Below are 288,358 nucleotides of genomic sequence, written 5' to 3' on the forward strand. Positions count from 1 at the left end.
TTTTATTTCAGCAGAAAGAACACTACAATTGAATGGGTATTTTGTCTTGGGCTGAAACTACTCTTGCGGGTGAACAGCAATCATGCTTTTCTTGCAAAAGCTTATCTTCTCCAGTGCCATCCAACAGCAAAATCCTGCAGTTCTTGCATAGAAGTCTCCATATTAGCAAGTGCTCCTGCCTCTGGCACTGCTGCAGAAAATGATGGTACTGACACAGAAGTGGCTGACAGGCTGACAATGAATATTAATCTGTGGACACGTGGTTCACGGTCAGACCATTGTGTTCGTCATTTGAGCTGTGTTCTATTCTTTGTTCACTGTGTAACCCTATATGTGGAAAAGATTATTTCATTAAGGTTTATTTACCTAACAACTGTTTTTGTACAGTAGTTTAAAATTATTTCAGATGCTCTCCTAAGCATGATAAATTGGGGTAAATAGAAGTTATTTTATTGAAAGATGAAAAATTATTTCTTTTGCTAATTTATGCTGTTGAATTTGTTCACTGCCAAGGATTTCATCTCTGAGTCTAATTCCAAAATTATATTGTATTTCTTAATTCGCACGTTTCTTTCTACAAACTCATTTCTGACATCTGTCCCACAGTTCCTACTGCTCTCTTATCTATCTTGTGATGAATTCTTTTGTTTACATTTTCTCTAACAAACTAGTCTTCTGCCTTCACTTTGCTTTCTTCTCACTATTGGCTTTTCTCCTCCTTTCCCTGAGTCTGCCTTGTATCATATTCCTTTATATTATTCTCCAAAATAATTCTAAAGTCCCTTTTCTCAGCTGTTTTAAAATGATCTTCTTTAACTTACGCCATGTCAACTCCTCACCCTGTTTCATTTAAAATGATGGAAATATAATCATTGTACAATGATTGTACAATGAACAATGTCTTGTTATTTTTCATGTATGTCTCCAAATCCTTTAATCTTTTTCTGTGAAGTTTAAGTGCCTACTCTTGTATTTTGTTTGTTTTACGTCTCTCTGAACCACGCTTCCCTTTCCCTTTGCCTTTACTTGTGTCCTTAATACTTTGACTACTCCTGTTACTATTTTTATGTCTTTCCTTATCAAATTCTTGACACAAATACTATTTCACTATGTACCAAATGGTTTCCTTCCCTATATTTGGATTATTCCTTCCTAAAAATAAAATTCTTGTGCTACATGAGACAGCACATCCTAGCTCCCAATAACAAAAAATATCTCAGTGCGAGGGAATATAGGATTCAGAGATGCTGTCAGCTACTGGAAGAAACAATATTTTCAAGCTCAGGGCCACCACCTGTCTGATTAATGTAGAAACGTAAAGTTAAATTAGATTTGCCAGCCTGAAATAGTTGCAAAATTCTGGCACTGTTTGCCTTAGACAACACTGAAAACGCAGGATATTTGTGGGAGCAAAATATTTCTTTCAAAATACACAAATATGTGTATAAACTTTTGTAAAGGATAAAATTTAGAAATAATTATCTCATTGCCAGTGTTGACAGTACTGTCTGTATGTATCTTCAGGACAATAGAACAAAATAAGGTGATATTTTATATGATTATGATATTTTTAAACGAAAAATAGATGTTATTGTTAAATATCTTTGTCATTTCAAATGATAAGCAAAACAATAATTACTATTTTAAACACATTGTCTTTAAGCCTTACCTGAAATACAGCTATTGGCCCATACATCAGGCATTGATGCATATCCAGTAGGTGATTTATTTATTTTTTCTAAAAAAAATAGAATAGATATACTAAGGCATGCTAGGTATATTGTCTAGAAAAAAATTCAGTTACTCAAGTTTCATAAAGATAGATTATATGGAACAAAGACTAACAGAGAAATTGGGAATTTTTAATGTAACTTTGTTTTATAAAAAGCTGTTTTTCACTTTTAGGTTTTTACTATATCAAGATTAGAATTCCTTTATATTCATAAATATATGTGTATGTATAGCTTTCTCATAAAATTTGTTCAATTTGTCTAAACCAAAAGGATAATTCAACATAAAGGTTTGGTTTGGTTTTGTTTTCTGATAGAATAGTGTTTTCCATAACAACCAAGAATTGGCAGAGTTGGACAAACTTTGGTAGATAAGAATTTTAAAAGAAAAGTGGAACTACTTAGAGTGTTTACAGTTATTTTTCACTTCTGAAACACAAGCTCATTTTTTTGTAAATTAAGTGGTAATAGAAATTGTTGCATATTTCTGCTGGTTTTGGCCAACCTGGCCATCTTTTCCTCTAAAATCCCATACTCACCTCTAGTCTTGTTTGCTGTTTCTACCATGTGCGTGTATCTTAACTTCCTGTCATGGTTTTATGATTTTTGGTTACTGGTATTCCACATCATGACACCATGTTATCAACGTGTTATCAACACACACTGAAAAAGTTTGAATAACCTACCCTCAGATTAAGAGGGGATGCACCTAGGAAGATTTACAGCTGTTTGCCTTAACTGAAGACATCAGCCAGAAACAAGACCAAGAAAAAGAAAGAAAAAAAAAAAAAAGAGGCTTTTCATTCCCCCTCCTCTCTCCTCTTCTATATTGTTCCTTAAAATTAGATTGACAATTTATTCACTGTTCTTGTTAATACCACCAGTTCTGTTTTGGTGGAGGAAAGGGTGGAGAGTGAAATATAGCTATGGAAATTGAGTTTCTACTTTTCCTTAGTCTCCTATTTTTTCCATTTTGTGGTGGAATAATACTGCATTCTAAGACTTCAGAAGGAATGAGAGGAGGTATGCAGTATTCTTAGCAGTCTTCTCAGTGTTGTTAATTCCTGTGGTATTTGTGTAGTTTCTTTGATTTTGACTCAAGTCCTGGGGTTAAGTGAAAGAATTCTGACTTTCTTTTTTCTTTTCTTATTTTTTTTTTTCTTTTCAACAAAAGCTTTTCTTATTCTTATGATTTAAAATAAGTATCTGAAATTCTGACTAGCATCTATGGTATAGATAAAGGATGGAGCTATTTTTCCTAATTCCTAGAAATAATTATTGAAGTATGTATCAAATGCACTACGAAGTATCACTCAAATTGGGAAAATAATCCTTGAAATTGGGATATATATGTGAGTTGACAACCTGAAACATGAGTTTTGAGGATGCCTATTTCTTTGTTTTTTTCCTTTTTCACTGGACCCTAACAAGCTGCCTTAGTGAAGATCAAAACAGTTTTAATCAAACTACATTTCTGTTTATCCTCTTCAGAAGTTTTTTTGTTTATTAATAGTTCTGAAACTCTTGTCTCAGTGTAAGTGACTGTGCAACCGTACACCCCCAGTGGCTGTATAAAATGCTACCATCTGGCTTTCATAACATTTTTTATCTTCCTTGTATAATAGTTCACATCTGTGACAATATCATTTTCAGAACCATGCAGAGAAGGACCTTCTGTATCTGAAACGATTACTGTGTAGATGACAGTAGAGTAAGTGAATTTTCAATATGTGAGCTTTTTGCTTTTAATTAGTTATGTTACCTATGTAAATCATAGAATTATAGAATCATTAAGATTTGAAAAGTCCTCTAAGATCATTTAATCTAATGGTCCATGGTTGTATCTTGGTATAAAATCAGGCAACACTACCATTCTTGCTGGTATCCTGGATGTAGAATTCAGCTGTTCAAGACAGTGGTTTTTTATGGTTTTTAGTGCTATCTTCAGACATGGAGGCTCCATGATAACTTATGATTTGTGCCTCTGAGGTGTCTGGACCCCATGTGTTAGGAGTTTTGAGTGCATGTTATTCAGCTTAAGGAAAAAAAAAAACCAAACAATAAACCCAAAACTATGTTTCTTAAACCAGATGGTCACATTCCGACAGTTCCGAATTTGAGTTCTATGAGACAAAAGAGAAGAGGATGAGATGGCTTATTCCTCTTTCTTGTATGCATGTAGGACATGTTTGCAGGACACTTTGGCTGCTTAACTGCTCCAAAGGCGGGGCTGCTGCTCTTTCTCCATCAAGGAATAGTTCCTCTCTCCTGTCTCTTCTCTCCTCTCTACAGGTTCTACAGCTGATAGCCATGTGCATTGACTTTTATATCTAGGGACTGTGTCTTTTGAACCGTATTTGATACCTAGTGGCTAAATCCTATATATTTTTTTCTTTCCCCAGCACTTTAGTATCCTCTTAAAAACTACCTGCAGCTTAGTAAAGAATATAGCAAAAGTCATTGTTCCTTTAAAATGGGCAAGGTCCTACTGGTAGGAAAGTATTCTTCACTGATGCACTATTTAAGTAGGGTTGTCGGGTATGCTATTTATTAGATATGTTTTGAGTTCATAGAGTATCTGAACTTCTGACATTCCTTGAGATATTTATCCTCTCTTTATAGTCTGGAGTCAAAGGTGCTGATATCTGTCTTCTAAATCTTCATTCTCCCCCAGTGACTTGTGTAAAGTCACATGAAGCAGAGGGAGATAACCCAGAGTGTTCATTCTGGAATCTTTTGAATTACAGCTCAGAGTCCGAAATGCTGAGCTATCCTCTTTTATTGCAGAAAGGAGAAGTACTGACAAGTTAAGTATTGAAACAGTCCTAAAAGTAAATGTCAGTTTTTTACATTCATCTTCTGGAACAAAAATTTGCCTAACATTTAAAAGGTGGAAACAGTCCTGGGAATTTTAACAGTGCTATTACAGCAGTAATTAAGATTCTGCTAAAAAAAGAATATTGAGAAATGTCATGTTCTATATTGCATCATGCTTCTCTTCAGAACATGATGTGGCTAGAATAAAATTATTAACTCCATGTGGGGTTTTCAGAATAATCAGTTGATTGATCAACTACATGCTTCAAAGCACTAAAATCATCTCTCAATTTTCTTTCTTTCATGTAAAGACTGGTACAGCAAAATAATGAACTAATCTGGTGCAAATGACAAATAATTTCTGTGTTTTTAAGCTTTTAACAATGAAAAGAGCATCTACAATTCTACTGACACTGAGAAAATGAAGAAAAAATGAGTAATCTTGACTCTCCTGATGAGTTCAGAAATCAGTAGAATATTGCCTAGATGAATACTTAAGCTACTAGATTATCATTATGATTAATTCACCATGAAATGTGATTTGAAGTCCAGAATGTTAGCCAAAAACTCTTTGGGTCTTTGTTCCTGCAAAAATAAAAGAAGAGGAAATAAATAATTTGCTGCAGTATGAATGAGTCTGAATAATATTCTGAGTATTTTGAATATTCTCTAATCTCTATTTTGCCTCTAACGTTTGCAGTATTTTCTCAGGGCAAATTTAAATGCTTTTGTGAAAAATAAAAATAATAATAATAATAATAATAATAATAATAATAATAATAATAATAATAATAATAATAATCTGCTCCAAAATATTGCTTACTTCTACGTTCCTCCATGTGTTTTAAGGAGTTTATAGAGAGTTAATTGCAAGTGTGAACTTCCTTGATGAGCTTGTAGACTGTTGAAGGAAGCAAGGGAGTGGTGATCTGCTGGCTGTGGCTTGCCAGTGATTTAGAATCAAATTTTTTGTGGATTAGAGGTGGGTTTTAAGAATCATTGTGGAATCAGGGGCAGTAGGTTTGTCATGCAGGAGATTTTTTGGGGTATTGCTTTGCTTGGTGGACCTCGAGGGGAAAAATTTATGGTTTCTTGGGTTTCTTTGTTCTACTGTTCATCCAAGAGACTACAGGTGCTAGAAAATGCAAAATACTGGAGTCAGACTGTGATGAACTGTCTCTGGTTAATGTACATTTCCCATGTTGTCTTTTACATAATCTTATCTTTCACTGTAAAGATGATTTCTACAAAAAGAAAATATTATGATCTTTTGCTGAGGCTTTCAGCAGCTTGTAATAAGTTTTGTAACAAAAAGCAGTTAAACCAAAGTGTGTGCAAATGGTTGTATTTGCCTAGTTATGCTCTTGCTTGGGTCAGAAGAATGGTGTTTAGTTTATGGAGATCACCTGTGAAGGGAAAAGATGAATATTTAGCTATTTGTGTTTCTACCAGGTGTCATTTTGCACTCAATCTTTTAATATTACTTGTGATTTTCTTTTAAATAACAATCTTGTAAGTCTGGAGAACTAGGAAATGAGAAGAAAATCTAGGATCTCTTTAGAAGTTAGACAAAATAACACAGGTAACTGGGCTGGTTGCCTTGACACTGACACCAATTAGGCAAAATGACTGAGTCTGGTATGGGATGCAGTCAGTAATATTAGCAAAGTTAATGCCAGTCAGCATGGTGTCATGGAAAACAGGTTGCCTGTAGTATTTTCTTTTGATTTAGATTGGACATGCTAAAAGAGACAACTTTCACTTACTTTTACTTACAACAGTGCCTGTATGCAGTGTGAATTTCCTTGGAATGAACTGGATGTACAGGTGACATACAAGAAGCAAATTCCAATGAGGTCAACTCATGATAATTTTAAATGTAGATGTGCTCCATTAAGTGGCTATTTTCTAAAGGAGTTCCCTTACTATTAACTGGTGTTTGTTTGTTTGCTTGCTTTTTTTTTTTTTTTTTTTAAATGGGTGTTGTGGGTGAAAGCACAGAATAATTGCTGGCTTAATGGGAAGAATGGGAACAAATGAAAGTGGTACCATGTGCTTGAGAAATGGAGACTGCAGCGTACTTGAAAGTTAAAAGGCTGCAGAATGCAGTGTATTACCAATAATCATTGCTAAAAAATATTTGTATATTGGTTCTATATTTACATAGAAGCATTTAGGTAAACATATCCAAAAACATGTTCATAAAAGCCATCGCTGGCAAATATCTGACTGAATTTTCTTCATAGAAAGTGAATTATCTCAATGTTTTATTACTTTATGCACTGTAATTTGCCTTGTGCATGAGGGGAAGACGCAGATTACCAGTATTATGTAGAACATCTTTATTCATTAGTCTATAATTACTAGCTTAACTGCTGAAACAACTCAGGCTCATGCCGTTCAATTGTACGTACCTTGATGGAGCCTCAGCAGACTGGCCAGCTCCAGTGGACCAGAACCAGAGCTGAAGGGATGTCTGTGTACTCTAGGCTTCTCCATTGTTTCTTGGAGTCCTGTTCCAGCAGGTAGTTTTACTTTCCAAAACCTTCAGCTACACCACATTTCATCTTCCTCTGAAAGTGGTCTTTCTGAACAACTTCTACTGTGTTTTGAAAGACCAGAAAGCAAGTAACACCACCCCAAGCTTTAGAGTCCTTAACTGATACTTTTCAGCAAAAAAGACTGATTTCCCATGACTTTTGCCAAACAATGACAAAAATTAATGTATACTGGAGACCCAGTTTGTGTAGAATGGTTTATGCTTAGAAGTTAAAAGCTTTCAGAAATTTTGAACATAGATAGCATTTTTATTTTTTTTTTCCACTTCAGATAATGAGCAAATATTAATTTTGTGGAGGCAGAAATTTAGTTTTGCAGAGTTGCATGCTTATTGGAACTCTTGGCTTGTTTGAGGGAAAGTTTCTTGATTAAATCGCCTACATGTCATTCAGTTTTTTGGTGATGGTGGTTATTTTTTTGTTTTAAAGTTTTGTTCCAAATTTTTAATATCATCTTAATATTAGTTTTTGAGTGGTTATTACTGATAGACTGAAAAATAAGGATAATTTACTAAAAGCTTTTTGGAAAATGTTAGTACAGTACTTGTAAGAAACTTCATCAAAATCTTTGAGAAAGGATACCTTTTGAACCTGTTTTGTCATTTGTATGTGGAAAGGGAAAAACCTCACTGAAGGTGTTGTCATGCCCTTTCAGAAGCTGTTAAGCTCTTCAGTTGTTTTTGTTAAATTGTTCCAAATATGTCGTCAAACTTATGGAACTAAAATCTTGGTAAGAAACATACCTGTGTGGGTTTTGTTTTGGTGACACATGACAAAGAGAATACAGTCAAATAAGAGCAGTAAAAAAGATCCTAGAAGTATATTTGAGAATGCCTTTTGCATAAAGCACTCTCCAAAAGGGGCCTTAGAAGTAAGAAAAATTGCAAATTGTTACTTTTTCCCTGAATATGGAGGAATTTTTGTTTGCTAAGTATTTCTGTGAATGAATTGCATCAAAGAAATGGCTGTACATAAACATCTCCTTCTAGAAAGAGGCATGAGGGAGGTAGGAATTATTTTCTGAAAACAATATAAGAAAAACCTTGTGCAGCTCTGAAATAGATCAATATGGCTGAGCTCATCTAAACACTGCAGGAAAAATAGTGAACGTAATGATTTTAAATTGTACTTCACAAAAGCAGGAGTTAACTCTAAATTCAATACACATCCAGGTTTATTCAGTGTATAGTGCTGATAAATGTCTTTAACCAAGCATTAATATTCCAAGCTTTCACACAGATCAGTGAAGTTTATCTGAGATATAGAGCCAGGTAATGCAACTGGGTTGCAAAAATCAGCTTAAAATACAGACAGCTTGCAAAAATGTGAACATCACAAGGCACGTTATAACCTTGAAAGCACTTGCTCTCTTATAATGTAAAGAGCAGGTGGCCAACTGAAAAAAATTGAAAAGGCAGTTTTATGGGAAACAAATGTGTGATTCTTCCATAATCTCTCTGATATACCTGGTGTGGAAAATGCTGGCAATGCTTGTAATTAATTCAGTCACGGTGATCTTTGCTTAGCTATTTATAGTTACTGATGTAATTAGAATCTCCCAAAGCACTGTTACAAACCATTTTACATGGAAATAAATAGCTGATGCTAGCGATCAGAGTGGCAAGAAACCACCTGAGTAGCTGAAAAGGATTCAATATCTGGAGAAGATTTGGCTGTTCCTGGAAGCAGAGTGTCTGTGTTCCTGCTTGTACCTGCTGGGCTTGACCCAGCTCTCTACCTGTCTAGTACAAACGTATTTTGAGAGCTTCCAGCAGAGGTCAGAGGAATGCTGAGGCAAAATCTATAATTCTGTGGAGTACATAACTGAGAAACAAAATCAAAATAAAGTACATCAGACTGTATAAAATACAGTGCTCTGGAGGGTCATGCCCATCTTGTCCTTACATTGGACTGGTGTGGCACATTTGACAGCTCCTCAGTGATTGGGTCACTAGTTAGTATTTGAGGAGCTCACAGTATAAAGAATTGTTCCAGATACTATAAATTGGGATTGGCTCTGCTACTCGTAGAGAAGCCTTGGTAGGTATTCCCTATAATTGCCAAGTTTCCAAGACCTCTCACTGCCACAGGGAAGACTGTGCTTCATTTGCTGGGTCTGTCACTGGTAATGCTACTGTGACCATCATCTGCAAGAGCAGCTGTGGCATTGGTCAGTGTCTCATCCTCCCTCACCCTTTCTGACCTATGCTGAAAGCAAAAGAGAAGATGTCATATACTGATGCCAGAGATCAGTGCCAGCAACTGCTATGACAAAATGACAAGTGACAGTATGTGGTGAGTGACAGTCATAACCAACGGGTCAGATGGGAGTTGGTACTTGTGAGCAGCTGTTCTGCAAAGCAGGAGAGACAATTGGCAGGCACTGTGTAGCAGATGACAGAACTACAACAACACTGCTTCCTAGAAAATGAATCCATGTTGCTTTTCAAAGAAAACAGAAACTAACAACAAAAAACCTGAATTACAGGCAAATGTATTTCTTTCTCAAGTGTTGTAATAAAATGACAATATTTTACTCTTATATTTGTCATAAAAAACAACCAAGGCAAATCTGAATGAGGAACTTTCATGGAAGCCAGTTAGGAGTAGCATAAGCACTCTTGCCTGCGACTGAGTATTAGGTATTTAATTTAAAAAAATAAAGAAAAAAAAGTGTGATATTTCCATTTTTTCCAGTCACTAGGGACTTCTCTGGACACCCATGACATTTTAAATATAATAGAGAATGATTTGGCAACTATAACAGCCAGTTACTGGACTATAGGGTGTATGTAATGAATTCCCAGACTTGTGTATGTGAATACTATGTGTATTCAGGTTACTCAAGTGGTCTTGATCCCAGTCTTCATTGGCAGTGAGAAAGGCTTTGCTCCCTCAGCCCTTTTCTTGATGTTCAGGGCCTTGAGAGGTGTGAGGAAAGTGATTACCACTGGAAACTGTAGGGAAAATGTTTTAGTTATTAGTCAAAATGTGTTAATCGTTTTGTGAACATTGTATAGTTGTATTTGACTTCAAACAAAATGAGGTGACCAAGAGCACTGATGTCAGTGGGAATGTCCTCTGTGTCACTGAAGAATCCATGCATGACTTTCCATGAGCCTAACAAGTAGGAGAGAAGGAGGGGTAGGTTTGTTGTCTTCCTCTGTAAATCCATATCTGCCTAGAAGAAACGTTCAGAAATGGCATAGATTGAAACTGCTGCCAACAGGAAAGAACTTATGATTAAAGAAAATAAGCCTTGTCTTTTGGCAGCTTATTCAGAAATTGTATAGAATGTGAATCAAAACATCAAACACATAAAATACAAAATAGATATTTTCTGCAGGTTGTCTTTTTTTTTTTTTTTTTAATTTATTTCCCTTTATTATAACATTTTAAAACAGCAATTTGCTCAGTATTTCAGGTGATGTTATATGTGTGTTTTGTGAATCCATAAACAGAGAGAGAAAAAATTGAAATTTGGTGTATAGTTTGTGTGTGTGACAAGCAATCTTCTATTTTCATCAGTAAGGGGCATCTGGTTGTCAGGGCCTATTTCAGGCCATCTGGTCAAGGAGTGCCTGTTGACAAGATCTGCAAGAGGCATCACACTGGAAGCCTCTCATCCTAGATGGTCTGATAGTGTGTGATAAGATAAGGGCAAATGATTTTGAACAAGAAATTTTTTAGTCAGAGCATGGTGAGGCACTAGAACAGGCTGCCCAGAGACATCGTGGATGCCCCATCTCTGGAGGCATTTATGGTTGGATAGGGCCACTGGGCAGCCTGATCAAGGGGTTGGCAACCCTGCATATGGCAGGGGATTTGGATCTAGATGATCTTTGAGATCCCCTCCCACCTGAACTGTTCTGTGATTCTGTTTCACGCAAGATTAACTCATTAATTTTCCAACGAGCAGTAAGACTCTGGAACTTCTAAAGGAAAGATGGATTTTTGAAATTCAGTGTGCTCAAACTAATTACAAGGCCATAAAAATTTATTCTGCGCTGAAGTTATACAAACTCTTTGTTTGAACTGTGATACTGCATTGGCTGAGAATGGTTTGATTGATTTTAGTAACTTGTTGAAGTGGGACATGGATGAGTAGCTGCAAAACTAGACGTTCATTAGACTTATTTTCCAAATATCTTTGTTCTGACTGGGAATGTGAATACTCCCTACCATTTCAGATGTGACTTCCCATCTCATCTGATGTTGTGATTCCTGTGTCTAAATGTGAAAAAAAAATGGAGTCAGGCATTTAAATGAACACAACTCATTTGTAATTACTCTAATGACATTTATAACTAGAATGACTACTCTTTGCTCTCTGTTCTTTAAAGGTGTTCTTGGGGGAAGGCTGCTTGCTGTTACAGCTCTCAGTCTTCTGCTCCTTCTCCTCATGATGTTCTATAGACATCAAGAAACTTATAGCAAAGCTTATAAATTCTCCTGCTAAAAAATGCTGCTTCTCTCACACCTTGCTGTGTATCAGGTCACTGAATTCATACTGAGATCAGGACCTGTGAGAAAACAAGTAGACTCCATTATAACATGCTAAAAGGCACAGAAGGATCTGAGTGAGAGGTTTTTGTGACCTCACCCACTAGCTTGGTAGGGCCATTGCATACTGTGCAAGGATGCTCAGCTGTGGAGACCTGTACTAATACAGCTCTGGTCAGAGTGATTATATTACCAGGATGCTCTTTGGTTTTTTTTTCCAGTTTCTTGTACAGAAGACTTTTTGAGGGATATCTTTAAAATTGAGTCACAGAAGAAATGACCAGAACAAAAGGGTACCTCTTTGAGGATCAGCTTGAACCCTCAGGCTTACTCCTGAAATAGTCTCTACCAGACATGGTTCATTTTTGTGCCCTAAGAAAAAAAAAAGTTGGTAGTTGATTCCTGACCTTGCAACTGAGATTGTTGTATTCAAGAAGTGGGTTATGTTAAATGGATAATTAGAAACTTCTCCCTATTTTTTTAAGTTCACTCCTTTATGTGAATAGTTGAGTTCGATGAGATATTCCAATAGAGGAAACCATTGCAGAAACAAGACCCGAGAGCTGGATAAACAGTGTTCCAGAGGCACTTATCTACAAGATAACTTCCATCAAAGTTTTCTTCCCTTCTGCTTTTTACCTGTACTTTGCTTTCAATTAGTGAATACTACAGTTTTTGATTTTTTTTTTATTTTTCTTTTTTTGTAATTTGACAGTATCACTGTACTTCCCCAATTGAAGAAAAATAATTTAAATAACTTGCTTAATTTTTTAGTTACTGTAAGGTTTCTTCATTCTGGAATTTATACTAAAATACAGTGACTAATTGTAAGTGTGATGTCATGAATGAACAGTTAAATTACAGCTTTGTGTGTGTGTCTGTGTGTGTGTGATATAACTAATCATACTTTAGTTCAGCAATGTTGATTAGAGATCAATTTATCTTCCTTTTCTCTCTCTAAACTTTCTGTAAACTTTGCTTTTATGATGTTAAGCATAAAGGATATTAAAAATATTAGTATTCAACCTAGCTTACATGAAGCCATGCTTCCCAACAAAATTACAGAATTCGTAGGACAGAGTTAGAAAGGAATTCAGCACAGCCTATCTTATAATTAGGTTCAGGGCATGAGCAGTCAACTGTAGTAATCAGCAAATGATTTACACACATCTCGTCCTTTTTTTCTTCTGCCTCTATTTTCCTACAGTTCTTCCTTCTCCAAGTCACCTAAAACTCTTCCTTTTCCCGCATTCTGTTAATCCTATAAACATGCCACGATAATCCCTAAAGACTCATCCTTAGCATGCATTCCACACCTCTAGGCAGCAACACTGGTGATGCAGAGGACTGCTTTTAAATGACTTATCTTGACCAGTTTCATATCTAGACACTGGAGCTCATGGCTATCCAGATACACATGCTCAAATGAATCAGTTCTAACGTGATAGGGATCCATCTCCCTCTTAAAACTCCTTTGTAATTGAGGAACAGAGTCAAAGACCACAACTCTTCACATTTCTCCAGAAGACTTGGGCCTGTACCTGCCCCTTTTCCCTGGCTATATGAGTCCTGCCACATCTTTTAAACTGCATTTTAATCCCTTTTCTGGCTCTGAAACATAAGCCTCAGCAGTCTCAGTAGAGAGCCAAGCTCTGAAAAGGCTGTGTGTCCTAAGATCAGTATCCTGGGGAGCCTATTTGCAGTCAAAGGCTTTTCTGCAACAAAGGCAGCTGATCTTTACAAATGTGTGGTAGGATTTTTTCTCTCCTTTTGTAAATGACAGTTCCCTAGGATTAAAGGTGCTGCTTTTCTGTGTGTTTCATAGGGAGCCAATTAATATTGATTTGTGTGATTTCTGTTTGTTCCCCCCTGCCCCAGCTCTTTTCTCACATTGGAGAATAGGATGGTAGATGAGTCATCCTTTCAGCTTTCCAATCCTTATTTTACCTGCTACTTTTGAAGCTCCTGATAAACTGTCAGGATTTGTTGATATTTCTAATAGGGAGACAGGGCACTGCTATGAAAACGCAAGTAGTACTGTTACTAATACAGTAAGTTTCAGTAATTCTAACTCCCAGAAACGGCATCAACAATAATTTACTTTTCTGTATATAACTTTTTTTTTTTTTTTTTTGACAGTATTGCAAATTAGATAGTTATCTATAGAAATTATCCAAGTAGTTTGGTATTTCCACAAGAACAGCACAGCTACATGAGTAGCAATGCTTTTATGAAAAAAATGAACAAGCAAACAATCTCAGCAGCAATCCTGATCAAAAATGCACTTTCTAACAGCAATCATTATAATTAATTAGAAATTTATCTAAATGAATGCACTATTAGTTTACTCTAAAGATTGGGGTGGGATGTGACTCTTGCTTGTGATGATTTAAAAAATTCTGTAGGATCCATTTGAGTGTATTTTCTAAATATCAGTTGTTATGGTTTTGTAATTTGGTTGGTGTTGGTATTCCACATCAGAACACCATGCCTAATAATGGGAGTAAAGGGGACAAGTTTTTTTTTCTGTGGACTGCCTTAAATGGGCATGTGGGGAGCGGCACTGGAGGGGAAGTGGGGAAGAGGACGGGGTTGCTGGCCCGGCTCCCTGCGAGGAGACAACGCGGTCAGAGCTTCCCACCTCCCACAGCTCCATTGGTGAGATTGGGGACTTGGTATTCTCTTTGTTAAAACTCTCTTGTTGTTGTTTAGCGTTATTAGGTTATTAAACTGCCGTTCGTTCTCAGATCACCTTTTTCCTCCTTCATTTTTTTAGACCCAATCGCAGTCTCCCTTCCCTGTTCCCACTGTCCCAGAGTGAGCTCTAGAGAGAACTCCGTGACATCAGTGTAAATAAATTTATTATTTTCTGGTATTAATAGTAATTTTATTATTTTTTGGTAGGCATGGAGAGACCTTATTGAAGCAGTGAAGGGACTGTACTTTAACCTTGTAATGGCCATTCTATAGATGAATGAATAGAGAGTAGAGTAGGCAAAGTAGTCTCTAAGGCTGTGGATTCATAGCAAAGCCCTGCATGCTTACCCTTTGAAACAAGTTATCAGACAGTTAACAGCAAAAATACACTTGGCCAAAATTTGATTTACATTCTCAGCCTTGGAGCTTTTTGATGGGTATGAACTTAATGGAAGTCTGGGACTGTCTAAACAACAAAAGAGAACCTATTCTTGTCAAGCAGTGTGATTTCAATGCAGTGTACTTGGCTGCAACACAGAAAATGTTTCTTTCTTGAATTAGAGCAGCTCTGTGGGGTTAGGAAAATCACTTTCTATGTGCTTCATTTATCTTTCTGAAAAATTATGTTTATCTTACATTATCATGAGCTTCATAGTCAAGATAAAAGCTGATATAATCTGTGGAGTACCCACTTTCAGAACATCATGGAACAAGGCACACCTTGCCTTGTCAGTCTGTTCCTTTGGGCACAGATAGATAGGTTCAACATCCTACCTAATTTCTTGGCTTAGAAGAATCAAATGCTCTTGTAGTTAAAGATCAATATCGCTCATATTTGAGCAAAGCAGTTTGATTGATCTGATGATAAGATTTATCTGCAGTTTCTTTTGAATATTTATAGACAGCTTTTTTTCCCCTCTTTTCTTCCCCCTATAATAGATCTGGGACTCAGCTTCCTTGACACAGGCAACTCCCAAAATCCAGCTCTCACTAAGCAATTAGCTTTTTATTTCTTCACCAAAGCAGCATACACAAGGTTCTCTTCCTTTGTATCCATGCAACCCTCCAAAGCCCCTGCTATGTAAGTGCCCTTAACATGGCTTGTTTATCTCCTGGGTGCAATTCAATCACAGAATCACAGAATCACAGAATGACCCAGGTTGGAAGGGACCTCAAGGATCATGTAGTTCCAACCCCCCTGCCTGGCAGGGCCACCAAACATACACATTTACTAGATCAGGTTGCCCAGGGCCCCGTCCAACCTGGTCTTGAACACCTCCAAGGACGGGGCATCCACAACCTCCCTGGGCAGCCTGTTCCAGGGCCTAACCACTCTCCTAGTGAAGAACTTCCCCCTAACATCCAACCTAAATCTTCCCTCTTTCAACTTAAAACCATTTCCCCTAGTCCTGCTATTGTCAGCCCTTTCGAAGAGTTTACTCCCCTCCTGGGTGTAAGTTCCCTTCAGGTATTGAAAGGCTGCAATGAGGTCACCCCGCAACCTTCTCCAGGCTGAACAAGCCCAACTCCCTCAGCCTGTCCTCATAGGGGAGGTGCTCCAGCCCCCTGATCATCTTTGTGGCCCTCCTTTGGACACTTTCCAAAATCTCTATGTCTTTTTTGTACTGAGGGCTCCACACCTGGACACAGTACCACACCTGGACACAGCACTGTTTTTTTCCTTCAGCCAAGTTTCCTGCAGTCTCATTACTGCCTTGTCCTACCTTATTATCTAGATCCTTGCTGGACAGATATGAAGTTAATGAAACTCTTTCCTAGACAACAAAAAGGGGCTACTTAAGTCTTTACAAAAAATAAAAAAGTCCAAGCTTCTGAACTATGTTCCTCCAGAGGAAATCAAACTTGGAACTTTTTTGAAGGGAGTAAAAGTGAACTAAAATTCAACACTTAAATAGGCAGAATCCTGTATGACATTCCTGATAAACTGCGGCATCAGAATCCCAGAGATATCTATTTCATGATTACTGTTGGCTTGTATTTGTTCTAAATGCTACATAGACTTGTGAAGATCCTGTGGTTTTAGTTTTTCTATCATTGGTAAAACTTCATTTTCAATACTAGAGTTCCTAGAAGAGTAGTCACTTGAATGATTTTCCCCACCTGCTGAAGAACAATTACATTTTAAAATGAAGATATACTTAAGGCATTTTTTTCTTATTCAAATGTTTCTAATTTTGTGTTTAATCAATTGAGTTGAATCAAAGATCAGAGTTGAAATAATTCAGTCTATGTCTTTAGTTATTCTGCTTGCAGGCAGGGTTAGATTGTGTCTTCCCTCACAAGCAAGGGTTTAGATTTAATAATTTTTCTGTATAATTGTTAAGAGGACAGAAATAGTTTCATGTTGTTCAGAAATGATCAGTATAACTGAGGTATATCTCTATCAGAATAAAATGACTCCTTGTCCTCAAATTACAGTCTTTCCAATAGAATTTGAAAAATAAATCCTCTTATTTTTATTTTCCTTATTTGCTTATCAAGCAAGTTGAACATAGTTAACAAACAGAATTTGGAGACAAGGTTTTTCCATTTTATCCTCACTTACTCCATTCCTGGAAAAAAATACTGTACAAGTTTCCCTTTTAGAAATTATTTGAAGGAAATTTTACTGACAATTCCAATGTTCTTGCACAAATATTTTGCAGAAAACACTTAACTTCAGATACCTTGTCTATTTGCTAGGGGTTTCCAGCATGCTTTCTCCAACAGAAAGAGCTTATTATTTTCTTGGATATACTAGATGGCCTTTGGAAGATCAGCTGTATCTTCTTTTGATAGCTTTTTCTTCTCAGCCCTCTAGTTCCTCACTTTACACTTTTAATTTATGAATTCTACCTGCCCTTATTTTTAGGTGAAGTCAGCCTTTGCATTGTTCTTTTTTTTTTTTTTCCTATTGCTTTTCATGCTTTTCTCCTATCTGTAGTCACACTCAAAGTTTAGAAGTTGTCCTCTCTGACTTCTCTGCTTATTACTTGAATTTTATCCTTCCTTGTGCTTTCTTATTTCCTTTGGTACTTCTCATCCTTCCTCACCTGCTATACCAAATCATTCTGCTGCCTCTAGTTTATTAATTACCTGTACGATGAGCTGCTCATTTGGGAGAGTTTGAGCCATAGGACACAGTTCCATCTAAAAAAAAGTAATGACCTCCCCAAGTCCCTGTTCTTCTTACCTTTGTGTCTGACTCTGCATCTCAATCAGTATATCTGACACAAATTCAGAATTGCTGTGTCAGAAGTGATCAAAGTCACCATAATCCTTCTCTAATGATTGGATGTAACCAGCCTATATCAGTATTTACATCTTCACCTCTGATCTTTATATAGTTGGCCAAATTTTTGACAGTTTTCCTCTCATTAAATGGATTTTGCAAGGTAGAGGTTGTCAAAATAAGTAGGACAGCAGCTTCTGGCACCATTTGTTAGTATGTTCTGACTCGAATGCCATCCTTAGAAGCACAGGCACAGATATTTGTGTTATCTTTGGCTACTGCTCACTCTGAACTGTGCACGGCAAAGTTTCAGGGGAAAGAAAATGTAGTCAGGGAAGAAAGTCTATTATTGCAGTTCCTTAACAATTTGTGCAGTTTTTCTGGGGGGTCAATGTTTGCACTTATGTTGTTATTCTAGGTCTTCTGTGATCCCTGAATCAAATAAGCCTCAGTGTGGGCTGCTGAAGGAGTGTGCTTGATGGAGGTCATGGGTTCATATGTGTGTGCTCTGAATCTGGAAGAAAGAAAGAAGGCTGATTGTCAGAACTTGCTTTATTTCCTCAAAAAATAACAGCCCATAAGGATAAACTTTTGCAAAACTCCATTCGTATTCCGTTGAATTATTCAGCTCCCATTTAATGGAATATAGTCTGAGTGATGATTGTCCTCAGGATTTCACCATGTTCAGAAACTGTGTGTATGTAATCAATCCAGGAAATCCTCCTTCTTACCTAAACTTGAAAGTCAAATGATTGTGATATAAAATTAGTTCTGTGAGTTTTTAATAAAGTACAAGGACCAGACTCAATGTTGTGATGCTGATAATTGGGCCCTGTACTCTGTCTTATAGGCAGCACTGAAGGACACAAGACCAGGAGTGGATCTGCCAGGTTCACATGTTTGGTGTCAGTCAGAACAGAGACTGAAATGCTAGTCATCTCATTTAAATGTAGACTAATGTAGGCTAAACCTCTAATATCCTCCTGGGTTTTCTAAATATTTTGCTTGAAGGAGAACTAGAAGAAAGCCAACACAGAAATACCATGTGTTTCATGGCCGGAATCAGCCAGATTTGCAGCCTCCTTTTATGATATTAAAACAGGCTCCTTTTTTTTGTTTTTTTTTTTTAAATGATACTAATTTTTTTTTTTTTTTTTTAACTTTTATGATATTAATCAGGCTCCTTTTATGATATTAATTTGGTACTGCAGAAACCTATTATATTTCAAGAAAGATCTAGTTGTAGTATTCACTGAAACAGAATCATACTGTACAATTACACAGATTCACATATTTACTCTTCCTTATTACACACTGCTTCAAAGAAATATTGTATAGCTATGCAATGCAGATTAAGCATAAGATAACAGCACTTTAAATGGGTATTATACCTTTCAAAGCACCTAAAGCTAGTGTTTAGTGTTATCTACTGTTTCCATGTTCTGTAGTCTCTCTTGGTTTAATCATGATTGAAAATTGTGGATTATAAAGTTCTTTGTCTTTCTCAGTATGCACAAATGGATTCCACTGAGGCAGAACTCATAGGAATTAAAATAAAATAAGAATTAAAAAAAGAAAAATAATTTCAGATAAAGTAAACCAAGTCAAGGCTCTGGGAAATGCTGGTTCAGTAATGATGACAAGATAACTGTAAAGAGTGATTACCAGAATCTATTTATATACAGTATACATCAAGAGCATAATGCACTGAAGGGAAGAAGAAATTCTTGTGCTGTTAGTGTGCATAGTGGCAGCTATATATAGCATTTCTTCTGTACTCTACAGAGGATTGTTTGTGAAAGCTGATATAATATCTTTAGAAATAGGAGCCATTTGTCTGCCTGCAAGCAGGAGAAAGCATGAAACAATATCACAGTCAAGCTTCTGTCAGTACTCTTGAATTGCTTTTCAAGGACATTATATGACAGATGAAGCCTTTTGAGAGTTTTGCATGCTGACTTTACAGTTCCAGCTTTTCAGTGTGTCCATGGAGAATGACTCTGTCCTGAAGCCCTCCCATTTTGGCTATTAGGCCTCATGGCTTTGGAGTAGGAACAGTCTTGTACCATGCTTGATTGTGATTAAATAGATCTCTTATGTTGAAATATTGTAATGATAATAGTACTCTAAAGCAGTATATAAACTAACAGAAAAGTTCAGAAAGGGTTCTGTCTTTGTGTTTTTAAGTCTACTTCTCAGTTATCTTTAGAATCAGAATCTTTCTTAACTTCATTAAATACCTCCAACCTTGTTTTGAAGGTCCTTGTGCAAGCCTTGATTTTCTTTCTTCACATGTTCCTTAATGCAGTAAATTTCTAATCAGTTGTCTGTAGAGGTTATCTTTATTACCTGAAGAACTAGCAAATCACACAAACCTTTTTTCCACCCAGATCTATTCTAAACACACTTCTACTGAGTAGAGATTTCATATCTTGTGCTCAGCAGTACTGTTGTTTGATTAGATGTCTTTGAAGGTCTTGGAAGATTTAGAGAAGGCCTAATATTATGCAGTTCTTGTCTTCCCCCAGAGACCCTAATAAAGGAAAGAGGTGACAGGAAGAAGTCACTAAGCATCCTCTCTTTCTAGGATGACTTGAAGTTTTCAACACTGAATTGCTGCTTCTAAAGATCAGTTCTTAAAATAATTAATTCCCTTTCAAAACTGGGTAGATAAAACTGAGGTCATTGGGAGTATGGTCAGATCTGTTCTGCAAGTCTTACCTAGCAGTTCAATTTCTAACTGTGGTCATCTATTATCTACTGAATTATTTCTGAATTGTAATACCATGAAAAATGCAAGCAAATTATTCAGTTTAGCTGTAATGTAAAAATTTACTTTCAGATTCGAAAGATAGATATTCAGCATTATTTCATGCACAGTTTTCTTTTCTTAAATGGCCTACATCATTGTGTATTGGTTTGGTTAGGAAATAGAATCTGTATATTCTCCTCGTTCTGTTCAGCCAGGTCATGGGTTTTTTTGTTTTTGGTTTTGTTTTTTTTCTGCAGTATTTGTTTTGTTTTTTTTTCTGCAGTATTTGTTTTAATTACTATAGTGGCATGAGATATTCTTAACAACATGATATCTTCCATTAAACCCATTGTAATAAAACACAGCAGGTCAGCATTCTACTCTGCAATCAATCTTCTCGTGATTGGGTTGCTGACAAAGTAATATATCAGCAATCAAGAGGATAGAGGGGAGCCTATTTTACATCTGTAATGGCCACTGAAGCGTGAAAATTACCTGTGAATGCATATGCTGATACTGCTTAGATCCACCTTTTCCCCTTCACGTATCCTTACCTTCCAAGATACCAGAAACTATTTTAACTGATGATCAGCCATTAAGTTGTGTGTTTTGTGGAAAGAACTCTAAAGTTATTGGAGAAACTAAAAGGAAATGTACTAATAATGTTTTCCTATTGGAAGTTTAAGCTTAACAGGGAAGAGTATCACTGTAGCATACGTGTTAAATATACTGTGTTAATGACAGGCAATTTACTTACCATTACCAGCTACCTCTGATTTTTTTGTAGCTGTTCTTCTTTTCCATGTTATCACCACATTTCTTTTAGGCATCCTTGTTTAGGTTATTGGGAAAGTGCTGCAATACTGGTTCACCTTATGTAAAGCATAGCAAGAAGAGCATGATGGCTGTATTTTAAGGTTCTGTTAGTACAAGTAAATATAGAGAAGAGGACAAGACTCAACATATTTAAATGTTTCTCTTGTTTTAAAGGTAGGCTTTCTAGGTGGTGAAGTAGCATGGTAGGACAGTGTGAGGAAGCAGCTCTTGACCATATGTGAGCAGTTAAATAGGAGAACTCTGTTGTCCTGTAATTAGTTTAAAATATTATTATCCCCGTAGTGTCTTAAATAAATGTGAACACAAAATGTAAGCTTCATGTGAAAAAATTAGATTTTTAAATGACTGGCAAATACTTTTTGATTTATCTGGTCTAATTTATTTTTATAAAATTCCTTCCCTTCTTTCACTGTCACTGGATTGTTTCTTTCCATTGTTTTGAAGCAAGTATGACTGTCACAGAAATGAAAATCAAAATCAGTTCAGACTTGCAGGACTGATACTGCCCACTCATTCTCTTAGAAGGACTAAGATTTATACTTAAAAATTAAACCTTTCCTAGGTGGAAAAAAATCAGAATATAGTTGAAGAAGTCTTGTTTGTTTGTTGTTGTTGTTGTGTACCCTCACATAAAGCAATGTTTTTTTAAGTGCTACTTTTAACATTTTTTTTGCACTAAACTATTCATCTGTACCTAATAATGAATGATTTCTGCAGTGCAGGGCATAGCATGAACTATGCAGAACTGCCTATTCATTTGCTCTTAAATGAGTTTTATTTTCTTTCTAGCACATTCTAACATTCCTTATGAGAAAAATACTTTAGATGAAATTTCAGGTGCCCTGCACTGACTATCATTACTAACATTTAATTACACTGACAAGATCACAGGTAAATTAGGAATATGTGTGCATGTGTGTATGTGGAAGCATCAAATTAAGAACCTAAACAACTTTTTAGGACATGTGTGTACAATAACACCAATTTTAGTTTTGCATAAGGGACTCCCTAAAATAACCTAAATGACATAAAACTAAGTTTGATGGGTTAAATTTGGCCAAACCGTTTTATTTTTTTCCTTCACTCATGCCACCTTTCAGTGACTAGTGCACATCTTCAGAGTAATTTTATTTTGGTGTTTAATGGCACAAATAAGATTGTAGAGAGGGAATTTCTTGTCAAATATATTAAAGTGATTCTCTCATGTTCAAAATAGCTTCAATCTAATGTCCACTTAAATAAGCAAAAAACTTTTCAGTAAAAATAAATGTATAGTTATTTTGTCTTAGTTGGTGTACTGTACCTAAATGTGATGTAGATCTTCAGGAGATCCATCATATCAGAGAGTGCCATCTAATGTAATCTAGTTCTGCTTGTACACTTAAAAAATGTAAGAAGTGATTAGATGTATGTATATTTACTTATACTATGACAGCTTCCATTTCCCCTGTGTCATGTTTTCAAGATAGAGTATCTCAGGGAATCATCTGCACAGTTGCGTTGATTTGAAGTTTAGATTTTTAGGTTTTGCAAGTCTGTAGTGAATAGGTAGCGTGACTGATTTTCTTCTTCACTTCCTGAAGCTTCACCAGTTCTTCTAGACAAGATGCTTTATCAAAGTTTCTGAGACTCTTAATAAAACAACATAATAAGAAAAATACCACACTGTAGCTATTTTTCTAATGAAAAGAGAGCTGTCACTTTTGAGAAAGAGGAACCCATGGGCAAACACTTGAAAAACTCCCATTTTACTTTGTTCATGGAGTTGTCTTTTTGAAACTGTAAAAGGCCTCCTAGCAACAGCTAGATTAGTATGATTCACATCTTTCTTTAGTTTTACAATAGCTTGCTATTACACGGAAAGCCAGATAAGAAACATGGTTTATTTGACAGGCAAAAGAAATTGTATATTTTCTTTTGTTGTGAGTTTTAATAACTTTTCTGTTTGAATTATTTTCATCACAAGTATTGATATGAAGGTCTAAGAATGTTTTAAAATTAGTTAATCAGTTTTAGAACTAAATTTGGTTGAGAGAAGCAAGATCTGCTTCAGCCATGTTTGACTTTCTTTGTACCTCAGAAAATCCATCCACTTTACATCAGTGCTATGGGCTTTAAACTCCATTTACTCCAACGCAGACAGTGACAAAAGATGTGTTTTGTGATTTCTTTTGTAGTTCAATTTTATTTGTTTATTTCTTTTAGTGGTTAGCGTGAGAGGTAGATTGTGATTTTGCAGTGCAAGTTTCCAGTTGTTTTTGTATGTAGCGAAGGATAAGTAACCTTTTACAAAGAAAACTGCTGAACAGAGTGAAGTTGAGACAGGGGTGTTTTGACCTAGGTAAAATTGGCACAGACACTAGGACAAAGGAGAGACAGGATGAGTGAAAATGTTGCCCTCCTATTGCTATAAAAAGTACAGAGTATACCCAAAGAGAATGGGTTGGTAAGAGACATTGTATGGATGCGTAACGTAGCTATGGAAGTGCATCGGAAGACTATGAGCTTGAGATGCTCAACCAGTGAGTGCCAGGAGAAGCTTTACCTGTGTTTGACCCGAGGTATATAATGGAATGGATTTCACTGACTAGCTGCGCAGTTTCTCCCTTGTCAGTAGTGGCTGTGAGCCCATTATTGCACTAATGAATAAACTGCTCTTCACAGAGATCTTTGCCTGATTAGAAATTTTTGATCTTGTGCATGTTTTGTGCATTAGTACCAGGTAAAAGTACTGAATTCTAAGTAGGGATGAGATCACAACATTTCCCAAGGTGGATCACACATGTATTTTCTTTAGAAGCTAGTAGTTACCTGAACAGAGGTCACAGAATCATGGAATTATAAGGGTTGGAAGAGACCTCTGGAGATTATCTAACCCAACTTCCTGCTAAAGTAGGTTGCCCAGGAAACATTCAGGAAGGTTTTGAACATCTCCAGAGAAGGACTCCCCTCTCAGCCTTCCCCAGGCTAAACAGATCTCTCAGCCTTTCCTCATAAGGGAGATGCTCTATGCCTCTAATCATCTATGTGATCCTCTGCTGGACTCTCCAGTAGCTCCAGTAGCTGTCTTTCTTGAACCGGGGAGCCTGGAACTGGACAAAAGACTCTAGATGTGGCCTCACCATGGCACAGTAAAGTCCTCGACTTGTTGGACTTGTTGGCCACACTTTTTAATGCATCCCAGGATACCATTGGGCTTTTTGGCCAACTTGTCCACCAGGATACCCAGGTCCTTCTCTGCAGAACTCCTTTCCAGCAGGTCAGTCTCTAAGCTGTACTGATGCAAATGATTATTCTTCTCCAGGTGTAGGACTCTGCATTTGCCATTGTTGAATCTTATCAGATTTCTCTCTGCCCAACTCTTCAAACTGTTCAGATCTGACTGAATGTCAGTACAGATTTCTGGTGTGTAGACCACTCCTCCCAGCTTTGTATCACCAACAGTCTTCCCGAGAGAACAGTCTATTCCTTCATCCAGATGAGCTGTTCTTACAGTAAGATGGTTCCTAGCAAAGAAATGTAAAATTTCCTCTGGACAAAAATGTGAAGACACTGGTAGGGCCTTGTGGCTGTGATAGTAGTACATGAATCAGAACCAACTCTTTCTGTCCATGACTTTTTGTGTCTTTACAGTGAAAATACAAGAAAAAAAATATTATTTTGATATAGATTAAATGAGATTAAATGGCATTAAAACAGTGGGTTAACCATAACTGTTTTGGGTTATCCATAACTGTTTCAGAGCCACACGTCTTTGTACTTCGGTATTTCAGTCAGATACTGTTTTAGAATCCCGGAGCGGATATGTACAGTCTCCAGAGTGTATTCAGCTTTGTGATACCATAATATTCTGTGTAGCTTGTTCCATTCCGTTTGTGCTGGATAGGAGTGACATCGAATGGACTGGAGAAAAATACATTGATTTTTACTTTAAGGTCTTATCCATCTGGGACATGCACCTTTACTTTGTCAGCTTATGTATTTCTGCAAAAACTGTTGAACACTTCTTGGAAAAGATCATTGAATGCTTGATTTTTAACTTATGACATGACAGGCAGGAATATGCTATCAATAACCAGGGAGAAATGTATTGAACGTAGCATTAGTGAAGAGTCTCTCATGAAATTATATATTATGGTTTCTTTCAGGGTAGAAGTTGGGTACTTCTTATTATTAACATTTCAGCCACGGTCTAAAAGGTTTGTGGGGTTGCTTTTTATTTTTTTTTGCATTTTTCCTAATAAACAGTACCTATTATTTTCATATTCTTAAAGCAAAACAGTTTTTTTGCTTATTCATATATTAAAAAAATACCAAACATCAGCCTTCAAGTTTCAGGCTTTCATTTTGTTTATTTGTTTGTTTATTTATTTTACTTTGGAGAATAAAGAACTAAGAACAGAAGTTTTCATTGCACTGATTGTGAAGCAATCAAGCATTTTATTTAATCAGATATTTAATACCATAGGAATCAGGGAAGGATTGTGGTGATTTTTTTTTCGCAGCATTGAAAATAGAAACAGTGCCTTTTGTAGTCTGTATCAGTGGTCCTTATCAGTCACTTTAACATAGCTAAAAACCTATTAAGAATGAAAAACCTATTAAGAATTCTTCCTTTCAAAATATTTCTATCATGCTTCATTACTTTGTGATACATTGCACCGCAATAATTCACCAGCTTTTGGTGCTGATGTATATATCATCTTACTATGGTTCTGAAATGTTTCCTAATTCACAGAGAAAAACTAAAAGTGTCCTGAACTTATAAAATCCTGTAATGACTTGGAAGCTAATCTTCTGTTACTTTTAATCACTTGAGTATTGAATGTCCTCTTAAAACTGGCTAGCTGTTTGACAGGTTGCAGTCAGATCTGGAATTTTGTTGAGCAAAATTCAATTAAAGTGATTTTAGCCTTTTCTGGTCGATATAAACTCTTCCTTTATCTCTTCCTTTATTTGTAATTTAGAAATAATAGAGCAGCGCACATTTACTTTTTTTTTTTTTTTTTTTTTTTTTCCTCTTTGCCTTCAGTGAGCATATTACAGAATATCTCCACTGATGTCATAGACTTTTGTCTGAAGTTCTAGCCTACTATTGCCCTGTGAACAGCTGTAGAAAAATGATGCCTGTGGCCATGGAGAACACAATAAGGTCTATATCAGTAATTGTAATATTACATAATTACAAATATTACATAAGGTCTATGTAATATCAGCAATTACATAAAACAGAAAAAAAAATCAAAACATGGTGTTGAGAGGGGTCACTTCAAAATATCTTAAAGCTAAAGTCAGGAATTTCTTCTGAGTGCATAAAGTTGTTTCTATTTTTCATCATAAATAAACCAACCCAAGTGAAAGTTTAAATTATTGGGAGCTAATATACAAAAAAGGGCTACAGGTCATGAATTTTTCTTTTCAAATTTCCTCCAGCTTTTTTCTTAACAAATGTTGTCATTAAAATACTGTTAGTCTCCCAATAATCTTACCAGAGTATTTCAATAATATTTTTCATTTAAGTTAACAAAAGTAACCTCTAAAACTGGCAAAATCCCAGCCATTCAAAACTCCCCAGTTCTTTCTGGAACTCGACAGACAAATAAATTACTCATAAGTAGAGAACCCAAGAGGACTTCCAGTAGTAAAACCCACTAATGGAGCTCCTGCAAAATCTGCAAATGGTGTGGTGCTAATTTGTTAAAGGAAGAATATGTAACTAGTGGTGTTTAACTACACATAAAAGTAAATACTTTTCTTGTAGATGCACATGTATAGTTGGATATTATTAGGTACATGTGTGCTGTTGTCCTAGTTTCAGCTGGGATGTAATTGTTTTCTTCAGAGTGTCTGGTATGGCGCCATGTTTTTGGTTCTAGGAGAAAAACAGTGTTGATAACACACTGATGTTTATAGTTGCCACTAAGCAGTGTTGTACTGGGCCAATGCAATTCTCAGAGAAGGGAACAAGGAGCTGTGAGGGAGCAGAATTAGGTCAACTGATTTTAACTGGCTCTTGCTAGTTTTAACTCTAATCGCCAATTTTGCTTTTTTCCCAGTTCTCTCCCCCATGCTGCTCGGGAGTGAATGAATGATTGTATGGTGCTCAGCCACTTGCTGAGTTAAACCACAAGTATACACCATACTTACTGATTCTAGAGAGACAGAGTGGACAGAACAACTGTGTACTGAGCTTTCTCCATAAAGTAGTGAGGAACCTTTATGCTCAGAATGTATTGTCTGAATCTAAATCTCTGGATCTCCTTACTTACTATATTTGCATGGAATCCTGAAGAAGTGCTTGCAGTGCTGCTCAAAGCATTGCTAATTATTGCTAAATAATATATTTACATTATAATGGCATTTAGTTATTTAAGGAACATAAACTGGAGATACAGTTACTTCAGGTTGGATAGGCTAAGGGAGGAACTGCAGTTTTTTCTTTCCTGGGTCACTTTATATAAATTAAGATCTCCTTGAAAATCAAGCTAACAAACACAGTGTGAGAGTTCAGATGGCTGGAAAACAAAGGAAAAAGACATAACCCCCAGCTTTGAGCTTAGGTGGATCTATTTCTATAATTTTTTAATTTTTTTTTTTAAGTGGGAAAAAAGTAGTTTTTCATCACTGTGCACATTAGTTCTGTCCTTTCTTTGTGCAGCATTTGATGAGCTGTAATTGTATTCTTGGCATTCACAATGAAGCACATTAATTTTGCTTCTAAGTCTCTTAAAATTCAAAAGAGAAATATGCAAATGGTTCAGGAGGAAATATGTAATTTAGAAGAGGTGTTATATGGGATTCTTTTTCCTAATAGAAAGAATAGAAAGTTAATTGTCTTTTCAGAACTATATTCATCATGATAAATCAAAACTATATTCATCATGATAAATCAAGAATCTATTTCCTCCTCAAACTTTGAAACTTTGAAATTCCTTTTTTTTTTTTTTTTTTTTTTTTTTCCCCAGATCCTAATGAGATTCTAGCAGGGATTGAGGGAGTTCCTGTTGTTATTCTTGTTATTTAGCTGCATATGTAACTCCTTGATAATATGGATATATGGATTATACCCTTATGGATTTACTTAAAAATGAAACCATTCTGCTGATATTAACTGAATTAAGTTAGAAACACAGGGAGCAGACTAACTCTGTTCTTACAGCCTCTTTGTAAATAGATCTGCCAGTAGACCCTGGCTATGTCAGGGGTACAGAATATGATCAAGTATATTTACAGAAAGGAGATTTTTGAATTGACACAGCTCTCATTATAATTCTGGGAGACAAGTTTGCTTGTCAGGACGTATAACTTTTAGCAGGCTGTGAAAAAATTAGAATATAAAATTATTTTAAATTTACATATACTGCTGATGACCATACAAAAGATTATGTATACTACATATAGGCTACCTTTCTGAGTGCCATCTACTTAAATTTGCAGAAGTGCCTTCATGTTCCTTCCTGTGGCATGCATGAATAAGGAAAACCCATGTAGAATGTCCCACTGATTATTTGATGGGCAAGATCCATATGTGTGGCATTTGAAGGCTTGTAACTCACACTGGTTTGAATAATTTCTGTCTGTCTGTGATTTAATATGTAATGATAGGAATTATATTGTGACAGGGTCTAGATAGAGTCACTTGAGTGAAGCTGAAATGGGATTAGGGATGGACAGATGGGTTAAATTCACTCAGTTTTTGGCCCTCAGCCCTCTAGTCAGTTCAAATTCCAATACCAATCCAATCAAGACTTTTCTTTCACCTCCCTTTTGAATGGGGTAGCATGTTGATGAGGTGAGGAAAGATGTCTTTTCAAACAAAAAACCACAAAATTTTGTCATTTCCGTGACTCACCTTTGGAGGTTGGACACACATTTTTTCCAAACACTCTTCAATTGATTTTAACTTGATGGCAATTCAGATGTATATTAAAGTCTGTTGCTTGTTCATTGAACACTTCCAGGGTTGGTGACTCCACCTCCTCCCTGGGCAGTCCATTCCAGTGCCTGACCACTCATTCAGAGAAGTAGTATTTCCTAACATCCATCCTGAACATCCCCTGGCACAGCTTGAAGCCATTCCCTCTAGTCATATCACGAGTTACATGAGAGAAGAGGCTGAGCCCCAGCTCACTACAACCTCTACTTGGGTAGTTATAAAGAGCAATAAGGTCTCCCTGATCCTCCTCTTCTCTAGACTAAACAACCCTAGCTCCTTCAGCCATTCCTTATAAGGCCTGTCCTCCAACCCCCCCACCAGCTTTGTTGCCCTTCTTTGAACACACTCCAGGGCCTCAATGTCTTTCTTGTAGTGAAGGGCCCAAAACTGGACACAGCACTGGAGGTGCACTCAAGGTGCAGCCTCACCAGAGCTGAATACAGGGGGACAATCACTTTCCTGTTCCTGCTAACAGTGCTGTTTCTGATGCAAGCCTTCTTGGCCACCTGGGCACACTGCTGGCTCATGTTCAGCTGAGCGTCAATCAATACCCCCAGGTAGTATGTAGTAAACCCTGTGTAGTTTCCTCTACACAGTTTTCCAACCATTCTGCCCCAAGCCCATAGCATTGCCTGGGGTTGTTGTGGCCAAAGTGCAGGACCTGGCATTTGGTTTGTTGAACCTCATCCAGTTGGCTTCAGCCCAGCTATCCAGCCTGTCCAGATCCCTCTGTAGGGCCTCGCTATCCCCTGGCGGATCAACACTTCCAGCCAACTCAGCGGCATCTACAAACTTACTGGGCGCTCAGTCAATGCCCTCATCCAGGACATCAATAAAGATATTGAAGAGCACCAACCCCTGGGGAACACCACTTGTGACCAGTCACCAGTTGGATTTATCTCCATTCACCACCACTCTCTGAGCCCGGCCCTCCAGCCAGCTCCTTACCCAGCCAAGAGTGTACCAGTCCAAGCCACGGGATTCCAGCTTCTGCATGAGAATACCGTGGAGAGACAGTGTCAAAGGCTTTGCTGAAATCTAGGTAGACCACATTAACAGCCTTTATTCGTGTCATCGCTTTTTGGTCATAAGCACATTTGTCAATAACTATTTTGAGGGATGAAGTACATGAAGAGTAAAATTTCATCAAAAATATCTGACAAACACTTTGAGAACTCACAAAGAATGGCAACCACTGCCATCAAACCAGACATTTCAAAGCAACATAAAATATCTACTAATTATAGTATATATATATATATAATATATGTAATATATGTATATTACTATGTCACTCTATTACTTTATATATTTATATATTTATATGTATTGTGTATATATATTACTATATTGCATTAATTTATTACTATATATATACATATATTATGGTATATAATAACTATACTGTATATTTTACAAGTGCTTCTCTGAGAGTAAAACCTCTTGTTTTATTACATTGACCTCTGGTCACCTCTGTTGGTACAGCTTTTGATGAGAATGGCATGCAGGCTCTCGATCATTGCTGGAGAAAATGCACAACTAATGGTAGCGCCTATATTGAAAACTAGTGTTTTGTAACTGTGAATTTACTCTATCAAATAGTGTGATTGTACTGTTGTAGTTTCCATGAAAATAAACAGGATAAATTACAGAGCCTTTTATATATAAGCAGCCCAAAATGATTCCTCTTCCCTCAGGCAGCCCAGGCAATTCAAAAGGTTGGACACCCAAGATCAAGCAACTGTTTTTCACTAAGTTGCACTTAATATATTTTTCTCATATTTTATCTGTGCCTCACATTTGCCTTAGTGGGCTAGCTGCAGGATAAAATGTTGTTTTAAGCATCATACAGGGTAATAGCTACTTTGACTGCCATGATGAGCTTGTAATGTGTAGAGAAGGCCAGCATATAGTAGGGTAAAGGGAAGAGACTAAAGGTACGTCTGCATTATGCTAACCAAGGAGGGAAGCAGTGGGCCTTTCCACTTGGTGGGTGTGCTTTTTCTGTCATGTCCTCCTGGCTGTCTGGCCTTGAGCCACTTATTTTATCCCTATGTTCTCATTTTGAGTAGCTTTTATTTATGGCAAAAGTAAGTCTGGTGCAGCTGTCCACTCGGGGATGGGCGAACATTTCCAATAAAGTCTGCAAATTAGGTGTGTATGGGAAATTACTAATGCTTCTGAAAGGTTTTTAGTCTTAATGCTCTTTTAATCTGTTTCTGCTTGCAGATGAGGTCCCGTGAACGCTACTTTTGACAGTAAGAGAGGCCAATGAGGTTCATGACCTCAGTTATTCTTTCCCATCCCCACAGTGAAGTTATACAAAAATAACTGTTGTGGGGGCTGTGTGGTAAACTGAACAGGCTCAAATTTAGAAAGTATTTAAAAGTATTATTTTCATGCTGTGCATGGAGGGAAGCGGGTACATTATTCCAATGACTATTTAGTTTCTGTGGTGTTTGAGAAGTACACAATGAGAAATGTAACACTGAGATTTCTCTTAGCTTTCTAAACAGAATATTAATGAAAACACAATTTACATTTCTTGTTTATTTGTGCAACTAATCTCTGCTATTTATCCTGGAATTGCTGATTTACAGTGCTCCTCTACCTTCAGCTTTTCATAAGAACTGCAAGAGTACCTTAAGCTTAAGGTTGTGATTTTGCCTCCACTTGCTTGAAACAAACAAACAAAACAAAGAAAAAAAAAAGCAAACAACAACCCCAGAAAACTTAAGAGAGGTATATTTACTGGCTTATTTTGTTTTGTTTCTTGGTTCCTGTACGTTGTGGCTACTCCCATACATACTGTCAGGCACATCAGTTTGAAAACTTACATCATGTAGTTGTCCCATAGCAAAGACTAAAATTTGTTTTGATACACTGAGACTTGATTTTGCAAGAGTGTTGTAATAGTTTGATAAAGGATTTGTAATGGAATTTTGCTGGGCTGGCATCTTCAAAAGAGAATTGAATATTTACTTATTTATTTTAGCAAAAGGTAATGGAACACCAGCTGTTCACAATAGCTGTGGTATAGAAGGCTCTTCATAACATGCAGTTAATCTCTGTTCTACAGGTGACATCTTAAAAGTGAAAAGTTTCTGAGAAGACTTGTTTTCAAATGAGAAAGAGATGAACAATTACTTCAGGTTTGTTTCTTTCACTTTAATATATATAGCAATGTAAAATCAATAAAGCCAATACTTTGTCATCTTTATAGTCATTTTCTCAAATATTTTTCTGTTGAAACTACAGATGGAAATTACAAAGTCTAGGATTTGGGCTAGAAACAACAGGAAATGTTAACTGGGAGAGAAAAAAAAAATAAAAATCTCATGTCTATAGAAGACACCTGGAAAAGATGGCAAGGATGTTTCTTCTGTATTTCAATTTGAAACCGGGTTACTTCCCCTCAAACCCTAAGTATTTTGTGAATATATTTGTTAGACAAAGTCAGTGAATTTAGGTGACTGGCTCTTGATTTTTTGAGCAAGTAGATTCATAACATGATTTGCAGGGAAATATTTAGTCTAGTTTAATGATACAGAGCCATGTAAATGGATTACATGGCTTTTACACAATTCTGCTTTTCCAGGTCAGTAAGGCACAGGTCAGGTGCATGACGCAGGTGAAACACTATCTTCTCCTGAAACAATTGTATATCTACTTATTGTTCTTAGAACTCTAAGTGCTTTTTGTCTCAGAGGAGAAATGCTTGTTTATAGTATGCAGTTTGAAGCTTCCAACTAAGCCGGCCTTGGTGCTTAATTTACACACCTACACAGTCTCTGCAGGGAGGGAGTCAGGCAGACACTATAGTTGCTCTCTGGGGATACTTGCCTCCCTCTGTTGACTGCACTAGGAGACGTAAAGGGAAGGGCACAGTTCTCTTATATTTAGTTGTAAAGACATTCATACTTCTTTTTGCCTCGCCACCCATGTTGCTAAATGTTTTATTCAAGCTAACTAACATGAAAAAACAAACAAAAAACCAAAAACCTAGAGAATGTATATGGTGATTTAAAAACAAAGGGAAAAGCTGTTTTAGAGAACAGACAAAAAGCTGTGTGCATTTGTTGGAAACAGTAAAGCTCAAAGAGGAACTGTAGGGGGCTGAATATAACAGCCTTGAAAGCCATTCCACTACTAGTGTATAAACTGAAAGCTGGAATTAATGCCAATTTTCTTATCTCAGCAGCATTAGCCTTGCCATCAAGGCGGTTCTTGGCTTTGTCACCTGCATTCTCAAATGGCTTAGAATTCTCACAAAGAAGAGTGTATTTGCTATTACTGCTGCATCCATAGCTAAGGGTGGTTGATACACACCACGCCCAGCCCAAAGGTAATGATGCACACCCAGCGTGGCCTCTGCTCTCTCTCTGAGAACAGGCTCCCTTCAGTGCTCAGGATGTGCTTTCGGAGGAGACATCAGGAATGTTTTGTGCTTGATAAAGTGCTTCATTTTTATTTACATCTCCTACCTCACCTCTTTTAGCTTCCCTACCAGTCCGTCTGTGGTCTCTGAATCAGGAGAGACTTGTTAGCGGGAATTTAGCTGGTAAGACTGAAAGAAAGTTATCTGAGTCTAGAAATTGAAATCCAGACCCTGAAGATTTTCATGAAAATGTAAATGTTTGAGTTAACTTCAAGGGGGAGAAAAATAAAACAAAACACACACACACACTGCTTACCTGGGAATAAAACTCCGATGTTTCATTTTGTGAAAAGTGGGTAAAAAATTGACTATCTCAGAAAAACTCCAGTTATCTTTCCCCCCTTTTATTTTAATATGAATATGTATATTTCAATAACACTTTTCTACTGCTTTTGCGCAATATTTCCATGAACAAGCTAGGTTAATGCATTTAAATGTAAGTAATATTCTTTTTTTAATTTAAATTTGAGTTTCAGCGGAGAGAGAAATGATACAAAATAGGATACTTCCAGATTTTATTTTTTTTTTTCAGACTGAAGTACAATGCAGTATTTTCAACAATTTCTAATTTGACAAAATTGGGAGAACTCATAAAATCTTCAAAGGACATTGTAATGGGCTACACTTTAAATGTGATGACTAAAATTAGAATTTGGATGTGTTGTCAAATTGGAAAAAATACTCTGGAGTATACAAGAGAATGGTGCTCAGAAATATGTTGTGTATACATGGGATCTGTAGGTAGTAGTTCAGTAGAAATGTGGGAGGTAGTGTGGAACACAAATTGAAAGTGAGCTAATAGGGTAATGTGTTCATCAAAATGTTGGAAGTAAATGGAATTAAAGTGTGAAAAATGTTAGATAACCTCTAAATATCGGTAACATCTTAGATAGTGTACAGTGACATCTTTGGTTAAAATGATTAGTTGGGTGAAGATGGAAAAACAGAAAAACTTATCACAACATAGAAAACACAATCAAAAAGGAAAAACAGATATGAGATTGTTCTAGTAAACTGAAAAAAGCCCTAGGAAGAGACTTAAGTCTTAAAAAGTGTTAAGGATACCTATAAGGAGAAAGAGCTATTTATCTTAATGTTTAAAGGACAAGAAATAATGGGCTTAAGCTACAGAATAGAGTATAAGCATAAGGAAAATCCTAATTTTATGTATAGCAAAGTCTAAATGAATTGTTTGGAAAGTACTGGGTAATCAACACAAGAGGTTTTGAAGAATAGCCCTGACAAACATCCATCAGGTAGGTATTGGATCATGGAAGAACCAGATGTCCTAATAATATCTTTTCCATCTCTGTCTTCTGTGTAACAAATGGTTCACAGTGGAGGAATGGGACTGACTATATAATGTGGATAGTATAGGGAAAAAAGTATGAACTGCTAAAACACTTGTTTATTTTTCTTGTGCTGTTCTTGCTTCTTGAACTAGTTCAACTAATACAGATTTTCATTACTCTTTAATTTTTACAAATTGTGGCAGAGAAATATGCCTTAGACACATTATTTAATTAAACATAAGGAATAACATTAACTTTATATTATTTTCATATATGGTAAATAATTGAGGGATTTTCCTTGGGGAGTTTATTAATAAAATTTACTTAACCTGAGAATTTTCACGTCAAGGGTTTTCTCTGACAGGTCTGAGGACCACAGTCTAAATACTTCCCAGTGTCTTCATTTTTGTTTTGTTTTGTTTGTTTTTCTTCCATCCTTTTTTTTCAAACTGGCTCACACAGACACAATGCACTCACAAGACTTGATTTTTCATATTTACATTTTTGTTTTTTGAATCCCCATGTGTGTTTGTTTGTTTGTTTGTTTGTTTTTCCCTGAGCATTTGGCTGCAGAAACTGAAAAAACATAATAAATATCTGGGGAAAATTTTGGTAAGATTGGAATGCTCATTCCAGTACAGAAACATGGAAAACTTTTTGTGTGATTTGTTCAGAATTAATCTGCTATTGGAGAAATTGTATGCAAATATCTTTACTGCAGCTTTTGTTCACAACTGTTGTTGCTTCCATCATTCCATTTAACATTTACATCTTTGTCAGACATATCGTAATGATGATCACTTACCATACGTTAAGTGTCTCAAGGGCATGCTGTTCTTCAAGGCAGCAAGCTGTTAGACTGGCTTCACTGATTGTCAAACTATACTTTGCAGCAAGTAATAATAATGTGAAATTCTTCCCTTTTTGATTAGTCCTAGAAAGCACGAATAATTTTCAAACATTTTTGATCACTGTTCTGGATACAAACGCAAATGTTTAAACCTTGTTGGAAGTAAAATCAAACAATGTTTGGGAATGACAAATCTCTCACTAAAAGTATGGATTATTATTATTATTATTAATTCATTTATTTAATTGTTGCTGTTGATCTGTGTTTCACTGATTATTTACAGCTTCTCTTGGATACGTTCAGAGGTTCAGTTACCAAAAAAATGTCTAACACTATTCAGTATGGAGGCTTTTGGGAATTGGGGAGTGCGGCAGGCCCTGCCCATGTTTTTCTTTAACAGATAGGTTGCAAAGCTCTCTCATCTGATGGAAGATTCACCAAAAGTAATGCCTTTATGGAACATCTAGCTTTAAAGTATTAACATGCAGACAAAACCTCCTGACAGATTTCTTTTAGTTTTGAAATTGCCATCTCAACAAGCCAGATGCTGACATGATAAACTAGATGGAAATGCAGATGTAAAGCAATTTCCTCATATCTGATCAGGTCAGAATTGTAGATACAGTGAGACACTAAGGTCCAAAGGTAATAAATTGAAAACTCCCCTCTGTTGTTGGAATTACTAATTTGCAGAATGTCACCAGTGCACAGCCTGGTAGTAGATCTTATGTCTTAGACCTGTGAACTGTTTTTTATCAAGCTGCTGCTGTATTTGTTTCACCAAAACAGCAGCTAAACAAATTATTCAGATATTTACCTAAACACAAGGGCTCATTGAAATTTTTTCTTCTGTTGGTTTTGGAGAACAAACCGTGTTGCTTTACTTGTTCAAAACTGCTTTGGATTACTTGCTTGGTATGAGATAGTCTTGACCCATACTGAGCTAACAAAGATTTATAAAATCTGAAATTCCTCAACAGTATAAGAAAAGTCTTATAACAGTTGTTCTCTATATTCATTTCTCCAAATCTCTATTGTTTCTCTGTAACTCAAATTCTTGTTAATTCATTTTTCATCTTCGCTGTTATTGGAAATGTTATTGCACCTGAACATAACTCTCACAGCTCTGTGACAATCTATTTCATGAGTTTTCTAATGATTTTCTTCTTCAAATATTATTGCAAGTCATGAAAATTCCTAAAATTCTCGCCTTTCTGCAGATTACACTGCATAATCTTCTTTTTAATGGCTGAACAATATACTTTCATCCTCACCTAATTTCTCTATGTAGCAACTCATTTACTTAAAAAAAAATAATAAAAATTTGCATTTATGTACAAAAAGTAAGGCCATGTTTGTTGGCTATTTTCTTCACTAAGAATTTAATTTAAACTATGTCAGATTGGCTCTCGATTTATTGGTCAAAAATAGGAAAAGAACTACTGCTCAGCTGTTTTATTTATTTATTTTTCATTTTGACATGTTTGTTTAAAAAGTTATCAAAATATTAGCATAGCTCATGTGCGGACATTTGAAATTGTTTGAGGAAGCAATAGAAATGCAAAACAGATGCTTCTGAGGTCAGATATAAATTCTTTTGAGCTTTAAGTATGGTTAATTGTGTTGAAAGGGAAATGAGAGTATTGGCATCAATAAGGCAGGGAGTTTGAAATTTTTGTTTATGGCTGTAATTTTAAAAAAATGTATTTTAAGCACATAATCTATCTGCAAGAAAACAAAACAAAAGAAAACTCAGCATGCCTGTAACTCCTATCATAGAATCTTTTGACTTGGAAGGGACCCTTAAAGGTCATCAAGTCCAACTCTACGACTATGAAAAGCCTTGGTTATAAATTCTGGCTCACAATGCCTCTGAGTCTCCACCTGTCAGGTGAGGAGCATAATTCCCCAATCCTATCTGGTTGGTACAGTTAAATATAAATTCAAGGGCAGTTATCTTGTGGGTTTTTTTTTTTTTTTTTAAGATAGAGATATCCAAAAGATATACACTTGCTCTCCCTGGAGTAGACTTTTGAGTTGTTAATTTAAATGTCTGCCATTTCATAAGTTGGACTATGTAAGCCTTCTGTTGAATTGATTCACAAGGCATCAGAGAAACAGAAACGGTATGAAAATAAAAAAAAAATAAATACAAAACAACCAAGAACTACAAGAAAAACATGCACACAAAATTTCTAAGCCTTCCTAACCAAAGTACAGTTATTATTACTTTAAAATTAAATTTGATTTATTTTAGAAATGGAAGCAGAAAAATACCCATAATTGATTTATGGTCCTGAGTAATCACTTCTGTTGATTAATTACATAAATATTTTCTGGCTGCTGGAGAAATTTGAAGGCTATGAGTTTCCATAGGATGAGATTAATTTTTCTATGTCAATACAATTTAGTAGTCAGAGTAACTTATGAGATGCTTAAATGTCTATGCGATTCATAGGTTATATTTTGGAAAAATATTTATTGATAATTTCTCCTGTTCTTCATTTAGCATTTCTCTTCATGGAAGTGAAAAATATCACATTACATTTTTCTTACATTATTTGAATGTAAAACACCAGCATCATTTATTAATAATTTCATACAACTGAGTGAACTCACAAAAGACCATCTCATCATGTAGGAGGAAAGCTGTTAGTTTGTGGGCTGCATTCAGACAAAAAAAACCATTTGCACTGCAAACATAGCAATGTTTTTGGCTGTATATGTATGTCTGAGAAATCTGACTCTTGTATACACACTGCATTGCCCTAAGCTTCAGAATCCGCTTGAGCACATATGTGTATATCTGAATACAGGGCTTATTAATGTAGTTCCTTAGGGCATAAAGAGACATAGAATCCCTGGCTTCTGGTTGCCAGACCTGTTTTTAGGGTGCAAATTTTACATTTCCACGGTCTGTTCTCTCCTAAGGGCTGTGGATGTTCTGGAGCAGATTATTTTTTGCCAGCTTTGGAGGGCCAGCAGTGGAGGGATTTCTTGGTGTTGCCCATTCAAAAAATGATAAAGAAAATATAGTTGGAAAAGTAGTTGGTTCAATGATTTGTGTGTATAAATGTTTTACAACATTTTATGGTATTTCTCAGGCCATGATATTTTTGATAAAGAACTCAGTTCATGAATTTGCTGCCTTGGACTGTTTGGCTGAAAATCAGATTTCGTAGGAAAAAATAAAAATAAAATAAAAAATAAAAAGATGTATCACATCTTCTGGAACTCAGAGAAAGTGAGTTTGAAAGTGAAGCTATTTAACTGGCTGCTTGTGCAAGTAACTGCTCGGGAGTTGAACTGCTCAGGAGAATTGAACCTTGGAAATATTTTTAGAGGTCTTTGATAATGAAAGCTAAATTTTTTTCCTAAATGGACTTTTATATTGTATATGCTTCTAATTCTCACTGTGAGTCTCTTCTCACTCTCTCAAAGTGTTACAGTCTGAATTCACATTAGATAAAAATAAGCTGTAAAAACTGAGCCTCTTGTATGTCAGATATAAAGGTTTGATACTGCAAATGAATACAGCTTTGCAATCTCTCCACTTACAAAAGCATATTTAGAACTTAGTGAATGTAGTGTGCTAGTGTATCTTTTTGGATTACTCTCCAAATAATAGCAGAAAATTAAGTCTCCATTCCCATATGATGCTAACAAGCTGCATTGTACAGTAAGGCCTAAAATGAAGTCATTGTGTAAAATATTTCTTAAGACTAAAAACTGTTGTTTGTTCCTCATCATCAGTTTATCCTGCAGCCTGTTTTAATTGTTCTGTGATGATCTTTGAAATTATAGCTGCCATGAGAATGTCAGATGAACAGAAGTACTTGATATATCAATGCATTGAAGTCACTGAGGACACTGACCTTCTTTATGTGCTCTCATTTTCCATTTCAATCTAATACACCGTCACACCACCCACACATTTAAAAGAGCTCAAAGGAAAGTCAACAGAAACACATATGACAAACAGTTAAACCATCCTGCGGGGACTACTCACACTGGCACAGATGAAAATCATCAAGTGATAATATGATTGATGCATTCATAATATACTGACTGGGGAAAAGGAAAATTGCAGACAGTCAGTGTCTGTATACTGTTGTCTCAGCTGGACAAATGTACTTAAGGTCTTCTTATTATAATGACAAAAATAATCAGTTTTAAAAGAAAATCATAGTTATTATGTAAATGGTTATAGAATTTGGAAGAGCAATATCACTTTCCAGCAGCATCACTTGTCCTGCATAAAGGAATCTAAAAAAATAGCAGAAGAAAGGCTTTCTTTACTAGACAAGTGGTTCTGTAGATAAGCTTAATGTAAATGTAATGTAAAAAGCATGAGGAAGTCAGTTCCAGAAGGGAAAATAAGACAACATATACTGGCAAAATTGTATCTGCCAGAACAAGTATATTTTAGTGACATACAATCCTGTTATTATGTCAGAACTGAGTAGCTCTGTTAGAAATATTTTAATTGTAAATTAGAAGTCTTCCAGTGCACCCAAGGTAAACAAAGTTGTTCAAAGTGCAAGCCCTAAGTGATCTTAGAAATAGTATACAAGTAGTTGAAGTGGCGATGAGAACAGAATATGTTATAACTGATGTTGTTCAGATTTATGGTATATTTCTCAGCTTCTAGTGAACATGCTACAGATTCTTTTTCAGAGGTGAAATATCAAGTGATAACTTATTTTAAGGCTATTCATTTTAGAATGCAATTAGACTGGTTTTGCTGTTACCCTATGTTTATGTCTTTGTGGCACAATCAAGAAGAATATTTCTTCAGAATAGGGTGAATCCCATCATCCTTTAAAATTTTTCCCACCTCTTTTCTTACTTGGATCTCTATGAAAGGGAGGGCAAAAACCAACTGACCAAACACAAAAGGCTGTAAAACTGCAGTGACACTGTGTATTCTGTTTAGAAAAAAAAAAAAAAAAAAAAAAAGTTAATTAAAAATTCCATCACTAAGAAAAAAGAATGAATGTTACTAGGATGTTACTCTACAAGACAGTCTACTGGTGTAGAAAAAGGATATGTAAGCTGTTTTTTTTGTTTGTTTGTTTGTTTGCTGCTTACCCAGATGTCCAGGTGCCAGGTAAATGCAAACCTACAATAATAGTGCCATATCAGTTGAAACCTTAACTCAGTTTTTTACTGGGACAGCAGTGACTGTTGGAGATGAGGATCCACCTACTCATGGTGTCTTCACAGTATCTGAAGTTACATCAAGAGTGGCTTAGCTAGTTCTTCCAGCTGTCATTCATGTTGATGCAATCTGTTTTATCATTCTATGTGCATTATGACGGGGCTTAAAGTCTGAATCAGAAGCTGGTTTTTTTCAGTCTGTCACATGTATTTGCATTAAAATTTAGTCCTTTGTTCTAGTGTTTTAGGCAAGTGTAAATATAAACAAGTAATAATTTGGCCTGTATTAGGTAAAATATTTTGATTGTAGAAACTTTATGGTATGAATCTGAGTAGCGTTTGGGGTACAATTTCATCTGCTTCCTTTTTCTGGAATGAGAAATCATTTAAAAAGCAACAAAAATTGAAGGTTTTGTTGAAGTTTGTGTCTGTACATATAAAGGTTAAAGCATTTTAGAGCCTATTTTTGTTAAACTGTATGTAGTGTTAACTTTAGAGGTATCACAATTTTACATGGACCAAATATTGGTTATTTTATTTAGTCTATCTCTCAGGGTTTATTTTATATTCATAATATTCTCTTTTTCCTTTTCATTAGGTGATGATGAAGGTTTATGAAGAAATTTTTCCTTTCTATGGTTTTATCATCCAACTTTCTCTGACCATTCTCACTTCACCTACTATAGTCAGCATCCATTCTCCTGCTGGTACAAGCTGTTGTCCCAGTCTGCTCCAGACTTTTTATTTCTGAGTACTGCTGTTTATTCCAAGTCTTCTGTTATAATCTTGTGAGTGGTTGTGCTTGTGATTGTCTTTCCTGCCCCGTGAATCTTCCATTTCTTTTTCCTTTTATTTACATTTGTATACTCCATTTGTTGCAAAGTAGATTGCATTCCTGATGTTACTAATTTTTGTGAGGGACTTTACGCTGTTCATTTTCTTGGCAAATCCCAACTTGGTTGCAGTTTCCTGGTAGGTTGCCTGTGCCGACATATAACTCAGCAGCAGTTTCTTTTTCTGCGTTGTTATTTTTGTCTCCTGATATTCTAATCATTATTATATTTTATGGAAACACCTAGCAGCTCATTCATGTAATTTTCTCCATTTCGTCCCTGCCCCACATGCCTGCCACATTTGATTTGCTCTGCTGTATATTTGGCTCCTCACATGGACTTTACCTATTTTATGTAGGCTTTTCTCTAATACCCTTTTGATTCATATTAATCTAGTGTGGCCTATTTCAGATTCATCTGAAAGAGTTTATTATCCAGGAGATTTAAATTTCTCACCTTCCTGTGAAAACTAGCAGCAGTGAAAAGGAACACAACTGTAAAGCACTTTTATGTATATTACTGGGCAACAGAGGATCTGTGTTGCAGAGAATGCTTTAAAATTCTCTAAAGGGAGGTGTTTGTAATTGGAGCTTGCACTTACAACACACATGCATATGAATGATGTGAATATTAGTTCACATTTGTTTTATCTGCAATTTATTTATCTCTAACAGAAGGCACATTTTAAGAAGTTTCGCATATTTGTATTTTTCTCTGTTGCCAGTATATATGAAACTTATGTACAGTTGCAATGGAAGGTTCATCAAGTTATAACCTATTTTAGTTATAATGGAGACTCATTTATTTGACAGCCTTGTATTTCTGTCTCTAATTGTACAAGCGCTCTGGGAGTTGCTTTAGAGAACCTTTTTCTTTCTCCATTTTGGGCTTTGCAAGCTGCTGTTGGACAATTTCCTGCTATTGTATAAATAAATCATGCCTGTACTTAAGTGTTCTGTATGACTTATTTAGTTTTCATATTTTGAAAAGCTGTTATTTGAATGGAGCCTCTCTTCTTTGACTGTCTTTCTTGCCAGAGGTTATTCTTCTGTCGATGAAAATGCATAGCATGGAAAAAGCTATAGCAGCAAGCAAGAATTGCTGTAATCCTTTTAGTTTTGCCATTTCACAGGCAATTAAGGTTTTCAGGGGTAAAGTAAGTTCACAGTTCAGTCTCTAACTGTAGCTATATCATGTTTCTTTCCTGGAATATACTAAGGACAGGCTGTCATTTAAATATAGATTTCCTGATGCGGAGGATGACTGTTATGTGGATAACAGAGTCTACTTGAGCTGCTGCATTTCTGATTTCCAGAGCGCTTTAGAGCAGGCCTGTTACTCTGAGAGTTTCAAATTGGTAATTCTTATTTTTGCTTTGTTCCAACCAGATGTAACTCCTCATCCATTATTTTCAGTAATCATTCTCTACGTGGAAGCACTAATATCTGAACTGGAGCCAGTTGGATTCAGTTCATCATGAGTAAACAACAGGCATCAGAATAATGCTGTGCTATGAAAGATCTGTACAAGCCAGTGCTCTTGTAAATAATGGAGATGATGGCTGAAAGGCCATTGTGCTTATTTCTACAGACTGCTTTTACTGAACATTGATGTTTTTAGATGCTTTTGTTTGTCCATTTTCCTTCTCCTGTGCCTTAATATAAACTGAATAGAGCTTTCTCACTTGACATTTCAGGCAAGAGCTAACAGTTCAATACAGCACCTGTGGTAGCACATTATGTTGTCTCTCCCTGCCTCTGACAGTCCATACCTCTAGACAGGGCCCAGTCACAGTGCTTGCTTTGTTGATTACTTTCCTTAGTATTGCATCTGCAGCAATTAGGCATTTTCTGCTTTGTGAGTTGTCAAAAAATATATATATATAAGATTTCCTTGCCTCTGATGCTTACTGAAACCATAATATCAATTGAATATATTCTTCAAAATGATCATGCTAGAGAGAGGGATAAAAATGTACTGAGTGGCATGTGCCTTATATAAATTTCCTATTGCTTCTTGGTGTAACCAACAGAACTAATTTCCCTTTTACTCCCTCCTTTTCCAGTGCACAGTCCTGAATAACTGAACATAACTATAGTTGGATTGTCTTTCTTTAGCAAATGAATTTAAATGGAAATAAAAGAATGGAAATGGATTTCCATTCCATTTCTCACATGATCTGAATGATCACAAAGGAGGAGATCCAGGTCTGAATTATCTACAGAAGGAGGAATAGTCAGTTAAACACCCAAGAAAAGGACTAAAGTAAGAATAGAATCTGCTGTGAGAAACTTTTAAAGTTGATCCTAGCTGCAGTTTTATGAAACTGTTCTATCCAGATGAGCTGAATCATCATTGTCATAACCCTGCAAAAAGAGAAAATGTGATAAAGATAGGACTTAATAGCATAGTGGGGGTTCTTTTTATGGCAGGTTCTGAGAACTGTGTTTCTGTAGCCAGTCAAAATAAAGTTCTAAAGCTAAATTGCTTGAAATACATACACCTACAATAAAAATTTGAGTTGGAGTGGCATAAACATGCAATAGAAACTTTGCTGTAGGAGAGAATAGTAGGAGAGAAGCTCTTTTAATTTGTCTCACAAATCTCAGAAGCCCTATAATGAACATAAAAGAGAGTATAAAATAATTATGTAACTAAAAATTACTGTGGAGGAAGTTATTCTAAGAATTACACAAGCAAGAATAATGTAAAATTGCTGTATAGTGCAAAAGAGCTTTCATCCATAAGAATGAAATGATAAAGTGTTTACTTCAGAAATTCTAGCAGGAGGCTAGAAAGAAAATCTGTGCAGTGAATTCTGGAGCAGGAATCTGCGGCTTTCAGCAACACTCTGTACCCCCATTGTGGATTTGTAGGTCTGAAGACATTGTGATTATTTCAGCTATATTCTAGAACATCTAGCTCAGTTTCAGGTACCCAACAGTAAATGAGCAGCTTTCCATTAGGTTCACCCAATGACACTGTCTGTTTTATAGCACATACTCTGCAGGAAACATGTAAAAACTTTCCATAAGAAAGTGCAAATTGTTTGTATTGATTTGTTTGGTTTTTTTCTTGTTTTGGACAGTGAGTTACTCTAACAAGCTTTACTTTTCAATGGTGATTAAAATTTTTGTCCACAAGTTATTATAATAGTATAGTTCTATTCCTACTATATTCAATATTCCACATTCTCCCACCAAATGGTTTGTTAAGATACCTAGGAGATACAGTTAGCTCCATTTGCCACTTTTTTCCCCCAATCATTGGTTAGCTGCAACTAAGTCCTCATTCAATTAGACAGTTGATTTAGCCACAAAGCTGCCTTAACAGCAGAACTGCTGAGAAAGGCAGTCATGCTGGGCCAGTCCATCATACTTGGAGGCTGCTTCCATGCAAATTGCCACACATATGTGTTATGTCAAGACTTAAGAACACCTGCCCAACTAAATCATAAACATGAATTGGTTTGTATTGAGGGTCACAGAGGGAAGAAGCACTTCGCAGTGCTGAGCAGCAATACAGAAATTAATACCCAGAGTTCAACATCACAGGCACCCAGAACAAATCTGAGGAAATCATCTTTGCCGTGTGCTGTGATGAACAATTTCCTGGTTTAGACCTTGTTGTAGGTTGTGCTAACAGTGCTGTAATAACTTTTTCCTATCTGCAAATTGGAGGAAATCCAGAGCACTGATGAGATCAAAAGTAAGGCAAATCCTTCCATGCTCTCCTATCAACTGTACTAGATGGTGAAGTACTCGTACATTGTCTCTAGGTGTTAATCTTTATGCAGTTTGTATAAGAAAAGTGTAGGTAAAATTTTAGTGAATCCTAAGTGCTGTGGCACCTGAACAAAAAGGGTACTGGTGGTTCCACAGCAGAAATGCATATATGGGATTATTCCTTTAGTAAATGGAAGGTCACATGAAGCTATCTATTTTTGCATTAAAGGTTAGGCTGTAATGAGAATGAGTGTACATGTGGATAACTGTTATTTAGCAACTTTTATTGTGATGTCTAATACCTATTAATGTAGTTCAAATATTTGACTTAAAATTGTAACTTAAAACAATTTTCAACAAATGCTTTAAAATAAGGGGTTGATATGAGCAGTTTACATTGTCTTTCCTTAACACGTTTATGATCAGTGTGCATAGCACATTAGTATACCAGAACCCTTAGTATGAAATTTGACTTTGCAAAATTCTTTCTATTGATCTTTTTGGTCTGGACTTCCATTCAAATACTCAAATACTGTTAGAATAGTATTTGAGCACTGTGAGGAAAAAAAGAAAACAAAAATTAGTTTGACAGAACTAAGGATCACTAGTTGAGATAATGCAGTGCACAAAGACATACAAATTTCTGGGTATGACATTGTTTTGAGAATAAAGAACTTTCACATTTTGTTCAGAAGCTTTATTTTGACTGTGAAAAATATTTCCAAGAGCAATAAAATCATCACTGATAATATTTTTTGTTACAGTTAAGTTATATTTTCAAGCATTTCTTCCCCATCTGCCCTCAACATAAGAAGGAACCAGACCCAATATATCTTGTCAAAAAAGACTGTGACCAAAATATTCTAACATCATTTAGGTTCAGGAACTGACAAATATAAACAAGCATTTATACTAGTGTCACTGATCTGTTTGAAAGCTGACTGAACATCTGTTACTGTTTGGCAGAGGGACACAGAATGTACAGATTTTTAAAGCTTGTAAAATGTTTTCATATTTATGTAGTGTCTGATATTTCATTACAATTACTAACCTGATTAAAATTAGCTACCAGAGGTGGAAGGATCAGAGAAGTTAAGAGACAGGAACATCTGGTATTTTTTTTGGAAATCCAAAAATCTTTTAAACAAGTCTTGAGACCTTGAATTCCTTTCAAGTTTATTTTTGGCCCAAACCAGGAGAGGATAGTAATGGGCTATTGCAGTGAAGAATATCCCAGAGGAGGCTTTGTTATGGATCCCTAGACAGTTTCACTGAATCAAGTATTTTCCTTGGAGATACAAAGAGAGAATAAGAAGATGCTTCTCTTCTTGGTAATAAACACTATTCTGTCTGTAACACTTCTAAGCTTCTAATTAAAGAACTCCTAAAATACTCTTTTACAAACAATAGTAGTTGTGCAATTGTAATTAGAATGGAGTAAGACTTCTGAGAACACTATTTAGAAATACTGGAGGAGGGAGCCACATTCAGAAAAATATAGTTCACTGATGGGCAGGAAAGTAATGTTTTAGAATGATGGACAATTGGCATTTTAAAATAGTAGAACAGTATAGACTTAATTTATTTAGATTTGAGATATGTTAGTCTTTGAAATGAGCACTAAAACTTTCATCTAATTGGATGTTAACATCAAAATCTCTGTGGGCACATCTGCACTGTACAACATGGTACAAAGCAGACATCCCCAAGCTGATGTCAAAAGAACTATGAACAGAATAGTACACTCGCCTGATTTTCCTCAGCCAATTTGTTGTTTGCCTGGAAGTAAGTGTTGCAGCTTGGGATTGGAACTTGAATCGTTGGTGATATTTTGCAGTGCTTCATGTATGACAATGCAGTTTGCTTGGAGGCAGATTGAAGATATCCTGCAAGAGGATCTTCCATGCCCAGAGCTTCCCTGTGGAACCTGCAGCACCTTTGCCTTCTCTGAGGTTAACTGGTTAACCATCACTCAACTTTTGTAACACAGCAGCACTGGGGCATTTGTTAATGGTGGTACGTGGTAAGCAGTGCCACTGTGTTGTTACACAACTGAAAGTTAGGTTGAAACAAACACTAGGGACTGACAGTTTCACTGTCACCGGCCCAAATTTTTAGTAGCTAAATGACTGAAAAGAGGTACGTGTTGGATCTTCTTATTACAAACATTTGACTGAACCTGTATGCAATGCCATCATCACTTTTCCATCCCTTGAGTATATTTATTAGTGGAAATTCAATTAAGCTTGTCATTTTCTTCCACAATCAACATTTTATTAGAACAAAAAATTAATGTTTGCTAGATACTGCCAGTTTGTAATGGAAAAAATAAAATAAAATTGCTTTTTTCTGTGTGTGTGTGTGTGTGTGTGTGATTTTAAAACCTCAAGCTGTTTATGATACAAGTAAAAGTCATATTTTCCAAACATGGCATGCATCAATTTAAGTTTAATTAACAACAGTGGCACTGAGAACATCTTGGTGCTCTTCACAGTATTGAATAGTTGTTGGCAGATGTCTTACAATACAGCAGTAATTATGAATATTTCCCTGTTGTATCATTTTCATTTAATTCACTTTTTTTTTCTTCTTTTATTTATTTATTTATTTATTTATTTTATGAAATCACTTAGTTTATAGACTCTCTGGGGATGTTCAAGTCTACAATCTACAGTGCCACACAGCACAGCATAAACCAAACTTCTTTCTTAGATTAAATCTCTAATAGTCTAAAAATAACTCTGAGCATATGTGCTAAAGCACTTTATGGTAACCTTTCTTTTCTCTCAACTTAACATAATAAATCAAAACTGCAGAGCCAAGTACATGCTATTGCTGCTTCTGTTGCACAGTCATTCATCACTTCTCAGTGCAAGAAGGAAATTGCTGATGTGCATATAATGTATAATCTGTTGATAAGATTTTAAGAAGAAATATAGTATCTGTGAGGAAAGGTATTTTAAAAAAGATGTTAGAAAGGCTAGTGTAAGTTTTTGTAGAAATTTTAATTGCCGTAAGTGTTCTATGTTTGTAGATAATTTTCTGCATGATTGATTACTAATGGTTCATTATCTTGTGACTTGCAATAGTTGAAATCAAGGCTTGTTCACCAAAGACTATCTTAGGTCCCCTTGAGTGGACTTCATTCATGTTACTGTGGACTTTCTGAAGGCCCAAGAACTAGTGATCTAGGCAGCTTTTATCATCTCAGATATAAAATGTATAGTCATAAAGCTGAAGAGACATTGCTCTGAAGAGGCATGCTGAGTGTGCTCTGTTCAATAGGGAAATGTTTGAGAGATTATCTCTTGCATCTTTGAAATGGGCTCAAGTATTTTAAATTTGAAACCAAATTTCAAACGAAAAGAAACTACACTTGTGAATCTTAAAGAACAGTTACTCTCCTGAATAGTACAGAGCGGTGGATGCAAAAAAATAAATAAATAAATAAATAAATAATGTTGCTAATCAACCTGCAAAAAAGACGCAGGGGAAGAGGAAAAGAGGAGAAAGGTTGAGATAATATCAGCAATATATGGATGCGTCAGAACACAGGATGTCAGAGTTCTGCAGTTCCCTATCTAATGAGCATTAACAGACCATAGAAGAAAAACAATGAGGAGTACAGGCGTGGTGATATTTCATGTTTCGTTATTGTTTTTTGTTGTTGTTGTTGTTGTTGTTGTTTGGTTTTGGTTGTTTTTTTCATCTTTTTTCTTGGCAAAGTAGAACTGAGTAACAAAGTGGCGTTCAGAGCCTCAGATATTTTGGTGATGTTTTTGTCTGTCTGAAACGGTTTTAGGATAATGCAGTGTCTTTTCTGATGATACCATGTCTTTGTCATTTTGTTTTAAAAATCAAAATCTGCAATCTAATATTTTGTGAGTGAGTGAGTGAAGAAGCAGCCATACAATTCAGCAGGTTAGCTGGTTAGCCAACTGAAGGAGATACTGTGTTTCTAGTTAAATTTCTTTAACTAGCTGTTCGTATCACTTACATTCTCACTCTGTGTCTAGGAATTTAGGAAGTCTCTTTTAAGTGAACTACAAGACATTTTGTTAATGACTGATAATAAACTGCTCACTATTTGGGAACTGTTCTTGCTTATAAGCAGACCCAAACAGCCTTTTCAAGATGACTTTCTCTCAGGCTGGATTCTGAGCTAAATGCACTCTCAACAGGTATAGTTTGCTGTGAGTCTGAACTCGGTCAGTGCCATGAGGACAAGACTGAACAGTGCCTGCTCATTTGCTTGTAGTGTGGTGCACATAAAAGAAGAATGTGGAATGAAACCGACTTCTTTTTTTTTTTTTTTTTTTTTTACTTCACCGAAGTAAAATAAGACTTAAGTCTTGGGACTGATTTTTAGTAAGCTCAGGTCAGCAAGCAAATAATTGAAATCATTATAGAGAGCAGGAGGGATTCTTAACTTTATTGCTCACCTGTTGGAAAAGGAGAGTTACTTGAAGGAAAATGCAAGGGATGGAGCCCTGAAGCATCCTCTTTGACAGCACTAATGATGATCACAGATGAAGAGGAGCCATCTCTATAGGAAGTGTTAAAGCTGGCAAGTTTTTTCTCCCCTGTCAGAAGGTCACGGGGATGTATTACATACAACTGCCATATGGCACCACTTGACAGTACTGCTACAATTAAAAATAACTCCTGAACACCATAAGAGTGCTGTGAATATCAAGAGTGTGTTTTTCACTCTATCTTCTTTGAAAATTTGCCAATGGACTTCATCTACTGAAAATAGCTATGCTTTTTACAATACTTATTTCATAGCGAATCACTAAAATATTCAAATGCCAAATACAGAAGTGAACACATTTATTTAAACTTAGCCAATAATCCCTTTACTGTAAATACTGTCAAGTATAGCAAGAGACAAGGTATTCCACTCAGATTCCTTAATCTCTTTCAAAACAAATTTCTTAGTTTAGATTTAAGTGCATCAAGAAAATGTTAATGCAAGTAATGCTCTTTTGGTTGTCTGTCAGTTATTCAGATCTGAGTATCTGTGGTGTGTAGTCACTGCAAATTCTCAACTTTGTCTAGCTCCTCTGACAGTCATTCACTAGAAGCTTAAAGAAGTACAATGTGTTCAAGTGCTGTAACTCAGCTGATTATGATAACAAAACTCAAGGAGATATATTTGTACCTCGTAGGTCATTAAGAAAAAGACGTGTGTTATGGAGAAGAGTATTTAAAAAATACAATTATACCCATTAAAGTAGACTATCATGCAAAAAACCACAGAAGTGGAACCTTCTTTGATTGATATTGGTAAATGATGAAAAAGGATGAAAAATTTGATAAAGTCTTTTTTAAAAACCAATCAAAAATTGTGCACTACAGTGTTACTACAAAAGACTAGTACAAATCACTTGCTAGGTGTGCTTGGGTGAGCTAAAAATAGTTTTGGACCTAAATTACTCTGCTTGGTAGCATTTACTGTTAAAAAGAAAAAAAGAAAAAAAAAAGACATTATTTGGAAGTGAGAATTTTTAAATGAAAACTGTAGTAAGGAAGACAGTGAGAATGGGATGTGTGGTAAAGGGAGGATAGAGAAGACTTTTTTTTCTTGTTTTTTTGAAGTTCATAAAGCTTTCAAGGGTCATGACAGAAATATACAGCTTTCTTGATCCTTAGCTTCATCCATTTAGTACAAAAGAAGTGAGGGGTTCTTGTGAAAGCAGGAGTTCGCCTGTGTAAATAAAGATTACATTGGCAGTGTAATTTAGACTGTAGATCTCACCAGTAACACACTACCAGATGGACTCTAAGGAGCAGACTGGGGACTATGAATAGAACAGTGCTAAAAGCAGCCAGGAAAAGGGCCACAAAATGCTGTCTTCATGTATTGTTGTGCTACCTGTTTATGTCAGGCCAAAAATATTTTCCATGACAGCTTTTTAACAGTCAGTCTGCACTTACAGAAGAGTTTGTGGCTGTACAACAAGTATGATGTCAACACTTCTAGCTCTACAACTAGTACTCCTTGTAAGTTTCTGTATATACTTTTCCTATCCCACTTCATCAAAACCATACACCCAATTAAAAAGCTATCCTATTTCCAATTTTAACTGGATGAAGGTCATAAGACCCACCTGGAACATGGTACTGGGGCTGGTGTGTTTTTCACCAGATTACAGTTTCTGATGGACTTGTGCAAAGCTGTGGGTGTCAGTGTCCAGACTGTTACTCAATAACATGCATGCGATGTGTACTACTATGAAAATGGGGTGAGAGCATGATGGCTTGTTAAGTGCTTAGAAAAGTTTGAGGGGCAGTATAGCAGTTGTAGGGGAAGCTGATGAGTCCTCAACTCATTGTGGCCTTCCACTACTTGAAGGAAGTGAATAAACAGGAGGAGGAATGACTGTTTATATGAGTTGATAGTGATAGAACAAGGGAAAAAGAGTTTTAAACTAAGACGGGGGAGATTTACTTTAGATATTAGGAGGAAGTTTTTCACACAGAGGGTTGTGAAGCACTGGGTCAAGTTGCACAAGGAGGTTGTGGATGTCCCATCCCTGGAGGCATTCAAGGCCAGGCTGGATGTGACTCTGGGCAGCCTGACCTAGTGGTTGGCAACCCTGCCCACAGCAGGGAGTTGAAATTAAATGTTTATTATTGTCCTTTTCAAGCCAGGCGATTCTATGATGCTATGTTTCTGGTTCAACCACCAGTTTAAAGGCTGGGAAGCTATCACTGACAAGTGGCTTTTCCTATGTTTGCTGCTGCTACTTTGGCAAGCTATGTATACTCTCTATTAGAAGGGAAACTTTAGGAGTATGGTCTTGTCACAAACTATATGAATACACAGCACAGAGTTCATTTGTGCCTTTCTGCCAGATTCTGCACTGCTATTAGCTGTCAAAAATCCTGGAGAATTTTTGAGTTTGGCTGTCAAAACCTTTTATAGTTTCCTACTATAATATATTGCTGTGTCTGTTTCTGGGCTTCTGCCCACCTCTTTCCATACCACTAGCTCTTATTTTATATATTATTTACATATAAAATATACTTTATATATTTTATATTTCTTATGCTACTCTTATTTTTATTTTAATACACACAAAACCCCCTCAAAAATTTTAGCTTTCCTGCATCATATTTAGTTTTCCTGGCTCTCTCCACTTGGAGTAGAAGTATCTCCCACCCTAGAAGTTTACTGCTGGTGCTTTCCTCTCCTGTGACTCTTCTATTCAAGGATTATCACAGTCAACCAGAATATTTTTGCCTAGGAAGTGAATTACAGTGGTAGTCAAAGACCACCCAGAACAAAGTCCTTTACGTCCTTGAGACAGATGTATACAGACCACAGTGGCAAATCATGCTGAATGGGGAAAAGAGCCGCTGAGTCTGCATTAGGATAATTTAATGGATGTTGATCTAGTTCTTACTGCGCTTCTTTAAAGAAACTTAATTTGGGGTTTGATTGTTCCCTTCATTTGTGAAACAGAGTATGGTGTGAAATGAATTAGACAGAAAATAGACAAGAGAATAGGAAAAAAGAAGGAAAGGATTTCACCTCTATGTGTATGTACCTCGAGAAATTTCAGTTTCCAGTTAAAATGGTGTTTATTAACTATTAAAATGACTACACTCTCCATTTGGTGTTTAATGTTTCCTCAAGAGTTTTCAGGGTCAAAGGTAACAGAGGTGGTTTGTTATTGCTGTTGTTATGAGTCTGCTCTAGTCAGAGTCTGATTCTTAACTAATAAAAATTGCCTTGTTATAGTTCAGGTTTCTCAGGCGACCGCTGTTGATCACAAAAGTCTTGGATGAATAGACAAGCAGAAAACAGCTTGAAGTTTGGAAATGTGTGCTCCTGTCCCTGCAGTGAATTGCTTAAGATGTCAAATGAAAGAACTGGAGAAAAAATAAGAAATTGTTAATAACACTCATGCAAAGTATCAGAAATCTACCCAAAAATATTTTGGGGTTGTTTTTTGTTTTATTTTGAGAATCAAGTAAAAAAAGTATTTAAGTATATTCTGGTAGCACATTGCATGTGGACTGCATATGTGGTGGAGAGATTAATCATGTAAGGCCTTAATTAGCACGCATCTGAGTGAACTATCCTGTTTGGAGCTAATAGGTAAATAAATGTCCCTTCATAGCCAACATGTTAGCTTAACTTGTGTTCTTTCTTGACTTTCACATTCTCTCACTTGAAAGCACTTGCAGGGAGAAAGAATCTTGTAACAATAGGTCAGACAAGGATGGACAATATATTTCAGTCATTCTATAGCAGTAGTTAATGCAAAAACACCAAATTAGTTTTTTAAAGGTTTGGATATAAAAAGCATAGTGAAGAAGGGCATGTGTTTATTGAGGTAGCATCAGAAAGTACACATCATTAAGATACCTAAACTAGAGTGATCCACAACTGGGATTTCTGTGCTGTGGTAAACCTAGTGGGGTGTAGCATCATCTGAAGCACTCAGAAGATATTTTGAAAGCTTTTTTGAAATCTTGTCTTGTTTATTTACTTGAAATTAAAGTATTTATTAAAAAGCATGTACATTTGAAACGTGAAGGTTGAGTTCTCAATGTCCTCTATGTAGATTAGGAGTGAAAATTTTCTGGGAGATATATTCCAAATTTCCAGGGTCTTCACAGTTTGGATTCACAAAGACTGAAAATCTATGTTGTTCGGTACAATATGTTCTGCCTTGGGAAAACAGTATTTTGGAAGCTCAGACATTATTAGGTTAATTGTCTGGGGAGAATCTGTTGGACATGTATGGCAACTTAAATGCAAGGCCTTTCAGGATCAATAACTCAAAATTTTCTAGCTCAGTCTCTTTCACCTGAAAGCTACCAGTGAGTTGTAATTGGCATGCTTCTGTAGAATCTAAGTCTATCTGAACTTCACATTTTTGAGTGTGTAAAATAAATTGCTGCATCTGTATTTGAGTTATAAATGTACCTTTTACCCCACCAGTTTGATTGTAAATCTAATTCTTTAGGAAAGTAGTGTGTGACTGATACTGAGTTACATCAGTATCACTGAAAGTTCAGTTACAGACCTTGAAGAAGGAGAAGTAAAAAGTAGAAATAAGATATGATTTTTCTCATTATCTGCAGCAGAAGTTATGTTAGGTTCAACAAAGAACCCATAAAACTTGCTGATGGATAATGAGATTCCCTCATTGTTGGACTGGAGACTGTATTGTTAAGCAACTTTTTCTTATGGGTAACAGCAAATGCTGAGGAAAAATATAAACCTTAACACAGGGAACAGAGGAACACATAAGCAAACTAGAATGTAAATTATGCTTGACAATAGTCTAATAGACAGGGATGGTCCCCAAAGAGGTCTAAGTGGCCTGCAGATCTCTATTATTCTTGTGCTTTGCAAATTGTCTTACTGAGGTTTTTCAGATGTGAATACTGTTGCTATAGAGGTTTCTAAAACACATTTTAATGTAGATCTAATACTTGGGGCACGTTTTGAGGCAACATATGCCCTAGTTATTTGAGAACTACTAAATACAAGAAGAAAAGCAGCCCCACACCAAAAACAAACAAGCAAACAAACAAATATAAATCTGAACGTCACAGATAATTTTTTCTTTATGGTAACCTGTGTAAGAGAAGTAATTATTGTGTTTGACTTTAAAAAAGTTCTATCACATATCTAGAATATTTATACTGTGGTAATTATACTCACATGATCGGCAGAACTTATTCAGAAAGACAAAACAAGGACTCAAGATCCAGAAAACTATGATCTGGAGGAAGAAGTCTTTCTGTTGTACCCAAACTCCTATTGAACCTAACATAGGTCCTCATTTTCTATCATTACATTCCTGTGGTTCACTAGCTGAAAACAAGGATGTTGGAGTTTTGTCTGATTCGTTGTTGTTGTTGTAGTTGTAAATACTATCAAGAGAAGAATTTGGCTTTGAAAACGTAAACCCTGAGTTCTCCTTGTATCACATAGAGCACTTGTCTTTATTCCAGCTTCAGGCTAATGCCTCCAGATTGCTATTGTGCCTCCTAGTTGGCTCATGCAGTCTGTCTCTGGCTGACTTGTTGATATATGTTTTTGGTTTTTTTTTCTTGTTATTTCTTTCTCCAGCTGGTAATGAATCATTGCATGCTACTTTGTTCTGCTTTCTAGTGTTCTGAAAGCTTGTTTATTTATTAATCAGAACAATAACAAATAGAAATGCACAGCCTTTTCATAGTCATTATTTGCAAAGCTCTTTGTTCCAGGCTACCTAGCACCTGTGTCATAAATTAAGTCTGTAACAGCCACATACATAAAATGAATACTAAAACTTGTGTTTGCTTTACACCAATTTAAAAATAATATCCTTACACTCTGTGAATCAGTAGTTTTAATACTTGGTTGAAATTCTGAATATGACAACAAAATAATTTTCTCTTGCACTGTAGCCATTTATTTTATACTGATTTTACTTGTATGACAGAACGTACATAACTAAAACAAAATAAGCTCAGGATCAGAACAGCTATTACTGTGGAGTGAAAAGGTTATTTCTAAGTTCCCACATTCTGATTTAAAGTACACAGTAGTGAGAAGTTAAAAATATAGGAGGATTCACATAAATATTGAGTTCACTCCTGAAAGTCTGGTCTGCATGAAATTCATAGTATGATTGGAGAGCTACAATAAATCTGTAGTTAAAGGATTTAACTTGGTTTCTGATGCCTTCTGATTCTGATTCCTTTTTTAAGTTCAGACGAGAGCATAAGTGTATGTTAACTGATAGGAAAGTTGTACACAGATTCAGTATTAAATCTATTCTTCCTCCCTTCCCCCATCATCTTATTTAATTTTGATTACAGTGATTTCTAAGCTCAAGTTTCTTTCTAGTTTCAGACAGACCTGAGATCTTTCTGCTACTGCTTGTGCAGTGAAAAAAAAGGAGGGGAGGGGTGGTGTGTGTGTGTGTGTGTGGGGGGGGGGGGGGGGGGGGAAGCACAGAAGAAGGGAAAATGCAGGATCTAAAATGTCCCCCAAGGACCTGAATGTCTGTGCTTGGAAAGCTGACTGCAGCGTCAGTAAGGCTTGAGCAGCTGGACATGCATTGTCAGCAGATGTACTGTGCATTTCTGGGACACACTGCTTGCTTTCTTGCCACTAAAATACCTGACCAATGCAAAGTTTATACTCATTGACACTAAAAGGAACAGATATTGTGCAGATGTGAATTTTACATCCAATAGCAGGTTAAGGAAAAGAGCTTCAATGCTGCCGCTGTTTGCCTGGGCTTGCAGGTGTGATGTGAAGTTTGCGCAAGTCCTTCAGAGGTTACATTTTCTCCCAGCTTGAACACTTGAAAAGGTTAATTAATTATCAGACTAGCTGGCATAATTTAAGCACCTGCTTTTCGATGCTTAGCAGGCACTGTTATGGAAACTGCTGTGCAGGATATCTCAGACCAGAGATAATCCTCCCCTATGTCTTATCTGTAGGTAGCTGGTGTTCATACAGAACATGGAGTTGGGAATCCAACAGTATTAATGTTCAGAAGCACTTCAGCTTCATTAGGGTCTTGCTGCCCACTGCAGCTAGCTGCTAACCCAGCCATCTTCAGCCGTCCCAGCTTCATAGGGCACTGCCTCACTGACAAGCTGTCATGGGACACTGGATTAATTTTTCATGCTGCTTTCTCTCTCTTTCCCTCTCTCTTTTTTCTTTTTCTTTTCTTTTCTTTTCTTTTCTTTTCTTTTCTTTTCTTTTCTTTTCTTTTCTTTTCTTTTCTTTTCTTTTCTTTTCTTTTCTTTTCTTTTCTTTTCTTTTCTTTTCTTTTCTTTTCTTTTCTTTTCTTTTCTTTTCTTCTTTTTTTCTTTTTTCTTTTTTTTCCTACTACTCTTTGTTTCATTAGGCTGAAAGCTTTCTGAGCTTTGTATTATCCCCTTTTGTTGTGAATACAATGGAACTCTGAGCTCTTTTAGACTCTCCAGTTGCTCCTGTGATGTGAATAATTAGTAAACAAGGCTCCTTATGATACCATTCATTTTCTAACACATTTTTCTTACCCAACTAACGAAAGTCAGTGTTTCAAAATACTCTGTGAAATAGCTTTAGCGAGGATGCTGTCAAACTTCCCTGTGTGTTGTGTTTTTGCAGTTCTCCAGTTGTTTCATTTTGGTTTTTTTTCCCCTTATTTTTCTTCTTTTTGCTAGTAACTAGATATATTGACTCAACCTTTGCGGTAAAGCTGGACAGTTGCTGAAGGGCTCTGAACATGGGAGCTGCCCAAGGAAAGCCTGTGTTTACATAGCTCATCACTCTTTGGGTGCTCTATACTTTCCTAATTGTTGCTGTTTATTAAGATAATTTAGTCATAAAAGAGATGAATAGGAATACTAAAATAATGGAAAAATTAACAAAGGGCTAATCAGCAGTTTTCTTTTTTAATTAAGCTTTTGCCTTTTGTTGATGAGGTGGAATGTAGGAATACTTTCCCTCTGTCATACTGCAGAAGTGCCATTAGCTGCTACTGGACTGCGTACATTCATCTGAAATTCCTTGCTGCAATTTATAGAGCAAACTGGTAATTTTATATGAGGAAAAATAAGTAGATGATCCTATGAATTTTTTAACCTTCAGTGGCTGCTTGACAAACAGGGCCTAAAGACCAGCTATTAAAAGGCAGTGTAGCATTCAGATAATGTTATCTTTTTCATAGCTATTAGATTTCATTGCAAATGTAGGGGAGGCTTTGTTGTTTGCAATTTCAGCTGTGAGTGAGAAGAAAAATATTTCAATCTGTATAGTTACATTTTCTTTTCCTTTCCCTGTCTCCTTTCCCTGTCTCCTTTCTCTCTCTCCTTTCCTTTTCTCCTTTCTTCTTACACTTTTCCACACAAGAACCCCGTACCTTTTTCACATGCTGCAGGGTTTAAAAATCTATTTAACAACCATTTGCATGGTTACTTGAAAGAACACAGAAATTTTTCCAGTAAGAATGTGAGCTACATGTCTGTGGTACAGTGATGTGTAGGGATAACACTGATCTGAGTGTTAAGTCACAGTGTCATGGAAGGGAACCCAGGATGTAAATGATTGACAATATTGTCCTTTAAGAAGGTGTAATTAGTCTTTAAAGTTACCGTCTTTTGAGACTTGTGGCTCCAGTTTGTGTCTAGGTGTTGCTATTTTTGTTCTGTGTTTGACTGCAGAATAAAAAAAACAAACCCCCCCCCCCCCCCCCCCCAAAAAAAAACCCCAAAAAACAGTGCGTAGGATTTGATTGTTTGCACATAGTGTGGTTCTTAGATTTTTAGAGCATGAAGCAATATCTGTAAGGTGAATTTGTGTGTGAGCTTTCTTCATGATGCACCTTGAAGATTTTATAACATATATTTTATAAAGACGTGCAAAATATAAAATCAGCAAACATATATAAAATGTGAAATTTACATGCAGATTAGATAGACAAGCATTTAGAGATCTGTGCTGAATGTTCTCAAAACTTTAGAATGTGAAGAATGTAAAATGTAAAGTCATGTGAGTTTTCTATTTAAAAAATCAACCCTCTTCATCTTCACATTTCTCTGAGAAATCTTCTGCCAATTTTTGATCTATTTAATTATACAATTGTTTTGTAACACCCTAGGAATTGTCTCTGTAACTTCTAATTTTGCCTTTTTATCAGCATCTCCTTTGTGATGTTCATGATTTCTGTATGCCCTTAATGCAGTAATTTCAACAATTGTCTTTTATTTTTATGATATTATTATTTGTTGCAAGTATTAAGCAATTCTTTTACACTACTGTGGCACTTACATTTTGGGGAAAAATGTTTACCATTTTAATAGATCATTTATATGATTCAGTGTTATTGTAGATAAAAATTGTCAATTATTTTTATTATTATTTTTTACTTGTTGTACTGAGCTGTTTCTTGGTAGTGTGTGACTCCTTTGGATTGATCATGCCAAAAATTAACAAGTTCCTAAAGAAGTGGAGAAATAGAACAGATTCATGTCTGTTAATCTGTTAATTAATTAATCTATTGTAAGTTCCAAGGCTTAAAGCAATACATCAAAACATGAATGCAAGTTTTTATACTAAATACATTAAAACAACTTGAAAGCATTAATTCTTTTGTACAACTTCTGAATTTTGATTGGCTGAGATTTGGCTCTCTTGACTCTCTTAAACTCCATTAAAATAGTTCTTTGAGATATTTTCTAGACTGGAAGAAATCTAGTAACAGGGTGCATGTGTATGAAAATGCACTTTGCACCAGTCAATATTACTCATCTGAGGATGATGACATGGCATTTATGCTCATCCTGGAAAGGATAAGGCTGATTTTGTGTGTTTTCTATGCAGTATCATCATTTAACTTAACTAGAAGCTATTGTTTGTATGTTTGTTTGTTTTGTCTATTTGCAAATACACCAGGAGATGGGCTTAGAATTCATATGACAGTTTTATCAGGACTGCTGTGTGATGTACTGTAACTGACTAATGGGATGGAATCTTGAAACTAAGCACCAGCCTTTTTTCTTTTCTAAACACATACCCCATTTCTTCCCTGATTCCAAGATGTAAATCCACTCTTTTAGAGCTGAGTTACATTGTTAAAAGCCTTTTTCTAGGAAATGAGAATGCAACTATTCACTTTCTGCGCTAGGCCCAGCAGAATTAAATGTTTCCATTATGTCCCACCGAAGGGGATGCTGGACGAAATGGTTTTATGCTGACCAAAGAAAATGGGGAAAATGTTGAGAACAGTTTGATTTAGCCAAAACTGTCATTTGCAAAACACAAGGTTTTAGCAAGTCACTAGGTAGAACTATTGAAACAGTGTTACAAAACTGACTCATCAAATGAAATATTTTGTAATATTAAATGCAGTTAACAGATGGAGTAATTGGAAACTAAATTATTTGTGTGCAGATAACCAGCACATGGGCCAACACAAGGTTATGACAAGAAGTGGTATGCTGTGTGACAAATGGCAGTAGTGGGGCAGTCTGGCAAAATGGAGTCTGACATGGCATTGATACGCACATGAAGCAAAGCAATGGAATTGAATTCCTCTCTGGGGAAAAATTTCCACTCAGTGACATTCATCTACGCTTGCTAAACATTTATGGAGACCAAACAGTGGATGCTAGCGCAGTGAGGTGGTGGGTGGTATGTTTCAGTAGAGGCAACAGTGACAGCAGATTTTTATGGAGACAGCATGTAGGCTCTTGTTCATCACTGATGAAAATGCATAGCTAATGTTAGAGGCTATTTTGACAAATGTGTTTTACAGCTTTACAGTAATTGTGCTTTTTGTAACAACTGTAGTTTCCATGTAAATAAACAGGGCACATTAATTTCAAAGCAGCCTGTGTATGAGCAGATCGCAGTAGATTGCAAATGCATGTCTTTAAAGACACGTCTGAAGGCATGCAAGTAGAAAACAAGCTGAATTTAATGGAGGATCCTACTTTTATCTTTTTTTTTTGTCAATGGAGGCAACTGCATCATTGTGAGAATGTAATAGCACATGAAGTATTGGTAAAAGATTGGAACTTTACAGCCTGAATTCTGTCTTACTGCATGGCTGAGTTCTATAACCAATTAGTTCTTTGGTGTTGGGCTGGGATGGCTTTCTGTAGGAAAATGACCAAAAGATGAGGAAAGAAGTGATTGATTTAGATTGTATTAAAAAGGGGACAGAAAAGGGAATGGGTGGAAGTTATTTATGTGCACCAAAAGAAAAAGGAAGTAAAGTGGGAGTGAGTAGTATTGTAAATAAAAATTATCTAGTAAACTAGTGCAGAAAGTCCAGAACAAAACACCCAGATTTAATTTCACTACACTAGCCTTTATAGTTGACAAGGAAAAAAAAAAAAAAAAAAAGAAATGTTTGAAGTACATTTAGTATAATTTATACATTTTTATAAAATAAGAAATCTCAACTTAAATATATATATATACATATAACTGAAATTATTAAATGTTATTTGGAATAGAGCACTGTAAACAAATAGCATTTTTGTATGCACCCAGTCAACAGCTGGGACATTGTACATTTAGTCTGTGCATTTCAGTAAGGCAATTGTCTAAGATGGTGCTGTGTTGCTCTCCAGCTCCTGGCTGCTCTGTCAATACATCACTGTCCCCACTGCACCACGTAATGCAGCTCCCAAATTCTGAGTCACATCCTCCTGCTCTATGTGGCAGTGGGGGTGACAGGCAGATTGCTACAGGTGGGCCAGCAGGTTCCCATTCCTTTTGGCCTCTCTGGAAGAACAGAATCATGTGTGTTTGCAGAAATACTGCAGATCTGCATTTACTAGTATTTGTTATTAATTTCCTAATTTCTAGGATATGCATTGTTCAGTCATCACTTTTCTGTGTAACCACAATCTAATTAGAAAATGGAATGGAAGAGAAAAAAGGAAAACCCCATACATAAAGGCTCACGTTGATGTGTAGATACAGAGACAAAATTCAGGCAGCTCAAAATAAAAGATGACACTCTGTCCTTAATTTGTACCAGAGGGAAAAAGGATGTGAAGAGATGGAAGTCAGGCACAGTGTATCAGCTGGGATTTATGTTCCTGTGCACATCCAAATGTTAACAATGAACCTAGGCTTTGAAGTTTTCAGAACAAAACCTCTAAAGGACATTAAACATAAGTCTCTGCTCTCTACGTTTTAATTTCATAGCAATCACCAGTTTGCATTAATTATTAGATGTAATTTATTTAACTTGTCCATTTTAAAACATTTATTTTTAGTTATAATCATGATTTTTAGAAAGTTTGCTAAAGAACAGGCAGATAGGAAGCATAATGTGGATCTTTAAATGAAATATAAATATGAATAATAAACTGAAATCCCAATGCAAAGCAGTTGCTCTGTTTGCACTGAAGCAGTGTGTGTTTCTAATACCTTAAATACAGAAAAAAGTTCAATATATATATTGACATTAAAGAATTTCCCAAACCTAAAGTCTGTTCTTGTAGCTAAAGGTCAGAAATAAATTCTTAGGTATAGAAATAAAAATAAATAAATAAATGCTTCAAACCTTCTTTTCCTTTGACTAAGCCATTACAGGTTTTCTCCTATAAAATGCTTCTGGCAGTTTACTCAATGGCTTTCATCTCTCTTAATTTTCTTGTCCAAATATAAAGTCCCCAGGCAGGACTGCATAGTATGTTAGTTCTTATTGTAATACTGCAATATTAAGACAAAAACCAAGGGTATCGAATGTTATCAGTATAACAATTAACAGTTTAAGAATTGATAACCGACTTGGCATACAACATTCCAGCTGTTTTATTTTTTTAAATAAAACAATACCTTGATTTATTTGTATTCCACCAGCATGAATACATTCATTGCAAATTGCATGCACATTAATGGGAATCCATTTGTAAACTACATAATCTTAACAATAAATAGTATTTGATCTAATACATGTTGGTAGTACATTTCTTGTTAAAAATGCAAGCTTTTACCAAAATGAAAACAAATTATTATTCTCCTTACAAATATTTTAAATATTTTTAATTACATATTTCATACCAAGTATATAAAAATAGGGTTTTTTTGATAAATTTAGAGATTTCATTTACATAACAAATAACGTGCAACAGCTGACCACTCTCTACCAGCTCTATTTGGTTGATTGTCTAGATGACATGCAGCGATAATTGTCCCCTCGTCTTCACAGAACTGACAAACAGACCAGCAGGACCCACGATCACTGGAAGCAAGCAGTGCCATGGATATTGTTTAGGAACAACAGTCAGACACTCAGGGAAAACCTTTGCTTTGATGAATAAAAGCTGCCCATGACAGTTCTTTTATCCTGGACTTCCAGCAGCTCTGACCCTCAAGGTCTTTGGACTATCACAACAGTCTGCCTAACAGACCAGAAAGTTTTATCCGTATAGAAAATGCTTTTCAACATGCTTCTAGATTCTAGATTTATTTATTTATTTATTCTTATAGTATGAACCAGGAATACCTTGTCTTAATTTCTATAAATCTGAATTTTCATGTATGTCTCCATGATCACCAGAGAAAAGTAGAAGAATGCAGTCATGTGGTACTCTCTAAATTTTCAAGTGGCAGCTGTGGAACATGCTTTGAACACCACTTCACTATTTCTCATTATACATCTATGGCTTGGTTGTTTTTCTCTTTAACGTCCCTTGTGCTTGTCACAATATCTAAGGGGAAATCTGATGTCTGTGCAGAAACTGTTCCACCTGCTCCTTCATGGTCCCATGATCCTGGCAGATTCTCCAGGCTTAATGAGCTGACTGCACCTTGGCTAAAGCTCCCTTCCTCAGACCTGCTGGGCAGCACAAGGTGTAGCGATGTCTCTGATGAAGAGCATACTGAAGAAGAAAGTGTTGCTGAAATAGACTGAAGAGGGGTCAAGGTAGTGTCTGAATGGGGAGAGGTGCATCTTAAAAATTGCAAATTATCTTTCTGAATTACCTGATACTGGGAAGGTGAATTATGAAGGCCTGATGTATAGAAAAAATCACTGTCTGTAGAATTTTGAAGGTTATGTTCAGTTCTTTGGGGGCTGCTGCCTACAGAGGATAGATCTGTATTCCAGATGTCACACAATGTGTTACTGCGGCAAGGTTGTGCTTTGGTGCAAGTAATGTTCCCAGCTTGCATGTGTGTGCAAGGTTGACGTGTAGTCCAAGCCATCCGAGCCTGCAGGCTTTCCAGGGTAGGACTCCGAGATATGCCATGCACTGTGCAAAATCCTGGTGGCTTCTGGGATGGGAGGAGGTTCTCTAGAAGGTACATCACATTCTTCATATCCTTACTTAATTGTGATACTTCTTGAGTTAAAGTTGTGACCTGTTATGTCAGAAGAAAATACCCCAGCATTAATTTATGCAGTACACATTAAAGCTATGCCTGAAATATGTTGTAAAATAATATATATATATTATTTTCCCCTTCTTAAAACATGAGATTTAGTCTGCAGTAGATTTATTTTAAGGAGACACACTTTACAAATGTATGTCTGGGAAATAGTCCATCCCCTAGCTCAGCTACATGTTATACTACCTGTGGCATGCTGATGTAATTGAGCAACCTAATAAAAAGTTATAATGGAAACATTACAGCCACAATTCACCTGATTGTACATGACTCTGCTGTGAAGAAATACTGTCTTTTAAATCAGAGTTTAAGAGAACAGTATTACTAGTTTTGTTGCTGTTTGTTTGTTTTTAAATATATTAAAAAAACATAAGTTTTAGTAGTTGTATTTTTCGCAGTTCCAAATTACTTTGACAGCTTCTGTAGTGTTTTTTTTCATTAGCAGTATTAAATAGCTATGAAATTCAATTGGATGCTTTGTCTTCTGTAGTTGGGTAGGAAATGAGGTTATTATGTTTAAACCTTCTCATAAGTGATGAAAAGCTCCTTGTAATGTTACATGATAATTATTATTGTGCTTTGATTAAATAGCATTGGATAAACAGTTGTCTTTGTTTTTCAATACACATTCCAACTTTTTTTTTTTTTTTTTTTTTTTTTTTTCCCCTGTTCTTTTAATGTTAGACTTTCAAAGTCTGTTGCTTACCAGTGTACCTGGAGAGGCCCAGATTAGATTAGAAGCCTATTGGAATATATTGCTATTTTTTTCTCTCTGTTGTTTACTTACTTTTGAAATTCAAACTTGATCAAGACATCTTCCTGCTGTTGCTCTTTCTCAACACCCAAGGAAGAGAAGAAAAAAATTTGCTTTTTGGGAAATGGAAGTTGAATTTTGTCAGTGCAGAGAAAGCTGTCTGCTTGCACTGCAGATGCAGCTTTTCTGTTCTCTTCCTTAGTTTTCCATTGTTTTTTCTATTCTGGAGCTTCATGAAGTCAGTGAGATTTTCAGTCAGAATACATTGCATTTGAGGCTCAGATTAACAGGTTGCTGATACTCTGTTTTCCAGCTAAGTTGACTGAATGAGAACTGAGCTGAGACAGACTTTTCACAGATTGTCTATTCATTTATAACACCCTTGCTATTTTAGAGACAGACATATCTGATCGAAAGGCAATTTAGGAATTATGCTAATTGCAGAAGAAAAAAATGCAGGGCAACTATTCTCAGTTTGGATTGAATATTTACAATTTGTGCAGTGATAATTCATTTTAAGTGAATTAAATCCAGAAGATCTTGAAAGTTGCTTTCTCATGTCAGAGTATGAAAAATCTCTGGTTTCTGTGCCAACCTGCTGGCCACGTCTCAGGTAGTTCTGGGGTAACCAATCTATCTGGATGAATTAGGACACTCAGATGATTGTCAATATTATTAAATAAGAACAAAACTAAGTTAAAATTCTAGCTTACAAGAGAAGAAGCAATATAACTCATGGTGAAACAATATGGTTTTATAAAGTGTAGTTTATGTCTTGCCAGAAGGGTACTCAGAAGATAATATCCAAATGACAATCTCCTAACCAACTAAGAAAATATAACCAAAATATAACAAGATTAGATCTAACAATGTTAGATTCATGAACAAACTTAAACAGATTGTAATCAATAAACATGGTATTGTTCTGGGAGGATATTTCAAGCAAGTCATTTTAACCGTCCTTCCTAACCTGTTCTTATTTTACATTTATTTTTAATTGCTAAATGGAGTTCACATTCACTTTGAATATTAGTAATATGCAATTCAACAAAGATAATAGCTAACACATCTGAAAACTATCGGAGGCATGAGTATAAATACAACACATTACAAGCATAAATATAATACTCTTATGCAGAGAGGGTCCCTTTTCCTATAACAGAAAAGGGTTTTTGGTGTTACATTTAATCATATGCTGTATGTATTAGTCATGCTCCCAGGATACATCAACAGAACATTTTTAATTTTTTTTTTAATTTTATTTTTAATTTTTTTTTATTGGACACAGAGAGTTTTATTAGGAATTACTTTGACTGGCACAACTTGGGATCATGTACTTTGTAAGAATTTTATAAGATCTAATCACAAACAATCCAAAAGAAAATAAGGAGTCTTACAAAATGGAATGAGTAAAGAAAGTGTGTAGGAATCAGGTTTGTTAAGATGTGCTGTAACAATGTTTCCAGTATAAATGGTTTTGAGAAAGAGAATAACAATCTGGGTTTTCTTCTACCTTCTAGGCACAAGAGAAAAATTGGTGATAAATGTCAACAGAGGTTTACATTTGGATGCTAGGAAAACAGATCTTTTCAATATGGCAATGTGAATGAAATTCATTTTAGAGTTAACAATATTATGGTTATCTCCTATCATAGTAGTAATATTTTTTGTTGTTCAAATCATCTTCTGTTCCCCAGTTAATTTTTAAACCCAGTTACTTTCATTTTTGATTCATTTCCATGCCTCAGATGTATTTCCACTAAGGAAAAGAGCAGAAGGAACACTATAGTGAGTAGGCCCTGTGCCTTACATCCTGCTTTAAAACAGACCAAGAAACAAATAAATAAATGCCCAAGCATTAAGATATCAATCACTTTAGTTACCATCATCTGTCAAAAACTTTTCAGCTAAAATTAAAAGATTGATTGACAAAAACAGCTGTAAAGAATACTTTACATTCATCAAATTACAGAACAAAATGGATACAAAAAAAGAAGCAAGACAGGAGTTCTTAGAAAGTATGAACACTTGAAGGAATATGTTTGAACATATATCAGTTGTTGTAGGCCTTAGCGGGGATTCAGTCTGTGAAGTGGCAGGATCCCCCTTGCTCAGTCTCCTGCTCTGTGATGTAAATTAGGTGCACACTTCACACCTATGCTTAAGGGGTGTAGAGGAAGTAACCAGAGTACTTAAGGTGCTAATTGCGCTGCAATAAACGCCATTTGCTGCATCCCCAAAATGCTGTCATGCTGCTATGGTCCTAGTGAGGGGAGATCGCTAGCCCCGGCGTTACCTGCCTCAGACATGGGATTGTCTGCTATAAGAAGTTGGTACCCCGTGTGAAGCTGATCAGTAGACTATAAAAGTGTTTTTTCCCCTCTCCTGAGAAGAGGATGATTTTGTTTGCAGCAGTGGGATGCAACATGTTTTAAAATATTCTATTTATAAAATTTCTCCAGGTGATCTGATAAACATATTTAGTTAGGATTACACGGCAACACTATTGTTAGATGAAAGTGAAATATCCATATGAATGCATTTTCACTGATCCGAATAAGTGCCAAATGCTTAGAATATTTTGAACACTTGCAACAACAACAAAAATTTTAAATAGCTGAATTTCCAGTAAGTATTCCAACATGCAGTTAAATAGAAGGCAATTTTTTGCTAGAAAACCTGACCTATATTTCTTTGTGTTTGCTTGTTTTTCAGTTGTATAGGAGAACTGTGAATACCCTGCTCATTATATTGATACAATGCTGTAATTGTCATATCTACTGACTTAGTAAAATATGAAATCAGTCTCCATTTTCCTACTTTAAGCATGGCCTCAAATTAGCCTAATTCTTTGTATGCCTTGTCTGTACATACAAATCTAAGTTTCTGGATAATGTTGGACATCTGAGAGCATCTCTGCATGGGTGAATGCAGACCCAGATTTGTGTACTCTGTACTCTGAGCTAACCAGGGAAGATGTGGTTTGGTAGCCTAATAGCCACAGTAGTGTAGGTCTGATTCTGACTGTAGTCCTTAGCATTGCTTTAACTAATGCAGCTGTTGGAGACTGCATTGCAGCTGAGATGAATGTAGTATGAAAGAGACATGACAATGAAATTTGTGTTTGTCTTCATGAATTGTGATAGCTATGCTTTGCATGTCCAAATATGAAACCATGTTCCCTCTTTTTATTTTTATTTTTTTTAAGGGGAGCATGCCTTCTGAAAGTTATGAGAAAATTATTAAGAATAAAATTTGGGTATTTTCTTATTTCTTATTAACTGCTCTATGTTTTAAATAATTCAGATTTGGTTGCTGTATATGCCTTTTAAGTTGAAGTATTTTCATATTCATATTCATATATGAGAAAGCGCTAAACACATGGTGGGTCATAGACAATGATACGGTGGTAGGCAAGTGCCTTACTCTAGGTTTATGGCTTGATTCTCCGTTTAGATAGATACACACATTGATAAGATTCCCCCTGAGCCTTCTCCAGGCTGATCAGGTCAAGCTCTCTTAGGAGAGATGTTTCAGTCTCTTAATCAATTTAGTAGCCCTTCTCTGTACTCACTTCAGTAGCTCCATGTTTCTCTTTTACTGGAGAACCCAGAACTGAACGCAGCACTCAATTTGAGGGTTGAGTAGAAGGAGAGAATAACCTCCCTCCACCTGCTGTCAGTGCTATTCTTAATTCAGCCAAGATTCCCATTGGTATTATTGGACACAAGGATACTTTGCTGGCTCATGGTCAGCTTGTTGTCCATGAAGACCCTAGATCCTTCTCTGGAGAGCTACTTTCCATCAGATCAGCTCCTACCTTATACTGGTACACAGGATTATTCCTCCCCAGGCCTAGCGCCCTTCTCTTGCCTAAGCTGAATTTCAAGAGGTCCTTCTCTGCCCTTTTCTTCAGTCTGTCAAGCTACTTCTGAATGGTAGCAAAACAGTCTAGGGTATGAAACCATTCCTTTCAATTTTGTATCATAATTAAACTTGCTGAGGAGGCACTCCGTCACTTCATCCAAGACAATGATGAATAAATTAAACAATACTGGGTTGTTGACCACTGGGGAACACCACTGTATATAAGCCTTCAACTAGACTATGGAGCACTGATTACCAATGTAGCTGGGTAACTGGCTGAACAGTTAATCCATGGAGTTACACAGCAGGAAATTGAAACGTTGAAGTTTCTCTCATGGTGCCTAGTAGCTGGCTTTGGTGCCTGTCTTCCTCCAAGGAAATCTTTGAGTGTTAATCCGAAATTTAATATGCAGCAGAGATGAAATCAAGTCTCTGTCTCCGTTTAGTCTCACTGTTAGATAAATAACTATATTTTTGGATTATACAGTGAATTTCATAGACTTAAAGAGTTGCTGTGAATTCCACTGGTAACCTAAGCTAAGCTGGGTATATCTTCTTTTGTAGATTGGTTTGTGGGGTAACTGCTTTGCTTTACTAACAACGGGCAGTACTGAGTGAATGAGATACTTGCCTTTGTTTTCCCAGCAAACAACTAAAGGTTTTTAAGCTAGCTAGTGAACTGTAGTAATACAATTGCCTTTCATGGAATCAAATATTTTTGCATTTGTTGATTGACCTCTGATTTCTACTATAAAATGTATTAATGATGATATTTGTTGCTCTTGACTACTTGTGAACTGTTTTCTCAATATTTTGTTTTTTAGAAGGAGGCTGCACATCTTACAGAGTTCAATGTCTAAATCTGTCTGTATTTTAACTACAGATCTCAGCCTGCTGCACCATCAGTTGTAATCTTCCATTTGTGATCAACATCAACTGATGAAAAATAGAGAAATAAGGTCTACAAGTGGTATTCAATAGTTATCAGAGCAACAAAAATAAAAGAATAGCTAGTGTACTCCAGCAACACTACTTATAGGCTCATTTGGGTAAGTATCATGTCATTCAGTGCCATCAGTTCAGTCAATCTGTGTGGGGAATGTTTGAGTATGTGGAATTGAAGCCATGTAGAATATGCAAGTAAGCAGCATTCTAGTGAAGCATCTTTTCAATGTAAATTTTGATCCATGGGATGACTTACAGGATCTGTCACTTCAGGACTAAATCCCAGGGGATATTACCCATCACATCAAAGTCTAGACAACTTTAGTTTAATCTCTCCTTAAGTTTTTTGAGTTTTTTGATTATTCCTTGTGATAAAAAGTGTTCAGTCAGTGGTGCATGGTGCCTTGTTCTGAACTTTACAGTTTGACATATAACCAGGTTGATGCATTCATTGTATAAACCAGCCATGCCTATAATCTTAGTTCAGAAGATGCAAATTATCTTACCAAGTTAATGGATATTCTTCTGTTTCATTCTGAATAGACTCAGATAAAGTTATTTGAAATAGTTGATGTGGATTTGAAACTGACTGAATTTCATTTCTTTCAAGGAAATTCTTCAAAAGTGTAGTGTTGACCCCAAAAGAAAAGATGGTGTAAGATGTAGGGAAAGATGGAGAAGAAAGAAAATAACAGAAGCACATAAAGAAGAAATTCTTAGAAAATTCAATATACCAGCTATGCTAACCTCACTTTATTTTTAGCTCCAGCATGTAACACAAACTTTTATAGAGCTTTCATGTAGAAAAATAACCTGTGAGAGAGCTACAAAAACTCAAATTGCCCTAAATTTAAGAATTCCGTCTAATTTTTCTAAGTCATTTATTGCACATTTATCATATCCCAACATTTTCTCAGTTTTCTCCAGCATTCTTTGAATCACTGTCAATACCCCAAACCTCCAAGATATAATTACCTCACTATTAAGCCTGCTGATTTGTTGTTTGGTCTCTTCTGCTTTGATAACAAGCACTGCAGCACCAATTTCTGCCTCTGAAAATTCAAATACATGTAAATGAGAGCAGTATAACAGCCTGGAATCACCAGTATGAATTTTGTACTTATGCTTACATTAAATTAAAACTTACTTTGTACTTGTATCAAATAAAAATAAAATCTTGTGTTTAATAGTCGCTGTTTTATTACATGTAAGAAAACTGTGAATGAAGAAAGCTCGTATTGCTGTCTTCAGTCTAGACCTGAAAGGACCAAAAATGATAACTCTGATGCCAATGGTGTGACATGTCAACAATATTTAAAAACACAGATACAAGTTAAGCTATTGTTATGACTATTATGTTCAGTCTGAAGAAGAGCAAAAAGTGTTCTAGTGGCCTTCATGCAAAAGGTACATATCTACCTGAGGAATATTTACCCACAGAAAGAGTATTCTGGAAGCAGTCTGAGCTGCACTACCTTGGTCACTTCAGAATTAGTCCACTGGTCTCTCTCCTGATCCCTCTTGATTTTTTTTCCTGATTGTGTTTCTCTGTGTAGCTATTTTCTCAGTCTTTTCAGAGTATCAGTCCTTCAAGACTTCATAAACTCTTTGCTATTCAGATTTTCACTAACACTACTTCTGAAAAACTTGTAGACTCCTTTGCCTCCGTAAGCATCCATTTAACAAAAATAAACAAGTTTATATATATTGGTCTTTATTTATTTATTTATGTATTTGTTTGTTTGTTTATTTATTTTTGTATTTAAATGTTCTGATATCAGGTTTTGTCCACCTGTTTTGTGCCTTCCATGCCAGAAACTTCAGGAGCAGGAGGCTCCTGACTGATCCTAAAGCACTGCTGGTAAAATATAATGCTTGTAAATACAATATTTCTTGCAAGATGTTACATTATGACAGTCTGCTAGCAGGAAAATAACAAATGGGCATGCTGTTGCATTTTTCCACACTGTTCAGTGTGGCTCTTAATTGGTACTGGAAGGGTGGATACATGTTAAATCAATTTATGCCATCAATTTATTCTTTTAAGGATTTATCCTTTTGAGAATCAATAAAATAAAGAGGGATGGAAAGCAGTTACAAAAACTCTTTTCTCTGAAGTGTAATTTCCCAGGTAATACTCACCTCCAGCTGTTGGAGATGCCCTGGATTCCTGCCGGAGCTGATCAGAGCTGAAGTCAAAGGTTTGACTTTCCTCACTATGATTTCCATCTTCAATCCCATCAACAATTCTATAAGAAAAATCAGAGTAATTAAGCTGTTTTATAAACAGTTTCATAACTATCACATTCATAGATATATTTAAGCAATGGTGAAATTTGCACAATATTAATTTTAATGATATCTAGAAACTGTTACATTACATTATATTATGAGTCTCATAAGTGGTGCTTGAACTGTTTTGAACTATACTGTTACCTGCAGCCAAAAACCTCAATAATTTCTGTGGAATTTGCTATAAAATCTATTTAATGTCACCTGGCCACAGTGCTTCAAAAGGCAAACTTTAAATATCAATATCCCTTTTGTAGAGATTTCTAATTATATAAAATGCTAACAATTTAACTGGCTTTAAAGCACACAGGGGAAAAACTACTCAGACAGGAACTGGAATTTACAGCTGGTATATTCTTTAAAGTATTTAAAGATGAAAAAGAAAATATATTGACAAAAATAGCTAGTCCCCAAGAGCCACAAGGCAGGCCCCTACTCAGTAAATATGCAGTGGGAAAGATGTTTATTTAAATACAAGCAAGAGGAACGTGGAATAATAATCTAGTGAACTGGTAGCATTTAAACACAAGAGTCTCAACCCTTTCTCTACAGCCATGAATTTTCCCCCTAAGATGTACATCTCAATTCCTAGAAACTAGAAAGGCAGAAAAGACTATCATGACCTCTTCTGTCCAGGTGGTCAGCACTGGAGTACTGTTTTCTGTATGGCTTTGAGGATATTCAAAAACATAAATGCCTCCTGCCAAGCATGCCTTTATTATTAATCTTGGGCTTTCCTCCTACTGATCCTCTTCTGTTTCAGATGCAAAATGCAAAAATTGATTGGTAAGACTATGACTGTATTCTGGAACGTAGGATGCTGAATTCCATTTCTTCTGCCAAGGACTGTTCCGATGTTTTAACCAGTCTTTGTATGTCTACTTTATTGCCTTTACCACAGTGTGCGAGAGACAAACCTGAAGTGAATTCTGTTTGGCTTGCTCTAGGGTACATGCCCAGAACAAGTTGTTCGAAACAAAGTACATTCTCTTGAAAATGCAAGGTTATTCATCTCCCCACAGTACTGACTGAACAATTCAGGTCAAAGAAGGGTCTTACTTTCCCCTTACATCACTGTCCAGCAGCAAATAAATTTGAGAATCTAAACAAAGATCTTATTTTTTCTGTCATACTTGCTAAAAAATATGTGGTAATTTTTAAAGTGTTTTTAGCTTGTCAGTTAAAATATTTTAATAATATATACTGATTTAGAGAAATACAAAAGTCTTTTGGATTAACAAAAAAAAAAAAAAAAACAAACAAAAAAACACCAAAAACAAACAAACAAACAAACAAAGTCTGCAAAATACATACATCAAAGGCCATTTTCCCAGCCTACTAAGAGAATAATTTTGAAGTTATAAACTTTTGAAATGAAATAAGAAATAATATGATGTGTAAAAGCTCTTATTTCACATTTAGTCTTAAAGATATCTGGCTGGATACGTTAAGAACAGTAACAAAATAACATTTCAGTAGAAAATATGAAAGGAATCTTTTCCCTGAATTGCTACTTGTTATGCAAATGGAAATGACTTTCTGTCATAGCTGATCTGAACAAAACATATGAGATCCAAAAAAATAAATGAGAAAATATCTGCAATACTTTTCACTTTTTCTCATGTAGAAGTTGGTTTTTCATAGGTTTTGTATAGACAAAAATGGAATTAGTTTGTATCCTGCTCCTATTTAACATGCCCTTATATGATCAAATATATGATTGGCTGGGAGGATTATTATATACTGTTACATGTGATTGTGATTTTGGTAATGTATTGACCTTAAAGCTCTTAATTTTATTATCAATAATGATTATGTTCCAAGAACTGGGAAATAGAAAAAGTAAGTCAAATTAGAAGCAGCATACAAAAAAACCCAGCACCCTAAATATTTTAAATTATATGCTTAATGAAACATCAAACCACTGAATAACTTTCCTTTGTGTCAAAATTCACATTTAATTTATATATGCTTTGCATTGTCAGGTTTCCTTTATCTAATGTAAAAACCTAAGTATTTCTAATATTACTTCACAATATTTTTCCAGTATAATTCTCTACTACTGCAAGTTTTTTGTTTTGTTTAGTTTTTTTTTTTTTTTTTTTTTCCTCTGTTATGCTGTATTATCATTGATTTGCTTCCTAAATTACTGTCTGTGTGACGGACTGAAAATGCTTTGCAGTGCTACTGTGGGAATACAGATTATTACAGTCTGGCTTTATAGTATTATTTTGTCCATCTGTTCAAACACTCATTTTTATAATTGCTCTGTACTTTCTATTTTTACTCACAGAAATTCTTCATCTGTCATTAAAGACCTAAAGTGGGTAATAGTTTATATAATGAGAGTATTTTTTCCTTTTCTGTGGAATGAATGAAATGTTGATACACTAAGAAAGTATTAAAATTCTCAAAGTTAAAAAAAAAAAAGAAAAAAGAAAAAAAAAGAAAGAAAAAAGAGGGTTTTTTTTTAGTGTTATAGTCATAATTTTTTAATAGATGTTATGTTACAGGAAGAGAATAACTGCTTCCATTACCTTGGGCTCAAGTCAGGTGGACCTCCAGAGTTCACTGCTGAAAGGTGTAACTTAAGGTTTTTCTCCCTCCTTCTAGAGTAGTAATGGAGCTCCGTTTCATGTTTGGTCCTTGAGGAGTTTGAACTGCAAGCACGAATGGGTGAATGGAAGGGCACTGTTCCTGAGGCCAACTGTTTCAAGTTTCTCCCCAGGTGGCTTTTATTGCTTCCAGCCTTCTTCTGCTGAGAGCAAGTTGTACCTCTTGTATGGACTGGTGAAAGTGTGCTGCTCTCTTCTTCTCCTTCCTCATCATCTTCCTCATCTTCTACAATTGAAGGGAGTTTCTTCTTTATATTTCCATTTCCCTTGAGCTCGGTCTAAAAGAGCAGATAAGTGCTAAGGTAAAATTCAAAGCCTGATGTTGCAGAAACAAAGTTTCTTGCACTCACAGTGGACCAAACTCAGATATAGATCAACTTTCATTTCATGCTAGAACTAGGGTTCTTTTGGAATTCTTCCATTACTTCTCTCTGCAACTATATCTCTACATATGTACAAAGAAAGATACATATGCATTAAAAAGGCTGTCTAGTGATATTGCTAGTGAGACTAAACAATACGTTACCTGATGATTACATGATTAGGTCTCAAGAGCCAAGTGGCACATGTTCACTTGAGTAGATTAATCTTGTCTTACTGAGGTGTTATTAATTCTGAGTGTTATACTTTCAGACTCCTGGCACATTCAGGGAAAGAACCGAGACTTCTAATTTGTACAATTCCACATTTTTAGACTGAACCAAATTTTATTATGCGAATAGCATTAATAACAATTCAGTTGATCCTCTGTGTCCTTTATGATTTAAACCTCTGCTGAGACAGTTGGCAGATTTCTCAGTTTCTACAGATCAGCATCAATGAATGAGTATTGTGACAGTGTTAGCTTTGGAATTGAGTTATTACAAAGAACAAACCAACTCTGCTGGTGCTTGGTGTTGGACCCAAAGCAAATTAGAAGTCTCGTAGACCTGGGTTCTATGCTTGATGTACCAAGCGCTGTGCAAGATAGCAATGTATCTTTCTCTATTTCTTTTTCACGGTAATAAAATACAGTGGTTATGAATACTGAGCTATGGCAATGTGGAGCTCACGTCAGGGCCAGTTTGTTAATCAAAAGTAATCTTATTTATTCTCCTGCTACAAATCACTGGATTGTTAATGCAGAATGATCCGAGCCAAAGTAACAAACTACACATATCTCAGCAAACTGAACTGCCGAGTATAATTTCATGTTTTCAGAAAAGTTGGGTTTTTTTATTTATTTAATTATTTTTCATGCTACTCTTTTAAATCAGACTTCATTATGGCATTGCTAATCTTAACTACAAAAGCTTCTCAGATAAGCTTATGGAGTTCAGTTTTCCAGTTCAGACCAAGTAAGATTAGCTGGGTGAAAATACACATTTGGGGGATTTATCTAAATGTTATAAGCTCCTATCAGTATCTAAATATTTTGCATCATAGGTTTAATTTTGCTGTGTAATACAGCACATTTCCATTGAGTTAATGTTTTTGTCTTATAATTATCCTTCGGCAGACACAGTGAACTAGGAGCCTCCAATCTGAGGTTGAAAAGGTAAGAATTTTAAAAAATTTCAAAAGAACTTGTTTAGAAGAAATAGAATAACAGCCTTGGTGTTATCCGTAATAGCTACCTGAAGGCTGATATAAGGATCAAATTGGATAGGACGTGTCTGTGACGCAGCCTACTCTCTACAGAGAACGAATGTTATCCATGTTTGGGACTTTGGCTTGAGGAACAATTTATTTAAAATGCAAGTGTTATATCAACAAACTCAGCACCTGGAAAAAGAGATCATAAGCAGTTAGACATGAAATGGACGGTGCCACAACTATCTGTAGGATGCTGTTTTAAGATTCGTTCTGAACACAGTGAAGTCACTTGGACTTTTTCCAACTTTACTCTGTCTGTAACTATGTGCATGTTTCAAAGTGAAGCTCTGATGATTTAAAATGCAGGTAACATACCTGAGATAATGAAGACTTGTTTGATAATTTCGATATTACCTGAAACAAAACAAAACAAAAATGTACCAAATATGTGCATCTGCACAGTACTGGCTTCCAAGAACATGCAAACATCTTAACCAAAATATTTATGTTGTTACAAAAGGAGAAACTCATGGTAAACCAGCTATATCAAATAAAACATAGCACTGAAAAATGACAATTTTGGACATATTGCCAGAAAACAAAAGGTTTTCCTTTCATTAAAAAAAAAAAAAGAATTTTACAAAAAGAAAAAACAAAAACAAAAAAAACAAAAACAAAAACAAACAAACAAACAAACAAACAACATTTTTTTAATTTACAAAAATGTTGGACTAAGTCTCCAAGCCTCTGAATGAATGTAGATGGGCAAACATATGTCTCATGAGGCTCAGTGTCGCTTTGATGGAATCCCATGCAGACAGATGGCTCAACTTTGCCCCATCTCTTTGTAGTTTTAGCTCCTAAGCCAGTCTAGTGCTTACATCTAGATGATCAAACTTTTTCATAAAATCTTGAATTTCTACTCTAGGGCCTTTTACATCAGTGTAAGGGACTGAAGAAAGTAGGACCAACGTAATCCTCAGGGACACACATGCATAAAAGCTGTTCAAGGCCTTGAAATTTTCCCTAATTAATTATACAAAAAACAAAAGCAAATTAATGATTTATGATTTTAATTAACAATTTCCAATAAAATCTGCAGGAACTACGGACTACTGTGTGATATGAATGTTCTGTTCTTTATTGAGATGTCTATACTTTGACCACAGACAAGTCACTAAGCCTGCATGCTATATTAAGAGGAATATTTCAGTCTGCCAGGCAGAAATTTCAGAAGTGATTTTCAGCTTTCACATTCTCTGTATGTCGAGATAAAAAAATCTTTAATATCCATGAATTTTATGTGATTTTCATATTTAATTTTTCTCCTTTCTTATTTTTTTCTTCTTCACAGATCTTTTATGTTAACCTGAAAACTGTTTTGCACCTGGTTGTAAATGTGATGGTCTTAGTACTGGCAAAGTGCATGACTACACATTATTTAATTTCGTGTAAGCAGAAATCCTTCTCCACAAGTACCAAGCCTGTAGCAGGTGTATCAATAAATTTTGTAATAACACTCTAGTACCTCCAAACAGAACAAATGCCATAATTAGGCTAGGTAAATAAAATAACTGCTGTGTTCTTCCTGAATTAGAAAAAGTGCTAGATGATATTAACAGATCATCAGATCTCAGATACTGATGTTTCCCAGCTTGCATTGTAATGTATGCCAATTTTAGAAGCATTCAGGAGAACAGTAAACTGGAAGTGTATTAATATATTAAAGTTGTTTTAAAAGATCAGACCTAGGAAGTACTACTGGCTCTCTTTGCACATATGTTGAAGCAGATTAATTTACAGTTGTTCTCAGAACTTAGGGACCTCTGTTTGGCATCTAGGCACAGGTGCAGAATGAATGTTAAATAACAGTCTTAATTAAAACTCCAAGCCAATACCAAACATTATCAGCTAACATTAAGTAAGTCTGGAGTACGAATTTGCCTGCTTCAGGCTTTAAGAGGGACTTTTCATTTGTTTTTTTGTAATGCAAGCAATGATCTCTTCTCACTTCACTTAAATTTTTCTTCTGAGCCTACCTGTACATTCCTGTTTTACATCTTGAAAACAGAAACAAAGAAATCACTATGTGAATATCTCCCAGTGTTGTTCCCACATACCCACTGTCTTCTTTTAGCTAGGCTTTCAGCTCTATAACTATGTTAACACACTACTATGAGAATTCTTGCTCGTGACTTTTAACAACACATCCTTTTCATGTAAAAACAAGCTCCTGGATTTTATATCATAGCAGTTGAAAGAGCTCAAGAGTTCTCAAGTCTAAAACCTTTCATAACAATTCCCTTCTCACTCTTCCTGCAAAAGTATTCCTTTTAACCTTTTAAAGAGAAAGATAAAAGATAATCACAAGAACCTGGACAAAGCCAGCAGGCAGTAACAGGTAGCAAATGTAAAAATGTAAAACCATGAACGTACTTTTAACTCAAAGTATGTTCTAGAGTAAATAACTAGGAAGAATTGTCATAGTCTTTAATCTGTTAAAACTTTATCTTTACAGCAACACACTGATGTATGTTATTTAAAATCCTTTTTTTCATTCTTACATAAGAGAGAGGATGAAAAATAGTTCACATTGTTGTCTTTTAAAAAAAAGTGAAATTTTTTTTCAGTAAAGGCAGATGAAAAACAAACACAATTTTTCCCTGTTTTGTACTACGAAGAAAAAAGGTCTCATATAATCCAATTCTTTTTTTTTTTTTTTTTAATTTCTCACAGTCTCACAGTCTCGTGTGGGTTGGAAGGGACCTTAGAGATCATCAAGTCCAACCCCCGGGATTCGAGCCTCCTGTGTAGCAGAACGGCACTTCTACCACTGCGCCACCGGTGTCAGCCATGGTGTCTTGTAAAACCATCTATTAAATTTAATTTCATTAGATAAAACTATAACAGATCATGCACTAAAAACAAAATCATTAAATTCTTCCATGAACATATTTGCTTTTGTACTTGTTTAATAAGTTAATATAAAAAATCTTAAAAATGTAGCAGTCTTTATCACTTCTTATTATAAACAGGAAAATAACATTTTCATATATGAAAACAGTAGTGGTTTTCTTTCAAAAGCTGGTAATCTGAATATTCTTCCAGAATCAAGAGTCAGTAATCCTTAATAGAAGAATTTCTATGGGGACTTGCAGATAAAGCAAGTCCTTAGATGTACTTGCTTTCATTTATTTCATTTAAAATGAAATTCAAGTTATAAACCCCTCTAGTCAGTAATCTACAGCTAAATTTGGTGCTAACACATTAAATGCTTATGTAAGTAAATTTCTATTTTGGTTGTTCAGAAGAATGTTGTCCTCTTAAGTGTCTTCTCACCTATTGCCATTGTGGGAAGTAGGAACAGAAAAGAAATACTTTCACTGAATTGCTTGTAAGACTTGTCTCCTAAAATATATCAATATTGTTGTGTTATTAAGGGGTCAAAAGGATGAAATACATTTTCTGGAAAGGATTTGAAATCAAACTAGAATATAAATGTTCTTCATCAGCATTTGGAAGCAGGAAAAACCTATTTAGAAGCATTGACAATACCAGGAGATAAAAAAGAACACATACCATATGTTCTATTCTTTCAAAATTACTGTATGATAATGGAAAAGATACAAATACATAGTAAGGGATTAACGTACCACTGAAAAGCTTAATGCTTCACATGTTCAGTCCTCAGTTTTACATAATTGGGAAATTTTTCAATGAGCTATTGCAAATCCCTTAATTCATGAGAGTCACAGACTCTCAAAGAATCTCTTAGGTTAAATATAACTGTTTTACTGAACAACACACTACTTGTCTTTTATTTATTTATTTATTTATTTATTTATTTATTTATTTATTTATTTATTTTTAATAGTTTCTATAACTGGTTCATTAGCTTATCCCCATATTCTTCCCAGATTCCTTTTTATCTATTATCTTTGCATAACAGGTAAGGATTAAATTTATTTATTTTTTTTTTTTGGAAGCAGATGCTTTCAGCATTCACTGATCCTAATTACTGCATAAAGTTGAATTAACAGCAAAAACTGCACAGATCTGCTGTCAGTACTTTATTCTACATGACCAAAAAACTGAATTGTCATGAGATCTTGAGTCTATTTTTAAGCATTTATCCTTATCTGCATTGCTTAAACACATTATTATAGCTTTTGAAGTTAGCCCAGGTTTTCAGTAGCTTTTTTGTTGTGGTTAGCTTTGGCAAAGTGATGGTGTTTTTTTGTTTTGTTTTGTTTTGTTTTGTTTTCTTTGTTTGTTTTGTTGTTTTTCATTTGAAAATTCATACCATATTGCATTCAAATTATCCATGTAAGAATCTTATATTTAATGTTAGGAGTTTAAATTTCATAAATTTATTTAAAACTTGGAGGTTAATTTCATATAACTAATTATCTTATATCATGAATTGAATAAATCATAAATTTGGATGATATAATGTCATTCTTTTTTAACTTTTGTAATTTTGTTTCTCTCTCTTCTATCCTAAAAAACAAAATTATGTCCCATTCTGCTCTGATAAATTTCTTCCATGGCAAATCCAGTGTTAATTAAACAAAGCAAAAGTAAACAAATTAAAACACTCTCACCAAATAAATAAAAATAAGAAGACACTGACAGTAAGGTCAAAAGGAGACAGAAGATGGAACTGTTAAAACAGACAGTAGATCTGGCACTGGCTGTATATTGCTCTGGCAGGCTGCACTTCTGGAAAAGCTTAGAGATTTTAGCATATAAAAGGAATAGCGGAAAAAACTTCAATATTCCTACTGCTAGATCACATTCTGTAAAGACTTACATAATATCAATTGAAAATATAATGATTTTAACATATTTCATAGTAATTGAATTCAAAATTCTTCCTCTTCTTCAAAATACTCAATTATATACCTAACCTAATTCAACTTGAAAAATTCACATAAATCTCATAAATGTTTGTAGGACTGGTCCTATGAATTGTTACCTGATCAAAACCAAGCTGAAGCTCTAGAATCTGTGCAAGTGTTGCTTCTAATTTTAAGTAAATCTTTATACTACTTTCTAAATAAGTAATTGTATCTTGATTCTGAAAAGGCCTTGAAAAGCAAAGATGAAGACAACATAAAGGATCTTGAAAAATACTATCCCAACAAATTTTGTTTTCTACCAATTGCCTACTTTCAAGTATTCAAACAGTATTGCTAGCACTTACAGGTCAGATCAGTGAGACAAATGTTATAAACCATAAGGAAGTCCAACCTTGTCCAACTTTCTGGGTAAGCCTTAGAAATCATGGACAGATAGAATGATAGAATCATTTAAGAGAATCATAGAATGGTTTGTATTGGAAGAGATGTTAAAGATTACCTAGTTCCAACCCGTTTCTCATGCACAGGGATGCCACCCATTAAGTCAGGCTGCTCAGGACCCCATGCAGCCTGGCCCTGTACATCTCCATGGATGGGGCACCCACAGTTTCTCTGGACAGCATTTTCCAGCACCTCATCACCCACTGAGGAAAAAATGTCCTCCTAATGTCAGGTCTAAATCTCCCCTCTTAGTTCAAAGCCATTTCCCCTTGTCCTGTCACTATCAGATTATGTCAAAAGACAGCCTTCCTCTTGCTTATAAATTCTCTTTAAGTACACTGGAAGGACAAAATTAGGTCTCTCTAGAACCTTCTCCAGGCTATAGATGCACAGCTCCTTCAGCCTTCTGTCACAGAAGAGGTACTCCAGCCCTCTGATCATTTTTGGTGCCCTTTTCTTGACCTTCTCCAATAGTCGTATTCGAGACCCCTGACTCGAAGAGAGGGGGTGAACATGTCTATCACCTTACTGGCCACCTCTCTTTTGATGCAGCCTTGGAAATAGGTGGTATTGGCTTGTTTCAAGCTTTTCATCGACCAGTACCCCAAGTCCTTCTCCACAGGTCTCCTCTCAATGAATTCTCCCAGTCTGTACCTGGGGTTGTCTCAATGCAAGTGCAGTAGCTTGCACTTGGCCCTGCTGAATCTCACTAGGTTCTAATTTCTTCTTAATAATGAATATTTTACTGTTTGGGTGGTTGCTTGATGAGTATATTAACCTCTACTAAAAAAAGCAATTGAGCATACATCTGGTTGCTAGGTATATTTGGAACTAAAACTTTTGGGAAGAGAGCACTCATACACAAAGTTTTAAAGCAATTCTCATGATTTCACCCCAGGGCAAGAAGTCATGTCCTGGCATATGAAGAAATCACCTGAAGTATATAACCTTGTTAAGTAAGAAAGCCATCATAATTTCCTTCCCCTGAGATGCAATTTGTGTTTCATATAAACCCATAATATAGAAAAGCTGAGTGTGGAGGCTCTTAGAGCTCTTGACAGCTTTATTAATTAAGAAGTTCTCAATAGCTTAGAAACTAAGTTGATATATTCAATAAGCTGGGGGGGAAAAAAAAAGAAAAAAAAAACGCTTTAGTTTTCAAGGTTACAAAGCAAAAACCCTAACTAGCTGATACAGAAACCAAATATTGTTGGCTAAAAATTGTGATATATGACAATAATTATATAAAAACCTAATTTTTGTACAAGTTACTGTACAGAAAAGTCAGAAGTAGTGAAGTGTCACAATACCTGATTTCAGACATTTCATGAGCATGACTCACAGAACGTTACAGCCTTTCTTACTTTGTATTGAGACAAGCTCTGAAGAATGGCAATGTAAACTCTTTTAACACTGAAAGAACATGACTTAACAAGCTTTTTTCACACAGTGCAAGTTTGCAAAGGTCATATAATAATAAAAAATGACAATATTAAACCTATCAAAATAATTTACATCTTTGATCTAAGAAAAAACATATTTAATTTTTTAGAGCAAAAAAATTCTTTGATCTCTCTATAATTGCAAATGTATTAAAAATAAAAGTATAAGAAGTTCAAAAAAGGTTTGTGAAAACTCTGTCATTCCTGAATCTCATTGCATTTCCAACCAACAGCAAAAGTTGATGCCCATGGTCTTTCATGAGTCCATTGCCTTCCAGACTGCATCTTCATTGGTCCTCTATATCCTATAGACTCCTCCATATGAATTCATATTCTTGCTAACATTAACTTTCTGTCACATAAACTAGTTATCTTGCCTGTCAGTTTCACAAGAAATATGCTGGGAACAAGAATAAGAGTCTAGGCTTTGGCCTTAAGCCTACCTTTTTTAACTGACGGTTGCATAGTTATAACACAGAGGGAAACATGGATAACTCAGGGGAACAAAAAAATCCAACAGAAATTTTATTAATAGTGTGTTTGGCCTGAAAAAAATATGCATTCCAGTACAATTTTGGCATTATTGCCAAGATCACAGTTTCATAACATAAGACTCAGCGGAAAGGTTCCAAAGCCAAAGCTTCCCAAGAAAAGGATCCAGCAATGTTTTCAACATTTCTAATAGACTGTAAAATATCTATGAGTCATAGTTATATTAATGACAATAATAAATCTCTCTTGGAGTCTTGAAATATGAGAAAATATGCCTACATTAATTTAGATAAAATTTCAGCCAAGGCAGAAAGAACAGAAAATGACTGAAAATAAAGTTGATTAATTAATGCAGAGTAGTTTCAATCCAAAGGGATTCATTCAGTCTCCCTTACCCTGCGTAAGTACTGTCACTCTGTAAGTAATAACACTTAAGAAACCAATGAGCTTTACTATTTAGACCAAAAAAACAACCTGGCAGTGAAAATCTGCATCCATAAAATCTGCTTCAGCTTTAGACTGATATTCTGTTGCTCGGTTTTATTTGTTAATCCTGGGCCAACACTCTTCAATAGCTCATAAATGTGCCTTTAATGTATTCAGGAGGTGACCTTAATTTTCTACATACATACAGCAGTGTCTCTAAATCTATAGTATCACCATAAGGTGTTAATTCTGTTCTTTCAGGTTAACATATGCAATATATTAATGCTTCTTTTAGAAGCATAGAAAGAAGAAGACTATGAAAACAGTTATTAAATGGTGAGCTCTCAAAAAATTACTTCATTTTACTCATCAGCCAACAAATATGAGGAAAGTACATAAATTAGCTCTGTAGCAAACATTACTTTCCAGGTGATGTTTTGGATCCATTTGCAGAAAAGGCTTATCTAAGAAGGTATGAAATAAGATATGTGGAGAACATACAAGCTGCAAACAAATTTTTGTTTACTGATGTTTTTTTTGTTTCCTCTTTTTCCCTGATCCCCCAGAGTGTTCATCAATGGTGTCTACTCCTAAGTAAGTACTACATACATAGTACTGTACTAAACATACTGTATCTATACATGTTCTGCAATTACATATTTGATAATAAAGTCATTAAAATTTACCAGTGTGGATCTATGAGTCTTGGGTATGAGCTTTCAGGTTCCAGTTACATTTGTATAGCTAATTTCTGTAGCTCTGGCTTTACTGAGTGAAAGTACAGATGATTAAAAATGTATTCCAGTATTTAGTTTTATATCAGTAAAATAGTACATTTTTTATATATTAAAAAATGTTTTTCACTTTTATATGATTTCATAATTTTGAGCAGAGGGGAAGCTGTTCTTCAGAGGCTTCTTTCAACCTCAGCTATTCCAAAAATATACAAACTTTAAAAGAAATGCACACAATAAATTTGAGAATGAATTTGTATTTGACACATAAGTTGCACTGATTATTAGCAGTTTGCTCAAAGACTGGACCATATCTAATTTTACATATTTTACTGATATAGGAACTTTAACATATAAGCCATCCTTCCATCCTAGTATATAACTAGATAGACCATATCTAGAGTGTGTATCATAAAGAAAGCATTGAGGTATTTTCCTTTCCTTCATAAATTAGTCTTACTTTACAAATAATAAAAGGACAGGTTACAGTAAGAACACTTCTAAATTCAAGGCCACTTTTTGGTCATTGCTATATCAGTTACTAAAGCAACTATGGAGAAAAAAGACATTTACTTTCAAACTGTTGAGAGGCAGGAGGTACATTAAGATCATTATTCCCCTCTTTTTCCAATGCAGAAACAAATATAGAGTATATAAAAATCATAAAGTTATAATATCATTATCATATTGTCCTGAGGCACAATGAATTACGTTGGAAAATATTTATCATCCATGCCTCTGTAAGTAAAATAGAAATATGGTTAACTTCCAAATCAATACTTTTTGAAAGATGGGAGCATTTTATGGATAAAACACTGTTTAACGCTGTTTTATATTCCCCTCATACCAGTGTCTAAAAACATCAATAAGCTGCTTTTCTAGCCTGATTTTTTTTTTCAACATGTAAACCTCTGTTTAAGCTTTATAATCTGATGCAGAATTCAATAATCCCAGGAAGTGAAATGAATGAGAATGAAGTGTTCAAAGTGACTCAAAAGCTAAAATTAGAAGTAGTTTTTACTGCTTACTAAAAATTTAATCTAATTACAATGAAAATTGTTTGTGTTTGTCTAGAATATTCTAACACACAGTTGTGAACATCTCAATTATATATATATGCACTTAATAGGCCTGTTATATGTTTAAGAAATTATGATAATTTCTTTTTTTTTTTTTCCCATTCTCAGAAGTAAGAGAGCACTCACAGGATGAGCATCTTAAGATGGGTTGCACGTATATACTATACTTCTAGACAAAACTAAATGGACTATTTTTCTCTCCTTCCCTTCAGCCTCTTCAGCATCTTGTGGGATTTATCCTTACTGCCAACACTCTATTTGTTTTGGCTTAAAATAGAAAAGATTTGAAAAAAAATAATGCAGGAAATAATTTTAAAAAAAAAAAGAAAAAAGAAAAAGGAAAAAATGAGTAAGTTACAGTAAGTTACAGTAAGATGAATTTTCTAAAAGGAATACAACCACAGATCAGAGGAATGAACTATCAGAGAGAGAAAAAATGATAATATAAATGGCATGGAACATAATGTTGTTATTTTTGAAAATATTAGAAAGTCTGAAGGCTACAGAACTGATACTGGAACATACCAACAGTAAAAAATTCCTGATACTAGGAAAGAAAATGAGAAGATCACCAAGCCTGAAAGAAAAATGTTATATTAGTCCATCCTTTTTTGAATTATGTGTTTCTTTATTACATTATTTCTCACTGGTATACCATATTGAGAGATTTAATAGAAGTAGGCTAGTGAGATTATCATCTTCCTGTCTTGAGGGGCACTGAGTGAACAGATGACTGAAAGGCACCACACATCATGGGCATCAATGACTGCAAGTAAACAGGCTTTATGTGTTAGCAGATAGATAACAAAAAGGAGTGAAACTTGACTTGTGCTAGATCCAGGTGAGCCATGCTCCCATACTGATTGATACAGCTAATTGCCAGACAGAGAAAACAGAAGAACTGTAAAACCACAAAAGCAGGAGGATACTGCAGCAGCCTCAACTGTCTGAAAATAGTATCCACCTAATACAGCCAAAGATCCACCGGAACATGATTAGTGGCATGAATACAGGTAGGACACCTGTGGAATGTCTTTCAAGGCACTAGATCATGAAGCTAATTCCCAAACTTCTCACTCATTTAAAATCAGGTGAAGAAAATAGACCTGGTCTATTTTCTTGCCCAGGTTCTTCAGCCTGTTTATATCACTACAATCCTGAGCCTTGTTCCATAAAAATATGCAAACTGAGCTGTGTAAGTGAGGTTGTATGCCTAGCACAGCAACAGGGTAATTTATTTTTGGAGATGGAGGGAAAAAAAATAAGAAACTTGTACAATGTGAAAAAGTGCTGAGCAATATTTCACAGTAACACTATTGTAGAGCAGTGCATGCATACAGGCAGGTAAGAAACCTACACCAGTGATCACATCAGGAGATGTGTCAGTATTAATTGTATGATCATGATTTTATAGTGATTTTAACTTTTGAAAGAGGAGAACATTCATTCAGTCATATACTGTGCCATCTGAGAAGATGTGGGGTTTTCACAGTGCACCTCGTGAAAAGGAGAAATGGGAATTCAGTGTGAAATAGGCAGAATGCAGCAGATGTGCAGCCATCAGCCACTTAATTTAGTCACCCTAACAAAACAGCAGGAATTTGTTCTGTGTGGCTGCCAAGTGCAGGTAATTAAGAGCAATCTAAGGTGCTTTATTTTTCATAATTATAATGAAGGTAAAGCATTAGTTTTCTTCTGCTTTCTGATTTATCCACTTGTGTATCCCACTTGTTATAACAGAACTTTCAGAGAAATACACACACAAAAATGCTGGACTGGTCCCTCATTTTGCAGCATTTGTACTTGCTACACCACAGAAAATAAACACCAGTGAGTCACACCTTTATTAATAGCACATATGATGTAAAAAATGGCAAGCATTCCTCAAAGTTTACCAACCATATTCATAAGTACTGCTTGCTAAATTTTCTAACATAAGCCACTTCTTTTTACACAGTAAGTAATACGTCAAAATCATCTTCCATGTCAAAAAGATGGTTGAAATTATTTGGGAAATACATGAGAAGTACTCACTTTGAAAAATATTTTGCAGCTTTTTACTACTCTGCATTGTACTGGATGAGCTGTAGTTTAGTCTGGAGTGGATGAATTATGACTAAATACAGCAGTGTAGTAATAGTTCTTAAGTCAATATTTAAATATGTGGTTTTAATTACAAACACAAAAAATAACTCTCCAAATTACTAATTTTTTTTGTTGTTGTTGTTGTTGCAAAAGTTAAGCACATGAATAAGTCATCATGTAGCCTGAAGTTTCTGTCACATTTTCTTACCTTGCTATCTTTGCCAAAATCAGAAACAACTCTTTCCATAAAAGCATCCTTATTCTTTTTTCCTTCATATGAATAAAATTGAAAATAGAATAACTTTGATCTGTTTCTTTAAAAAAAAAACACAACTATTTAAAATGCAGACAGTAAAAATGTATTAAAAAAAAAGAAAAGAACTGTTACTCAGATTCTACTACTGGTAAATAATAGACAGTGAAATATGTAAGAGGTGGAACTTGTATTATATTGAATAACAACATTCATACACTGAAAAGAGCTATAATTCAATATCTAGAAATCTAAAGAGGCAAGAATCAATTTATGTTAAATAAATAATCTACTGGATGAAAACCAGACTGTGGATAGGCAGACTTTCAGATAATTTTTTTGCATGCATTCAAAATATCTCTTGCTCCATCCAATTTTTTCTGCTGACAGGAACAAAAAGCATAAGTTGACAAAACAAAGAAAGATGGAAGTCCAGAAATTAATCAGTCTAGCATAAAGTGGAATTACACATGTGCTTTTAAAAGACAAGGTTAATTCCCTGTTGGAGTAAGCTAGAAATCTCTATTCAGAGTAGAATATGTTTTTTCTTCCCAAACTGCCATCTGTTTTTTGTCAAAGCTTAGATCTTTTTCACCTTTAAGAAAAACTGGTTTAACCAATTATGAGATTTCCCAGAGAAAAGGAGAGTTATCTCCTGTAATGTGTTCAGTATTGCTAATAGCAACATGACCTTTATTGTATTGAAAACAAACAAACAAACTCAATTCAGTCACTAAAATTTAATAACTTCTAAATACCAGCCTTTCCAAAGAGCAAGCATCAAGCCCAATTTTGTCAGACAATGGGAAAAAAATCTCAGTGCTACACTAAGAGAGTGTTCCCAAATGGAGGAAGAAACAACCATTTTTCTAGTGCGAGCTTTGTCATCTTGTCTTAATTACACTGTGAATGCACTCCATCAAAGTACTTTCACCTCTTTCAGAACAGCATGTCTTCCATTGAGGGTAGGGAGCAGAAAAGCTCTCTGTAAGAGGTGAAATACTACTTTAAAAGTTATTAAAGAAAAAGTATAAAGTTATTAATTACAAATCCTGTCTACAAATACATATGTTTGAATTTTCAGGTATGTCATCCTTTCTTTTAGAAAATGACACATACGGATAGTGCTCTGGTGAGTCAAAGATGCATATGCCTGCATGTGTCTTATTTTCCTTTGGGACTTCATTACAGCTTGAGGGTTAGCATAGGTGTCAAGGAAGCCTCTTGCACTTTGCATCAGTCTGGCTGTAATTGGCCTTTGCTGTTTTCTTTTTGATGAATTGTGACACTTCTGTGCAGACACATGGAATGACTATGTAGGTTGCTCAGAAAGTAATGTCACCTATTTATTTCCATGGAAATTACCATAGGTACAATAACCACAATAATTTGTTGGAACAAATTCTCAGCTACAGAATACTATTTTTTGACATAGCCACCACCATTAGGTATGCATTTTCTCTAATGGTGAACAAGGGTTTGCATGCTGTGCTCATAAACATCTGCATTAGTGGAAGTGACTCACTGTTTCACTAGGAAAATGTTTACTATGAAAATGTTGTCCACACAGTCCATCTTTAATTGACCCAAACAGATGGAAATCTAAAGGCACCAAATCCAGACACACAGCAGGTATGGCAGGACAGTCCATCCAAGCCTGCCAATGTGCTCCACAGTCTGGTATGGAGCCTTGCATAACCATGTTGCAAGAGAGAGACAGTCATCTTCTCTGGCTTGACTCTGCAAATATGAGCCTTCAGCTTACAGCAGTCAGATGTAGGAGTCAGAGTTGATGGTTTTCCAGGTTCCAGGAAATCCAGAAGGATCACGCTTTACTTATCCCAAAAGACAATGAACAACAGTTTACCTACTGAGGACTAAATCTTGAACTTTTTCTGCAATGTGGAATTATGTCGCTACTCCATAGACTGCCATTTTTACTTCAGTTCATAGCAGTGAAAACAGTTCTCATGAATGGTAATCCAGGAATAAGATCCAGAAAACTGTCACCTTCCACCTTGTATTGGTTTAGTAGGTCCTGATAAATTTGTATACAGTGTTCTTTCTGTTCTTCATGGGAACAACCTGATATTGCCACCATCATTTTCAAAGCACTGAAGCTTCGTACACAGTTCTCAGGTCACAGTTAACTGAATTGTGTGAATGAGCTGATTGAGGCACTGTTCATTTCATGGCACAACAGTTGTGCATGGCCATCTGGAATGTGGCTTGTCTTTCAGGTCACTGTCGTCATTGATGAAATGCACTGCTCACCTTATTGTGCTAAGATCCACAACTTGGTCTCCATGAACATTCCACAAGTGTCAATTAAAGCTAATGGGCAACACTTTTTCTGCATGGAGGAATTCAGTTCCACACTTTTGCTTCATATGTACTTCATATAGACACCACTTTGTCAGACTGCCCCTGTACTGCCATCTGTTGCACCTCTGACATCATGAGCTATCATAATAAAAAGAAGGCATTGCTTTCAGAGCAACCTTCACAGTGACAGCAAATGGTTACCATGTCAACAAAGATATTGTGAAAATACTTACCTAAGTTTCTTAAAATATAATAAAAACAAGTTATGAACATCTGTTACTTTTTAAAACATTTTCCAGAGCTGGTGGATAGCAAAAATTAGTTGCAATTTCTTTCATATAATTGTATTTCACACTGAAAGAAACAACTTCTGACTGCCTAGCTTTATCAAATCAGACATCTGACTCTCTGCCTGCTGTGTATGCAGTCTGTAGTATACTGTGCAAAAAGTCCTGTGGGTGAGGGGATGTTGAAATCTGTGTCACCTAGCAAACTATCTCATGACTATGAGACCTAGAAAAATTGGCTGAGAGGCCAGCATGACTAAATTGTTTTAATGTCATAACTTCAGCAGCCAAACAAATTAGTTTTTTTTCTAACTGTGCTGAGATTATATTGTACATCTACAGGAATTAATTTCTTCATCAAAATTTGGCAAAGATAATAAAGGATAGAAAATATGTAATCAACACAAAGACTTCTTCCTAATTCACATCTTGCTGTAATAAGAATATATGAAAAGATGACATAATAGTACTGCTAGTGTGACTGCACACCCATTAAATGTTATATTCATGAATCGCTGAAGGAATTCTGTCTTCAGAGCTACTACTAAGACCTTTCGAAACTTTATTTCTGTTTCCCTTTCAGTTTCTGGTACTCATTAGAGGCTGAAAATTACACAATTGCCAGTTCATGTACTGAAAAACTCCCGATCTTTTCTTTAAAAATTACTTAAACAACATTTTCTATCTTTCTATAACCAAATAGCTGCATGTTCTTCTTGGTACTGCTTACAGATATTCTTTGCTTTACTGAAAAGTGTCATAGATATGGAGTCAGGAGCCTTTACTACCATTACATCATACTTAGATTTTACTGTGTATGCATCTCATCCTTATGCATTCTTTTAAACCTCCAAATGAACCAAGAAAGCAAATAAAAAAGAAAAAAATAATCCTAGAAATTTCTGTATGGTGGGTATTTACACATCCTGGTGTTAAGTATCCTGCTTTGACAGTCCAGGATCAGGAAACTCCCAATTAATTCTGTCCCTTTTAGGTCCACCTGGTTGCCATTCACTTTGAAACTCTCACTCAGTTTTGTGTGCAATGAGAGGCTGATGACTGGAAATCTGCAACTTAAGGCAGTTTAGGTTATCTGTGACTAAAACAGCAATAATGTTTTAGGTAAGGTCTAAAAGGCACTTAGTAAGTCATCCTATTTCAGTCTGCATTTCACTCAACTCTAGTGTGAAAAGAACTTGCCAAGTGGGGAAATACTCTTTCACTTTGTACCTTAGCTAATCGTAAATACTGTTACTGATAAATTTTCAGGCATTAAAGTGACATTCATTTAAAACATTAAATGAAGAGGAGAGAGAAACTGACTTATTCAAAAAAATCAATCTATTGTTAAACCATGGAAAAACTCTCAAATCCTAAAATCTCCATAAAGCTGCAGAATTAATATATACACAAAAGCAAAATCTTCCTATCTTAGAGAATTCAAGATAGTATCACAGCTGCCAAATTCTCCCATAGTACAGTTCTCAAGTCATAGTACCATATTTAAAAGATGGCATATGTTCATACAAGCAAATTTTAAATTTTATTTCTGAAAGCCTTCTTCTTAATATTCTGAGAGAGTAAACTATCAGTTAATACACATTATGTGAAAGTTTTATTCATGAAGATATGGTATATTCTAGGAATTGCATCCTTTAAGTTTGCAAAGCAAACAGGCAGCTCTGTTACTGACATAGCCATTGCTCCTTATTTGGAGAGAACACATCTGGTGGAGCAAATTTTTCCACCTATATCTGCTCTTCATCCTGACTGACAAGTAAAGTGATTGGATCAGAAATCAGATGAGCTTGAACAAGATAAGTTCAGCTATGAAAGCAACACTAGTTAATACCAGGCAATGCTGGGCTTATTTAACCCAAGAATGCAGGAAGAAGTAATGCTGAGATAAACCATTATCTGTCTTCTATATTTGCCTGTGACACTGGATGCACTGACACTGACCAGGGTCAGGCTCTTCTATTTTCCTTTAATTTTAAAATAAAGGATGAAAATATATGCATATTCCATGAAAATATAGTGCATATTCACATACTATAAAAATATTTTCCCCTTTAAAGCAGTAAAAGTTCTGTAATATTTTCTTCAGTGCTTTAAACCCCATCTGAAGTGAGGGTGAGGAAGATCTTACTCTGTACTCTCATGATTCATTCTCATCTGTAAATCTGTGTATCACTCAACTATCTCCAGTTGGAAGGAGCTGTCCATGATTTTATTAAGATGGATGTGTATGTAACTGGTATATGAAACCATAGATTTTTCAGCATACATAAAAGAACTGAGACAAAACCATCCAGCCAAGAAGCAGACCAGACTTCGTAACAGGGAGTGGATGCCTATCCTACATGGAGGATAACAGCCCCAGAAGATAGAGAATTTCTGAGTCTTGCACAAATTTTAGTGTCTGCCAAAGCATTTGGCACTACATTCATATCCTATCTTGTCCCTAGGCATGCACTTTCAGCGCTGCCTCTCTCTATAGAATATGGAGAAGCACAACACAAAGACTAAACACAAAACTTGACCATATTTATTATTAAAATTTGGTTAACCTAGGCCTCACAACTGCTATATATTCACACGATACTTCAGAAAAGGAGAGCTTCAATAAAAGTTTTTTGGTATTAAAATCTAAATGTGCATTTGATACATAATTTCAGTGAAAATAAATCTATCCTGAAGTCCTTCTTGTTTCTTGTTTCATATTAAGTTTCCAATTGCAATGCAAAGACACACTCTAGTCAAGTAGAATGAGAAAGAACTGTTTCTTGTATGGAACATATAAAAATGTTCTTAATTTCAAGATAATGAAATGAAAGTTCACTAAACTGGCAAATGATATTTTTGAAAACAGAAAATAAAATATCTTTACTTGGAAATCTGCTTTATATAACTATGAATTACTTGTAAACGCGAGGAAAAAAGTGACAAAATAAGAAGAATGCTCACTATCAAATGATGTTTTCTACTGAAAAATGAGAGACAAAATATATTCTATACTTATGATCTGACAGATCAACAACTAATATAGACTGAATTATCAAACAAATTTAACAAGTGGCCCTTTTAGTGTATATCATATATGTATGTTATAAATATATGTATGTTATTGTATATATTATATATGTATTATTTCTTTACTGTGATACAATTATGATTACTGGGTAAAGCATAAAAAACACTTTGAAGTAAATATCTGCAGAGATGTTTAAAAATACTTACATCGCTTTCATGGCCTTCTCTTAAATTGTAAGTGAGATCATGCTGTATGTCTTCAACAAACTTGTGAGCATACTCTGGGTAAAGATCGAGTACTTCAAAGAGACCTTTGAGGATAATGCATTGGAGGTCACAATATGTTAGAGCTTTAACGTCTGCATTTGTTTTAATGACTTGATCCCTAATGGATAGGTTTGCTCCAATTAAATCTCCTTTACCTAAAAAAAAAATAAAAAATAAAAAAAATTAAAAATCAACTTCAAAGCAAAGTAGTTCTTGACTACTGTTTAGTTATTACCATAACTTGGTTTAGCAATTGCTAAGTTTTAAAACCCATAGACCATAATGATTTTTTTTAATTAATAGCTTTCAAAAGTATTGCTTTCTAAGAGCTGCCTGTTTTCCTTTGATTCTCTCTCCTTTTGTTTTGTTTTGTTTTGTTTGTTTAAGGAACAGTTTTTTATGCAATTAACTAGAGGTACAAATACTAATTTATGGATATGTAACTACCTCATTCAAGGGAGCAATAAGTACACAAAAAATGTAAGACTTATTCGAGTACTTAATAGCAGGTGGAATTTTGTAAGTGAAAAAGAGATTTTTCCGTCTTGTTATTCCTTTCTTTTATTTCATTTGAATAGGCAGGTGTTAACATGAGATTCTAACAACAACAAGATTAAATGTAGATACTCTATTCAAATTAAACTTTTACTCAGAATTCTTACTGTAAAACATTTGCAGGTTGTGATGCTTGTAGCTGTGTAGTTACATTTTGTGATATATGTTGATTGTACTGGAAAACAATAAAGAGTGAAACTGAATACCACTTCAGTCAATAAAAAAGATGGATACTTAAGCCATTTTATTTTCATTTATGGACAACTGACCATGTATTGAAGAACACAAACATTTTCTATTGAACAGCTTACATAAACATTTGATCTGAGGTATTAGATCCAAAGACCTCTCATTGACCAGAGGTCTTTCTTAAAGGTTATTGCAGATGGTCTTTATTAAAGACCTGGACAGCGCAATGGAGTGCACTCTTGGTGAGTTTATGGACAATATGTTTGTGGAAGTAGGTGATACACTGAAGGGAAAAGCATATGTTATTCAGGGGAACTTAATAAGCTGGAGAAAAAAATGTATGATGAAGTTCAGTAAAAATAAATGCCATGTTCTGCACCTGGAATGGAATATTTCCCTCTGGCAGAATGATGTGAGGGATGGCTAGCTGGAAAGCAGCTCTGCTAAAAAAATATGGATGTCCTCATAGACAAGTTGGAAATGAACTAACTATGTACCCTTTCATCAGAGTTACCAAGAACATCCTGGGCAGCATTAGCAACAGTAGAGTAAGCAGTTCTCAAGGAAGCAACACTTCCCCTCTATACATCACTTGTCAGATCACATCAGGAATATCATGTCCAGTTTTGGATTTACGAGTCATCAAGATGATCAAGAACTGGAGAACTTAATTTACAAGAAGTCACAATCCCAAGAAAGTGGAACAAAGATGACACAAACCATGGCTCGGACTGGGTGACTTCCAGAGTTCCCTTCTAATGTTTTATTATTTTGTGATTAATGACTAACAAGTGAAGACAGTAAAATCTGAAAATTAATACAGTGTGTCATTTCAGCTGGATATTATATAGGAAATAGTTCACTTGAAGGATAAGTTAAGCTAAGCAGACAACCAATCCTGAAGCTATTTAAATAAGATAATTTGCTTTATACTACTTCTGATTTTTTTTCTGTTTACCTGGACATTGTAAAACATTCTCAAAAATGCTTATCATAAGCCCTACATATGCAGAGGTTTTCTTTTACCCTATCAATAAACACACATTTATGTGCCTTTAAAATTGCAGTTATCATTAATAGGAATTAGTGTTAAAGAACAGTGGATCTGATAAATCACAAAGTAGCATATTTCTCTGTTTGCTCATCGCATGCTGCACTGTTCACATAATTAAATAAACCAAGAAACTAAGAAATAAATTACCTTTACTTTTCACTGTGAATATCACAGAATCACAGAATGACCCAAGTTGGAAGGGACCTCAAGGATCATGAAGCTCTAGCCCCCCTGCCTGGCAGGGCCACCAAACTTCCACATTTACTAGATCAGGTTGCCCAGGGCCCCATCCAACCTGGCCGTGAGCACCTCTGGGGATGGGGCATCCACAACCTCCCTGGGCAGCCTGTTCCAGGGCCTAACCACTCTCCTAGTAAAGAACTTCCCCCTAACAGAACCAAGTTTTAAAAAATTTCTTCAAGCATGTTAAACAGATGTCAGATAAGGTTAATCTTCTGCTAGTCATTTATATTCAGACACGGGAAAAATATTTCAAGTTTTACAAAGCCATTTCCAAGCATCTTAATTAGAACTTTTAGGTATATAAACACTGTTAAATTCTTCTTTACAAAGAGAGTAACAGGATACCTAGAGATGATGTGGATGCTCTGTCCCTGAAGGTGTTCAAGACCAGGTTGGATGGGGCCCTGGGCAACCTGGTCTAATACCAGATCTGGAGGTTGGCGGCCCTGCCTGTGGCACTAGGGTTGGAACTTGACAATCCCTAAATCCCCTTCCAACCCAATCCATTCTATGATTCTATGAAAGTTACAATTATATTTAATCATTGTTACGATGAAATATTGTCGGTCTGTATGCCATCAAGGTTGATCTGATATAAGCTAAATTTTGTTTAATTTTGAATGAAAATCACATAGCAAAGACTGTTGCTAGTAAGCTGAAGATACTTACGAATTACTGTGGGAGTAAGATGATTGTATCCTTAATAAGAACATTTCTTATGTAAACAAAGTAATGTAAGTTACTGTCATGGGTTAGTAGTACCATTAGTATCTCTTTTTTTCATTGAAGAACATATCTATATCTATATGGGCTTATGAAGAAACATGTTTGATTACATACCTGGTAGTTACAAATACAAATACAGTTACACAACTGTGCAAAGTTACAATTTTCTCCTCTCCATGGATATATTCTCAATCACTTATGGTTAATATTTTTAAACAAAGATAGGATATATGTTCAAATAATACACCAATATTATATTAATTATCGTTATTAGATAGAAAGTGATAGTCTCAAAAGGAATAAACCACTGTATTCAATCAGAGCATCTCTTATTGCTGTCTTGCTTGTTAGTGAGAGTGTTATCAACTGTCTCACGCAATCCCGCAAAGCAGGAGAGAAGGTGAAAAGGAAATGTTCTATTTAACTCTGCTTTATGAGAATATTAAAAGTAATTAGAAAGAAGAATATGTCTAAATCTTAAAAAAAGTGTTAAGATCATAATTAATTATTTATATTATGGTAAAATTTTGCATATCAAGAACATTTTATAAACGTTAACTCTGACAATTCTGATGGTTTTCTAGCTGAAGATAAAATAAATCTCTTTAATAGGCATTAACTGAGGCTATCACTGAAATTTACAGATATAGATGTTTTACTTTAGATAAGTCAAAAAACTCACCTAGCAAACTAAACTGAATTTATCAGAACAGTACTTCTGGCCTTTTTCTGTCCTAATATACTCAGGTGAATACTAGCAGAATGAATTAGATTGTAGAAGTAGCTCTTGGTAGAGCAGAACCAACAATGCTTGCTTTACACCAAGTGGCTCTTCTAAAACCGGTGTTCACATGCATTCATCAGAAACAGACTAGACTTACATTACCTTAATTTGGGAGCATTAGTGGAGACTGGCCACTTATTTTTTGTAACGTGTTAAGGAACATTCAGCATGCTCTGAGATGCTCAACATGCTGCAATCCAATTTGGTAGAAAGTAGCAAACACCAAAAGCTTGTAAACATTTTCTTTATATACAAAGGAGAGTGAGAATAATTGTATGAAAATCAGATTACAAGTGAAGTATCATACAGCTAACAGTCTAGAAATGTAAGCTCTGCAGGGCAAAAAATAAAGAACTAACTAAATGATTCAGTGTAGATCATAGCAAATTAATAGATGAATAGTAGATTAAAATTGAAACAAATTATAATTCTCTTTCTCATCAGACTACCAGGACAAACTAAGCCATCAGTTCTGTAGTGATTTCTCATTCTGGAGACGTCTCTGCTCTTTCACTAAAGTTAGCCTTAACATAGCTGCCTTCCTTGGAAATTTGAAGTTATCATCATGAGCATACCAAGAATTGCCAGCACTGTGCTGTCCTTTAGGACTTCCATGGAACCTGAGCACACAAAGTATATCGCTTGCAGGGCATCTCCCTGCCGAAGGAGGTATTCCCCAGGAGCACAGAAGGAGGTTTTGATATGCAGAGACAGAGACCTGAGGCAACCACGGCTGGCACACTCGAAAAGGGAGAGCTGCAAAATCTCTTTGTTCAAGTGCATGGTGATGTCTGAACGCAGCTCATCTGGGAAATCTTTTAAAAGCTGTCAAAAAAAAAAAAAAAAAAAAAAAGAAAGAAAAAAAGGTGAAAAGGAGAAAAAAGTCCAAAGTAATTTGTTTTTTTTACTTTGTAGGGTTGATCTACTTTAGTATTACTGCACATGTCATATTGAGGCAAAAATCTTCCTTTGATATTTTTCATATCTTGTTTTATAAGATACATGCATTATGTATTAATAAATCACTGTACTGACAAACACTCACAAATTCCTGCAAAACATGAATAAAAATATGGCTTTATGAAGAAGAAATCGTTGCGTTACGATGCACAATTTCCACACAAACACACAATTTGATCTTGTCTGAATTCTTCTCATTTGTTAGAACATGGTATTCTGTTTGGGCACATACATTAACGTACACTAGGCAAAGTGAACTTAGCTTAATTTTTCTTTAAAAAGTTTGCACAAAAGTCATGAACAGACTTTTGTTGCCTCTTTTATGGTCAAACCACTGGAAGTGAAGAACTCAGAAAGAACTCTATATAGAGTTTTCAATGCTTCCAAGCATTTTTATTAATTTTTAAAATTTTTTTAATACTCAGTTACTTTTTTATGATGCTATAATTGTATACCAAAAAAAGAGAGAAAGCATATTGACAAAGTGTATATTCAGTGGAAGTATCTATGGAAACTAAAATAAACACCACATGGTCTTACTTAGTCCTACTTCTATGCATATTCCCATTGTAACTTGGCCAAAAGTTAATGATTTGTATTTATATATGTTTTTAAAAGATATCTGTTTGAAGATGAGAAGATGGCAAAATTAAGAAAAGCATGTTCTTAACAATATTCTGTTATGTGTCTGACATGGAAATGTGGATGAAGCAAAGGTGTGGCACTGAATTCCTCCATCTGGGAAAAATGGCACCCATGGACATTCATCAACACTTGCTGAATGCTTATGGAGACCAAACAATGCTAATGTTCATGCATATAGCACATAGGATCTTGTTCACTGCTGGCAAATATGAATAGCTAATGTTGGAGCATATGTCAAAAGATAGTGTTCTGAAGCTGATAGTCTGCCCTATAAAATAGTGCTTTGAGCACTTTCTATCTTTTGTAGCTTCTAGGAAAACAGTCCTGGAATATCACAGCTTTAATTTTAGGAATGTTGTCTTTCATATGTAGTATCACAAAAAAAAAAAAATAAATCTCAAATAGAAAATTATTCCCCTCCCTAAATCCAAATCAGCAGTCAAAATTATCAAACACAAACATTCTCATTTGGTTACCTCATTGGAATCAATTCCATTGTTGACAGACCACGTAGTTTGGAAATATTCAAGCATCCTTTGCTTTAGCTGCTGTGGCAGGTGGTGGACCCGTATAAAGTCTTTCAGATCCTTGGTTCTTGTGTGATAAAGGGACCACCTTGAGTACATCCTCTGAATTATGGCAGTCACATTTCCAAACACCAAGGCATGCATCAGAGCTAGGGAGGCAGAAATTATGTGCATTATAGAGAGACTTGTTGAGCATTAACATAACATAAAAGCTAAACACAATTTTCGTAGAAGTTTTATGATTAATAAATAAAATTTCTTTTCCATTAGAAATAATGCAGTAGTGTTCATATTATTATTCTTTTCCATTTTTTTCTGTGTGTCACTAATAGAGTCATGGGACAGGATAGAGTCACATCTGCTGCTATCTACAGAAGAATGTCCAAGTCAAATAAAGTCTATTGCCTAAGTGAAAAGAAAACAGATGAATATATGAAAGTAGGCATATTCAGGAAATAATAAGGAACTAAGAGGACAAGGATTAGAGTCAAATGAGCAGTTAACACCCAAATAGATAGTAATAGATTTCAGAGAATTCATGCAAAAATACACAACTACAGAGTATATATGAATCAAGACAGAATGTCATATACAGTGTGAAAATGTTTATCAGAAAGTTTTGTCATCCAGGAGTTTGTCTACAGTTGGAGAGTAGCTTGGGAATAAAAATACCAGAAGCAAAACTGAAGAAATGCCTGAAGACACAGATCACCTAGGTTTGCCTGTGCAGAAATCTGTTTGCTGATTATCAGCAGGAAAACTTACCACTATATTGTCAGTCATATGGTGTTGACCTGAGGTAAGTAACACACACATTTACAAATTGTTTATTGAAAAAACTGTTCAAGAGTTTGATTATTTCTCCTAAGGGACATCTATCTTTACAGTACTTGAAAGGGAGTAGACAGACTCCTCAGAGTAGCAAACAAATTGGCTTATAAATAAGACAAACAAAATGTTGACCTTGTATGGCAATTTACAAAAGTTGAGGGTAAACGGGAAGAGGTAAGGTTAGTAGTATGAAGAAAATACATGTTTTGATAGATAATCATTCTTTCTTGTGGTTGAAAAGGGCAGAAAATTCTTTGCTTTGGAGTGCAGAAAATTTACAGACTGAGTCCAACAAAAATATATAATACAAGTATTCAGCTAGGGCTGAAATAACTCAGCTAGGCTGAAGACAGTGTAGCACTGTGTTTTGAGTACATGATATTCACTTTTTAAAAGTGGGGAGGTATGAAACACTCGATTATGGATGCATAAGCAAAAATCGTGTCAATCTCCCATAGGTTTCAAGGTTAGGAGCTGAAAACCATAGGAATTTTGGCAATGTTATTATTGATGTAAGTATTATTAAGGACTGTGTTGTTATCTATCTTCGAATACATACACTGGAAGACAACTTATACTAATAATTTATTCCTGGCTGTAATAGTAATTAGATTTCTTTAGTAAATAATCACTGATCCACTTTATTTTCAGTAAAAAGTAATTCGTCCTCTAAAAGGAAGCAAAACAATTTAAAACTTATAGGAATCACATTTCATAAAGTGTACTTGGTTTAAATGTTAATCTAAGTTATTTTTTTCTTGCTTACGGATCAGAGGAACACCTTTGATCCCCAAAATGACTAGAATTATTAGGATGGGCCTCCAGTATCTCTAAATACAAAAGCATAAACACTTGGCTCAAAGATTATGTATAAAATTTAGAACACATACAAAACAATACAAAACAATTAGATCTGTAGGAAGACAAACCTGATTAATATTATACAAATGCTGGGTATGGTATCATAGGAATTTTGGTTAAATTTTACTAAGTAAATTTTGTCACCAACTGGAAGAAATAGAACAAAGGATAACATGTTTTATCCTCATAATAGTGTTTGTCTTATGGTAAGATTAAGTAAGTGAATAAGTGAGAATTTATTCCAAAAGAAAGTGATGCATATTAAAAACTATTGCCAAACCAAATCATACTACCCATTCTACATGAAATTTCATAATAAATAATAATAATAATAATAATAATAATAATAATAATAATAATAATAATAATAATAATAATAATAAATAGTAATAATAAACTAATGCTTTGGTATGATTACTTTAAAAAAAACTCTATTTTCCTCAAGAGTTTTTATTTTCCTCACTTTCCACTAGGAAATCTTAAGATTAAATATAAGACAAAAGCTCACACCAAAGTATGCCTCAAGAAATGAAAATACATTATACTCTAAAGTATACAGAGGAGCATTTTCCTCCTAATAGATTTCAGAGCAGTGCCAACTCCTTCATGTTTCCCTGGTAGGCTGATTTACTCAAATGTAATCTAAAATAAATTTTGTGGGGAAAACATCTGCAAAAGAGATTGCCCTTCTTTCTTACCTGAATGTATCAAGTTTCCTGTTGCCTCCCAGGTGTCAAGGCATTCTTCTGCTGCCCTTGAATAGACCTTACACTTTTTGGTTCACTCTTACTACATTTAGTTGACTTTATTCAGTGCACAAGCATATTATATCTAACACTCAGTAATATAAGAAATGGAAAAGAAATTTTGTTACCTTGATTAAATAGAAGTTACTTTTAGATTCTATTCTAATAGGTTTGAGAAAGCTCTTCCATATGAAAGTGAATTAAATATTCATCATTTCCTTACTCAGAATATCTCTTGATTTCTTCATAGTAATAGTAATAGTAATAGTAATAGTAATAGTAATAGTAATAGTAATAGTAATAGTAATAGTAATAGTAATAGTAATAGTAATAGTAATAGTAACAGTCTCGTATGGGTTGGAAGGGACCTTAGAGATCATTGAGTCCAACCCCTGGGATTCGAGCCTCTGTGTAGCAGAGTGGCACTTCTACCACTTGCGCCACAAGGGGATTCAAACACCCGGGCCCCGGTGTTACAATGCGGCATTCCTACCACCTGAGCCACCGGGGCACACTAATGAATACTTCTTCCTTCATACCAAAAGATTTTATGTAGTAAAAACCACAATGCATTGTATTTTAAAGCTGCATAACATTATGCCACTAGCAAAAGTAATTAATTAATTGTCTGGTTTTTGTGATATTGTCAAAATTGTTGAATGTTTCATTATATCATTTCACTCATTTTCAGAATAGAGAAAAATGGAAATAATTCACTGAGCATTTTTAACACTAACAGATGTTGAAAACATATCTTTTGCAGGTTATTCATCATGTTCCCTGTATTCCAAGTTTAAAAGTGTCAATTTAATTTTGGCCAAGAAAATTTATGCTGCAAAACTAGCAACCAATGCCTTGCAAACAAACCTTCTAGTAACACTGGGTGGTGAAAATAGCTACTAGTATGTCCAGAAAAATTAGAAAAAGCATGAAGGGATCATTTACCCTTTGTAGCCACAGTGACATATTTGAGATGTGATGTATGTACTATAAAGCAGAACATCTATTTTCTTATTTATTTATTGAGTGGGAAGTGGAAGAGCAAGGTTAAAAAGAACTTTGCAGGCACCTTCTCCACTGGCTTGGGCTTATTAAGCTCTGCAGGTGCCTCTAGCTCATGAGTGTGCCAAGGTTCCTGAGCAGGAATTGACGATAGCACTGAGTAATCAATATTAGTTTACAGATTTAACTAAGAGCTCCAGGTATACTGCAATTTTGAATCAAATCTGAAGTACAGATGTGGAAAAATTTATTTAGTAATAAATGAACTGCTTTTTCCTTACACTGGAGTCACTTGCGGCTCACCCAACATTTCACCTATCTCTGTTTTGTCTCTTCTGCTTCTCTCTGGGATGACCCTTCAGATATGGATACATTACAGTGCACGATCAGATTCACATTTGGACTGTCATCCTCCCTTTGCCATTTTTCTCAGGGCTGTTGTGGGAACTGGAGTTCAGCATGCACTTATTATTTGACTGACTGGGATTGTATTGGGCACATAATCAAAAGGCAGATGCTCCCTTGTGCACCCTTAGCACTCACTAATAATAGGGTGAGTTTGTATTGTATTGGATGATGACTTCTGTTGCTATTCAAGGCTTGGAGACAAGCCTGCATGACAGAGTTTATTCAGTTTAAAACAATAATATATTTTCCCTTCTTTTTGTTATTAAAAATTAATGATTCTGTTTGTCCTTAAATTAAAACCTGTCAAAGTTTCTGCTCTTATTTTACTTCCTCTATCCCCAAAACAATTTATATGATGCTTAGCATTGTACCTACCTCCTATGAGCATTGTGCAAATGGAGAAGATCTTTTCAGCATCAGTATTGGCTGAAACATTTCCAAACCCAACACTTGTGAGGCTGCTGAGGGTGAAATATAGGGCAGCTATATAGGCACTTCTGATTGATGGGCCTCCTAGTGTATTATTGTCATAGTAAGGAGACTCTATTCGTTTTCCTAACTCATGAAGCCAACCTGGAAAACAAACCGTAAAAGAAATAGCTAAGGAATAATGAAAGCACAAATACTACACACTTCCACAAAAGCACAGAAAAGGAAAGATCATCACATAATAACACTGTCACAAGAATGCAACATTGATTGATTTGATTAATTCCATTAATAAATGCTTGGAAAGATTTCTGAGATTCTAAGATTAAATTCTTATAATAATAATTAGATATTTAGATTATGCATTTAGAGCCTTTACATGTTTATATTCACAACAGAAAAGATTCAGATGGCTAAACACAACATACAAAACCATTATTAATTTCCTGAAGATGAGATTCAGAATTTTTGGTAAGTATTTATTAGATAACCAGTGTAATGTTTCTTTTCATTTCACTAAATGAGTGTATGAACTATGAACGCTGCAGAAAGTAAGTAGTACTAAGTACTGCCTCGTAGATATTAAAAAACAAACAAACAAAAAAAAAACCACACACACACACACACACAAAAAAAAAAACCACACCAAAAAAAAAAAAAAAGGAAAAAAAGAAAAAAGAAAAGGGAAAAAAAAGATGAAAGTACAATTGGTGAAAAATATATTATTCCCTCAATGAATTGCATAAATGTCATGCTTTGCAAAACTCGGGACAAAAAAAGAAAGTCTAAAATCAATTCTCATGCTCATTTTTGTGCATTATAATGTTTGCTTGGTGGAGTGGAGAATTCTTCTTGGATATTCAGGTATAATCATCACAATTAAGTGTTCTTAGTGTATTTTTTGAAGAAGTGGTAGGGCTCTCCTTGTATTATGCTGAGAGCTTCAGTAATTATGTCCAGACATGCATGCATGGAAAGACTGAATCACATTCTGAAGCTTACTTTCTTCTCCCAGTTCACTCAGAATACATTTATTTATTTGGATAAGATGCAGCGCATACCAGGGAACCACTCCTGTACATACTATTTGCAAAAGTAGGTGATACATTTTAAGTTTTTCCAGTGTTTCCAATTATATGGGAGGAAATGTTTGTAAGTATTTACCCCCTAAGCCAGGCTGTTTGAGTTTCTGCTGCAACTACACAGTGCGTTTCTCAACAGTAGACTCTTGCACATATGCTTACAGAGAAAGCTAAGCCAGAAAGGCTGGATAATTTCAGCATAAGGTCTAGCCATAGCTGGTAGAGTCCATTAATCACATCCGGCTATTTTATATTTGTGGTTCCTAATTGCCTAAAATGAAAGAAGTACAGAAGTTGTAACTTAACTGATGATGGCAATCCAGCTATAAGGTAAGTAGTGTCAGCATGTACCAGCAGTAATTGCATGGGGAAGGCACAAGATTAGGCTTGCATCCTATCCACAGTTGTAGCAAATCATTAGAGCTGTCTGTGCAGCACAATTTGCTGAATGCTGTAAACAGCTTATGCGTGCATACAAACAATCAATACTTTAAGAATGAATACTGCAGTAACTTGAAGCAATTAATCAGTCTTGCAATTTCTGTGGTTTTATTATCAGGGTTGCATTGATGCCCTAGTTTTCTGCTGGTTTGGATCTCCTTTCTGCTTCCTACTGCAGTGTTATCTCACAGAAACACCATTTCTTCAACAATGATATGGTCCTTAATATAGCTGATTTCACTTCTGTGCCTGCATAAAAGAATGTAAACCCATACATTAAAGAACAAAAGCCTAATACATTTCCTGATAGAGAGTAGTTGGAGTTAATAAAAGTCTGTCTAAACCTGACATACAGGACTACCATTGTATATTTCAATAGTAGGTTTGAAAGCCTTAGGAAAACATCTGCAAACCAGCCCTTTTTGCTTTCTTACATGGGTATGTCTTACCAGACATACAGTGCACATAAATAATCACAAAATTGAGAAAAATTAAATAAATTATTTTAAATAACTGTAGCTGGTGTGTGGATACTGAAATAATATCCCTTAGGAGAAAATTGCTTTCCTGGTAATCTTGTAAAAGCTCCCAGTTCTTGGCCTCTGTACTCCTACCTTTCTGTTCTTTGCTATCACTTTCACTATTACAAAGATTCATAATGCAGCTAATTTAAAGTTTCTTCACCTCATTTTTAGCAACCAAACAATAAACAAGCCCCAAACAGAAAAAATAAGCTGAAAAAATATCCTTTGAATTGAAACATATTCAGCCATTTGTCATGATGTCATTTATAAAGAGATTATAAATTTTAACACAGATGTCTGTGTTTTTTATGCCTGCAAATCTAAGTTTCAGCAAATGTCTCGGAGTCATTAAAGAAAACGTAGACGAGAAATTATCACCAAAACACATTTTATAATGAAAATCAACATGTGCCTTGAGAACTATGTTAACTCCCACTGCAGCAGTCCCAGTTCACTATTGACAGCTTCTCATTTCAGATCTATAGTCAGGCAACAAGTTGATGCAGGTGTGTATGGGAAAAAATAATAGCCCTTCAATATGTGGCAGTACACTCAGATCTACACAAGGTCTTTGCATATGCCAATTGGGAAAGAATGGGCAAATTCTGCTGCAATGATCTCATTAATGCCAAATTTTTAGCTTATATATTTGCTGCTTCCATGAAATATTAACCTGCTCAAAACATATCTTAAGACAAAGCATTTGTGAAAATAAAAGAAGTAAGTAAATACCCTGCTTACAAAAGTATCAATATCTGTTTGGGTTTTTTTTTGTTTCTTTTGTTGTTTTTTTTTTGTCTCATTCACTTCCATCAGCTATCTATGTTGCTTCTTCAGAATGCATTTCTTTGTGCCACAGTTGAAGATGATTTAAAAGGAGCAAAACAGATATAATATTGTATCTAAAATAAGACGATACTGTTGTTCTATTGTTTTATATTTTTTATATAATAATATCACTTTTACTATCATAATAAACTATAAACTAATGTATTATAAACTAATTTATTCTATCTCCTAGAACCCTAATTGTCATTTGACATTACCTTTGCTATTTAAACAGCTTTCAATGAAATTTCCATAGCTGATCTAGTTCTTACTAAGTGCATTGAAAATAAAATATATAAAACCAAATTATTTTACTTCTTGAGTGTGCATGACTGAATTATTAAAAAACATTGCCTCTGCTCTTACGATTATAACTTATTTATAGTATTCTTCTAAATGTCCTTAAAGCCTTTTTTAATCCTGCCTAGCCAAAATATTTTTGACAACAACACCGTTTGCATTTTTTTCTGAACTATTAATACATTATACAGCAGCAATCAAACTGCTTAATCCCATGGAACACAGCTGTTATCCTTTCATTGTCACAAAATCTATAATTTCTTTGCAGGTTTGATCTATTGTGGAATTATGCTTGTCATATTAGGAGAGGCGCACAAGCACCAGAGCAGATGGTTTTAGGATTAAAGACCCCAAGAGATGACAGGAGTAATCATACTTCCAACCACACTTTTCTTTGCATTTCAAATAGAAAAGCCCAGCATCCTGTAAGTGTCATACAGATGCAGGTTCTAGACTGTGAAAATGTGACCACATCATCTTTGCTACATAGCATAGTTGCACACTAGTAAAGCATGAAACATGAGTACTTACTTTTTTCAAAAGAAAGATCTTGATGTGCACCTATATGGCATGTTGGCAGCCTGAGGCTACAAAGGACAAAATCTGGCTTGGAGGTTATGTTTGAAGAAAGGATCTAGCTGGCTTTCAAAAACAAATACAAGTTCAATGGCAGTACATGAGAGAGAGACTTAGAAGACTTCTGTATCAGTACAATACACATAACCATAACAACTGCATGACAATGAGGAGCTGTTGGGAATAATCTACTACCTTTGGTCTTTGTTAACACACTTTCCTGCATACAGCAGAAATTTAAAATAAGAAAGAAAACAGATTTGATAAACAAAATACACTGACAATTTTCTCAAGAACCTCTGCCTAAAATTATGAAAATAAAGTAATTCCAAAAGGAATTTAATAATTTGTTTTCTTATTTTTATTTCATTATAAAATTTGACCTTTAGAGTCACATCCCTTATTACAATAAGTTTAAATATTTTTTCTTACACTAGAAAAACATGACAAGGGTATGAGGGAAACTTATAATGTGAGTTACCAGAGGAACACCCGTTACAGTCAAATCCACATTGTCAAATTCTGTGGAGGGAAATCCTTGACATGAAATAAGAAGAAAATAAATAGATTTAACCTGGACAATATGAAAAAGTTTTATCTCAACTGCCTGTGGCTGGATAAGTGTGGTAGGGGCATGCAAGACAATTCAAGGCTACTCTCTTGCATTCTAGGATGAGAGCCCAGGTATGTGATGTGCTGCCTGGGATGTGCCATCCTTGGAAGAATTATGGAGACTAATGCTTCAGATAGATCAAAGCAAGGCAAATATACCTACCCTCTACACTCTGCAGTATCACTTTTATCTTTCTCTGTGTAACTTTAACAATGTAGTTTTTTAAAATGTATGTTTAAACCTTTCCTCCAATATTGCTTTATCTGAGTCATAATACCAATGTGGTCCATTCGTTCTACATATTTATCCAGATAATGAATGGTTAACTATGTTAACTTTGTACAATCAGATTATACTTAACATGCTCAGCGGACATGTAAGTGCCAACAGAAAAAGGTACATGGATACTACCACAGCAGAATCTGCAGAATATTTTCTACAGATGTATATAAACGTTCTGCTTGATGAATGGTCACGTTACAGATGGTAAAAAAAAAAACAAACCAAAAATCCTTCTAATGTGTAGTCAAAGAGGAAAAAGTGCCCCCTTTCCTATCAACTATACTATTAAGTAGATAAAATCCTTGGCAGGGAGTGAAAAAACTTATAAGAAGATTTTATGTTTCTGATCTGAGATGGTTATTTCTTGAAAGCGTAGTGCACAAATCAAAATAAAGCTCACATACATGTAAATGCTGCATATTTATGTCACTATGTGAAATTATTAACAGAATATTCTGGGGATCTCTCAAATGATGACAATGAAAGCAAACGTAACATTTTGGAAAGAAATTATTTCTAAAATTATTTATGAGGATTAATGAGCAGTAAATTTTAAGATTATTGTCATAATAGAAGTCGACAGTAGGAATGGATAGATTCAATAAAAATGCCACTTATCCTGTATTGCAGAGAAACTGGACAGAATTTTTATTACATCTTTACTAAATTAACAAATGAAGGAAGATTTCCAAGAGCCAAATCCAAGCCAAAAAGATGATCCGAACAACGCTGCTATATGAGATATATCTTTGTCTCTCTCTTGCTTCTTTATTAAGGACCAAAGTTTTGAAGAAATGTCAGCTAAAATCATAATACTCTATTGGACTTTGGGAATTCTATCATTGATTTCTGAGGAGACCTGATAGCAGCCTTTCAATGTATAAAGGAGAGCTATAGGAAGGAAGGAGATAGACTCTTTAACATGGTCTGCTGCAATAAGACAAGGGGAAATAGTTTCAAAAAGGAATCTAGGACATGAGGAAGAATTTTTTTACAAAAAGAATGGTGAGACAGTGGAGCAGGTTGCCCAGGAAGTGGTGGAATCCCCATCATTGGAGAAATTCAAGGTCAGGCTGGACAGGGTTTTGATCAACCTGATCTAGCCATAGGTGCCTCTGATTGTTGCAGGGGAGGTGGACTAAATGACCTCTATGGGTCCTTTACAGTTCAAATGATTCTGACTCTGTGATTCAAGCATATGTGACATCATCAAGAAAAAATTTTGTACTTAGGCAATTAGGCAATCAGAATAGAAAAAGAAAGAAAAAATTTGAGGATTCATGGATACTCTATTGCTCCATAAAGCTTCTGCAGTAATGATATACCAACTTCTGTACTCAGAATCATGTAAGCGAATGTTGCCTTCACACCTAGTCCCCTTGGAATGCCTGTCTCAGATGATGAAATAATCTTCGTAGATTCATTCAGCAGTGTTCTTGGGCTCTGATCTAGAGGCAAATGGCTCTTTCCCTAGATCTTAAGGGAAAGTTTTTAACCTGCCTAACAATAACCATGGAGTTTTCCAAACTAAATGCATAGCTCCCCTGATAATGGCATCTTTAGATACAACTTTAACATTTTTCAGTTATCGAAAATAAATTTAATTTGAAGAGTGGCATCCTACGTAATTCTTCTGTAAGGCTGACTAATACTCTTTGCAAATAAATTGGTTGTATTCCTAATTGAATATATACTTAGAAGCTACTGTACAAATAATTACATACTGTAGAACTTTAACTCACGTAACTTGAAAAAGTCATAACAAGATATTGACCCATTGTACTCAGAGAAAATTAAGTTTTCATGGCACAATAAATATTTAATGAACTCAGTCGTTTCAGACAGAAGAGGTGCTCAATCACGGGATAAATAGAGGAAAGAATCTTCTAAGATCTAATTGCAATGTTGTTAATAGCAGCAAAAACACAGCTGAGCCCACAGAATTGCCAAAAAACTGATAATTAAGTTTTAATTATTTGACAGACTTCTGCTCTAAATTGACCATGAGACAACTGCAAATATCATTGCTTACAATAAGAAAGCAAAATTTCTATATTCTTATTAAAATTAGTTAAAATTGATGTGCTTTTGGGCATACCAAGAACATTCCTCAGTAGGAAGCATTAAATCTTTTGTCATCAGCAACGTACTGTCCATTAAATAATTTATATTTTCATTTTGGAAGGTCAGTACAAGGAGAGATACTTTTCATCCTACAGGGAGCTTATAATTCACCTAGTTAGAGAAAGTACCAAATTTATGGATTACACAGTCATTTCCAAAGTAGTCTCTGGTTGTCTCCAGGACATGTTTGCGGCTTGTCATTGACAGTGGACATGCCTGATGTGAAACACTTATAATATCAGAATTCTATAAGTAAGCAATTAGAAAGATATCTTTAAAAAAATATTTGGTTTGTTACAAGCAAGAAGGCTGGAGCACTTCCACCCAGTGTAAACACTGCACAAAGCACAGTGTACCTCGTTTAAAAACAACACATTTCAAGACTTAGATTCTTCCCAGAATCTAATCATGCTCATGCATTAAATATTTTCATTACTAGATGTACTCCTAACTTATTTTTTTCTGTGAAATAATGTTTTGTTCCTCTACTTTTCCTGGACTTATTCTTGACTTGACAAATCCCCAAGGATGAGTCCAGACACAGTTCAACAGACAGCCCCAGATGTTTCTGAAAGTGCTAAACAGTTTGAATGAATTAGCTACTTACATTTCTTCTTCAACGTAATTCTAAAAACTCTTTTTTTAAAGAGATTATTTCATATCAACTGGTATAGTATATTCTGCTGGGAGAAGAAAGAAGAGATGGAACTGGGATGGGAGGAGACATGTCCCTTTGAGTGGAGCTCTGAGTTGGTCTCTAGAAAGTTAGCCCTGTATAAGATTAAGGCAGTTAAAACTGTTAACTATTAAAAATGGTCTTCCAGGATCATTTATCAAGTGGGATGGAAAAGAAATGGCTGAATTTGCCTTGTTTGGTGAGCTAGCCTGAAGCTGACTGGGAAGGCTTTGGATTACTTGTCCCTTTTAAATGCCAAACTTGCTACCATTGAGCTAGAGTTTGTGTTTCTGAGGCATGCAGCCTGTGTTGCATAGCTGAATAAACAATTCAGAGCTCTTTTTTTTTCATACTGATGAGGAACCCTCCAGTACAAGTTTACCATATTATGACACAATAATTATTTCAGTTAAAATAGAGATGTATTTATTCTCAGATTGAAACCTGACTCTACCACATATATGGTTCTGCTTTAAGAGCTAATTCGGAAGATTTACAAGGAACACATTTGCCGTGGCATTTTATCTATCTAAACATGCTTACTGTTGCATAGAATTTCCAGTTTAAATGATATGTGCACCTGCATTACTGTAGAACTAGGTCATAAGTTGTTTGGTTTCATATATCAAGTAGATAAATGTTGAAAAGAAACATTCCTGAATCTCTTTTTCTATAAGTATGCACAGATCTTCTCAATGGTAATTTGTCAGATGGCTATATTTGGATACGTGGGAGATTTAGTCCTTCTTCCTTCTGCAAGCAGGCAGATTTTTTCTGTTCTACACTTGAACAGACCAGGCAGTGATATTTACAATATCCACTTTTATGACTGTGTCAGTTAATACATTAAAACTACTGTATATAATTAAATATTTTAATGAATGTCTTTTTGTAGTTATTATTATTCTTGCTTGCCAAGGATAAGGAAAGTTTTGTGTTTTGTATTTTTTTAAACTGAAATAAATTAGCAACATAATTAACACCTTTTTGACATCATATAATATTGTTTTTTAGGGTATAGGTAAAATATACAAGGCTATATAAACATATAGCTAATTTAAGAAATAAAAGTGCAAATGTATTGTTGGAAATATATAAACCATTTGCAAATCTTCTACTTCAGGGAGATGCCACTTATCAAAGAGTCTCAACACTTAATATTGCTGTTCCTTAGACAAACTAGCTGCTACTGTCCTTTTGCAGGCTATCAAATGCCTTGCAGCTAAACTTGGAATTAGAAATGTTAGTGCTTCTAGTCTACTTGGTGAAAAGAGCATGTCTATCTATGTCCTCTTTGCTTCCCTGTGCTCCATCAGTCTGTACCCATCTGTTAGAGTTTTTCTTACCTCAGATTTAGAATTTAATAACCTTTTGGGCAAGAACAGCCTTTTTATTCTGTATTAATTGAGCAATAGAGACAAGAGGGTCCTGACCCATAACTAGGATCCCAGCTGCTGTTCCAATACAATTAACAGGAATGACATTTTTTAAAAGCTGTCAGCTAACATGTTAGAGACCTGCTTTCAGTTTTATGCGTTCAGAGTCCAATTCTTGAAGAAAAAAGGTTTGAGCTATTACAGGTGTACATTTTTCTTTCATTTAAAAAGTTACATTACCTTCTTTCAAATAGCAATATAGATTACATTAGGATGAAAAGTTTATTATAAAAAAATATATATTTACAAGCTAACCCAACAAAACCTGTGAAGGTCAGTTTTATGCCCTTCCTCCTACTTGCCGTCTTTAACACTTCAGCAATCAACAAATTTCAGCAACTTCTACCTGTTCAAATGCAGCCTCCCACCACTGTAAAACAAGCACAGATGCCTCAGTACAGAAGTTACTTCATATAGTAGGCCTAATTACAAATGAAAGGGATGTTGCTGAGTTGCAATAATACCATACTGGTTTTCATATGGCTACCCTGCATAATCAGTAGGGAGGTCAATCCAGGTCAATAAAGACTGTTTGAGTTAACATGACCTTCATTTCTCCTTGTCTTCCACACTAATAGCATCCATGCTAATTAGGTAACAGCTAATATGCTAACTCTCAACACAGTCCTATCTTACCTACTTCATAGATTTCAAAATATAATCTGGAGTCTTTTGCTTACTAATATAAGAGTGGTTGAGTTTCTTTCCTGAATAGCATACTGCCCTAACAAGGCAGTCATATGATAAACACTAAATTAACTATTGTCTTTATTGTTTTTATGTTTACATATGTTTTTATTGCTTTACATATGAACTTGGTTACATAGAAATATTTCATTGACTCTTGCCTTTTCATAATGTTTTAATACTTGAATATAGAGGATTAATAAGTGAATTTTTTTTTTCTATGTGATTTTATCTGTAAGTTGATTTATTTGTAAGTTAATATCCAAATATATTTAGCTTTTGTGAAGGAAGAGTCAACAACAGTGGGTATTTTATTCCAGAGTGTATCTTAATATAATAGCTAATCAATGTAATGATGATATGGCATGTAAAAAGGAATAAAAATGAAAGCGAGCAAGGATGGATACTCCTTGCTGGAGCAAGCCATTTCCTACCAATTTATTGCCGGTGATAGTACTATTTTAGCTAGGTGGCTGGACTAGCTAAACCCCAGAAGTTCTTTCCAGAAGAAAATACACACATTGGAAGTACCACACTTAAGGGTTAAAGAGTCTGATGTCATTTCTTATTGACTAAATCATGCTTGCAACTTTCAATAAACTATGCACTATTTCTATTACAGAAGCCATGTGGAAAGTTCATGGTGATATTTTACCTCCTGGGACTATTCTCCTGTGGGGTGTATATCAAGTAGATTTTCCTTTATGCACTTCAAATTTCTATTTTGCTCATAGCAATTGGTCCAGATGATACAGCTTTTCCACTGAGATAAAAATGTGGAACTCATGAACAATATAAAGGTGATTTGCAGTTAGCAACAGAAGGACATTTTTTGACTTTGTGAAATATCAAAAAGCTTCATCCACAATCCAAATTTTCACCTAATAACACTTAAAAATTGTCCAAAACTTTTATCTTAAGTAGAAAACTCTGGGAATGTTTTAACAACTGCATGAAAACTTCACAATATTTTTAATAGGGTTCTTTCATCCCTATTTTTTCTTGACTGCAATTCCAATGGGCTATTTAAGTCCTGGGGCATTTTGGGATAACTGATTAGTTCAGTCAGAAGTTATGGTATGGCCTGAAAAGGAAAATGTAGTTTAATCAGGAACTGAGCCCATAGAAAAGAACAGCGGGAAAGAAATACATAATAAAACTGACTAAACACTCAAAGCAGTTGAGATACAGATTAATGTTGAACTTAACACAAGGAGAATGTTTCTGTTTGGTTCAGGAAAAATACTTTGGTTTACCTAAAATGTTGCTTTGAGTATTCAAATGCAAAATTAAATTATTTCCACATAACTAGTTTTTTAAGTATATTTTAAAATTTAAAATTTATTTTATGCTTGTTTATTAAAAAAGCCCTTTTCTAGAAAATACGGATAAATTATATTTACAGAAGGCAGAAAAGTAGGGCCACATTTTCAGAAATACCTTTATGAGGCCTTGTTACATAAGCATAGGTCTTTGTACAGACTGGCCATGCCCATTTCCAGCATATGGCAATGTAATTACAGTTATATGCATAAAACTCCTTTTTAGAAGTTATGTTTCTCAGTGTCTTGTCTAATAGACCGACAAACAATTTAAAAATGATGTGCCTTTACTGGTATTGTATAAAAAAATGTAATTTAGGTTGCAGGCTTAGGATTTTTAATAGGAAAAGGCTGAATTTTCTCTTTAAAACAAGATGAACTTTCCTTAATTATACTTATTAAAAATGTAATGTAATCAGATAAAAGTAATATTACTTCCATATTTCCCATTTTGAGTTTCTCCAAATCATATCTCAAATCTAGCATTTGACACTGGAATTATTTTAATAATTCAGTTAAAGTATCATATTGCAAAGAAATATAAATAGAAATTTGAAATTCTTAATTGGAAATAATATATTAATTAGAAATAAATTTTCAGCCAGATTAAATTAATAACTCCCAATATCCAAAATTCACAGGTAAACAGATGTATGTATATTCCACACAACAAAGAACCTTCAGTAGAGGTCAATAGAGCATTATACTTCACTTTCCTAAATTGAAGATGTCAGTACTTATTCCAGATACAACTATGTATATATATTATTTTCCTTGCTTAGAGCCATATCTTCCAACTTAAAAAGGACCATAGATACAAAGTCACAGATTCTGTTATCACTGACATCATAATGACAAAATAACAATAATCAGAAACATAATTGATCAGACAAAAAGAGTTTAAAATCAAACATTCAGGCACAGAGATGACAGATTGAAATGAACATTTGATTGGAGTGGGTGAATGATACCCTATGCAATTTAGTCAGCAGGAAGTTCATCCCTCCCTGAAAGGATTCATAAATCTACACATGCCATTTCTAATCTGATGAATGAGTGTATTTGGAGCAGTGAAGCTAGCCCAATATTTTATGCTAGAATACAGAATTTTAGCCAGGATGTTAATCCTCATTACTACAGATGCAAGACTGAACAAACACAAATAAACTACCAGGATGCTCAACACTTCCATATTTACCAGTTTGGATCAATACTATTTGAGGAATTTAGATGATAAATTCCATTATGTGGTACATACAGTTCCTCAGTACTGACAAAACAATCTTGTAACTTCTCTGCAGATGAAGCGAGATATATAAACCCTCAGGGAAAGGGACTGAAATTAAAACCCTATTTTCCATATTGCCTTCTGGTTCTACTTGGATGCTATGCACCTCATTCTGCACCAAAATCTTCTGTTCACTGCCCTGAGAGATGATTCAGGGAATAAATTCTTAGCTGGAAGCAAGGCACCTGAGTCCATTTAAGTTGCCATTGGAACTGTGTGATAGACAGAGTAGGTGGGGACAGTGTTCTGTTGCAGAGTAGGTGAACTACACTGGTTCAGTTATGGTTGAGGTCTTGTTTTCAAAAATGCAATAAATTACAATTAACACACATTTCTTACACTTAATAAAAATGTGAAGGGGAATAGTTCAACATACACTATTCAAAACAGCATAGATCCAATAAAGACACTGTAACATAGTCTGACATCAGCAAATCCAATAGAAATGAGAGACAGTGTGTTGGAGTCAGAGGATTTACAGTGGAGGGATCAGTCAGGCACCTACACACAGTTAATCCTCTATTTTGTGTCTGTTAACTGAAAATTGATCTTATTTCTTCATCCTGTGTCTTATTGAAACATCTGTTTCATGCATGAGAATTAGTGCAGGGAACAACATGAAATTTAATAGCAAAAGATTTAAAAAATCTGGAGGAGAAAAGCAGGAAAGAATCCAGCAATCTCCGGAGAGTGGGAACAACCAGTCCAGCAGTCATGATTTCATCAGATATTACAGCTACACACAGAATGACAAAAGCTTGCTGACATAATGATTTCTAGTTCCTTAAAGCAGTACCCACACTGCATATTTTCCAAACACCCCACATAGTCAGTTAAAATATCGCTATTAGAGCTATACGTGGGAGCTTGATTTTAACATTGGTGCTTTTCTCAAGGCCATCACATTCTGACAATTCAAAAGTAATTTTTCTATGCACAACATATTTCTTATTTTGCCACATGGTTAAATTTGTGAATGTATCCATGATTTTAGATGAACTCCAATGACATTATGTTCTGAATAAAGGCAGGAAATAATATATATATATATTATATTATCTATCTATCTATCTATCTATCTATCTATCTATCTATCTATCTAATTTTTAAAAAATTAAAATAAAAAGAAAAAGGAAAAAAACTGAAAAAGAATGGAGAAATACAGAATATAAAGCAACAATAAAAAGGAAAAAAAATGGGAAAAAGGAGAAGAAAGAAAGAAAGAAAGAAAGAAAGAAAGAAAGAAAGAAAGAAAGAAAGAAAGAAAGAAAGAAAGAAAGAAAGAAAGAAAGAAAGAAAGAAAGAAAGAAAGAAAGAAAGAAAAGCTGCAAAGATGAAAAAAGAAAGTTTATAATTGCAATTGCAACCAGTGAGAACAAAGGAAATAAACTTTTTTGTTTTGAATATTTCCATGAGGAGAACTTTCATCACTCCCATTTCTCCAATCCAAATCCAAATTAAGGACCTCATCCTTTTAAATTATCTAGAGGAAGAGATACAAAGAACAAACTGTTTTGCCCACTAAAGTCAACACTGTGAGATCTGGGCTGTGGTGCACATTGGATAGCACAGCAAGTTCCAAAGAACAGTGTTACAGTATTACAGTTTAAATGTTCGGTTTCATTGTTAGCGAGATCTCAGTCCTGAATCTTTGCCACAGGATTTCTGAGGAAGCACTAAAAGGAGGCTGCTAAAAGCTTTTATTCTCCTCCTCAAAAATAGATTTACATATAACAAGGAAATAATTCTTATCATTCCTGGAGTGGGTTTTCCTTCTTAGAACATTATGTTTGCTGTTGTATGTTTTACAGCATCCATGCCAAAGATACCACTTCTTCATGTAAACACTGGTTGATATACTCCAGAGAAGACTAAAAGACTTTTCAAGGGAGACACAAATTATGTTTAAAGAAAAAGTAGAGAAATATTATTTTTTGTGCTGTATTTTTTTTAATGCTGATGATTACAGTGCCTCCTAATGCCTCGAATAAACTCTATGTACCAATGGAAAATTGAACCACTATTGCTATTAATGTAATAAAATCAGAAGTTTAAAAATGAAAACATATCAAAACAAAACTATGAATAACATTCCACTGCCTTGGCTGTATGAAGAAATGTGTTACACACATAATAAAAAAATACACAAAAATTGCCCTGTGTACAAAAACTGCCCTGTGTACTCTCTACATCTTACAGTATCATTATCTTTACTATATCCCGAAGCAAGCTTTTTCCTGCTTGCATTATTTTGTTTCCCATAAAAAACAAACAAAACAATCATAAAATATTTACTTGCTATGAAAGAGAACTATAGAAATAACCTTTCTGACAGATATGGAACTGATATAATGTTGATTTGCTACATAATAGCTGTAAGAGTTTTGCAGCAGTCACTGCAATGTACTTTTTATTATATATTCATAACATCTAAATTTTTCATAGACTATCCATGAAAGTGGTAGAACAGCTTTCCAGGTAAAAATACACAAAGACACCTCTAGAAAGAACTGAAATAAAATCAGGCTGTAACCAGGTGGGAGGCTAAAGCTTAAGAATTGCCCCAGACCTTTCAACGGGGAGGTGTGTTACATGCAGTCAAGCATGGAAAACACCTGAGTCTCATGGTGAAACAAGCCATTGGTGGGAGGCTGTCAAGGAGCAGCTCCTGCCTGGGAACCTCACTAGATATGACTGATGTGTGATAACCCTGATACAGCATTCTTCACTAAGACACAAATGGGACTTCAGCAAAATGGTTCTGAAGAAGCTGTGCTTTGTTCTAAAGAGGTAGCTGGGACATTTGCTTGTTATTGACATTGCCCAAGAGAGAACAAAACCAAGAGGTTTTTTTATTGCAATAAATGGCAAGAGCCCACGGTGAGATAAAGAGATTTTCCTAAGATAAAGAGCTCAGTGAACAGGGAGCAACTACGTGGAGAGTACTACCAGCAGTACCTCCTGGGGATTGAGGATGAAACCCTTCCTCAACACTGAGACTGCAACACATGTTTAGAAATGGGCTATCGTTTGTGGCCTACATAAACTGTTAGTGCTTCCCCTTCCCCCCCCCCCCCCATTCTCCCCTCCCCCAATCTCCCCCAGCTATTTCTCACCAGAAAGACTTCCAATTTTATTACTATTATTTCTAGATTTGTTTTCTTCTGTTATCAGCATTTGCCCAATTTCTGCACAGTGGGATTTCTTTGTGCATCCTCCCCTACAGCTGCAGTCTTTTCTTTGAAAGATTTCCACTGTGTGAGGTGTTCAGTAGTTCATATACCTGGTTTATAAAGGGAAGGAGAAATAAACAACCAACTAGAAGAATAAAAGGATTTCACAGACTTTTAAGTAACGTATAGGCAAACTGGAGATGTATATTTACTGAATCTTGTTTCTTCTTTTATTCTTCCTGACACAGCATTGTCACCTCATCAGAGTTCAGGTTTTTTAACATATTTATCTTTTTTCCTTCAGACTTATCTGTTTTAGATGATATTTAATGGGTTTAAGAGAAAAGAAAGAAATTAAAGGTGAAAAGAATAAGTGATACTGCACTCAAACACATCTTACTGAGCCTTAGGTCAGAAGTGTTTGCATCGTTCTAATGAATATTCTTTCTGCTAAGAAACTCTGAAACTCTGACTCTGACTCATCATTAGACACTATTTATGCACTCTTTTCCTCTCATAGATATCATATATCATTTAAATTATTTTGTACATTATTTAATTTTGTCTTTAGTATTTAACAGCATAAAGAAAACTAGCAAGACCTTCTTCATCCATTTAATTTTATCACTGGTCTTGCTTCCCCTCCTGATTCTGTTATAAACTTATGGATTTTAAGTGAAAGGTAACATAAGTTAAAAAAAATAAATAAATAAAAATAAAAATAATAATAATTTAAAAAATAGATAAAGCACAGGGAATCAGAAAGTAAAGGGAGAAAAAGAGATGTTTATTATTAATATGCCAGCTGTGAAAGACAGTGAAAGATATGCACCTCTACAGTAAAGCCAAGTTACCCAAATTACCAGATGCACTTGTGGGCAACAAACCTTTAGCAGCATGCCAGAACTCGTGACATCAGGTTCCTATACAGTTTATTGTTTTCTTATCGTACCAACACACCTGAATACAACCTTCAGAAATAACTACAACAACCTTTAGAAATAACCTGAGATGTTTAAAATTTAAAAAGTAAATCTGGAAAAATCAAAGAAACCATAAGGAAATCTGAGCTGGAAAAATGTTGGATCATACTTGAGAGGTCCAATAGCATCACTGCATTGTCAGACATCTTGCCTTCTATGTAAAAATAGCAAAGATTGAAAATAAGCTAAAAAGTATTTCCAGTGAGAGTTTTTAATGGCTTTTCATGATCTATCTGTTACACTACATAGTAAAGAATAATCAGCACTCACAAGGGAATCTCTCTGCTCAGAAACTGCCTAATTTGCAAAAAGATGAACTTGTTTGTCTTGTTCTTGTCTACTCTTTGTACAGCTTGTCCAGCCCTTTTTTATCTAGATTCTTGATTTCCCAAGCATTGAAAAACTTGTAGAAGTTTTGCTGTTTTGAATTTTCTTTCCATTTTAGCCCTCTTTTTCAGATTAAGCTGAAATTCAGAGTGCCGATCACTGAAGCCCATGGAATCATCTTTCTTTCTTACAGAATATTTTTCTTACCATATATAATTTAGGCAATTAATTCATTGGAGGGGGAGCAGAGGGAAGGAAAGGGAAGGAAAAAGATCTCCTACTCCCATTATTTCTCCACACTTAAAACCAATTAAACAAACTATGCCGAAGAAACATAATTTTAAAACACATAGTAGTTAGAGATTGAGAAAGAACTGTTCTTTCTTATCTAAGTTGAGAGAAATTTGCTTCTCAATTTGAAATTTAAAGAAAATTTCTTAGAAACTTCAAAATCCTCAAATCCTTTCAAAATCCTCAGCAACATAAATTGCATTGTATTTATATGACATGACACCAATTCCACATTATTTAGTGCAACTTTTTCTCCTTTACTTGGTTGGTGGTCAAAACTATAGGACTTAAGCACCTCATTTTCTCTGCAACCAACATTAAGTAATTATATATGGTTAAACAAAACCAGGATTATACATATATTTTTACGTTTACACACACATATATATGTATATGTACACACATATACATGTGCATATAGTAGAAAAAACTTACCTATGTCCCAGGTAAGGGGGTTATTCTGTTCCATCTCCCTTTTCCCAATGACATACCAAATGCAGGCCATCCAGTGAGCAAGCAAGGCAAACATGGACATGAGAAGTGTGAGAACAATTGTGCTGTGCTGGGAATAACGATCCAACTTCTGAAGAAGACGCAAGAGGCGTAACAATCGCACTGTCTTTAGAAGGTGGACAAGGGATACCTAGAAGAACAGTAAGACAAACAACTTGTCAGCTCTTACCATCTATTGCACACATCTCTTGATGCAGTGAAAGGAAATTACCTTCTAAATCCAAGTTTTTACTTTTGTAGTGTAAATAGATATTTACTACTTCTGATTTAGCCATACAAACTTGAAATACTGGGAGATTTTTTTGATCTTTCTTTTGAGGTAAGGTCTTCTTTTTGTTTTCTTAAAACAACAACAAAACAAACTTGTATTAAAACAGATCTTTCACTACTCTAGAAAAGAAACAAAATTATCAGATTGACCAAAGGTCATTTAACTTCAATACAAAGCCACAGAATAAACATCTTCAAACTCACAATGATATTCAGTTTTTGCTAATAGCCAAAATAGTCAAAACTCAACTATGTGTGAGATAAAACCATCTTACTAATTCAACTTGGAAGAGGAAAGAAGGTAAACCAGATGTTTTGCAGAGAAAGGAAGCAGAGAGATAAGCAAAGACTCAGAAGCTTTGTATGAGATTCACTTGGCTTACATTTCAGCTATTTGCAAGTGTTAGCAAAAAATACGCAGATGAGGATCCAAAATATTTTAAATTTATTTTTCAAAAATTATATAGGCATAATTACCATTAATAATAAGTTGTGTTGTTGTTTTTTTTTACTTCATTAATGAGATATTAGTATTAATGCTTAGTAGATACCTGACTGATAAACTCACCAACAAACTGAAAGAAAAAATAACATCAAATTTGACATTTATTCCCACAGTACTCCCCGAGAACCCCTGTGAGCTCTCTGAAAACAGAGTCCTAGTGCACATCTCGATCAATATCCTTTTTCTTACTAATCCAGAATTACCTGAAGCTAAAATTTTCTAGTTCTACTAAGTCTAGAAGTAACTCTCTCCCAGTCAGCATGCACTCTTCACTACCCACAAAAATTACAGGGTCTTTTATTTTTGCGATTATTTTATGTCAATCATGCTTACCACAGTAGCTGACTATTTCTGTAGCAAAATATTCCCCAAAATCTTTTTCTTTCCAATCTCAAATTTTATCTCCCTTATTAGCTTTTTTGAATCAACTATGACTCTGTTGTATTCTTAACAGAAAGGGCCCTTCTTAATGGGTGACACTCACAGGTGTTGCAGTAACATACAGATGAACATATAGATGTTATATATGTGCTGTGGCCTTCACACATATGAGTCTACATTCTGTCACAGCACGAGCAAGTAATGATATCTGAGATGAGATTAAGTAGTTTCCCAAATATAAGAAATATCAAAAGGACTGTTAAAAACAGTAAGTGCACCCAACCATGACTAAATTATAATCATTTTTATTAAGTAAAAAAACCCAGCACATTCCTGGATATATAAAAATACTCCTAGATACAAAAAAGCAAATCAGATACATTTTTTAAAGTGGAGACAATTTATTTTAATGCCTGAAGACTGCATCGTTCCAAAATAATTTGAGCATAAATTTGAACACAGATGTAATTAATCATACATAATTGCAATGAATTACCTCATTAGTCATGCCAAAAACTTTGCTTCTATTTTGCCTAATCTGTCATTGGAAGACCTCAAATACCATCAGTCAGCTTTCTTTTCTGTGTCATAAATTTAGACAGACAAAATGAGGAGTCAGCGCTCACACTTGCGTCTGTGTAGATTTTGCTCTGTCCACAGACATAAAGCCATGTAAATTTTCCATTTGCTTAATCCTTTTAGACTAGATAGGTTAACCTTTATCTGTCAAAATGATGGAGCCAGAATTTTATCTAAAATCAACAAAAATCCAATCATGGCATTCTGTAGCACTGAGAAGTGTTGAGAAATAAAATTGTTATGAACTAGTAAGGGAGATGTTTACTTGGAAGCATCATCTCCTATGCAAAAAAGGGAAACAAGGAAAAAATAAAGAAATATGATACATTTAAGTACTAGTGGCAGTGGTCTTTAATCCTTTTTGTCTGTTTGGTTATCTGGCTTTCCTAAACAATTTTCTTGCTCTATACCAGTACTAGTCACTCATAGGTATGCAAATTAAATCAGGATTACAGGCTTCCCATTGAAAATGTCTCAACAACAAGCCTGCCAGAGTTTATGGAAGCATTTGGGTAACGTTTTAGAAGTATGGTTTGAATTTTTGGTGGTCTGATGTGGAAACATGAGTTGGAATCTATGACCCTTGTAGGTACTTTCCACCTCAGAATTTTGCATGATTCTATTCTTATAACTAAACTTTCTATTCTTGTAATTAAACTCTCTGATTCTGTTCCTCTTTTGCTTAGTAGATTCTTACTCTACTAAAACTACGAAAACTATTAGAGGAAAAACTTTTGTATTAATGTAAGTAAACCAACATAAATTATGGACAGAGATCATAAGAATATTAGAATATTCATTAGAATATTTTCAAAGTGGCTTAAGCAATTGCTTATTAAATGACTCATAAAGCTCAATTGAAACCAAAGCTAAAGTTAATAATGACTGTAATAGGTATTAGAACACAAAAATTATGAATCATGACATGCTTTTGCATTAAATGACCAGCAGCAAAGAAAAAGAAGTTACCTGGTTGATTGAAAAATGCATTTTACTGGCCATAACAATGTTTTGCTTTCATGATAAAGAATGATCACTTTGTGAATTTCATGATAATGATTATTTTAACACTCAGTATCTGAAAATTTTTAACCAACATTAAATAAACGTTATTTCCTCCTTCAGTATTCAATATGAAAGTATACTACAGACCTGTAAAAGACACCAGTATAATTTAGTTCATTAAGTTTTAGCTTCCAGATTTGAAAAACAAAGGAAAAGAAATAATAATAAGAAGAAGAAACAACAACAACAAAAAAGCACATACATGGCCTCCTCTGAAAAAAAAAAAATCTATTAAAAAAGATTATAGTTTGTACTTACCACAGTGACGTTGAAAGCATAAAGAAGATCAAAGGGAAGCGCAGCAATTAGATCAATTATAAACCAGGTAGTCACGTAATGGATACAAATAGATCTTGCTTCAAATATAACTTGGCCAGATTTGCTGACATATGTTGTTCGGAAATTTAGAATAATATCTGCTTGACAAAAAAGGAACATAGTCAGAGAATGATTCTTTGCTCCTGGGGATAGCAATCTCCACAATATTTATTGCTTTCTGTATGCATACATAAGACTTGAGTGTAATACAGAAACCCACACAATATTCTGTTAAGTGGTCTGTATATAGAGAGCTAATAAGTTGCTTCACAAATTTGTTATATGCAATAAAATTTCAAAGGAAGCTGAAGTTAAAAAAATAAATTTCTCCTCAAAAAGTACCAAATTGTCATAGTGCATTTCAACTGCATCTTTACGAAGGAATGAAGTTATATTTGTTGTGCCTATTGTTTTTTCTTTAGAAAGAAAATATTTAATTACTTCATTTAAAATGTGCAACTGAAACTTTCTTTTAGCGGTAGCTGTCCAGCACAGATGACAAATAATGTCATTTGCAACAATAAAAATTTTTTATCAACAGAAAAATGCCAAATTCATTTGAAAGAATGGTTTTTTGGTTGTGACAATGACTGTAAAAGATATAAGAATTGCTTCATGGCTTGTGCATTCTGCATGTTCTTATCTAATGTTGCAAGATGAGCGTCTCTCTACATGAGATATAGTTCTGAAGTCTTGCCAAAATATATTAACAATTAAAGAAAAGCTCAGCTTTTGACAACAAAGTCTCATTCATTTTCACATCCTACTAGATGAAGACTATAATCTGTCCTCAAGCTATGCACCCAGTTTCTACCAATATTAGTGTGAACTACTTGTAAAACTTTTACAATGTCAGAAAAGAGTTCAGCCAACCATAAAGTCTGGTGTTTTACAGCAAGATAATTAGCCAGCTGCCTAGGAAAATCTAATATCTTGCCTTGAAGACCATGTAATAATAGAAAAGGATGTGATCCCAAGTGTCAGGAAGTTATTCAGAGTGTAATTGTTTTTCTCACAATAATATAAAAACTTCAAGGTGATGTTCTTGACATCCTGAAAACCAGTGGACTTTCTTTAATGTTGAATTCACAGGGCAGCTTTCTAGATATTTATCCAGCATGTAATAGACTTGTCAGCCGTGTCATTTGTAATCTTTGTAACCTATTACTAAGTGTTACAAGGAGGAAAATACATTCTTTGTGCACTCTGCCTCTGTTCATGGCTGCAATGACAGCACTGACTTCTGTCTACAGGATGATTCACAAGAAGACATGTTTTCAGCTGCCTCTTCTACACATCTCACTTGTATAGAGGTGGCAGCAGCTGCTGAGGGCTGGCTCCTCGCTATGAACAAGAATGACTGTGCAGGTGACTGGGGAGCATTTGTTGCACCAAGCAGATGTTTCCTATAGCCTCTGAAAAAGTGGAAATAGAAGTGCCAAATAGAAAAACCTATAAGCCAAACCCAGTCTCTAGCCTACCAGTAAAGATGAAGGTATAGGAATAAAATGCATGCCTTGTAAACAGAAATAAAGACAGAATGAAAATATCTCATAGGCAGTAGATATGATTTTTCTCTTTGGAAGTAGATATTTCCTCTCACAGCTAATTTCTCATCTGCTGGTTAAAACTGAACCAGTTCAGCACATTCCTGAAAAAGCTACATGACATCCTACACAATAAGCATATGTAAAATTTTATCTCTTCGGAGATAAATATGATCAACAGCAACAGTACTAATATATATATATTATGATATTATATATCATATATAAAAAAATATATAAATGTTATTAACTGTAATCCAAACTGTGACAAATCTAAGAAATAAGTTGTAGTAGGATTATTGTTTCTTCTACTCTTGGATCTCTAGAGGTTTATAGAGTGCAGAAATATTTCTTCCTGTTTTGTACATGAGAGTGAATACCCAGTTTGTGATATAGCTTTTATCCTGAAATTGTCATAGAAAGCAATAATAATGACCAGCATGCATGAACAGACTCTGCTCAGACAGCAAAATGAAAAAAAAAAGTGTTATTTTTTCCTTACTATTTAAAAGAACAAAGCTTTAAAAATAAAAATAAGCGTATGTAGAAAATATACACTGAAAATGAGTTAATTAAATATTATGCAGCTCAAATTAAATGAGTCACATTTTTTTTGTTAAGATTATTCAAATACTAATTTCTCATCCTTAAAGAAAGAATGTTTCTGACATGTATTTTGCAACGTTGTAAACAAACAAACAAAAAAATTGGTAGTTCTAGATATAAAATAATTTAGTAGTTTATGTATTGCTTTTACATTTTTCAGTGTGGATGACAGAAGTTATTTTTCAGCTATATTTCATCCGGTCTTCCACATTAATGTGTTTTCTTCTACTTTGGCAAAAAGATACAGACACAAGCAACAGATATACATTCATTTTTAAGGACAATTTTGTCTACAAAAAGAGTGGCAATTTCTGGAAAATAAAATCTATTCATACAGTGTAGGATGAAAAACACAACATCACAAGTACCTTTAGATTCAGATATATACTCACTTTTCTGCATGCCTACTAATAAAAAATTCTTATATGTCTTTAAAAAAATTATTGGCTAATGTGGAATTATAAATGTTATGTTAATGTGGAATAAATTATGCTGCAATCTTTTATAATGTGGCAAAATACTTATTTTTATCTGAAGATCAGTTACTGTTTGGATCTTGAAAATATAACCTTACCATAAATTTACACTTTGAAATTGTGATGTAATGAGTGATACATACTTGGAAGTATTAAAAAAACTTTTTGGAAGACCCCAAGTATTTCATCAACATTAAAATGATTCCATGAATAAGTGAAAATGTGAATGATGTGAAATAAAAATGCTATGTTTTGCCATGAAAATTATGTCTTCATAATATAGCTGTAAAACTCGTTGATTTCTGCAGAATACAGTTTCTAGCTGTTTTGTTAGCCTATTAAACACCCACGTTTTTCAAGGTGTAGTGCAGAGTCTTAACACGAAATAACTTAGACACGAATACGAGACTATTTGGTTCTGCAGAATGAGTTCTTACATGCTAAAATTTTATTATATGTTAAGATACATTCTTAAAGCTATACAAATATTTTCTAACTAGCTTTATGCTATTAAAATGTGAAATTAGAAGGATTTCATAAGGTTCAAAATGAGCAAAGGTGTGCATTCAGCTCTACGTGGGTGCAGTATAGTCAAATTATTTTTCAGTAGTTTGAATTACAGAGATTTGAAAAAATAAAACATATGGAAATGTTACCCGGATTTGACTAGTTACTGCACATTAGTATCTTTAAGGAAACTAAAGCTTTAACAGAAAAGGAGATAAATGCTTACTTTAAATTCCCATAAGCCATCTACTGTACCAAAGGCTTATCAATGTACACATGCAATTCACTGTTCAAGACTGAAGAGATTATTTTCTGTACATCATTTCTGCCTTCTTTTCAAAGCAATTTAGGAAAGCAGTTTCACGTAACTTTTACAGATACATAAAATCAAATAGAAAATGGCAAGTGCTTCTTTCTGCATCCAACACATTAAATAAAAGTCCAGAGGGAAATAGCTGAGTGTGATCTATCTTTTATTTCTTGACAGCATTGTAAGCTGTACTTGGGTGAAAAGAGTTTCTTTGGGCAACTTTATTGACAATCTAACTGCTCTATGAAAGGTCTAAATGAGGAAGCTGAAGAGAGGGAAGGGGATGGAAGAACTCTTAAGCCAAACTACTTCTAAAAGCACAACAAAATTTTAACAGTAATTTAGAAATGAGCATTTAGCCCAGAAGATTTTAGTTTTAAGAATGATATGTTCCTCAGCTTTCTGGGAATTGCTCTTTAAAAAGTGCAACATTAACATTTTTTTTTTACTTCTTTCTTGTTTTCTCATGATTAAAACTTTGAGCAGCAAGGACAGTGAGCAAATTGAGACAAGAATTAAACATCAGCAACCTGCACAATAGCCTACTCTGAAAATACCCATTGAATATTTAATAATATGTATAACAATTTAATAATATATAGTGTTTATGTAACAATTTTATATAACATGTATATAACATTTATATTCTATATGTTTTAGCTTACTGCGCACTAGATTCCACCTGCAGATGACATTAATCTATCAAAGCGCAGTTTGAAATTCAACTCGAGTATCAATAATAGAACACCACAGAGATTCCAGAAAGCCACATCAGAACTATCAGTTTTCCTTAGTAAAGTAAGTGCTGAAGTTTTGTTATTGATGCCTTGAGATAAGGTGAGCATAAATGAAGTGAATGTAATAACTCTGGAGACTAACTGGTTCAGAAATTTTCTATAAGATATATGTTAAATGTATTATCTATATGTATGCTGTAACAATCAACTTCATCCTGTGCAAGCTTCATTTGCTGCATTTGATATGTTTGTTTTAGAGTGGTAGAAGAACTAGTCTCCTTTCTTGAAGCTAAAAGAGTAGTAAACAAACTATATATTAGTAAGCATTATTACTGTATTTATAAAAATATTTATAATATTATAATAATATAATATAATATTTATAAAAATATTTCTGAAGCAAAGTCATCTCACTGTTTTTTTCCATTTATTTTAGGAAAACATCATTTTAAATGATATTTCAGGATACATGGATTATGTCATATGCCCAGTAAAGCATAACAAGGAATGTAAATAATGTCTCTGATATGAGCAACGCCACTAAAAAGTTACATAATACTAAAGTAAGAGTAACATCTAATAATAGTGCAATTGGTTGACTCACTAGGTTACAACTTTTAAAATATTACCTCTACATTAAATTCTTTGATGTAAAGAGAGAGGGGAGGACAAAGCCTCTCTATTCTTCATAAGGCAAAAGCCAGGCTCTTATTTTAAGTTGGATAATTCAAAATTAATTACAATTATACAGCAAAAAATAGACAACGAAAATTAAAGATCAAGATAATGTTTAGACTGTGCTATTGTCTATAAGAACGGCCATTAATTCGTATATAAAACAGGCTGTCTTTTTATTCCACAGATTTCTGACTTGTTTTAGCATACATACACATATTTTGTTAAACAAAAACCTACACTTTAGGCCAGTTCTGACCTGTGCTGCAGGTTTTGGATCCTGCTCAAGTTTGCTGCAGTGTGGATGAGCTGATGAGCATAGCAGAAACAAATTTATTCAGTCCAAAAAGCAGCAAGTCAATGTACAGTGACTCTGTACAAAGGTGAACCTGACCTGGCAGCACTCCACAGAGACAACTCTGAATTGCCAGTCAACAGGTTTCAAACAACTCACCCCACTGTTCCTCCCTCAATATTTAAATAGATATTTCTCAGCTATTTCAGCTCCAATTTCAATCATCATATTATGCAGAATCACTTCACATTAAGAGAAATTTAATGGCAAATCAGTGACCAATCACCCAAATGAAAGCTGTTCTTGCTTAGGCTCTTTAGCCAAATCTCTTACCTCCCCATCTTCTCAGCCTCCTTACATATGCCTGCTGCTACTCTCTTTAACTTCCACTCTGCTCAGCTCTTGCGCCCCAAATAAGTTCTGCACCTCACAACCACTGACCACAAACCTTTTTGCTTTTGGCATGATCAACCCCAAACTTAAAGCTCAAAACTTATTTATCTTCTGATTGGATCTCACAGTGAACTAGCCATGAACCTACTGCTTCCATTACTGGCAAGATGTGGGCATTTTATTATAATAATTATTTTAAACCCTATAAAATGAAATGTGGTATCTCTAAAACTTGTATGACATTACAGTGAAACACTGAAGAAAATCAGCTACTACAAAACAGGTTTTTTTTGTTTGTTTGTTTGATTTTTGGTTTTTTTTCTTCAAAAATTTTAATCTATGTAAAGGTGGTATTCCTAATTTATCACTGTTTTACTCAAATTAAAATCTCATATGTCATCCTCAGGAGTAACCTTCAGAAGGATGCACAAATATTATTGCACTGTCTTTCAAACTTGCTATCATTGCGGCTGCATGTTTTCATAATATCATAATTTTCATTCAAAATTTCTAAAGTTAATACAGTGATTCAACTAAACAGACTTAATCCTTTCCTTATTTGAGAACACTAATGATTTTACACTCCTGTTTGTGATATCATAGAATCATAGAATTACTCAGGTTGGAAAAGACCTCAAAGATCATCAAGTCCAACAGCAGCCTAACCATATTACTTTAACAACCCTCTGCTAAATCATATCTCTGAGTACCACATCCAAATGGCTCTTAAACACATCCAAGGACGGTGACTCAACCACCTCCCTGGGGAGCCTATTCCCCTGTTTATCTACCCTTTCTGTAAAGAAGTGTTTCCTAATATTCCAACCTAAACTTACCTTGGCACAGCTTGATACCATATCCCTTCTCACCTGTCATCAGTGAGAAGAGACTTGCCCCGCTCTCACTGTAAGCTCCTTTCAGATACTGAAAGAGAGCAGCAATAAGGTCTACCTTCAGCCTCTTTACACACAGAATTTCATTCTCCACTCATAACAGTCCATGCCCTAAAACCTCAGCAGTGCTCAGTTCACGCTAAAAGACTGTGTATTTCATAGCTGGGTAAAAATTTGCTGGGAACTTGAGGTGGTTCAGTAGGCAGTTAAAATGGTCTTTTGAACCATTCTGCGACTCTTCTTGAAGTTCTGCAGGAGATCACAGTCTTTCCAAATCATTCTCTTAAATGTTTCTACCATGACAAAATTCACACATGTCCACTTAGACATTAGTATGAAAATACTAGTTTATACTAGTGCTCAGTGAAAAGAAGAAAGACTGTGCAAAAAGCCAGAGGTTCAACTTAATGCATAATGAAGGTTGCAATCTTAGATGATATAAGAAAGTGAAAACTGTGAAATAATATTCAAACTATCAGTCCTTAAGTTGTTTTTTTACAAGAGTTTTCTATTTCCAATTTCAGAAGCAAAGTTCTAAAATATGTTTTGTATAATCATAGTTTTTAATCCCTATTATATAATAATAATAATAATAATAATAATAATAATAATAATAATAATAATAATAATTTTTAAAAAAAGAGGTAATCCAATGATAAAACAATATTTGCAAGGCAGCTGAACCACTTTAACAATGAACAGGATTGTATTACCTGAAGCAGTTAATTTTCGTCTGCCAACTTTTTTTTTCTCCTTAGGTTTGTTTGTTTAAACAGAGCCTACTGGTATTAAAAATATGATCAAGCTACAGCAGAATAGGGATTTAGTCAGCTGATTCACTATCTTCTCATGGCACTCTTTTTGATTACTAAAAATGCTAGGTAATATAATTCTTTTTACCTCTCTTTTACTACTGGGAGCTAAATAAAGTTGAAAAATTCTGCACTTTAGGGCAAATAGAATACAAATAAACAGTAACCAAAGGATTTGATGAAGCATGAATTCTTATTAGACTATAGTAATTCAATCCCATACTTGATATCTAGATAATTTAGGCTTCTTAACTCCATTGATTTTCACAGATGACAGTTTCCTATGCCACCTCCCTCTCCTAGATATTATGGGCAGCTCTTCGTTTATTTATTGTATTTTTTAATGATTTTCCATTATGTGATTTTGTGATATTGGTTGCCTTTAGTTAGCTATACCTTTCCCAAAACCAAAGCTCTTTGATTTATCTTATTATTTAAGCCAGTGTTATTTAATTACATATGAATAATGATATCAGAATCAGACCAGGTTGCTTTTAGGAAAGGTTGCCAGAAATATTTGTCCTATATTGCTTGAAGAACAATTTATCTGTCTGTGTATTAACCCTTACTGTTTTGTTTGTTTGTTTGTTTGTTTGTTTGTTTTAATTTTCTGCTACATCATCTTTAAAATAAATATTCCTAGTAAATCTGATGGCAAACTGTTTGTTTTCTTTTTCAACTCATCGTGTGCTCTCAATCATGTATTACTGCAAATAGTTTAACTATGTTATTTTAGATGCTGAGAAGATAAGGTGAGGAAGATAACACTGGCTTTATGTAGGGAAAGAAAATAATGCTTATTTTACACCAATTGCTTAGAAATCTAGGCACATATGAAATCAAATAAAGCTTAGAAGAAAAAAAAATACTGGAATTAAATATTAAAGAAAGTTACACCTTCTAAAACAATAAGTCTTAAAGTAGATTATTGTAGATATTAAATAAAAAATATTTTTTTCCATTAAGAAAACTAAATATAACTTTTTATTTTTTTTCATATAAAAAGTAATTATATTCAGTTCTTATATAATTTAGAAATGAAGAAGCAAAAGCTGCTTGTGTCATAAAATAATTTTTGTGTCATAAAAATAATGATAAATTACAATCCAATTTATTGCAAGAATCAGAAATATTTTAAACTAGCAATCCTAAAGGATGTCAGTTCTGCTGGTTGATGATAAAAATGCAAATAGTGATAATAAAGAGTCATTTATAAGCCATAAATGAAGCAATTTGTGAATTCTCCTTCCTCTCATGTCATTGAAAAGAGCAGATGTTATTCAGGAAAACATGCTTTATTCAAGCACAGTTTATTTGAATAATACCTGGATGAAATATAATGCATTATACTTAAGATTGGATAAGTTGATCAAAATTTTTCTTCCTTAAGAGGATCTTTATGAATTGAGGCCTGAGAGATCTGGGGCTGCTCAGTCTGGAGAAGACTGAGAGGGGATCTTATCAGTGCTCATAAATATCTGAAGGGCGAGTGTCAAGTGGACTGGTCCAGGCTCTTTTCAGCAATTCCCAGTAATAATACAAGGGGTAATGAGAACAAAATGGAACATGGGAAGTTCCATACCAACATGAGGAAAACCACTTTGCTAGTGGTAAAAATAACAAGAAGCTTATCTATTAAATGAATTATTTAAAAGGTTAGAATTAGTCCTTAAGCAACAGTACATATAAAATGAGAAAATACTGCTAACAGGTAAATCCCTCTTATTCCTCTTTGAGTACAACCACAAGTAATGTTCTCTCCTGGCTGTTAGCACTCCAGACTGCTGTAGAAACAACTCTGGCTTGCATAGACAATCACAAAGAAAGAGAAACTCATATAAGAGATTTGCTACACCTCCCCTAAAAAATCTTTTTCAGAGGTTTCATGGCTTTAGTCAGACAACATCTGTTCAGATGAATATTTGAAGCATTTTTTACGCCCTTATTTCTTAAAATTTGCCTCATGAATCACATTCATGTAGCACAACCGACCTCTGAAAGTTTCTGCTAATGTAGAATATAATTCAAAGGCTCTGCTTTGCAATACTCACAACTGAGTTTGGAATAAGGTGTATAACCAGTCAAGTTTTTCCTACAAGAGAAGTTTATTCATTATTGGACACTAATATGCTGATCACTGAACAGCATATGAGGAATGGCATGGCCTCTGCTCAATGGCAGCATTCTGATTTATGTTCTCAGCCTTGCTCTAGTACAGTCTGACATATTGACAAAGTGTTCAGTGATTTTAACAGAGCAAGATCTGTTTTCTGACATGATGGTTCATAGCAGGACTAGTTTCCAAAATCTGTCTGTAGCTGACACACTGATTTGCACTTCCTTGTTGTTATTTGTTCCTACAGTAGGTAATAATGGGATAATGAAGACAGAAATGTTTTACTTGGGTAAATCACCAATTAACATTAAAATCTGAAAGCATTAGTTATTTGAATGGATATTGCAAAAAGAAAAGTCACTCCTTCCATGAACATAATACACACGGGAATAATGTGCTGGCATGGTGTGTTCAGACCAACAGCACAATTACAAGTTGCTGTACACCCTCTACTATAGCCATGCTGAGACACACAGAATGACCAGCATGCAAAACGAAAATCTGAGGTTTTATCGGCAATGCTTTATTGCACTGAGAGCCAAAAACTCAAATCCCAGTATCATAAAGCAGACCAAAAGACGAAGAGCTTAAAAAATAAAAGAAGAGTTGTTATGTTCCTTAATCCACTTTCTTGATTTTCATCCCTGTGGTTTTATGTTTTCAGGACGGTCTCTTTACCCATGAGGATGTTCAACAGCGATTATCTGATCTCCTGTAGTCTCATTTTTACAATAGCTGATAATTCACAAAAGCACCACATATCACGACCTTTATAATAATTACAAATCTCTGGACTTTTTTAATTTAGCTATGCTCTGCCTCTTAAAAATAGACTCAGTCTATGAACATATTGAGTAATTAAAATATACTATATTGACTTTTTCACAGGAAAGCACAGAATTTGGAGTCCTGAAATATAAACAAAGAACTAAAAATTAATTCTAAAATATGTGCTGATCATTCTTCTTAATAACAAAAAGAAACAAAAAGAAACAAAAAGAAACAAACAAACAAAAACAGAATAAACACAAACAAAACATACACACACAAAATATTTTTGTGACAGTTGTGGTGAAAAAGTTTCTGCATGGGTAATTTTCTTAATAAAACTAGCAGAAATAGAAGAAATAGCAACTTCATAGAGTGAAGAAATGTGATTGAGGCATTTCACCATTCCACAAGCAGATCTGCTGTGCTTTAACCCTGGTAGACAGCTAAGCATCACACAATTACTTTTTCACTACACCTGAGACAGAGGATCAAATAGAGAAAAAAGTCCAATAAACTTTAAAAAAAAAAAAAAAAAAAAAGGGGGGAGGAGGGGGACTTGAGTGGAAAGGACAAAGAATAACAACAACAAGTGTTGATCATCAATTGACTGATACCAGCCAAAATGTAAGGTCAATTAGTTGTGTTTTTATCACAAACACAAAAAGTAGCATCACAGAAGCTACTATGAAGAAGACTATTCTTCAAAGTCAGTGCATCATTCCTCCTCCACTTAACGAGAGTCAGTGAAGCCGATACAACTCAAAATTACAGGACACATTCATTCTCATTTCATGTATCTGCATATTGTTTATTTTCTTTATGTATTGGATGTATTTGTTTACAGAAATGGTACACTGCATGCAGTAGAGCAGCTGTTCTCCTTAAAAGGGCATGTAAGAAAGGCTACCAGAAAAAATTCTGTCTTAGCAACTTTGATTGGTGCGTTGAGTGAGCATCTTTAACAAATGTATTACTGCCTTCAGTAAAAATATTTTGTACTGTTCATTCACTTTGCTAGCTGATCCGCAGACTGTGATCTTCCCTCCTTAACATTAGGTGCATCAGTGCCATTCTATCCTGCTTCAAATTTTGTCATTTTTTATTCACAGATGAGATGACTTGATGCTCAGACATAAGCTCCCAGAGATAAAACCTCTCTTTTAGTGTTCACCTAAAGGTGAACTTTCTAAAATATTATTCAAAATACTACCATCTCATTTCAACATGCAGAAGACCTCTCTTTAAATGTCAAGTCTTCCAGGTACAAAATTATTTTTACATATTCTTCTCTTTGCTTACAAAGATATGAAATGATACGATAATAAAAAAGGAACATAAGGAAAAAAAAATCTAATTTAGAGAAATATAATAAAATCTCTAGCATTTGATATTAATTCATCTGATTCCAGGAAATTTTGATAAATATAAATTCATAAATTGATAAATTCAATACAGCATTATGCATATTTGAATGACTTGTATATCACAAATAGTGAAACAAATTTAAACTGTTTTTTTGATGTTGTCTTAGTTTCAGCTGGGACAAAACTTTTTTCTTCAGAGTGTATGTATGTTGCTATGTTGGTTTTAGGAGAAAAGCAATGTTGATAACACACCAGTGTTTGTAGTTGCTGCAAAGCAGTGCTGTGCAGAACCAAGGCCACTTACAGCAAAGGGACCAAGGAGCTGGGAGGGAATAGAATTAGGACAGCTATCTTAAAATGGCCAAATGGATATTCCATACAATAAATATATTTATATATATTTATCTGTTCTCTCCCCCAATCTCACTGGGGAGATGGGTAGTGATTGAATGACTATGGTGTAAAGGCACGTCTTGAGTTAAAACACAGCAGGTGTTTTTAAATATATACGCACAAAAGATCTGAGACACAATGGCTTCATATTATTTAAGTCACTTTGGCAATTATTTGAGGTCCACTGCTTCTGAGCCATTTAGATTTGTAATAGATGTCTGACTACAAAACTCTTAATTTTTACTATCATGCAAAACAAATGCATTATGTGTTCAAAATATCTTGCTGTTAAAAGCTGAAAATTTAGAAAAAAAAAAAACAACCCTGTTGGATAGTTTTTAACAAGAGGGAGAGTTACAAAGAGAATTATAGTAACTGTGATTAATTTTCTCTTAAGATCAAAAGCCATAGATAAAGGTTTTAGACTAGTGCACCTGTGTGTATGGTGGGCAGGAGAGGTAGAATAGATGGTTAGGTTATATTTTTTTCTATTCTGATTATTAGAAATATGGATAATTCTGTTGTTCAGGCCCCATACATAACTACCTGCAAATGAAGAACCCACCTATCACCTATGTCACATGAGAGAAAGAAACTTCAAAGTAAATATTACCATAAAGTTGGTAATCTCACTCACCAAAGGAAACAAAAAGATAATTATTTTATGCATTTGATTAAATGTACTAATGTTAGAAAGGCTTTCTCTCTACCTGTTTATGATTTTAAGATGCATGAATTCATCAAAGAGTTCTAAAACTAATCAGAGCATAGAAGGATCAAACTATACATTTGCAAGAGAATGTTAAAGAGAGTTTTCATATATTCCAAAGGGAAATAGATCTAAGTGAGTGTTCAAACAATGCATCACACAATTTATCAAAACACTAGCACATACAGGAAACATCAAGTGAAAAATACTTCAAATTGTAATAACTTTAAATTTTTTAAATTATTTTCTCCAACACCTTCCCCAAAGACATCATAAATGGGTTTTAATTATTATTAATCTTCTGTTTATGCTTTAGAGGTCTTTAAGGCAGTAAAACATCTTGTGAGGTATATTCTTTTATCATAAATAATTTAACTCAGATCAATACTCCTACTGATAAGTACCCTAAGTCAAATGAACACTTTCATATGCATTTTTATCATGCTTAAGCATATGCTGAATTGCAAATTGGGTAAGTATTAAATATATATTTTTAGCTAGTATATTTATTCAAATTCTTCTGCATAAAGGAAACCCTTAGCCTCCATCTTTTTCAATCCCTTTAACTGATGTGAAGAAAACATCTCTCGTTTTTATTGTCATGGCTCTCCTTCTTTTGATAACACAGATAAAAAGTAGGACGTTCCTAATCCAAATAAGATTTTAAACGAGTTGCATGCATAAAAAGAATATTCCATGTTCTGAGAAATCTCAATGAAATCAGAGAAGATATACTCCTGTTGCTCAGTCCATGATTACAGAGCTGTAATGCCTCAAGCCATGATTACAGGACTGTAAAACAGCTGAAGGCCCCACCTGAGGCACTGTCTCATTGACAAACTCAAATGTCATATTTTTACTCAACACTTCTCATTAACTTCTGTCAGAGCACACAGATCATTTATCAAAGATGTTCCTGGCAGAGCTGCGGTACCCTCAAACTTAAAGTTATGCATACTGTTAATGTTACCACTTTTAATGTGGTTACTCTGGTTCAAAGACTCTCACTCAATATTTTAATGAACAAGGGACCACCATATAAATATACTATTTTCTTTAAATTTAATGCAGAGATTTAAATGCAGTATGATCTTTTACTGAATGTTCCATAACCCTTTTCCACAATTAATTTGGAAAAAAAATTAAGGTATTAATATAGCTGGAGGAGAAAAATTATGTTATAGTGCAGTGCCTGTGCTTACAAATAACATTAGCTATTCAAACAAATATTTTCTCGCATTTTGAACGTATATATTTTTAAATTTATTTGGTTATAAACACAGTTTGACTTCCTGGGTGATGGAGCTAACAGTCTAACCAGAAAAAATCAAGTAAAATTGATAGAATAAATTTCTTTTATTTTTTCTACCCAACTATTTTATGGATCAAAGACATACCATTGCTTTTGACTTACTAAAATTCTGTTTAAAGCAAAGGATATATTAAAAAAAAAAAGTTGCACTGTGCAATACATCATACATGTTGCTACAAATGAACTCTACAGCACATAAATTTGATAGGCCCATATTAAATTCTCATGTGCTCAGATTGTAACAGACAAATTCATAGCACAGATTTGTTATCTACACCTGTCTGTGATTATGGATACAACCATTAGCAAAATGTCTTAGTCTTGAGTCTATGGTTTTCATAAACATAAAAAGACTCCCAGGTAGATCAAGTGGAATCATTTCATATTGAATTCTTTAAAATGGATCATAGAGTCATTTATGACTCACTGGAGTCATAAACTTGTTTTTTTATTTAACTGCACAAAAACTGATCCTCTGTGATCTATGTTGCAGAACAAAGATTTCTTACCGCAATACTGTTGTACAATTCAATACTGATCATTTGTGTTAACCTGGGAGTCAGCCAAGATGTAACAGTGAGTACAAAGATGAAAACTGCACCATAAGCATAACAGAAAATCAATATAGAAAGGATAAAATACAAATGTATATCCACCCTGATATCTGATTGTTCCATCAGCATCTGTGGGTTTTACTTGCTATATTAAACAGAGACATTAATTAAACTCTTCAAATTTTTCCTAAGAAAAGCTTCTGTTAAACTAAGTGCAATTGGAGTTGTTGCTTAATATTTAATATTTTACTTTCAATCTTCAGGTTTCATAGGGAGGATTGTAACACTGCTGCCACATATATTTTATTATTTTTTTTTCAGGAAAAAATAGAAAAAAGTAAAGTAGAAAAGAATGTTAAATATTATATTGCTTTTATTATTTTATTCATTTTCTTTACCTATTAGAATCATCCCCAATTCTTTTCACATTCAATAAAGACATGTTCAGCTTTGCTTTTTTTTTCTTCTTTAAAACAATTTCTTTACCTGCATATTTTCAAAAGATCTGATTGTCAGTGTGACAGCAGAAAGTGATTTAGTATTAACAATAATAACTTTGGGGAAAAAAAACAACCATATCTATGTGACCCTCACCATTGGTTCTTTTTTAGGTTCATAAAGAAATGAATAAAAGATAATACAAAATTCCTTTGTCAAACTTTCTTTGCTATTAGGCATCACTATGTTTTCCTTTTAATTCATTGGAGACATAAATATTAAACAGGTCACTGAAATAAAAGCTTAGAGAAAGAACCAGATGCCAAGCTGCAACATCTTAAATTTTATTTCAGTTGTCAGTATAGAATTTCAACACCATATATTAGCTTTACCGTAATAAGAGTTTTAATCTTACAGTATTAGTAATTTTCAACTTGGAGCCTGTGTTTTTATAAGTGTTTACAAAACTCAATTAAGAAAAAATATATGATTATAAATATGAATATATTATAAATAACTTCATTGTAATTCCTGAGCAAACTCTGTGACTGGTGTTTTAGGAAACTCTTAGGCATCCACAAGGTAAGAAAAAATATTTTGAAACTTAAGTTCAAACTGCTTTTTGAGAAATAGCAAGACTACTTGGCAATGTAATGTATGTAAATATTTAAACAAAAGTTCAAATAAAATCTTAAACTATACAACTAAAATTCATTTTCTTTAAAATCATTAAAGAATATTTCCTGTATTACACTAAAACTTAGAAGTAAAAAACAACAACAAACAAACACAAAAACAACGGAACCCCCCAAAAGTTCCAAATATATCTTACCAATTATAAAAAGAATTTCCACTGCAATGTCACTGACAGTTGTGCTTCGAGTTGTAGACAGCTCATCATGGCCAATAAAGGAAACATTGTAAGGTACAGTCACAGCAACATAAAACGTTGCCAGTAAAATAAGCCAGTCCCAGCCAGCTTTAAAAGTGCTAAAATGCAGTAGTATGAATTTGGATTTTTTTGCATCCGAAACTTTGTATTCTGGAAATGCTGGTTTATCTACAAAAACATTCTGAAAAGAGAAAAGAAGAATGATATGAGACAAAAAAATAATAATTTGATCATGCCAACATTTCTTCCATTGTAGCTTTATTATTATTATTATTTATTTTGTTTTATTTCATTTTATTTTATTTTCCACAAAATAGATCAAAGAAATATGATGGTCAAATACAAGAACTAAAGCTGTACAATCAAAACAACTAACAGATGGGTAACATACACCTTTGATACAATCTCTGAGTTTTTCCTGTTTCCTGGGAGAAGTATTATCTTGTGTGTCAAATGCTGAATATACTATTCATCTAGGAAATCAATGATTTGTAGTAAAACTGAATGGATAATATCAAGTAGGTAATGATTATTAAATACAGACTTACGAACAAGCGAGACAAACTCAGGCCTGCACTTCAAATAACATTAAAGATATCTCATTTTCATAATGAAAGAAGTATTATTTTCAAATGTGAAAAGTCACTGTAAAACATGGCAGAAAGCATTATCATCAAAAATAGAGAACTAATTATGGAAGTAATATCACATTTTAGCTGTACATTTCAACTCTTAAAGCCAATGTTGCTTTAATTTGCTTCCAACTCACATTTGACATGCATGATTTATACACTTGTGGCAGCCTTCAGGTGTTATGACAAAGGTCATACTAAATATTTTAAAGTATAAGATGATCATCACAGCCACTTCTATAAATGTGATTATGTGTTTTCTAACTCTAGCAACCTCATATACATACAAGGCAAACTGAGAGATTCAGGCATGTGAAAAATATTTTCTTGAAATTTACATTCTTGATCTAAAACAAAATACTGATGTAGACTCATTATAATAGGACTTCACACCTGCTAGATAATGCCTCATTTCATCCTGAGTCCTGAGACTTTATGGTGAAAGTAGCAAAGATCTCCATTAAAGACTACAGTTCTATATACAGATTTTATAAATACTTTGCTTTCATTCTGCAGAGTTTTAGCAGAACCTCTTACTCCGATGTAAAGCAGCATATGCTTTATCAAATGCCACTTATTCAGCAATGTAAGATTTCTTCTGAACATGTCACTCATATATAAAAATACAACCACATTACCACACCTTTAATTACTTTTGCCTTGTCTATCTTATCTTTTTGTTTAGAGTGATTCTCTTGAAATTCTGACATCCTTACCTTCTTCATTAAGAATCAGAAGGACTGAATTCTCACTGCTGTTAGTTTCAGCCCATTCTTAACCAAAGAGCTATGGCCATATTTTCCAAAGTTGTTTTTTCTTTTTTTTTTCTTCTTAAATTCTTCCACTTATTTACATTTATAATTTTAAAACTTTTTTTTTAACATTTAATAATTTTTTTAGCAAATTTCTTTATTACAACAGTTGTTAACATTTATCACTTACACTCAGTTGAAGTGTATACTGATGTATATTGTTTGAGGTATATAGATCACCTGTATTTTCAGGTTCTCAGTCTAACCAAAACTTTTCTTCTATTCATTTCTAATCTCTAATGTATCTGCACTGTTTCTTAATTTTGGTGACAAATAAAAGGCAGCAGAAAGGCAGCTTTATAGGGTGATCACAATACATATACTCGGTCTGCTTTTTCCTCAAGATAAAAAGACACTATCAAAGATTTTTAAAGACATTTAACAAATATTTGCAGTTAGATAATGATACCACCAGTAAATTGATTCAGGACACAGTTTTTCTTTGATCTGCTTTGAAACTGTATGTATCTCATTATCCCAGTTCCCTTAACTTAGAATTCTTCTCCACATTTTGTCTTTTTACTTACATTGTAAACTTTTATGTCAAAGTGGATAATATAGGACCTGATTTGAAATAGGCCATTTTGATACTAGTGAAATACAAACAAGAAACTAAATATTGTTCTGAGATTTTAAGACTGTTTCAGAGAAACAGTTCTGATTAACTTAATATTGGGATGTTCCTGAGATAAAATAAATAAATATATTATTGATACATGAGGTCTACTCAAGTGGACAGAAATGAAGTATTAAGTATGCTTTGCTCACCTTGTTATGATAAAGCTATGATTAAGACACTTTTCAGATACCTACTGACCTTTTATAGTGTGTTTTTTAAAAAAGAAATGACAGTGCAAAGTGCATTGTTTTTTTTTTGTTGTTGTTTTTTTCTTTTTTTTTTTTAAAGAAGAATCACACCTACATTATTAATTTTTAATTTGTTCTTCTCTCTTCTTTGTAGGTGTCCAGAGATATGATAAAGTACAGCTCTACTCCGTCTTCGTGCTGAATCAAAATGTGAGCCTGCTCTTCCTCTTCCTTTCCATTTATCTGTAGTACAGAGGTAAGAATCCATTAAGCATCAGGAAAATGCACTTCAAACTTTGAGAACTGAGCTACTGACATTTTAAAATTTGCTTAAAAGAAGATGAAATGCATAGATTACATACATATGGTTTTGCTATACCATATATGGGTGGTTTTGCTATATTTGTGGTTTTAATATCTTGCAGATGGAAATATACATATATCCCTCTAATGAAGGGCAAATAAAATTCACTGTTACATTTTAAAAGTTAAATCAATTTGCTCAACTCAAAAATGATTAATTGCAACATATGATTTCATGAATAAAATTACTGGTTCAGAAGAACCTCTGACCAGAGATATAAGACTGATTATATAAAATTTCTGTACAAAGTTCCTACTCTTATGTTTCTTTATTTCTTTTCTTTTCTTTTTGGGGGGGGGGGGGGGGGGGGGGGGGGGAATGTGGGAGGGGAACTGTTGGATTTAGTTCTTAAATCAAAAGAAAACACAGAATCAAAACAAAATCAAAACAAACAAGTAAAACAATGTATTCATTTGCATTTTAAAAACAATGTTTGGAAAATACTTAAAGAATGTTTTTAAAATTTCCATCTCTTAATGATCAAACTATATAAAACATGAACTAAATTAAAAAAAAATAATAATAATGTTAAAGTCTACATAAAAGCATACCGCTTATCTGCTTCTCTGAACAAAACAGCAAAACAGCTGAATCTGTTGAATTAGGTTTCCACTACTGGTTTGGGTAGCTGTACTACAGTTTTACCATTTCATTTTAAAAGTCTTTTTAAAACTTTCTGCAGGCCTCACTTTCTTTTTCTTTTTTTTTTTTTTTTTTTTTCTGTATGAAGCCAGTCAGTTCAATCTGCTGCCTCCCAAAGCAGTCAAGAAAACATGCTTCAGAAATGATATAAGGCTGGCTAAGAAAGAAGAAAATTAGTTTATGGCTGACATTTTCTAGACTCTTCCACCAAAACAACAATACAGTAAATCCAAACATCAGCAGGAAGGTACTTTAAATGCCTGTTTTTTTGAGTATGAGATAAACATAAAATCTAAAGGATTTCTCATCTCCTCAACTGCTGAAATAAATTAGTATTTTAAAAAAGCTGGCTAGGGGCTCTATTGCTTGCAACTTCTACACATTATCCCTGTGTGATGATAATCCCTACCTTAAAATGGGAAGACACTTTGCAAATTACTCTTAACTCCCCCTTTCTTTGATGAGAAAAGTGGCAATATGTTTTTTAACACCTTGCGATGCCTTTCTCTGTTATGCGTTTTTGTATGTACTGGTGGTGTTTTTATTTTTTTATTTTATGAGATTAACCATAGCAACATAATCATCCACTGTGACTATCTCAGAAGACTTTTCCAAGAAAAGAAACTAACAACTCCTCCTCTCTGTCAGTCTCAACTGTACTCTCATAACATCTTGAGAATTCTTATGAGCTTGTCAGGCACACAAAAAGCAGAAGAAAATGAAAATCCTTTTTTAAACTGTTGGTATTTTTTGTTTTATAAGAACATGAAGCATCAATTTTACAGTTAAAAGAAAGAGGAGGCTTAAGACTTTTCTTGTCCCTTCAGAAAAAAAAAAAAAAGAATTAAAAGAAGAATAAAAAAATCTCCTCCTTAGGCAAAAATCAGAAGAAATTATACATTACTACAATAAGATACACCTTAATTAATTTCACTATTTAAATTTTCCTGTTAATCTGAGTTAATGATGAGTTAATCTGTTCCACGTGATGTTGCTATGGCATACTCAACTATCACGGATCATTACCATAGAAAAGATTTGTATACAAGTACACATGAGAATGAAAGATTAATACCTAACTTCTCTTACACAGGAGATAGGAAAATCCAAGATACCTATCTGTTTTTACCTAAGAAATCATACCAATTATTTAAATGAATATCGAAAGTCCATACAAAGATTTCTGAACACTCTTCCATAATTCAACAAATCAAATAAATTCATAAAAACCTCCATTAAGCACAAAATAATAAACTGCTCAGTAGTGTATTAATAGGAAGAAAGAGAAGATTGCTTAAGCAGTGTGTTTATATTTTCTAAAGCACATGTAAACTTATGCAATGGCAGGTGACACTGAAGCATAACATTTGTTTATTTTTGGAAAAAAAATATGCTAAACTTAAAAATGTCTATTTCATGTGGTTTTGAATAAAAATATTGTATACATTACGATAGCTTACAGAATGTTAGAAAACAAACAAAACCAATCTGCACTTCTCATATTTAACTGTAACAGAATATACTGACAATATGTGAATGAGGTAGAGAGGGGGAAGGTCAAACATTCCGGGGTTTTGTTCTGGACATACATGCGCACCTGAGTAACTATTCACATAAAATATTTCTATTGCAAACAGTGAAACACTTTATAGGCTGCGAGGCCGTGGATTTGGATCTCTCAGCAGTAGTCACTGAAAACATAGACTTAACCACCATGGACAATACCATACTTGGTTTATTATTTTATTTTAAAATCTATGCAATTACTTATATGCTCGGAGTTATATTCCAACCTGAGCCACGTGATTGCCACAGCTGTCCTGTTTGCTTGTCAGATGTGGCTTACATGTAAGGGTAAAATACATTGACTATCCTTCACACAGTGTAAGTATGACCATATAAACACACTATATACAGGAAACTGGACCATCCACCTGCAAAGAATTAGGAAAGGTAGTATAGATATTGGTATCTTGAAATGACTTGCAAGGAAGATTTCCACTGAAAAGTAGAGTATTACAGAGTGATGATTCTTCTTCAGCATGGACAATCAATCCTGACATTTCTACTAGCTGGAAAAAGTCAACTTTTAAAGTTTATTAATAAACATGTTTTATACTTCTATAAATAGGTTTACATAGAGGTACAGCACAATGATAAGGAGAAAACTTATCTTTTGAAGTCTAAAAAAAAATATGTGGGACAAATAAAAATTTTATTTCACTAATATACACACAGTAATGGATAGGTTAGCAGAGGAGCTAAACAAATTTTTATAATTATTTCCTTATTTAAAACTATATGTCACTGATGAGATGAAACAGCATAAAATACCAGATCCCAGAAAGAAAATTTTGTCATGAAATTCAGAAAAACTTTCTGAATATATTAATGAAAATCCAATTTGAACAACAAAGTAGAATAGGACAAACAGACACATTTTGATTATTGAAGGTTGTACAATTCTATATAAGAATATAATGCTTCTTTTCAGAAGCTGGTATTTGTATCTATCTCATCAAATTCAGAACTGAAAGAAAAATAAAAATCCAAGTAGACAAACATCTTTCAGCTACTTCTAACAACAGACTGAGGCCCAACAGAACTGTAACGGTAAGCTGATTTTAAACTATTTCCCTGATAAAACCTTCTCCCATGTTTCTCCTGAAAAGTTACAGTCTGGTATAGTGGAGTAACAGATTAAAACTCCAACATAATTATTTTGTTACTGCATTAAAAAAGTTTGTTTGCCACCTCATCACTGGGGCTGGTAAATTATAGTTTTCTCACTAAGATTTTAAAGACAAATCTGTTGCCTGTAAAAACTTACCATGTTCAGGACAAGTTGTCCAAAGTTGTCCAAAGGTAAGTCATCGGAGATTTCCTTCCCTTTTTCCTTCCTCTTTCCCTACCCCTTCCCCTTCTCCTTCCCCTTCCTCTTCTCCTTCCTCTTCCTCTTCTCCCTTTTCCTCCCCTCCTCCCCACTTTTTTTTTTTTTTTTTTTTTTTTTTTTAAACACAGTTGAAATAGCTAAGATACATATCAGTTTAAAAAAAACATAATATTTTTGGTTTCAAACAGTTGCTGGAATGCCAAGAAACTCTCATTTCTCTCAAGGAATGAGATTTTCATAACAGGAACGTAAAAGGTTATAAAACATTTTTACAACTTTAATTATACAAGGTACAATGAACAGCTAGCAGCTGTAAAACTGTCTTAGCTACAGCAAGGACTAACTTGCTTTTGACTGACATTTTTACTGAGTCTTTGCGGGACTTCAAAGTTGCTCTGAGGAGAACTCCATTTCTGCATGAATTACATTTAGTATAGCTGCAACTACAGGTAAATTCTTCATATGTTCCGAGTCCCTTCACCTGTATATCTGAAGACGGAGTACATGTGCAATATGATTTCTATTCCTCGTGGTCTTCTAATTCCTAAAATCTAAAACATTAGGCTATGTCTTGAAAGGCATTTCTTACTTTTCCAATCTTTTCAATAGAGATAAGACGTTTATAAATATTTTCAAAGCTAACTCCCTCCCATCCAAAAACCGAAAACACAACATACAACATACAAAACTGTGAAGAGATTTTCTAATTGGCAATGCACCTACTAAACATATTCAGTGTTTCTTTCATGATGCCTGCTGGCAGTCTGAAATCTTTGAATAGCTAAGTCTAAAAAGAAACTCTGCAGACACTGTACACTGTTTGTCATCAATCAAGTCCAACAAACAGGAAACCAAGAAAATGAATAACAAAATGTTTAAACAAACAAAAAAACAAACAAAAAAAAAAAAAAGAAAGAAAGAAAAAACAACTCTACAAAGCTCATAATTTAGAAACACAGGAAGTTCTATAGAAATGTGAAAGAATTTTACTGTGATGGTAAAGAACTGGAACAGGTGTCTCAGAGAGGTCATGGAGTCTCGTTCTCTGAAGATATTCAAAACCTTCCCAAAATTTTTTCTGCTCAACCAACTCCAGTGAAGCTGCTTTAGCAGGGAACTTGGACTCGACAATCTCCAGAGGTTTCTTCCAACCCCTATGATCTATAACTGGACTTAAAGAGAAATCTAGAAATACTTTCCTTAGTTTAGTAGAATGCAATGAGTCAAATGAGCTACTTGGTTGCTAATGCATATATCTTAACATTGTTCCAATATATTTCAGACAACATGTTGTCTTCTGTTCAAAACATATCCTGTGCTGCTCTGAGGACTGCAGAAATTGCCACTCATGTTAACACTCGGTATAAAGCTAAACTTATAGCCACAAAGATCGACACTTCTAAAGATTCAAGACTCAGAGATTTGCTTGTATAGAGAAGGGAGAGAGAAAACATCTATATGCTCATCTGCATTTTCAGTAATAAAGATCTAAGTGTCCCCTAGGGGTTTCAACTCATGCACTAACCATGATGAAAGCAGTTTGTCTTTATTGAAGGTAGGAGACGCAAATCCTTCCTACTCTGATGGTCAGCCAGGAGCAAAGTCATCTCAGAGAAGATTTAATACAGTTATTGCAGGACAAAGGTTTCCACAGCATGCAGTTCCTTTGAGCAGAGGAGTCAAACTGTTCCATCCCACTTCCTGCGTCAACAGAACTGCATGGTGCATCCTGAAACAATTCTACCAGCTTTAAATAATGTATATCTAGGTGACTTCCTCCTGAGAGGCATAAGGTGTTCTGAAACTAAAGTTTGTTCTCTGAATACTCACTGCTGTAGCTTAAACAGCCAGGAAGTAGCTGAGAGCAATTAGGCAGAATAAACAATCTACACATTAAAGATTTTCATATAAGAACCCACCCCTGCCCAAACAGACATTCTTTACATAAAAATCTGTAATGCAGAATGGTTGACACAGGGTTTTTAACTTCTGGTACACTGAAAGGAATGCCCCCCTCTTTCCAACAGATCATGCATAATCAAAATAAAGCTGATTTCTATGAAGTTCATATAGGTCTAAGGTTTAATTGGTTGTGAGAAAAAGCCAACCTGTTAAACCATAACACTGTGAGTATAACCCATGGGGTAGTCCAACTTTTCTATTTACTATTTCCATATTTACTACTGGGATAAGAATATGTTTGACATTAGACAGCCTAACTTGATAAGAGGGCCTTTAAAACAGGAATGTCAAGGAGGAACATGATGATGTAATCCTTAGATTACATAAGACATATGATAAGATAGTGTAGGGGTCAAATAACAGGCAAACAGCTTGCCAGTCAAAACTTGCAGGTTCTGAAAGCCATCAACCTGCCTGCAATGTATGTTTTCATGTTATGAAAGGCCATCATCATGAAATAGCATCATGAGTTGCATTAGGAGGAGCATCGCCAGTAAGGTGAGGGCTAGTGAGATGTATCCTAAATGCTTGGGCCAGGCATGTGTTTCTCTGTACTGTGCTGAATATTGCAGTGTTGAAAGCAAAATGACAGTATTGAAAAACTGAGACCTCTAAGAACATTGCCATGATAAATGGTGAATCAGGTAGGGGTCGGGAAGAAGAATGGTTAATTAGGTGTAGGAAAAAAAAAGAAAAAAAGAAAAAGGCATATGAGAATTGCTTATTGCAACAAGACTTCTTAAAGTCTGTTGTACATGTTTTTCCCTTTTTCTCATCTGAAAGTCTCAGAACAAACTTAATAACTCTATCCACTGTTTGAAAAGGCTGTTTTTACAAGAATAAATGAAAAATATCGGTTTGATTTGCATTTAAAACAAATATTGTATGAGTATTGTATTCTATGATAATACTTTGCATGCAAAAGAAAATGTCACTGACAACTTCTGGCACTTGGATTGAGTAAAGGGAAATCAAGTGGACTTTTGCAGATAAATTGGCAACTGAAGTTGTGTGAACAGATGAGACAAAAGAAACAAAACTTCTGCAGGTAATTGAAGAGGATATGAACTTTTGAGGACTGTAAAATAAAAAAGACAATCCACGAGTAAAAAAGAAAACAGTAAAACAGCTTCCATTAAGCCAGGAGACAGATCTCAGGAAGATCTGAAAAGATCGTGAAAGTACAAAGAGATACTAGATATTATATAAAAGAAGAACAGTATCAAAGATGAGAAAGTGAGCCTGGAAAAGACTTTTGGAGATACAACCTGAGAATGTCTTAATAAAAAATATTGATGAAATGCCAATGGATGTACAGAAGACTTAGGAAACAACGAATACGAAGGAATATTTTTAGGTAAGCTTTCCAAGAAATTTAGAACTTAAAGGAGCTTGGAATGATTTCCCATACGTATAATCTAAGTGTACAAGATACACCAAAAGTACCATAAAAAACCGTATCTCATGGAATGTATCTCTACCTTCCCTTTTTTTGTGTCCTAATCTTTGAAAAAGTAAAAGTATTATTTAGCCACATAATTTGTGAAAATTAAATCCCATAATGTAATTGATCACTGTGCAATGGATTTCACTCAACATTAAAAATAATTTTTAATACGTTTAGGCAGAACACATACCCACTTTTCTGTTAATATGAGGTACATACTACATGCCTGTTAGTAGCTGTGGACTAAATGAAGAAGAATCAGTTATTTCTAGGAGTTAATTCTAAGGTTATGTTCACCACTGGAGACTAGAGAAACACTGTTTATGAAGAATTTGAATGTTTTTCAAAACACCAATATCTATTAAATTTATTTTAAGATTCCTAGGTAGATTTACATAAAATTAAAATATATTGCTTGCAAATATTTTGAATAAATGTTTAAATCTTTCTTGCTTAACTTTCTTATATTAAATGGTGTATTTGACAAAGCTCCCCCACAAAGTCCTTCTTTCTGTTGCTATGATATAAAGCAGCATCTCCATATAATAAAACCATAAATAAAATCATGGTTTTAACTTGAATAACAAAGGAAGAAATAAATTCTACACTCCAAAGCATGTGTGCCCAGCTTTTTGGCTTGCCTGTGCTGGTTGTGTATGCATTAAAGAGTATAATAGGCAAGTATAATTGTCATAATCTCATGGAAACTACTGAAGTCCTAAATCTCCAACACAAAGCAGAGAACTGAATGGGTATTTGCTGGTGTAATGAAGCTCTGCATGAGTATGTTTCCCGGTCATTACATATTTGGTATCTAAAAGGAGTGTTAACTTTAAAATTGTGTAACAGCAAATGTGAGCTAAAATCTGCTTCATTTTACACTTTAACATGAATTCACATCAATAGCTGGAGATCATTTTAACCCATCCAAACCTAAGCATACTACTATGACATTTTTAGCAGATAAACAGTAGCTGTCATTTTACAAATTGTCAGTCACACACCTATTTCAAGTGATCACTGGCATATTAAATGTGATTTCTTAGTAAGTGTATACAGAAAATTTGCATGTCACATAGGACAAATAATTAGCCATTAGAGCACAGAGGTCAAACAGTCTCTCCTCTTTTAGATCCCATCCATTATGTTTTAGCAAAATATTTTCCTAAAAGTTTCATAACTACAAGGTTGTCAGAGAGTTAGGAAAAAATATCCTACAATGTGTTGAAAGGGTCCTTAAAGATTATCTATTCCCAACCCCCCTTGTGTGGGCAGGGCTGCTATTAATAGATAAGAACCATTTTATACTACATATATATTGATGATAATTTTATATGTATATATAAAAAATATAATATTTATATATACTGATCTATTACTTGGGGCTCTAGCAAATCTTCGTACTGGACAATGTGTGAAAGAGAGAAATGTAACTATGACACTCAAAAAACTGTGTTATCAATGTTTGTTTCAATTCACACAAACCTTCCTTTTTGTCTTCTGCGGCAATCTTCACTTTTGTGTCTGTTATATCTTTGAAAGAGGCCAGAAATAGTACTACATCTCCTTTTTCATTCTTTATAGGAACGATATCCAATAGGCACCAGAATGAAGACCCTGTAAGGATAAAGAATGAATTTAATTCCAACAGATGTCTTTTAACAGAGATGGGGGGAAAAGTGAATGACTAAATCTACAACTAATGTAATTCTTAAAAAAAAAAAATAAAAAAATTCTTGTTTAGGAGGTCAGTAGTCAGGAAATCACAGATGTTCAGCTCATGTAAATCTCTTTTCATCACTGGTTGAAGCTCAGTAATACTGTAATACTGTTCTCTCTGGAAGTAAGGCATTAATTTAAATGCAAAATTTATCTAAAGGGATCATTAATAGAGTTTAATGAAGCTGCTTATTCCTCTGAAACCACGCTTTTCTTTGAACTCTCAACTGATGTTACTTATTTTGCTGGAAGAGTTTTCACTTTGTTAGCTTGACATATGAAGCTTTCATGTTTACTATAGAATCATTTTACCTTAATCATCTGACTTGACACTCATTAAAATCTCTTGACAGGGAACCTAATATTCAGAGCATTCCACTCATTCAAAGATATTTAAACTAATCAGACTTCAGACTTTGAATAGAAATTGTAAATTCTTGATTCAGACTAATATAATCTAAGAAATAATTAATTCTTTGCATATCATAGGTGAGATTTATAATGCCACACATCTGTAAAATTAATATCAGTTTTCATTACTATCTATAATGGTCAGCTTGCTAAAACATAATTTAGGAAACAATTGTTTTGGCAATAATTTTAATTTTTGTTAACCTTTAATTTTCCAGACTTGCTAAATAATTATACCACTTAAATTAATTTCTTCTTCTTCCTGATTTTATCACAACACCTATTTGCAAATTATGTTGTTCATTTCCATTGACATTATTCATAGGTTAGCTATGAATGCAGACCACTCAGAAGAGAAGCCAGTGAAAGAGTATGTCCTGCTTTGTGCTTAGAGGGTAATGGGGATCTCAGTAAACATCTGGATTTCAGTCCTATCCATTCTAGGATAACTTAGTCCAGTGCCAAGATTTTGGGCTTTTCACTGCCTCCAACCACCATCATCCTACTAATATTATTTATAAGGTGTGTAAGTAATGCTAAAGTATGTCTTTTTTGGTTTAAAATTCATATTTGAAGATGTGTCTATGCTTCCATAATCATATTCCTTCCCACACACTACTATTGGCATTTATTTAGTAAAAAAGTGTATTCAGAAAAGAAAAAATGAAAAGTATCCTGAACCAGTGCCACCACTACTGTCTACTGCCAAAAGATCAATGAAAATTGGAGGTGTCCTTGTAAAGAAGTCTATCCTCCCTCTTCCAGGCTCTGAATGCTGAAAATGAACTTGACACATGAAGATTACAGTTCACCTTTCTAACTTAATTTTTGAACTAGAATTTCACTGGGAGGTGAAACGGTAGCATTCCTTTTGAAAGACTTCCACAGATGAAGATGTAGAAGTATGCATCAAAGAACATACATCTGCTCTTCTAAAACCTGGTTAAACTTTCCAAGAAGTAGTTTTTTGAGGGTGACATTTTTGGTTAAATCATCAAATGTTCTTTTGCTTTTAGAAATGCATAGAGCAAGCACCCTATCAGTATGGAGTGATACATACAAAGAGGAAAGAAAACATTAAGCAAACTTACTTTCTCACTTAAAAACAGAATAGTAAGTACCTACAGAATATTGTTATAACTCCTGAAGTGGTTAAGTTCTTTCTTTTAAAATTACATTCTGCACTCATTCTAGCAGTACTTTCATTTGGACATCTAAACAATATTGATAGTAGCAATGCTCTTTTAAATACCTGTCTCAGTCTCCAAGAGTAGAAACATATCTTATTCTTTCCTGTCTGTTCAACATTTATACATAGATTAATCATTAATCATTAATGCAGAAAGTTAGAGACATGGGACACATCCATACGAAACTTACTCAGTTACGCTAAAAAGCTCATATGGTAATATTAACTGAAATAGTAGATTTGTATATTTAAAGAAGTATTTGCAACACTGTAAGTTAGTAATGAATAGAAATAAAGACAAATAGCTGCAGTGTTACATATCATAATGCATATAATTATTATTTTTTTAAAATTTAATTAAAATGGCTTAAAATTCTTTGTTAATAGACAATGGTCACTGAAACTGGTCCACATCATGTCATCATTCAACATCATGTATGTGTCTCTTCTATCATATCTCATCACCTGTCTTCATTCCCCTCCTCTGTAAATATGTTCAAAAATGTCTGATTAAACAAAAGAAATATGCTTAAGAAATGGTGTGCACAGCTAAAGAAAACAAGTATCTGATATGTGCACATACTTATTGACTCACAAATAGTTCCAGGTTAGTTTGTAGTATAGTAAAGTTGTATGTTTTGACAATACCTTCAGAATTTCAAAGATGACCCTTTTAGGCTTTCTGCCAGTACTTGAAAAAGCAAATTAATATGAAATATCCTTCCAGACTATAGGAGTTTAGGTCAGGGCTATATCAGTATGTGCTTACACTCAGGAACTGAAATGTGCTACCTTTCACTATAGATGAGTGTTCTTAGAAAAACGTACAGATACAATGCAATCCATTATACAGCTTTTACTGAAAGTCAACATCATATAATGCTATAAGACAAAAGAATTTTCAACTCACTGGAAAAATAGGGCCCAATTTTATTACCTTTCTTTTGATCAGCTTCATCTGTGAGAAATTCTTTCCCTGCTTCTGACTGTGCACACAAAGGTTTTCTGTACTGCCAAGAGTAGTCTGTCAAAGACATTTCTTTTGGAGGTTTATTTATATACAGATTTTATTGCTCCAAGCCACCACTCTTTGAAGAAGAGCCTAGTTTTTCTTTTGCATTATGAACTGGTGGTTTAAAATATATTTTAATATCCTCAAGGCTTATATAAGTACATCACAGGAAAGGAGAAAGGAGACCAAATGAAGCATAATCTTATCACAAAGCAATTTAGCTATACTCCACATTTTATATATTCATAAAAATAGAGTTCTTTATGGTCACTCCCTCATTCTACTTTTCTACCTTTCCTCACTCTGACAGCTAGAAGTCTCCTCAGACTGAAATCAAAACAAAAAGTTCATACGTGCAAGGAATTTTAGGGCTATTTCATAGTAAACCTTGCCATTAGAACACTCATCATCTTTAAGGCTGATCATTCCTCTCACTAGAAAATGACAACTGCCTAAGCCAAGTAACAAACTCAGAAAGTCAGCCTTATTCATGAGTTTCTGTGCTCAGCATGCAACAATGCTCACACAATCTTAAGCCATGCCCATCTCAGACAAAGCCCATTGCGTAACTCAGAACAGAATTCTTTGATGAGGATTGTAGTGGTAACATAGTTATATATAATTTATATCAAATTTCCAATTTTCTCTTCAAACAGGACTTTGTTTGCCTCAGTGCTTTCCATACAGACACTGGGCCAGGTTGTGCTAGGTTGTGCTGCCCGTCTATCAGCCAAAGGCAGTAAATTACAAATGAACAAGTTCTGAGATGGAACTCCATTTGTGGTGAGAGGAAGACAAATAAAGAAGCAGAGCCCTTTTATGAAGTTATAAACCTATATGTAATGTACTAGACCAGGGAAATCAAATGTTTTACAGAAACCAAATACTTGAAGAAAAAAGGTGTAAATATCTTCTATAATGGATACAAAATTATTGTGGCAGAAAACAATCACTCTCCATTTACACATGCCTAAGAGGGCAGAAGTAAGCTGTAAAAAATATCATAAACTGCTTCATTTTGCTATGTTGCAGAACTTGTCTTCAAATACATGTGAATCTAGCCCTTAAGAGAATGCTAAAGAAAACAAAAACAAAGCAAACCAAGAACAAAAATATTACCATGTCCCTTTTTCCAGGGTTTGTTATTTAAAAGACAAAGATAAAATTGTTTTCACATATATAACTCTAATACCTTCACAATAGGATTGGTGCTAAATATTCAGCTTTACAAAACAATCTTCTTTCACTTACAGAATTACTAATTGTTAGCAAAATAAAGTTGATGCTTTATTTTACTTTACCAGAGAAGTTTTAGCAGGATCATTTTCCCTTTTCCACCACAGAAGGTGGCTGTCATTCCAACACTGACAGCAGAATGCCAAAGACATTGTACAGGGAAACTAAGGTGGCTCTTTGGTTGGCTCATCCAAATATTCCAGCATTACTGATAACAGTTTGTTTTGAATGTTTTGTCATTTCGACAAGGCATCAAAATTTTGTTGAGGAGAGCAGAGAAGGAAACAATTCCTGGAAAAAAGGTGATTGAACTAAAAATAAAAATAAAAAAAGGAATGTAGCTGAAAGAGAAAGCAGAGCTGTAATTAGAGCACTTTCACTCTTTTAAATATCAAAACTTTAATACTGATTAATTAGCACTGTTAATACAAGGTTTTGCTACTTTAAGCAAGTAAGCATTTCATTCTTCTCCATATATATATATATATGTATATATATATGTATATATATATATATATTTCCTTGAAGAATGCTACTGTTGATGACAGCTTATATTCTATATCCTGATATCCTGGTGACAGTCTTTGGTCTGACAATACTGCAAGAAAACTAACAAGAAAACATATGGGCTATCCTGTAACTGATGCATGCAGTCACTGATGGCTTTCACTAACACTTTTATGGCTGTAGAAACAAATACGTGGTCAAGAAGCTTTCCTTGAGAGTTTTAAGAGTCAATTTAAACTATTTCCAAAAGTCTCAAACCAGAAATCCCAGGAACTTGATAGATGGTAGAATTGGTAAAATACTTTAAAAACAAGGAAAAAAAAAAAAAAAAAAAAAAAAAAAAAAAAGGTTCATTATGAATAAATATATAACAATTAATTGTGTAGCATTGCCTAATGATTTAGAAACTTCCATTAAAGGTATCCCTGCATATCTGTGTAGAGGTGATGGAATACATTTGAAGTCTCTTAAATTTGTCAAGTCTCATGAGAGAAGGTGAAAAGCCATTCCCCATGTTTTCTTCTCTAAGTGCCCAGTTTCATCCCATTCCAATTACTGTCAGGGAACTCAGTTACTCATGTCATATTGTTCAGGATGTCTAATTCTTCTGCCATTACTCCCATGAGAAGGAAAGGGAAAAATGTTCATTTTCTGTGGAAACACTCTACAGCACAGCATCCTCCAATCTTTGCCTTGCTGCAAACTTACTGTTATAGGCAGAGAAAGTTACTTTACCACCTCAAAGTCTGAATTTATTTATGTGGAGAGAGAGAGAGAGCATCTTTGTCCTGGTGGCTCCTAGTCTGAGTGCATGACTTTTCCAATTTTGATGTTCTCTAAATTTTATTTATTTATTTATATGTAGCCCCCAGTACAGCATGCTGTACACATTTTATGCTAATTTATGAACGACATTTGGTTTTCTTTACTCAGCTTTCCTATCTTTCCTTTTACATCTACTTCCTACTATCTTTCCTACTTAAAGAAATTCTTTGTCTCAAAATCCTCTAGTTACGTTTTCAATTTCATTGAGCAAAAGCAGAGAAGCTAAGCAGTGCCTATTAAACCCATGTGACATTCATTATCCTTATGTGTGCTGCTTACTTTTTGTCTGCTCTAATTTCCTTTCCCTATCTCCATCCAGATTAGAAAAGAAAAATGCATTTAAGCAGATAAGTACTTCCCTGATGTAATACATTTACCAGATTACATTTATAACAATTAGCAAAATACACAGGATTATCTAAAAACTTGGTGAAGCAAAGGAAATGCATTCTATTTAAATGCAAAAGGCATCAATAATACTAGCATTAATAGTAGCAGTCTGCAATTTATTTTCCAGCCGTTGCCAAAGATCATTATTCTGTTATACTTGTAATACTGCAAGGTATTTGACTTTTGTCAGCTAACTCCTAAAAAGGGCAGTTTATTATTATAGTTGTATAAAGGAAATGCAATTATATAATTAATTGTCTAATAGATAAAGTATTAAAATATTGTCTTAAAATTTTCTTGCTATTTGGTAATAATTGTAAGTCTAATCATACAGTATATTTAGCCAGTGTACTGGGAAAAAAAAAAAAAAAAGAAAAAAAAAAGGAGAAATCCAAACAAAATATGGTTTCTTCAATTTCTAATGGACTGTTTCAGAAAATATCATGCTTAGTCCTTCCTGAGGAGCCTAATCTTCACTCTCTTCAAATAATATCTGTTTTTTTCATTATTTTGAGTCACATATTCCTAAAATGAAAAAAGTCTACTATCCCTTGATTACTGTATGTTTGAAATCTATTGTTAGAACTGTGTTTGTGACTGACAGTGTTCATTCCTTATGGATTTTAAGAGTTCACTGTTCAAAATGTAAACTTAACCATAGCAGTAAATATGATTTCTTTCAGCCTATTGAGGAACGTATGTATGTTTTCTAGGAACAAAAGGCCTTGAACCTGCAGAAAGGGAGGTTTCCAGAGTTGGAAGAGGAGCCATTTGCAGCCTCATGCTTATTTATAACACTTATTTATAACACAGTTTTACTTGGAGAAAGTGGTATTCTGATGGATAGTTTTCCACTCCCTTGACCTGCAGACCATGCTCTTTTTCATGCACTCTAAGATATTACGATTATACAATGGCCTGGGTTGAAAAGGACCACAATGATCATGTAGTTTTAACCCACCTGCTATGTTCAGGGTTTCCAATCACTATAACAGGCTGCCCAGAACCAGATCCAGCCTGGCCTTGAGTGCATCCAGGGACAAGGCATTCACAATCTCCTTAGGTGACTTGTTCCAGTGGATACCTTTGGCCTTCTTGGCCATAGGACACACTGATGGTTTTTTTAATCTTTTTTCCCAATAAATATTCATTGGCAGTTTCAATCGTGTTTGAGGATTTTCTGCTGAGACTATAATTCAAAACTTTTAGCCTGCTCTTGACTTTGCTCCCACCAGTACCCATCTAGAAAGGGACAAGACTGGGAACTACTAAGGGGCTGTGTCAGAGATCTGGATTAACATCACCCTCCTACCAGTTTTAGGGGTTTATGCAGAAGGGCTTTGAAGCACACACTGTAGAATTATGTAACACTGTAGAGAGGATTAATCTTCCCTGTTCACTCTTCGAATCCACGTGAGCACATGCTGTAAACAAAATCTATGCCTGCACACTGAGAAGAGTTATAGCATCCCTGCCATTTGGAAAGTGTAGACTTTAACCTTTTCATTACTTAACTGCTCTATAAAATCACATTGCTTCTGCAGTTCCCCAAGCCAAAACAGTAATGGGATTCAATAGACAGTGTTAACATGAGCCACCTGCCACTATTCCAAAAAACTGTAAAGCTGTTGAAAGAATTCAATTAAATTCTAAACAGAAAAGGTAGTAGTTACATTCTGCATCATGATCCAATAAAGGGATTTGAAGATCATGAAAAGTTAGGGAAATGTCAGCACATGGGAGGCAGGTGACATAAGGAGGGACGGTATTTTTCCTTTCTTTAATCAAACAATGGCCTAACTCATTTTGAAGCTTGGGAACAGAAGCCAAGTTTTACTGAATCTGATTTAAAATATGAGAAAATTTGAAGTGAAGAGCAAGTTGTTTGAATCCAGGATCTTGAAACAAGATAAATATTTAAATTTCTTCTTACCTGTATGTGTAAGAGGTGGCATAATTAACTATATCTTAAAAATAAATAAATAAATAGATAGATAAATAAATAAATAAGTGCATACAGCATAACCATTTAGATCTGGAAGCCCGGAGTGCTTGTGTGGAAACACTAATAAGTAAGCATCTGTAAGCAATCTTATTGCTTACAGATCACTTTGTCTATCACTTTGTAACAATGTGATAGACATTGCCTATCACTTTGTTAGATATTGCCTATCACTTTGTAACAATGCAATAAGCAATAGGAAACTCTTACACAGATTAATTTACTTATTGGCATGCTTCTGTGAGAACAAAACTTTTCTGGGAGAGTAAGTATGCTTTTAATAAATCATACCGCTACTGAAAAAAAAAAAAGCTATTAGTCAATGTCATGATGAGTGCCACCGGAACAAAGTCTCAGCACTGTCAGTCAGCAAACAGCTGCAGTTTTGTTGAAGTCTCTTTAAATTATAGCAAAATGTCGCAGACTTTCCAGATAACACATGGGAATTTACTGTCCGTCCCTCCTTTATTTATTTATTTATTTTCCTTCTAACTGAAGCTCATTCCTTGGTTTTGTCGGTGATGGTTTCCAAAGGCCTTTAGTCATAGTAGATGCTATAGATGATGTCTTGTCTTAAGGCTTATTTCATTTGCCTGTGACTATGATTGCTGCTTATCTGAGAACACTGTTACACTCTTGACTTAATGACCTTTTTGCCCAATGGTATTCAGTAACTCAGTGAGGCTTTCACTCTTTCTATACTCCTATTTCACTCATCTGAAACAAGATGTTGGTTCAGAGCTCTCTTTTAGACTAGAAGACAGAATTTTGGAAACAGTAATAATACAGAATATCCTGGTTTAATTGTACCGAGTCTTGGAATTAAATAATTAAGATTAGTTTTGCATCTTCTTCATTTTACAAGCAGTTTACTAAACCCTTAGAGGACAGGACCTACAAAGCCTGACATATCTTAGAAAGTGCTTAAACTAGTTCACAGGTGGGAGACAACACTGTGTCCCATAAGTCTCTGTGATGAAGGCAGCTCATCATGCTGTCAGGTCCTAAGGCAACTTGTAATGGTGATTCCAGCAACACCTACTTGCTCCTTTTCTATTACAGCAGGGATTTTTAGTTATCCAGAAACAACAGCCCTGTTGCGAGCTAGCAGGACACAGACACAACAGACACCACACTGCAGCCTCTCAGAAGTCCATAAATAAAAAGTAGACATTGCTGATTACAAACTGTTTCACACAAACTACATATTCACAAGACCAAATTTCTTTTCTATGAAAGAAGACTGTAGGATTACTACAGGTCACAAGAGAGAGTGTGTGTAAGTACAGACACCTTTTAAAAGGCCATGGACAGATTCTGAGACAGGAAATTAAACTGATGGGTTGAAATGGAACCGAGGTATGACCTTCTCAGCAGCTGAAGGACAGCTTAAATTGGACTAAGCCAGTGATTATAAGGCTTGTTGTAGCATCCTCTTAGGCTGTAAGAGAAACTGAAAGAATCCAATCTGCTGCTTGTACATACTTCAGTTTGGGGAATCATGAAGATCTTATTTAACTGTATGTACTTCCTGTTAATAAACTTTTCAGTGGTCTGCCAGGGAGAAAAAGGGATTGTTTAAATGCAGTTCTTTAGTAAAGTGTCCATCTGCTCTCAGATTATTCTAAAATGGAGATGCACAGAATGAGATCTCTCTGACAAGTTACTGGAATTTTTAGAGGTTATTTTGCATTTCCATTATTGTAATTGGCAACTCTATTTGTTGTAGCTGTTTTGAAGAAAACATAGAACTAAGAAAGCTAATTATATTAAAAAAAAACTCCAAATATATATCATTTAAAACTTTATGAAGAAGGCAACAATCACAGAATTCCTTGTCTTTTAATAGTTACTTTTCCTGTTTGCTGAAAGCACTGTAACTAAAAGATAAAAATTAGAAACTGAATAAAAAAACTGAAATGTATATTATAAACATAACAAAAATTATACGTTGAGTGGGATATCCAAAAGACATCTCTGAAGCTCCTGACAACAGTTCTAATACTGCTCTGTTCTAACAGGCAGAAACTAGTCAGCATGGGAAGGCACAGCCATTTTATGCCATTATGAAGATTTGCTAGAATGACAAAAGAACACACAGAGAAAAGTCACAGTTCCAGGATTGTTTTCTAGTTAGGTGAAAGTATGAGTGAAGATCACCCTCCTGTTATGGTCCCAAACCAAACGATCAAGACCGTAAAATGTTATAGTTCTTCCCCCTCCTTATTCAGCTCCCTATCCAACTTACTGCATGCTATTTTTGCTCACACAGTCTGGAACTCCTATGAAACTGAACATGGAATGCTATAGTTCCTATAGCTACAAGCAGTCACTTTCCTAACAATTTCTGAGCAGAAGTGCTATTGCAGTTCCTAGAGATATGTAAGTGTTAAAGGCTTTATACTTAAACTTATTAAATTCAGTTGAAAACTAGTTAGATCTTTATGTCCCAAACTTGAGTCTCTACTTGTGTAGAATAAATAACCTAATTTAATGATAGAAACTGAATCAGTTTTAAACTGAGTTGAAAACAAACTCATAATGTTGAGAAGTGTGGTTATTAAAAAACAATCAACACACATGTTCAACTTTGGAAATTTTCATTTATTTCCCACAGAATGATATGCACACTTAAGAAATCTGTTTTTATTTACAAAGTTCTAGTGTCTACATTTTAGATCAAATCCAGAAGGAAAACAGGAATAAGGTCCTTTGTACATACATACTTTTCTCTCATATTTTCTTATCTTCATATTGTACTCATTATTAAGTTTAAAAGGCATGTGCTCAGGGATGTTTCAGTCAATGCAGTGTGCTTAGCATTGTCTCAAAATCTGTGCCTGTTATTATCCCCAGTAGTATTTATTTCATCTTGTAGCTAGGCCTATAGAGTAGGGCTGTACCTGAAAAGTGGACTAAAGTCAGACACCTAGCTTCACAATGATATCCTAAAGTCATAACAGAACACTGACATGTTACCCTATTTTCTTGTCTCCCACTAATCTTTGCTCCTGGTATTACAAAGGGCACTAACCCCTTCAAAATTATTTGCAGCACGTTGTAAGACTCAAGAATACTCATTCATTGTGGGGCCATTAGTCTCAAAGTTCTTATGTCTTAAAATATTGTTAACAGACATGTCTGTAACAATTACATGTCTTTTCTTTTTTTTCTCCTTGTCAATGTCAAATGAATCTAATGCCTTCAGAGCTTCAATTTCTATTGTGGAAAAAAAAAAACATAAACCAAAAAAAACTCTTAAATCATTCAGCCAAAATGTATGATTTACCAAATTCAATGTCTGCACTATGAAACTCTGCTGAAAAAGAAGGGAATATTTTTTGAGATAAATTTTGCTTTTATTCAAGAATAGTCTCATTTTAATACCTACTCATTTCTCTTCCAATAGCACAGAAATACATGAAAAAAAATACAATAGGAGCTCAGGGAAATTTATTCATATTCAGAATAAGTCTCATAATAATGTCTTCCAGTCAAATTATAAACAGGGATATAAGTAGAATGGACTGTGGGATTTCTTTTATCCTATTTACCTATGTTTCAGAGGCTTAATTACTAAGTAAATTGACCTGAAATTTCTTTGTACCTGTATTAATCATGTCTACTAAATGCTTCAAGCAACCCTTACAGTACAAAGGAATCACAATTTTTCCTGCAGAACCAAGCCATTGAAACGAAAAGTGCTAGCTTTGCTTCTTTTCTTTACATTCATTGAAATATCTTCTCAATGTGCCCAGCCATCATTACAGGACAAAAGCAGCCCATACGTTTCTGGAATAAGATTTTTTTTTTCTTTCTTAAATTCAGACATGATATACAGATTAGAAAGATTTTTTTCTTCTTCTTCTTTTTTTTTTTTTTTTTTTTAAATAATAACCTTCCTGAAAAATGTATTAATGAGTTCAAGGAGCTATGAGTCTCAAATAGAACAAAACAAAACAAAACAAAACAAACAACAACAAAAAAGACAACAAAGAAGGCATCTTCAAAATAACTTTCACACCGTGAAAAATAGTAGTCATAAACACAAACCAACTAAGCAAGATTTACATCTTGTGCGTTAGTCAGCGTAAGAGGGACTGCTTTCTCCTAACACTCTAAATCACTGCCTACTTTCTTGATACTATATATCTATTACTTTTATAAAAGAACCATAAAAGGTAGTTAATATTATAATAATATTCAAGAGAGTAATGTATCATTAGCAAAGACATAAATAGGATTTAAGACAATAAAACAAGGTCTAAACATATCACTAGAAATCTAGCCTGAAGATAGAACATAAGATGGTACTCAGCAAACACCAGTGGATCTATTAAGTCTGTGCATCATCAAGTACGCAAAAAGGCTCCTACAGCACTGGGGTGGTTACAAACCTATCAGTATCTCTCTCTTAAAGTCACCCTGGCCAGCAGTACATGAATAATGACACTTTCAACACTTACAGAATAGGTACACTGAAAGAAATTGATACAATGAAGCAAGCTAATGTGTGTACATCATGAGGTGCTTTCTTCCAAGGCTCACTTGGCACTGCATCTCAGAATTTACTGAAGTCTACAGAGTTGCTCAATACTCATAATCTTTTATGTGGCAATACATACATAAATATAACTCTACACATAGTACTTACCTGTTTTTGAAAATAGCTGATATTGCATTTATCATTTGTATCTGTCAAAATTCTGAACATTTGAATTATTGGACTGAAATATTTACATACTTACTGCCTACATTGTAGTAAATATTAGTTTTTGAACTAGGCTTTCAACAGTAAGGTATCAGGATTTTGATGTAAGAAAACAGTGTCATACTAAGCACTGATATGTAGTGTCACACAGTACAGTACAGGGCCCTGAATTTCTTTTTCTACACAGCTTAATAGTTTGTCAGAGAGTTAACATATCAGTTGATATACTGGTCTATAAAATCAGTAATACTAATAATATAAACATAATGACAAGTGTACCCTAATGCATTCAAATCTGAATTGTCTGATTACACTTGTCTGATTACAGACATACAAAATATCTAAATAGAAATGTGTACAATATATTTATATGGGTTATTGCTAAGTTTCATTTCTTGGTACAAGTATGAAACAGGAAAGAAAAACTTACCGTTCTTTTTATAGAACATGATTTCACCTTTGAATTCTACCTTTTCTTCCAAGGATTTCTCAATCTGAAGGATCATCTGTTCGCTTGTTTCAGCACCAAGTAAAAATTTACAGCTGCAGCTCTTCTGCATGACTTCAGTTCGCGCAAATCCAGCAAGATCACAGAAGCCATCTGAGCAGTAAACAATAGGGAATCCCTTAGCCACCTGAGCATTTGCAAGGATGAAGTTACTATCTGTAGAAGAACAGAAAAGTACAATATGAATTACTGTCTGAATTCACAGAATTCAATGTCATCTGACATAATACCTCTTTCAACTTTGTAGAAAGACACAAATAGACACATGTATTAAAAAAATTCCATCTGTCTTCAAACATTATATTTTCTCATGTACTATGAAGCTTCAGTGGATCCTTAAGCAATAATTTACGATTAACTCCAAGATGGATATTAACATATCCGGACAACACTTGGGTAGAATAGAAATGAAGTTTCAAAGGTACCACATTATGCTTCCACTCAGATTCGTCCCCAGGCTGAGCAGACAGATAGATTAGCATAAAAAAAAAACAAAACAACTAAATATGTTAAAATGACTTTTAGCAACATTCAAACTAATTTCTTTCATGTAATTTGGCATGGAAATCTTTAAAATTAAGGCAAAATATATTATCGGGCTACGTGAAATCTTCTTAGACTTTTGTGTAGACATTTTTGTGAGGGGAAGGGAAAAGATTTCATTCAAAAACACCATCAGCTGTTCCCAAAGCTTCATTATTATTTCTTCATGTAGCACAAGGGAGTCAAAGCTCTCTCAAACTTTAATGAATTTTACATTGTTCAACGGCATTTAAAATGCAACCAACATACGATAAATTCAAGAATGATATTTTGACTTCAGTCACCAAAAAAAGCATTTCTAACTTCAGTTCAAGTCTTTATAAAAATTTTGCAGCACAATTATTCATTTCTATACCTTGTGGAAGTGTCTTTGCTTTGTGCCTCAAATCCTCTTCCTCAACTTAAATCTAGAGTTCTAGCACTGTACATTGTTTTTCAATTAGCACAGAGCCCTTTTTCCAGATAAGTTCTTAAAAAGAAAAGAAAGAAGGAATCCATCTACACTTCACAATGAGGATGGAAAGAATAATTTTTGTCTAGTTTATTCAGAAATATTTACCTTATAGCTTGTTACAAAGAACAGCCCAAAACAGATATTGATCATATCTTCAAATTATATGCATATGAATTTGCACATGTATTAAGGGGAATTACTAGTAAAGCTAGTTGTTTTGTTTTGTTTTTTCCAATTTACTAAGCACAAATTGACAAATTTGTATAAATTTGAATAGGAAAAAAAAAAAAAAAAAAGGACTATTTTAGTGAAAAAAATCAGATTGCTATGCCTAATCTCCATATAGAGATATATTATTCATGAATGGGGAGGGGATATACAGGATACATAAATAAAACAGCACAAAAAATTAATCTGTTTCAGACTTGCAGAACAAGTGTTCTACATCTGTGAAATTCCATCAGATTCAGCTCTGTTACTCTTTAATTCCCCAAGGAAATAAGTACTATGGCTGATGTTGTTCAGTATTTTTAAGACAATACTTAAGTTTATTAAGTGATCTATTTGCTCATAAGACAATATCAATTGCTCACTTTTTGCTCCAACCTAATTAAAGTCTTTCAATAAATGATTGTTAAAATAAAATAGATGTTGCTCCTTTACCAAATACATATTTTAGAAACACATTCTAGTTCAGTGCAATACTTGACTTTACCTGTCATTTTTATTTACCTAACTAGGGAGGAAGTATCATTACCATTCATGCATTGACATACTGCTTCTCCCGTCAACACAAAACTAAATCCCCACACTGCCAGAAGAAATAAAATCATATGTTTGCACTGCAATTTAATGATAGCATTACAGTGTGAGACCTGCAGATTGTATATCCCAAGTGCATTTGTAGCTAAATAAATTTACTTCTTAATTTCTTATTTTTTAAGATGTATTCATGTAATGGTAAAAGTTGGTTTTTGTTTGTTTGTTTGTTTTTAATTGCTATCATTATTTTAATTGTGAAATACAAGAAACATAACATGGAAAACTGAAAGGACAGAAGGGGTAGGAGGATGCTCTGTGGATGTAAAACTGTTTGAATATCATTATGAACAGGAATACACTGGAGTTCACTAAGTATATTATTCTATGAAAAACTTAAGATGGGCAAACTTCTGTCATTTACATACAGAAAACTCAGAAGAGTTTTGGCTAGTTTAACTTTTGTAACATAAAACAATTTACTTTTTAAAAACTGAAGCTGACTAGAATAAGAAACAATAGTCCCATTAAACTCAGAAGGTATCTGGTAAGTCTTGGAAAACTAAATTTATTCTACATTTTGATAACAAAAGAAAATAATTAGTTTTAGGAAAACACAAACAGATAATTTCCTTTTTTTTTTTTTTTTGTTTGCTTGGTTGTTTTTTTTTTGTTTTTTTTTGTTTGTTTTGTTTTGTTTTTTGAGGTTGAAGTTAAAATCTGGTAACTAATGTGTCTGACTAATAAACTAGGAAACTGAAGGAAATATTTAAATCATTCATTGAAGCAATTCCTTATCTTATCTAACAATTGATCAACATATTTTTGTCCAGTAGTCATCTTTCTTTCACTGAATTCTTGAGTAATATTTTTAAGAGACTATTAACATTTGTTTAATACAGAAAGTAACATTTCTCATACTTATCTTAAAATATTCTTGTATGTAATTTATTTGCTTTTCATGATCTGGAATCTTTAATATCACTTCCTATTGATAATGCACATAAAGTACCATGATAAATTAAATAAATAAATAAATAAATAAAGACCACCAAAAACACTCAAGAATCAAGGATAAAATAATGTGTATCAATCAGGTTTCAGTTTCATGCAAATAACAAACAAAGCATTTAGTTCAATGATCTGCAGCAACTGCTAGATCTTAAACTTCAGAGTAGGAAGAATGAAATTTTATTTAGAATAGAATTTATCAGAAATAGACTAGATTCCAGCACTTTTGCTTATCTTTGAATAGTAAGATATTTGCAATGAATGATAGAAACATAGCAGGGTTCCTTTTTTCATATATATTCACATGTAGCTTGCAATGCTTCTGTAATAATAATAAGAAATTCACTTTCATGAGGTTCTTTATTATAATTATCATAAAGAATAAAAAATTATTTTTCTTAAATTGGTTAGATTTGATCAGGTGACTGTATTATGCCACAATTATTTTTTTAGATAAGCAAACATCAAAACTAAATTCCATATCTCTCCAGAAAAAAATGCAATTGTGAGTCTTATGTACCCTTGCAGAATAGACTGACAAAACCGTGAGTAGATCTCAGAAACTCAAATGTTATCAAGAGCTCTATATTTGTGAAAAATAGTTCAAATAATAGTTAAAATAGTTTAAAAAACTTACATATTAGGTTCAGATAAAAAAACATTTGGTTGCAGATTCAAGTCTGCATATGACATATAAAGACTGCTTTTAAAAATGTTAAAGAGAAAATCTGCTTAGATACCATAAAGTAACTGAAGTTTTCCTCTAACTGAAAGACTACAGAGATGGATGAATACCATAGAGATGTTCCACAAGTACTCAGAACAACTTAAAAACAGATTTGTTTCAGCTACACTTCATTTACATTAATTTTCCATAAAGATGAAATGACTTTTACACAACAGTTTGTAAGAATAATGAATATTAGGAGCTTGCATGCATGTATTGTCTTTGGAAGTAGGACATACTGAAGTAGATAGGACATTGATCAATTCATATGGTTCAAGACTCATATGGTTCCCAGAAATCTCTGCCAGATACACAGCATAAATTCAAAGACAACCAGAACTGTGTAAGCTTCACTTTCAATTATATGCTGGCACAGAGTTGCCCTTTTTTGGTGACTATTCAGATGCTCAAAAACTGTAACCTAAGAAACAGACCAATTTTTTTATCATGTACTATGCAATCCAGAGGGACAGGCTTGTTAAAAATCCCATGACAGTATTTTTGAATTGGGATAACTAAAGGAAAAGGTTATTATGCAATCCTCTGCTTCATAATTAATGCACACGATTTATGTGACTGTAATGATTCTGTGTTACATTTAAACTCAGCACTCCCTTGATAAATCTTACTGTCATCTTACTTAGGAAAAAAAAAAAAAAAAAAAAGACAAAAAGGTTTTCTTCTTTAATAGCATAGCTGTGTCTGTTGCGAATCTCATTGTTGTGCTTTCCCTGTTCCTGTAACTGTTCTTTTCCATCAAACTCCAGATGGTTTCTGCATGTCATCTTCTCTCGGCGTGAAGATAACATCTATCTGTCTACTTGTGCAACCAAGCACAGCCAACTACCATTCTAATTTTACATATTACATTACTTATGAAACATAAAGGGAAAAGAACAAAAGAAAATAAGTCCCTAGCAATGAAGTAAGTTACATTCATAAACCAGAGGCTAGCACAGACACTACAGAATTGGAAAAAGTCTACTACTATTCCAGGCGAAAGGAGTTATTACTGATTTTTCTCTATAATCATTGTACTACAGTGTAAAGAAACCAGTGCATCACTAGGGCTCCATTGATGAAGGTGACTGGTTGGAACCTTTATGCAATTCTGTCATGGTTTTGGAATGTTGCTGTTAATATTCCACATCATAACATCATGTGCAGTATGGATCATTAAAAGGTTCATACTCCAGGTTTGTGGAATAACAACATAGGTTGCAGAAGATGGTTCCCTGACCGGGAATTGAAATCGGGCCACAGTGGTGAGAGCACCGAATCCTAACCACTAGACCACCAGTATGAACCTTTTAATTATCCATACTGCACATATATACTCTTATACACACATATATACTCATACACACATATATACTCTTTTCTGATTCTCTGAAATTAAAATAAAACCTTGAGTTAATTTTAAAGGATGAGGAAGTAAACTCCTATGTGCCTATTCCAATGGAGTGTGTTTTCAGTAAGCTGCAAGAATTTCTGCATTCAGTATTCTTAGAGAAGCAACACTAATCTAAAATGATGCTGTGGAAAATGAAGTAAGTTCCAAGAATGTTCTTCTGGCAAATTCATATAAGTTATGTCATGAGATGGTTCAGAAACTGATGAACAGTGTCCAGAGACTGCCTTTTTCAGAAAAGCTAGAATTTTATACTGAGTTACTGACTGTAAGAAAGAATGACACTTACATTTTCTGAAATGTGGCTTCCTCCTAAATCAAAATAATTCCAATCAACTCAAAATAGGGCTCACTAATGATGTATTCTTGAGCAAAGCCTGAGAGAAAAACTTTTTCTTTTGCACTGGAAGGGAATGTCATGAAGGTATGGTTGGAGATGTGATTAGGTTGTCACCTTAAAAAAACCAAGATCATTTGGTAATGGGTTTCTGAGTGAGAATGATCTCCATTTTAAATAAAACAAACAAACAAAAAGCTGAAAACTGAAGGAAAATGTTTTTGAATAAACAAGGAGAGCAATCTTAATGGAAAAATAAAGTGCATGCCTGAAGTAGACGTAAGCAATTATTTAATGAAGTTACCTCTCCATTAGAAATTGTTAAAAACTAAGCTGAGCTTAGATCTACTAATGTAAGAGAAGGTTCTAATAAGCAACAAAGATGTCTGCTAAAATTGAAAGGCTTGAGGAGATCATTGGCATAAAGTGGTCATAAGTTGGACCACCATTGGTTCAGATTTTAGATTAGAGAAGGAGTACAGTCAATTAAATCCAAACATCTGTGACTTCCTTGCATTGAGGAATACAGATTTAAGTAGGTAGTTGTCAATGGTTTACAGGCTGGTTCAGTGTGGTACTGTGACTAATGCTGTGGGGGACACATGGATCCATGCCCCAGGAAAGGGAAAAGTGTAAGGACATGGGCCTAAAAACAAAATAGCAGCAATGATCAGAGGAGAAACAAACTAATTACTGAATAAGATATCAGAATGCAAAATAACACACTACTACAATACACTACACTACAATATAATTAGAATAGAAGCTAATCAAATAAAATGGGAAAGAGTGCCTGAGAGACTGAAGGCCTAACTCTAATGCTGAGGTGAGATGTCTAGCTGGGCAGAAGGGAAATAAGGCATGCCTCATGATGAGCAAAAAAATTTTATTTTTCCCTCTGAGCAGAAAATGGAAATAGAACAACACAAGTCCTGTGGAGTATGTAGAATATGTTCTCTTCTGAGAACCAAATTCGCAGAAGTACCCATGATCTGTGGAACTGGAGCATTAACTCTTTAACTTCCAGTGTACTACATAATTTTATGATGTGGAATACTGGTAATGAAAACCATGGAACCATGGCAAGCAGTACAGTCATTGGCTTTTTTGTTACCTTAGGAGAAAAACAAAATGATATGCGCAATTTATTGTATCAGGAAAAGAAAATCAGGCACTGGAAGAGAGTGATGTTAAAGTTATCTTAAACTGAACCATGGAGAACTTAAACAGTTTAGACAGTTCCTTTAGCCCCCTAAAATAATGCTAATGTCTTTAGCTGCTCGACTTAAAATTACCTACATTAGGAAGACTCACTGAAAACACTAAACCAGTGTTCAGTAATTGATCCAAAATCTAAACCTCCTACATCCTAGAAATATATCAAGTATTCTGCAGCCGAATTGGTGATGATAGCGAACAGAGTAATTACTGTCAGTTTTCTTGGCCAAACCATGTACATGATCTTGTTTTCAAATAATTCATTTTGTTCAACCAAAAAGCGTTATGTTTAAAGAAAAATAAAATAGTAAAAATTGCTGGTGTACATGCAAGGCAGTATCAATACTGCCTTAAGTTGGCAAGAATTAAATGTAAAGGTGCTGCAAATTACAGGACTATCATTGAAGTAGGTGGAAATCTTGGTTTGTCATGCCAAAGCCCAAACTAAAGCAAATAATTGGGAATGCCTTAACCAAATACCAGCAGATACTCATTACTGATTACAATACTATGTCAGAATGAAAGTCCTTGTATATTCAGAGAATGTCAAATTTGGAAGCTCTTTACTGTTCTAGATATTGCTTTGTATATAAAAAATTATTTTTAGAGATTTTAAATTGGTTGGATGGTTTAACTAGCAGAATCCTAGGCATCAATAAAAATGTCTTTGTCTATTTCTCAAACTTCTGTAACTTAAGGTGTGGTATTACAGCCACCAAAATTGTTCTAAACTGATGGAGGTGAGATTTACATTAGATGTCAAGAGGATGTTTCCCACTGAGAGTAGAGAGGTGCCAGAATAGGCTGCCCAGAGAAGCTGTGGATGCCCCCATCCTTGGTGTTCAGGGCCAGGCTGGATGTGCCCCTGGGCAGTCTGATCTGTTGAGTGGCAACCCTGACCATAGCATGAAGGTTACAACTTGGTTACCCTGAGGTCCTTTCTAACCCAAGACATTCTACAGTTGCATGATTTTATTTATTTATTTATTTTTACTACAATGACACCACTGTAGTAGCCTCCCCTTTAGCCAAGGAAATTTCTGTATTGGGTTGGGAGCCATCCACAGGGATTTTGATAAGTGAATTTTTTCAAGGTGTTTATAAGAATAAGCACCTGTATCTATCATATGGGGAACCTATGGAGTCTCAATTCATTTATGTTTAAACTAGACTAAGCACTCTCTTAAAGGAATAGCAAGTGATTAATATCAGTAAATACTCCATGAAAGGAATCAGAAGAATCATTAAGTACTATGTGCACATAGGAAGTATCTAAACATTGCAGAAGTACATATGTCCCTGCCCATGTCATTCATTCTTTTGAATAATGGGAAAAAGCACCTTTATGTGAGGGATTACAGAGCTAATTCCTTATTTGGACATTCTTAGAAGGTAAAAGCAAAGAATGCTGCTTCTTTTTATTCTAACAAAAAGATAAGTAAGAAATAGGAGTCAGACCTCCTGGATTATGCTGTAGTATAGGAAAATCTCTTAATTTCAGATTTTCTCATAATATGTGTAAACAATAAAAAATAGGGTTTTTATACATATTGTGCTTAATAGTGCAAATAGAAATAACAGCTCTGGCAGTCTTGGAAGAAAACTTCACAAAGTCTGCAGTTGCTAGGTGAAAGTAACTGTGAAATTTGGCCCATTAAAAAAATACTCTCACAAAAGCAGAGAAAGCATATGATATATATGGGTTCTGTGTTGAAAATAGTAATAAATGTTGTGCCTTAAGTGGCCTTAAGTAGTCTTAGTAATAATATGGAACTACTTGAAACTCCATAACCCTTACCTGCACTGCAGAGGCAGTTTTCAGAATGTCTGTTGCATTATTTTTTCTTTATAGTTGGCATGCTCTTATTCTTTCTTACATGGTTGTTTTCACTGTCTTGCATCTGCAAGCTCTGATAGAGATGGAGGACTCATGGAAAGAATCTATCACTAATATAAGACTGATTCCATGCCCATTCCTTCCTTATTTCACTCTGTGGTTTTTCTTAGAGAGAACCTAAAGACTGTGCACAACGAAGTACTCAATAGAGAGCAGCTCTGAAAGAAATCCCTCCTAAGTCATTATGATGGTCCATGGTGTCAAAGGTAGATGTTGGTGGTATGGCAGCAGAGATTGAACCTCCTCACCAATATATTTTGTTGCTGTGTAACAGATGGCAGCAAAGGGGCAGCCTGACAAAATTGCATCTGACATGGAAGTATATATGAAGCAAAGGAGTGTCATTTAATTCCTTCATGTGGAAAACATGGCACTCACTGACATTAATTGAAGTTTGTTGAATATTTATGGAGATCAAACAGTGGATATGAGCACAGTGGAGTTGTGGGTGGTGCTTTTCAACAGTGGTGATGGCAATATGACGTACAAGCCATTTTTTGAATGGCCATGAAGATTTTTACAAGCATAGCCTCTTGCTCATCACTGTTCAAAATGCATAGGTAATAGTGGTAACTATGGTGAAAAAAAGAACAAATTCTCAGATAGATAAATACTACCACATAGTGTTATCGTTCTCTTCACGTCTGTAGTATTGTCCATGAAAATAAATAGGAAGCATTACTTTCAGGGCAACTTGCATGTTAACTAGGAATATATGTATATACAGACTTGACAAGACATACTTAAAAATGACACTGCAACCTAATTCAGATAGCCCAGTCAATGCTAGTAGTGTCATAAATGGGAGCAACCCATGAGAGGTTTAGAGCAGGTCCCGATGACAAATGTATAGGAAAAGAAGTTTTTAAAAAAACCTACTTATTCCTTGCCAACCATTGGAGTGGAGAAGTCCCCACAATTATTCTAGGAATCCAATGCCTGTTCTTCCCAGATGATCAGTTGGGAGAGCTCTTTTTCACTTCTCATTCCCTCTTTTTGTTGTCTTTCTCCCTAAATAAGCTTCTAGCATTAGAATAAATGTATGTGATTAAATACACGTTCCAATATGAAACCTCTGTGTATGCAAGCTAGTCTTATTATCTTTTGAATTTTCTTTGCCATCACAAACTTCCTACTCTCTCCTTTTTTCCATCCTCTGTTCTTCTCTATGCAAGTTTTCCTAGTCTCATACTTTTTATGCCTCTCATTTGACTAACCCAAGTAAAGAGGTGCTTTTTAAAAAATAATAATATCAACTAACAACTTGGGTTGAAGTCCTGCTAGATCAGCTGGCTGCAACCTACAGGAAATGAGAGCAGAACATCAGTGCAAAACAGAAGGGGAGATCAGTGTGTGGAAGGAAGAGGGGCAGAATCTCTTTCCTTAGACATCAGCAAGTGGTAGATTTGCCTTGTTGATTCTTTGTATGGTAACAAGTGTAAGCTATTTCAGATGAAACTGGCCTGAGGTAGGAAGCAACCTGGGGAGTTGATGGAGGACACTATTACAGAAAAGAATCATCTTTTAACAAACATGTCAGAATCTAAATTCTGCCATATGGTTTTCTGTACTAATATGGACTCTAGTGTGAGAGTCATGTCATGAAGCCACAGCAAGAACTAAAAAGAAAGTATGTTTCTGGGAAAAATGAATTATCAACCAAGCGCTAATAAGAGGATAGTATCCGACACAGTAATAAACTGGAACTTATTCAGAAGAGGGATAAAAGTTTACCACTGCTTTTACAAGAGTTCTAGGATTTATTTCCTTTGTCTTTTCCCTTTCAAAATACTTTCAAATAGTTTTCAGCCTCAGCTGAGGTGGATAGATCTTTCAGAGAGTTGCCCAAGTACCTCTCCTTTCAGGAAAATCTGATCAATCTGTTCTCTCATAGGAAGAGGTCCATAGCCTTAATTTTGCATCCTCTAAAGCCTTGAATATTTAAGTATACAAGATCCACTCCTCACACCATCAAAAAGAAGAAATAGAGAGGCATACTTCTGAGCCTTGGTTCATTTTCCCTTTTTAGTTACTATTTGTTTCATTTCTCATATCAGTCGGTGGAGTTGGCATACTTCTGTCAGTAATATTAGTTCATTGCATTTTGTTAAGTTCTACGTCTTAAAGCATTCAATAAACATGTTAAAAAAAAACAAAAAAACAAACAAACCAAAAAAACAAACAAACAAAAAAACCAACCCTGCTTATATGATGGCAAAAATATAATTTAAAAGAGGCAAAAATTTAAAAATAAAATTCAGAAATATAGGAAATACTATTATAATCAATAGTAATCTCTAGAAATGGCAAATGAAGGTGTACAGCTTTATGTACAGGTCAGGTCCAATTGTTAGCCTCTTTGCTTTCCTTTTTCACTCCACTTCACTGAAGACATTTATTAGGTATGATACACTGGTGTTATTTCAGGGAAGTGTTTTCATGTCTTCCCCCTGCTACACACACGCATTTTAGTAGATAGGAAAAGTATGAATGCCAAAATTCATAAATAAGTATGAGTCCAAAATGCATTCTGTAGACCCTTTATTGCCTTCTTCAGAGGCGCTCTATGCAACTTGTTTCAGTTATGGGAGTCCTCTGTTTTAAAGAGTTCTGAAAGTTACTGTTTATCCATTTACTCATGTATTGTGGCCTCAGTATCACTACTGTTTTAGTAATCTGAGTTCCCAGCAAAGGAGTTTTGTTGTTTGGTTTTGGTTTTTTTTTCAGGGGAAAGAGGGAAAGAGGGGGTAGGAGGGGGAAAGGGGGTTAGTCACATCAAATTCTGCTTTCAAATCATTTAGCAATGCGTCTTGTTCCCAAAATATTTTCTCTCCCTTCCTTCCTCCCTCCCTCCCTCCCTCCCTCCCTCCCTCCCTTCCTTAAGTAGCTCTGTCTAGAGTCCGAACCTTATGTATTATCTCAGTCTTTAAGAGACATGACAAAAACAATCTTCTATCAGTTATATGCTTACAATAAACTCAGTAAAGTAGCAATAAGTAGCTTCCGTAAGGGGTGAGAGTAGAAACGCAGAACATGTTTTTAATAGCTTCATTTCTGAGGGGGGTGGGCAATGATTTCAGTTTAAAGGCATTCTTATAGATTGGGAAACATGTCTCAATTAAATCCAGCTCTGTTCCTATTCCCATCTATTTTCTGTGTAATAATTCAGATGTTTAAATTCTGTTAATTAGTTTTTGCTCCATTTCTTACTAACATCAACATTTTTCAAATCGTCTTCTCAGTTATGCTGTTTCATACTTAAGTGGAAGCTGATGTTAACTGTGCAAATCCTAAACAACAGGTAAAATTAATGACTAAATCTTACTTCACTTCTGCAACTGAAAGCAAAGTAGAATAGGAAAATTACCTTTTCTCTTTTTTTTTTTTTTTATTTTTCATCTCCAAATACAACAACATTCATTTGTTTATTAAAATAAAATTCAGTGTCTAGCAAAAATTCTTCATGGGTTCTTGACAAAAAAACAAAACAAAAAATAAAACCAAACAACTGTCCCTCAACCAATGGGATGTGTCCCACTGGTGTCCTATTACTTTCAGCACCTCATCGCTTAGGACACAGAGGTGGCTGACCTTGTCAGTGATATTTATTTGCCTGATGCTTTCACCCAAACACCCAAGCCAGCCCTGTTTTGAAAGCAAAATGACATGCTCGTGTACCTGCTGCTTTGGGTTTGCATTTTCTGTTTTATTTTAAACTTCGAAAATATTCACAAAAGAAAAAAAATCACAAGGATTGTAGTGAATTTCCTATAGAAGCTCCTTTACTATTATCTCTGAGAACTAACACTTGATTTTATGGGATTTGTAGTTGCTAGCCACTAACTTCTTGACTGCATTTCACTATGATGAACATATTATTAAACCGTTTCCTTAAATCACAGTGTTTCAGTTCTCTTCCTGCTCTGTTGTAGCGCTTCATACCACATGCAGTCAAGAGTTCCACCTTTTCTGTTTCAAGTCTCTACCTACATTAATATGCTTTGTGTTCTCATAGAGGCTGAATGCATTTTCCTGGCCTGCAGAGGCACACACTTGGATTGGTTTGCTAAGGGAACAGAAGGGCATCTTCCCCCTGAGAGGCATGAATATAGCAAGTGGAGCTGCTTCTCTTGCGCTTGGAGCCAAGCTAATGCCTTCAGTGATTTTAAACAGCTTCTGGTTGACTCTTCTGCAGGGTGGCAGCACAAACTTGATACTTAAATCACCCAGCTAGTTCCCAAATATATTCCTGGGGAAAGGGAACAGACTATTATATAGCAAAATCTTGTTTTCCAGGAACAAGGTGGGGAAAAAAATGTTATGCCCCAATTATTAGTTTTACTCCCTGTCCCAGAGCTGTAGGATAGACTTATATAATGAACATAGTGAGAATAAACATCTCTAAATCAACTTAGTTCTCTTGATAATTTTTAATCTGTAGAGAATCAGTATGAACAGTATTCTAGCTCAGAGCATGCATGCATGAATTTTGCTGAAACTGTTAAAATATAATTTTTGCTAAAGGGTTTTTGTTTACCACTGTGCAGTACCTTTGCCCAATGCACGTGTGCAGTATGCGCACTGTAATAATTTTACTGTCAGGAAAAGCCAGGTACTTTGCCCACAAGCAGAGATGTATAGATTGGAGGAATTATATATATATATCATATATATATATGTGTGTGTGTGTGTGTGTGTGTGAGTGTGTGTGTGTGTACACACACATACATACATATGAGCTATTGCATCCACTCAGCTTTTTAGAGGTTTTTGTTTAGTTTTTTTGTTTGTTTGTTTTTTTAAGTTTAAAAATTGTATTTTTTGAACCTAATTCTTCATTAGGGATTTTAATCTGCTCAAAATGAAATACTGTTGTCAATGATTCAAAGATAGCACGTCCATAACTTACATGTAATAGCTAAAATACAAATTCTCAAGCTACCTATTTACCGGAGATGTAAATTCTTGTTGCACTCCTTCGTAGGATTTAGGATTCATGCAGGAGCAGAGAGTAAACTGGTGCTGAATTGCCCCTTATTACTATTTTTTTATTTTTTTATTTTTTTACTTCAATTGAAAACTGCTGCAATTTAAAAATTGCATCTATATATTGCCTGTAACAATGTGTACTAAAAAGGTTATTTTTGTGAGAACATCAGCAACTTAAACTGCATGCCTTCCTTACCTGCAATGATGCCTCAGTTTGACCAACACTGAGTCTGTCTGAAAACCTTCAGCACAGATGCCCTAGTAAAATTTTGTTTAGTGAAACCTCTTTGGGTTTTTGTCAAGTTTCTCTGCAGTCACAAGCATGAACACTGAAGACGTGTTGTTAAAATAAAAGGAAAAAAATGCTGATTCTACTACTCAAACTTAGACCAAAAAGAGAAAACCAAACTAAACAAAATAAAGAAAAGCCCTTACTTGAGGTGCATCAAGAATTTCTGTTCTCGATTCACTGAGAAAATAAGAGTGTAATCATTATATATATTTTACTACATTCAAAAATAAGTTAATCATCTTCATCTTTAAATATGTGTACTTTAAATCTCATTTACTCCAGTATGTCTGCAGGGCAGCTCATTAGTAATATATTTATCTTACTTTAGGAGAGATGAAAATCTGAGAACTTAGATTGAGCTTCCGTACTTTGGAGAAAAGTATTTCTGTTGAGCCAAGCACTTCTTTCCTCATCAGATGGCATATTATATTGTGATTTAAATAACAATAATTCACATCACATAAAAAAAATATTCTTTGTGCAGACTCAAGGAGAAACAATAACTTTAAAATTGCAATGTAACAATACAGTTATTTTATTTAATTATAATATTGTTAACAAAGAAAAAAATTAAAATGTTAACTAAGAAGATAAACAGATTACAGTTAGTTTTACTGCCAACAAATACAAATTGTTTTTAAGCTTCCACATTCTGTTTTATGAATTGTTCTATTCAAATTTTTGAACAGGAGTTATACTACTTACTTTCCTTCTACTTTTGGTTTGATACTGTTTCCTTTCTAAAATTTCTCTTATTACAAAAATAATTGTAACAAATAACATTCAGCTGTCAATCTGAAATTATCTGAGAAGATTAAAAACACACATTTTTATTTCTTGACATGTTTGACACCTGTGTCTATTTGGGGGAGAAAGTATGGTATCAAATGCACAAATTGATTTGTAAATTAATACACTCTGACAGTTTATAAAGTCTAAATGAACAGAAACACCGCTGGCATTTCTAAAACAAAGCACTAACAGACAGATTTTTCATTGAGAAAGTAATTCAAGTAGATAAAAGACTTCTGCAACTGGCTTATGAAATAACATTTCCAATCATTAAGCAGTAAAGCATCACATGAAGTTTACCTTGGAGTGCTTCTGTCTTCTGTGATCCCCTGTGCAACCACACAATGAAAAAACTCTTAGTTCCATTTCTTAAAAAATTCAAATTATTTGTCCTAAACAACAGTAACTAAATCAACATTTTCTCTGAGTTTGTTAGATTGTCTGCTTCTATGAGTATCTAACCATTTTAGTATTGTAAAACCCTAACAGATGAAGAAATAAGGAGACTTTAGACAGCAAGGGCACGTCTTTCATTATCACAAATGTAGCCTCTTTACAAGAAAGGATGTAATGCAAATTTTGATAGATTTCATAGAGATCTTTATATAGATGAATTTGTGCTGCCAGAACTGAATGTGCACCAACACACTTTTTGATGAGACAGGCTGTTTAATACTCAGTTCACAGGCCTGATTATTAAAGATTATTTTGCAATTTTAAGCAGCTGTTCTTTCACCAGAAGTTCAGAAAAATAGAATTGAAGTAAATAGAAAACTCAAAACTAATCAAAACACAGAAACAATTATAGTTGATTTGTTCTTGAGAATCAGTGGTCAGAGGTAAATTACATCAAAATGGAATTCAGCCTTCCTAAATACTCATAAATCACTGGATTCCTCTGGGTTATTATATTTATGGGGGAGGATTTTTTTGGATGCTTTCTGTTTTATGTGTTTTTGTTGTTGTTGTTGTTTGTTTGTTTTTATTCCACATAGGATTGATACTTCTTTCCTCTTTATTTTTTTTTTCCACTTTCCAGTATCTCCTCTCTGTTCCTTCCTTCCTCCCTAATTTTGCTCATTTAATTTTTCTGTTTGCTGCATTCTTCTATGTGAAGAGATCTTCCTTTCCCATTTTCCATTAATGTGCCTGCAACTGATTTGAACTAAACAAGTTAGTGTTTGTGGGCTGTACAAGATCCCGGAAACTAATTGTTTGTGATCTACCTCTGCAACTAACCACACTGGAAATCACACTAATTTAAGAAAGCAATGGGCAGATAAACCTCCTGAGAGACAAATGGCTTATTCACAAATAAAACAACAGTTCATTGCTATGCGTACATCACACAAGGCAGCTTTCCTTACCAATATTTACTCAATCCTTTGTCTTTCAAATAGACTGAAGAAATTCAAGACAATGAAAAGTTTATAGTTTTCTTCACGTTGCAGGGAATGGAACATGTTGCTCTATTGCATGATTACAAAGAAGAAAAAACCTTACTGGAGTTGGATCAAACAGAGAATTTCTCCTCTCATTTTATAAAGCGCATAGAAAGAAATAAGTGCTAATTAAAAAGAAAACATTTTTGTTAACAACTACTTACTAATTATTTTAAAATTTTGCTAATAGAAACATACAGGAATGCAGATGTTACCTGCAGCAAAAGTAGTGATTACATCTAAAATATTAATCAAGTGTCTAAGACCAGAAGTGCCGCTCTGCTACACAGGAGGTTCGAATCCTGGGAGTTGGACTCGATGATCTCTAAGGTCCCTTCCAACCCGCACGAGACTGTGATACTGTGTGATGCTGTGACCAAAGAGCAGCCCTTTTCTGAGTGCTTAGACTACCCATTATTTAAGTGAAGAAGAAGCAAACAGGAACACAGTACACCATCTAAAACTGCCAGCAGTTTATTCTGGATTTAATACTGTGAATATGTCATTAAAGTGAGTTGTTCAATCAAATAAGTGTGCATTTATTATACATCTTACTTTGTCAGTTCATACTTAAAAACATTACTGGTTTGCTTTTGTCAGCCATTAAGTGTAGTTTCAATGTGGTCTTCAGTTGCAGTGTATAATTCAAGTTTATATACTATATAAATAAAAACTTGAGTGGCATCAAGAGGCATATTTAAGAGTTTGATGCAATAATTGTCACTTATAATTCTGAAAGCCTGAGACAAGACTGAAAACTTATGTTGGTCTGAAACCCCTTGTGAGTAGACAGAGAATTTTGTAAGACACCCTGGAGTCTAAAAGTACAGACTTTCATGTTGTGTTCCCCCCTATCACCCTTCCCCCACCTCTCTCCCCTCCCCCCCCCAAATAAATAAATAAATAAATAAACAAACAAGAGGCCAGAACAAAAAAGAAAAAGAGGTAGGGAAAGGGTATGATTCCATTCCCAGCTTTTCCCACTAAACTAGGCAGGGAGAATTGCATGTCTTTGCCTCAGCCTCCCCACTCCACCTTCGTAATAAGAAGCTGAGACATTACTCTAGAATGCAGGATTTGGACCCTAAATGGGGTGTATCATTAAGTGCCAGAATTATTAGAGTATGTAGTAAATACCAGTCTTTCAGTCTTTCTATTCTTTTTTTTTCATGAAAGATAATATTCACTGAGTCAGAAAGAGTTTCAGTCAGTCACAGTCATAGGTATCCCAGGCTATTGTACATTTTGGATATGAATTACTACTTATTCTTGATTTCTCTAGGAATTTTATAAAGGGGGTAACAGACTGAGTAAATCATCCCTGCGAGTTTTTAAGGCTCAGTATTCTTTAAGTCACTCAATAAAATTCCCCTTTTCAACTTGATTTTATTGTGAGCACTGTGTCAGTAGCAGCACAATAATTCAGAATGGTTGGTATGGGCATTTTTCTTTGCTAAGGTCTGCTTGCTAAGCAAACATTATTCCCTCAGCTTCAACTTCTTTCTTACATTCAGGCTTTCCATAAACTGCTAGCTACTTTTAAAGTAGAAATAAAAACCCAAATCTCTTATATCTGCATATTTTGTCTGACATTACCCAATTTCTCCTCCTTGTTTTTGATTGATTATTTTAATTGGAATGGAAGAGGCATCTCTTATTTATTTTTAATACTTTTTTTGTTTTGTTTGTGTATTTTTTGTTTGTTTGTTTTTGTTTAAATACAAAGACTACAAAAAAACAAAACAAAAAAAAAAAAAAAAAGAACCTGCTTTGTGCATATAATATTCTCCCTGGTAATAAAGGCAGTTACATAGTTTCAGGGGTTCTATTAATGAGAACAAAGACCATGTTATTTTATAAGTGATGTCTTCCACTGGTATGTGCGCTACTAAAGGTTCCTTTTTGTCCTGCACAAGTCTCACTCTACAGATTCTGGAGTACAATGGAATAGTTATGAGTAGAATTTGAAATTATTGGTCCTGAGACTCAAGAATTATAGAATGACAGAATGGCCTGGTTGAAAAGAACCACAATGATCATCTAGTTTCAAACCTCCTCCAAACCCCCTCACCCCCTCCCCCACCATGTGCAGGGTTGCCAACCTGCTCTAGTACCAGGCTGCCCAGAGCTATGTCCAGCCTGGCCTTGAATGCCTCCATTCATGGGGCATCCACAACCTCTTTGGACAACCTGTTCCAGTGTTCATCACCCTCTTTGTGGAAAAACTTCCTTCTAATATCCAACCTAAACCTCCCCTGTCTCAGTTTAAGACCATTCCCCCTTGTCCTATCACTGTCCACCCTCATAAGCAGCTGTTCCCCCTCCTGTTTATATGCTTCCTTCAAGTACTGAAAGTCCACAGTGAGGTTTACTTTGATCTTTCTCTTTTCCAAAATAAACAAGCCCAATTCCCTCAATCTTTCCTCATAGGAGAGGTGCTCCCATGCTCCAATCATCTCAGCGACCCTCCTCTGGACCCACTCTAAGAGCTCCCTGTCCTTCCTATACTGCCAGGTCTGGATAAAATACATTGGATGGAGCCTCACAAGAGCTGAGTAGAAGGGTACAATCACCTCCCTCTCCCTGCTGGCCACCCCCTTTTTAATGGGAATCAGAACGCAGTCGACCTTCCAGGCTGCAAGCACATGTTGCCAGCTCATGTCCAGCTTCTTCCAGGAAATCCATTCTGTTTTTAAATTCCTACTGGTTTTATTTTTAAATTTATTTTTGAACACAACAATAGAAGCAGGTCCTACTGTAGGGACTTACACAAAAGAGAAGTGTGAAGAGCATATTCCCTGGGATGGGAAAACAGATTTCTAGATGCCTTACTGAAGTGAACACTACTGGAATCCAGATGGTACTCTTTTAGCACCTTATTTTGTAGTAGAGAAAATATTTTAAGTAATGATTTGGGTCTGTGAAACCTGTTATTCATCAAATTTATTTTCTCTAGAATATTTTCAACCAATTATTTTCAATGTCTGTAAAGACTTTTTTTTTTTTTTCCATTTCAAATTACTTAAAATAGCATAAACATTTATTTTATTTTTTTCCCAGTTGCCATCAAGACTGTCAAACATCAAAAATACTTTCTTCATAGTATTTTGTATTAGTATTATGCAGTCCATTATTACCTGGTCTAACGTCACTAATTTTAGTGAAAGAATGTAAAGCTTCATCTTTTGGAAGCTTTGTATATATATAGTATTCAAAAAATACAAGCAGTGACAATATTTTATCTACTTTACTACTGAGTTATCAATAGTTTTAGCTTTTAAGATCATTAATATTTAATTTATACTTTGTTCACTACTCCATTTGCATACTTGCTAAAATCCCTTATATGTAAAGGTGTATCAGGTGTACATTCTCATTTATAATGTTGTTCAGAGGTGATATAGCTCTCTGTTACTTTAGTCACAAGATAAGAAATCAAATAATTTCCCTTCATCTAGATGTAAGAATGTACTTTCCAACTCAGTATTCAAAAGCAACTTTGATGGATATGATAGGTTACCTTGAAACTTTATAAATTACCATGCAAGACTGACGGTTCAATTGCGAAGTACACTCTTGCATAAAGTAAGTTTCTGGTTTCTTTAGGGAGAAAAAAAAATAATATTTAAAAATTACTAGTTGTTTATGCATGCTCCTGCCACAAAGACTGGTTTGAAATCGCACATACACACAGAGAAAACAAGTTTTATGAAGTTGCTAGAAATCTGGATATTAGGGAAGCAAGAATTCACAGTAACATTTTTAGTTATGAAACAGGATATATATAAAGTAATCTGCAAAAATACTTGTGGAGTTAAAAAGACATCAAAAGTTAAATAAGCACATGATGGAAACTTTCACTTATAATTATTATAAGAATATTTCTGGTTATTTACATTACAGAATCTTTCTCCTTTTTAACTACTCTTAAACAAACATATTTGTACTACATTTTAAAGCAACGGTATAATGAGGCATAATGAAATTCACTGCACTGACTAGGCCAGTAGCAGCAAGCATTTAACAGTTTATTAGTTTTGAGATGGATTATTTCCACCCACATTATAGTATGTTCTGACAACTTTGTACAGCAGTCTTTTAAGCTGTTTTTCCCCAAAGTGCTTGAAACACCCTGATACTAGGCCACACACCAGAAAGAAAAAGGAGACTATTTATATATTCACTATAGTTTTAAAAACACCCATACCTCAGACCCTGATTAAGTCTCCTCTGACTAAGTGTACTTGGTATCTGAAATGGATGTCTGGATTCCTCTTATAGTCAGAGAAATGGGTATTTCCTGGACATTATTAATCTCTTTTAATGTTCATTTCAAAAATGGGTCAGATGAATCATGCTCTGAAGGTGTCTCTTCCTATACACTAAGAAGAGAGATGGCTCAAATGTAGGTGGGTAGAGCTAGCAGAAAGTAACAGCATTTGTCATATATTCCACTGTCATGGAAAATCAGAGCTTAGGTGCCACTTATAATATATTCCAATTTTAAGCAGCTACGTCAAGACCCAGGAAAATTTGAATTATTAATTAAATGGGGGTTGGAGTGGCAGAAATGTTTGTTTTCGTTTTCCATTATTCCAGCTATTTTATTCCAGGAGGAGTTCACAACACTTTCCAGGCTAAAAATAAATAAATAAGCTATCATCAAATATTATAAAACTGCATCAATGCCAATATCTAGAATTGGTTTACTGATGAAAATCAGTTGCTGAAAATCAGTTTGTTTTTCTCTTTGCTTAAAGAGCATGTCTGCACATTCATGTAGTTCTCTATTCCAAGATGGACACAAAAGGCAACTCAAACATTTCAGCATTTGCAGTCACCTGTGGCCCTGTTACCCTAGAACAAGCACTCAATACAACCAGAAACAAAATTCTGCTGAGAACCAGCATGGTCAGACTTGCTGATAGACAGTGCATGCCTGATGTAAAGAACTGCAAGAAAAACCTCTGTCTACCCTGAACAGTCAATTCCTCTCCTAAAGTGGATTCCACTTAGGTAGACGCAAGAGTAGTTTGTACATTAGGTCTTATTGTCAAGCAAGAACCAGTGGTGTAACCTGACTCATACTTTTTCTAGTTTCAGTTATTTTTTATGAGTTATTTTGTATGCTTCTTGATATTTATAGGTAAGAGCAGAAATTCTGAATGTACTTTCATGTAAAGTTCACATGCAAGTGAAAAAACAGTAAGGATAAGAATAATCTTCTTTCAAATAAGCTGTCTAACTATATTAGCCAAAGAGAAAGGAGAGCATGTAAAATGTGGTTGAATCCCACTCTGGAAACACCTAATTCAGAACAGTACGTACCATCCTCTGAAAGTATCTTCTGCTTTAAAATAATGTCTTAACTTTATATATTTGGCTTAAATAAATTGCATCCTCAAATCCCAGTCATCAGTAAAACTTACTGCTTGACCAAAATAAGTTTAATTTTGTTTATCAATTTGTTGCTCCAAATAAATAAATAATAAAAATAAATTGTGGTGAATGAAAAGCAAGGTTTCATGATTCACCCATAATTTCTTGGAGATACTACTGTGAACACATGGAATCTACTGAAAAACAGTTTCAGTGAAGTTCTAATACACGGTGTGAAGGTACTATAAAAAAATCTAAAGTTTTGCTTATTAAATATTAGCCTTGTTGTAATGCCACCATGATCCCAGATTTATATAGAGGAAATTACTGCAAGATTGCACACACTGACAGCTTTGTTTGAAACAGAAGTACAATAGTAATGATTGAAATGGAAAGTTTTAAAACATCCTCTACAATAAAATGAAATGACAGTGTAAAATATATTACTTCTTAAAAATGCAAAGGAAATTAAAGAAAATAAAATTAATGTAAAAGTTATTATTAAGATTCACAGGAATTTACATATAAAACCCATCCTTATTTTTCTGATTATGTATCACAAAACACAGATATACCATGGTCTTAAGGAACATAAACCAGTAATCACAACAAGTACTTCGTATCTCATTCCTCTGACTGGGAGTTGTACCCTTGTGTGTTTGTATACTGTGTGCTTGATACAGTCTGTATGTTGTAGAGCTATGAAATCTGTTAGATCAGCACTATGAGAAAGAATTTCTGTCCTCACCATCAAGTTCAGCAGGTCCTAATTGTGTCAATAATGGCAGCTCACAGGCTTCTGTCCTAAACTGATAAGGTACCTGGAAGGACCATGAAGAGGCATAAGATTACAACTGAGTGATGTTCATATTGAGTGGGTGTTAACAGTTAACATAAGCATATCTTAAGTTGCTCCAGTTTACAAGGCTACAACAATATTTTAAGAATCATGAAATTGTCAGTGAATGTTAAATAGCAGTCTACCCATCTCCAGAGCTAAATAACTGCTATGAAGTAGAAACAAAAGTGATAATTTATCTTCCTTGATTCAATGCTGAAAAGTTCTGTAATTCTGAATATATTTGAGACTTTCAGCCATATTTTGGTATATGTTTACTTTGAATATACACTTACAGTGATGCAGTCATCCTATATAACTTATTTTGATGTGAAGCATCAGTGTATTAGTTTTGGGAAAGGTAGATCAATATAGATCACTGTTTTCTTTACCTCCCAAGAGCATATCACAAATGCGCACACTCTAGGAAACAGAACAATATGTTCAGTAAGAAGTATTTTATATGTTTTAAATACAAAAATAATCTGATCAAAAACCTGAAGAACTTAACCTGCTTGGACATAATTTAAACTCACTTAAGAGAAGCTGGAGAGGACTTCAGTAAGAGCAGAGGAAGAGACAGCAATCACAAAAGTATCCCACTGTAACTTTCTGATTCATTATTGGGTCACATCTGCCTTGAGCTACAGCTTTTTCTCTTACAATATATTTGTAAGTGGAAGAGTTTAAGCTATGATCTACTTTAGCAATTCTGTGTGTGCATACATATCATTTCATTAGTATAAACTGTTCAAAAATAAAGTAAGTCTCACTATAATAAATATGCTTCAAATTACTAGAAATGTAAATTAATGGGATGAGGTTCAACAAGGCCAAGTGCTGGGTCCTGGGATTGTTTAGCCTGGAGAAGAGGAGCCTCATTGCTCTTTACAACTCCCTGAAGGGAGGTTGTGATCAGACAATAAAAAAAAAAACAAAAAACACCTATGCAGTTAAATGGATGTTCTCAGACATATTGCTTATTTCTGTTTTAATAAGTGAAAGGTTTTATGCAAGGAATTTTAAATACTCTAGTGTCAAAGCAAGGCAAGAAGAACTCCTCTGTATTGCTAGTATTTCTGTCCAGTAAACACAGCCATGTCATTACTTTCACAAGACTCCTATTTCAGAAAAGCATAGTCTTATTTCCCTTGAGAGGTGGGGAAAACATTCATAATAATCATCCCTTTCAAAATGCCTCTCCAGTCAGAAGTTACCTACTAAAAAGCATAGCTATAACAGTATAACAGCATGGAAAGTACTGTGATAATAGTGGAGCAGCAAAATCTCCAACTACAAGCTAACAAGAACAAACCTAAATGCAGCAGCTGCAGACTTAGAAATAAAGGAAGAAATCTGCTTACCTTTGGAAGGCCTCAGATAGGCAGGGATCTCCAGCCTTCATATCCACTGTCAGCCTTTACATGAGGTCTGTGAAGAGGTGGATCCTGACTCCACCCCTTCTGGTCACTCAGATGCATTGCTTGCACCTGAGCTTCCCTGTGTTGGCCCTGACTTCCCACCAGATTCTCAATCATCACTGGCTCAGGCCATAATTCAGCATTTCTATTGCATGTAGCTATAAAAATACATGAATAAAAAGAATGATTCATTGAAATGTAATGTGATGTCATGTGTATGAGTTGTTAATGAACAACTTGTTGTGAACACACGGCTACTGTTTATATTCACATGCCTCAGTTCTGTATATTATTCTTTGCCTCCAACATACCCTACCTTGCTACTAAAGACTGATGAGCATAAAAATCCACTGAACCCATTATTCCTGGACAAACCAAACAGTTTGAAGAAGATTTTGAATTAAAAAAAGAAAATGCCAAACTCAGACTTGATGTTTTCTGATAAACTATGTTCAAATGCTTTAAAGAGAAATTCACAAATTCTAAGTATTTAGAGATAATGAGGAAAATGATTTTAACAAATAGAACTAATAACTAATAGAAAAGGTGAGAGTCAATACTTTAAAAATAATGCCAACTCAACACTTTTTCGAAGATACTCTATGGCTCAAAGTGGGACAGGTTCTATGATTCTGAATATATTTGATACTTTTTATTGATACTGTTTACACTTACACTGATATAATCTAATAATATACTGTTACACTGATATAATCATCCTATATAATTTCTGCTAATACGAAGGGTCAGTGTATTAGCTTTGGGAAAGTTTGATAGACACTGTGATAAACTTGAGTAGATTAAAGTATATGCTTTCATTAAAAGGGCATTATTTTACAAATTTTATGTATGATACAGAGGTGATTTCTGAAGCAGACTTTTTTATTGTTATTTGTTTTACTTTGCCTTTGTAGACAAGAACTTCAAAGAAATTACTTGACACTTTTGCCTCAAGTTTATGCCTAAACCCAGACCCCATTTTACTGCATACAACATAGAAAGACCCCATTACCAGCAGGTAAAACAGGGTAAAGAAGTTTGCTTTGAATTAATACATTAATTAAAGATTTAATTATGCATCAATATCCTGCGGTGCTTTTCCCATCTGAGCTGGGAGGTTCTGGCTGATGTAGACAGAACAGTTAACCCAATCCAATCTTATTCTCCACACTTGACAAACAAATATTTCAGGGCTGTGCTCACTCATTTATTTCCCACATATCTCTTCACAGGCACAGAGAAGCAAAAAAAAAAAAAAATCAAGGATCAGCTTATATCAGCTGTATATTCAGCTGTCTACAGAATTTTGTTCATAGTCTAAACCAGGCAAAGGTGAAGGAGTATTTGACCCTCTAGTCTGTCACAAGAGTTATTAGAAATGTTTTGGCCTTAGACAAATCCAGCCTATACATTCTATTTTTAAAAAGTCAGTGCCTCTTTTCTAGCAAGCTCTATTATTCTAATAGAAAGACATTAGGAAAGGATAAGACGCTTACTGTGACTTAGATAATTTACTATAGGTCTTTGAGTCTTCTTGCTGAGAGCACGCTAAAAACACTTACAAAGTTTAACCACAGTCATCAATCCAGTTCCTACACCAAGATTTTAAATGTATCCTTTTTCTGATTAACATCTAAAACTAACAAATCAGTGACTATTTCAGATTTCTTAAATAGTATCTCTCATCAGAACCTTCATTAAATATTACACAGCAACTTTGCTAATCACAGCAACAGATGAAATTCCATAGCCAAGAGACAAAGCATAACAATCATAACATTAAATTTGCCAGGGTGGAGAAAGCAATTCATGAGCCAAATGAATGTCTTCAAGGACCAATATAAGCAAAACCGATCAAAGTTATCCTTATAGCTTTGTTTGGAACACAAGGTCTCCTAGTGATGTATCTCAGTGCAATTAAGTATGATTCAATTACTGTTATGAAAACCTATTCACTGTCTCTGGTATCTCTGCTTAAAAACTGTACCAGTTGTGTCATTTCTGCCTTCTCAGCTGCTAGGACAGAAAAGCATTTCTTCTACGCTGAAGCACAGTGTTTCCAAAATTCCTGACTTCTCAAAATAAATAAATAAATAATCTCTCTCTCTCTTTTTTTTTTTTTTTCCCTTTGTATTTTAAAAAACTAAAGTTTTTCCCATATATTTATTTCTGCTTGCTTTTAAGAGTGTATTAGAAGTATACAATCTCAGGTCTAGCTACTCAGTGTTCCTTGTACCATCATGGCTCATTTCTCACATCAAACGGTAGAAACAATATTTCTGTGAGTCATAAGTTCAAAGAATTGGCTGATGATGTTTGTTGGGAGATGTGGTATATAGATTTATACTTGTCTTTTGTGTTTAACCTTGTATGCTTGAAGAAGATGACAGAAATAAATGACACTAGTAAATTCTACTAAAAAACAACAAAATACTAATATTGTTAACTATTAAATTCCCTAAATTCTAGCTAAAACATAAACCTAGTAATTTTCACAATACTTGATGTATGGGAAATTATTATTTAGGAAGTCAATGCATCCAGTGATTATGTCCTAATCTCAAACTTCTAGTATTACATGAGGCTCCACATGTTGCTGTTCTGCTCTATATTTTACATCTTCCAGTCACTGCTACCTCCCCATGCCAGCCTGTTTAAGATCATTCCAGTTGCTGTTCATTTCCTTTACTTATACTAGGATGCAGGAACAGAGACCTTAACATCTGGAGAGTACCAGATACTAATTCCACTGACAGCAAGAAATTAAATGAAATCTGTGCAGGCTAATGCTGGCTACCAGTGGCTGATAAAGCCCCAACTCACTCCCTCCACTTCCGCCACCCCCCCCCCCCCCCCCCCCCTTTTTTTTTCCAATGTAACTGTGAATATCTGTACTTCATCTTGTACTTGTGTTTGTTATACTTGCATTTTTTAACTGCACATTATAAATCTAAATGTAGGGATAGCAATTGAGAACTCAGAGCTGCAAAATCTTGTTTGTGTGAGTATACATGACTACTATACTTGGCAAATTGCAGATTGAAGTATTTTACTCAGTAAAAGTACTCAGTACTCAAAGAATTTTAAAATGAATTGTATTCCAATTTCACTGAAAGCAATTCAATTGTATTAGCATAAAACAGACAAATGAATAATCAAAAGATAATAATTTCTAATGTTTTCCCATGGCTCCTATCTTATCTTTTGCATGTACATCATCGACTGTTCACTATTATGTATAATAGGTGTGTTAGTGTCTTCATTTCCACCTTTTTTCAAAAAAGTAATTTGAGAACAGACAAGTCTAGAAGACTCTTGGCCTTCAATTACCTTGTGTGTGCTTCACCAAAAACCAAAACAAAACAAAATGAAAAGACCATTTGGTATGAAATGGAGGAGCAGTGAAAAGAAGGAATGGGAAAAAACGTATTTGCTTTCTGCACCAAAATGACTATGTTTTGAAAATATTTGAAATCCTTTAGAAAATAAAAATGTCTACTGTCCTGAAAGTGACATAACTTGTTTTGTTTTGTCCACCAAAATGTTAAGAATTGAAGTAATATTGCTGTAAATTATATCATGTTTAAAAATGAAGAGGTAAATTTCTTAAAATGTAATGTAGAATCTAAATAGGAAAAGTTCAGACAGATATATGTTTTTTCCATGAATTTCTAGTCAGATTCTTCAGTGTGATCACATGCCCTTGGGGTTGAAAGGAAAATTAGTTATTCCCTCACTTAATCTTTTAAAATACAAGCTGTTATTACTGTCTTTCATTTCATATTTTCAGTCTTCTTTAAAACAAACTTTTACAAGTTGAGCTCAGATTTTTTAATGATCTTTTTTTTATTATTTATTTATTTATTTATTTTTCCCGAGCTCAGATTTCTTAACAGCACACTGCAGTTATTAATGGTCATAGTTACAGGTCACAGATTTATAGCCTTACTACTCAAAATTAATGAAGCCAGAATGAAATATTATATATACCTTCCAGGGACTTACAAGCTTGGTGTGTAAATGTAAAATCAAGTTCATAGATTAATGTTTATACATATTTCACTCCTGCAATCATGATCCTACAACTAGTTTAGGCAAAATTTTAAAATAGGAAAATTGTATTCCATCTATTTTATGATCACTTTACTTGTATCTTGACAGATAATCAGGATGATTATTTTAATTTACACCAAGTATGCAAATGCATCTGGCTAGAGATAAATTTGAAGTGTTCTGTGTAGTAATTAGAGCAGGCTGAAAACCACAACAAATTTACTTTAATTACTTTCTTCAACTTAAAAATAAATGAACCACGTTCTGCATTCCTCTTTCATGCTGAATTGGATTGACACCTTGCAATTCACAATTCCCTCTGGGTAACAGTCAGCAATATCTATACCAAGCAAGACAGAGTACTGAATACATATTTCCTCCAGGATATAAATTCTGATTGCCAAAACATTTTTTTTTGGATTTAGGGAAGGAAAAAAAGATGTGCCAGCCCTTCTTTTTTGGTCTTCAGTCACAGACAGTTGTATGTTAGAGAGTGGAATTGTCAAGGCTTCAGGTGCTTCATACTTTTTTTGTACAACCATGTGCCCTCCTCTAGAAAAGAAAATCAGCACAGCAGAAACAGCTGCTCCTCTTCTGCCATGCTACTGCTGGAAGGAATGGAAGATAGCATGGTGGAGACAATTAGAGTTCAGAATAGATCATTCACTATATTAGCCCATCATTCTCATTTCTGGCTTAGCATATGTCTGCACTACATATAGCTTCACTGAAGTTATCAGAATTTTTCATACCTTTAGTTAGTTAATATAGAATGTCATTATAAGATGATCAATACTGTTTCTACCTTCTCCCTGAATCTGTCTTCTCTCAGTGAAAATAGCCTCTTGTTTCAACAGCACCGGAGCACTCATCACCACTTCACTACAAAGTTCAGAGAAGATAGGTGAAGATACATTGACTGATTTTGCACATAAATATATCAAGAACACTAATACGATCCATTATTTTGGCTGCTCTGTGAATGTATTAATCATCCTTGTGAAGGTACAAACATAGTAAATCTCCGTGGCTGTTCATGCAACTATCATTAGACCACGGCTTAGAGAAATGGTTGCAGACTCTGGCCCAGTTGTTATTTTTGAAACAGAAATTAATTTAAAATTGTTCTCCAGCAGAGTTGGTTTGCTACTGTTACATATGAAATACAGCCTCAATTAGGCTGAAGAAAAAAAAAAGATTTTGTGTCCTTTTACAGAAATGTTATTCATGCTTCAAAAATATCTTAGTTTTCTCACCTTATGCAGCTGGAATCATGAAAAAAATAACTTAGAGGCTGTGAATTCTCTAATCGCACTGATTAACAAGTATTTGGGCTCTGCACTGGGACAGGAATTTGAAGTTACAGATGAGTTTGGTGTGGTCTTTCTAACCATAATGCCCATAAGCAGCCTAAGATCCCAATAAAGCTAAAGAGGATGAACAACAAAATAGGTATTAATGTGAAACTCTTCTAACAGAATGTGGATACAGTGGAAAAAAAAACAAGAAAAAAAAAAAATGAGCAAACCTTGTGTTTCTTGTGTTGTTCTTATAATAACCCCGTGTGTTAACCAATATGTATGTTAACAATATGTGTGCCCCGGTGGCGCAGTGGTTAAAGACACCGCCTTGCAACACTGGGGCCCGGAGTTCAAATCCCCCCTGTGGCGCAAGTGGTAGAAGTGCCGCTCTGCTACACAGAGGCTCGAATTCCGGGGGCTGGACTCGATGATCTCTAAGGTCCCTTCCAACCCGCACGAAACTATGAAACTATGAAACCCATTGAAAAAAAAATCTCGATTCAGCAAACTGAATTTGAGCTATCACCAGGCCATGTCCTAAGACAGCACTCTGTGTGAGAGCATTGTCCATCAGACAGCATTTAAGATTTATCTTGAATGCTGATTGATTAACTATTGTAGTATCTAGTCTGTGACTCAAAAGCTAGATCATATTGATAGAAAAGTTGGAACACGGACTCCCCTAATCTCTGTTACAATCTTAAAAAAATAACAAAAAAGAAAAATAGAGGAAATATTACCTTATCTGCACTAGTGAATATATTCTTATTTTGCATTTGTTAGGCACTGCACCATCCTTAGAAAAAGAAGTTCAACTGAATTTTGAGCATTCAAAAGCCATACCAACATTAAGACAGAAAATGAAAGCATGTTCCTCTCCATCAACAATTAGAACCTACTCAAGTCTTTGGACATATGACTAGTTTGTATAGAAGTATGACATTTGTTAATCATTATATTCCATAAAGTCTTTTCTGAAACTGTTTATCTTCTTCTAAAGACTGTGTACCAGAAGTATATTCAAGTTCTGTGTCAGCTTACATTCACTTTCTGAACAAAACTTTGTATCCACATCCAAATGAAACAAAAATAATTAAGCATTGCAGACAAAAAACTTTTTTTTTCCTTTTTTTTTTTTTTTTTTCTTGTTTGGGTACTCTTCTGCTGTAGTTAAAAATTCACTTACTGAATCTTAAATAGAACTTGACCTCTGTGTTGTCTGTTCATCTTCACTTTAACACAGATTCTTAGACTTCATATAATTATTTATATTCCTTATAATCTACCTACCATCCATATAGCTCTCATAAAATGCTTACATCCTGCTATATTGTATTAAAATAGATAAAAGTATTAAATACATCAGCAACACTACTTGTTGTGACTGCCACAGGGATGTTAACCCAACACTGCTGAGAATTACCACAGTGCCAAAGATAACCCTAGAATAGTGCATCCCAACAAATTAATTTTGACAAACTCTATAAGTGAAGCCAACGCCTATCAGAAAAATAAATTGGCAAGTTACTAACAAAAAAAGACTGGTGAGTAGAAAATAATCCTCTTAGTCATTTTGACATAAACTTGAGGACCCCCCAGGCCTGGGGCACTCTGCACAAGAAACACCTGAAGCTGCTGGAGTGGGTCTAGGGGAGGGCTGCAGGTGTGATCAGAGGGTGGAGCATCTTTCCTACAAAGAGATGTTGAAGTACCTAGTCTGGAGAAGAGAAGGCTCCAGGGAGACCTAACTGATGTCTTCCAATACATATACTGACCTTTTAATTGGGAGGGAGACTGACTTTTTGCATGGACAGACAGCAAAAGAATCAGAAGGAATTATTTTAAAATGAAAGATGGGAAATTTATGTTAGATATTAGGAGGAAATCTTTTACTCAAATGGTGATGAGGCCTTAAAGTGGTTTGCCCACAGAAGCTGTGAATGCCCTATTCCTTGAGTCAGGTTGGGTGGGGCCCTATGCAGTCTTATCTAGTGGGTGTCAGAGCTGCCCATGGCAGGGGGATTGGAATGGGGTGGTCTTTAAGGTCCCTTCCAACATAAGCCAATTTATGATATTTCCAAACACTGCTTGAGACTAGTGGATAGTTTCATGCCTGAAGCTGAATTTTTGTAGTGTAAAAGTGAAAAAGTCTTCAAAACAGAATTTTCATTTTGAAAGTTGTAGGATTTACTACATGGGATTTTGTGTGTGTGTGTTTGTTTGTTTGTTTGTTTTCCATGAGAACCCTAAAAGAACATTTTTAAATCTCCCAAGTGTTGTTCTGTTTTCAAGAAAATCTCTTCAAATTAAAGTTATTTACACAGACTCATTTCTCTTGTTGCACAGTAATGTATTTATGTAAAATAAAGTTATATTTAAACAAAAATATAATCATCAATTTTGATCCTGGGAACAAAAAAATAAAAATACAATCATTGAGTAACTCAGGGACGGCAAAACTTGCTATGATAAATAATTCAGAAAAATCCAAAATGTTCAGTTAGTGGTATCAGAATGACCATAATTTTTGTAATGTATGACACACTTATTTGCCTCAACAGTTATTTTCTTTTTAAAATATTGAGAAAGAAAGCATGCAATAGAAAGATCAAAATTAAAAAATAAAATAAGCTGAGCAAGCAACAACCATGTGTTGAATAGACCTAATCTAGTAAATCAAAAGCTTGGCCTGCAATCTGAACATGAACAATCATTCACATGATTTGCACACTAACACTTAGTTCTTTTGTTCAACTTGAGGGTCAAGAAAGAAAAAAAATAAAAATAAAAAACTCTTCCTTAGCAAATAGATGCATAGAGCAGCTGAATCACAGCTGGACTGAGAACCAGCTTTGCAAGCAGAAAGCACATGGGTATTGGAAGAAGGCATTTGTAAACCTACTTGTCACTGACCATTTAAACCCAGCCTCCAAGCAGAAGCAAACAAGGCATCAGACACACACAGACTGATTAATAAAAAAATAGATATAAAAAGAAAATACTTTCACAAGCCAAAGAAAATAAGAAATGGTAAAATTTGTACTCCAGGGACAAATCTGCTATTAAGTCTGTTATAATAGGATTTCTCTACATAAGCAGTGTGTATGCATTTGCATCTTAAACCTCGACAGTCTTTAACAGATGAAAAACTCTAGTCTTTCATCTAAGTGTTTAGTTCACCATTCTATCCTAACTATCCATCTCTCTGACTCTGACAAAAAAATATAATATGGAACATTCACACAGAGAAAAATTGTAATTGGACATATTAAGTCTAATTTAGTCTTGTAACTTTATACATTAAAGGAAGTAATGATGAAACAAACAGCAACAACAACAAAAAACAACAACAACAAAAAAAAAACCCAACACCACCACAACAGCTAGAATCTCCCATATTCTCAATACAAGGAATCTTGAGTCTTTATATGATATTCTTAAAAATATTTTTTATTTAAAGAAAAATGGATAAATATAATTCAGAAAAGATAAGCAGACCAGTAGAGTATTTGAGGCAAAAGTTCCATCACAGAAAAAAAAAAAAAAAAAAAAAAAGAACATAAAAATAAAGAAACGACATAAAGACAACTGATACTATAACTGAGCAAGCCAAAATTTTTGTCCAGCTGAGACTACATGAACAATAACTTTAGTGTTGCTCCACAGATGACATATAGCAACAGCTGTTATCTCTCTACTACTTAGCAATCAGTGCTATTTCAGAAGTCTATTCTCCCTTTAGACCATACAGACATGGCTTGTCGTCTTGATGCAGTGAATCCAGGACATGCAAAACACACTACAGATACTACGCAGTGCTTGCACATAGGTTTTGTTTAAATTAGAGGATGTATATAAGGGTTATTGAGGCCACACCACGGTCTTTAAAGCAAACTCATTCATAATTTACATCATGTAATCTAGATTGAATTAAAATAATAACAGCACTACAAAACACAAACATGGAATACTTTTCATAAACCTGTTGGCTGTGTATTTTTAAAATCACAGAATCAGAGAATCAGCAACATTGGAAAAGACCTACAAAATCATCCAGTCCAACCATTCACATATCACCAATAGTTCTCACTAAACCGTGTCCCTCAACACCATGTCCAAATGTTCCTTGAACACCATTCCTTTACATTTCTTTACTTTATATTACATTACATTTCCTTTACATTACATTCAAATGATGTTTGAACTTGGTCAACAATTTTGTGCCAGTAAACATTTGGTGACTATAAATATAACCAGCAGAATTAAGTATCAGTACTAACTTGGTTTGTCTGAAACAACACATTGTATCTGAGCTATCTTCAAGTTGCCCTGCTGAAGCTATTAGAACTTGCTGTAATATTTTTCATATACAAAGATGACAAATTCTTTTTTAAACTGATGGATGACATTCTTCAATGGTTTATTTCTACGGCTATCCTGCTGTACATCTTGTGCTGCCAGTTGATCATAAGAGAGAAAAGACCACTCATCTTCCTGTTTATCAAACTTCAGACACTTATTTCTTTTTCCCTTAGAGACAGACAATTTTCGGACATCAAAAGCACCATCTGGAGCTGCCTGTCCCTTTACCATGTCTGAAAATCTATTATGAATGTCAGACATATCCTAAATGAAGACACCGAAATATTTGGTCCCCCAGAAGTTTCAAATTTTAGTCAAGTCTAAGTCATGAAGTCAATTTTAAATTGAAAGTTAAAGGTCAATAGTCACAAGAATTAAGTCACTTATAAATAATATTGTACTACAAATGATAAACTGCATGCTGACTCATCAGCGATGGATGACTATGTATGAACTAATATTCTACTTGTATTTTGAGAAATTTCAGGAGGGTTATTATTATTACTCATTTTTCACACATGGAATTATAAATGCAGACTAAGTAAAAAAAAGACTCCTATTTATTTTTTGGTTGTTTGTTTTTTCTTTATCTCTATTCTGTTATTTTACATTCAATATTTTTTGAAGGAAAAATTTGAACCCACACACTTTATTGTTAACAAGTGTTTTGACACAGCGTACCAGATAATGGTGCTGTTGCAGAAAGAAATGCTTTACACAAAGAAAACTCATGACAGATTGCATGATTAGTTAGAAGTGTCTTGTAATGTTCACCAGACCAACAGTTATTTTGGTATTTTAAAATAAATGCAAGAATGAACCAGGCTATGATCCCCTGATTTAGGAAATCATACTTTTTGAATTCATACTCAAATAGGTATGCAGGCAAAAGGAAAACACTATTCAGCAATACTAAAGACATTATCAACTGAATACGTAGCTCAATCACAGTTTAATTAACAGAAAATACATTACATTTGTCTTAAGATGGCAACCTATGATCATGTATATCTGAAAAAGCTCTACTTGTATACAGATTAATTAAATTTCTCAATAGAAATGCAGCTTCTCTCTCTCAAAAGTGCAATGGATATCTCTATCTGTTTTACTTTGTATGTTAATAGATGATGATTAAGCAGAAATTGTGTAAAAATGAACACTTTTTAAGAGTTATTTATTTCTAAACTGTTTAAAACAAATTATTCTAGCTACCTTATTTACTTTATTCAGCAATTTCTATTGATGAAACTAACTCAAGTTCCATCTTTTTCACGCACTTGCAAGAAAAAACAAACAAACAAACAAACAAACAAACACAACGAGACAAAAGACAAAGTAACCTTACTTATAAAACCCTATTTCACTCCTTGCATCAGTCCACTTAAGGAAAAGAGATAGCTCTGAGGGCATGTTATAAGATTCTTCCGTAGAAGCAGAAAAAAACCTCACATAGTCTATTTTAGACTAAGAAGTTTGTTTTAGACTTCTTATAAAAATGCATCATAGGAACATCAAAGATTTGGAATGCAAGGTTTCCTCTGCAGTCAGAAGAGAGAACAGCATTTGCTCCTTCTACATTTGTAAAAAACTTAACAAGTTAATGAAAAAAACAAAAAACAAACAAAAAAAAAAAACACAAAAGAAAACAACAACAACAACAAATTACCAAATTCACTGTAACTTTCAGAGCTTCTTTAATCAGGAAATTAAGTCAAATGAATCACTCAAAGTCTACTCCCAAATACGTTTTCAGTCCTTTTGTTCAAACTTATGGGGGAGACATTGAGAAATTTGCTAGCTAAAATTGGAAGAAGGCTGTGATAAGCTTCATATCTATAATATCAAGAAGGATGCCTACCAGAAATGGCTGTTATACATCTCACAATTTTAACTGATTCATTTATTCTCTTGCAGCAACAGTTTGAGAATTAGAAGACCAAATGTTCCTGTTAGATTACTACAGCTAAGCATGCCTTAAAGGGCGATATTAAAATAGTATAGATTGCTCATACTTGCTCTATATCTCAAAAAAGCTTTAATCTGTTGCTGGTTTTTGGTTGTTTTTTGTTGTTGTTGTTGTTTGCTTCTTTCTTTGTTTGTTTGTTTTCAGTAAGAAAACAAAATGAACAAACATGAATGTATTCCCTATGTGTGCCTAACCCAACCCTCTTCCTTTCCCTACATCCCTTCAAAATCCATCTTTTTTGAAACTGAGTCCTCTGCTTGTCCTCATCAGTATTTAATAAGGAAGACAAGGGTGGTCTGAAGGGTTCTGAGGTGCCACAAGCAGATGCTTGTAGCCAGGAAAGCCAGGAGAGAAATTATTCATGCTTGGTTCTCACAGATCTTCAGTGTCACCTGGACTTTATTCATACAGGAGCCCAAATGCAAGAGGAAAAACAAACAAAAAAAGAAGCTTCATTGGTTCTCTGGCATACAAAATTACTTCACATACCAGTTATGGAAAAGAATTCAGACTTGATCATAATTCCTGACATCTATGAAGCCCGTGTATTATTTATGGAAATAAAACAAGTTAGTCTGGTGAACAAGACAACAGCTGAATGTCCCCACACTTAGGGGACAGCTCTTCCATAACTGGCAAGAGGTGTTATCTGGCAGATGAATCAAGAACTATGCTGGTACAATGGCATTATAGAAGACATGGCAGTTGACTGAAAACAAATTTGGCTGTGCCTCAGAAAGCTGAGTCAGTATCAGTAAAAAAGCACTGCTGACTCTTTGTATTTCCCTGAAGTTTAACAGAATGTGCCATATTACAAGATAGCAAATCAGGAATGCCAACATTTAAATGTGATAAAATAAAATATGGAAATCTATTATTGCCTGGTTTTAATTATTTTAAGCTTGTTTAATAGTCATTTCATTGTGTTCATTGTGTTCTCTTCCTCTTCCTTTTTTTTTTTTTTCTTTTTTTTTTTAAATTTTTAATAAAAACATAAATGTCTTTTCTCTTTTAGTCTGAAGGCTGCATTATTGGAAAAACATTTTTAAAAGTACTAAGAACATTTTTACAGGAACTTTTTATATCTTGGATGTTTAAAAAGCACTTATGAGTCTTGCTCACGGATCATTAATGTAATAGAAGATATACATTGCAAGTAAAGACAGAATTCCTCTTTGCAGTTTCTGTTAAATCATAATGTGTGTTCTTAGAAATAACTTGTCATGAAAAATCCTTTTCATTTCTTTTCATGACTGTGATTGAGAATGTTCCATGATTAGAAAAATAGAGAAATTTTCTATTTCTATTCTATTTTCTATTCTATATTCTATTTCTAGATTACCTAAGTGTTTGAATTCTTCTTTCATATATCACCAATGTAATTTAGCTGAAATATTTTCTGTTAGTCTGTCTTCTTAGAATATTTTTTACAAAGATAAATTTGGAAATACAAGGTAAGGATGGAAACATGCCTTTAATGTACATTTATCTATTCATATGAAGTAACTATCCTGTAGAAAGAATTAAGGGTGTGAAATGCAGCCCTTTCCTAAGGCAAGACTGGGATAGATATGGTGTAATGGTTGTTTTTTGTAGTGGAATTCTCATAACTGTAATTCAGATAGTAATTTACACTTGAAGAAATAAGATACATCCCTCATTCTGTTAATTTTTCTATTTGTCTTTTGTTGTCAAGACTTACCAAGACATTTATCACATAATTTGAGCAGCCTAACTATTTAGAAGCATCTAGAGGTCCTGAAATTTTTTTGAACATCATTACCATGTGCAAGAAAATGAAAACAGGGTGGTGTTTTTTTGTTGTTTTTGTTTGTTTGTTTGTTTTTGTTGTTTGTTTGTTTCTCATGATGTTTTCCCATAGTAACATCACAAGCTTTATTGTAAGAGTGAGTTCAAACAGGAACAACGAGCCTATTCCTTAGTGGAGAATAGCAACACTTACAGAAAGAAATTGAATTACTATGGATATAACGTGCTTTATTCCTAAGGGTAATTTTAACTTCTTGATAATACAGAAAAGAGCTTTTAGGTTGTACACATTAATCCCAGTATGTAGGTCAGAATCTCATGCAGTAGAGTACTTCAGCCCCTTTACTGTCAGATGTATACCCTGTATATGTAGTTACCAGCCTTGACATTTGATCTACTAATCACATACTAATCTGGCACCTGAGTTTATTAGACAATAGGTATCATGAAATCAGTATGATATGCAGTTGCATCGAGTCTGTTAGGAGAACATTTGCAACTTAATGTCCTCAGTTCAAGATATATTTCTGTCATATAGTCAAAGATGGTACTGTTTTATGTACCAGAGAAGACACTTGTGGGGTCCAAAAGCATAGATTCCATTTTCTCACCACCAAGCTACCTGTACATTTACTGTAGTATTTTATTGACACAGGCTTTGCTTCACAAGTCTGAGAAGTTATCAGCAAGCACCTACTATTCTTTTATAGTTAGTTTATGTCGCTTTCCCTGAAAACTGGAAATTAGCCATGATAAATTAACACCAAAACATTAAAGGCTAGGCAAAGAGCTCTAATACACTAAGCAGTAAAACAGACAAAATTAAATCCCTGCGCTCTGCATAGCAAGACATTACATTTCAATATCTGCAAATATAGCAATTATCAAACTAAGAAACAACATTATGAAGATTCACTCCCATTAACTACACTTTAGAGAAACATTTTTTTAGAACAATTACCACATACATTTTAATCAAATATGAACAATACATTTTATGTAATTCTGAGTATTAAAATGTTGGGACACAATACCTTCATACCATGAATATAAAAATCTATTCCTCCCCCTTCAATGTAACTCATTTCATAAAGTCAGCCCAAAATAAAACAGGGTGTGTAAAGGTGGCAGAATATGTCTTATAAACTTTAATTGTACACCTGGAAGGTTTTTTTTTTGTTTTTTTTTTTTAATGACAGTCCACAGAAAATGATGTCAGACATGTTAGGCTGGGGAAAATAATCTGAGTGTAATTTGCCTAATTAATACTAACCTCTTTGCTTTACTTGTAATTATTTCACTCATCTCCTAAAACTTAGCTTATTAAAATCTATCCATCATGGCATGGATCATACAGCATTTCTGTCATTGGGCTTTTTGGCCTTTGTCTTTCTTCCTTTCAGATCCTACCTACAGAGAATTCATAAAAGGAAGAAGTGTTCTAAAAAGTTGAATGAGGGTTAAAGGTGACAAATTATTATAGCTCCAGATTATTTATTTATTTCTGTGGCTAATAATTCCATGAACTTGGTCTCCTTCTTTCCTGGAAAAGACACTGGTACTGTTCACTTGTCAGTTGTGAGACAGCTAGTTGGACTATTCATTTATAATTTTCACCTACCTTTATGGTGCATATAACAACAGTTTTTCTTCTTTTTTTCTCTCTCTCTCTCTTTTTTTTTTCTTTTTTTTTCTTTCTTTATTTTCCCCTCTGTTGTTCTCTATGATAGAGACTGTCTGATCTCATGATTACTGAGTGATCATACCTATATGTCTGAAGTGCTTACCTCAGTGTTTAGCTATATTGCAGATGAGATGGATACATCAGGTTATGATTTTGTTAAAAACAAACAAACAAACAAACAAAAAAAGATAGTAGAAGTGATTAATGATAAAATTATTCACAAATGCGGAAAAAACAGAAGGTCTGCAGTTAAACTGTCACTCATCCCCTTAAGGCTTGATTCAGTAGAATAATGAATATTAGAAATATTTCTCCTAAAAGCGTGCTTTCTTCTTTAAATAATATATATATATTATATATATATATATATATATAAAATATATAATAATATATATAATATAATATATATATATATATCCAGCATATATCTATAAATATACCTGAAATGCAAGGATTTCAAAGTTTCAGATAGATAATTACTGTTCTGAAGACATTGTAGGGGTCAAGAGGATCACATTTCTAATATGTAATAATTCTGTTTAGTCAGGTTAAAAGGGGAAAAAAAACACAAAACTATCCAGACAGGTCCAACTAAAGCTAGGCAACAAAGAATCTGTGTACGTCTCCAGAAGTTACTGCTTCCTTTATCTGCTTCAGCACTGCTTATTAGCACTGAGTTGTAACTGGAACCAAAACTACAGGTCCCCATCTGGATTCTGCTCATAGCATATGAAACGTCTCAACAGCTGCCTGTCTTATTAGCATAAGAATTTTAACTAATGAGTTGAAATGTCTTCAGTAATTTCCACCTGTCCATCCTGACTGCTTTCGCTGATTGCTGCCTCTGCCTCAGGAGTAGATCAGCTGTATGGGAAGCAGTGCTGAGCCACTGTCATTCACTGCAGCGTGACTGGAGTTAAGCTGGGACTGTTCATCACCAGGATGAAATCTGGAGCTGTTTGGTCAGATCCATGCCACCACCAACCCAGTGAAACTTTTGGGAGGGAGGCAGGACATATAAAAAACATGAGAACCAGAGCAGCCTTTACGACCTACTTGAGAGAGACATAAGAATTTAAACTCCAGGCTGAAGTATTTCTTCTCTCTACTGTCTTGTAGATCCTTGTTCATATCTCCTGTCACTTTAGAAGAACAACTGGATTACCCACAGTGTTGCCTGAACTTAGTGGCTCTTGCTACAGCACACTTTAGAAACTATGAATCCCTACCTGAAAACAAATTCAAATTGCCTGTCTGAGACAGTCTAAATGTAAGGTGAAGGATAGCAAGTAGATGTTGCAAACCAATGAAGGATTGAAAATATGATCTTAGTTTTTACAATTACAGCATAAATTTTCCAGTTTTTTTTTTTTTTAAAGAAAAAAAGAAAAAACAACCTGCAAAACCAACAAAAACCAACTAAACAAACAATAAAAATTACTAATCAATGTAATAAGCATGAATTCTGAAAATAGCAATAGTTAATGTCTCTAATGATACTTCAAGTGCTTTGAAAATTCATGGTGTTTTTTTTCCTCGAAGTTCTCTTATTTTCTATGTATTAAATACATCAGTGACATTATTGTCCATAGATTCCAAACAATTAAAGTGGAAAAGCTCTATAATCAGAAGCAGAAAAACAGTTCTTGGCATATTTAAAATATACATTTTTCTGTCTTCATTGCCTTCCATAACTCATTCCAAGAAAATGGAAAAGTGACTGATATCATTTTTCTGGAGTTCATTCTCACACAGCATCCTTTCCTGCAAATTAGAAAGGTATGGATTTTGTAGGTGGATTATTCAACAGACATTGATCTGGTTGAGAGACTGTATGTAGAGGGCGACAGCCAATGTCTGGATGGAGATGGGTGACAAGTGGTGTCCCTCAGGGGTCAGTACTGAGACCGATGCTCTTTAACATCTTCATCAATGACAACCACAGTGGGATCCAGTATATCCTCTCCAAGTCTGTGAATGACAACAATGTTGACATACCTGAGGTATGGGATGCCATTCAGGGAGACCTAGACAAGCCCTAGCAGCAGGTCCAGATGAACACTGTGAGATTCAGCAAAGCTAAGAGCAAGGTCTTGCACCTGGGTCAAGGCAACCCCCACCACCAATGCAAGCTGGGAGTAGTAAGAATAGAGCAGACCCTGCCAAAACGGATCTGGGGCTACTCGAGGATTGAAAGCTGGACACAAGCCAGCAATGTTCCTTCAAAGACCAGAAAGCAAATTGTATCCTGGGCTGTATCAATAGCAGCTTGGTCAACAAGGCAAGGGAGGTGATCTTGCCTCTTTACTCTGGGCTGGTGAGGATTCACCTGGAGTCCAGACATGGAGTCTTTGGTATAGAAGAGATGTGGACCTGTTGGAGCACAACTAAAGGAGGGCCACAAAAATGATACAAGGGATGGGACACTTCCCTAAGTGGACAAGCTGAAAGAGGTGAGGATGTTCAACATGGAGAAGGATCTTTGGGGAGATCTGGGAGTGGCCTTTCAATATCTAAAGGGTGGCTGTAAGAAGGAGGGAGGAAGATTCTTTAGCAGGATCTGTTGTGATAGGAAAAGAGGAATTGTTTTTTCAATTCAAACTAGAAGAGAGGAGATTTAAATTGGATATAATGAAGATTTTTACAATAAGGATAGTGAGGCAGTGAACAAGTAGCCCAGAGAGGTGGTAGAAGGTGTACTGCTGGAGACATTCAGCATCAGGCTGGAAAGGGCTTTGAGAAACTTGATCTACGTGTAGGTGTCCCTGTTCATTGCATGGGCGTTGGACTGGATGACCATTAAAGATCCATTCCAAATCAAAAGATTCTATGATTCCATAAGAATTGTGAGAGTCGGAATTGATTATTCCTGTAGGAGGTGGTTGGCAGAAAATTAAATATTTCTTCTAGATATTCTAGATTCAAGTTTATGATGAAATAAGGTAATGTGTTATCTGGTCAGCCACATACTCACAAAAAAATGAATTCAGTTAAGGCTTTATAAATATTTATTTATAAATAATTAATAAATATTTATAAATAAAGAAATAAATCATCAACAAACCCACAGTAGTACTGGATCTTCATTCCTTTTATAAAGGTAGATCTTATTAAAAATAAAAATAAAGATAAAATTTTTTTTTAAAAAAAAAGAAGAAGAAGAAATAGTAATAGTGAAAAAGCAAATGCCATAGCAAATTTTTATTTTTTCAGCAGGATTATCCTATCTATGTTGCTTCCTTATCCCACATCCACCAGATAGCAGGAACATGACAAAACAGACTTTAATTCTTTGGTTTTAGTAGCTAGACAATAATCAACAAGGCAATGAAGATCCATTTGCCTATGACAACCAAAACTACCAAACAGCTTTTCATCAACTGCACTGTTAGAGCACAGATCCTAAGAAGAGAGAAGATAATGCATTTAATCCTCTCATGGCCATGCTCATTCACTGTAGCATTTCTCCAGACATATTCTGTTAGAAGTCAAGCTTCCTGCAGTGCTACTGCCATTTAGTTCATTTTAAAGCTCTATCCCACTGCTCACTCAGCAATCCCATCAGTCAATCACAGCTTTTTCACAGCTGCTTCATCCTTTTCTCTTCCTTGGCTAAAGATGACTTGTGCACTTTATCCCATGAGATTGCACTGTCCTCTGCAAATCAATTGTAGCTCCAGTTCACACTGTAGGTAAAACTGACTAAATCAATTTTTTACTTAAATTCACTTATAATCTACTTTTCTTAAGGTTTTTAATGCATTCTAAAAGAGAATGACCCACTTTTTTTTCTTTTTTTTTTCTTCCAAAGTTACTATCTGTCATGTTGGTACTGGTTGTAGGTACAAAACTGAATTAACAAATAACTATTTGTAATTGCTAATGAATTTGCAAATTAAAATAATAGATTAAAAGAAAGGAAAATGTCAAGCTCTTATAGGTATTCAAAAAGCAACAAAAAAACTTTAATGCATAATGCCAACAGAAAATTTGTTAAAGTTTTTAACCAGCACAGCCACTAGTACACCTGTAAGTGTGGAGAGGGCGAATCTGGCAAGTTTTTCCTCATACTGCATAGTGAGGTCACAGAGCTCATGTCAGATTCCAGTTCTACATAGAGAAAGATTCGATATAGTATAATTTAAGGTCTATTGTTCCAGGCAAAAAAATTGTTGGTAATAGATATATGGAGCACAGTAAAATCTAACCACTGTCATATCCATACTCTTTAAAGCAGTAGCAGTAGAGCCAAAGTCTCAACTGAATTCAAAAATTCTCAAGCAAGACTACTACTACTAATAAATAAATAAATAAAATAATATTTTAAGCCTAAGATGACATTATGATATATCCCTCCCTAAAACAGGGCCAGTAAAGACAAAATATGCTTTAAAATCATAGTTATTTACCAGAAAACTTTGAATATAGATTAAGTCTTACCAAACCACAGTAAAGTCTTTCTATAGTCAAAATATTCTATGCAATTGAGCTGTTTTCTCACAATTTTCCTTCCATGATGCCCAATTATTTCAATGCTCACCACCTATATTTTCCTCTGAGCATCAGTGACCATGTTAAGTTTTTATTATTACTGGAAAATTTATAGCTCAGTCATTATCAATATTTATTAGATATACTTTTCCACATTGAACTTTTAGCTACTGAAATGCCTAACACTTTTCCATAACATCAGATTTCACAAGGTATGTCCTTCTTCCTACAGTCCTTGAAGTGAAAAAGAGGATGTCCAATCTCCAATCTTTTATATTGTCAACAGACTTTGCAGTGTTACAGTTTCTTGTCTTAATAAAAAACCAATCCAGTTTGGTAAATGCAATGACTGACCAATCATCTCACAAAACTAATCTATATTCAAAACTAAGTCAATTAAAATATTGTGTACTTTCATCTGGAGCTTATTTTAAAATAAATCAACTTATTGATAATACGGTGTTTATTATTATCTAGTTATAGTTATTTTACACAGTGAAGAACTTGTTCAACCTTCCAAAAAGAATTTTTTCCTTCATAATTATTTTCCCATAAAGCCATATTCCCACCATATTTCTACATTTGTCAATTCCAAAATGTAAGGAAAGGGATGATCTATGCAGATACATACTCTTATCATCATAAGATATATCTTCTATTAGGGAAAACAGAAAAAAAAGTAAGCAAACAAACAACAAGCAAGCTATTTGTATTAATACAATTTTGTCATTCTAGAAATTAAATAAGTGCAAATATGACCAGATCAGAACTCTCCTTCATACATTTGGGATAAGAAAGTGTGTCTTTTCAAGTAACACAGTGAAGAGACAGACTTTATCTACAAGTATGTTAAAAGCATTTAAAAGGAATGTACAAAATTCTATTGACACCACAATAAGGTTTGTGCCAGAACACTTCTGTTCTCACTTAAATAATACTTTGGTTTTCACAGGGATAAAATTTTTATTGGCTTCCCTGAGAGCAAACTTAGGTCAAGAATTACTCAAATTCTGTTTTATATTACCATTTTGAACAAAAATATGACTTCACACACTGTCCTTTGCCATTCAAAATTCTATGAAAAAACTATGTCAGTTATTTTACTTACATATGTAATACTGTTCTTAATTTCTCAAAGATGGACAGTCTCGGTTATCTCCTTCATCCCACATGAGTAGGAACACTTCAAAAGTATTTCAGAATTCCCTTAACTATTCTCATTACTGTTTATTTCCTTCCTTCTTTATGCAGTATAGTTCCTATCAGATACCACTGATAAATAAGGAAGCAGCACTGCTTTTATTAAGTATAAAATACAAAAGAATTCCGGATGTTTTTACATAATCTGATATCAATATTTTTCCATAATGCAATTGTTTTCAGCTTTCCTTCAAGTGACTGAAAGCTCAGCATTGAATCTTAGGGATGCTCAGAAAATATTTAATGTTATGTCTAATGTGGAATATGCTAGTATTTTAAGAACAATTCATGTTCTAAAAACTTTGAATGCTATTTTCAGTCCTGGGAAATCAAAGGGGACAGAAGAACTTGGAAAGAAAATCTCCAAAAGAAGATTGTTCTTACTGTCTAGGAAGTCACACCCCTGTCTTCAGCTGAGAAGGACTTTGTGTTTTTTTCTCCTCCCATTTCTTTTTTATTTTTCTTTCCTATTTATTTAGTTTTTTCTGCAGTAAGTGAGAAGGAAACAACATCACTTCGGGAGTACATTATTCCTTAGTTGTTCTTCTCTTGTGGTCATTTTAGCATGTCATCATAAGGTAAGCTTGTGAAAATGTGCAACTACTGACGTAATTGCCTGTATTCGCCTTTTTTCAGGACACAGCTAATGCAGTACAAGCAATTTTTCTATAAAAATAATGCACTATGTCAGAGTTAAGCACATCATAACATACAAACAGGAGTAAATACTCTGTAAACTTCTACCTTTACAGATCTACTGTTATATGTTCATGCATGTAATGTCTTCCTTGCTAACAGGCACACATATGCTTAAGACAGTATTTCTGGTATATGTCTATTGTTTTGTTGCTCTGAGCTCTTTTCTAAGTACATATGCTTTATATTAAAGAAAAAAAGTCTGTACAATTGATAGCTGCAAAAAAGAAAATATAAACAGGGTAAAAGAGTTGTTGAAAATATAAAAGAAATGCTGAAATAATAAGGCAATTCAATTTAAGCATTTAACAGAGAAGAAGTTGGTATCGCAAGTCTAGAGAAGAAAAAAAATGTAGATTTGCAAAACAGCATCAGGAAAATCTTCCTAGAAAAAAAGAACTTGAAAGTTCCTCATACAGTGCAGTGAGAATGAGACTGTCAGGTTTTTAAAAACTCACATACAAAATCCCAAGCAGAAGTAATATTGAAAATAATATTTTTGCATTATTTAAAAAAAAAAAAAAAAAAAAAAAAAAAAAGAAAGAAAGAAAGAAAGGAAAAAAAAAGAAAAAAAACAAACAACAAAACCCACAGTCCTTCTTTACTGACATTCATACTTCTAAATTTCAAACGCTCATCTTGAACTCAAATACAGATTGTATTCCTGGAATAACAATGTATGTTACTAGTCTAATTTTGTTTTTATTAGCATTAACCTAGAATTTCAGGTGTAAGTGATATACTTCATGAGTTACATGTTATTCTGTATACATGTCCAGTAGGATTATCATTCTGTTTTCTCTTTATCTACAGAAAAGAACACCACATGCTAATTTCAATGTCTTAATATTTTCTCAGGTAATAATATACTCACTGAACAAAAATATGATTTTTAAAATCATAAATCAGTGTAACTTGAACTTTTAAAATGGCTCTTGAAAATAATTTTTAAACCAGATCCTTGAGACAAAATAAATAAAATACAAAATCTTGAGGTAATTTGCTGAATCTACTACCTTTTCACCCTGAGAAAATATCACGAGTTTTCAGAAACAGGCACCTCTGTTGTGAGTTTATCAATTTAAATATTACATCGAGAATCATTATGTGTGTATATATATATATATATATGCCATATATATATATATGACATACACGCACATTCAAATACAACAGAATACAATCTCATGCCACACAACCATTTCTGAATGCTTTTCCCAGCCCAAAGTAGGATGAGAAATGAAAACACGAAGATTTTCTATTCAAAAGTTTGGATTATTCATTTTGGACATTTCCTTCCATAATATTTGGAGGGGGTTAATTGTAGGCGTGTATTTGAAACATTTTAACACTTGAAAGTGGTATTTAGTCTTTAAAATCTGGTGGGGTTTTTTTTGTTTTATTTGGCCGCCTATTTTACAAAAGCTATTCATTTGAAAGTGTGGTTTGACGGTTTGTTTGTTTTCTTTTCCTGAGAGAGCAATTACCACATCAACGTCTTGCTAACTGAGCGGGTAAAAAGCATTTTCATGATCAGGTGCTTAGTTCTCTTGGGGCTGGGGGGGTGGGGGCAGTGGTTGCGGGATGAAGGACCTTTGAGAAAACATTTACTTCAACTACAAGCAGGGACACGAGATAATTCAGAGTTGTAAGAATAGTAAAGTATAATAGCACTTAAGTAGACCCAAGTGCTCTGTCATGGAAATCTCCATAGGCAGTTCCTTAATGTTGTTCTACCATGTACGAAAAGCAAATGGTAGCTTTACAGAGGGAGATCTTTCTAATATCTTGAACGTTCAGGACTCTTCCCAAGATCAGCTGAGTTAGTTGTTTAGCACATATTTTGTTAAATGTGTAAAGAACATGCATTCTTAACATACGTGTTATTGTGAGAAGTATCATGCAGTTGTGCTATCTTAGCTTTTCTGAGATTTGTAGATCACAATGTGATTTCTAATTGCAAATTAGATATAAATCATTACAATAATGAAAACAAAATATTTGTTTGAATGATTTTTTAAATAGTTCTGTACTAAGCAAAACATATTTTCTATTATTATCTAGAATCCTTTCTTGCACTGTTGCCCAGAAACAGAATTATCCCTCTTCTGGATTAAAGATGAACTAGTGGATTAGTCTATCACTGATGACAACATAATATATCCTTCCCAGAGGCTTAAAATGAAAGGAGGTCTGTTAACCACAGAGTATGTTAAAACAACAAGAAAAAAAAGCCCTTTGACACAAAACTATGTTTTAACACTAAATATCATTGCTTATGGAGTCAAAGCATCAAAGCTCCAGGTTCAGTACCATTTATAAGTTATATTCCTTTCATAGTCTGCATCACTTATGAAACTAGAATGACATGGGATTGATTCCTATGGGGATTAGCCATCATTATTATTCCTAGCTTTAACTACCTGAACAATCTAAGCACTACCACCTGGACAGTTTAAATGAAAACAAACTTTGATTTAGTATTTCTATATTTCTACCTGCTGCTTAGATAAGTGTAGGGATATTTTGCAAAACTGAATTTCTTTATTAAAAATAATAATAATAATAGTAAATTGTCAGTTAAAGAAGGAATATTTTAATGTGAATATTTCATGTGCTGATAGCTATACAATGGCAACTTCTAGATTAGGCTTGTGTAATATTTAAACCAAATTCTTACATTCTACTTGCAAAGCAACACCTAATTAGCCCATAATAAGATATAATGCATTGCTTTTTTTCCTTGAGATACATAGAAATATGATTAGGTAATTATGTATTTAAAAGGATGCATGAAAATATAGATCAGTTGTTAGCATGACATATTTCTAAAACAGACAACTGTGTCTGCTCCTTCTTGCTTAAGATTGGCCCAGCTGACACTACGAAGATTAGTAAAGAGTAGTAAAGAAGTAAAGAACACAGCTATATTTGCTCATAGAATTCTGTTAGGCAAAACTTTCTATCACACTTGTATGTTTGTGTTACTGAAAACACAAGGATTAGACATTTTTATAGCGTGTTTTTGTGATTGTTGTTTTGTTTTAAACAAGGCACCTTCACATCATCACTAACATTATTTGTTCAGTTTGATCTTATAAATAAAACAAATTGCAACACATTTGTGAGTAGAGCTCATAAACTGTGTGCTCTGTCTTTTGAAATGACAAAAAGGGGGATGCAAAGGGGGATGTTCCTAAGCACAATGCAGGGAAGAATTGCTTTTCTTGCAAATAACAGTATCAACAACAAAACTCCTATTAGAGCTTCATGCTTCAATATGCAGTAAATAATACTCTTGTGCTTTATAGAAATAAAAAGAGTGGAGGGGTGAGAAGAACAGACTTTGAATACTGTTGAATTCAAATTAATTCAAAGGAATTTAAAGTTGACATATAAGAGGGATTTCTTTATAAACAAGCATCAATTATATACAGACCTTAATAATATTTAGCTGTGTACATTCAGACTAGCAGAGCAGTTATAAAGCAATTCTACATTTTTCTGCAATTGATCTCAGGGAGTATATTATCTTCCTGACACTTACAAATTATCAGTACAGTAATTAGAGTTCAATTGTCTTACTCACATGCTAACTGGGCCATTGAGATAATGTCAACAGACACATAACCAATGGGGAAGCAAGCCAGTTAGACCGCAAAATTTTCACTCAAGTAGACAGGAACTCAAGAGTTTTTATTCTACTTTGGATTTTTGGAGGGGCTTTTTTGTTTTGTTTTGTTTTGTTTTTGTTTTTGGTTGGTTTGGAGTTTTCCAAAGTTCGCATCTTAATTTTTAATTTTAAAATGTGTGTGAATCCCACTAAAGAAGAAGCAAAACTCCAAAACTCCAAGTACGGGCATCCCTTAACCCAGAGCTGTAAAGGAGCGAGTCTGCACCCAGCCGAAAAGCCAGCACCTGGCCACGGAGCAGCACCAAGGAGAGCTCCACGGGCAGAGATGTGCGTAGCGGATGCGCTGCCCTCCCGGCTGGCTTTCAAGGGTTCTTTATTCGCAGATAAACCCTTCTACAGGAATTAAACTTCTATAGAGACCGGTGGATAAGGGAAAAATAAAAAAATAAAAAAAAAATCTAAACTCTCTGTCTGGGGAAGCCCCATCGCAGCACACAAGTTTCCTGCAGCAAGCCCGGCGCCAGTAACAGCTCGACTACTGGCACCAACCCTCCCAGAGCCCCCTTGCCAGGAGCTGGGAAGAGAAGGGAAGCATACTGAAGCATCAGCTGTCCTCTTCATCTGAAAAACTGAGAACAAACCAGGCAAGAGACTGAGAAGTCTGGGAGTCACCTAGCCTCCCCCTTCTCCTAGGCGGCTACTGGTACCAAGGAAACCCCTCGAAGGAGGAGGAGGGAGCCAGAAGACTCCCATCGTAAGCACAGTGCTCCTCGTTCAGTTCCTCTCCTGGGCACCCGGAGATGAAGCCCACTGCCCCTGCCCGAACTCACGTGTGCCGTCAAACCGGGTGGCGATGGTGTCGAGGAAGGTGTTCTGGGGAGCCAGTAATCCCTTCATAACCGGCATTTTTCCAGCGTGGTGCAAGGTTCCCCATCAAAGTTTGCCTACGAGGGTGATTCGAGAAGAAAGTGTAGAGGGCGCCCGGGGAAAGGAAGGAAGAGGCAGAGGGAGGGAGAAAAGGATGGGGACGGGGGAGGGGATGAGGAAGATGGGGATGCCGCCGAGCTGCGCCGCCCCCGGCGCCGGGTGTCCCCCCGCTCAACAGCTCCTGGCCCGTCGCCCCCCCGCTGCTGGCTGCCAGGCGGGGCGGCCGCGCAGCGCCGCGCACAGGTGCAGAGCACCGCCCAGGGGCGCAGTGCCCCCGGCCAGTAGCTGGCCCAGCCCCTTCCCCTCGCCTCCCGCAGCGAAAAGCAGCCTCTCTCTACCTACGTATGGAGCACCGCTGCAATAGCAGCCCCAGCGCTGGCAAACCTCCTTCTAACCCACCTGAGCCTTAGAGGCTCTTAACTCTGGAATATAGGGGATGCCCTAGGCTTGAAACACACTTGCTTTGTGAGTAACAACATCACAGGGTAAAGCTTAGGACATCACTTTGCTTAAAGGAGAATCACTGTTTCAACACATATAGTAACTGCCTCTGTAGATGCTAATAGGAGAGAGGAGGACAGGGAGAATGTTCTATCACCTGTGAGGGTAGTCTCCCAAGTCTCTCTCTCTCTCTCTCTCTTTTTTTTTTCTTCTTCTTCTTCTTCTTTAAATCTGGGGTGATTTTTCAGTTCTGGAGGATTTTTCAAAAATCAGCGTAGTTATTTCCTCAACCATCCTTTAGAAATTCTTCCCTGAAATAATCCTAGAATGAATATATTCTCTTAGGTAACCAAAGAGAATAGACACAAACAGTAGCTCAAGAGGTCTAACGTGTAAATTTGGGAAGGAGGTGAAAAAGAAAAAAAGGAAAAAGCAGACACACAAACTGCTCTCACATCCAGATGAGTGATTTGTTCAGGCTTGATACCATGGTTCTTTGTATTCTGGCAGATAACAACCCAATGTAGAATCATTCCCACTATGGTAAACGAAAAGACAAGACTTTCTCCTTGTTCTTCAGGACCCCAAGAGCCAGGAGAGAATTGAAAATGTGCTCCCTAATCTACAAACTCACTGTGCATTATGGGGGGATGCCTGTTCCTCTCTTGCTGTTTTATAACACTGTTGTTTTTATTTCATTTTATTCCAGATTTATTTTGGGCTCTCCCTTCCTCTTAATGGGTAGAGGATTGATTCTCACTCTTCAGGATAAGCAGTGAAGGGAAATGCTACTGAAGGTACAAAAATTTGGTATTATGGTTCCTGAGATTGTTTGTTCTATAACCTTCCCAGACACTGAGGTGAGTCTGATAGGCCTGTAGCTACCAAGATCATCTTTCTGGCCCTTTTTGAAGATATCACATTCGCCAGCCTCCAATCCACCAGGATGTCCCCAGTCAGCCAGAACTGCCAAAAAATGATGGAAAGTGGTTTGGCAACCACATTGCCAACTCCCTCAGTACTCTGGGGTGCAATCCATCCAGCCCCATTGTAAGCATCCAGCTTTCAGAGCAGGTCCAAAACTATCTCACCATGGATCATGCAGGGCTTATTCTGTTCCCCCTCCCCATCTACCAGCTCAGGAGGTTGTGCTCCCAGGGAGTAACAAGTTTTACTACTAAAGACTGAGACAAAGAAGATGGCAAAGATAGTAACCTGCATAATCATAAATAAATATATTTCATTATTTTGATTCATCAAAAATGTCATAAAAAGGGGGAAAACACCATCATTTTCTAGTGAAGTTAAATTACTCCCTAATAACTCTGCCATCTCATAAGTGACTAATATTTATCTTGCCAACAGACAACAGTCTAAGCAGTAAACATCATACTATGCTTTGAGAGCTCTATGGTAGGCTTCAGTAAGTTTAGAGTTTTAAAAAGAAATTTCTTAACAACCATGGAAAAAGTTTTTAAAAAATAATTTAAGAAAAAATAGGCCTTATGGCTTAACATGGAGAGTGGAAGAAAGGGTGTATGTGTTTGTTTGAAACTAAAAAGTATCAGTCACACAAATGCACATACCAAGGAGGACATACTGTTACTAGAGAAGTTATTTGGTATGCTTTATGATACTAACTGTAAATACAAATTACAGTTGAAGGCCAGGAGTATGTGATAACAAGTGAAAAGCAGGCAATGACAATGAAAGCTATACTAACAAAGAGATAGTAATGCACAAGAGAGAGGAACAATACAAGGATACAAATCCTTTGTAAGAAGAATGTGTTGGAGGCCTGGAGACTGATAACTTCAGAAAAAGAGGAAGAAAATTTCCAGTGCTTAACAAATATATGCAATCATTGCATTCTGCTATAAATCAGTTATTACAACAGCAATGCACTATGAACAAACAGTAACAGCTAAGCATTTAAAAAATTACAGTTGTGTTCCACATATCACAAAATAATCTCCAGGTTTTTCAGCAGTAAGAACTGATGGGCTAACTTCCCAAAACAATACACAGTGAAAAACATTAAGCTAGAGAAGAGATACTCAACTGTAGCATCCAGTTCTGCATATTCTACATTTTACTCACAAAAGCGATCCTTCTTGGTACAGCTTGATGCTTAACTTCAGAGTTAGCCATAAAACACTGAAGTATTAAGTCTGAGATAGTTCAAAAGCAGACAAATTCAGCAGGTTGAAATTTCAGAGCTGAGAACAAGTTGTTCAGGAAAGCTGGGAGAGAACAGCTGAGACTATTTCAGAGGAAAATGAATGAGCAGCTGAAATTTTGTAGTTGAATTCTGGAAAATTATTTCATAAGATTTTGATGAAATAAGGACTAGGGACTCTGAACAGTCACAGATGGATTTTGATTAAATATCTAAGACAAGGTAAAGTCTAAACAAAGATGAAAGGCTTTTATAATAAGCCTATTTCATGTCTAGGTAAAAAACCCACATCGTATACACTTCTTTGTTTGCTGTACAGAGTTTTCCTAAATATGTGATACATTTCTAGAAAGAATTTATCACAGCAATTATTTGCACTGCTGCTGCGCTTCAGGTTGCAGCCAGCAGACAGTAATTCTCCAAGTGACATTTAGTCAGGGTCTTCCAGTTTAGGCCAGAAGTACTATTAATAAAAAATTGTTCCTTCAAATTACAGTACATAATACATATCTCATCCATATGCATCCTCCCACTTATCCTCATATTTACGTATTCCACTTAAGAGGGTACATTTTGAGGCACTGTATGACAGATACAGCCAGCAACCCAGGAATCAGGCCACAGGCTGAGTTTTACACAGAATATTTACAAGCAGCAGCATATTGTAGCATTTTTAATCATAACTGCACTCCTTTTCTTCATTTATAATTTAACTGGAAGCACATTTTCCAAGTTTCTTATTAATATTCCGCAGTACCACGAACTACCTCATAATATTAGGACTTAGAAACTGATTCACGGATTACCTCATAATATTAGGAGTTAGAAACTGATTCTCTGGCACGAGCACTTGACCTCAACTTACTGTCTACAATTATGCAAATGAAAACAGTTAGTGAAAATCAAATTAACAGTCAAAAGACAGCCTGCAGCTTACTTTTGCACTTTAAATTGCTACCCAATTATTTGTTTATTAACATGGGCATGAAGTTGTGAAAAAAATAGAAAAGGAACTATGAAAGAACCTAAAAGTACTAGTAAAGGGCAAAGACTGGCAACCTGCTGTTCATCTGCCAGGAAGAGGCTAATTTAGTCTGAAGTAGCGTGTGTTAAGAGTATTATCCTAATAAATGACCACAGTGCTTAAAGAAATGCTGGCCTTTTGTTTTCCACTGCGCATAAGCCAGCAGCAGAACTTCACAATAAAGCTTTATAACTGAAGACCTACCAAGTAGGGCACTCTGGGTCAAGGTTTAAATACAAAAGACACCACTCCTGATCCAGGAAGTGGTTAAATTGCTGGAGACTGGAAGATTGTAAAAAAAGGAGCTGCAATGCTCTTCTCATTAGTATTCTCTTCTCTCACTAAATGCTGTTAGTCACAGGGGACAAATGATTGGGATTGTCTATTGAGATAGACAGACCCTTGGTCTGACCCAGTAATGGCCGTTCGTGTACTACTTGGACTACAGAGACCTACTTGCAATTACACATCTGCCAGCAGTTCCAAATATAAACTCACGTTCTCTGTTGAATACGATTTTGCCAAATGTGGCACTCTGTTTCAGACAAAACATTTTCTTCCTGAAACTTTTCAGTTAAATAAATAAAACTTTCAGCAGTTTTCAACATTCAAATGAGGAAAAATAAAACACTGAGAAATCTCAGCAAATGAAGCTGCAACTCACTGGAACATTATGTAAAGGAGCCATACTAGGGAATAGGACTGGGACACAGTAATTGAGAGGAAATGGATGAGCACAAATGAGAATTAAATGGAGCAAGGAAAAACTGGATCTCTGTTGGGAACCTGGTAATCCTTGAGGCATAGATGAGTTAGATTCATTGGGAACAGGATACAAAATGAAAAGAAGAGAATGGGTTTTGGAACAATGGAATGAAACACCATTAAGAGAGCCAAAGGTAAATATTAAAAAAGTTTGTCTAGTTAAACAGAATGATTTGAGGAAATACAATCCCCATCTCCAGGGTTTGTAAGCACATACTTAATGGTTTGTGTAATAACCAAGTTTTACAAGAAATATTAAATATATGATGAAGGAAAATATAGCAGATGTCATTCAAAAATGTCTAGATAGTTGTCAAAAAAAATTATGGAACCACATTTCAGGTAAGGGTTTCAGTAGACATCAAATTGTTCTATCATTAGTTGAGTACCATCACTTAATAGAGAGTTGTACTTCTATGTTCAAAACCATCACTCAAAGATGAAGAAACAATAAAGGAAGATCACTTCTGAAGATGAAGTTCATGGTTAACTGAATGTGAACAAAAGTCTTCCTCTTAAGAAGATAAGGAAAGGGAGAATGTTTGGTTTAGAAGACTGGTATAACAGTTTATTTGCATATTTTTTATCTATAGAAGACACATCACAAGGCTATTTACCTCACTACAGCACTGTGGGAAATATTGATACTAGAGGATCTTGTAACTTATTCTACAGCATTAAAAAATAATCATAGTGTGCCAGTTCTTCCACTATTGTTGTTCCCAAATATCTCCTTTGAATGCTAAGTCAATAAAAATGCAGTTGTTGTGATTACATTGAATCTAGACATTAATATCGTTTTCATTGCTGTTGCTTTGACAGTTGTTAATAGTAAGCCAAAAGGACTACTGATTTCTTAGGGTTTTTTTGTTTTGTTTTGTTTTTTTCCCCATCTCATTGATTTTATTTTGTTTATATAAGGAAAAATTCTCTTATTAAAATGTAATTTTAATAGTTAAAATCTGGATTCAGGAGTCCCATGCTTCTAACAAGAGGCATTTGCACCCTTTCGTGTTGTAAAGCATAAAGATGAGAAAATTAGCACTATGATGAATATATTTTACTAGACATCTAAAAATGTAGTTCTTATGCAAAAGCTTCCTACAAATGTTTGATTATGTTTTGTGACATGTATCATTTAATTATATAACTTGTGTGTGTGAACAGTAAGAATTTATTTTCTCAAAGCTGTAATTAGCAAACTTCACAGAAGTCAGAGGCATTTGAATCCAGACAATAAGTTTTGCATTAAGAGCTTCCCAACAACAACAAAAAATTGAGACGTTTTTCCCCCCACTGTATGTTTATAATCAATGCATTATATAGCATTTGACATAATTAGAGTTAGTTCACAAATCTTCTGTCATTGTTTTGCACGAGAAAAATTCAATGTTTAAAATCACGACAGGTCAAACATAGCCTCTACCTCAACACATGCGTTAGAGGAATCCTGAAGAAAATTAAGGAGCACATATACAATGACCACTGAGATTAAAAAAAGTATACTTGATATAGAATTAAAATACCATGAGAAAAATGTTAAATACTATAAGAAATGGCTTAAAAACTTGTACCAATTGTAAATACTTGCAAGTATTTAGAGGAAGATGTGTTTCTCTGGCATTACTATAGCTCCAGAATAACTTTCCATGAAATTTAAATACACTTAGAAAATGACAATTTCTTAACAAAAAGGCAAAAGGTCAAATATTTTGCCAATGCTTACTTGTACGTCCCATTCCACAGATAATTCACATTTCTCCCTTTCCCCAATTTTCAATTTTCAGACAGTCTAGAATTTGTTTTTGAGCCTTCTGACAGAGGTACAGACATTATAATTGACATTCTCAATTCAGGAGATTGAGTTCAAGTAGAGAAGTATGCCCATGGTAGAGAAACCCACAAGAAGTAGTAATCTAAATTAACTGCATACATAAAATTGAGTAATATGAGTTTACTCAATAACACAAAAGACAGAGGATTAACTGTTAAAACTATAGACACCTGAGCCAACATAATAGAACATTCTTTAGACTTTCTAATTTACAGGTAATACTATGAATTTTTACATTTTTTCATCTTCTTTACTTTCAAGATTCAAGTATTTACACACACAACAGATATTTGTGTAGTATTAAAAAATACTATACATATATTCTTGTATGTTCAGAAAACATGCACACATACTCATATATAAACCAAATAACAGCCAACAATCAATTTCTGATTAAGTGGTCAAGCACAAAACCATAATGACAAAGCAAAGAGCATGTCCCATAACAATCTTTCATGTATTTAATTTAAATAACTGGTACAATTTTCAGTTTGTCAAGATGAGGACTACAATAACACCTTGTTCCTAATTAGAAAAGTAGAATGAAGAGATGAGAGTGAGGAGAAGAAGAAAGAACATTGATTTTTAAAATATCTGAAAAAAAAGAGTTAGATATCTTTCAAGAAACATAGCATCAGCTAGAATAGATGAAGACACTGCAATATGCATTTACTTTCTGAAAGATAGGAAAAAGTAAAAAAAGTTTTCCCATAGATCTTGGATAACATTTTAATTCTGATTATATCACCTATATTATAACCATGTTTCTCCCCACTTCATGGCAGTTGAAAAAAAAACATCCTCAACAATTAGTGTATAGTGTATTCTATTTCTTTATTAGAGTTACATCAGAATAAAACAGATGGACTGTAATTCATCGAGCAATGAGAAAGTAAATTCTTCCACCAAGAGTATAACAATCAGCCTTGATATCAGTTGATCTGCTTTTCAGTCTTCTCCATCTTATGATCTACTTTCCCTTTTTCCCTTTTTTTTTTTTTTTTTTTTATTTTTTGAAAGAATTTCATTACTTTTCATGAGGTCATAAGAAAAGAAGAATTTGCAATGATGCTTAAGCATTTGTGTTACACCACACAACTCAGTGTCATCTGCAGACATGATGAGGATACACTCAAACCCATTGTCAATCCAATTAAAATATTAAAGACTGTCAATCCTCTCACTGACCCCCTGTGAAATACTGCTCAACACTGATCTCCATTCAGATATTGAGCCATTGACCACAACTCTCTGAACTTGATCCTACAGCCATTTCTTCATCCACTGAACAGTCCACTCATCAAATCCATGGCTATCCAATTTGGATAGAAGGATGTTGTGAGGTACAATGTCAAAGGCCATACTGAAGTCCAGATAGATGGCTCAGTAGACTGAACAATGGCTCTTCCCTTGTCCATCAGTGCAGTTACAGAACCACAAAAAACTACTAGGTTGGACAAGCAGGATTTGCCCTTGGTAAAGCCATGCTGGTTCCCCCGTATCATCTCAGTCTTCCATGTGCCCTAGTATAGCTTCCATGAGGATCTGCTCCATGATCTTTGCAGGCACAGAGATGAGACTGACTGGTCTGTAGTTTCCAGGGTAATCCTTTTAACCCTTCTTAAAAATGGGTGTTATATTGCCATTTTTCCAGTCACCACTAACCAAATAATGTTTGGTTTCTACTCTGTTGGGTGTTGCATGGGAGAAGAGCACACAAAAACTAGGTTGAAATCTAGTCAGCTTTGAAAAGAATGTGATAATATATAGAACACTTCAAACTTAGGGAAATCCATGTTTTTGTTTAAATTTTGACCTTTCCTTTTTCTGCCCACCCCCACCCCCCAAAATTTAGAAGAACTTGGGAGTTCAGATGTTACTGTCTTCCATTAGGTTGCCTTTTCCATAAAACCCTTTACATAAACCCATATATTTCATCTAAAGAGAGCCCCCTACTCTGATCCAGTAATGTGTCCAAGTAAGGAAAGCCTTATGTTTGCAGAGAGAGAGAGAACACACAAAATAGGCATCGTATTATAGTTAGGTGTAAATATTAAACATTAAAAGGATTAGGGAAAGAATATGTGCTATGGATTTTGCAGAAAACAACCAGCCTTGCTGTATGTGCAGTCTCAGAGCCCTATTTATAGTATAATCTACTCCCTAGACAGGTTAGATAAGTCTTCTGATCCTTTTTGTATGCAGAACTTAACATTCTTGAAATTTTGAAGAGGAATTTTTTTTTTTTCTTTTCAGGATGACTTTTGGTGTTACTTTGCAGTCTGAGGCTCACTACACAGACTGCATATCAGCATTTTCCGTCTCATGGAGAGCTGAAATTAAAGTATTAAAATGCACATAATGCAAGTACTGTCCCAAGACAACTAACAATTTACATTTTTTATATATCCTCGTAGTAAATAAGGGCACAGAAACCCACAAGTATTTTCATAAGTATATTTGGGAGACTTTACAAGCAATAGAAAAGTTTTTACTATGCTCTTCTAAAGCACATTTACTTTCCAACAACTAATATTACTTCTTGGACTGAAAACACATTAGAGTTATCCCAGAGTGAAATAAATATAGGCTATGGCCAACAAATCTCTGTCACCTTTGTACTGGAGATTGAATAGCAGTGGTGAAAACATTCAATCTCTAACAAGGTACTGTGATCAAATAACTGGGATTAAACCCACGGTGAGCCAAGATCTGCAGTGTGAAATTCCAGATTTGAAGATCTAAGTTTCTCACATTTCAGCACCAATTCTTTAGTGAAAATATTCTACGAGGTTAAATGTAGAAAACAAAAAGCTTGCAAAAGTAAGGATGAGAACCTTGTGCAAATAAACTAACTAACTAATGCACATATAAAGCAGCTGTTCATAACTTATTATCTCCAATATCTGACCACCTATCAGAAGAGGAGGAACATTCATTGATAAGTGCTAGATATTGTGAACTTGAACAGTCACAATATCTTGAACAGCCTGGCATTATTACATGGCAAGAGAATGATCATATTGACATTGAAAAAGAGACTATATTTAGATAAAATATCTACATTTATTTAGATAAAATTGCTTGCTTTCAATGAAGAAGATATGCAACAATGTTTGTAATTATTATTTATTGCTATCCTCTGTAATAATTTTAGTAAAAATTTTATGAGTAGTGGGAAAGAAAACTGTTTTTCACTGTTTATTGACTAAAGTAAACTGAAATGGTGAGCTTCAGTCTGTTCAAAATTAAGTTTAGCTAAAATATTTAGTTTAAGGTATTAGCAGCTAAAACAAAAATAGTACTATATTTAATCTTGCAAAGACTTTCAGGTGCTTAAAAATGAGGGTATGAAAGCTACAGTTTTTTTTAAAAAAAACAGCGTATAACTACCTTGTGTAAGCTTTACTTCTCCAGCTCCTAGTGACAATATGAACATGGTGGGATGACCCCAGGATCAACTCTGTGCACATGTAAAGAATGTGAAGTTCAGCAGACAGTAGGAATGCGTAGAGGTAGTAACTGATCCAGTCATCCATTAGCTACAGCTGGAAGAAGATGCAATCAGGCTACCAAAGTATTTCGGGGTCTAAGTCATGTATGACCATGGCCCTTAAATTTCATTGTAATAATATCACTAGAATACCAGCCGTCATACATAGCACATGAAGCATTTTCAGTGAGAATCATAGACGAATATAAAGAATTCCTGATAGAAAGAATTATATCAAATTCTGTGAGTTATTAATTTGGTCAGGCTGCTTCATTAAGTGAAAATTCAACCTAATAACTGGCTTATTGATATCAACTGCATCTTTCATATACTTTAATATAATAAAAACATGGTACAAAAGTTGTAAATATGGTCCACAGCAAGCTGCACTTCCATTTTCCTTATCTTAACTGAACAACATGGTACTATGAATCTTATAGCTAACAGAAACTTATTCAAATTAACACTTTCATTGGCTGTAGTTTTTACTGCAGAAACACTTGTAGGTTCATGTTTTGACCTCAACATTTCCTAACACTGATAAACATGAATGTTGAAAGTATTCTCAGTGCAATTCAAAGAACGTATATGTTACTTAAACAATAAGCAACCTTAACATTTAAAAAAATAATTAAATTAAAATCAGTTCTCTAGTCCTATAAGCACAAGCTTATATTTACCAGAGCTGATTCAGCAGAACACTGAAAACATGCACTAATATAGGACTGCTAATATGCTTAGCATTAAGCTCTGGTTTAGTGAAACTCCTATAGCACTTCCCTAAATGTATTTTGTTAGACAAGCATAATGAAGTATTAAATTCTCAACGTACATTTTTCCAGGACTGTGGTCAATGTTTGCCTCCAGCCATAGCATGACCTGGTTACTTATGTGTTTGAAAGCTCCTGAATAGACAAAATGTCTTGCTCTGTATTGATGTAATTCTGCTGGCTGCACTGGAATTACAACATAACTTCCAGCCCATGCCTTTAAACATTATACAATATATATATTTGGTAAGTTCTTACTGATTCTGTGTACTTTTACTGCTACTGTAGGAATTTGTTGTGGACTCAGCAGATGAACATTTAAAATGTTTGTCCCCTCTCCCCCACCCCACACACAATATTTATTTTGACTCACAACAATCTATATTTCCTTCCTTCTTATTCCTACCATATTCTCACCTAGGTACATTGAAATTCCCATGTCCCATTTCTAATTATGTTTTCTCTTATTTCCTAATTATATTACATACAGCAATTGAGTAAGGACTAAATGTAAACAGGAAGGTATTATTTCGTTTTAGGAGTGTTGTTCCAATTCACCAAACACTGTTTATAACATTAGCAAGGCTTCATCTGCAATACTAAACAGCATGTAACATAGCATTATTATTCATGATTGAATGTAAAAGTGATATATTTTTCCAAAGTGCAGATAACAAAGCAGAACGGAAAGACAAAAGTACCCAAGATACCTAGGTCAAAGGCCTATAAACTTACAGTAATACTTCATTATAGAAATATAAATACTACAATAAACACATCATATAAATTCATTCATAACATTCTCTCTCTGCAGTCCAAATTCAGTTCATTATATAAGTAAAAATCACTCAATGTGATGTATGTAAGCAGTAAGCTTAAAACCATTACAGTAAACACATGATGTTTAAACCCTGTCTCCACATTTTCATATAACATTTAATGAAATTTGAATCTTCAGCCACCTCTTGAATAAGAACAGCTCTCCTATGCAAAAATCTATACAATCAGATTAAAGAAAAGTGATTGGAAAATAAATGATTTTAAAAAGGCTAAGGGCCAATGTGATTTTGAATATTTTTAATAGCTGCCTAATAGCACCACAGGGGCCAGGTACACAAAAATTTAAGCAGAGTGCTTCCTTTTCAGAACATAATTATCATATCAGAAGTAGAATAAGCAGTTGTTAGTTAAATCTGTCCCGGCACAAATCCATGTAAATAGATGAAAACTAACACCTCAACAGATTCACTTCACTGAGTTTGAAATGTTATCAACTCTCAGACCCTGCTGAAATCTGAGTGAACAGTGGTATTTCAAAGAAAGCTTTCTGAGCAATCTATAGCGGAATTCTACTGACAGTGCTTTTTTTTTCCTTGATTCTTTACCCATTAATTGTGAAAGAATGAAGAGATGTAAAAAACAAAACAAACAAACAAAAACACAAACCCCCGCACAAAACAACAAACTACTGAAAAATCAAAAGGCAAATACAAAAATACTGCTAAACAAGCTCTTGGAAGGATGCTCTTAAAGGAACTTGAGGACCTTTGTTGAATCTAAAATAAAGATTGCTTATCAAAGTCAGAGAGATTTTGGTAAAATACATTAAGATCTTGCAAGATCATCTTCAAGTACTGATCTAATTCGTCCATTATCCACTTCCAAAGCCTTGCACTATTTCACTTTCCTTCTACCATATCATCGTGGACCAACAACAGTCTTTTGTATTGTCATTAGTATTTTCATTAGGCTCATCAGTTAAAACCTGCCTGAGCAGATAATATTACACTTTGCTATAACAACTAATATGACTTAAGGACTGTGTATCAATATTAACATTAAAAGTAGTAAAATGAAATAAATTCAATGGTAACTTGAACAGCTTTTCAGTCTATATCTCAAGATTAATTATTTTTGCTTCTTACTGACACTTCAGACTGAACACAACTAGTATCACAGAGATCTATAGCTAATTCAGCTCCTAAGGAAAAAAAATAATACCTGATTTCACTCAATGCTCTTTGCTTATGAAGGTTTATTCCTAGACTTTTGTGACAAAATCCAAACTCAAATTTCAATTTCAATTAAGACTTTCCATACATACAATTTACAAGCTTTCTGTATGAAATACATCAAATCTCACACGCATTCCTGTATACATTAAGAAAGGAAAAAACACCACCACCACCAATACCTTCCCCAAAGCAAACAAACAAGCAGTTGTTCAATGATACTGTATGCATAAGAGCATAAAATAAAAAATGCTGAGGACTTCCTAGACCAAGTGATATAACATGCCAGCAAGACTACAATTCAATATTATGTTATGTTAGGATGCCATCTACTGTTTAATACTTCAAATTAAAAACAAGAAACCAATTTCCTAGCAAAACAGCTGAGAGGACTCATGACAGCTACCTCTTCTTTCCTTTTTAATTTTAAGCAGAGGATACATTTTATCAATTCAACCTAGGAAGCTTCAAAAGCTTGCTAGAAAAAATGTTGCACAATAGGAGTCTTTGCAATATTTATAACTGCACAGTATACAATTCTTTACTTCGTTTTCACTAATAAACTAAGCAAAAAAGCAGGAAAGGCACCTTAGGTAGTTCCTGTCTTGGTACTCCATCTCACCTCCTCAGAAAAAGGTCATCCTTCCTAGATTTCCCAATAGAATTTGTTGAATGGCTGCTCTGTGAACCAGATCAGCAATGGTATCTCGGTTCAGATACATTCAGAGAGTTTTTCCACAACCAATTTTATTTTCCTACCTGATCCATTTTATATTGTAACCCTACACATACCCACATCAACACAGAACAGAAGGCAAAATAATTCAGTGTGTAAATCAGGCTTCAGTTTGTTCTAATCTGGGTTTGTGCTACATATGTAAGTCAGACAGCTTATCTTATTTGAATCAGAGAGTCAACAAACAATGCACATCGAAAGAATAGTATTAATACATCTAGAAGGCCTGCAATGCATGAATAAATTCCTTTAAGAGATGCAGCAGATTTTATTTTATGTTTTAATTTTATGAAACTTCACTGCTAGAACATTATTAATCAAGACCTCAACAAGAGGGGAGAGCAAAGACTCTTATTTGAAGGAAGCAAGATACTATATTACAGTCCTATTATAACACCAGGTGTATCCTAGCTGTTTGATATCTGAATTCACAAAAATCCAAGCAACAACTGTTCTTCCTACTTAGTGTGTAATCAGTTTGAGTATATCACTGTAATGCTATAACACAACAGAAAACATAGCAATTACAGTAGGGAAGCAGAGTCCCAGACTGCAGAAGTGGGGATAGGCCCAAGTGCAGCAGCCATGACGGGAGAAACAAAGTTAAAAATCAGCTTACCTTCATAAGGTCTCAGAGAGACAAAAATCTCCAACAAGATACCCTTAAATGCCAATCCTGCCACTTAATGAGGCGTGTGAAGATGTGGATCTTGGCTCCACCCCTTCCAGTCACTCAGGTGCATTGCTTGCACCTCAGCTTCCCTGGGTTGGCCCTGCCTTCCCACCAGATGGTCAATCACTATTTTAGGCCATGACTTAGCTTTTCTGCTATAATCACAGAGACCTTCCATCTCTCATACTGTTTAATTGCCAAGCTGTACATGTACAAGTTACAAATGTGTGCAGCCATACATGTGAAGTTCAACATGTAATGCAATATTTAAACACAGAATAGCTTGTAAGCTCTCTAATAGCAAACACCATGACTTTCACAATTATTAAAACACTAATGAAGAAAGTTGCCCTCATTATATGCTAACATCCATCCACCTACCACACCAAATCCTCAATACTTCAGCTCATTCAGAGACAGGATTACTTTTTGCTTCAGTCACATAACTGAAATAGATAAATTCTGTATTTCTAGAGCTTTAGTCTGAGGTGGTTACCTTCAGGAATGGAGTAGAAATATTTAAATAATTGCATTGCTTATTCTGGACCAGACTGCTCAATTTTGTGTGTATGGAGTTGTTAATATGTTTCCTCAGAATCTACTCAAAATGGCACTTCTGATGATGATACTGTAAGCACATCCACAGAATTCCAGAAGAGATGTATAGGAAAGCAATATGTGAAGCTACTCAGTGAACTAGCCTTAATGCTTCATCATATGAAAGCAAGGGTAGTCTCAACAACAACAACAACAACAACAAAAAAAAAAAAAAAAAAAAAAAAAGAATAGTCTGTGAGTTCAAAACCACAAGGTAATCCTTCTGTACATTTATTTCATCCAATTTTATGAGTTATTACATTAAGCCAAGGTGTAAGCTTTATAGATAATTAACAAAAGAATTTTGGAGTATTAACTATCAGTTTTGACTGTACAGGGTAGGTATTTATCAAAAGGCTTGATAACTTAATTACTGAAATTAGTAGAAAAGTACACACAATGAACTCAAGTGTTTACTTACAGTAAGCATGAGTTACAACAGCAACCATTGGAGCCTTTTATTTCCTGTTCTGGAACCTGGTCTTCTGGAGGGAGAAAAAACACTGAAAACAAGAAAAAATCAATTCTTAGGTTCTAACTCCTTGCCTCAAAAATAATTTCCCCAATCCCACCCCCACACCCCCAACTATGGCTGAATGGTTTCCCTTTTGAAACAGTGAGTTTTGAACAAAAATTAACTAACCAGCCAACCAACCAACCAACCAAACAAAAACATTATATGAAAAACATCTCAGTTTTTAAATGAGGGTTTTCAACATTATTGATTTTCAGAGACAGACTGTTTCCCTGGCATGTATACTTTGAAGGCTTTGCTCTTAATCTCTTCTGAAGGAGAGCTCACAGGAATGTTCTTTCCAGATGGCTGCATTATTCTCTTCTATATCCACCATGCACTTTATTTAGTAAAGAGTTTCATGTGCACTGCAGACAGAAAGGATGACCCCAAGGCAAAAATTCACATCTAGACTGAAGCAGCATCCAAACAGTCTAACATTTTTTTGGAGTAGGTCAAAGAATAAAAGACAGTGCTGAGTTAAACTTTTTCAAAGTTGTGGCAAAATGTGATTTTAAATCACGAGGACAGACATTTTAATTTATTTGTCTTACATATACTTTATGAGCCATTCAATCAAGTGTAAGCCTTATTTAAAGAGCAAAGATTACACAATAACTTTGCACTCAAAGGGCAAAAACAAGGCAGTAAAAGAAACAAGTTGTTCAGCAAAGAATCAGCATATGTAACATATATGGAAGTCTTGGGAAACCTGCATGGTGTAATAGAACGCAAAAATGATAAGCTTTCTATCGCACCTGTCTAAAAACTTTTGCAACAGAACAAAGGCAGTGAAAAAAATTATTGCAACACTTATGAATTACAAAGAGTTAATGAAAATGAATCAACTACTTCCAGATTTTTATTTATAACCCAGTTCTGAGTCTCCTTTCAGACAAACCGAAAACTTCCAGTATCTCTTTTATACTGCTTCTCATATATCTTTCGTGAATGAAATGTAAAGACTCCAGAGGTTTTTGCATCACGGAAAGTATTTTTCTCTGCCTGGTTACCGGTGGGGCAAGATCTCCACCTAGCGAACACCACGCCGCACTGCAGCCGCTGCAGCACCGTGGTAAAAGGGGAAAAGGGGAAACGGAAAAGGAAAAGGAAATGGAAAGATGCAGCTGCAAAATCAGAGTTCAATTTTTATTTTAAAACAATTTCTTGCAGCTTTGCTTCACACCTGAAATGTAGGTGTTATGTTATTTTTTCTCATTAATGTGAAAAGGAAGGAGTTACATAAAAAGGAAAAGGACTAATTTCAAAGTAGGTGTAACAGTGTTAATGAATCTCACCTTTTTTCCAAACTCCATTATATTCAGAATAGCAACGAAAACTCATGCACAAGTCACCAGTTTGAAATGACAGGAATAATGATTCAAATGTATTAAATCATTGAAATGTGACAGTTCACATTAGCAAGGCTGCAGTCTGACTGTGCAATACAACTACAACCCAAGTATTTGCGTGAATAATTACTGACATGGGTTTTCTTCTGTTCTCTTGGTGAGAAAACATGTAAAATGTGTGGTCCACGTTTTGGAAAGACAAACACAGGAAACAAAGCAGAGAAAAAGACATGGAAATAATCAAGCAAGGTAAGATCATTCCTTTTTAGAGGTAGCTTGGAAACTATGAGAGGAAAAAATAGAAAATTATACCGTAAATGTTGACAGTTGGCATGTGTGTCTGTGTGAATTTCAGCTTCAGACATGAAAATTAACTTTTGAACTCTCAGAAATAATCATACTTCTTAGGGTAGTAATGAACACTGGAGACCAACTGAGGACCAGACACTGACAGCGTACTCCAGAAGTAAATATTGTGGCAAACACTCCTTAGCTCCTTCATTAGTGACATGGATGATAGGGTACAGTACACTATCAAAAGGTTTGTACATTATAAAGAGCTAGAAGGATTGGCTGATACACCAGATATTTGTGCTACGATTCAGGAGGACTTCAACACACTGAAGAAAAACTATCTTACAGCAACATAATGAAGATCAACAAGGGAAATACCAAGATAGGCACGTGAGGAGGAGTAAACCCTAGGCACTGTCTATGCTGGGTGTGGGGTCTAGCTGGAAGACAGCTGTCTTTAGAAGGACTCTTCCCAGGAGTCCTGATGGAAAACAAGCTGAACAGGAGCCAGCAGTGTATCTTTGCAAAATTGGCCAGCAGTATCCTGGGCTGTATCAGGAGCAGTATTGATGGTGTAGCAAGGAAGAATGATTTTTCCCACATTTTCAGCATTGGTGGAGTTGTATCTAAAGCACTGGGTGCAGATCTGGACTCCTCATTACAAGAAAAGGATGGAACAATTTAAGTATAAAGAGCTACAACTGTGATTAAACCTGATGTACATGAAATGAGAGCAGAAGCTGGGACTATTCAGTATGGAGAAGGCTTAATAAAGGATCTTAATAATGAGTATAAATATCTGATCCCATCTGAGACTATGGTTTGGGCTAAATGATCTCAAGATATTCCTTTCAAATTAAATGATTTCAGGATATTTAATAATTGCAAATGGCATTGGTCACTTCTAAACTCTGATAACGTCTATATATGGAGCAGGAAGATGTGGCACGTCCCATATTCTCCAATTATTAAGAAAAAATACTGGAGGACATATCCTGGGGACTGAGGAATGGTTAGAGAATGCACTCTGTAATCTTGGCTGATAACAACCAAATTGCTGGCAAACAACTGTGTAGTACAAATCAACATGACTTCCTACCTAACCCACCTGAACCTGTAGCTATCTTACAGATAGCTGAAGCAGAAAGATGAAATAAAGATCTAACATGGGTTTTGGTAAAGTGAGTGTCTGAAATATTAAATGGAGTAATGACTTTAATCTCATCGGTTTTCAAATCACAGTATCCATATCTTGTTGGGGTTGTAATTTATCCTGTATTGTCCACAACAAAGATCTAATAAAATGAACATCTGAAAAGGATTTTACTTGCTCAAAAAAGATATACTATTTCACAATTACACATATGAAGACTGAAAGGGGAGAAAGATCTCATAAAAATCTAAGCTGTTTTTCTCTACTCTGTGGTTTGGGTTGGAATGGATCTTTAAGATCACCTAGTTCTAAACACCCTGCTATAGGCAGGGACACTTCCCTTTAGACCAGATTGTGCAAAGCCCCATCCAGACTGGCCTTGAAGGCTTCCAGGGTGGGAGCATCCCACAACCCGACTGGGCAACCTGCTCCAGTGTCTCACCACCCTCACAGTAAATATTTTCTTCCTGATATTTTGTCTAAATATACCCTCTTCCAGTTCAAAACTCTTTCCCCTCTACCTGTCCTTACTAAAAGTTTCTCCCCAGCTTTCTTGCAGGCCCCCTTCAGATACAGGAAGGCTGCTCTAAGGTCTTCTCAGAGCCTTCTCTTCTCCAGGCTGAAGAGCCCCAGCTCTCTCAGCCTGTACTCATAGGAGAGGTGCACCAGCCTTCTGATTATTTCTGTGGCCCTCCTTTGAACCTGCTCCAACAAGTCCATACCCTCCTTGTGTTGGGGGCCCCAGGACTGGACACAGTACTCCAGGTGGCGTCTTGTGAGAGCAGGATAGAGGGGCAGAATCTCCTTCCTTGACCTGCTGGTTACACTTCTCTTAATGCAACCCACGTTGCATCCCCACATTCTGGGGCTGCAAGTGCACTCTGCCAGCTTATGCTGAATCTTACATCAGCCAGCACTCCCAAGTAGTTTTCCTCAGGGCTGCTCTCTAGCCATTCAGAAGCATGAGTAAACTCAAGTATTAAAAAAAGGCAATATTATCTCGAAACAGTGATAACATATCTAATAAAAAAGACAGCATACAGATTTTAATATTTCCTCTCCTGATTTGTCTAGACGCCAGATAGTTCCATCTTTCAACCTTTCTATGTCATCTGCCTGATAACCTAAATAAGTGTGGCCAAGTTGGAAAAATACAACCTATCTTCTCCATCCCATACCAGCTAAAGTAAAGTATGAAACATTACCTATCTCTGTACAGGGCCTAAACAAATCTATTTAATGCACAGTACTGGCTATAGTGTTGTATGTGTGTGAGGAGTGACTTATAACTACATATCTCAACCACTACCATACGGCAGGCAGTATCTGCTTGGGACTTTGACAGGCCTCTGGTACCTTGTTGTCATCTTCATAATTTGATGCCTTCACTAAAATAGTAGAAGGATGCCTACCACCTCCACACTAACAGAAAATACATGCGAATGGAATTCCCTGTGCAAGAAGGGCACAGACTTTTACCCTCAGAATGACATGGTTATCATAGGATTGGCTTCAACCAACCAGTCTCCTAAAGACAGATTATGTTTACAGCTATAAGTCTACCTTAGAATTAGCCTGCACAGAATGGGAAGCAAAGTATGCCCTATTTTTCCTCTTATTTCTCAGTCAGTTGGGGCCCGGTACATTACTAATACCTTCATCTACTGCTTATGATTCCATTTTGTCTTTATATAAATATTCCTCCTTCTGTATCTCTCCTCTGCAACTTACTTTTTTCTTTTAAGTGAAAATAATTTCTTAATCAGGCACGAAATTACTCCTTTAGAAGTTCGCCCACTATTAAGAATTATGGCAAAGCTAAGCCCAGCAAGCAAGGCCAGTTAACTACAATTAACTTGTAGTATGCATTCAGAAGTAACACATTTTATTTAACCATTAATATCTGACAGTTTCAGAAATAAGCAAGAGTATGGTAGTAACGCAGATAGCAGCAGGATCCCTTATCTGTTATCTGAAGTCTCCTTTCTGTTCTCTTTTTTGTTACTTTTAATTACTTGTGCTTTGTTCCAAATTAGACATCTTTTCTTGGAATGAGAGTCTTATTTATCTAAGCACTTATGAAACACTTGGACACTCAGATTAGAATCTTTATGTGTGCATACAAACAAACAGCAGATTATAGTGAAAACAAGAGTTAACAGGTTCCTGACTTCCGGTGAATGAAAACTTGCAGTTCGTATAGACAGTTTCTCATTAATGAATCTTGTGATGAGGTACATATGCTACAAATTAGGGATTTTTTTTATTTTGTTGCTGTGTTTGTTTTCCAGATTTCAAAGATATTTTTAAATGCCGATTCTCACTATTTTACTTGTGGATTTTTGTCTCCTATGAAACTAATAGTCTCTAAGTGTACAACTTCTCAGAAAAATTTACCTCAGGATGTGTACGTACAAGTCTTATGAACTAAAAGATGATAATACCAAATGGTGCTTACACATTGAGACACACAGTATGTCTTGCAAACAGGGCCTCACTAGTTGAGTGGCTACCATGGCTGCTTCTGTATTGATTTTAAGCAGGAATCCAACCTTAGGTCTGAGCTCACATTCATCTCATATGAGTTACTTGGATAGAAGCCCAGACTGCAGTGAAGAACAAATCCTGTTTCCATGGTACCCTGTAGCACAGGTACAAGCATACATTTATCTAAAGAGTAGTGGCACAGGAACAGTAGCACTTTCTCAGTTCATGTCTCCCATGCTACATCCAAAAGAGCCCAGTGGAAAAAGCATGTGTCTGAGGTAGTGGAAACAAGCTTGCCTTGTCTTCTTGCAAGACATATGCCATTGTATCTCTCCAAAATGGCAGCGTACAGTACATGCGCCACTAAGATCTGAATGCTTGTGGATTGCAAGTCCCAGAGAACAGCACATTTCCCCTGTTACTGTGTGTTAGCAAATGGTTATACTGAATTATCAAAATGGAGTTACACAATGGCTGCCTGAAGAGATCATGAAGAAAATACTGAAGAAGTATTTCTGTGATGTGTGTGTACAAAAAGGTGTGAAGCAAGAAAATATATTTAAATCCAAGGAAAATGTATTACATTTATGCAACACAAGTACTTACCCATAGACAAGTGGCAATTGGACACAATAGGATTTAGTGCTGGGGAGGGCAAAGAGAAAATTGCACATTTTCTGGAACAAATTCAAGACTGTAAAATAAGTTTTTATAGGTCTAAAGAGCTCTGCTCTTATTTCTTCCTGTTTTAGGCCCACCATCCCTTTCCTATTAAATACAAGCAAGATAGTATTGGCTCACTTAAGGCTTTTTTCCCACATCTGTGTATAAATTTTGTTATACCCAGAATAATAATGGCATGTGGCCTGATAAGAATCATATTGTTCATTAATGGAAGACACTCAGAAACAGGTGTAGTGTGAAAATAAATACATTATTTCCTCATTTCACAACTAAGATAGAAGTTTTTTGTTTGTTTGCTTGTTTGTTTTTTTATTTTATAAAAAAATATTTTGTTTGACAACTCCCCATCTCTGCCAACCTTTCACATGAGAGAAATTCAAAATAAAAATTAACATTTTTCAAGAAATGTCTCTGAATAGCAGTGAACTACTGTGAAGATAAAGAGAAAAATTCACAAAAATTTTGTTCCTAAGACTGTAAGATTTCTACTAAAACATCATAGATGTCTGACATTAACTGAAGAGTTCTTTTCAGGACTAATACACCTAAAAAATCATTCATTAGTAAGATTTCCCAAAAGAACTTTGAGTGACTTTGTTATGCCATACCAGTTTGCTATGTCACCTGCTTCTTCCCAACAGCTAGCTCAAGGAACTTGAAATAACTGTTCTGACAATATCAGTATAACATAAGAGGAAGAGCACCACAGAGATCAATATAAATTGCACTAAATAGAAATTACTTTACAATCTAGATTCAATACTTTGTTCAAAATGTTTCAACCTAGCTTCTGGGTATGAAGGGTTTAAAACGAGACTCACTAGAGATGATCCTGTGGGAATGGTAACGGGGTTATGGGTGAGGCAATTGGCTCAGCTGAAGTGCGTTTACACCAATGCACACAGAATGAGTAACAAGTAGGAGCTAGAAGCCATCATGTGCCAGGCAAACTATGACTTGCCCTTGTTGAAACATGATGGAATCACTCCCACAGCAAGAGCACTGCAATGGAAGACTATAAGCTCTTCAGAAGGGATAGACAAGGAAGGAGGAGCAGTCACGTGGCTCTTGAGTTTTGATGCTGTTCTCAGGGCTGGAAATGATAAGGTGTTGTTTCCATAAGCAAGGATCAGAGGGAGCTGACATCCTGGTGGGGATCTTTTACAGACTGCCTAACAAGAATGAAGAGACAGATCTGGCACTATTGGAAGTTGGAAGAAGCTGCTCAATCACCAGACTTTGTTCTCATGAGGGACTTTGTGGGGGAAGATGATAGATGAAGGTCTTTGATAGACCTTATCACTGTGAAACCCTGGAAGACCAGAGTGTGAGACAAAGAGCAAGCAGTGTCTGTTTGCATGCAAGAGTAGACAGGAGGTACTTTTGATATACATTGTTAATCCTGTTATTTTTAAGAAACCGTTCATCCTTTAACACTGTTGTTTGGGAGAAGTTAGGACCAGTTAACTGATTAGTGGAACTGTTAGAGGAATTTCAGTAAATTTTTTCACACTATCTCCTATGATATTGTCCTGGAGAAGTTGGCAGTCTGTGGCTTAGAAAGGTACACTCTTTGCTGGGTAAAGAAATAGTTGGATAGCTGGGTACAGAGTGGAGGTGAATGGAATTAAATCCAGCTGGCAGCCAGCTTTGAACAGTGTTCCCTAGGGATCAGTATGAACAGCCTATCCTGTTTAATATCTTTATTGATGACTTGGACAAGGGTATTGAGTATACCCTCAGATAATTTGCAGATGACACCAATCTGGGAGGAAATATCAGTCTGCCTGGAGCAGCAAAGCCCTACAGAGGGATCTGGAAAAGTTGGATTGCTGAGCTGAAGCCAATGGAATGAAGTTCAACGAGACCAAGTGCCAGGTATGGCACTTGGGCCATAACAAACTCAGGCAATGCTACAGGCTTGGCAGAGTAGCTGTAAGACTGTGTGGAAGAAACAGACCTGAGAATGCTGGTTGATAATTGGCTAAGCATGAGTGAGTCAGCATTGTGCCCAGTTAGCCAGGAAGGCCAACAGCATCCTAGATTGTATAAGAGATAGTGTTTCCAGCAGGAGCAGGGAGATTGTCGTACCCTTGTACTCAGCACTGGTGTGGTCACACCTGGTCACACCTTGGGTACTGTGTTCAGTTCTGGGCCTCTCAATACAAGTGAGACATCAAGGCCCAGGAGTGCATCCAGACAAGGGCAACAAAGCTGGTGAGGGGTCCGGAGCACAAGTGTTATGAAGAGCAGCTGAGGGTACTGGGATTGTTTAGTCTGGTGAAGAGGAGGCTCAGGGAAGATGTTATAGCTCTCTACAACTGTTTGAGAGGAGGTTATGGCAAGGTGGGGGCTGGCCTCTTCTCTCACATGGCTAGCAACAGGACTAGAAAGAACAGACTCAAGTTGTACCAGGGTAGGTTTAGGCTGGATATTAGGAAACATCTCTTCTCAAAAAGAATGGTCAGGCTCTGGAACAGGCTGTCTAGGAAGATGGTTGAATCACTATAATACAATAAAGGTGATACGTTGCTTTTTTCTGAAATTAAGTATTTAAAAACAATAGATCTTCAATATTTCAAACCTTTTCAAATAGGCTTTTTCTTCACCCCTAGGACCTCTCCCAAAACCATTGCAGCAATATTATTTAGAGTGAAGAAGCATAAAGAGTACATTAAAAAATGCTTTTAACAAGCATACATCTTGAATAACCTTCCATCTGGAAGAACACTGAGATTTTAACTAATATTTAATGTTACTTAACACATTTTTAAATGTCTCAACACAAACTATGTATGCAGTCTTAAAATCTTGGGAAAAAAAATTATAGTGTTTTCCACAGAGAAGAAATTGCTACTGCATGACTGAGAGACAGTCAATTTAAATGTCTGTCTGTATTTTTTTCTTTCATTAAGTGGTAATTCAGCTCTTCATCTCTTCCGATTTTCTTTACTCGCTTTCAGGCAATTACTGTTGGGGGCTCTGATGTTAATGAGTTATACATAGCATATTTAGAAATGAAATACGCTTTTAGAGCATGAAGTTAAGTTAATGGAAGCATCAACCTGAATAGATGCAAAAGCCAGACATCTTTGATATCAGAGCTTGATTGATTTTATAAGTCAGGTGTTCATATGAATAAGTAACCCTTACTTAGCTCAAGGAGCATTTTGACAAGAAATTTGCACTGATGAGCTCTAGAGGCAACCTTTTTATATAAGAGTGTTTTGCATTGTCTTTTGTATTTTTATCTTTTATCTTTAGTAATCCAAATCCTTAACACCATGATACATCTATAGATTACCATAAAAGAATTTGTAAAGGTACTTAGACTTTCTTTACAAATTAAGAAAGATGTGGAAATATTGATGTGAAAATTATGACCCTACTTCTTAAAATATCATTCTTTATCTATAAAGAATCCTTAGTAGTCTACTCTTCATTTACATGGTGAAAAATAGCTAACAAATGTTGACCAAATATTTTCCATCAAGTTAAAGAGTTTACATTTAAAATCATCTCATTTCCAGATGTTATTCATTCCCATTTTTATTTTAGTGGACTATTGACACTGGAAAATACCATGTCAATAGTATTATAAGTAACATAATGCTTGAAAGCCTGAAGTTTTGACCTAGCTTGCTAAGCATGCAAGTTGTCTAACTCTTAACTGCATCAAGAATACATTAATAAGATTTTGCAAACTAACTCTTTGTTTTGGAGCTTTATTATTAAGATAAAGCCCTAATCTGAAGTGAACATTTTAGTTAAAAAACAAACAAACAAACAAACAAAAAAAAGACCAAAATAAGTTGAAATTTCTTACTCCAATTAATACCTATTTATCAAATGGAAGAGTCACATAAGGACGTACCCTAGGTACACAACCACAGAAATAAAGAGTACAGGGAGGAGAGTTAGAATTCTTATTGTAAAGATTTTTTTTATCTTTACTCCTTCTGCAAACAGGAGAAATTCTTGTGTTTGAAAGCACCTAGCAAGTTTTTCCCTCCCTTCATCTTTCCCCATCTCCAATGGTCCTTTTAATGAAGTACTGTTATGTAGAAAAAGAAACTGAATAGATAGGATACATACACATATTTACAACTGGAATATATAAACACTAGAACAGCTTGGGGAATTGGTGGACTCTTAAGCACTTCAGGTCTTTCATCCATGCCTATCTTTAAAATAAGAGCAAAAAATTGTGGAAAATCAAATAGCAGAACAGCCAACTGACTGTAAGACACCATTATTTTAGCTTATATCATTTCAGAGAAACTCTTTAACTTAACTTGCTGAATACTTCAGTGATTCCCCAGGTAATTATTACCACTTATTACACTAGAGGCATGTTAGATAAGAATCACCTGATGAAATGCTAAGGCCTCTGTTAATGCACAGGTGGTTCAAATTAACAGAAGAGGGCTTCTGTTTTGCCAGTTTGTTAATCTATCACGTATGTTATTGAGACAGTTTACAAAGCAGCCAACAGATGTCACTCTATATAATCAAAGAAAATAAGTTTAAATGAAGTCTATTTCTCAGTCTTCAGCTTACTGAAGCTAAACATAAATTCCTAAACTATACATATATATTCTATCTGTTCATTTCAAAAAGCTGTGTGGAATTAAGTCTGCCAGGCAGACTTGATCTCTAGACTAAGTAGCACCAATCTACAGTTCTCCTATATTATACTGAATGTGACTTTACTGACTTAATCTGCTCCCTCACAACCAATATTTACATTGGATTAACACTGGTTTATAAAATCTAAACAAGTGAAAAGAAATGTGGTGTTTTTTTATTTCTCTCTCTCACTCTTTTTTCTTTTTCTTTTTCTTTTTCTTTTTCTTTTTCTTTTTCTTTTTCTTTTTCTTTTTCTTTTCCTTTTCCTTTTCCTTTTCCTTTTCCTTTTCCTTTTTCTTTTTCTTTTTCCTAGCTATGTATATACTGCTGTGAGGATATCCCACATTTCACAGACCCAAACCTGTTACCATGCAACTACAGCTGTAAGACATAAAGAGAAATGAAGTAAGGCAAAGAGAAAAACAATATTTAGTCTAATTCAATAGCAGATCATCCAAGATTTTGCACATAAACACCTGGGATTTCAGCTCTGTCTGCAGCTGTATCATAAAAGCAGACAATTGGCTTTAAATGCTCATGCTATTTTGGTCCATTCAAGCTCCAGCTCATGAAACTAACAGAGATTCAACTGCAAGGCACAAGTTGAAAATACTTTGGTTGTTATGCATTTGTAACCATTCAGGATAAAAAATAAAAGCGTCCTCAGTGCTAGTCACTGTCAACTCTCTACCCAATAACACCATCTTTATACTTGTGTTCCATTGGCACACATTCCAATAATTAATAATATTAAAGGCTATATTTTTGACAGGAAAGAGGGCTTCAGGAAGGATCAGGCATTCAGATCCCAGGCATAGGGAAGCCATACATAGCCCCTTGCACAGCAAAGTCTACTTGGTGTTGTTCTGTAACCCCAACATGGGAGAACAAAAGGGTAGCTGAGCATTAGAAAATTACTTCTCCATCTGCACTGCCTAGCAGCAGCACCTGATGTAGTCTCCAGAGAAGCAACATCACAACAATTCACCACAATAAACCAGGGTGAGATGCTGGCATCTAAGTCCAGTGGAGCTCCAACTTCAGCAGGTCCAGAATTCAGCCTAGGTTCTTGTTGCCTCAAGAGATATGAAAGTGTGCTCACAGATATGAAGTACAGACATTTATACTACCACAAGCTGTAGTTTGTATTTTTATTTTGAAGATAGAGTCTTATGGAAACCTATTGGATGCTCATGCATTATTAATTTTCTTCAGCTATAAAAATATAAAATGGAATGTACAATAACATGTTGTTTATTGCTTATGCCTGTGTGATGCTCAGAAACTCGGATCTCCTGCCAGACACTTATAAGCAGAACTGTTCCACTTCATGCTGATGACACAGCTCCATCAAACAGCACTAATCAAATTGCCCAGGGCCTTCCAAACAAAACGTTAAACTGCATCATCAAAAAAATAGTCAAATGGTACTGCCCATCTTAGTCTTATACTGACAGCATGAACTGGAAAGCCTCCAAATAAATTATAAAAATATAATAGGTTCTGCAAATTTGCTTCTGAAATTCCAGCCATGTTACATCACTGTTCTTAAATGAACGGCAGCTGATAGCTATCACAATATTTAGAGGTTTATAAGAAAAACGTTCTACTTTAAAGGTAGCCATGTGTTAGCATCAGATTGCAACATGCTGAATGACAAAGGCTGCTGCTAATACTAGCCTGTTTGTTACTCCAAATATTTTACAGTTGTAAAAAAGGAAAAAGAAAAAAAAATATGATTCCAAAGGAAAAAAAAACCCAAAAACATACTGATTTTAGTTGTTCTACAAGACAAATATTAGGATTTGAACTGACTGAAAATGACATTTGCAATTTTATATTTTTATTCAGTTTTCTTTCATGGAAGTGATTCAGTCAGTGCCACTGATGTGGAGAAGGAAATCTGCCCCTACACACTTGTTTCTCCCATTGATGAAAAAAAGACAAGGATTTTCTTTAATTAGTTGATAATTTCCATCTCAGCAGTTTCCAGTCTTACCTGTGTCTTTTGCTTTGCTTCACAGGTTTAACAGTGTTTCTGAGTGGATGAAAAAACAGCAGCTGGAAGGATGGTGCCATCAGAGATAGACATCCAGACTGAAGAAAGGCTCTGAAACTGCAAGCGGTATTCCAGAAAACTGGGAAGTGCACTGATACAGTGTCCTTTCTCAAGGACACCCTGATTAACGAGAGACAATCAAGTGCCTTTCTGTAATACAGATTTTCCATTTGGATTAAGTTGCAAGGTTTTGTGTGGAAAGTATTCTTATTGTGGGCAGTGCACATATTTGCCAGATTCTCTATGTTGTAATGTTGGCCAAACCTATAGAACTGAACAATGATGTATATTATGAATGGATCTGTGGAAGAAATCACTCTATGCTGAACATCAATACTTTATGTTAATGAGGAATTACTTGGACTAGGTTTGGATGCACTGTGCCTGAACACCTACTGAAGTGCATGAGTTGAGCATGAGGAAGTACAGCTTTCAGTTTAGTTCCATCTGAAGGGGGAACCACTTCAAAATACAATAAAAAGCTTGTTTTGATTGAGTGAATCACTCAAAATTACCTGTTCCTTATCTGAACAAAAATGTAGTGTAGATGTATTCTGAAAGCCACTTCATGTTTTAACCTCTCCAGATCTGTAATCAATCAACAAATGCAAAATTAATGCCTCAAAATTGAGACAAATGTATTTTGTCTTCCAGATCTACCAACTGACGGTTGCCTTCAGAAACAATGCCTGAAAGGACTTCCCAAGTCTGAACATGGCCTGAGTTAACACAGAGTTCAGAGTTTTGTTTGAAAGTGATCAGTAAAACAAATATACATACTAATATTTAGATAAAGGCATTTTTTTTAGTGCTGTAAAATAGTAGCAAATGCATCCATATTTTCGCCACTGTCATTGTATTTTCCTCTATGAAGCTGATGAATGAAACAGCAGCAGCTGCAGAGAGGTCAAGTTAGATTCAATCATACTGTGGATATTTGTGTACATTTTTGTAGACAGTTTTGCCATTGTAGCTTGATCCATTTTTAATACTTCAGTTCTTCTATGTTTGAACGCTTCTGACCAGAGGCTGCCATCTAATCTAAAGAGTGAATACATAAGGAATGATGAGATTCACATTTCAGAAGCAAGTACAGAGATGTTTTAACACATGCAGACTAGTCTTTTATCTTTCTGTCTACCTATCTGTCTATCTATCTACCTACTTAAGGCAAGCTGGAAATAGATGCAATTGCAAAAAAGCTGTGTGTAGCAGAATAATAACCCTCTGGTAGACACTTGCCTTCTCAATAACGAAAGATTGCACCTGGGCTAAACTATTATGTGGAAACTCCCTCACACATCTTTAGTACTTCAGGCATCTTCAATAAGGTATATGTGATAACTATCACTGCTATGCTTAGTGTCATTTTTTAAAAGAACTATGCATTTAGAAAGATGTTTATTTCAACATAGGAATATCAGACTCAGACTGCTAAAAGGTTAAAATGAAAAGGTGTCTTTTCCTTCAGTATCAACGTATCAGAATTTCATCAGAAATGCTGGAAAGTGAGGAAGAAAAAACCTTAATTGCAGTATAGTATTAAACTCATTGCATTCTGAATTGCTTCCCCAGGTCTCCCCCATATATATATATATATATTAATATATCTGCAAATAACATGGTATGACCTAACTCCCATAGACTGTGATGAGATTCCATGACTTTTAAGTGTCAGGGTGAAAAGCTAGTGTTAGTGCCTAGAAATGTTCTTTTTTTTTTCCCCTCTGTCCTTAGATATGAACTATGAAGATAAATAATAAATACTTTTCCATAATGATGAAGACAGTTATTTCCTATTTGAAATAAAGTTGGCTAAAAGTTTTGAAAATGAAGTTGTTTTCTCTATTCACTTGATAGACAAAGGCAAAGGTTGGGTAAGAATGTCCCACAGTACTATTCTGCGGAGCTCTTCTGTTAAATTTTCACAGAAGTATACTGTATTACAGCCTAAGAACAAAGATTTCTAACAGGACCACCACAGTTCTGCAATACCATAGAAGTACTGTAAAATTTCTACAGAATATTGTTCTGAAGATTTTACAATTTTACTTTAAGAATTATTATTATTTTTCATATTTTTTCAATGGCAGACATTTTTTTTTTCAGCTGCTGTACCACCAGACAACACAATTAGTTGACGTTAAGAAACCAAATTAATAATAAAATAAATGACTCAAAAATCCCAAAACACCTGGAAAACACCTCTAAGATCATCCAGTCCAACCGTCCTCATATCCTCAGTATTTTCTATTAAACCATGTCCCTTGGCACAACATCTAAACATTTCTTGAGCACACCATACATAATGTATACATGTGTAATACAGATATATAAACTATTAGGAAGCAGAAGAAAAGTTTAATTCACAACAGATATAATTTTCAGTAAATAATTCAACATCTAGTTTAGTAGCATAAGTAATGATATATAATAGGCATTATTCGAGAACAGTCAAACATAAATAATCCAAAAAGCCCTTGTATTCATAGTGACGATTCGCTTATGACAACATCACGGGAAAAGGTTGTAATTAATGCAAAAATAAAGCGGACCATCTATTAACATAATCTGAATAAAATCCTTTCACAGTTAAATGCAGACACTAAGTGCTGGTATAATACTTTATTAATTAGCAAAGTATTTATCCACTGGGAAATGAGGATAAAAGACTGTACACTTTGTCAGGCTGCAGAAAAATGTGTTATCTCTTCATAAGAAATGCATAAAACTCAAACAAAAGAATGATTATCTCCTTAAATGAATTACATTTAATCTCAGAAGAATGAATAAATTGGTTCCTTCATGTTACTGTTATACACCAGCAAATTTACTAAGATCACAGTCCTTTATAAATTTCAGCGCTCATATCAAACTATTTTCTTGAACTGTTAAAATTATTAGCACAGTAAAGATTTTTAAGTTGCAGGATTTTTTTTTTTAAGATGAGGAATAAATAATTCATTTTCTAAATGCATTAATTGAAATGCAACAATTTTCTAGGAAAAAAAACAACAACAACAAGAACAACAACAAGAACAAGAAGCCGCTTTCTTAAAGTTTTCATCATGTAGCATAGACACGATGGCCTTTATCCATCTGAGCAGATCCTAACTACACTCAGAATTGTTATTTTTGCCATTTGGTCTGAAAACCTTTCTTCTACATTTAAGCTTTTTTACAGGTTACATTTTTATATTTTATTGTCATATTTTAATTATTTGTAAATAATTGTCATCCACAGTCTATGAAAAAATAAAAAACACAACCAAAACAGAAAACAGAAATAACATATATATATATTATTTCTTTAAAAAGAAATAAATATTTCAAACTACAAAGATTTATCAGTGCTTGCTTACTGAAATTTTATGGAGACGATCCATGGATGTGAGGACAGTGAGGCAGTGAGTGGAGTATTTCAGCAATGGTTACAGAGATGTGATAGACTATCTACATTCCAAATGGCTGTGAACAGCTGTCAAACCATGAAGGAAAGAGCACCTTGATCATCTGCCCAAATTGGCTAATGGTGGTGCCTATGTTGAGACACAGTGCTTTGTAGTGAAGAATTTGCTTTATCAAATTTTGTTATTGTTTTTGTTATATCTGTTGTAGTTTCCATGGAAAAAAAATTAGGAGGCACTACTTTCTGTAAAACTGCATAGTTTTAATCCTCCAGTCTTCCAGAATGGGATGTATCTCTCATAATGTAATGAAACATCACAGGATTTAAATGTAAACTGCAAAATCTGCTGACAGCATAAGTACTTCAGGCAAAATTTTATCACAAATTTATGAACTTTACAATATGAAATTAGTCTTGGTATGCAGATATTCTATCCTGAATATTTTCTATGAGAAGCCTCATTCCTGTCCAAGTTACTTTCTCTTACTTCATGGGGCATTCTGAATACCACCTACTATGAAAAGATACAAAGAGTTGATAGTCATTTGAAGAGAACAGTTAAGTGAGAACTAAACTGAAAAAGAAAAAATAAAATCAAAATGGTGTAACCATCCAGCAGCAGATAGCACAGAGATCTGACCTCATAAAACCATAAAACTAAACTACAGTTTTCTATGAGAAGGAAGAGGAGACAGTCATACAATTAAGGATGATAATAGTAATTTGAAAATAAATAAATAAATAAATAAATAAATAAATAAAAATAAAAAAGATGTCAGTATTTACTCTGTTGTCTTCAGAATTATATGAGGAAGAAGGTGCTGTTACATTTGGAAAATTATGAAGAGAATAGGAATTGGAATTTGAAGAGGATCTCATCTGAAAATCAGGCTGTTCAAAGTACAAGGTCAATGGCACAAATCTGACTTTTAGTCAACAATCAACAAGCAACCAGGATTTTCCTTTTTACATCAGATTTCAATTCTGGTTTTGAACAATTTCGAAGTTTCTGACAAAGCATTTCTTCAAATGTGTTTAAATGTATTGCTCATGAATCACAGGCAGAGTTCAAATGGCATCCTATCTTGCTAACATAATTCCCAGTTACTTCACTTAGAGACTTACAGAGAACATATTCACTTTGAACATAATTGGAAAATCAAATTTATCCCTTATTGCATATTCCCAAGAAAACTATGTAGCTGGGACAATCAAAAAAGTTCTCAGAGCTTCTAGACTTCTATCTCACCATCAGTATGCTAGAGAACTACAGATTGGAGGATTAATCTCATTCTGAATTTTTCTCAAATAAATTCTCAGATAGTAAGATGCATTTTTTATGATCTATTATGAAATGTGGTAATTTTCCAAAACAATGCTTGGACTCTACTTAAATCGCAACTTCTAACTTGTTTATTATCTATGAGTAAGTATTGTTTTAAATTTATTATCCTTTCACTTTATGGCATAACTTCCTAGAAACACAAGCAGGGAGATAAGACATTAAAGCAAGAAAGATAAAAAATTCATTGTGATGAATAAAAGGTGATTTTTTCACTAACTTTCAAATAAACTAATAAAAATTATTTCCATGTGGAAGTGCTGAAAATAAGGCTTGTAATGCAGAGCATAATCCAAGTAGTTTCAGGTCTCTCAAACTGAATGTGTTCATGAAATTCAACATTGAATATTTCTCTCATTTGTATTCACAAAAATGCATATATTTGACATGATCCGCTGAGAAAATAATTTGAATTCCTTACTTTTTGTTCAGTTCGTGTTACTAACATTGTTCTATTTTACAAAATAAGGAATAGAGGCTTTCCCAAACTTGCAGCACATCTTCTGTTCAGAACCAGAGCTGAAAGCCAAAAGGCCACAAGTTTCAGTATTTCACTTGCTAATCTTTCTGTAACAGCATTAATATATTGCAAAATTGGTTCTTGGAAATTCAGATCTTTATGAAAGGTATGAAAAAAGTGACTTCCTTAGCATGAAGCCTTAATACCTAATCTCTGCCCATCACTGCCTGTTTTGTATCAAGCACTGCTACAGGAATGTAATACTACATTTCTCCTAATGTCTTTGCATTTTCAATATCCTTCTGATGCACTTTTGTTACATACTTAATGTTGTTACAGGTGCAAAACTGTAATTTCAATTTTGAATGCAGTTGCACATGTGCCTCAAAAACACTGAAGGCCAAAACTCTGTGCTGCTAACACAGATTGTGTGTCAACAACATTTTCCTTTGCTTGCTAATGCTTTATTGTTTCTTAGTATACATTGAAATAATAATGGTAATTTATGCAGATATTTTGTATGCATAGCAAATAATGAGAAACACCTGCAGAAATTTCCCTCCTTCTCTGAGTTCAGCAACTAATTATATTTTTAAATAATGGCTACCATTGAACACAATTATCCAAATCACTTTAAGTAATGGAATCTTTTAAAGGTGTTTTTGAAATTTTTTCACACAGTTTTTAAACAGTCTTTTTATGTGCCGGATAGGAGACAAAGAATGTGGTAAGCAGCTTAGTAACCCAAAAATGTTTTGGCAGCTACAAATCATGCTGTGATTTCTTCCAGTCTTCTGCAGCTTATGCTTCTTTTCTGATCTAAAAAGAGGCCAGGATTTCCCCAATACTTTCTCCTTCTGATTAGAATTCATGGTTGGTATATATTTAAAATAAAATACAGGAAAAAGTAAAATACCCAACCACTCCTAGCTCAAGTGCTTGACTCAGCAAATCTTGCCTTTCCAAAGAAGGGATGTGAAAGCAAAATTGATGATGGAAAATAGTAATCTCATGAATAAGGAATGAGAGTCTAATTTAAGGAGAAGAGTAGACCAGAGGTCTCTGAAGACTAAAATAACTACCATCCAACAAGGAGATACTCATATCTCCTTACCTTGTATTTTTCCCCAGGTTTTAAGTAAACAGGACAGAAGTAATGGATTTTTTCTTGTTATACTCTCCAAATAAATAAGTGAAAAAGAACAAACAAGTTACACAACTGCAGCAGTCAACTGAGGTCCTGAGTATGATTCTCTGCATCTGCTTGTAAACTGGAAAAATGGGGCACTTTTAATTCACTACATCTTTCTCATTCCAAGATTTCAAGAATGATATAACAAAAGACAAAACAATTTTGAATATATTATAAACCAACCAACCAACCAAATAAAACAAGAAAAATAAACAAACACAAAACACAATAATCAAAGGATCATCCAAAATCTCATTTTCAGAAGTTTAATCAGAAGTTTCCTTTACTTCTCAGCATTTGTATAAGCTTACAACTGTAACTGTCAAATTGTTCACACCAGAACGACCCCCCTCCTCCCCCCCATTTGCCATCTTGGCAGTGAGTTTTTCAACCCCAAAGATGACAGACCAAGATAAAATCAAGGTAGGATACCCTGCTACAGAAATAAGAGCTATGGGGTAGAAGATATTACTGCCTGTAGGGAAGTCCATCCTACTATGCTGTAGACAACAACTCACACATTCTAATCTAATTCACAGTGGTAGCACAAATCCAGTTCTGTTTTCTAGGGCTCTGACACAGATAAAAAGGGTCATATTATAGCTACTGCTTTGGCTTATACTCTAGATCTACTGTGCTTTGCAGAGTAACAGTTTTTTTGTTTTTTTTTTTTTCTGACTGCATATCCCACACTTTCCTCTTGTCTGTGAGATTTATGGATTTATGGATTTATGGATTTATATTTTTCTGCTGTAAATATAGCTTATACTTCAACAATATTGACATGAACGTAACAAATTTCACGGAATACCAACATGTCTGACATACAACATGGAAAAGTTTTGGAACACAGAAGTACCCTGACATTGGGCCATATCAGACAGGTTCTGAATTTTAAATCTCACTGGGGATCCACAGCTTGGTTATAGACCAAGTCTAGATAAGAGTATGACCAATGCAGTTTTGTGATTCTCCCCTATTTTCTGTTGCCAGTGGAATCAGACACAGTAAATATGGAATGTAAATGGCAAAAATTAATAGTGCAGCCTTGAGGAAAACAATTTTTCTCAAGTAATACAGCTGAGAAAGGTGACAGTGTTAAAAAGGAAGGAAATAAGGATTCAACAATATTTATGATACTTCAGTGTAAAATGAATTTTTATGTATAAGTGAGGATACAGATACTTCTAATTCACTCTCTGAAAGGAACAAACTTCTATGTGAGTCAAGTCAAAAGTAATGCCTCATGTTTTATTTTTTACATGGAAACTACGACATATGCAAAAGAGTGCAGTAACACTATCTGACAGAGCAAATTCTCAGCCATAAAACTCTGTTTTTCAACATAGTTACCACCATTTGCACAGATCAAGACACAGTTCATTTTGTGATGTGAAAGCTGTGTATGGCTATCCAGAATGTGGCTTGTCTTTCATGTTGTTGTCACCTCCATTGATACACGCCACCCACTCCTCATTGTGCTGACATCCAGTTTGGTCTCCATAAACATTCAGCAATGAATGACAATGGATGCCATTTTTTCCACATGGAAGAATTCAGTGACACACCTTTGCTTCATCTGCACTTCCATGTCAGATGCCATTCTGTCTGACTGCCCGCTTCTGCCATCTGTCACACAGCAACAAAATGAAACAGAATATTGTTGGGAAGGTTCAACCTCTACTTCCATACCACCAACATCTGCCTCTGATGTCATGAGCCAACATAATAAAATAAGACACATTACTTTGGGAGTATATCTCATATATCTCATAGTTTGGAGTTAACAAGGACAAGGATATGGCAGTTTAAAGACGCACTCACACACATTCTTCCACTCATTATTTACAAATATTAAAAGTAATTATTCAAGTCTTTTAATCAGTACTTAATACCTGTACATATGTTCAAAGGATGATGTTTTAAAACATGACAAAAATATTATTTCATATTTTTACATGCTACATATTTTTACAAACATTAAGAGAATTCAATTGTAAGATGTATACTGAAAATTTGAAAAGGATCAAGAGTGACTAATTTTAAAATTATATGCATTATCTGAATTATATCACTCATTATTTTTTTGCAACATTCTTACAGTTAACAGCGTATTGCATAATATGCGGAAAAAATCAACAAAACAATTGTATAGCAGATAATCCTTTTTTTTTTTTTCCCCAGTAATCTTTGTTCTGGTTTCTATTTTTTTTTTTTTAATTATTTTTATTTAGTAGCATAGCTATTCCATTAACATTTCCCTAGTTTTCTATTCACAGAATCTCTACAAAATATTTGAAGATACCAAAACATGCCAAAATCATTAAATATTTTATGTATCAGAATTCTAAAAATTATGTCCTCTGTTGTGAAATTGAGACTGACTTTTGGTTGAAATATGTGCAAGAAGCTCTTCTACCACTATGAATCTAGAAGGCAAGGAATGGCCTGGTTCTCTTGATGTACATAAAAATCCTGAAAAACATATTCAGGAACAAAACAAATTTTGTCTTCTGGGTCTCAGCCTTTTATATGTGAACTTAATGACTAGCTGTTTTATAAACCTACAGTTTATAAAACAGAGCTTTTGAACAGCATCTCTTCAAAAGTGCAATTCCATCCCAGTACTGATTTCCAAAACAAAGAGGGAGAATACTAACACAGAGCATCCAAATGGATTCGTCAAATATCGAAAGGAATTTACTTAGAGCAAGCAGGTGCAGAAAATATATTGACAAGTTCACTTCTGAATTGCACAGAATTTGATATGCCATTGTTCTGGATGGAGAGAGAGGAAGTTACAGTTTTACAGATGCAGGCAGCACAAGAAATAAATAACTTCTCATTAAGTAGTAGATGGCAGTAGTAGATTAAAAGTACATAGACTTCTCCTGAAATACTGCAGTCAACATTCAAAGGAGAATGAAGATGCTGAGGGAATAGGATTCCCACATCCAGTACAGGGAATGGGAATTAATTTTCAAAAATTGGACATTTCTGCAAAATATCAAAAATGGCGCCAGAATTTTCTATCTTGCACAATAAAACACAATCTTAAGATGACAGAGGCCAACACTAACTGCAAAAGATATGATCTATTGTAACATCATTTGACCAAGCAACTTATACTATCTTCTATTTAAATGTAATGAAATGATTTTTCAGCTGGGATCAGGGCTGTATATTTCAAACCATACATAATATTACCAAAATCTTCCTCATAATTAGACAGTCACGTTGCTTAAATGTTACCAAAAAATTGTGTCTTCTTGCCAAGTGTCTGGGAGAAAAATGCTTGCACTCCCAGTTACATTTGCAGCAGATTTTGCTAAGGGTGAGTTCTGTAGGGATAGTTATTTCTCCCTCATACAAACAAATATATTGTTCTTGACACATGGAAGGACTAACATGCATTTTGTAAAAAGTGCCCCAACTCTCACGATGCATTTCAAAGCTGCTGTAGCTCACGATGCCCATGAGAGGGAACTATTGTTTAACTGTTGGAGATGGGGTTTCCGCTCTTCAGTTCTTCCAGCGCAATTTCCCTCTGCTTATCTGAACCCTGCCAAATGGGATGTTCAGAAAGTAAAAGGACAATCTCTATCCTCATTAGTATGCTATTTCTGAAAGCTAAACTGTTTTAAATTTTAACAAGAACAATACTCAAGTTAGTGGTACTAATGGGATTTGGTGTGCTGTACAGATGGAACCAAGTGACAGGCGCCTTATACCAAAACAGAGGCATGATATCAGAGACATCACTGCAAGAGCACACTTCCTGTGTTTGGTGCTTTCTAAGGGGAAAGTAAGATTTTCTCAAGGATATACTAGTTTTAAAATTTCACTGTAAATTAAATAAATAGAATACATAAATATTCATTAGATCAGATTGCTGTATCACAAGTAAAAATAATGATCTGCAACTAGTACAATGCAAATATACACTGTGAAAGCTTGTTTTATACAGTATCCCAGACCACTGCAACTGGTGAAACAGATACATAGAATGGACTTTTGATGTTGCATGGTCTTCTGCTGGATTCTGTCCAGTCCTAACAGTGACAGAAGTACAAAACAAACTGGAAAAAATAAAAGCTCTCTAGAGTTGCTGTTTGTTTGGTTGTTTTGTTTTTAATTTTTATTTGTGTGTGTTGGTTTTTTGTTTGTTTGTTTGTGAAAAAGAAGATGAATAAATTAATTCCTCTTGACAGTCTCCTGATTTTATTAGAGTGTTGACATCCCTTCCTTTTGTACAATTTGGCAAGTGATCAATAGAATTATCCTTCATGCAGGCAGTCTCAGATTGACCGTGGCAGCAGGTATAGGAGGCACAATAGTAGATTAAGGTTTGGGATATATTGATAGCATAGACGGACTTCAATTCCACAAAAAGGATTGAAAAGCAAAAGTTGGTGGATAATATGAATGCAATTTGTGGGAGAAAAATATTTTAATATGAAATTAGTACTGATGATAATTTTTTCTCATTAAATAAACTACATAGTCACTTTTTAAATTATAAACATAATCTTTTAAATAACATTTGAAGGAAAATCAGTAGGCAAAAATGGTTATACCGATTGTTCAGTCTGTATAACTTTGCAAAGGAGAGTACATCAGTAAGACTAACACACTGTATTACACTGACAGTAAAACTGAAACTCTAAACCTTTTCTGAAGTTGATGATTTGTGTATTTTGATTTTAAAACTATTTTGCTAGTATATAATATGACTCTGAAATAAACACAATACCTCCAGAATAATTCAAATATATGTTGATTTAGAATGCCACACATTTCCTGGCCTTAATTTTGCCCTTTTGTCTAAAATTAATAGTCATCAAAATTGCAGTTGCTTAACCACTGTCTCTAAACAAGGAAACATTCCGCATTTGATTAACAGAGAAACCTCCTAATCAAGATTTTTTTTCTTTTAGTATTCTATTTTTTATTCCATCATTAAAATATATAATGAAATAAAATATCTTGTAAGTAAAAAAAAAAAAAAAAACCAAAAAAACAAACCAAAAAAAAAAAAATTACAATCGAGCAAATTCTGAAATTAATTAAATAGCACATTCCTCCAAACATTTTGTTCAAAAATGTAAAATCTCTGAACTTAAAATGCTGTGAATTAACATTTATCTTTTTGTATTAAAAAGGCTCAGCTTCTCTCTGTGCTTCAAAACTGACATATTGTGCAATAAACAGCAATCAGCCTAAAGATGCTATATTAAACAAACCAAGTTTTGTTTTGCTAAACTAAGCAAAATTAGTTGAATGCCCTAAGTAATAGTTGCTGGTATTTTTTTGTAAATTATTTCTCCACTTGTTTTTGTGTCTATGCATAAATTAAAAATCTGCTGAAATTTATTATTCATCTGAGATGTAATTAATATGCAAAATTATGCAAATTAAGATGCAATTAGGCTTCAATTCTCTAGTGGAATTTTCCATTATAATTTAATACAAAGTAATAGAGTAATTGGTGTCACGTGTAATTACGGTTACTCACGTGTACTAGCAGACGTGAAAATGGTGTGGTATATATTAGTTATCCTATGCAAATGTACAATACAGGCCCTTAACACTTGGGAACTAGGTAAACAAAGATTGTCTTAAAAAGGAAGTGAAAAATAGTGACCCTTCTTTCTTGTCATGTACCATCATTTTCAGTAATTGTAATTTTTGCTGTATTTATTCTTTAGAATTTATAAATAGGTAACAATGCAGTATGAGGTTCTTCTTTAATATCTTATTTAGGAAACTGACTCTAAAATGAAAGTGATAATCAAAATTACAACGGTCTGGACTCGGCTTTGGTTATTATACACATAACTCCAATTTTCAAGTTTTTAATACAAAGTGTATTTCTTTTCTTAATACGATATTCAGTGAGTTTCAAAAGCTGTATCATTTGCTAGTTCTTAGAACACAGTCTTGCAACACAACCTATAATGCAAAATCGGATAAATATATTTTAGCTTGTGCTAGAACATGCAAACAGTTGTAGACTGAGTACATGTAGTGAGTGATTGAATCACACAGAATTCAAGTTTTCTGAAGTGTTAACATCTGCAGGATCAGGCTCTAAGCTCAAATGAATTGTCAATATAATTGTCTATCTGCATTATTACAAAATAATTTACAATGTTTTTAAGTCATTTTCTTCTCCTGAAGTTTAATTTTTGCCTTGCACTTAATTTCAGATATATCAATAAAGTGCTCAAATCACCCAAGTAATCCAAATTTCATAATTTGTTTGAAAACTACATATCCAGCTGTATCATATGGATAGATTACCATGCACTTGAATTCACAAAAATGATGAAGAGGTGAGGGGGGCAGGGAAGGGTGGGATGGTAGTGATATTTTTGATTGTGTGGTAACAAAAGAAGAAAGCAAACAAAAACAACATGAAGTCCTAATTCATCATTTCCTCATGGGAACAATCACATTTTGCAACATCGTAACTGCATCACACATAAACTAGTAACCTCTGTGCAAAATTTAAAAAAAAAAAAAAAAAAAAAAAAAGATGTTTTTTTCTTTCTGAGTGCTAAAACATTTTTGGTTTTGCTTTGCTCTCATATCCTCTAAACCTTCCCTCACTCCTATACCTCCTCAGGCTGGAATTTTTGGGCTGTTCACATTATAAGTTTAATGGAGGTGGATTGATAGGTAGATAGGTGGGGTGAAAAGAGTGAAATTAGAATGATTTAATATAATGAGTATAGAGCTTCACTGTGCCAAACTGGTCTCCTTCTCCTTCTTTTCATTTGCTTCTACTTCTGCTGGCTAACTATTTAAAGGAAAAGGTTTCTATCTGAGAAAAAAAAGCCTACCATTAGTCTCCCTTCCCTAGCCCCACCCATTCATCCATATGTAGCTTTTCCATTCACTCCCATAATACCACCAATTACTGTGCAGTCAGGACCATTCATATTCATATTCACATCTCACTGTGGACATTTAAGCAACACTCTGAGCAACACTCATACCTTAAACTACACCTATTATACAGCTGTTGTACAATTACCGTAAATGAAGTATACAATATGGGGCTCGGCTTGTATAATAATTTGTAATCAGTGATAGGGGAAGAGGGTTTTGAGTACTTCTGCCATGTGTATCTTTTGGTCTCCTTATTTCCATCATTCTTCTCTCCCTTCCCATCCCTTGGGCTTGGTTCTATAAAGGCTTATTCTGAGACACACAATAAAGAGATTCTCATCTGGAGTAAAATGACTTTGCCCTCCTACAACTGAACCAGTTTATGCCAGCTGAGGCATTCAGCTTGTCTGTTTCAGCACATAACATTGATTTCCTTTGTACTGCTCTTTACTGAAATGGACTTCAGTTTACACCAGAGTTCAGAATAAAATATGTGATGATCAGAGCAAAGTTCAGAACAGAATTACTACAGGGATCACTGTTAACTAGATTAATGGCATATTTTTTGTTTAGTTTTAACAATTTGTCAGGTATTAGCTGCTCCCAAAAGCAAAAGATGATAGACTTGATGGACCAAAGTGCTTATCGTGTGGAAAATCTCAAGTTCAAAACAAAGGAGAAGAAACACAATGTAATATCAGATATGTGTATCAGCTATCTCACTGGTGGGGCAAAGCTTTCAGAATCTTTCCCTTTCACTATTTCCATACATGTTATTTTTCTCACTTAAACAAAGCAAAGCCATATGCAGAATATATTAAAACAACTGTACACTTCTATCTGAAGTGTGGTCAATATTAACAATATTTCACGAAGAGCATAATACAAGAATTCTTATGAATAGCCTAATATACCCTGGCTACTTTCTGTGCCTATTTACAAATATTTTATCATAAGTCCGAACAAGTTTCATTGTTCTGAACTCTGGATCAATTCCAGAAATGTTCTTCAACAACACAGAGAATAATTTTAATAGAAAATTTAAAATTACAGGAATGATTTTAGAGTTATTTGTTCACTGTCTTGCATACAGTGTAACTACTGGAATCTATGAAATGTTCTCTAGCACCATATTCTATACGTGTGCTCCTTCTACATTTACCATTATATTCTTGTGTCCTTCTATCTTATTTTTCTGACCTACAAATCTTATGCCCATACATAACTTACTCTTGTGACTGCCTTTACAAATCTGAGTTGACTGCATATAGACTAGTCACACATTCCTAGTAACTGTTTGCAATACTATAGCCATAGCAGAGATATCTTAGGGATCTAAGACATGCTGTATGTCTTACTAATATTCTGAAAGTTCTTTCATTTAGTGTGCTGTTGATAAATAAAATAACATTGTTAACCACTTTTATAATATTTTAATAGAAATTACTTTTCCAGTCAGAGCAGGCTTTCTACCTTTATTCCTCAAAACAAAATGTTGCAGTCAATATTCTGTGGTGGTTTAATCATGAATCAAGTCCTTCTTAAAGATTTTCAGCTAAGTAATTGTTACTTTTCATGCAACTGCTTCTCTTATATGTGGATTTACTGATGCAGATATGCTGTGTGTCCTTCCAGCTTCATGTGCAATATTGCATGGAGAAGCTGCATCATTGCTCCTTCATCAGCATTTTGTTTATGCAAAACTTAATCTCCCCTCCTTTCCTTCAAAATACTCTTTCCTGTTCTTCTGTGTCACAGGACAGACTGTTTTCTATCAGATACTAGCAAAAAGATCAGCTTTCTGTTTGTTTCTGTCACTTAAGATTTTTATTGTATTTCCTTATGAAGATGATTTCTAATATAAGATAAAGGACAAAGTAGAGACTTTGTCTGTTGTTGTGATACCTCCCTATGCGTTTGCACATAGCGACTCTCATTCTTGCATTCACAAACAGACACCATCAGCTCTGCACATTTCTTACAAGCTTGCATGTTTCTGCATACAAGCACATAGGAAAGAAAAAGGCAGTGGGTTAGTTCAAACAGTTGTCAGCAAGAGAGAATATATTGTCACTTATGGGAAACAAGTACACAAACCATTCAAGCTGTTGACGATATAGAGTTGTTGCATCTGTCAGATATATCAAAAGATTCAGCACTAAAAAGGGAAAAAAAAAAATCATTCTTATATGACCTTGTAGAAGGCAAGTGTTTCAAACGTGTTATGTGTCATCATATCTGCTTCAGTTCAGCCACCTTGGGTAATCAGAGCCTCAAATATGGGTAGACAACAAATACCTCTTCTGTGTCTGAAGTAGGGTATCTAGCTCAGGTTCAAGGTAAAGTTATAAAGAAGCTTTTCTCAATCTTTGGACTATGAAATAGGTCCAGATAAAATCAGTGCTATTTAAGATATCTATCTCCTTTCACAAGAACCAAGAGAATTACTGAAATATTCTCCATATTAAGAGCTTTTCATGAGGTTTCAAAAACATGCGGTTAATCATTTAAAAAGTGTTTGTAATTTGAGAGACATTTTGGATCCAGAGTTCTCACTTAGATGATTTATCCACTTTAAATTGATCCTCTGTCTTTCTGTGTAGGTGTGGGAAAGGAATTATTTTTAGCTGTTTGGTCACAGAAAGAAATGTGGACCACATCATGGCAACTTATAAAAGCCATAGTCTTATTAACAGTTCCCTTGGTAGCAGCACCATTTTAAACAGATTGACTCTTTCCTCTCATCCTTCTGGTCCTTGGATCCTGTACCATTTGTACTCTTCAGCTGTGTACCTGGTAGAAGGGTGTTGAGATGAACTGACAAGAATTAAAAATAGACAGTTATAAAATGTTTTCTCTATCCTGACCTTGTTAGTAATATTGATGATAAAAAGAATATCTCAAATGTTATTCTTGCTTCTCTTTGCTATGTTCCTTTATAACTAACATATTCCCTTCAGAAACTCAGCCAGCGAACTTAACTCATAGTCATTTCCATGGAATCAAGAAAAATATCCAGATGGCAATTGTTTCTGTTCACCTTTCTCAGAAGCACCTCATTTTGCTACTCCTATCTTCTAACCACATTAAACAAGAGAAGACAGTGAATATTGAAATGTGTCATCTGCAATATTTCATCTTCTTCCTTAATGTTCTACTACTCTTATTTCTGTCTAATTAAGTACTGTTTGTTTGGATAATCTTTCATTGACATACAGTCCCACTCTTATTCCGTTCTACCTTCTATAATAGTCTACAATAGACTCATAACCCCGCTTCAAAAAGATATGAAGTTTTGTGTTATCACTTCACTGATTTTCTTTACATTGCCTCATCTTTTAAATAGTTCTGACCTGCTATGAATTGTCTGAACTTCAGAACTAGGGTTCTGTGAGACTTCAGTGCTGTAAGATTGCAAATTAAAATTTCTTGGAAATTTCTGTGCATTTCTAGTGTAGGAATTACAATGAGCTAGAGAAAGACAAAGAAACTCAAGCTACCACTGGAAGGGTCAGTGACTTGTGTCTGTAATACTGGAAAGGAATGTGAGAAACTGAAACTTCAAGTACAGCTGCAGTCAATATTTCACTACTGATACACTGATACACAGTAGAATATGATTCAGTGGAAAATACAAACAACAACAACAAAAAAGCTCCCATTTAGATTGACTGGCATGGTGGAACTCCCTTGAAGATAGGAAGACAGAAGTTCAAGCTTAGGGAGTCAGCCCTTGGCAGACCAGACTGTTATTGATTGGATGACTTGCCTGTTCTATTTTGCTGTATTAAGTTGCAGAGGGGAAATGTGCAGCAAAGACTCTTGTTATGAGAGATATCCATCCTTCCCAAAACTGGAACTTTAATTTCAAATAAAGAAGGAAAAGTTAGTAAGCAAAAGGCAAAAACACAAAAAAGTAAGGAAAAAACAAACAACAACAACAAAACAAACAAACAAACAAACCAAACACATCACACTTTCAGAATTCAGAAAACTCTAAAGTCTTAGAGCAGTCACTCTTTCCATTTCTATCCAGAACTAAATAACATGCAACTTCAGTACAAGGCCCTTTTTTTCTCATTTAGTCTGCTGAAAATCTGTATTTTACCACAAGCTCAAGACTATCTCCTCCTCCCCAACTGCTGATCACCACTACAACTCTAACAAAGATGGCATATAACAATTAATTGCCTTGCTTTGTATTATAGCTCATCAACTTGTTGGGAACTAGGAAAAATGAAATAATGGGGGTCACTTCTGGAAAAATGAGTTTATTTTCATGCCAGCTGCAGAAAATGATCAAGGCTGGCTTCATGCCAGTTAAAGGGATGCTGTAAGAGATTTCCTTCTGTTTCCTTACAGCAAAAATGTCCATCTAAAGAGTAACAAATGCACAAATACACGTTTGTATATGCAATCTAAATAACTTATTATTTGTTAAAATAGGAAAGATTTTATACCTCTTGCTCTTTTTTGACCTCACTTTCCCTCTATTTTTTTTTTTATTTTTTTTTCCCCACATTATGCTATAGAGTCCTTTTCTCATACATTTCTGTTTTTGAAAATGGCTTATTAATTCAAAATAAATTGCCTTAAAAGTACAAAACAGCCAAAGTGGATTTTAGATCTACATGAACTGGAAACTGAATATTAGTTTAGATGTAGTTTAGAGCTTACTTAGAGTTTTTAGTCTCTTGAAATCAAAGATTATCACCTGCTTTATCTATTTGTGAAACATTAAATGATTAAAAGTTTCTCTGAAATGGAAGGAGTATCATCAATATTTTCAAGCACTCAGCACCTATATACTGGTATTTTCACTATGTGTCTTAAATCCTCTAGGAAGCTGAGCTCTGTAGTCTTAGCAGACTACTTAATGGCACTATGTGAAAGGCACTGCTGTAAATCAGTTTCAGAATAACTGATGAATGGATTCATTGATTTCTTGCAACAGTATTACCTTGAAAATAATTTCTTCTCTGAGAAACAAGTACCAGTGTAGCACTTCCTCAGACACTGCATATGGCAATGCCCTTCACTTCCAGATTTCTACCAAACATGAAATGCCTATTTCATGTTGTAATTTTAGGAAATTCAAGAATATAAATTATGAGAAAACAGCAAAAATCTTTATAACATTGTAACTTGTGAGCTTTAATACCAAATATATGTATACATATATATATACAACAATAATAATAATGAAAAAGAAAAAAAAAACAACAAAAAAGGGTAATTGATAAATAAATGAAACAAGGTGTAAAGAAGTATTAATGTTTTCATTATTTCATACTATTTCTATTCTGTAGAAACTGATTTCCATAGTAATATGGTTAGCTCAAAATCTGTCTTTGCATATAAGGTCTCCATAGAAAAAGCAAATGTGAAAATGGTAATATTTTCAACACTTCTTTTCTTTAATAAAAATAGCATGTTCAAATCTGCTTTTATTAAAACATAATAAATACCATCAATTTTTGACATGAAATCTCATTATACACTGTAAATATTTATCACTTTGCAGAAAGAAGATTATACATTAGTTCTATTCATTCAGTTGAAATGTAAGAATGTATTCATGCTTTATTTTACTTCATCTATTTAAAAAGGCCCTGTTACTAGAAGAAAATGAAAGAAATACTTTTGTTGCTGCTAACAGATAGACATGAAGAAATATCTCAGAGGTAAGTGCTTTGACACACTGTTACTTGACCCTGCAATTACTCCCTGCAAGTACAGTTTACGATTCTCATGAAGTCCCACTAATTTCAAAGGGGACAAAGAGTCCATGAAGATCTCCTTGGCAGACAAAGATACTAACGTTTCAGTATCTGGAATTTGACTTCAAACATGGACTGTGGTTACAAAGATAAAATCAGATTATTTTATTCTCCATTTACCTTTGTAGCAGAATCACTGTTACATTAACTTGTGGAGTTCAGAGCACAGAAAATGTTCTCTTCAAGAAGCTCAAAATTGGAATAGCAGCAGTATTGCACAGCAGGATGAGGTGAATAGACATAACAATTGTGGAACCATGTGTTATGCCTGTCTACACTACCCAGCACTAGCACTTTTTATTACTCCTTCCATAAAACTTAGCCACAAACATTTAAATCAATGCTTAAGCTTCAAATTTCTAACTCACGTAAATGGTATGTTTTCTGAGAAATTCATTCTTTTAGGTTGTTGCTCTCTAAGTTTAAAGTTTTATGTAGATAACAATACCGACCATATCCTGTTACACAGTCTCTGAAAGATTCTGCAAATATCATAATCTAGTTGCACATGCCCCACTAGTCTCACTCAAATCCTTTGAAGAATGCTTTTGCTAACCAACACACGTTGAAGAACAAAGCAAGTGGGCTTCCTCTTGTTTTCAGGGGCACAGTCATTGCAGAGCAAAAAGGTTTAATTGTATACATGGAGCACTTGAAACATAGCACAAACAATTCAAATTTCTTCAAAAAACATTCAATCATTCTAATATTAAACAAACAAGTGACACAAACAAAGGAAATTGAGGATCTTTCAATTGCTTGGTAGTTTGATAACAAGTTGTCTATCATCAAAAGACAAATGTAAAAAATTTAATGCAATTCTGAATTCTTGAAATAGAACAAAACGGTACTAAGTAAAATTTATTTTCTTGATAATTATGTGAGAATCAAAAAGAACTATGCATGAATTCAGTCAGGAAAATATCAAAAACTTTTAGCGTATGGCTTCATGAGGATTATGGATTTTCTCTGGTGAGATGATGCACTCCTTCAACAGGGATAAGGGAGAGGAAAGCAATTTTTTTTGTAAATTTTATTTATTTATTTATTTATTTCTGTGACTAACTTCAATTCTCTGCCTGGCTGTTTAATCTTATAAATCAGTCTAGGTCTGTTTCTAATTTGTTTAGGTAATTTTTATTTTTATTTATTTATTTATTTTTCATTGCCAGAAGTTGCCATTGGAAGCCATACAAACTTAAGACCTATTATTTTCTTTCAATAATAAGTTGCAATGAGAAAAGGAAGAGCAAAGGATAATTTAAAGCTTAATGGAGTGAGGACTGCAGTACTCCCAAACTCCACTTTCAGGTTAATGAGAAAGTGAAAATATATCATCACGGTTTCACCTCTGTCGTCCTTTATTGTAGTAACTTTAGTGCCAGCCATACAAAACATTAATGTAGTTTCCCACATCCTCCAAAATTTTAAGAATTTGTATGTTTCTTTTTTTCAAATGAGAAATAAATGCTGAATTCTTAATTTATGGTTGAACTACATTAAAATTTCCCTTAAGCATTTTACTTTTGTAGTTCTGCCATTGATCCAACAAAATATGAATGGTGCTACTATTTCTGTGACTTACGATGTCTTCAGGGAAGCTGTGAATACACTGTAGGAAGGATGAATTTTACAATTTATCTATTAAACAGTATGTTCTCTGAGATAATCTCTTTGAAAGATACATGAAGCATGTAAATTCAAGAAAATTTTTATCTTCTGATGGGAGTTCCAAAGACTAAAGATAATTCTACTGTAAAAATAACTTACTGGAATATATTGTGGTCTATATAAAAATCAGTATCTAGTGTTTTAGTATGTTTAAAAAATATACTTACCCCTATACATCAAATGTGCCATTAGTCTTTGAATATTTCTTTAAAGAAATAATTTTTTCATGGAATCATTACTTCCACTTCCAATCAAATCTTAGCAATTCAGAAATAAATATATATTAATGAACCAAAACTGAGAATATTAACAACTTGCAACCTAAGTGTATTATTAGTTTTTTGTTGTTGTTGTTTTGTTTTGCTTTGTTTTGTTTTTTTAAATGGATGAATATTTACAGACAGCTTTACCTTTATCTGAAGTAGTATGCCTATACCTAATTCTTACAGGCTCAGAGAAAATCCACCTTCATTATTCCTATACCTAAACAACTCTGTTAACAAGTCCTTCTAATTGCCATATGGAACTAAATCTCTTAGAGATATTTATATGAAACAGAAACTGTAGAAAAGGATATTCTCTCCTTTATTAATCTGATGCCAACATTTTGCTAATTAAACCACTACATGTCTCATGTCACTTCCTACGTAGGTCACTGGAAGAGGAGATACATTTGGGCAACCTTAAGGATGAATCCCAGGGGAGCATCCCAGAAACGCATGGTATTTAAGCTTGCAAGTTTATTAAACAAATCACAGAATATATTCCAGTCTAAATCACAGACGTGGCATGACACAATTAGAAGATTTATTGATTCTTTGGTCTACAGATCTCACAGCTTGCTCTGGGGGCTCTACACCCACCAGAACCAACAGATTTGCTTCATCACAACTAATCTTTCTAAACTAGAGCAGAGAAATTTATAAAGTTGAAAATGCCTGACTTCAACTTTGCTTGCTTTCAACTTTGCTTCTATTTTAACCTAACTATAAACTGAACACATTTTGTATTAGTCCCATGTGTCACCACCCTGAATTATTGGCACCCAGCCTCCAATGGCAGAATCACTCTATGAAGCAAAGAAAAAAAATGAAATAAACAATATTTTCTTTAGACTATCTACCATCTGCCTGCATAAGCAGTTCTTACCTCTTTATGTAGTCTTTCTCTCCTTGTTGGGCAAGTGGTGAGAATAATAGTTAGGATCCAGCCAAAGATATAAGGTTATAGAAAATTTGGCTTTGTACTTCACTTTATATTTCCAACACAATATGGTTATGAATGAATTATAAATTTCCCAGAACTCTGTTAAGGTACCAAAAAATTACAGGAGTTGACAATTTCACAGCAAGGGTATGGAAGATTCTTTTCAGTGTTTAATATTTTATGTTATTTTCTGGCATATATAGTTGTCAATATTTCTGTCAACAGAAAATTTATCATTATTTGAGACTCAGTATGTAATGGAATGAATTGTATTCCCTAGGTTCTATCTTTGGATAAAGAGGTGCCTGGCAGTTGTTTATATGAAAATGTTATCATTAATTTCTCAACTGAACTACATAGATCTCTTCAAAAGTAATGTCTTTTATTTATGTCCATGGAAACCGCAACAAATACAAGAAGCACAGTAGCACAATTTGATAGAGAAAATTCTCAGCTACAGAACACTATTTTTTTAACAGACACCACTATTAACTATGAATTTTTGCCATCAGTGATGAAGAGCTTACATGCAGCAATTGTAAAAATTTGCACCAGTGGAGATGACCCACAGTCACTGCTGACACATCTGAAATGCACTATACTCCTTTATTGTGCTCACTTCCGCTGTTTTGTCTCCTTGCATTCAGCAAGTGCAGATGAATGTCAGGGGGTGCAATTTTTTCCACAAGGAGGAATTCAGTTCCATGACTTTCCTTCATCCACATTTCCATGTCAGACACCATTTTGTCAGTCTGTCCTGCTGCCATCTGTTTTGCAGCAACAAAGTGTAATGGAATATTGGTTGAAAGGTTCAATCTCTACAGTTTTGTTCATCTTCTTTCTCTGAGGCAAAGAAAGTTTAGGCAGATCACCATGAAAAACTAAGTGAACTGGTTCTCTTAAATGATAGGTCTTTGTGGCCTAATACCAATACCTGTCAAATACCTTTGTGATGGCAACTGACATCACATACAGCTGGATTGTTTGCGCTGTGATCCTCTTCTTTCTATGATGTTGTGTGTTGTGAAATATGTCCCAAGCAAAGACAAATCAGAAGTTCAAAGGAAATAAAGAGCAAAGGAAAAAACATCTTTATTTGGGCTTTCATAGAATCATGTAATCATAGTATAGCTTGGGTTAAAAGGGACCTCAAAGATCATCTAGTTCCATATTCCCTGCCGTGGACAGTGTTGCCACCCACTAAATCAGACTGCTCATCGACAGGGGCATCCACAGCTTATCTGGGCAGCCTCTTCCAGTGTCTCATTACCCTCTGAGTGAATAATTTATTCCTAACTTCCTAACTTCTAACCTCTTTCAGCTTAAATTAATTTCCCCTTGTCTTATTGCTATTTACCAGCATAAAAAAGTTGCCTCCCTCCTGCTTCTGCTTATAAGCTCCTTTTCAAGCTTTGGAAGATCACAATGAGGTCTCCCCTGAATTTTCTCTTCTCCAAGCTAAACAATCCTAGTTCTCTCAACCTCTCATCATGTAAGAGGTGCTCCAGCCTTCTGAACATCTTCATGGTCCTGGAGTATGGACCTGCTCCTCAACCTTCTTGTACTGGGAACCCTGGGCCTGAGAACAATACTCTGAGTGGTGTCTCTCAAGGGCTTAGTAGAAGGGGAGAATCATATCCCTCCCCCTGCTAGCCACCCCTCTTTTGATGCAGCCCAGGATACTTTTGGGCAGCAAGAGCATACTGCTGACTCACATTCAGCTTTTTGTCCTTCAGGAATCCAAGTGTTCCCCACAGGGCTACTCCCAGTGAGTGCTTCTCCTAGCCTGTATTCCTAAACAGAATTGCCCCAAACCAAGTGAAAAGTACCAGCCCAAAGACAGACCTCTGCACTACTCCACTCGTGGCCTCCATCTGGATGTAGAGCCCTTGACAACAGCTCTCTGACTACAACCATCCAGGCAATCCTTTATTCACTGTACAGTCCAACATTCAAAACCATATCTCTTCAATTTAGAGATATGGATATGGTTCAAGACCACATAAAAAGCCTTACACAGGTCCAGGTAGATAAGATCAGTCCCCTTTCCTTGGTACACCAATGCCATGACTCCATCATAGAAGGCCACTGGACCAGTGAGGCAAGATCCGCCCTTCGTGAATCCATGCTGGCTGTCTCAGATCACCTCCTTGTAAGTGCCTTAGCATCTTTTCTGGAAGGATCTGCTCCATTGGTCTCTCTAGTCATAGACGTGAGGTTCACTGGTCTGTAATTTCCCCCCTCCCCTTCTTAAAAAGGGAGGTGATCTTTCCCCTTTTTCAGGGACTGGGAAATCTCATCTGATAGCCATGACATTTCAGATATGATGGAGAGCATCTTGGCAACTAGATCATCCAGATCTTTAAGGACCATAGGGTGCATATCATCCAGCCCCATAGAACTGAAAACATTCAGTTTCATGAGGTGGTCTTGGACTAGCTCTACTCTTACACTGGGAGGGATTTTACTCCTTCAATCCCCACTTGGAAGTTCAGGGACATGAGATATTTGGGAAGCTTAAGTGACAGTGGAGACAGAAGAGGCAAAGAACTCATTAAGTATCTCAGCCTTCTCCACATCTAAGGAGGCCAATTTTACTTTTTCATTTATCACGGAGGGTACACTCTCCTTTGCCTGTCTCTTGTGATCAGTGCACCTAAATGACATTGCTGTCAAATAACCCGATCATCCCAGAACCTCGACAGTCCAGGGGAGAGAGACACAGATATGGATGCCACGGAGTCTTCTCACCGTTTACTGCTGCGCCGTGCCGCTTTTATATCAACATGGCTTCCATGCATGCATGTCCTGTGTACCTGCTGCACAACCCCATGCACACACAACCCTTCCCACTCCCAGAATCCTCCCTTGCATAAATCATGTCATCATGGGGCATCCGGAAAAGTGTTTTTTCACATCCCCATTCCATGGTTCTGCTTCAGCTGCTTCGGCTGTTATTATCTTAGCAGTTCTTCACTCAGACTCATCCCCCAGTTGACTTTATTCCCCAACAATATATAAACTCTTCCTGTTGTTTTTTACATTTCTTGACAAGCTTTATTTCATATGCTTTTGTATGTTAATTTCATATATTTTCCTGATCCCGTCCCTACATATCCTGACAGAATCCCCATATTCCACCCAGGCCACACATCCCTGCCTCCATACATTTCCTTCTTTTCCCTCAGCCTCACCAGTAGGTCCTTGCTCAGCCATCCTAGTTTCTTGCCTTCTCTGCTTGACACTAGAATCAGGGGTAGCTCAAGCAAATGTGGAGTATCTGACTGTCAGATGCATTTGCATCAGTTTCTGATCTCAGCCTCTATAAGATATAAATATAAGGAACAATCAGCTTCTTTCTAGACAAAAGAGACTCTTGAATTCCTAAGGAATGAAAAGATGCTGCTCTGGATGGAGTAAGTATTTAACTTTAAACATACCAAAAATTCCATTTCGTTGTTGGTGTTCAAAATCAAGAATTTGTTTGATCACTTTAATAAACTAAATATCAACACAGAATATACAGCAATTCCCCAAAGCCATAATATATGGGAATTCTCAAAGACTGGATAACGATAAGGACAGAAGATTATCATTTTTATTATTGTTTAACTCAATCTTTACTTTGCTTAAATTACTCTCTGAAATAGTTGTTGAACTAGGTTTCTTTTGTTGTTGTTTTCTATTTTGTTTTCGTTTGTTGTTTTTTTATGTGGTTTGGGGGGAAATTGTTTTGCTTTGCTTTTGTTATAAGAAATACAGAACATCTGCAACTAAGCAGATGTGTTTATTTACAACATCAAAAAATTTTACATATGTTTGGAAGGAGAGCTTTAAAGGCTTTCTTAAAATCTTTCTTTTTCATTGCATTTCTTCTTTTGATAGTGCCAATCTTCTGAAAATGAGAAATGACCATCTTCTCAAAATTCATTTGAACTGTTCGCTTTCAAACTGTTCAATCTGTGCAACAAATATCTTGTTTTCTCCTGGGAAGCTTTTCCTTTTAAGATGTCAAATTACATGCAAAGGGCTAATTTACATCTGGAGACCTTATCAGTGAGGATCTTTCTTCTTCACAACCTTGGGAGTGAAATGTTTTTCTCTTGTATAACTTTTATTATTATTATTATTATTATTTCTAGAACTGTAAGGAACTGTCTGATACAAGTTGCAGTAGTGTTTGCACTCAAACTAAGTTCTGTTTTAAAACAAATCTGCAGAAGTAGTTTGTTCATGTCTGAGAATTACACCAGGGCTTTTTCAGAGTTTTCACAACACAATTTTATGTGAGAAAATTATCATTCACTATTTTTGGTACATTTTATATGTGGTATATGGTATATACGTGTCCTAAAACATTAGTTGAGCTGTATGGTAGAAGTTTGGCAGTATTTCTTCTTTACTTTCTAATACTTATAATATGATGTATTAGCCTAAGTTCCCTTCCCTTCCCTTCCCTTCCCTTCCCTTCCCTTCCCTTCCCTTCCCTTCCCTTCCCTTCCCTTCCCTTCCCTTCCCTTCCCTTCCCTTCCCTTCCCTTCCCTTCCCTTCCCTTCCCTTCCCTTCCCTTCCCTTCCCTTCCCTTCCCTTCCCTTCCCTTCCCTTCCCTTCCCTTCCCTTCCCTTCCCTTCCCTTACCTTCCCTCATTCCCAATTCATCTTCTCTGTGCAAATGGTGCTGAGTTAGGAGAAGGAAACTAACAAACAAGCAAACAAACATGCAAACAACAAAATACAAACAAATTTGATTCACCTGATTGTTTTCACTCACAGTATGATGATTGAATTTGCATTTTTTCATGTTTGGTTCACATTTATGTTTCCTATTAACTTTCTACAAGTTAAACTTTTCCATTTTCAACTGATTGTTCTGACATTTTAAACAAATGTATTGGAGAGAAGAAACTATATGGTGGCACTTCTTAGCTTCTGTCAGTTCAGGATTCACATACTAATGTCTAAAAAATGACAAATATATACACATATGTTTCATATTGGTAGCATGAAGCCAGAAAGTTTTGAGGTAGTTTTGTAACAGCCATGTTTTATGACATAGTTTTATATTTTCTTACTTAAGCCTTTCACTGAATTACAAAATGTCTTAAATGAGGAAATAAACAATCAAAGGATTTGCTGTAATACTGTTTCCAGCTTTGAGCTTCTAAAACTAGTTAATCGAAAAATGACCTTATTTTTGAATATAGGGGGCAATTGAAAATCATTGAACAGACCTACCCCCTAATGATTTTTTTCTCAGACATAATTATAATAATTAGCATTATAAAGTGCTAATTATCTTTGGACACAGAGGATTTACACACCAGAGACAGAGGTCCACATTAAGTAAGGAGGATTTTGCGTTTTCCTGTAACCTTTTTTTTTTTTTTTTTTTTTTTTTAATTAGGAGGTATAAGGACACTTAGCCCATCTGGCCTCCATTCTGAATGTTCACATTTTATTACTAGATGATTGTATCCAATAATGAAAGAGATCTGTTCTTAAAAACAATGTGGATTGGCCCAACAATCCTTGTCTAGTCAGTAGATCTGAACTATCCCATGATTTTCTCTGCATCTTATTGGACCTCACATTTCTAGAAGCATGGCAAAGACCTTGGACACATGACATTATTGCAAAGGGTTTCTTTAGTCCTACTGAGTCCTAAAGGGACTGGATTAATTTTGTCAGCAATCAGTATCTTTTCTCATAAGTTCTTCCTTATTGATGTAGCAGAAGGAAGGTTTCAGTTCCCTCAAGAAATATCAGTCTAGCTTTTCAGAGAGGTGCTGTATTGCCAACTGCATATGTTTGAAAAATCAGGAATGAGAACACTGTAACACTGACATAACAAATAAAAAATTGGGAGTTATTTTTCTTTGCTTCCTGTAATGAACCTTACATCTGTCCCTGGCTAAATAATATTTCTCCTATCCCTCACACTGTAAATCACTGCCTAAAGCATGAACTATTTATCTCTTGCCAAAATTCTCACTGTCCTTTGCTCCAGTAGGCTATAAATACTGTTTTATCTGGATTTTCTGCCGCATGTTGGCAGTCTTTCTGTAGTGAGCACAGCTTTTTTATTCAGGTGTTTTGCCTAGACCTTCATCTGTCTTCCCTATACTTCTTTCCAGTCCCTGTAGAGAGATTCTGAGAAGTACTTTGGTCTCATTCTCTCTCATAATTCTGTACCTCACAAGTATCGCACCAGAATATCACATGAAGGTGGTATTAGTATGTGTGTATTTCCTACATGTATCTATCACACTGTCTTGCTTAATCATCATAGACTTCTTTATAAGGTTATTCTTGCTATATATACATCTGAACTCTTATTAATGATGACTTTCTGTATGACATAAGTGCAGAACATACTTTCTTTAAGCAGAAGCAACCTATGTGCTCCAAAGAAAATGTCAACTGCTCACAGAATGAGAGGTACTGATAGATTGTTTTGGATATTAAAGGCAGTAAACAGAACATCTGTAAGAGTTATTTTTTGAGAGATGTATTCTGCTTCTGTCAGAGAGCACCTGCTGCCCTCCTCTCATAATAGTAGGTGGGTTACCAGAAAGGAGTTAACCTCCCTAGATGATATGAACCCACTCTTAGAATGTTAGCTGAAACATTCTCCAACAGAATTCCTATAGCAATTTTGGTTATATTTCCTCTGAATAGATTCTTTGTTCTTCAGATTGTTGTGTTCTTGTTTTGCTGTTGTTGTTGTTGGTTTTTTTTCTGTGTCTGAGAAAATAAATTTAACTTTTGTTTAAATGTCAGTTCTCATGATGAGGACCTCTGTCTGTGGTGCTCTGGCTTTTCCTCCATTTCGTCTAATATTACAAGTATTTCATCAACTACAACCACTTTTGAAGTTCAAGCTGATAAAAACTCTAATTAAGAATTCTTACAAAATGTGTATTAAAAAAAATAATTTGCATACATTCCCAGAAAAAGATTGGCAAAATAGTTTTGAATGCTGTTTCATAGCTCTTCTGGTTGTGTTTCCCAGGAATATTTTCACCCAATTAATTGTAATGGATACATCATTTACATAATTTTGGAGTATGTGCTTTTATCTTGACATTAAAAAATTCACTTCTGTCAATAGCTACATTTTCTCTAATACAGAATCTTCACCTTAAACTGATGTGGAAGGATCAGCTTTCAGGAAAATGAATGGAACAGTAAATTTTAAAATATCTACCGAGTCTTAAATTGTATAGCAGTACTTTTGTTTTCTCTTTAGCATGTGCATTCACATTTGAGTTTCTTATCCTGAATGTCTGCTGAGTTTTCAAAAGAACTTCATTGAATTTAATAGGAATTTGGGGTACTTATTTCATGTTGGATCAAGGCAGAGTATCACTCAGTAAAACAGAAAACTCATCTTCTAACTTATAAGACTGTGTCTTTTTTTGTCCAATTACATTGCTTTGTTTTGTTTTTGTATTTTTTGGGGTGTTTTCTGCATTTTAATAAAAATATATAGGTATAAACTTAGGAACAAGAGAGAATTAAAATAATATCATAGGAACAGACTACCTCATACTGGGCATCTCAAACTGCACACACTTACAGGAATAATGAAAATTAAGCGTAACATCATTGTCTTCTTCCTGTATGAACAATCAAAGGAGTCAAAACTTAGCTAAACCAGCTAGAGTAAATAGTTTAGCAATGAAAAAAATATAAAAAGTTCACAGAAAATATAAATATCCTTTAGGCTGTCAAAAGTAATCAGTTCAGCTCAATCTGTTAAATCTACTTTTAATGATAATGGCAACAACTTTTTTTCTTACACTTTACATAAATTTATGAGTTTTATCCCTTCAAATCAAATAGAATATATTTGTTTCTGCATCATAGCCTAATGTTAGCATGTATCTTGGAAACTTATCTAGAAATATGAGAACAGAGTAGTTACTGTGACCCCTGTCTGTAAGATTAGTAGAGTCAGATTAGGAAATCATAAAACCTGTCCTAATTAAAAGCAAATAACTGGCCATATAGGGACTTCACAACTTGTGATATTTTTTTCATAATAACTAAAAATACTCAATCATCATAACTTTGAAGTACGGAAAAGCTGCAGCTTAGAACTTTGATCTTCTCAATTAAGTCCTTTTAAACTGTTACATATTTATAAATGACCCCTAATGAATAGACTAGGACTTTTTCAGTTCAGTGTTATAAGCAAGATATCTTTTGAGGCTTGTAGATGCTAGAAGGTTATTTGTAATACCTGATACTTTTTTTCACAAGAAGACTGCCTAAGTCAGTGATATACAAGGACTGCTCCAAAAGTAGTGCCTCCTATTTTATTATGTTGTCTCAAAACATTGGAGGTGGATGTTAGCGGAATGGACAATATTCCATCACATTTCATTGCAGTGCAACAGATGGCAGCAGAAAGGCAATTTGACAAAAAGGCATCTGATATGAAAACATAGATGAAACAAAGGTGCATCACTGAATTCCCCATTGGCATTCATCAGCTCTGGACATGTGTGGGGACCAAACAGTGGATACGAGTATAGTGAGGCAGTAGGCGGTGCATTTCAGCAGTGATGGAAGCCAAGCCACATTCCAGATAGCTATGCATAGCTGTCACATATAAAAATGAAGGATTCTTCGATTGGCTCATCCATGCAAATCAGCAGATTATGACCAGGGAACTCTGTACAAAGCTGAATGTTGGCACATGAACAGAAAAAATACTGCATGCAAGTTTATCAGAGTCTATTGATACAATATGAGGCTGAAAATAACAGTTTCCTAGATCACATAATTACTCATGATGAGATGTGGTGTCTTCACTAAGAGTGGAGTTTAAATGGCAGTGTATAGAATGGCAACATGTGAATTCCCTGTTGTAAGAAAAGTTCAAGATACAACTCTCAGCGGGTAAAGTGATGTGCACTATTATTTGGATTAGGAAAGGGGTGATCCTTCTAGAATTCCTGGAACTCACACAAACTGTCAAGTCTAACCAGTTCACAGTTGAACCGGAGAAGACAGCCAGTCCCCACACCAGTTTGAAGACCATACAGAACATTGCTAATCTTGGCTATACTGTCCTACCACAACAGTTCATCATAGGAAGTACCACATACAACTAAAGCTGCAGATATGTCTGCACCATTTGCAACAAGTGCAGTTTGAAAATTTACCCCAAAGTTCTTTTCATATTTCTTTTGGGCTTCCAAACTTCACAGACTGATGTTTTAAAAGATTTTTTTGTTGTTTTTTTTTCTGTTTTTCTATTTTTCTATTTTTCTCCACCCCCCTCCCCCCCCCCCCCCCCCCCCCCCAACACACACACACAACACATCAAAGTGTTTCCACTCAATAAGCATTATTATTAGTCCAGTTCACTTTACAGAAAGAGCAAGATTACATGCTTCTATAATGTTTGTTTCACTATTTCCAAAAATTAAAGGTACGTCATACAGACTAACCTGCATTATATTTCTCAGAAGTCTAGTTTATCAGAGCTAGATTACATAATGCTTTTCTGTTTGTGCCTTATTTTCAGCCATAGATTCAAATCCAGATTGACTTATCCAGAAAGCTCTCATGCAATACAGTCCAAAATCCATGATCTCCATTTTTTTTTTCATAATTTTTTCATAACTTTCTGACTTTAAAAGTTAGTAGCTTCTTCTTTGCTAACTCAATTTTTATCCAGAAATATATTCTCTAATCAAAGGATGCCTTCCAGTCATCTGTTTTCCTTCTTATCCAAAATATTTACAACTAATTTCCCATCTTGAGTTAGGAACCTCCCTTGCTTATCCGCCAATTGTAAAAACTTAGTTTTTGTTGTAGAATCCTGAAATTAATTACTGTTGTACAAGGATGTTGGTATTTTTCTAGTGGAGTGAAAATAGCTTTTCTTCTTATAATTCTCATTTATACAAAGAGTTCAAATAGTTATTTCAATACAGCATGGCAAAATGCCTCAAATGCCTGTATAACTTAAGGATTACATTTGCCAGCTAAATATTTAGGAAGCAAAATCCAAGCAAGTCCAAAAGAAATTATTCTACAGTACAGAAACTATTTTGGAACATGGTCAGTCTAGCATTGCTCACAGTTCTTTTCAAGAGAAGGTGTTTGTTGTCTAAACCGCTAAAAATGTATAAATCATGATGAAGAGGTAACACATGCTATCATAATACAGTGGGAGTTGCACAACACACACACACACACACACACACACACACACACACAAAAAAAAAAAAAGAGCAATACCATCTTCCAGAGTTATAACATCTTATTGCCATTGTAAAACTTATTTATTGGAAGAGAAAATGCAATATTTTGGTAGAGAGAGAGATGAAGGAATGAGGCAAGCGAAATTGTTCATGAAGAACATCCAAATTTACAGTTTAGCAGTATATTTCTATACATATCCTACAGTGCTCATAATCCATCAGTAGACAGCTGTCTGAAGGTGTGCTTCTTGATGTACAAGGAAAAGATGGAGTGTCATTTTTAACCTCTAAATGGAGCAAGTGTTTTAAATAATAAAATATTACAGTGCACAACAAGTACACAAATTCTTGTGCTTATTCTGTCTCCCCTATCTCTCAAAAGCATTTTGTTTCAGAAGTGTTTCCTCCAGGAGGGTAATTTTATTGTCTGTCACATTTCTTTCAAATACATAATGTAAACTGCTAAACTAGACTGGAGGGTACAAACTCCCATCGACTTTAAAGGAGAAAGGAATTAGGCCCAAGCTGCTATTCTATTGTTTGTTGAGCAGGAAGCTGAAAATTCACAACTGGCAATGTCCTTTTGAAATAACGCCTGCTTTCACTTTTAAGCTCTTTGGTTATTATATAGCTTAAGGCAACTATACTATTTCCCAACTCCAGTAAAGCCTGTGATAAAAATCAGTGAGAACCTGGGTACAGCACATGCATTCATTGGTATTCAAGATCTGTCTCAGGGAATAGCACTGAAGTGTGCTGGATTTTTACTTTTAACTAAGACACTTGAAAGAATAGTAGCTGGAGTGTTTTCAATTCTGTCAGTGGCTGGTGGGATATGTTGGTTGTTTCTACTTTTTTTTTTTTTTAATTACGATTTTTATTTTTTTTTTAATAATAAGGCTCTGCAAAACCTTAAATGATGTTTCTACTGAACAATATATGCTTATATACATATATATATATGCATTTAGCATGTGAGACAAGTTCAACTGATAGAACATATAGATTGCCTAACCACAATTGTTGTGAGGCTAGTCTGGAAAAAAAACACAGGAAAGAAATGGAAAAATGTAAAAGTATCTCTTATATTTCCCAAACATCTTCATAGTTCCTCATGCTTTTTCTCTAATTTCAAAAGCATCTGCAAGGCAAACACTTCTCCCATCTAATTTTTACTGTTTAGATTGAAATCCTCTTAAAGTTCTTCTGTAGAAAAATTAGGCTATACAAGTCGAAGACAGAACTAGCATCAGCACTTCCATAATCTCTAAAGAACTCTACTGAATACAGAGATATATTTAAATATTCAAAGCAACAAATTTAATGCATATAATTTTAGCAATGAACTATATTAAAAATCCTTTAAAAAAAAACAACAAATAAACAACAACAACAAACAGAAGATTTAGAAAGTTATGATCTAGAATAATTGTTGCAACAACTCCAGCACAGAGCTTCTGAGCTCTGCACTTTAAATTGTGGAAGAAGTATTATAGAAATAGTCTTGGTACCAACAACTTGCCCTCAATTTTCCTTAAAATAATTAAGGAATTACAATATAATAGAACAATATATTATCCTTTTGTTTCTGAAGATTATGCAGATCTGTGTTTCTTTTTTCATCAAGCTTTTTAACTTGAATGAAACAGGAAAACGACAAGTTTTGTTGAAAAAAAGCATCTTTTATTGACTAGTGCAGGAACACCTGCAGCTTGACACATATAATTTAAAGTAACTTTTGTGAGAATTTATGTAGGTCACTGCTGGTTATGTAGATGTGTGTGGGAGATACTGGCCCTGATATAAACGCTAAGCACATTTCTTGCAAATTGGTCAGGCGATCCATAAAGTGGCAAAAATAAATTGAAAAAAAAAAAAAAAAGAAAGAAAGAAACTGTATAGGAACAAAGTTAAAAGGTCCTGAGAAAATGTGCAAAACCCAGGTGCTACATTTTTAGGTTACCGTGCCATCTACTTAGGTTCCTATGATCTCTCTAAGTATGGGTAAGTGGTAGGTGTGCGTAGGCTGCAGTCTTCGTAAATCATGGGTATGACACCAAGCCTCCTCACAGACTTGGTGTGAACCAGCATTCCGTGCTCAGCAACACAGAATTTCAGAAAGCACGCACTGAATTCTCTACAAAACTCTTGTTACCACATATGAGCTGTAGGATAAATGCATGTTGTACCACAGATGTGAGATAATGCCCATAGCGTGCAGTCAATAGAGAGAGTATATATAGAAAGCAATGTGGGATAGAGGGTAGGGTGGAGATGGGTTATTTCACTGAAACATTCAAGACAAGGCGGTGTGCCATCTTACCTTTACCACTGAACAAACTCCAACAACACTTTCCATTATCCTCTGTATTTACAACATAGAGCAGATACTTGATGAAGGCTTTATTTTTTAGTATACATTAACAGAGTCAATTTCAGCATAGTGCAGAAACATGGTCAACATTCATTAATCAAAGTTTTAGAATTTCTACTCAATTTCACTAATCAATCTTTTGCTAGGTTTTTTTTTTTTGTTTGTTTTTTTTTTTTTTCTATTTTCTTGGGAGGGTAGGGGTGGGAGGGGTGGGGTACAGTTTCCGTATTCTAGCATTCAGAATTTGTTATTTCCCCACAGAATTGTTCCCAAATACTTCAGTAGAAACATCATAGAAGAAAAGGATCAAAGATTCATTCACAGAAAAGCTGGCTAACATAGATTTTACTTCTTTAATAAATATTACTGCTGCTATTACACAGCATTAATAAAATACAGCAGTCTTTAATTGGTTTTGTTTTTTATTCCTTGAAGATAGCAGAGGAAGAAAGTTAGTATATTTACTGAAGTTAAGAGGATATAGTTTTTACTAATGACAGTTTGGAGAAAATAATATTATTTTATGAGGATGTGTATTAAAATATTTTATTTGTATTTTTTCATGTTTTATAAAAGGATAGTTTTATCTTATACTGGATTTAATTTTACTCAGTATAAAATGTCTCTGTGTAATCTAGATGAAATTGTTGACTCTACTAAATCCAAAAGTCCTTATCTTCTATTCCTTATTTAGAAATAGTGTGGATGCTAGTCAACAAATTCAAAACAAATATAGTATCTTATAGCAAGCAACAGATGAGGAGTCACTTCATTTCTGAAGGGAAAGAAGAGTACATTCATGGTCCAAAAAATTTCTTATCTTCTCAATCCTTGGAACAAGGAAATAATAAACCTGTAGGCTTTTTTAACTGCAGGGAAGGACAAAAACATAATAAATGCAGTGACTATGGAACTTTCCTATACCATCCATCATAATGGCATAATGATTATCAGTTGAAAATGTCAAATGTGGTTTTTAAACTTTAATTGGTTTATGAACACAGATGTCTGCAAAGAACTAACAGATCAGTTCATAAATGTTGCTACAGTGACCTTATTAATTTTCTTAAACTGCAGTGACTTTATAGTTAGCACACCAATTTACTGACACCTAATATAAAAATACTCAGTAGAAATAATATTACATTAGCTTAGCCTAATAAAAAAAAGTACTGAGCAACTGTGTCCAGTTTTAGGCTCCCCAGTTCAAGAACGGCAGGGAATTACTGGAGAGAGTCCAGCAGAGGACTACAAAGATGATGTGAGTGATCTGGAGCATCTCCCTCATGAGGTAAGATTGAGAGACCTGGGACTCAGCCTGGAGAAGACAAGATTGAGATGGGATCTTAACAATGCTTGTAAATATCTACAGGACAGGCATCAAGTAGATGAGCTTTTCAGCAGAGCCCACCAATAGGACAAGGAGCAACAAGCACAAACTGAAACATGGGAAATTCCATATGATCATGTGAAAAAAATTCTAGAATTTCTTGCATCTTCTACATTCTAGAAGGTTATTTGTAGTATCTGATATTTTCTCACAAGAAAACTACTGAATTCAATGATATATGAGAGCTATACCACATATAATGGCTCCCATTTTATTATGCTGGCCCACAAAATTAGGGTGTTGATGGTATGGCAGTGTTGCACTTGTGTTTGGGCAATCCCAGGTATGTGTACATTCTGCAAGAAGAATTCCTTGAGAGCAGCCCTGCCAAGGACTCATAGGTCCTGGCAGATGAGAAACTTAACATGAGACAGTAGCATGCACTTGCAGCCCAGAAGACCAACCGTGTCAAGTGGGCATCAAAAGAGGGGTGGACAGGAGGGTGAAAGAGGTTATTGCACTGTTCTACACTGCCCTTGTGAGGCTCCACCTTCAGTACTGCATCCAAGCCTACAGAGCTTTTGGAGCAGATCAGAGGAAGACCACAGGGATGATCAGAGGGCAGGAGCACCTCTTCTATGAAGAGACCAAGTAGTGACCTTCCAGTACTTAGTGGGAGCTTAGAAACAGGAGAAAAATAAACTTTTCACAAGCAGATAGTGATAGGATGAGGGGATATGGTTTAAACTAAAAGAGAGAGAGGAGATTTACATTAGATGTTGGGAAAAAATTTTACTAAGAGTGTTACAGTTCAGGAACAGGTTGCTCAGAAAAACTGTGGATACCCCATCTCCAGAGGTCTTCAGTATCTGGTTGAATGGGGCCCTTGGCAGCTGGACCCAGTGCCTGATTTACTGATTGGCAGCCTTGCCTGTTGCAGGGAGCTTGGGTCTTTTAGGTTCCTACCTACCCAGGCTATTCTATGACTAGAGTGTTGCAGTGCTAGTATCATAGAATCATAGAATCACCAAGGTTGGAAAATTCTTAAGAGATCATCCAATCCAGTTGTTCACCTATTCCCAATAGCTCCCACTAAACCATGTCCCTCAACACAAAATCAGTTGTTCCTTGAACACCCCCAGGGTCGGTGACTCTACCACCTCCCTGGGCAGTCCATTCCAGTGCCTGACCACATTTTCTGAGAAGTATTATTTCCTAATGTCCAGACTGAATTTCCCCTGCTGCAGCTTGAAACCATTCCCTCTAGTCCTATCACTAATGACACAAGAGAAGAGGCTGACCCCCAGCTCACTACAACCTCCCTTCACGAAGTTATAGAGAGCAATAAGGTCTCCCCTGAGCCTCCTCTTTTCGAGGCTGAACATTCCCAGCTCCTTCAGCCTCTCCTCATATGGCCTGTGCTCCAGATCCCTCAGACTCCTCCAGACCCCTAGCAGCTACTAGTAAATAAATATTTTTATTGCTATTATGGCAATAACAGACAATTTTTGTGCTTGAAAGATATCAGAAGGGACAATGTTTGGTAGATTCAAGCAAGAGAACTCATGGATTCCTATCTTCAAAGATATTATTTTCTACATAGCCCTTTCCAAATCTTTTAGGACACTTGCCTTTCTCACAGAAGCAATTCTTGTCCTTTGCAAAGCCAGTAAGAGAATCATAGGATCACTTGCATTGGAAAGGACCCTTAAGATCAACAAGGCAAACCATCATCTAACATTACCATGTCTGGCACTAAATCATGTCCCTGAGTACCACATCCACACATCTTTTAAATATGTCCAGGAAAAGCATCTCTGCTAGTTCCCAGGGCAGATCCTTCCAATACTTGACAACCTTCTCTATGAAGTTCTTCCTTGGATACAGTCTAAACCTTCCTAGGTGCAACTTGGGAACATCCCCTAGTGTCCTAACATGTGTCACCTGAGAAAAGAGACCAACACTACAACATCTTTTCAGGTATTTGTGGAATAAGCTGTATCTTTGTTAAATGCTCAGGAAACTAGATGCAAGAGACAAAATACATGTATATTAGGAAGGAAATGACTGTCTTGTGTCAGAGATGGAAGCAACTATGTTTAACGGTGTCTCAAGGTTTACTAACTGTATTTTTACACAGTTAGAAAGAATCTAAGCGCTACTTCAAAACTGATGTGCTTTTATTTATTCTTCTGTTATTGTAAGGAAACAAGAAATAGAGACTGACATGGAAGAAACCTGCTCACTTTCTTTTCTTTATCCCTTGACATATTCTGCTACAGAAGGCTTTTAATAGTGGACATCATCATTTACATTTTGAAATACATAATATTAATTTAATGAAAATTAATGTGGAACACAAAGAGCATAGAGTTCATCCATTTTTAAATCAAAATTTACTGACAATTCTACTGAAATAGATAAGATGATCCTTTCAAACTAGGGGTAATTTGTTAGGAAAAAAATAATGGAACAGTTAAACACCAAATGAAAGGGTCAGTTGCTTGCAAGATTAAACACTAACTGATTTTTATTTTTCTTCTGGGCCTCAACAAAGGAAATTTACAGCAATGCTTTAGAATTAGGTGCCTTTAAAACTCTGGGCCAAACACATTTCACATGGAACTCCTCTGACTTAATGAGGCTATATTGGGAATAGATTTGGCCCAAAGGGTTTCTAATGTTAGTCTGAACAGCCAACCACAAATAACAGTGCCACTTTGCGGTGAGGAAAAAGTTTTCAGCATATGAGAGAAACCTATAGGATATAGATTTTTATTTTTTATTTTTTGTGTGCAATTTGTACTTGAAATTTTAATACAACCTCACGATAGCTTCCAGTTACATTAAGCTCATTATTGCCACAATATTATATGCATCTTTTCATATAAAAATGTCTCCAAAAACGAAATGAAAGAGAGCCTTTGTAATTAATGTAACATTAAGAACACTCCCTTCACTTCATCTTCAAATTATAGCCATTTTCTAAAAAGGTTAGCATGCCTGTAAAAGGCATAAATATCTTACAGCTATTTGTATTTCTTATACTTGACTAATGTATGTGTCACCTTACTGAAAAATCATCCTACAAAAAGGCCCATGGTATTTATTTTATTTAAGTACATGTAGAATTATAGCTATAAGACAGACACATGTACTTAATAGCATTTTAAATGTTGGTATGTAACTTGTTATCTAATGTAATGATATTCTATTCCAGAAAAGAATAAAGTAAATATTAAATGGCATTTCAGTAGATATAATGAACAGTAAGTCCATAAGGATCCATGGACATCCATGTGGTCGGTCACCTAGTTACAAACACAATGATTTTTGTATTTCTAAAGGAAGAACCATCAGAAAAAAAAATAAAAATAAAATAACCTCTTCATTTTGACAGTATATCTAAAGCAAAAGATGAAATACATTAATGTTAAGAACAATTTTTTTTATTTTTTTTTCAAAAAAAAACCTACTATGTGCAGTGTTGGAACAAAATCAGTCTCTTCGGTCTTCAGAATACAATAAAGAGGTGAGTAAGAATTTTTGTGACTAATATTGAGTTGTTTATAAGCCACTTTTTAAACCACTAAGGCTCAATATCTCTAATTTGGTTAAATATTTTTTGAGCAGTTATTTAGGTCCCATTCATGCTTTAATCCTTCTTTTTATACTACCACTGAAATTTGTTTTAGGACTTCTGTAATAATTCTGAAGTTATATTGTTGATGAGGTTTACACTTTTAATTGGTATGCATTTCAAATATACCTAGCTATAAAATGCTTTTGAATATTTAAAGTGAAGAGACATGGGGTTTGCTTTCCAGAAGTCTTCTATTCAGAACTGTTAAAATTTACAGAGTAGTGCCCTTTATCTCTCAGTAATGCTTTCTGTTTAGATCCAGGTATCCACCTGGCTACCTACAACTCTTAGTGAGGATGAGAGGCAAACTAAGTATTTTAAGTGAAAAGAAAAATCTCTGGAACAGCCTTGGAGATGAATGTAAAGGATGGTAAGGAAGATATATCTGGAGAGATAGGGCATATATGCAGTTGGTAGAGACTGGGAAGGAGTTTCAGTGAATACTGCAGTGGTAGTGATGGCATTTAAATATCTTTACTTTGACATGTTCATACATGAAAGAGCTCTCCAGAGTTCAGACAGCAGTGTCAGCTGTAATTCACGGCCCAATGCTTTCTATCAGAATTCAGCATCCTTGTCCCATCAATTTATCCATTCTGTTGAAGTTCCTCTGAGTAGCAGCTCTACCTCTTGGCTCATAATCTGCTCCCTGTTCGGTAACATCCACAGACTCACTGACAGTTTACCTGTCCTATAGTGCAAGTGATTCATAAAGGAGCATTTGCCCCAGCATTTATCCTTAAGGGGCACCATCAGTTTGACTAGTTGGGCTTTCTCCTTTTGATCACTGTTGTCTGAGCTCAGCAGTCCACACTATTTCCTAATTACATAACAGTTCAAACATCCAGCCCCTATCTCACCAGGCTGGCTTAAATGATACTGTGGAAGATCACATGAAAGACCTGGCTGAAGTGAGAACATACCACATTTTTGTTGTTAACATCAATGCACTTCATCTTCTGCTTTAGATATATTGTCAAAATGTAGAGTTCTTTGTGATGGTTCACCATTCACGCAACCCAGATCTTCAAACACTACCTCCCCACTGTAGAGAAACCTTTTCAGCCTTCAGCCATTTTCAATACTACAGGTTGTACTACTCTAAGCACTTAAGTATTTTCCTCTATATTTTCCCAACACACTTCAGAATTCTGAAAAGTTATATCCATTAGTTCTTTAACTACTATGAGAATCAATAAACACATCATCTAGGCAGACTTAGCAAACACAGATGCATGGGCACTGATGGGATGCACCCATGAGTGTTGAGGAAGCAGGTAGAAGAGTGTAGCCAGCAGATCAAGGGAGGTTATCCTCCTCCTCTACTCTGCCTTGGTGAGGCGACATCTGGAGTAGTGTGTCAAGTTCTGGGCTCCCCAGTTCAAGAAAGGCAGAAAACTAATAGGGAGATTCCAGTGGAGGTCTATAAAGATGATGAGAAGCCTGGAGAATCTCCCCTATGCGGAAAGGCTGAGAGACCTGGGACTGTTCAGCCTAGAGAATTCTGAGTGGGAATGGTATCTACACTTAAATATCTAAATGGCAGACATTAAGTGAAGGGGTCAAGCTCTTTTCAGTAGTGCTTAGCAGCAGTACACAGGGAAATGATAACAAACAGGAAGAGATAGTTCCATAGTGAACATGACTAAGATCTTCTTTAAATTTAACATAACTGAGCACAGGAAGAAACTGCCCAGAGAGATTGTGGAGTCTCTTCTGGAGGTATTCAAAACCCTCCTTGTCACCTTCAGATGCAATCTACTCTAGGAAACCTGCTCTGGAAGCAGGGTTGGATTAAATGATCTCCAGAGGTCCCTTTCAACTCCTATGACTGTATAATTATGTGAAAGACAAACAGTATTTCCATCTCAGAAAAGCTTATAGCTCTTAAAAGCACCTTAGAAATTTTGATATCATAAACAAATGCAATCAAAATGAAGACAAAAATTAGAAATAGAACACATACCAAGTAAAAATTAATTCAGAACATCCTTTGCCCAATAGAAAGAAAGGCACACTAATGTTAGCTGAATGTCAGAAAAGCCTAAGAACTAGTTTAAATCAGCTGTAAATAAAGCCATTCACTATGATGTAACTGAAGCAGAGCACTGCTTCCTAGATTTACCTGGTGCCTAAATGTATCGTCCCCCACCACATCCTGATCTTCAAATTGGAGGGAAGTGGATTTGATGGGTGGACAACTCAATGGATAAGCAATTGGTTGAAAGGCTGCAGACAGAGGGTGGTGGTCAATGGCTCTATGTCCAGGTGGAGGCCGGTAACAAGCGGTGTCCCCCACGGGTCTATCTTGTGACCAGTGCTCTTTTAACATCTTTATTAATGACATCGATGAGGGAATTGAGTGCACCCTCGGCAAGTTTGCTGACAACACCAAGCTGAGTGGTGCAGTCGATATGGTGGAAGGAAGGGATGCCATTCAGAGGGACCTCGACAGGCTGGAAAGCTGGGCTCGGGTGAACCTAATGAGGTTCAACACGGCAAAGTGCAAGGTTTTGCAATAGGGCCAGAAAAACCCCAGACACCTGTACAGGCTGGGAGGAGTGGTCCTTGAGAGCAGCTCAGCAGAGAAGGACCTAGGGGTCCTGATGGATGAGAGCCAGCAGTGCACTCTGGCAGCTCGGAAAGCAAATGGGATCCTGGGCTCCATCAGGAGAGGGGTGGTCAGCAGGGATAGGGAGGTGATCGTCCCTCTCTACTCTGCTCTTGTGAGGCCCCATCTGGAGTACTGTGTCCAGGTCTGGAGCCCTCAGTACAAAAAAGATATGGAGATTTTGGAAAGGGTCCAGAGGAGGGCCACAAAGATGATCAGGGGGCTGGAGCACCTCCCCTATGAGGACAGGCTGAGGGAGTTGGGTTTGTTCAGCCTGGAGAAGAGAAGGTTGCGGGGTGACCTCATTGCAGCCTTTCAGTACCTGAAGGGAACTTACTCCCAGGAGGGGAGTAAACTCTTCAAAAGGGCTGATAATAGCAGGACTAGGGGAAATGGTTTTAAGTTGAAGGAGGGAAGATTTAGGTTGGATGTTAGGGGAAAGTTCTTTACTAGAAGGGTGGTTAGGTCCTGGAACAGGCTGCCCAGTGAGGTTGTGGATGCCCCGTCCTTGGAGGTGTTCAAGACCAGGTTGGACAGGGCCCTGGGCAACCTGATCTAGTAAATGTGTATGTTTGGTGGTCCTGCTAGGCAGGGGGGTTGGAACTACATGATCCTTGAGGTCCCTTCCAACCCGGGTAATTCTGTGATTCTGTGATTCTGTGATTCTGTGTCCCTCTCTACTTGGCTCTTGTGAGGCCTCATCTGTAGTACTGTGTCCAGGTGTGGAGCCCTCAGTACAAGAAAGACATAGAGATTTTGGAAATGGTCTAGAGGAGGGCCATGTGAAAGACAGAACTGGTTTTCTTTTGTTGTCTCAAAGCTTGTTTTTGTGAGGCCTTTCTGATGATAAGACTCTGGCAGGCAACTGCTAACTATCCAGGAGGGTGAATGGTGGGTGTTATCATGCCATCCCTGCTTAGGATTGCAAAGATAAGCAGGAACAGGACAAGCAGTCTTTTCCAGGGGTGCTGCTGGAAGGAGCAGACCACTGCAGAAGGCGATAAATCTTGTGTCTGGCAACAGAGACCACCAACCCTTGCCGGCTTATCTGTGGGACAGGAATGTCAGAAAAGTTAGTTTTAAATCATTTTACAAAGAAGTGTTTGTTAAGAAGAAAGAACAACCCCACCAAAATAGGGGATAAAAGGCTCTCGCTAAACTGCAGACTTAGGAGACAAACTCCCGAAGACACCTCTGATGGAGAGTTCCCTGAGGGGAAAACCCCGTCGGAAGGACCCCCGAGGCCGGCTTGCTGCGGAGCTTCCTGGTTTTCTCCTATCCTCCACGGTGATCAGACGAGTTCCTGAGATCAACGGACCTACTGCGCATCTCGTTGGACCCACGGTGGTGACTATATCTCTTTTGCTTTCTACAGACTCTGTGCTTATATTTCCTACTTTTCCTATCACCCACCTTTCCTTCCCCATCTCCCTAAAACGGCCAGGACTTTAATAAACTGGTTGGACCAACATTTGAACTGTTGCTTCTTAATCTAACGCTGGGTATACACATATCAAAGAACCTTGCCTCCCTCCAACAAATTGGAGCGAGACAGGCCACAAAGATGATCAGGGGGCTGAAGCACCTCCCCTGTGAGGACAGGCTGAGGGAGTTGGGCTTGTTCAGCCTGGAGAAGAGAAGGCTGTGGGGTGACCTCATTGCAGCCTTTCAATACCTGAAGGGAACCTGCACCCAGGAGGGGAGTAAACTCTTTGAAAGGGCTGACAATAGCAGGACTAGGGGAAATGGGTCCAAGTTGAAGGAGGGAAGATTTAGGTTGGATATTAGGGGGAAGTTCTTTACTAGGAGAGTGGTTAGGCCCTGGAACAGGCTGCCCAGGGAGGTTGTGGATGCCCCGTCCTTGGAGGTGTTCAAGACCAGGTTGGACGGGGCCCTGGTAACCTGATCTAGTAAATGTGTATGTTTGGTGGCCCTGCTAGGCAGGGGGATTGGAACTACATGATCCTTGAGGTCCCTTCCAACCTGGGTCATTCTGTGATTCTGTGATTCATCTTAATATAGTGTATGTGTAGTACTCTATTCTGCCCTCATGAGGCCCCAGCTGGAGTACTGCATCCAAGTTTTGGACTCCCAATGCAAGAAAGACGTGGAGCTTTTGGAGATGGTCCAGAGGGGGGCCATGAAGATGATCCAAGGGCTGGTGCACCTCTCCTATGAAGACAGACTGAAGGAATTAGTCTTGTTCAGCCTGGAAAAGAGAAATCTACCAAGAGACCTCACAGTGTCCTCCCAATGTTTAAAAGGCATTTATAAATATGAACAGATACTGATAGGAGAAGGGAGAATGGTTTTAGAACCAGGGTGTTAGGACTTTCTGATCCTTGAGGTCCATTCCAGCCCAAGCCTGTTTATGATTCTACGATTCCCTGATTCTGTGACAATGGTAAACAGAGGGGCTATGCCACAGCTTAGTCAGAAGACCTGAATCATGTGTAGTCTTTACCTTGAAGGGAAACTTAGTACGTTCAAGTAACTTAGATTTAAATAAAAAAAAAAAAAAAAAAGATTTTTAGCCCTCCTATCAGTAAACAGAATGTTTAATTTTAGCTGCATAATTACTGAGAAGCTAAACAGTTGTCATGGTACCAGGCCAGGTCATCTGAGATATCTTTAAATACTACCACAAAGCAAAGCAAATAGAAGATAAAGGCTTAGCTTTCAAGATACAATTACAAACACAAAATTAGTTCTTCTTAATTTTATAGATACCAGGTCTGCATACAGCATTAGCCATTTTCCAGTACATTTCCATTAGTAATGTCTTTGCTGATTAGTTTTTTTCTAAATTAGCATGTTTATCCATTAGCATATCAATATTGCTGCCAACCATCCTCTTAATTTTTAGTTTTCTTGTTGCAACAAAAAAATTGCCAATAAAAACAAGCTTTACTTGAAGCCTTAATTAACTCTAGTACAATTCTTTTTTCTTTCTTTTTTAAGCTTTCTTAATAATGATGAATAATATTGACTCAGATTACAGATTTGTTTTTCTCACTAACACCACTCACTTGAATAATAAGAAACTTGTAATTTTTTTGGTATGACATTGACACAAACTATAGTATTTTACACAGTTTGGAGATGTTCTGATGGAAGTCTGTGTCATAACGGTCAAAATTGTTCTGCATAATTTATGAAGGCTACTGAAGATACTGTCACACAAAGACTCATGGAATCATAAAATCATAGAATTGCTTGGGTTAGAAGGGACCTCAAGGATCATGAAGCTCCAACCCCCCACAACAGGCAGGGCCACCATTCTCCATATTTAGTACTAGACCAGGCTGCCCAGGGTCTCATCCAACCTCACCTTGAACACCTTCAGGGATGGAGTATCCACAAGCTCTCTGGACAGCCTGTTCCAGCACCTCACTACTCTCTGGTAAAGAACTTACCGCTGATATCCAACCTAAATCTTCCCACATTCAGCTTAAAACCATTCCCCCTTATAAACGCAGTGTGACCTATTCTAATCTCCTTTACACTTTTGTTTGTTTGTTTGTTTGTTCTTAATGCTGCTTCCAAATTTATCTGCAGTGATATTTCTGATATGTTTGTTGTGTGTGAGAGAACAGCCTGTCCCAGTTCTTCCAAAATATTTTCATTTGTATTCCCCCTTTTTTGTATTACAAATAATTCTCTTCATTGTTTTGATGCATTCCATTATACTCATTTGAAGTCAGTCACAACAGAATAACTAACACTGCTTAACCAAAATATACACAGAGCTGGACTAAATATACAGCATACCCAGCTTATACTGCCTACACTGTTATTCAGGACAGATACTCTTGTATGACATAATTAAATCTTGATAGTAATGATTTCTGCTGATTCCTGGTAGACCTCTGTTAAAGATATGCTTATCCACTTTCAAACACACTATCTTATTAAATGAAATGCATGTCATTAACTACAAAGCTGCACTTTTAAAATTTATGGTTTTCTAAAAGTTATTTAAAAATGAGAAGATAAAGTTTTCGCTCAAATCATCCCCTGTGTCTGTAAGCCAAGAGAGCACAGACTGCCTGAAACTCTAACATCTGATGAAAAAGAGAAAGGATGTTTGTGTGAGCACAGTATAGCGGGTTCAGAACTTTTTGTTTATTTTAACTCTGGAGGTCAGTCTTTATTAAGTTACATGAAAATGCTAATTCTTACTCTTCATCGCTGTCTTCTTTAAATAACAAGGTCTCTGAGCCATTTTGTTGAAGTATTTCCTATGAAATGAGTACTTCCTATTCTATTAACTAGGAGATAAGGAAACCAGATAATAGTCAAGCTGAATCATCGTTATTTCTTTCTGCTCAATAAAGTCATCAAAATGAGACAAAAATAAATATGGAATAAAGTTAAGAAGAAACATAGAAACCAAATACTTCATAGAAACATAGAATACATAGAAACCAGATACGAGTTATTTCCAATACTTTTAAGTTGGATAAGAACAGTAAGATCAGATCTGCCTAAAATATCTGAATATTATCAAAGACTACCTTTAAAC

The 288,358-nt window shown here is 35.0% G+C and overlaps 1 protein-coding gene across 1 annotated transcript; it reads right to left on the minus strand.

Moving 5' to 3' along the window:
- Window positions 1-62,623: 62,623 nt before the first annotated feature.
- On the minus strand, window positions 62,624-214,071 carry KCNH8 (potassium voltage-gated channel subfamily H member 8). The gene is made up of 16 exons (XM_015854013.3): window positions 213,910-214,071; window positions 164,335-164,568; window positions 151,388-151,519; window positions 142,710-142,837; window positions 140,284-140,524; window positions 124,484-124,641; window positions 121,348-121,555; window positions 103,906-104,103; window positions 99,632-99,831; window positions 98,126-98,375; window positions 93,940-94,154; window positions 76,649-76,687; window positions 74,621-74,976; window positions 71,934-72,040; window positions 70,767-70,843; window positions 62,624-64,198 (listed from the first exon to the last, which is right to left on the minus strand). The coding sequence occupies exons 1-16, from the start codon at window positions 213,983-213,985 to the stop codon at window positions 63,488-63,490; spliced, it is 3,330 nt and encodes a 1,109-aa protein (XP_015709499.2). The 5' UTR covers window positions 213,986-214,071; the 3' UTR covers window positions 62,624-63,487.
- Between the last annotated feature and the right edge of the window lie 74,287 nt (window positions 214,072-288,358).

The sequence above is a fragment of the Coturnix japonica genome, chromosome 2 (genome assembly GCF_054131305.1).
Source record: "Coturnix japonica strain WE chromosome 2, WE-NBRP24, whole genome shotgun sequence".
In the NCBI taxonomy this organism is placed as follows: Eukaryota; Metazoa; Chordata; class Aves; order Galliformes; family Phasianidae; genus Coturnix; species Coturnix japonica.

Excerpts from the sequence above, each read along its gene's own strand:
- KCNH8 (XM_015854013.3), bottom strand. The coding sequence starts at position 213,985 with ATGCCGGTTATGAAGGGATTACTGGCTCCCCAGAACACCTTCCTCGAC. Across the intron at positions 151,520-164,334 it reads CATGTTCTATAAAAAGAACG|GGTCTTCATTCTGGTGCCTA; the intron begins GTAAGTTTTTCT and ends TTATCCTTACAG. Across the intron at positions 64,199-70,766 it reads TCAGCAGGCTTAATAGTGAG|GTCACAACTTTAACTCAAGA; the intron begins GTAATTATATCT and ends CTGACATAACAG.